At 45.7% G+C, this 242,198-nt stretch overlaps 2 protein-coding genes across 3 annotated transcripts; one reads left to right on the top strand and one right to left on the bottom strand.

Annotated features, from left to right (window-relative positions):
* The first annotated feature begins 10,950 nt into the window (after positions 1–10,950).
* On the top strand, positions 10,951–160,225 carry LOC120946788. Of its 2 annotated transcripts, none has more exons than XM_040361485.1 (23): positions 10,951–11,003; positions 13,215–13,295; positions 18,154–18,315; positions 22,064–22,163; positions 28,518–28,568; positions 51,899–52,033; positions 67,173–67,330; positions 67,433–67,518; positions 67,663–67,741; positions 71,588–71,661; positions 72,224–72,325; positions 108,607–108,667; positions 122,843–123,015; positions 134,044–134,159; positions 141,838–141,955; positions 145,142–145,219; positions 149,718–149,801; positions 149,930–150,037; positions 150,798–150,950; positions 151,671–151,796; positions 153,450–153,627; positions 154,883–154,972; positions 160,040–160,225. In XM_040361485.1, exons 2-23 carry the CDS (start codon positions 13,238–13,240, stop codon positions 160,090–160,092), a joined length of 2,343 nt encoding a protein of 780 aa, XP_040217419.1. In that variant the 5' UTR covers positions 10,951–11,003; positions 13,215–13,237; the 3' UTR covers positions 160,093–160,225. The 2 variants fall into 2 exon arrangements, with proteins under 2 accessions (XP_040217419.1, XP_040217420.1); XM_040361486.1 differs by lacking the exon at positions 10,951–11,003 and adding an exon at positions 11,025–11,062.
* A 3,411-nt stretch (positions 160,226–163,636) lies between these two features.
* Positions 163,637–218,307, bottom strand: FAM204A (family with sequence similarity 204 member A). The gene is made up of 7 exons (XM_040361484.1): positions 218,133–218,307; positions 211,733–211,817; positions 208,062–208,107; positions 207,881–207,980; positions 206,851–206,940; positions 167,591–167,703; positions 163,637–166,184 (listed from the first exon to the last, which is right to left on the bottom strand). Exons 1-7 carry the CDS (start codon positions 218,232–218,234, stop codon positions 166,133–166,135), a joined length of 588 nt encoding a protein of 195 aa, XP_040217418.1. The 5' UTR covers positions 218,235–218,307; the 3' UTR covers positions 163,637–166,132.
* Between the last annotated feature and the right edge of the window lie 23,891 nt (positions 218,308–242,198).

Raw genomic sequence — 242,198 nt, 5'->3', positions numbered from 1 at the left:
CTCTGAGTACAAACATTACATTTTAGACAATTGTGCACATTTCCGTCACAACATTTAAACCAAACAAACTCGGGTAGTTTAAAGCCTTATGCCGCATACACACGATCATTTTTCGGCATGAAAAATAAACGACGTTTTTAAAAACGTAATTTAAAATGATCGTGTGTGCGCTACTCATCATTTTTCGGCTTCTGAAAAACGACAAAAAAAAATTCGAACATGCTGCATTTTTTAACGTTGTTTTAAAAAAAATTCGTTTTTCGGGTTGTAAAAAATGATCGTGTGTGGGTTAAAACAACGTTTTAACCCCGCGCATGCTCAGAAGCAAGTTATGAGACGGGAGCGCTCGTTCTGGTAAAACTACCGTTCATAATGGAGTAAGCACATTCATCACGCTGTAACAGACAAAAAAGCGCGAACCGTCTTTTACTAACACGGAATCAGCTAAAGCAGCCAAAAGGCAAATGGAACTTCCCCTTTATAGTGCCGTCGTACGTGTTGTACGTCACCGCGCTTTGTTCATCATTTTTTAAAAACCATGGTGTGTGGGCAACGTCGTTTTTAATGATGAAGTTGGAAAAACAATGTTTTTTGGACATGCTGAAAAACAACGTTTTTTTTCATGCCGAAAAATGATTGTGTGTACGCGGCATTATGCACACTGGTTTCTTGTAAACGCTGTTTATCCTGACCTGGCACCTAGGCTGTATTATTTCAAACCAGTTTAGGCAAATTTAGCAGTGTTTGGGCGTTTTATTTATTTCATTGGCCAGAATTTTTATTTATTCTGGCCATTAAAATATACACTATGACAAATTACCTTTAAAGAGAATTATTATTTAATTTTTTTAGAATCACATTTACCTAGATGGATGCAGCTCCGGTCCCCCGTGGCCCCTTAAAGTGGTTGTAAACCCTTTACCACCGCTTTTCACTACAGGTAAGCCTATAATAAGGCTTGCCTGTAGCTACTGTGGATATCTCCTAAACCTGCATGGTTTAGGAGATATCCCCTGTATCAGCATGTGCCAACCTCATCTTGCACATGCGCACTGAAGCAACGGCACGTTTGTGCCGTTGCTTGAGCTGAGTGGCGTTACCGGCGGCTCCCCGGCACATGCGCAGGAGTAACGTCATCGCAGCACTGGCCAATCACAGCACCGGAGCCCACGATACCCAAAAATAACTCGCTGGGCAGAACAGTGTGCCGTGACTGCTGCTATGTATACTAGCTCATTATGTCTTCGTCTTGCAGGTTTTTGTTTAGTGTTTTGTTTTTAGTGGGTGTACAACTTTAACACTGAGAACCAAGTACTCACAGCTCGCTCTCTGCTCTGCCGCCCCCCCCCCCCCTCCACGCTCATTGGAGCACTGAGCTGTGGAGGGGGCAGGAGTGGGCAGCTCAGACTCTTAGCGGCTAGCTGCAGCACTGAGCTACGGTTCGCTGAGAGGCTGATTCAGCCCAGCAATTTAGCAGTACATTGCAATAACAAGACTACTGCGCCCAGCCAGTCCAAACTGAAATTCCTGCGTTCCCTTTGCCGCAGCAATTTGCACTACTCTCCACAATCTTCCTTTTGTTCCAATTACCCAGTGTAGTAGACACACTCACCTTCTCCTGCCCCAAGTCCATGGTAGAAAACGTTATCCGGATACACATCCCAGCAGCTCCTCTGGCCCTCCTCCACGTTCGGTGCACCCCCCACATGGGGGCACCCTGCAGCAACTGCCTAAAACTCCATTTTCACTTCTTCAGCCCGACAGAATCCTTCCCAGGAGCATGTGACCTCAACTTATATGGGAGGCCTGCCCCCTGACAATATCGAATGGGGATTGGTCAGAGCTCCTCAAATGAGCTGCCTGCCACTCCAACCTCAGGTCCAACCCCTATTCCAGAACAATCTTCCTGAAAGCAGGGGAGGCATCTCAGAGTCAGAGAACAGGTGGTTCACACCCACTGCTACACTAACCACTCCCAGACCCTGATCAAAACATACAGGCCTAACCTATAGCATAGGCCTGCTAAATTTCCCTGCACTGATAGCTTTAAACTAAAAAAATTGAAATCAATGGGCAGCGCTGCCAAAGCGCCTGCAAACCGATTCAGGAGCGGTGATTTTAACCCCTTCTTTGGCCTTTTAACCCCTTCTAGCAGTGCTTTTCTGCTGGCGCGGGATTGTGTTCAGTGTGAAATTAGCCTTAATGGCACCCCCATACATCAGCACTCGCATACGTTTTTTCATGGTGCTGCAGCACCTTGTGGTACTGTGCCACACGGTTTTAAAGAAAAAGGTTGGAGTCTCTTCAAATAATGGGCTGCGCATAAATATAAGCCTACCATTAAACTGGAACTAAAGTTGAAATAAATTGTTAACATGTAGGCTCTTTATTGCACTGCTTGCCTGCCAGAATGACGGCACTCCTGCGCATGTGCGGCTCAGTTTACAGAGAATGACTGCACCCTTGCGCATGTGCAGCTCAGTTTACCTATGATAACTGCACTCCTGCACATGAGAAACTCAGTTTAAACAGGATGATAGCACTCCTGCGCATGTGCTGCTCAATTTACACAGAATGACAGCACTCCTGCACATGTGCAGCTCAGTTTACACATGATGGGGCAGATCCACAAAAGGATTACACCGGCGTATCTATTGATACGCCGGCGTAATTTTAAAATTCCCGCGTCGTATCTTTGTTTTGTATCTACAAAACAAGATACGATGGCATCTCGGGTCAATCCGACAGGCGTACGTCTTAGTACGCCATCGGATCTTGGGTGCATTTTTTCCGCCGGACGCTAGATGGCGTCTCCGTCTAATTCCACGTCGAGTATGCAAATTAGCCATTTACGGCGATCCACAAACGTACGTCCGGCCGGCGCATTGTTTTTACGTCGTATAGTTAAACCTGCTATTCTGGGCGTACTCAATGTCAAGTATGGCCGTCGTTCCCGCGTACAATTTTAAATTTTTTACGTCGTTTGCGTAAGTCGTTCGCGAATAGGAATTTGCGTAGAATGACGTCGCCATCCTAAGCATTGGCTTGTTCCAGGTTAAATTTCGAGCATGCGCACTGGGATACCTCCAGGGACGGCGCATGCACAGTTAAAAAAAAACGTTGTTTACGTCGGGTCACGACGTATTTACATAAAACACTCCCCCATTACATCCATTTGAATTCCGCGCCCTTACGCCGCCAGAGATGCACTACGCCGCCGTAACTTACGGCGCGAAAATTCTTTGTGGATTTGATTAAAAAAAAAAAGTTACGGCGGCGTAGTGTATCTTAGATACGCTGCGCCCGGCGTACAGATGCGCCGCTGTACGAGGATCTGCCCCGATGACTGTACTCCTGTGCATCCAGGGGAAGAAGATGCTGGCGCCAGTGAGGAACCTTGCAGGTGTTGGACCATTCGAATTAAGGTAAGCATCGTTGCCTTTAGCTCCACTTTAAATGATTAGTTCAGACAAACGGGTATTTACTAAAACTGGAGCACACAGAACCCAGTGCAGCTGTGCATAGTAACCAATCAGCCTCTTCAGCTTGTTCTATAAGACCTGGATGTTGTGTTTCAGTAAATATCCCCTTAAAAATGTCTCTCTGTCTGTATTCAGTCCAATCCATGTGTGTCTGTGATCTCTCACTTGTAGTACAGTAGTTAAAACAAATCTATGGTCAAAATGTAAAATCATATATTAATTTACACATTGTATCCCAATTATTTCTAGCCTACTCCTAATAACTAGAAGCTTGTCAACTTACTTTGTGAAGATCTCTTGTGATTTATTCCTGGAATTCCATGACATGTAGTCTCTATACCCTGTGAGTAGGCCCTGCTGCATCACACATTTCACAGAGCCTGCCTTCTGATCTATAGAGGTGCTGAGAGTCGGAGTTTCAGGAGGCGGAGTCAGTACAAGGAATCACTGCTTGCAAGCAGCAAGGTACCATGGGAAAGTAAACGGCAGAGGGGAAGGTGCAAAGCATGCAGGCAGGGAAATACAGGAAGTTGTGGATACAGATGGCCAGCAGACAGGCAAAACTCACAACATGATGGGAGATTTTTCTAGTAAGCTTATATATTTTTTTTTTTTTATCTTAATTTCTCTTTATTATTTTCCAAAAAATAGACATAAGTACAGATTTATATGTTTACATATCGGTAGTATACATTGTCTAGTTCAATTACATTAATATATATTACATATTATTACATATAAGTAAGCTTATATTTGATTATCAGAAATATCTACTGTTTGTGTTGCTATTACATTGTTGATGAAAGTGTATGCCATGACCATAGATTTCCCTTAAAGGAGACGTACAGACAAAGCTCATTTGGCCGTACTTCTCCTGTGGATTACAGGAGTGCAGTTCATTCTGCGAGCTAAAGACTGCGCTAAAGCTGGTCCAGGCTTGGGAAAGATCGCGATGGTGGGGATCCAACCGCTTGCCTGGCCCTAAACCCGGGTCAGCCTCTAAGTGAGGCGCTGAGAGCCTGAGCGGGCCACACGCGCCCCCTCCACAGCCCAACAGTTCAGTGAGCACTGGAGGGGCAGAGCAGACAGCGGTGACTGACAGTCACCAGCTCTCTGCTCAGGGAGCTGCGGGAACTGACCGATCAGCGGCGTTTGATCGCTCGGTTCTCAGTCTTAGAGCTAGAGGGGGACAGATGCATCATCAGACCAATGCTGTATGATTCTAAAATAAAAAAACAATTCCCATACTCTTTTAAAACAGGTGGTGAGGAGGTGACCTAACACCTCCTTACCGCCCCTCAACACTCTTTGAAAAGGATCCCACTGCGGCTTGCTCTTCAGAGGGTCAGCACTTGTGTAGACAAACCCTCAAACAGTTTTAAAACAAAGACTTAGGACTTATTCACACCATATTTACATAGATCAACTTGGGCTCACCGTAAGGGCACATAGAAATAAATAGTTTTACACTATAACACTGCATTGAGCTGCAATGTGCTGCTTAACCACTTAAGGACCGCCTCCTGCACATATACATCGGCAGAATGGCACGGCTGGGCACAAGCACGTACCTGTACGTCCTCTTTAAGTGCCCAGCCGTGGGTCGCGGGCGCGTGCTCGTGACCCAGTCCGAAGCTCCGCGGCCACGGGACCCGCGATCGCCGCTGGAGTCCCGCGATCGGTCCCCGGAGCTGAAGAACGAGGAGAGCTGTGTGTAAACATGGCTTCCCTGTTCTTCACTGTGGCGCTGTCATTGATCGTCTGTTCCCTGATATAGGGAAACACGATCAATGATGTCACACATCCAGCCCCGCCCCCCTACAGTTAGAAACACATATGAGGTCACACTTAACCCCTTCAGCGCCCCCTAGTGGTTAACTCCCAAACTGCAATTGTCATTTTCACAGTAAACAATGCATTTTTATAGCATTTTTTTTGCTGTGAAAATGACGATTGTCCCAAAAATGTGTCAAAATTGTCCGATGTGTCCGCCATAATGTCGCGGTCACGAAAAAAATCACTGATCGCCGCCATTAGTAGTAAAAACATTTTTTTTAATAAAAATGCAATAAAACTATCCCCTATTTTGTAAACACTATAAATTTTGCACAAACCAATCGATAAACGCTTATTGCGATTTTTTTTTAACAAAAATAGGTAGAAGAATACGTATTACCTAAACGTATTACGTATTACCTAAACTGAGGGGAAAAAAACGTTTTTTTTTATATATTTTTGGGGGATGTTTATTATAGCAAAAAGGAAAAAATATTGCATTTTTTTCTAAACTGTCGCTCTATTTTTGTTTATATCGCAAAAAAATAAAAACCGCAGAGGTGATCAAATACCACCAAAAGAAAGCTCTATTTGTGGGGAAAAGAAGGACGCCACTTTTGTTTGGGAGCCACATCGCACGACCGCGCAGTTGTCAGTTAAAGTGCCGAATAGCAAAAACTGTCCGGGTCCTTTAGCTGCATTTTGGTCCGGGTCTTAAGTGGTTAAAGTTGCAGCATGCCTGCATTTTTACGTTGGGGAAGCACACTATGTGGTTGATTTACTAAAGGCAAATCGACGGTGCACTTTGCAAACTGCAGTTCCACCAGAGCTTAATAAATGAGCAGAAGCTCTGCCAACTTTCATCATCCAATCATGTGCAAGTAAAATTTTATTTATTTTTTTCCTTGCACGTGATTGTATATTCTTTGCAAAGTGAAGCTTTACCCCATTTACTAAGCTCTGGCGCATCTGCACTTGCAAAGTGCACTGTCTATTTGCCTTTAGTGAATCATCCCCTATGTCAGGGATATGCAATTAGCGGACCTCCAGCTGTTGCAGAACTACAATTCCCATGAGGCATAGCAAGACTCTGACAGCCACAAGCATGACATCCAGAGGCAGAGGCATGATGGGACTTGTAGTTTTGCAACAGCTGGAGGTCCGCTAATGGCATATCCCTGCCCTATGTCATTGCAGCTGATTGGGGTTGATTTACTAAAGGCAAATAGACTGTGCACTTTGCAAAAGTGCAGTTTTGCTCTGCAAGAGCAGTTGCTCCAGAGCTTAGTAAATGAGTTCCATCATCCAATCATGTTCAAGCAAAAATGCTTTTTTTTTTTTTAATTTTCCTTGCTCATGATTGGTTATTCTTAGTAAAGTGAAGCAGCTTTACCTCATTCACTAAGCTCTGGAGCTCTTGCGGAGTGTGACTGCACTTTGCAAAGTGCACAGTCTTTTTTCTTTTAGTAAATCAACCCATCAGATTTGAATGAACTTTTTCTCTTTTTCAACTCTTTTTAGTAAAGTAAAAAAAAAACATAAGATATAATTGGTTGGTTTATGGTGCACAGTGTACCACATGACATGTATCCCTTCATAAAATGCACTCAGGCTCCAGATAATGCTGTAACCTTTAGCAACCAATCAGATTCAGTTTGCTGTAGCCAGAATGGTAGAATGAACCCTGATTGGTTTTCCCCGCCTCCTTCTATCCAGGCACATTACTAAGCCCCCATTCACGCTTGTGCGCTTTCTCCTGCGTTTGCTGTCGCTCTGCCCTGCACAACAGTGGAAATCACCTTGGGGTTGATTCTCTAAAGGTAAATAGATGGCACACTCTGCAAATGCAGTTGCTCCAGAGCTTAGTAAATGAGGTAAATCCTTAAAGGGGTTTTCCACCTTTTTTTTAAGTTTATTAAAAGTCAGCAGCTACAAAAAGTGTAGCTGCTGGCTTTTAATAAACTGACACTTACCTGCTCCACAGCTCCAGCGACGCGCCGGCCGGGGCTCCGCTCCTCGCCCCCCCGTCTTCATTCTTTGTGTGGGCACGCGGCAGTGACAGCTTTCGGCTTCACGGCCGGGCACCCACTGCGCATGCGCGAGCGGCGCGGTGCCGTCCAACAGGCGCTCGCCTACAGGGAGGGGCTGTGAAAAGGCGATTAAGCTAATCGCCTTTTCAGCCCCTCGGCGGAAGGAGGAAGTGGGACAGGAAGTCCCCTTCTCCTGAAGCCCCCACTCCCCCCCAAAAAAAATTACATGCCAAATGTGGCATGTAAGGGGGCGAGGAGTGGGTTAAGAGGAAGTTCCATTTTTAGGTGGAACTCCTCTTTAACCACTTCCCGCCCAAGGAAGTCATATGACGTCCTTGACTTTCAGTGGGGATATCTGAAAGATGCCTGCAGCTACAGGCATCATTTAGATCAGTGTTTTTCAACTCCAGTCCTCAAGGCACACCAACAGGTCATGTTTTCAGGCTTTCCATTATTTTTAACAGGTGATTTGATCAGTTTTACTGCCTTAGTAATCACCACAGTCGTTTCATCTAAAGGAAATCCTGAAAACATGACCTGTTGGTGTGCCTTGAGGACTGGAGTTGAAAAACACTGATTTAGATATCCATCTCTTTAGCCGGCGATCCTGTGCACCATAAGAACGATCATAGTTGCAGTTCCGCCGCTTGATTGTTCTTATAGGCGACGGGATGGGACGTTCCCCCTCCCGCCACCATCTGGTGCTTCTCCGGGCTCTCCCGTGCCATCGGAAGACCCGGAGAAACGATCTGCCGGCGCTGTATTGGAGGCATAGAGATGGTCACCAGTCATCTCTATGATCGTCGGAGGCCCGGGCGCGATGTTATGACGTCACGCCCAGGTACCGAAATGTAAACAAAGCAGCAATCGCGGCTGTAAGCATTCGATGCGTGAATTTTTTTTCACGATCTCATGCTTTCCAGCCTGGAGGAGAGATGTGGGGTCTTATTGACCCCGCATCTCTCCATAAAGTGTACCTGTCACGAACCATTCCTATTACAAGGGATGTTTACATTCCTTGTTATAGGAATAAAAGTGATCAAAAATATTTTTTTTTTAAAAAGTGTAAAAATAAAATAAATTAAGTAAAATAAAATAATAAAAAAAAATGTTTTAAACGCCTCTGTCCCCGGTAGCTCACGCTCAGAAGCGAACACACACGTAAGTCCCGCCCACATATGTAAACGCCGTTCAAACCACACATGTGAGGTATCGCCGCATGCGTTAGAGCGCCAGCAACAATTCTAGCACTAGACCCACTCTGTAACTCTAAACTGGTAACCTGTAAAAAAAATAAAAATAAGCGACGCCTATGGAGAATTTTAAGTACTGAAGTCTGGCGCCATTCCATGAGTGTGCGCAATTTTAAAGCGTGACATGTTAGGTATCTGTTTACTCATCTTTCACATTATACAAAAAAATTGGGCTAACTTTACTGTTTTGTTATTTTTTTAATTCATGAAACCGTTTTTTTCCCCAAAAAAAGGTGTTTGAAAAATGATTGCACAAATACCATGCGAGATAAAAAGTTGCAATGACCGCCATTTTATTCCCTAGGGTGTCTGCCAAAAAACATATATAGGGCTAGATTCAGATAGCCCTGCGTAATGTATCGCCGATACGTTACGCCGCCGTAAATTAGGGCGCAAGTTCCGTATTCTGAAAGAACTTGCGGCGTAACGCATGTGCTCTGGCGTAAGCCCGCCTAATTCAAATTTGGATGATGTGGGTGTGTTTTATTTAAATTTAGTGTGACCCCACGTATTTGATGAAAGAATCCCAGTGCGCATGCTCGAAATTCCGCCGCAAATCGTCAATGCTTTAGACGTGAACGTAACTTACGTACAGCCCTATTCGCAAACGACTTACGCAAACGACGTAAAAATGTCAAAATTTGACGCGGGAACGACGTCCATACTTAACATTGCGTACGCCTCATATAGCAGGAGTAACCGTACGCCGGAAAAAGCCTAACGTAAACGACGTAAAAAAATGCGCCGGGCGTACGTACGTTTGAGAATCGGCGTATCTACCTAATTAGCATATTCCTTGCGTAAATCGACGGAAGCGCCACCTAGCGGCCAGCGTAAAATTGTAACTAAGATACGACGGCGTGAGAGACTTACGCCGGTCGGATCTTAGTCAAATCTATGCGTAACTGATTCTAAGAATCAGGCGCATAGATACGACGCCGCAACTCAGAGATACGACCGCGTATCTGGAGATACGCCGTCGTATCTCCTTACTGAATCTGGCCCATAGTGTTTGGGGGTTCTGAGTAATTTTCTAGCAAAAAAATTATGATTTTTGCATGTAGGAGAGAAGTGCCAAAATAGGCCCGGTATGGAAGTGGTTAATTTTGCAAAGAATACCCAATCATGTGCAAGGCAAATAAAAAAAAACGTCATTTTTGCTTACACGTGATTGGATGATGGAAGTCAGCAGAGTTTCTGCTCATTTACTAAGCTCTGGAGCAACTGCTCTTGCAGAGTGCACAGCCTATTTGCCTTTAGTAAATCAACCCCATTATTCTCTATGGGGCCCGTTCGCATCGGTGCAGCACTGCAGGGTGTTCCTGAAAAGGTGCAGGCACTTCTTTGGTGCAGTTGCAACATCATAGGGCCAGATTCACGAACAATTACGGCGGCGTAACGTATCCCCTTTACGTTACTCCGCCGCAAGTTTTCATCGTAAGTGCTTGATTCACAAAGCACTTGCGTGTAAACTTGCGGCGGCGTAGCGTAAAGCCATCTGGCGCAAGCCCGTCTAATTCAAATGGGGCGTGTACCATTTAAATTAGGCGCGTTCCCGCGCCAAACGTTCTGCGCATGCTACGCTAGGAAATTTGCCGCCGTGCTTTGCGCGAAATTACGGCGCCCCGACGTGTTTTTTGAATGGTGACGTGCGTTACGTCCTTTCGTATTCCCGGGCGTCTTACGCAAAAAAAAAAAAATGTGAAATTCGACGCGGGAACGACGGCCATACTTTAACATGGCTGGTCTAAATCTAAGCCATGAAATAGCATGCTTAAGTTTGCGACGGGAAAAAACGACTAGCGACGACGTAAGAGAATGCGACGAACGCGCGTACCTTCGTGGATCGCCGTGAACAGCTCATTTGCATACCCGACGAGCAAAACGACACAAACTCCACCCAGCGGTCGCCGAAGTATTGCATCCTAAGATCCGAAGGCGTACAAAGCCGTACGCCTGTCGGATCTTAGCCAAAAGCCGTCGTATCTTTGTGAATTACAAATAAAGATACGACGTGGCAAATTTGAAAGTACGCCGGAGTATCAGCAGATACTCCGGCGTATTTTTTCTGTGAATCTGGCCCATAGACTTTAATGGGATGGCATATAAACAGTACGTACAGTACATGCGTTTTTAGTGCATTACTAGCAGAGTTTTTTGTAAAAAAAAAATCCACTCGCCTTGAGAATGAAGCATTGAAAATGCATCAGTGCTTTAAACAGTAAAAAAAAATGTTCAATATTTATTGATCAGCTACAGGAAACAGAATCCCCCCCCATCAGCTCCACACAGAACAGCCACAGACAGAAGTGCATGTATGGTCAGGCATGCGACTTCCTCTCCCATAACCTGTGCTATGACGGGATGCTGTGGAATGTGGGCGGGGCTCTGCAGGGTCTCCTCCCTATTGCTATGGTGATGGTATTGTGTACTCGCCTCTTCTGATTTACCAGCTCACCTGTGTAAGATATCATGTCTGCCATGTGCATAACTATCTAATGCTGTGTGTCTCATGGATCATGTATGTATGTGTGTGTGTGTGTGTGTGTATTAGTTTGTGTATATTTTATAGCCATGTGACTTCCAGGGTCGCAACGCGTGCAAAATCTTGCGTTTTCCTGACACACACACACAGAAATGCGCTGCCCTTTAGCAGACTCATGGCAGTGCCGTTCATTTAAATGACACCCCCCATGCAAATGTGCGCCAAACCACATGGTTCTGTGGCACAGTGTGGTTTGCTGCAGTGTTTTTTTGTTTTGTTTTGTTTTTGCATTTCTCATGCTTAGGGCAGCCCATTGGAATGAATAGGCTTCAAATGTACGTTTGAATGTGATCTTAGGGCCAGATTCACAGTGGAGATACTCCGTCGTATCTCTCAGAGTATCTATGCGACTGATTCATAGAATCAGTTACGCATAGATATCCATAAGATCCGACAGGCGTAATTGTTTTACACTGTCGGATCTTAGGATGCAGTACCGCGGCCGCCGCTGGGGGGAGTTTGCGTCGTAAACCAGCGTCGGGTATGCAAATTAGGAGTTACGGCGATCCACGACGGATTTTCGCGTCCGCTACGTCGCCGCTAGTCTATTTTCCTGTCGCAAAGTTAGTCGTCGTTTTGGTGCCTTAACTTTACACAGCAAACGTATTGCTGTATAAAGTATGGCCGTCGTTCCCGCGTCGAAATTTAAAAATTAACGTCGTTTGCGTAAGCCGTCTGGGAATACGGAATTACGCTACACGCGTCGCCGTTCGAAAAAATGACGTCACTGCGCGCAAAGCACGGCGGGACTTTTGAAACGGAGCATGCGAAGTAGGTCCGGCGCGGGAGCGCGCCTAATTTAAATGGTACACGCCTATTTAAATTACGTGGGAGGCCGCCGGCGTAGGTTTTCATTGCAAGTGCTCTGTGAATCAGGCACTTGCGGTGAAAACTTGCGGCGGTGTAACGTATCTACGATACGTTACGCCGCCGCAATTATACCTGAATCTGGCCCTTAGTTTCCAATGTTGATGACATATGAAGGGGGGGGGGGGTAGTTTGGTCATACAAGTCGTTGTCTAAGTCTAAGTTGTGGTGGGAGAGTGGATTTCTCTGGGAATCCTCATAAACACTAGAAGAACATGAACACTGCATGCAGATAATCTCTAGTGGTGATTGAGTCCAGAGCCTCCGCACCGCAAACACTAGCGCTGTGCTAAGCTGGTTTCTGCTGGATTCCAATATTCTCCTGGCTATGATCCTCAAGTCTGTGGGCCAGATTCACAAAGAGATACGACGGCGTATCTCTGAGATACGACGGTCGGATCTATGCGACTGATTCATAAGAATCAGTTGCGCATAGATCTCCCTTAGATCCGACTGGTGTAAGTGACTTACACCGTCGGATCTTAGGCTGCAATATCCCGCCGGCCGCTTGGTGTCGCTTCGGGTTTTTACGCGAGGAATATGCAAATTCCGATTTCCGCCGATTCAGAAACGAACGCCCGCCCGTCGCTTTTTTTTTACGTCGTTTGCGTTCGGCTTTTTCCGGCGGATAGTTACCCCTGCTATATGAGGGGTAGCTAATGTTAAGTATGGTCGTCGTTCCCGCGCCGAGTTTAAAATTTTTACGTTGTTTGCGTAAGTCAGTCGGGAATACGGATGGCCGGAATTTACGTTGCCGCCGAAAACAATGACGTCCTAGCGACTTCATTTGGAGCATGCGCACTGGGAAATATCGCCGGCGGCGCATGCGCAGTTAAATCGGCGCGGGAACGCGCCTGATTTAAATTGTACACTCCCCCTAGCCGTGGAATTTGAATTCCGCCGGGGGAGTTACGATCCGCCGGCGCAAGTTTGGAGGTAAGTGCTTTGTGAATACTGCACTAGCCTCTAGCAAGTGCGCCGGCAGATCGTAAATCACATAGATTACGCTGATCTAAAGATCCGCTAATCTATGTGAATCTAGCCCTGTGTGTTGTTCTCACCTACCTGGGTGCAACCAATAAAGCAGCATTTGAGAGACCCTGATTGGCTGCTGATGGAGCACAGACAGCCTGAAATGTCAACTTCGTTGACATTGATGGATGAGTTCCAGTCTTGTGTGGTCTGGAAGGAGATTGGCACACAGTATTGATCGCATGGTGTAGTGCTGGTGATAATCCTCATGTCTCCACCTCTTCTACAGATGTCTTGTGTCTTGTTATCAGCATGTCAGCCAATGGAAGCTCAGCCATCCCACTAGATATCATCGATGCCAAATCACCAGGTAGGAGCCTGAAGCATTGTAGAGATACTCCTGTGTGTACTGAATTTTGTTTTTTAAATGGGTTCTCTACGCTGATTGTAATGTTTATCATTGTAACATTTTTCAGAATTTTCGAAATGTAACTAACATTGCAAAGTCGCCCAAAAGTAGCGCAGGAACCTTTTTCCAAGTCGCTGCAGCTTGAGTCTCACCAATTGCAACAGTTCCATTTCAGTTAATGGGGTGCGACTGTGAACTCTCAGGCCGCGTACACACGGTCGAACATGTCCGCTGAAACTGGTCCGCGGACCAGTTTCCGCGGACATGTCCGACCGTGTGTACGGCCTAGCGGACAGGTTTCCAGCGGACAAAAGTTTCTTAGCAAGCTAAGAAACTTGTCCGCTGGAAACATGTCCGTCGGACATGTCCGATGGTTAGTACACCTAATCGGAAATGTCCGCTGGTTATGACGTGTAACCAGCGTCCCCGAAATCCCGCGCATGCGTCGAATTGATTCGACGCATGCGTGGAAGCATTGCACTTCCGTGTTTGAGAACGTCGGTGTCTTCTACGTCACCGCGTTCTCTGTCCGCGGGGATTTTGGTCTGATGGTGTGTACACACATCAGACCAAAAGCTCCCAGGAGACATGTCCGATGAAAACGGTCCGCAAACCTATTTTATCGGACATGTCTCCTTGTGTGTACGGGGCCTTAGTGTAAGGCTTGGCTCACAGCAGGCGTCCAGTGCGTGCTGCATGGTTCGCCGTTTTAGGTCCAATTTCAGCCCAAATTTTGGGCTGAATTCAGACCTGAAACAGACCAAAAGGCGCACAGTGTTTTTGTGCAAAACGCACCGGACTTGCTGCTGAGATATGTGAACCGGATCCATAGAGAGCCGACCAAAACCAGGGGTCAAGTCCTGGGGGAAAAAGTGTGGGAACTCCCACCCAAGATCCACTCCCCCACCAAAAAAAAAAAAATGATACGCTCATATGCATAATTACTAAACCGCATGTTTTTTTTTTTCTCGATCCACTGTACCTTAGTAATGCTTTATGTTACTGGCCGCTTCCTGTATATGGATTCATCGGGTAGTGTGTGATGCCGCAATGTCTCCCGGGAGCTTTTGTCATTGTTCCCAGGAGACATTGCGGAGGTCTGCCGCGAGTTATCGCGGGATTTAGAAAGAAGCAAGTTCTAAGGTTTGCCTGCCCGACAGTGACTCGAGCTGGGCATCGCCACTTAGTGAAGGATTGGCTTGGGTGGCTCGGCTGCTCTAGTCCTGCAAAGGGAACTGAGTTCCTGCTGTGAAAAAAGTGCAGGAACTCCGTTCCCACGCGTTCCCACAGGACTTGAGCCCTGGTGTGAACCCAGCTTGAACTGATACTTAGGGTGTCTCCAAGTAACAGACAGTGCAGTCATCATCCCTGCTGAGATAAAGTATAAGCCACATAGAATGTGAGGAGATAGGTGGACTTCCACTGAGAAGAAAGAACAGTAAGGCTGGTTGCACATATATGGAAATTGGATGCGTTTTTAATTCGCATAACATGTGATTGTGACTGTCTTTCAATAGAGTTGGTTCATGCATGTGCGAGGCGTGGTTTTAAAAAGGGTCCTGTGCATTTTTGGGTCCAGTTCAGGTAAAAACTTGCACCTGAACCGGTGAACAAAACACCGGACTGCCACACTGAAACCGTGGCCACACATGTGTGAACCCAGCCCAAAGCACAGTCACGGCGCAGCATTATATGTAATTAGAAGACGTTCCTCCCCGTTGTACATATACAATCTTATACTTTGATACTTACTGATCAGATCATTTTTATCAGGCTGACCACATTCACTGCTATAAGATTGGGCAGGCCAGAGGGGTTGTTGTGTGTGCTGCTGAACACAATTAGTCTGGTCCCTGCTTAACCAGCCAGAATACAATGTTCTGGCAGGAGGGATTCCTATATCCACCTCATTCATGTCAATAAAGAAATCTGGCCTGCAGGCTGAACTAAAAATAAACTAACAGCTCTGCCTCACCTTCGTACGGTCCCTGATCTGCAGGTTTGGGCCAGGCACGGAGTGAGGACTCTCAGGGACATTATGCCAGGTGGTGTGCTCCTGTCTTTTGCACAGCTATGCCGGGAGTTTAGCTTGCCGGGCTGGAGGTTCTTCCGTTACCTCCAGCCTCGGCACGCGATCAGAGCTTGCTGTGGCCCCTACTACAACTCAACCCTGTTGAGGAGGTCATGTCGCAGGAGGAGTTGCGAAAACCACTTTCGGTTCTATATTAGGGTGACCAGACATCCCCAGTTTCAGGGGACAGTCCCCTGATTGAGGACACTGTCCCCGGACCAAGTCTGTCCCTGGTTTTGTCCCCAGATTGGATTTAGGGGGGGGGGCAATTTCAAAGAAAGTCAGTGCAGAATTAAAATAAAAAAAATAGAATTACACGCCCCGCTCCGCCTTGCCTACTAGCATAGGGGGGTTGTATTTTTCCCATGATCTGTGCCCCTTTCTGATGATCATGTGCTGGTCGGAGCGGAGGGAATATTTCTTCAGTTTCGGGCGCATGCCCATTCAGCTTCGCTCGCATGTTCTTCTGCCTTGGTTTAAATCCTGGCCAGCCACCTGCCTATCTCCTTGCCTTCCCTGGCGGAGTTTTCTTCCTCCGCTCCCCATCCAGTAGTAGCCGAGGCCCGGAGAGTAAGTCTCCATTCACATCTAGGCGACAAAACGCCGGACGCTTGTGCCGCTAGAGGGGGAAATTCCCATTGCTGTCTATGGAGATGGTTCACATCTCCTAGACGCCGTACGCCTGTCACCTGAAAAAAAGTCCCGGACCCTTTTTTTCAGGCGACATTGGCGTTCGCCCATTGACAGCAATGGGAAGAATTTGAAAAAAAAAAAAAAAGATACACTATCCGCGGCAAAATACGCGGCGTTGCTTGTCGCGGAGATGTGAATGGAGCCTAAGACTTGAGAGGCTGTGAGGCGCAGCGGCGATGGGCAGAGAGTCGCTGATTGTTGCCAATTGAAAAAATATGTCCCCGGATTTAATTTTAAAAATCTGGTCACCTTATTCTATATGGGACCCTGATTGGGAAGAACTCATCTAAGATAGAGCGACTCTGGGATCGATGGAAGGGGGATATCCCGACACTGGATAGGGAGGACTGGGATGATGCGTTAGAGGCCTGTCCAAAATTAGTTTTTTCCTCCAGGGACAAACTGCTGCAGGTTAAATTGCTACACGGGGTGTATCTTACGCCGGCCAGGCTGCATAGGATTTACCCTGACAGGGACCCTCCCTGCCTTCGCTGCCTGGTTCAGGTGGGTGATTACCTGCATGTGATCTGGACTGTCCCAGGGTTCAGAATTTCTGGAGGGAGGTGTTCAAACTGGTTAACCTTAAGCTGGATCTTTCACTCCCCCTGACGCCGGAGCTGGCCCTGCTTGGTATACCTGATGATGAGCATAGGTCCCACCATAGCAAATTGCTTATAGCTTATCTGCTTTTCTATGCAAAGAAGGCGATTTTTTGTAAATGGTTCTCTGCTGATCCTCCATCCTTGTCCTCCTTGTTGGCGATGATTGATGCTGCTCTCCCTATTTACAAATTAACGTACATCAACAGGGGATGCCCATGGAAATTTGATAAAGTTTGGCAGCCGTGGTTGTCTCCTGGTGAGGGGTGATCTCCCTTCTCCTCTCTCTTCGGGGGGTGGCGAGAGTGCTGCTGTTGTGCCTTGTTTCCTCCTTTTTAATTTTTAATTCTACTTCCTGTAATGGATTGATAATGCTTCTAGGGGGTTTCTCCTCCCAGCGGGTGTTATTTTTATTTCTGATTTTGTTTTGGTTCTAGCCTTTGGATCCTGATGTGTAGGCTCTTATGTTTACACCTAGTGTTATTCTGTTACTCTCTCGGTTTGATCCAGATGCTGTTCATGTGATTACTGTTCGTGTACGATGTCATGCCAATCGGCTAGGTTAGCCGAATGTATTTCTGATACTATACTTGTACTGTACCTTTTGCTCAATAAAGAACCCGTTTATAAAAAAAAAAAAAAAAAAACTAACAGTGTATGGACAGCTTAAAGGGGATATTTTTTTAAATAATAGACATGTTATACTTCTATAAAGGTATTGCACAGAGTGGCCCTGAACCTTCTCTTCTGGGGTCCCCTTGGTGCTCATGTCTCTTTCTCCCCTCTGTGCTCTACCATAGGAAGCGGCTTCCGATGAGGGTACACCTGCTGGCTTGCTACCGAGCAAGGCTGTGTGCATCCATTGACACATAAAGCACAGCTCAGTCCTTCGCCCCCACTTCCTCCTCACAGGATTTGATTGACAGCAGCAGAAGCCAATGGCTCCCGCTGTTGCTTCTGTCCTGTGAGTGCAAGGAGAGATAGGAATTAAGCCCCTGCAGACAGGCACAGTGCTGGATCAAGTGAGGACTCGGGTAAGTTTTGGGGGGGATACTTTACAACTGCTTTAAGAACACATATCTCACTGTAAAAATATTCTAACCTAATTTGACAGACATTGTATATTAACCCCCAGCAGCCAATGACCAATCAGCCTTCCTATGGGGCTTATAGACATTAGAGGATATTGGGGCTCATAGAAATTGGAGAACCCTTCTGATCCAATTCTAGGCATCTGCATTGTCCCACCCACTATTCTGTAGCCTAGAATATAATTGGTCAGCCAGTGCAGCTGCCTGTGTTTAGCAAGAACTGCTGCAATGCCTCTAATGTGTGCAATGGCTTTAAAAACTAATTTGAAAGAGGTCTGCATTGTGATAGGTTGCTACCTGTTTCTGCACGCTGTTCATTCTGCAGCATGTTCGCCAGTCACACTCTGTGTTTCCTGACTTTTCAGCCAATCAGTACCTGGTTCAGCTACTGGAAGACAAAGGGGCAGTGAGTTTCCAACCAATGACAGAAGAGAGGATCCGGCTGGTCTTCCAAGTTTTGGACAAGGTGAGCCCACAGCTGGGCACATTCTCCCGTCTGATGGGGCTCCTCGGAGCAGAGTTACATGGTAAGAATGACAATTTGTTCTGTCTACATTGCTGGTACTGGGCTTCCTGTATTAGCAGAGATGTAACGCTGGCTTTGCTCTGTACTAGAGTGTTTAGTGGTTATCCTTATCCTCCTACAAGTACCCACTGGGAAGCCCTTCCCCCTGACCATGGTCTGCTCTGTACTAGAGTATATGATGGATATCCTTTTCCTCCTCTGCTTACTCACTGGAGATTTCTTCCCCACCAGCCTGAGGTTTACTTTGTACAAGACTATGGTGGTTATCCTTTTCCTCCTAGGAGTACCCTCTGGGGAGCCCTTCCTCCAGAGTGAGGTCTGCTCTGTACTTCAGTTTATAGTGGTTATCTTAACGCTCCAAAGGTAATTACTGAGGAGCCATTCTACCTACTGAGGAGCCCCTCCTCCCGAGTTAGATCTGTTCTGTCCTTGTTTTTTTGTGTTCTTCACTGAGGATCCCTTCCCCCTGGGCTGAGGTCTGCTCTGCACTACAGTCTAAGGTAGATATCCTTATTCTCCTACAGGTACCCAGTGTGGAGCCCTTCTCCTTTAATGCAAGGTCTTGTACTAAAGACTGTGGTGGATGTACTCATGCTACGAGCAACCCCTGGGCAGCCCTTTCCCCCAGGCCAAAGTCTGCTCTGTACGAGAGACCATGGGAGATATCCTTCTCCTATGAGTATTTACTGGAAAATCCTTCCCACCATGCCAAGGTCTGCTCTGTACTGTAATCAATGATATACTATATATCCTTAACCTCCTAAGAGTATCCACTGGGGAGCCTTTCCCTCCCAGGCTGGGGTCTGCCTGGTACTAGAATACATGATGGATGGCCTTATACTCCATGGAGTACTCACTGGGGAGCTTTTTCCCCCGAGCTAATGTCTTCCCTGTACTATAGTCCATGACGGATATCCTTATCCTGTTATGGGTACCCAATACTGACCCCTCCACTTTGGGCTGAGGATTTCTCTGTACTAGAGACCGTGGTGGGTATCCTTGTTTTCCTACGAGCACCCACTGGGGACACTTTTGCCTAGACCGAGTTTGGCTCTATGCTAGAGTCCATGGTGATTATACTTATTTCCCCCAGGTCGAGGTCTAACCTGTGCTATAGTCTAAGGTGGATATCCTTATACTTCTATAGGTACCCACTAAGGAGTACTTTCCCTTTGGGCCAAGGTCTGCTCTGTACTATAGTCCAAGGTGGATATCCTTATTCTGCTATAAGTGCCCACTGGGGATCCCTGAATCCCATATTATGTAAGGTACTGATGGTCCGTAATTTATATCATAGATGTCTGTATGTTTCATATTGTTTATTCTATTTACAGTATAATGGTATTTCTTTCTTGTCCATCAGGAGACACAGGAAATCTGATACAGTCGGGTTATCCTGCCATCTACAGGATGATTGGACACTGGCAAAGATTAAAATTGTAAGCCAGTCCCAGTATTACATCCCTGCTTCTGCCTAGCATGCTTTCAACTATGCTGTTGTAAAAAATCTAGTCACATTTTACTAGCCTTTTATCTTTTTTCTTGGATTGCTCTTTCTTCAACTTCATCAAGATTGTTTTCTAAACCACTGCATGTGCTAATCTCTACAGGCAGATATCTGGCCCTCGACGGACTGGGCGTTTGGGGCTAGCTTGGAATGTGACCCTTAGGCACTGGACTCTGCATTGTGGCACTTTCCAGAGCAGAGTGTACTGGTAAAAGGTCCAGAGCTGTGGCATATCACCTACTTATTATTATTAGCACCACTGGGCTCCTTTTTATATTTCCAGCTATCTCTGGTTATCACTGCAGAAAGCATAAGAGACACTCTGTGTGCTCTCTTCCCGGCCATTTGGCCTAGAGAAACCACCATTGAGCTGTTGTATGTGCTTTACAAGCAGGTACTGATGTCACATCCAGAGAGCATCGGATTCACTTGGCCTTCCAGAGATTTCATATCTTCAACCTTTCGCTAAATACCATGATTTGGGATGCCACAGGGGGCCAGAGGGTGATCTTGCCTAAATGTAGGTTGGAGGAATCTGACGCTTCTACATATAGTTCTGCAGTAGGTGCACACAAGCTGCAGGTCAGCTAACCCATCTGAAGAAGTCTACTGCACAAAGGTGCACCCCCACTTCTCCAAGCAGGGGCTTATTATGCATCCTGGAAAGTCTTTGTATTTTTATTTATTTTTTATCCCTGGCATTCTGAGGGGTGCTTAGACAATCTCCTTTGAAAAGAGTCAACTTTATGGATCCTTGTAGTCAGCACCCTATGACAGAGACTAACATCGACAAGCTACCTCCAGATCAGGCTTTACCAAGTTCCCTTAGTGGCAGCTATCTGCCACTGGTGGGTTAGGCTCTTCGGCTTAATCACTTGCACACCGTGTGTGCATTTAGTCCCCCTGTCTTCAGACAGGGGTTCACCCCTTCATCTCCAATGTGGGACTGTACGACATTGGGAAAACTTCCCCTCTCCTAGATTGTGACTGAAGGGACCTGTGCTTCACTTGATTTTCAGCAGGCAGAACACCCTAGCTTCCCACTACAGGAACCCTCTGCTGGGGATGGAATATGTCCAGTAAATTTTTTGTTGGAGCTGTTCACCATGGAATAGGTTCTCCTTCTTTGGCTGATGCACAGGTTCCAGAGAAAGGTCCTATGGATGACTTCTCTTGGTCAGGTGAATGCTTCTAGTGATTCTTGCCACTCGCTCCTTGGCTGTTAAGGTTTCACTTGCGATGGGGAGATCAGGAGCTTTTTAGACCCATGGTTTGTGGTCAGGGCTAGGCAGGTTATGCAGAATTCTTCAGCTACAACTCTGGGTATGAAAGAAGATGTTTTAGCTTCATCTTCAGTTCTTTTGGTGGACAATATCTCTCCAGTCTGGGGCTGAGGTCTAATTTCCATACCAGTCTTTCTCATCTGGACCTGTTTTTTGTCCTAGGATCTTGAGACTTGTTCCTTCTGACAGTTGTTCCTAGTGTTTTCTGTTGGCTATATCAGGTTGTCAGTTTGTTTTTCCCTACATGGGAAATTTTTGTTGTTCCACCTGTTTTTGTGGGTTCTGTTTGATCGTCTTGCTGATTCAGGTTGGTCTGGAGGTGTCCTCTATCCTGATTCTCAGTACCCTTCCTTTGCTCATTTTTGCAGGGTCCCCTATCTGGCAGGGGGCTCCAGCTCATCTGGTTTTAAAGTCGGTATTGGTCCTCCAGGCAGCTCATGGGCTGCAGGCAGTCTCCAGTTGTCTTTGTGGAGGGCCTGTTAGCAGTTGTTTTCTTGAACTGCTTTTAGACATCCCAACTGTATCTGAATTCCTGTGTCCCTCAATAAACGAAGAAAAATCTGCATTTTGTACTTACAGTAAAGTCCTTTTCTTGGAGTATAATTAGAGACACAAACTTCACCCCTCTGTGTACATGATCATACCCATGGTACTACTTGCTACCGACTGAGTCATACAGTGAGCAGAAGGGGTTTTACTGGGACTGGCTTATAGTGTTCCTGTTTGCCAGTGTCCAATTTTCCTGTCTGTATCTGAATTCCTCTGTGGACTCCAAGAAACGGATTTTACCATAAATACTGAAATCGATTACAGTATTTAATATGTATTGACAGTATATACATATCACAGAGGTGTGTTGTTTCATACTATATTGCGTACTGTCAGCATATAATGTATATTACAGATGTGTATGTTTCATACTACATAATGTACTCACAGTATATAATGGTATATTACAGATGCTGTATACATACACCCAGGCAGTCAACTTTGGAAGGGCTGGAAGGGGACTCATGCAGCCCCATATTTCAGCCTGGCGCAGCATATGCAGGATGAGCGGTACGTCCTTTTCCCACTCTTGCTGTCATTTTTACACTTTGTACTATGTGTAGATTTTCTTGATCAATATGTTTTTTTTTTTTTTTACTTGTAGGCAGGTTACAATTTGTCTTATGCCGTATTAAGGGTACAGAAAGATAATTATAAATTTTGCATAAGGTTCAGAGTATATCTTCCCAATATACACAGAGTTTCTGACAAGCATAATATAAGGACACAAGTGTTTGTACCTGTAAAACAAAATACATATTGAACCTGAGAAGGAAGGTGGTAAGGCATGAGCATGGTGTGGCTAGGAATGGATGGGTAGAGAGAATCCCAGGGTTTAGAGTTTTGGACAGAAGACCATGAGGTTCTGTGATTAATTGGCATCTACCCACAGATACTAAAAGAATTAAAGCGGGGGTTCACCCTATATAAAAAAAAAAATGTTTTTTTTTTCCCTCTAGCATTAAATCCGGCATAGTAGCGCGAGCTACACTATGCCGGTCTTAATTTTTTTTCCCCCGTACTCACTGTTATAGCGTACATAGAAGATTCCGGGGAATGGGCGTTCCTATGGACAGGGAAGGTGATTGACGGCCGGCCGTGGCACGTCACGCTTCTCCGGAAATAGCCGAAATAGGCTTGGCTCTTCACGGCGCCTGCGCATAGCCTGTGCGCAGGCGCCGTGAAGAGCCGAGACCTACTCCGGCTGTCTTCGGGGAGCGTGACGTGCCAGAGCCGGCCGTCAATCACCCTCCCTCTTGCTAGGAACGCCCATTCCCCGCGGCAGACGGAATCGTCTATGTACGATATAACCGTGAGTACGGGGATAAAAAAATTAAGACCGGCATAGTGTAGCTCGCGCTACTATGCCGGATTTTATGCTGCATTGTTGTTAAGGAGGGTGAACCACCGCTTTAAGCTAACTTCAAAGCCATTGTTTCATTTGGGGGCTAAGAATATACATGCATCATACATACTAGGGAAGTACAACTGGGGAAATCCATAGTGGAGAAGGATCTGGGGGTTTTGGTAGATCATGAGCTTAATAATGGCATGCAATGCCAAGCTGTGATTTCCAAAGCGAGCAAAGTCCTTTCTTGTATTAAGAGATGTATGGACTCCAGAGAGAGAGAGAGATGTAATTTTGCCCCTGTACAAATCATTAGAGGATAAGGGGGCACTCTTTACATCTAGAGGAAAAGAGATTTCGGGCCAGATTCACATAGAGATACGACGGTGTATCTCCTGATACACCGTCGTATCTCTGAGTTGTGCCGGTCGTATCTATGCGACTGATTCATAGAATCAGTTACACATTGATATGCCTAAGATCCGACAGGTGTAACTGTGTTACACCGTCGGATCTTAGGCTGCAATTCCAGGCCGGCCGCTAGGTGGCGTTTCGCTTTATTTACGCAACGATTATGCAAATGAGGAGATACGCCGATTCCAAAATGAACGAACGACCGCCCGGAGCTTTTTTTTACGTCGTTTGCGTTCGGCTTTTTCCTGCGTATAGTTACCTCTGCTTCTATGAGGCGCAGCCAATGTTAAGTATGGCCGTCGTTCCCGCGCCGAAATCTGAATTTTTTACGTCGTTTGCGTAAGACGTTCGCGCATACGGATGGAAGTAATTTACGTAAACGACTAAACCAATGACGTCCTTGCGACGTCATTTGGAGCAATGCACGCTGGGAACATTTCCGGACGGCGCATGCGCTATTCGATCGGCGCGGGAACACGCCTGATTTGAATAGTACACTCCCCCTAGCCGCGGAATTTGAATTCCGCCGGGGGATTTACGATACGCAGCCGCAAGTTTTGAGGTAAGTGTTTTGTGAATTACCCACTTGCCTCAAAAACTTGCGGCGGCGGTTCTTAAATCACATAGGTTACGCGGATCTAAAGATCCGCTAACCTATGTGAATCTGGCCCACTATCTCCAAATACGGAAAGGTTTCTTCACAGTAAGAGCTGTGAAAATGTGGAATAGACTCCCTCCAGAGGTGGTTCTGGCCAGCTCAGTAGATTGCTTTAAAAAAAATGACTGGATTATTTCCTAGGTGTACATCATATAACTGGGTACTAATGATTGCTTCTCAGGGGAACAGGAAATCATTTTTTCCCCTGCTGTAGCAAATTGTATCATGCTCTGCTGGGATTTTTTATCTTCCTCTGGATTAACTGTGGGTAAATGATTGTGTACATGGGATTGTATGTTTTTGAACTAGATGGACTTGTGCCTTTTTTCAACCTGACTAACTATGTAACAATGTAAAGGGTAATGTGATGGGGTTCAAGAAGAGAAGAGTCAAAGCCAGGCAGGTGGCATTTGTTTATCAAGGGCTGCCATATTTTAGTGTACTTAGGAATCCTTTCTTGTAGTGTGACCTAGATTTTTTTTTAGTTTACTACAACTTGAGCAACACTGTTTTTGGTTTCGGGAAGGCAAAGTCTAGGACTCGTCCAGACCTTGACCATAGTCTGGTTGCAGCAGTGATTTATTTATTTTTTAATTATTACAGGTTCTCATATAGCACTGTCAATTTATGCAGGGCTTCACATGTACAGTATCTCACGAAAGTGAGTACACCCCTCACATTTTTATAAATATTTTATTATATCTTTTCTTGTGACAACACTGAAGAAATGATACTTTGCTAAAATGTAAAGTAGTGAGTGTACAGCTTGTATAACAGTGTAAATTCGCTGTCCCCTCAAAATAACTCAACACACAGCCATTAATGTCTAAACTGCTGGCAACAAAAGTGAGTACACCCCCTAAGTGAAAATGTCCAAATTGGGCCCAAAGTGTCAACATTTTGTGTGGCCACCATTATTTTCCAGCACTGCTTAACCCTCTTGGGCATGGAGTTCACCAGAGCTCCACAGGTTGCCACTGGAGTCCTCTTCCACTCCTCCATGACGACATCACAGAACTGGTGGATATTAGAGACCTTGCACTCCTCCAACTTCCGTTTTGAGGATGGCCCCACAAATGCTCAATAGGGTTTAGGTCTGGAGACATGCTTGGCCAGTCCAGCACCTTTTCCCTCAGCTTCTTTAGCAAGGTAGTGGTCATCTTGGAGGTGTGATTGGTGCCGTTATTATGTTTGAATACTGCCCTGCGGCCCAGTCTCTGAAGGGAGGGGATCATGCTCTGCTTCAGTATGTCACAGTACATGTTGGCATTCATGGTTCCTTCAATGAACTGTAGCTCCCTAGTGCTGCAGCCCCAGACCATGCCACTCCCACCACCATGCTTGACTGTAGGCAAGACACACTTGTCTGGTTGCCGCCACACATGCTTGACACCATCTGAACCAAATACGTTTTTTATGTTGGTCTCATCAGACCACAGGACACGGTTCCAGTAATCCATGTCCTTAGTCTGCTTGTCTTCAGCAAACTGTTTGCGGGCTTTTTTGTGCATTACCTTTAGAAGAGGCTTCCTTCTGGGACGGTAGCCATGGAGACAAATTTGATGCAGTGTGCGGCGTATGTTCTAAACACTGACAGGCTGACCCCCCCCCCCCCCCACACCCCTTCAACCTCTGCAGCAATGCTGGCAGCACTCATACGTCTATTTCACAAAGACAACCTCTGGATATGACGCTGAGCACGTGCACTCAACTTTGATCGACCATGGGAAGGCCTGTTCTGAGTGGAACCTGTCCTGTTTAACCGCTGTATGGTCTTGGCCACTGTGCTGCAGCTCAGTTCTCACTTCTTGTAGCCTAGGCCATCTTTATGTAGAGCACCAATTCTTTTTTTTTAGATCTTTATGAGGTACCATGTTGAACTTCCAGTGACCAGTATGAGAGAGTGAGAGCGATGACACCAAATTTAACACACCTGCTCCCCATGCCACTTATTTGGTTCAGATGGTGTCAAGCATGTGTGGCGGCAACCAGACAAGTGTGTCTTGCCTACAGTCAAGCATGGTGGTGGGAGTGGCATGGTCATGAGACCTTGAAAAAACTAATGAGTTACATGACACCGGGGAGGTAAAATGGCTAATTGGACCCAATTTGGACATTTTCACTTAGGGGTGTACTCACTTTTGTTGCCAGCAGTTTAGACATTAAAGTGGAGGTTCACCCTTTAAAAAAAATGTTGACATCACACAAAGTCGCGCCATTCTACTGACACAATGCCGGTGTTTTTTTTTTTTGTCAGCACATACCTCTTTATCCCGATTTTCACCTCACGGCGATCCCGCGGGAGTGGGCGTTCCCAAGCACTGCCTGTGATTGACAGGCTTCCGAACGGCACATACTGCGCGTCACAGGTTGCCGACAGAACCCGAACGTCGGTGCGCAGGCGCCGTATAGAGCCGCACCGACGTTCGGGTTTTTTCGGCAAACTGTGACACGCAGTATGCGCCGTTCGGAAGCCTGTCAATCATAGGCAGTGCTTGGGAACGACCACTCCCGCGGGATCGCCGTGAGGTGAAAATCCGGATTAAGAGGTATGTGCTGACAAAAAAAAAAAAAACACCGGCATTGTGTCGGTAGAATGGCGCGACTTTGTGTGATGTAAAAAAAAAATTTAAAGGGTGAACCTCTGCTTTAATGGCTGTGTGTTAAATATGAATACTAATGCACAAACCAAAAATTTGTAGATCCCTGAGTGGCTGCCGACATGAAATGGTGTTCCCACACAATAGCAAATAAAGATAATATATAAATGTGGCACTAACTCAATATAAACAATATAAAGTGCAACAGCTTCCAAATGCAATATTAACAATGCAATATTAATGAATAATAAATGTGCAGAGTATATAAATGCTGTTAGATCCAAAAACGTGATCAATCCCAAAATAAAGTGCTAATACAAAAATCGTGATCAGTCCAAAGATAACAAGGATGGATACCAAAGTGCTTGTGCAAAAATATGTATATTCAAATGTGACATCAGTGCAAAAAAATCAGTTCATAGTTCGTCTAGTAGCGCTTCTGTTGTTCAATATCTCAAATATCCAAAGCCGCCGGCTCTTTTCCTTGGAGCATCCAGCCAGATCGGATATATTTTGGAAAGGAAACTCCACTGCAAATGTTATCCTCCTTAATTTCCTCCACTCTCCTCCATTAAAAGCTCACATGGAATATAAAGAGATCTCCATAGTGCAGTAGTCCAAAATAAATCTTTATTAAAGCAGCAGCAAACTTAAGTCTAAAAACGAGACAATCATCTTCACATGAATTAAAAACTTCCAGTCTCGGGCGCAAATGGAAGTGACGTCACCCTGCCTTCTCCTGATGCATTGCGTCACATATCACATGGCGGGAGGAGTCAAGTGACATCACTTCCGGTCGCGGCCAAGACTGAAAGTTTTTGATTCAAGTTGTATGAACGAGACAGTTATTGGGGTTGAGAGGCAGAGTACGGAACAAAACATACTTAGGCGGCTCCTCGGAGGGTAGCGCTACAGGTTTAATACAGTTTGGGCTGGTAAGTTGGTGTAAACAAGTCAGATGCACTTAGGTCCACGTATTGAAGGAATCAGGGGAAACATAGCCTGGTTAGAAAGATTGGTTGCACAAGAATGAGAGTAAGGGAATGTATAAGTTAAGGAATCAACTGATATGCTCGATTTGAACTGGGCCAGATTCATAAAGAGATACACCGTCGTATGTCTGAGATCCGACGGTCGGATCTATGCGACTGATTCATAAGAATTAGTTACGCATAGATCTCCCTTAGATCCGACTGGTGTAAGTGACTTACACCGTCGGATCTTAGGCTGCAATCTTTCGCTGTCCGCTAGGTGGCGCTTCGTGTTTTTCTCGCGACGAATATGCAAATGAGGAGAAACGCCGATTCAGAAACGAACGCTCGCCAGTCGCTTTTTTTTTACGTTGTTTGCGTTCGGCTTTTTCCGGCGGATAGTTACCCCTGCTATATGAGGGGTAGCTAATGTTAAGTATGGCCGTCGTTCCCGTGCCGAGTTTCAAATTTTTACGTAGTTTGCGTAAGTCGGTCGCGAATACGGATGGCCGGAATTTACGTATCTGCCGAATACAATGATATCCTAGCGACGTCATTTGGAGCATGCGCACTGGGAAATTTCGGCGGCAGCGCATGCGCAGTTAAATCGGCGCGGGAACGCGCCTGATTTAAACTGTACACTCCCCCTAGCCGTGGAATTTGAATTCCGACAGGGGAGTTACGATCCGCCGGCGAAAGTTTGGAGGTAAGTGCTTTGTGAATACTGCACTAGCCTTGCAAAATTGCGCCGGCGGATCGTAAATCAGATAGATTACGCGGATCTAAAGATCCGCTAATCTATCTGAATCTGGCCCTGTATTTTTAATGATTCGTGTGGAGATTTTGTTACTTTTTGTTACCCTGTATTTCCAGAAACGAGGAAGTGGACCGACTCCAGTCTGAGATTCAGCGGAAAAACACCATGTGAGTAACTTTATTAATCTATGAAAACAAGCAAAACTGGATCAGGTTCCTTTTTTTCTAGAAGATTGTCCCTTAAATCCCCTAATACTGCAGAGAAGCACAAACAGTCTTTATTTCAGATCATTGGCGGAGTGCGGCGTCACACGCTCCGCCTTGTCCAGTCGGAGAACGCAGTCACTAAATTCTCATAGAAGTTTTAAAAGTCCTTTTCAATCTCTTAGAGCAGGGGTCTCCAAACTTTTTTAAACAAAGGGCCAGTCTATTGTCCTTCAGACTTTAGGAGGGCCGGATTGTGGCCAACAGGGGTAGAAAATGTGCCGAGCCCAGCATCAGTGAGAATAAATATGGCCTCGGGTTGGGGGTGACTAGGAGTAATGCCCCATTATTGGTATTAGTAGGAGGAATAGTATCCCATCATTGGTATCAGTGGAAAACATAGTGCCCCATTGTTGGCGTCAGTGGGAGGGATAGTGCCCCAAGGGCCGGATAAAGGCTTGCAAAGGGCCACTTCTGGCCCCTGGACCGCAGTTTGGAGACCCCTGTCTTAGAGCCTAGGTGCACACTGATGTGGTGCGGGATTCATAGCAAATCCAATCCGTTTCCCGCACTGCATCACAATCGCACTCGGTTCCTGCAAAACCACTGCGGGTGTCAATGTTGAATGAATGAGTGAGTAGCTACACATGCGAACTGAATCGCCTCTAGGCGCTTTTTGCAGCCAGTGTCTTCCAGGGTGGTGCGATCATTTCCCCCGTAGGATCTCGACACGCTTGGGACACAGTCGTACACACATATATACATATATACTGGGCCAATTTGGACAGGATCCAATTTACCTACCAGCATGTCTTTGGAGTCTGGGAGGAAACCTGAGTACCCGGAGGAAACCCACGCAGATACAGGGAGAACATGCAAACACCAGGCAGATGGTGTCATGGTTGGGATTTGAACCAGCGACCTTTTTTTTTGCTGCTAGGTGAAAGTGCTAACCACTACACCACTGTGCTGCCTCAATGTTAACTTAATGTTAAAGACAGTTCCCAAAACGCAGTGTGATTGGCATAAACAGATTACATAGGTGTGAACACCCATGCGATCCTATACCAGTGTGGCAAAAAAAAGGTGCATGCTTTTTTTTTGTGTGTGTGCAAAGACCTGCATGTGCAAAGACCTGCATGTTATTTAAATAGGAGTGCGGTGCACCGCACCAATGTGAACCCAGACTAAAGCTGCAGATTTTATTAAAATAATCCCTGGTGATCCTGCCATTATCTGTTATAGGGAGACAACACTCTGTCCGTGTCTCTTAATTTTTCTCCTGCATTGTCACGCAGTGAACGGGTTTCTGATGGAGACTACAAGTGGGCATTTGATCACACATAACACAACAATAGTCCATTAGTGTGACCATCAGGGAGCCCACCCTGAAAATTACTATGCAACCATCACATGGTGCATGTAGACAGGAATTGGTTGCAAAGAGGCTGCAAAAGATCAGAAGCATTCATATAAGAAAACATTTATTAAAAAAAAGGTGAAAACAATGGCCTAGATTCACGTACCCTGGCGTAAGTGTGGGCGGGCGTAGCGTATCGTATTTACGAAAAGCCGCCACAACTTAGAGAGGCAAGTGCTGTATTCACAAAGCACTTGCGTCCTAAGTTACGGCCGCGTAGCGTAAATGTGCCGGCGTAAGTGCGCCTAATTCAAATTGGGAAGAGGTGGGCGTGTTTTATGCAAATACAGCATGACCCCGCGTAAATGACGTTTTGAACGTACGGCGCATGCGCCGTCCGTGGACGTATCCCAGTGCGCATGCGTCGGATAGAATGCCTAAGATACTTCGAACACTGCCTACGACGTGAACGTAACTTATGCACAGCCCTATTCGCGTACGACTTACGCAAACGACATAAAAAGATACGCTTGTTCCGACGTCCATACTTTGCATGGGCTACGCCACCTAGAGACCTGCTTTATCTTTACGCCGGCGTATGTCTTACGTAAACGGCGTAACTAATTGCGACGGGCGCACGTACGTTCGTGAATCGGCGTATCTTGCTCATTTGCATATTTGACGTGGAAATCAACGGAAGCGCCATCTAGCCGCCAGCGTAAATATGCACCCTAAGATACGACGGCGTAGGAGATTTACGCCGCTCGTATCTTAGCCAAATTTAAGCGTATCTGGTTTCCAGAATACGCTTAAATATACGACGGCGCAGATTCGGACTTACGACGGCGTATCTACTGATACGCCGACATAAGTCTCTGAGAATCTGGCCCAATGATTTTATTTAAAAAGTCATCTGTCATCTGGTCAGGGTTACTTTAATGAAGACATCGGAAAGAGCCAGGTCTAACGCTGCTGTCCTTCACCTATTCTGAACATGTTATGCTATCCCCATCTGTTGGTTTCTGCCCAATCACCAACTCTTCTCTTGTTCTCTGATCCTGGGAAGGTTTTGCTGTATTCCTGTACAAGATTTAGAGCTCATTCTGCATTTCCTGAGCAGATTATCCAAGTTTCATACAGCAAAGTTTCTTTGTGACATAGTTTTCTTTTAATATTTCCTGCCAGTCCTATAAATTTGCCGTCCAGAACAATATCCGTTTAGTAGCAGGAAGTTTCTGACTTTATATGAACTATGAACACAGATTTTCCCTTTTAATATATTTGTGATTTGAATCTGCTGTTAGAGAGCACTGGACTGTGAACTTACGTACCAGGAGTTGTCAGCAGCAGACATGTCAGGAATCTTAAAGCTGAACTCCAGCCACACAGATGTTTGAAATATGTATTATTATTATTATTATACAGAATTTATATAGTGCTAATTCAGTTTATCTAAATATATGTAAGTGGCTCTACCTTCCAAGACTTTTAAATTTGTGTTCATCCAGTCTTGTGATGCAGGCACCCCTGCTAGACAACATAACCCAGCCAGTGACCTTACTTCTTAATACTGCACTTAAAGTGACATTATATGATCTATTTTATTCTCCAAAAACAATCAATATACTAAATGGCTCTGTAACCTGTTTTTTCATAAAATTGTTTCTTTCTGTGTTTTTTTGCCTCTTTGTAACATCCTCCAAAAGTCCATAGTCTCTAGTCCAGGGGTATCAAACTCAATGTCATCGTGGGCCACATGTAACATTTTCCAGGGCTTTTTATTTTCTCAGAGAATCTGTGCAGGAATTCAGCCACGCCCCCCCCCCCCCTTGTCCCTGTTGGACCACATTCAAAGATGAGTTTGGCCAAATTGCAGAGTTAAGGGTGTGCTACATGCCAAATGCAGGGTTCAGGAGCGTGCTATGTACCGAGTGCAGGGTTCAGGAGTGTGCTATGTACCGAGTGCAGGGTTCAGGGGCTTGCTATGTACCGAGTGCAGGGTTCAGGGGCTTGCTATGTACAGAATGGAGGGTTCAGGAGCACACTATGTACAGAGTGCAGGGTTTAAAGGTGTGCTAAACACAGTGTGCAGGCTTCAGCTCTCTTTCACAGGCTGTCCAAATCTTACTTTCACCCCTCTTTGGCTACGACTTCTGCACCACTAAGGTCGACCATCTATTTGCCATTGTGCATATACAGCCAGCCCTGACAAGGTACTGTGTGTTTTTTTTTTTTTTCTCTTCCATCTGAGGAACTGCCTCTGAGCTCTAGTGACCTTAACCCTTGGTGCTCCTTTGCAGTAGTTTGCTGAGTGTACTATTTACACTGGCCCAGATTCTTAGAGGAGATACGACGGCGTATCTCCAGATACGCCGTCGTATCTCTGCGTCCAGCCGGTCGTATCTATGCACCTGATTCTTAGAATCAGTTACGCATAGATATCTGTTAGATTCGACAGGCGTAAGTCTCTTACGCCGTCGGATCGTAACTGCATTTTTAAGCTGACCGCTAGGGGCGTGTATGCTGATTTACGCGTCTAAATATGTAAATCGGCAAGATACGCGAATTCCTGAACGTACGCCCGGCCGACGCAGTAAATTTACGCCGTTTACGTTAGGCTTTTCCAGGCATATAGTTGCCCCTGCTATATGGTGGCATAAGTGCGGCGTATAAATGTTAAGTATGGCCGTCGTTCCCGCGACGAAATTTGAAAATTTTGCATCGTTTGCGTGACTCGTCCGTGAATGGGGCTGGACGTAATTTACGTCCACGTCAAAACCAATACGTCCTTGCGGCATATTAGCAGCAATGCACACTGGGAGATTTCCACGAACGACGCATGTGAAAAACGTCAATCACGTCGGGTCACAGAAGATTAACATAAAACACGCCCCCCTGTCCCACTTTTGAAATGGGCGGGCTTACGCCGGCCGATTTACGCTACACCGCCGCAACTTACGGAGCAAGTGCTTTGAGAATACAGCACTTGCGGCGGCTTAACGTAAATCGGATACGTTACGCCGCCGCAGAGATATGCCGCTGGACGAGAATCTGGCCCACTGTGTTCATCACCTACGTGCTTTATGATCATATATGGACTACTTATATTTACATTTACTATTGTGTTGTCAGGACAGTTTTTTACTATTAAATGGACTTTGTTAACCAACTAATTTTTGAGAACTATAATTATTTTTGGAGAACTATGAGCGCTGATTTTTAGTGTATTTTTATGTGTTTGTAGCAAACCCCCGGGGAGCTGCTTTTTTATTTGTTCAGTCCGTTACTCTGCCTTTCAACCCCAATGAACTGTCCCAGCCCCTCTGGCACACCTAGTAATGTGATTAATAGAATAACTCAGCAGGAATACACAATAAAGATCTTCTTGTAGTTTACTTGAAGAGAAGTAAAATTCAGGTTAACATTAGTCAGCCAGGACTTGGTTGAAACACTATGCAAACAACAAAAGCAATAGGTAAAATGATGTACAGATTAGATTAAATAGACTCCCCAATAACTTTTGGTGTCTGTGGGATGCTGTGGCTAAAGGGGAACCCCAGGCCAGCCAAGATGTCCAGTTATAGGGTTTAGACAAACCATTCACCACTGACAAAGGTGCTTACAATAGTCAAAGTTTATTCCTTTAGGTAAAACCTTTATCCTAAAATTAAAAAAAACAGGTGCTATAACTGCATAAATAGGCTGGAGTTCAGTTTAATTTGTTAAGTGGGGTATACACAGTGTTTTCTCATTCAGACAAGGGAAAGGACAGATTCCCCTGCATCCACATAAACAATGTGGATGCAGTGATCTCCCCTGCTGCGCTATTGTATTCTGACAGAGGGAGATTTCCCCGCCCCCATCAGAATACACAGATCGGTGTTGCAGCTGCACTAAAATGCTGGTTTCCTTGCATGACCATTTTACAGAAGCCAGTTGTTGCACCAGCCACCTCCTGTTGAACAGTACAACTGGACTGAATGTTGGCTGGTTCCTGCTAAACTGGCTTAATTCATCTAAATCTGCTAGTCTTCTGCACTGCCGCCTTTACCGAGCTCTCCTGTGTGATTGGAGAACCCAGTTAGGATGTGACCAGCGGCATCCAACTCTGGGTACAGAGTGAGAGGAACGGATGTTGTTCCTCCCACTGTGTCATGCCAGAAACAGGAAGTGACAAGGTTTTTGTCACTTTTTGTTTTTCTTGTTCGTTTAACTGGCCTTTGGCCAGAGAAGCAGCTGATCAGATCAATCTGTGTCTGATCGGCTGCATTGGAGGCCAGAGGAGAGACTTGAGGTCTAGTAGACCTCCCGATCTTGCAACAAAGAGGACCTGTGCTATTACAATAGATGTTCTTTATCATCCCTTGTAATAGTAGCAATAAAAGCCATCAAAAAGTTAGTGTTAAAAACAAAAAAATGTAAATATGAAATATGCACAAATGTGAACCAATGTACATGGTTGTGGGTCCCGCACACATATGTAAACAGTGATTGCACTACGCGTGAGGTATCGCTGCGAGCGTCAAAGCCAGAGCAATAACTCTGTGTAACTCTAAACTGGTAGCTTGTAAAGGCTTTTAAATTGTTGCCTGTGGAGATTTTTAGGTACCTTAATTTGTCGCCGTTCCACAGGCGGACACAATTATAAAGCATGGCATGTTTGCTATCCAGTTATTCGGTGTAACATTATCTATTACCGTGTTTTCTGGCGTATAAGACGACCTTTTGGGCTTAAAAACTTGCCTCAAAAGCCGGGGGTCGTCTTATTTGCTGGTACCTGTCTCTGGGATTCATTATTCAAAAGCCGCGCCTCCTCTTTGTGCTGTTCCATGATAGGCGGAACACTTGGTTTCCCAGCAGAGCCTCTGTTCGGTGTTCCGCCTATCATAGAAGTCTTCTCATCCTCTGCTTCGGACGAGAGGACCTCTGTGATAGGCGGAACACAGGCGCCTATCACGGAACAGCACGAGGAGGAGACGCGGCTTTTGACTAATGGATGCCCGCAGTACAGGAAAAAGGTAAGTCACAGTGAGGCATGTTGATGGCACAGTGAGGCATGTTGATGGCACAGTGAGGCATGTTGATGGCCCAGTGAGGCATGTTGATGGCCCAGTGAGGCATGTTGATGGCACAGTAAGGCATTTTGATGGCACAGTGAGGCATGTAATGGCACAGTGAGGTATGTTGATGGCACAGTGAGGCATGTAATGGGCACAGTGAGATTTGAAAAAAAGCTGAATAAAGGCTGTTCCTGTCAGCGGTTGTTCTGGCTACCCCTCAGCTTCCAGACAGACTAGTAGGAAGGAGGTCGTCTTATACGGCGAGTATATCCCAAAACCAACATTTTAGCTGGAAAATTAGGGGGTCGTCTTATACGCCGGCAAATACGGTATATTTTACCAAACTACTTGGTTTTATGATGTGGTTTTGTGCCATAAAATTATTTAAAGTGTATTTTTTACAAAAATATATATATATATATATATATAATGTTTCTAGCAAATAAAATTATTATGTTTTTTATGTGTAGGAGAGGAATGCCCAGAATTTGCCCGAGCTGGGAGTGTATATTAAATTTTTTTTTTTGGGTTTCTTACCACTTTATTATCTTTAACCACTTACCCCCCGGACCATATTGCTGCCCAAAGACCAGAGTACTTTTTGCGATTCGGGACTGCGTCGCTTTAACTGACAATTGCGCGGTCGTGCGATGTGGCTCCCAAACAAAATTGGTGTCCTTTTTTTCCCACAAATAGAGCTTACTTTTGGTGGTATTTGATCACCTCTGCGGTTTTTAGTTTTTGCGCTATAAACAAAAATAGAGAGCCAATTTTGAAAAAAATGAATATTTTTTACATTTTGCTATAATAAATATCCCCAAAAATATATAAAAAAAACTTTTTTTTCCTCAGTTTAGGCCGATACGTTTTCTTCTACATATTTTTCGTAAAAAAAAATCGCAATAAGCGTTTATTGATTGGTTTGCGCAAAAGTTATAGCGTTTACAAAATAGGGGGTATTTTTATGTCATTTTTATTATATTTTTTTTACTAGTAATGGCGGCGATCAGCGATTTTTTTTTTTCGGTATTGCGACATTATGGCGGACACTTTTGACACATTTTTGGGACCATTGGCATTTTTATAGCGATCAGTGCTATAAAAATGCATTGGATTACTATAAAAATGCCACTGGCAGTGAAGGGGTTAACACTAGGGGGTGGGGAAGGGGTTAAGTATGCCTGGGTGTGTTCTTACTGTGGGGGGGGGGGGGTGGCCTCACTAGGGGAAACACTGATCCTCGGTTCATACATTGTATGAACAGAAAATCAGCATTTCCCCTGCTGACAGGACCGGGAGCTGTGTGTTTACACACACAGCTCCCGGTCCCCGCTCTGTAACGAGCGATCGCGTGTGCCCGGCGGCGATCGCGCCCGGGAGTCGGGGGCAAGCGGGGGGCGCGCGCCCCTAGTGGCGGCTGGGAGAGAGGACGTCATATTACGTGCTCTCGCCCAGCAGAGCCACCTTGTGGACGTATATCGACGGTGCGCGGTCGGCAAGTGGTTAATACATGGAATTGTGATCTACTTTTGAAAACAGATGATTGCATAAATCTTCTGACATTGTCCTCCGCAGAGTGTGTATATCTCCCCAGAAGACCATCCAACAAACTGTACCTGCGAATGTCTGCTGGAGGCCATACAAATTATTGGTATTCCCCAATCTGACAGAATAAGATCAGGACAAGTGACAATAATCCCACATCTGGGGGATCTTTTAGGATCTCTGAGAGCAGTCACCTGTTGATGATGGTGTAGATGGTGGTGAAGGGAGCTTGTCTTTCTTGTTGGCACAAGATTTACAGTATATATTTTTATGTTTATTTTTGTGCCCTGCTGGAGAGATTCAATTTGTACTCATTGCTGTACGGGTCGGTTTACAGAGGTCTCCAGTTAGCTATGGTGTGGCCACAGAGACACAGCATGGCCTTGTTTCTACAGCTACGACATGGAAAACACGGGCCTCCTTACCATGATCTCAGCAGTGGGGGAGAAAAGGAAAAGTGAGTGGAGAAGGCGGCATAAAAGTGAACCTGTTACTTTTCTCTCACAGTTATCTGAATCAATGATCTCAAGATTTATGGAGAGTCGCTCTGTGTACAATACACCCAGTCTGCTGTATTGAGCTCTAAATCTACAATGTCGGTGTTACTCTTACTGTAAGTTTTACATACCTGAGAGAAAAATATGTACAGGCTAATGTGAAGTATCTGCAGCCGTAAAACCCAGGAACTGCAACACTTGCCCTGTTCCAGGTTCTGTAGACATTCAGGAACAATTATTCCTACCCTCCGCCAGGTTCTTTAGATCTTCACTGCAATCAGGAACCTACAATTATTCTGATATTTAGGAACAGCAACACCTAAAGTTGTCCATAGAAAAAACTTTTTTTGTTTGGCCAGTAGGCTGAAAAAATAAATGGATTCCTCTACCCACACAAGCGAGTTGGATGGCGGAATCCACCCCCAGCCCCCCCCCCACCCCTCCCATCTAAACATTACTGTATGCATTTCTGTCAGAATACAATGATCAGCAGCTGCAGCAGATTGCCTACAAAAGATCAGGTAACAGGTGCCCAGGACTGAATAATATTCAATTACTGTGGGTGCCCAGGACTACCAAGATACGTCTCATGCCCAACTGACATACCAATGCTACAAGTACCTAACAGAATACAGCATTCCCCCTATGGACATACCAATACCGTGGATGTCCAGGATTACCAGAATACATCCAGGGCCGTCTTTACCGCAGGGCAAATGGGGCAGGTGCCCTGGGCCCTGTCACTGTTGGGGGCCCAAAGCAACCCCCTTTTTTTTTTTTTTTTTTTAGGGGTCCGGAGGCCCCCAGGGGCCCGGAGGACCCCAGGGCCCCAGATGGCAACCCCCCTTTTTTTTATTTTTTTTTAAATAAAAAACAAAAATTATATATTTTTATTAAAGGGACAATTTTTTTATATATTTTTTTTTTATTTTTTATTAAAGGGCAAATTTTTTTTTTAGAGGTCTGGGGGTCCCCAGGGGCCCATAGTTCCCCAGGGCCCCGGATGACAACCCCCCCTTTTTTTATAAAAAAAAATCTTTATATATATATATATATATATATATATATATATAAAAATATAAATGTTTATTATTATTATTATAGGACCCAGAGGTCCCCAGGGCCCCGGATGGCAACCCCCCTTTTTTTTTATAAAAAACATTTTTTTTATATATTTTATTTCTTTTTTTTCTTTTTATATATATATATATATATATATATATAATATATATATATTTTTTTATTATTATTAAAGGGCTCAGAGGTCCCCATGTGGCAAACACCCTTTATCTTTTTTATAAATGTTTATTTTTTTATTTTTGTTTATATATATATATTTTTTTTTAATTTAAGGGCCCAGAGGTCCCCAGGGCCCTGGATGGCAACCCCCCCCTTTTTTTTATAAATGTTTCTTTATATATATTTTTTATTAAAGGGCCCAGAGGTCCCGGATGGCAACCCCCTTTTTTTTGTAATTTATTTTTATTAAAACAAAAATATTAAAGGGCCCAGAGGTCCCCAGGGCCCCAGATGGCAACCCCCTTTTTAAAATATATTTTTTATATATATTTTTTATTTCTTTTTATTAAAGGGCCCAGAGGTCCCCAGGGCCCCGGATGGCTACACCCCTTTTTTATATATATTTTTCTTTATTTCTTTCTTTATTTCTTTTTTTGTAAAGGGCCCCCACGCTTCTAAATTTGCGGCAGGCCCCCCCTGCTTCTCAATTTAGGCGGCAGCACCCCCCATCCCGGATCTCTGCTCCAGGGGGCCCATGCCTGAAGCTGTGTAAATGGCCCCATAATTCCTGATGGCAGCCCTGCCTCCCGTTAAGCCCCTGTGCTGCCCACAAATCAGGCTGAAAATCATCAGCGGCACACAGCCAGTGACAGTACTGCTTCCCTTCCCAGTGTTTTAAAATGTACAGCACCCCTGGCTTCCCTTTAGACGCGCACTTCTCCCTTCCTGCCACTGGGTGCTGCTTGCATATAAAAGTGAATTAGAATGTGATTTTATAACATCCCCAGTTTGCTCTTCCTGAGGCAGACTTCTTCATGTCCTGCTCCTCAAGGTATGTCACTGTTTGCTAATCTATATTGTAAATTGAAGTTTTCTGTAGAGTGTGCCCAAAGTCTTTATAATATTTGATGATTCACTGCAGGTCTGGTCAGTGTTTTAGAAAGTTCCTCTATTTTACACATGGCATGGCATGGGGTCACAGCACCGTCTGTCCATTCTGCTTTAGCACCATGGGACCCCATGCCATGCCATGTGTAAAATAGAGGAACTTTTTAAATCACAGACCAGACCTGCAGTCCAGGCTGAGTAAAGCCTCAGAGTACATGACATTACTGTCTGTATTTAACTGCTTGATGGGCTTATTTTGGGCCTGGCTGGTTCACATGTACGTGTTTTGGCGGCCCACATTTGCGCAGGCACAGCAGCCCATTCATTTGAATGGGCCGCCATGCCTGCGTTTCCTGCAAAGAAAAGCGCATGCCTCATGTAATAGGCTGCGCACACGGCAAGCTTATGCCCATCAAGCACTGAAATACAGCACTGTCTGTCCATTCTGCTGTCTGCTGTGACTTATCTGCAGTTCCCGCACTGTCAAACTTGCTGCATTTTTAGACGTTTAGGTCACGCTTTTAAAAACACAGTGCGTTTGTGTGTGCAAGAACTGCAGGTAAGTAGCATGGTGCAAAAGCAGAATGGATTTCAAGGCAACTGTATTTTTAAAATGCTGAATGCACCTTTTTTCTGCAGGAAACAAAGGCATGGCGGCCCATTCAAATCAATGGGCTGCTATGCCTGCACCAATGAGGACCGCCAAAACATACATGTGAACCAGCCAGGCCCAAAATAAGCTGGAGGGGGGCCCAAAAAAAATGTTTGCCCTGGGCCCAAACCATATTAAAGACGGCCCTGAATACATCTCTTCCCCATATTACATTACATTACAATACCAAAGGTGCCCAAGACTACCAGGATATGCCTTACCTTTGAATAACATACCAATACTATGGGTGTTCTCCAGTGACATACCAATTTCAAAGGTGCCCAGAACTACCAAGATACATCTCACCTCTCAATGATATACTAATACCACAGGTGCCCAGGACTAACCGAAGACATCTCACCCCCAAATAACATACCAATACCACAGGTGCCCAGGACAACCAGGATACGTCTCGCCTCCAAATGACATACCAATACCACAAGTGCCCATTGCTAACAGAAGACATCTCACCCCAAATGACATACCTATACTACAGGTGCCCATGACAACCAGGATACATTTCACCTCCAAATGATATACCAGTACCACATGTGCCCAGGACAACCAGGATATGTCTCACCTCCGAAGGATATACCAGTACCACGAGTGCCCAGGACTAACGGAAGACATCTCACCCCCAAATGATATACCAATACTACAGGTGCCCAGGACAACCAGGATACATCTCACCTCCAAATGATATACCAGTACCATTGGTGCCAATGACTAACCAAAGACATCTCGCCCCCAAATGACATACCTATACTACAGGTGCCCATGACAACCAGGATACATTTCACCTCCAAATGATATACCAATACCACATGTGCCCAGGACAACCAGGATATGTCTCACCTCCAAATGATATACCAGTACCACGAGTGCCCAGGACAAACGAAAGACATCTCACCCCTAAATGATATGGCAATATCACAGGTGCCCAAGACAAACAGGATATGTTTCACCTCCAAATGATATACCAGTACCATTGGTGCCAATGACTAACCAAAGACATCTCGCCCCCGAATGACATACCAATACCTCAGGTGCTTAGGACTATCTGATGTTGTTCCCCCCAATGACATATTAAAACCACAGGTGTCCAGAACTACCAGGAGATGTCTCACCCCCTCTCGTCATATAAATGCCAGTGGAATCTAGGTCTCCCAGGATATGGCTCCCCGTCGAATGGCATACCAGTATTGGAGGAAACCGGCCTCAGTGCTACCATTTATTTTTTATAAATTAGCTTTATTCAGCATCCTGTCAGACACAGGCTCTTCCCCTGCTGTGTTTTGGCGTAACGTAGGGATAAATCTCTTGTTTTCTCCCTTTTTGGGCTTCTAAATATACCATTAAAAGTGTTTTGTTATATCTGTTTAATAAGTAGAAAAAAAAAAACGTTGATCCTGCCAGAAATCTTGTGAGCTTTATAACTTCCTGTACTACATGCCTGGGCTGCCCTTATCCGTTACATTGCTCCCAGCTATGGGTTATGGGCCCAGGGGTTGCATTAAGCACCCGTACAGACGTATGCTCCGTGCACAGTGTGCATGTACTATTCGGACATACACCTCTTGGGAATATTTCCCATTTACTTCTCCCAGCTCTGAGCGGTTGCCGAAGGCGGGGACACCCCTGCAGATGCTCCTCATTTATCCTCTTGACACATTAGGGTAAAAAGCAATCTGGAGAAATCTGAAATAAAATCTTTTGATCTTTTGTTGGATGGCGGGGCCCCTGGAAGTGTATAGTGCAGACATAGAAGCCAGGCTGAGACGCGGTGCATGAAAGGAGTGCCGAGATGGCTTTACTGAATACCCCGCTGTCCTATTCAGGCCCAGCCAGAGGGGGCCCACTATGGACTTTGATCTGTATGAGCTGCAAAGAAAAGTAGGAACTAATCCTGGAAGTACATTGGAGGAGAGGCTTGTCTAACGTTAACCTGTTCCCTGCTGATATAACACACACCGCTATTCACAGTTTAACCTCTGACCCTGCCGCAGGCCGATGACTAATTGTGAGACACACCCCCTGCTGGGGGACATCTTAACACCTCCACTGATGGTTGTAAAAACATTATCCGGAGTGCTAACAAGTCCATCCCCATCCACAGCCTCAGGTGTATTGTTGTGTATATCCCGTATAGTATATCTAACGGAGATGAGGGATTCTGTACAGGCTTATATGTGGATATTTATCCTTTACAAGAGTCACTTCTTTCCAGATATGTTATAATATACAAGAGTGATATTACCGCTCTCCAAATATTTAAAATATACAAAAGATACATCACTGCTCTCCAAAAGTTATTTTTTTATACAGGAGTGACATCACCGCTCTCCGGATTTAAATTATACTATAAAGGAGTGACATTACGCTTTCCAGATATAAGTTATATTATACAGGAGTGACATCACTGCTCTCCAGATAAGTTATATTGTACAGGAGTGACATCACTGCTCTCTAGATATAAGTTCTATTATAATGGAGTGACATTACGCTTTCCAGATAGAAGTTATATTATACAGGAGTGACATCACTGCTCTCCAAATTTACATTATATTATGCAGGAGAGACCTCACTGCTCACCAAATATAAGTTCTATTATAACAAAGTGACATCACCGCTCTCCAGATATGTTATATTGTACAGGAGTGACATCACCGCTCTCTAGATATATAGCCGGATTCATAGAGAGTTATGGCGGCGTATCGGTAGATACGCCGTCGTAACTCTGAATCTACGCCGGCGTTAATTTAAGCGTATTCTGGAAATCAGATACGCTTAAATTAGGCTAAGATACAAGCGGCGTAAGTCTCCTACGCCGTCTTATCTTAAAGTGTAATTTTTAGGCTGGCCGCTAGGTGGCGCTTCCGTTGAGTTCGGCGTAGAATATGTAAATGACTAGATACGCTGATTCACGAACGTACGTGCGCCCGTCGCAGTAAAGATACGCCCTTTCCGTAAGAGATATGCCGCATAAAGATAAAGCTGCCCCCTAGGAGGCGTAGTGAATGTTAAGTTTGGCCGTCGTTCCCGCGTCGAAATTTGAAAATTTTACGTCGTTTGCGTAAGTCGTCCGTGAATAGGGCTGGACGTAATTTACGTTCACGTTGAAACTAATACGTCCTTGCAGCGTACTTTGGAGCAATGCACACTGGGATATGTCAATCACGTCGGGTCACGAGTAATTTACATAAAACAGGCCCCCCCATCCTCATTTGAATTAGGCGCGCTTACGCCGGCCACATTTACGATACGCCGCCGTAAGTTAGCAGGCAAGTACTTTGTGAATACAGTACTTGCCTCTCTGACTTAAGGCGGCGTAGCGTAAATACGATACGCTACGCCGCCTTAAAGATGCGGCGCTCTACTTGAATCTGGCCAATAAGTTCTATTATAATGGAGTGACATTATGCTTTCCAGATATAAGTTATATTATACAGGAGTGACATCACTGCTCTCGAAATATAAATTAATTTATACAGGACTGAAATCTCCGCTCTCCAGATATGTTATATTATATGGGAGTGACATCACTGCTCTCCAGATATAAGCTAAATTATATAGGACTGACATCTTCGCTCTCCAAATGTAAGTTATTGTATACAGGATGACATCACCGCTCTCCAGATATGTTATATTATACAGGAGTGACATCACCGCACTCCAGATATGTTATATGCAGGAATTATATTGCCTCTCTCTATTTTTAAGATATTATACAGAAATTACATCACTGCTGTCCAGATATAGGATATATTCTATGTGAGTGACATCACCACTCTCCAGATATAAAGTCAATAACTATTCGATTCTTGGCTGTGTTCACAAATGCCTGACTCAAATCAGCCCCTCCTGCAGCTTCTGACTTTGTGCCTTGCTATGTTGCAGTCTGATCACTGGGGGGAGAGGAGACTGAAGACGACTGCCAGCAGCAGACGGATGACATCCTCTCAATTTAGGAAAAGTCACTGACTGGAGCTCAAGGACGGCTTTTTAACCACTTCCCGTCTGCGCTACTGCCGAATAACGGCTACAGCGCAGACCTACTATGCCGGGACGCCATCATAACTTGCTTCTGAGCATGCACGTTTTTTCCCCGTCGTTAAAGCCTACAAACGACCGTTTTTCACGACGTGAAAAATTAGAGCATGTTCTAAATTTTTAATGCCCATTTTTTTTCACATTGAGAAAAATGCTCTGGAGCCCACACACGATAATTTTTAACCACTTGAATACCGGCCGCATGTAAAATGACAGCTTCACAGTGGCTCTGGAAACTCAACAGGACGTCAATTGACGTCCTGGATTCCTCTGGCCACTGGGGGGCGCGCTAACGCGCCGGCGGTGCGCGCGCGTCCCCGGGATGCCGATGCGCGCGAGCGCGGCGCGTCCCCGGGATGCCGATGCGCGTGCCTGGCGGTCGCGATGTCCGCCAAGCACCCACGATCAGCAGTGACAGAGCAGGGACGTGGAGCTCTGTGTGTAAACACAGAGCTCCACGTCCTGTCGGGACAGAGGAGACCGATCTGTGTCTCTTGTACATAGGGACACAGATCGGTTACCTCCCCCAGTCACCCCCCTCCCCCCACAGTTAGAACACACCCAGGCTACATATTTAACCCCTTCCTCACCCCCTAGTGTTAACCCCTTCAATGCCAGTCACATTTATACAGTAATTAGTGCATATTTATAGCACTGATCGCAGTATAAATGTGAATGGCGCCAAAAATGTGTCCGCCATAATGTCGCAGTCCCAATAAAAAAATCGCAGATCGCCGCCATTACTAGTAAAAAAAATAATAATAATAATAATTCTGTCCCATATTTTGTAAGCGCTTATTGCGATTTTTTTTTTTTATTATTTTTTTTTTTTTTACCAAAAATATGTAGAAGAATACGTATCGACCTAAACTGAGAAAAAAAGTTTTGGAAAAAAAAAATTTGGCTATTTATTATAGCAACAAGTAAAAAATATTGAATTTTTTTTCAAAATTGTTGCTTTTTTTGTTTTATAGCGCAAAAAATAAAAACAGCAGAGGTGATCAAATACCACCAAAAGAAAGCTCTATTTGTGGGGGAAAAAAGACGCCAATTTTGTTTGGGAGCCACGTCGCACGACCGCGCAATTGTCAGTTAAAGCGACGCAGTGCCGGAAGCTGAAATTTCACCTGGTCAGGAGGGGGGTATATGTGCCCAGTATGGAAGTGGTTAATGACCAATTACATTTTTTTTTTCTAGTCATGAAAAACGGTCGTGTCCCTTTACATTGGTCTTGATCGCAGGATCATCTGTATCAATTATCTGTGCCACCTACCAGTGCCCACAGTGACACCAATCAGTGCCTCATCACCAGTGCTGCCTATCAGTGTTACCTACCAGTGCCCTTCAGTGCCTCCCATCAATGCCACCTATCAGGGCCCATCAGTGCAGCCTCATCAATGCATATCAACGAAGGAGGAAAACTACCTGTTTGCAATTGTATAACAAACTATGAAATTTTTTTTTTTTTCAAAATTTTCCGACTTTTTTTTTTGTTTAGCAAAAAATAAAAACCCCAGTAGTGATAAAATACCACTAAAAGAAATCTCTATTTGTGTGAAAAAAAAATCATTTGGGTACAGTGTTGCATGACCGCGCAATTGTCATTCAAAATGCGACAGCGCTGAAAGCTGAAAATTGGTCTGGGCAGGAGGGGGGTTTAGGTGCCCAGTAAGCAAGTGGTTAATGATAAAAGCTTTTCTGAAAAATAAGAGTGTTTCTGTATATTGTGACATGTCAGGGATTTATTCATGCGGTAACTGAATGGTCCACTTATTAGTAGTTCAGATTGTAAGAAAATAGTGTGAAGTGTGATGCTTCAGTGCAATCCATGCCCATGCAATTATTAAGAACCTGAGAGCCGCTTTAATAGCCAGAGAAAAGCTGTGCGCTCCTCTGAAACTAGCTTCACTTTTTTTTTTCTTTCTTTTTACTGACAAACAGGTTTTCATGTTCTATAACCGTTCTGCTTTATGAAGACGTTACTCGTAGCTTGCATGATATTTTATTTTATTTAAATTCATGTTACATCATTAATTAGATTGTAAGCTCTTTAGGGAAAACATGGCTATATTTTCAGTCCCTAACCTGTTGTTATTATGACATCACATCCGCTGCGGCTTTAATCATATGAGAGACGGTTTCCTCGGCCGTAGCTCTGCCCTGGGGGGGGGGGGGGGGGTTTAGCACCGTCGGTCAGGGGAGCCTTTGCGCGGCCTCAAACACTTGCAACATTTTGACAATTTGTAGTTGATATTCTTGCATTACCCTTTTAAGACCCTAATAATAGGTTTTTCTTCAGCGCTGTATTCAAACATTAAAGGCGGTGAATTCCTCAGTCACCTGTGTTCATTTATGACTAATTTATTATGGAACATATCATAAACTGCTTCTGACATCCAGGCCTCTTCTTGCTCATAAATCTGTTTCCACGTGTTTACATAACTTGCGCTGAAGTTCAGGAAGGGACCTCCAGCGCTGGGGGGGATTTAACCCCTCGCTGTGACCTAGCGCAGGTATGAGAGCCCGATCGGGAAACATTGCTCTCCAGAAAACACAGACAGATGTGTCGGTGATTCAGGTACCATCTAGGCGTGTTCTGTGTCCAATTATTTCTGGGACGGAAATTCTGCAAGAAGCTGTGACGTAGAATATGATGCAACACAGCAACTGGTGCTAATCTGACTATTCCTAGGCAGATAATTCAAAAAAAAAAAAGACACATACCTCTCTGCATATTACCTGATGTCGCAGAAACCTTCCTGCTGGTCAGCCAGATGATGGTTCTTCTCAGTGCTGCGTCAAGGTCTATTAACAGTTAAAGTGATACTAAACACACAGGGCCGGGTTCAGATACATTGGAGTATCTTTCAGCGGGGCGTAACGTAAATTAGGGCGCAAGTTCCGTATGCAGAAAGAACTTGCGCCCTTAGTTACGGCGGCGTATCGTCTGTGGTCCGACGTAAGCCCGCCTAATTCAAATGGGGATGATGTGGGCGTGTTTTATCCAAATGAATGGTGACCCCGCGTATTTTATGTTTTTTACGAACGGCGCATGCACCGTTCGTGAAAGAATCCCTGTGCGCATGCTCGAAATTACACCGCAAATCGTCATTGCTTTAGACGTGAATATAACTTACGTACAGCCCTATTCGCGAACGACTTACGCAAACGACGTAACATTTTCAAAACTCTATTAGAACCGTTCTAATAGGAGCGACGCAAGTCGCTCCGACTTAGAAAAAGGTTCTTGTACGACTTTGGGAGCGACTCGGGGCGACTTGCATTGACTTCTATACAGAAGTCATTTTGCAAGTCGCCTCTGATGTCGTCTTCAGGACGCCTTGCCGAGTCGCCCTCGAAGTCGTGCCGCCCCAGTGTGAACCGGTGACTTGTCGGTATGGTTCCTCTATCGAGATGGTTCCTGTAAGGACTGCGCAGGCGCAATCCTTGCCGACGGAAATCTCCGAACCTTGGCCGGCATCCAGGCTCATTCCTTAACATCCTCATGGATTGGAGGATGTTAAAAAAAAGAGCCAGGAGGCCAAGCGACCGGCCACTTACCTCAAATTCCACGTCGCCCTGGAGGTTCAGTGATTTCCGTCGGCAAGGATTGCGCCTGCGCAGTCCTTACAGGAACCATCTCGATAGCCGTCAGATCACCCGACTCTTATGTACCTTTTTTTCCTAATCGATATACAGCTGTCACATGACCCAGCTCTTTCCCAGCCTGTCTGCAGGGAAATGGTGGCAGAAGGAGCTTCTAGTCCTCTCCTTCTGGTCACATGTTCAAAATAAAAATAAAAACAGCCTTTGGGTTCAGAGTAAAAATAAATAATATCAATAAACTGTTTTAAATTGTCATGCAAATTAAATATTTGAAATCAAATCTTCATTATTTTGGTGAAAATAGCATGGTGTGGGTGGATTACTGCCAGTCACACGCTGTGTGATGCCCTTCCAGCCCGTGCCTTAGAATAACAGGGAGGTGAAGCCTCCATCAATCAATATTATATCCCACCCCCATTGTGTTTGGCTGGCTAGTGTACATGGAGGAGGAGAGAGCGAGTGGGCTGTCATTTACCACTGTGTATACGCCCACATGCGTGACTCTATACTGTAGTCACATTGGCTGCTCACATAGGGGCCATATGATAGTGATACAATGAGAAGGGGGGCGCCAATTGGCGTTTTGGGACTTTAAGTGAGATTACATATAAAATGCATCTCCATCCCGGATTCAATATGAAATAAAAAAAATTGGGACTTTAAATGAAACAGTGTGCTGATGGGGGTAAAAAATGAAATGAACCAATTGAGAGTAGTATACATGTATTAAGTAGATAAAATATCTACACAGTAAAAACAGGTAGCGTGTACAGTGACACATAGCATAACCAAGATTTACATCATAATACAAATGTTAACTATGTGTTAACATTTGTATTATGATGTAAATCTTGGTTATGCTATGTGTCACTGTACACGCTACCTGTTTTTACTGTGTAGATATTTTATCTACTTAATACATGTATACTACTCTCAATTGGTTCATTTCATTTTTGTTATGTACAATGGATTTGTTCAATTCAATCAATAAATGTAGACACAAAAGAACTGGGCAGTACACAACAAAAAATTGTAACATAACTTGTAAACTATAAGAGTCATCAAATTGGTTGATCAGAATAAAATCCCATTAGCGCATATAGCTACATCTTTGTAAACCTGACGCGGCGTGTATAAAAAACACTCCTCAGGGGCAGATGAGATGGGATATCTGGAATAACAGAGTAAAAGGTAATCAAAATATTGAACTAACTTCCACCAGAAAGGGTAAAAAGTCAGTTAGGGTTACTTACAAGGTATGCCACGTAGTGATGTATGTGAAAAATATAGAACCAAAAAGGCTGTCCGTTCCGGGAGCTGAGGTGGCAAAGGGTCAAACAACTAGCAGCACGCAAAGGCATCACCCCTAGGTAGCAGGTCGCCGGGAATGTCATAGAGTAGGGTATTCCCTCATAGTCCCATGTAGAAATCTGTAGTGCTGCTAGTTGTTTGACCCTTTGCCACCTCAGCTCCCGGAACGGACAGCCTTTTTGGTTCTATATTTTTCAGCTGAGATTGGAGGGGTGGTTTGAGTCAGACTGGGCAATTTTTTCCTTAAAGCGAAGTTCCACCCAAAAATTGAACTTCTGCTTTTCAGATTCCTCCCCCCCTCCGGTGTCACATTTGGCACCTTTCAGGGGGGATCAGATACCTGTCTAATCCAGGTATTTGCTCCCACTTCCAGGCATAGATCGCCACAGTATATGCACCGCTTTGTGAAGCTATGTTATTAGTCGTTGTCACTGGAAGGTGACAATGTCGCAGCTGGCAGATGTGTACACTAACCGATCCTAGCGAAGGATATTGACTTCCTGCTTATAAGCAGCATCTATAGCTCCACCTAAATGGCAGAATTGAATTAAAATTTAGTCTGGAGGAGGCTTCCATCTGCTCTGAATGGGTTGGTTTTTCTGTCTGTAAGCAGAAAAGCATATTAGGCTCGCCACACACATTTCAATCTTATAGTTCATTCTCCTTTAGCTCTACCAACAACAATGTAGTACCTGGACTGACTTGATTGGATTGAAAAAATATATACTCTTGTTACATGGTTTGGGTAAATCTGAAGTTGATTGTGCATAGATTGTATAGTTAGCAGTAATGTGTATAGTGATTCTCATGCCTCGTACACCCGACGGGAAAACTGCCATGTTTGCCTTTGGTCGGGAAAACCGGCTGTGTGTATGCTCCATAGCAGTTTTCACGGCAGGAAAACCTGCGAGCAAAAAAATTGTTCTCTTTTTTCCCGCCGCGATTCTCTGTGTTTTTTTGCTCTGCAGTTTTCCTATGGGAAACACTGCAGTGGAGCATACACACGGCCGGTTTTCCCGACCAAAGCTGTCATGGCAGTTTTCCTGTTGGGAAAACCGGCCGTGTGTACCCGTGGAAAAGCAACCGAGCAGGTTCTCGGTTTTCCATGGGGACTTTTGACCGCCGGGAAAACCGATCGTGTGTACAGGGCATTAGAGGTGTGTTATCCAAACAGTGCTTTACTATTCGGCAGTATCTATACCTTTTATAGGTTTAAGAGTAATATAGGAATGTCCAGTCCATGGTATTTATCATTGGGCATATGTGGGGCTCCTCCTGGGAAATCAGAGAGGGTTCTGGGGAATTGCTCACTTCTAAGGCCTTTAAAATCAGATCATCTGTGCTGGTCACACCAGCCTAAAAACTGTTGGTAGTGACAATTGCAGCGTCCCACTCAGGACATGTGGGAACTGCAAAAGTATTACTTCTTTGTCATTGCTATATTGCATGTCATTTTGCATTGCTACACCTGTGGTATCCCTGTTCATAGGCTGGTCAAGTGTGCTTTATACTTCCCACCACAAGATGGGGATAGCACCACTCTGGGATATCTATCCCAGCTCAGGTTTTTCTGTGGTCAGTTGGTCAGTTCAGGAAGTGAGTGTGCAGAGAGAAAGCAGAATGTGAAGGTGAGAGAAGGTCAGTCCAGAGAAGGGACAAATTGGAACTGCTAAAATCAAAGGATAAAAAAAGCCAGTAATCGGCAGCAAAGACCTTTGAGTATAAGGCTGCATTCACACCTCGGCGTACTAAATCGCTGCGTTTTGTCTCGCGAATTGCGGCGACAAATAGCAGCGTTTTGTACCGCGATTCGTGGCGACAAAACGCCACGATTGTGAATGCAGCCTTCACCCCCTCTATGGAGATGGTTCACATCTCCTATGCCGAACGCCGAAAGACGCCTGAAAAAAAGGTCCGGGACTTTTTTTCAGGCGACAGGCGGCAGGCGTGGAGATGTGAACCATCTCCATAGAGGGCAATGTTACATCATCCCTCTGGCGTGTCCTGGCGTGTCAAAACGCCTAGGTGTGAATGGGCTCTAAAGGTGAAGGATTTCTTAGCCACCAGCAACCTCACCAAGGTCACTGGATTCAAAAGAGACCAGGAACAAGTAAGCATTATACTGAACCACGGCCTGAGTCCAGGCCTACTAAAGCCTATTAGCAGTGGATCAGCAGAACTCCTCTATTTACCCAGAGACTGTATTCTAACTGGATGTTTGTACTGCAACCAAAACCAGACACAGTAAAAGTTTGTGAGTTGTATCCTACCACTGTCTACCTCGTTCTTCAACATTGCTACTACAACTGGTTGTACCACCATTAGCGGTACTGGCGTCACAACAAAATACCTTCAAGTGACCCAGCCGCCACAAGCACTCTAAACACCCTTGTCATCACGGGCATCTCAACCACCATCTTGGCTGGCGTTTCTCTATCACAGAGCGTGCCCCGGAGGATTTCGTGCTGTCTTCCCTTTCACTGTGCGACCGGCCCAGGGAGGCTTTCTGCTAACCGTGAATAAACCGATGAACTGTATTATTGCTGTCTCTCATCGGCCCACCGTGCACCTCACGTGTTCCCCTGCGGTTCTGGTTAGTCGCACAATGTCCTACAGACTTCCAATAGTGACACCAACCTAAAGACTGCCGGAAGGGACACCAACCTTTCAGAACATATAAACTTTTGGTGGTGACATAGGCCTTCAAACTGCCTTCTGTAACTTTGGCCTGCAAACTGCTGGTGATGACCCTGGCCTACAAACTTTTGGGTATGTCACAAATACTTATGACACTGTTGATGGTGAACCTGGTTTGGGTAGATCTGACACTGCAGATGTTGAGGGACATTTGACACTGTAGTGACACTGGTCCGGGTACACTTGACACTGTTGATGGTTACACTGTTCCCGGTACATCTGACACAGTAGATGGTGACACTGGTCGGGGTACATCTGATACTGTTGGTGGTGTGTTGTCAGTAATTGCTGGAGTTTCAATAAGAATGTACCTGGGGCCGAACATAGAGACTTACCTTACCTGTGGCATTTGGTTTTCTGTCCTGCTAACTTTCTTGTAATGTTTTCAGCTTGTCACAGAAAGAAGAGGAGATTGTGACACTCAGAGATAAGATGTCTGCTGTGCAGGAGAAGAACCAGACATTGCAATCTGCCATGGCTGCTCTGAAACTGGAGGCCGAGGAGAGCCGGAGGAAAGCAGAGAAGTATAACTGCTTTATATTATGTATATAACTGATATAAAAGGAAGTATCATTTTTATACCTTGTGTAGATGATTAATAAATATTCAATATTGCCTATGCATCACCCAGCCAATCAAATGTTTGATATTATTTTGTGACTTGAATGAGGCAGATGAGAGGTTGATAGGTTAAATAACATTAGCGGCCTTTAAAATCAACTTTTATGGGGATTTTTCCCCCCCATTATCTTAGCCTACCCTGTTTTAGAAGTATTTTTTCCTCTTTGGCGGTTCTATCGCAGCCCCTATAAATGTGTCTGAGGCACCTCTGACCACATCAGCACCTCTGTCTTCGGGGAAAGTTTTCAAAGTTCAGGTGAAAGTGCGTCCAGAGTTCATACAGAGGCCGCAGGGAATGTCGCTAATCCCGCCTTAGCGCGTCACGTCTCTGGAGACCTATTTGTGAGAGATTTCAAGGTGTTTAACAATTACCGCAAGATTACGGAGCCCTTAGATCTGGTCTTGTGTAAAGTGTAACTAGAGAGGAATGTGAGCAGCAGATCATGGTGCGAATCTCAAATCATTTCCACATTATTATCCAATGTCACCGATGTGCAGAGAAAGAACAGAGCTCACTGCTGGAGGAGTCTGAGCTGCTTCTCTAACTACACAGTGTCAAAGAGAACTGCATAACAGTTTATGGAGGCTTAACCGAGAGTTGGCTAAAAGCCACATGTGTGTCCAAGGATGTGCAGCATGAGGATGGCAGCTATAGAGGGCACTATACTATAGGAATCCATCACCCCACTTTCCTATTGTGGCCCATATTACCACACCCGTAATCTCAAATATTAAATGGATCTGAGATTAAAGCGCCACAGCATAGGTTATTAGTCTAGATACTTTTATTCCAGTGTAAGAATAAATGGAAGCCAAAGCATTTCGGGGGCCAGAGTTCACCCCCTTCATCAGGGCTTAGGGACTGATTCAACCAGCTGTTGATGAATACAGTGCTTTATTTGGCGAAACTACCACATGTATTGTATTTTTGAATCCAGCCCAGCTGTTTACATTGTTCCCCATCCATAATCGCTGATAATGGGAGTGAGTTCTGGCCTCCTCAAAAAGTTTCTTCCATTTGATCTTAAATTGGACTAAAATTATTATCTGGGCTATTAACCTGTAATGTGGATGCATTCAGTTGCATAGCAAACCAAGAGAACTATGTAAAAGATCCTTTGGTATATAGAAGCTGCCAGTCCAGAATCCAGACACTGTTAAAGCATCAGTAGCACACTATTGGATAAAAAACTAAAAGGATAATTCTAGGGTTCCTGCGCTAGTCATTCATTCTTCCAAGTAATTATTATTATTATAATGGGTTTTTATAGCACCAACTGTTTGCACAGCGCTTTACAACATGGCGCTAGACAGGACAGTTACAATACAATTCAATATGGGAGGAAACAGAGGGCCCTGCTCTTTAGAGCTTAGGACAGTGACCATAGATAGTTTCTCATTGTGACTCATATTACTGCAGCTGCAATCATAAATGTAAACTTAAAGCGGTGGTTCACCCACAATAACAACATTTGAGCATTACATTAGGCATAGTAGCGCGAGCTACAGTATGTCTGTATTTATTTTTTTTGCCTCGTACTCACTGTGCAATCCTATAGTGAAGATTCCGACTCCCCGCGGGGAATGGGCGTTCCTATCCAGAGGGAAGATGATTGACGGCCGGCTATGGCACGTCACGCTCCCCGAAGATAGCCGGAGTAGGTCTCGGCTCTTCACGGCGCTATACGGCGCCTGCGCACAGACTATGCGCAGGCGCCGTGAAGAGCCAAGTCCTATTTCGGCTATTTCCGGAGAAGCGTGACGCGCCAGAGCCGGCCGTCAATCATCTTCCCTCTGGATAGGAACGCCCATTCCCCGCGGGGAGTCGGAATCTTCACTATAGGATTGCACAGTGAGTACGGGGCAAAAAAAATAAATAAAGGCATACTGTAGCTCGCGCTACTATGCTTAATTTAATGCTAGAAAAAAAAAATGTATAGGGTGAACCCCCTCTTTAAAGAGGAGCTCCAATCTCCCACCAAAAAAAGTAAAAATCAGCAGCTACAAATACTGTAGCCTCTAACTTTTAATCCATGCAGGTCCAGCACTGTCCTCAACTGAGCCAATTCTTCAATGCACAAGCTGTGCTTTGTGAATGGTCCCGCAGTCTTTTGGGACCTGTAATCTGGGCTGAAGTGGGAACCTGTCAAAACCAGGTATCTGCTGCCCCCCCCCCCCCCAAAAAAAATGTGGCAATTATTTAAGAGGAGGGGGGAGGATGCAAACAAGCAGAACTTCTCCTTTTGGGTGAAGTTCTGCTTTAATTCCAGAATCAGCTGGTAATGTTTCTATAAGTATGGAGGAAACATTATGCAGATGACTCCACATCCAGGGTTCTCATTGATGGGCACTGCAAATACTTTCCTTGAAAGTCGTTATATAATATGATATAAGAAATAATAAAATATTTAAAATATTTAAAAAAATATTAAAATTGAAATGAGCTTCAGTAGCTCTCAGGAGAAATTTAAAGTCCACTTAAAAAACATCTTTCCTTCCTTATTGACTTGCAATACATGGTGAAATTTCAGGAAAGTTGCACGATTTTTGCCTTAATTCCAGTAAAGTGAAAACAGTCCATTTCTTTCATGACCAGAGTAGTTCAGAGCTCACTTCTTTAAAGGGTAAGAGCCAGTTCACACTGCGGCGGCACGACTTCGGGGGGGCGACTCTGCAAGTCGTCCTGAAGACGACTTCAGAGGCGATTAGCAAAATGACTTCTGTATAGAAGTCATTTCAAATCGCCCCAAGCCGCCCCCGAAGTCGTGCAAGAACCTTTTTATAAGTCAGAGCGACTTGCGTCACTCCTATTAGAACGGTTCTATTGAATAGAATGGGAGGCGACTTGTCAGGCGGCTGAGCCGCCTGACAAGTCGCCCCAGTGTGAACCGGCTTTTACTCCACTTCTGTGGAAATTATGATTTCTTGGCCATTTTTCAGAGAATAAGGCCCGTTTCAGACGGACGGCTGTTTTGCCGCAGTTAAAAGCACTACAAATGTTTTGTGAAATTCAAGGCTCCAGGCACTGCGATTAGCTGCATTTGCACATTGCGATTACATGCGTTTACGTGCGTTTAACTGCGGCTGCGTTTAGCTGCGGTATTCATTTCCATAGCAACCATTTTTATTTTTTTTGTTTTTGTTTGGGTCCCTTGAATTCTAAAACGCTGATATCCGCAGTTGACAAAAAAGACTGCGATTACCTGCGGTTTTGTGCATATAGCTGCGCTACATCGCACCTGGACGCATTCAATTCTATTTTTTCTATTCGCACCAAACCGCATATAACGTAATCGTGCGTAAACGCTGTGTGTGAATGGGGCCATAGGAAAACATTATGTGCTTTTAGCTGCGGTAGAAAAATAGAAAATCCGCAGCTAAAAGCACCATTCTATCCGTCCGTCTGAAAGGGGCCTAATAATAACACAAAAACTTTTCTTTCACTCATGGTTAGGGCTCTTTCACACAGAGCGGACCGTTTCCGGGTCCGCTCCGTGTGTCTCCGTCGGCTCAGCGGGGATCCCCGCTCAGCTGTCGGCGGATAGGGCGGTCCCCGCACACAGTGCAGGGACCGCCCTGTCTCTGCTCCGCTGTCCCCTATGGGGAACCTGATGCAGATGGACCGTCTGTCTGTCTGCATCAGTTCCGCTCCGCCGAACGGAAGAAAAATAGGGTTTCTTCCGTTCGGAAAAGCGGATCCCGACTGACGCGGACGCTAGCGGATGCTCCATCCGCTAACGGACGCGTTCCCATAGGGATTCATTACAAGTCCGTTAAAGGACTTGTAATGAACGGACAGACGGAGCCGACGTCTGAAAGGGGCCTTAGTGTTTGACTAAAGCCGTTTATTATCAATCAACTGTGTTTACTCTTTTTAAATCATAATTACAACAGAAGCTACCCAAATGACCCTGATCAAAAGTGTACATACCCTGGTGATTTTGGCCTAATAACATGCACACAAGTTGACACAAAGGGGTTTGAATGGCTATTAACGGTAACCATCCTCACCTGTGATCTGTTTGCTTGTAATTAGTGTGTGTGTGTGTGTGTGTGTGTGTGTGTGTGTGTGTGTGTGTGTGTGTGTGTGTGTGTGTGTGTGTATAAAAGGTCAATGAGTTTCTGGACTCCTGACAGACCCTTGCATTTTTCATCCAGTTCTGCACTGGACATTTCTGGATTCTGAGTCATGGGGAAAGCAAAAGAATTCTCAAAGGATCTGTGGAAAAGGGTAGTTGAACTGTATAAAACAGGAAAGGGATATAAAATCATATCCAAAGAATTGAGAATGCCAACCAGCAGTGTTCAAACTCTACTCAAGAAGTGAAAAAGAAAAGTGTTTGTCATATCATTCATATTCTCTGAAAAATGGCCAAGAAATTATAAATTCTGCCAGGGTATGTAAACTTATGAGCACAACTGTATCCCCTATGCTTAATTTGTTTTTTATTGGCACTGACATATCTTTTCTAGTGCTGAGAGGCAACAAATAAAGACCTGTATAAGTGGGGAAAATGAAAAAAAAAATTATTTGTATGTGTGTGTGTGTGTACATACTGTACTGTAAATTATACCCGGGCATGTCAGAAGTATAAGCCAACCCTCCCCACTAAAATCTGTCACTAGAAAATACATGAGGTATAAATCTTTCATTGACCCTTTCTCCAGTCATATGGATCTGCTACAATGACATTTGCAGCCCCGCCATAAACTTTTTCCCAAATACCGCAGAACAAGAGGTATGTTCAAAGTTCACCTGTGCCCAAACTGGGCACATATTTACATATGCTGAACAAGAGATTTAGGAAAAAGAAAAAGCCATCAATCACCTCTGTAACTGCAGTCATTTTGCTCAATTCACAAAGCTAGGATATAAATTCCATTTGTTTAGTCACATGACTAAAATTAGGATCCTTGCATTTAAGATTTGTGAATTTTATTGAATTAATTCTCAAAGATCACAACAGAAATCACAGTTCAACTCCCTCAATTCTCTATAGAGCATAATCTTGGCAGTCGATTAGCCCTCTGATGTAAACACACAGCAGGTGCAGAAAGGCATAGAAAGTGTTTGAAACCAATTCAGAGTCTGTTTTGTTTTAGAAGATTGATTACTTCACAGTGTCTGCAGCTACAGAGGTCATTGATGACTAGATGGATGGATTTTAGGAGCTTATTTGCTGATTGCTAAAGTGTGACGAAAGCCAAAACTTTTTTCTCTATTGTCCTTTGAAGGACACGGCTTGACAACCAAAGGTTATGATGCTACCTACAAGAGAAATGGACACTAGATATATAGAAAATGGAAGGTCATTTAGCTATAACCCGTAGAAGCTATAACCCCTCCCACGCCAATCCAGCTCAGTTTTGCTTACAGTCTTAAGAATTGATCTTCCTCACCTTCTGCTATATTTTTGTTTGCATTAAAAGATTTTTACTACTATCGACCTTCCCTTATAAATTCAGGCCAGATATTTGATTTTCTGGAAGTCCTTTCAGTGGACCAACAGGCACATGTTTCTCAGTTTATTAAGTATGCTGGTGTTCTCTCTGCGATGATTCTGCAGTCAGCAGTGACAACCCATCTGTATTTTAGTTCACACTGTACTCTGCAATTCAGATCTGGTGAGTTTATCAGGCGATTCCTTGCAGAGGTATCGGAACCAGAGCTGTGACAATTTTGTGTCGCTGTCTCTGAAGACTTTTTGCGAGTGGCTAAAGTAAAGCTCTCGCTGGGTGGGTAATTTTTCCCTTCAAATGTAGGTTTTTATGTGTTTAATGCCGCATACACACCATCACTTTATGTGATGAAAAAAAACAACTTTTTCTGTGAAGTAAAAAACGACGTTTTTGAAACTTCAATTTTCAAAGACGAAGTTGCCTACACACCATCGTTTTTTCACAATGCTCTAGCAAAGCGAGGTTACGTTCACCACGTTTTTCCATTGAAGCTCGCTTCATAACTAGCTTCTGGGCATGCGCGGGTGTAAAAACGTTGTTTTAAACGTCGTTTTTTGCTACACACGGTCAATTTCTGTGAAGTAAAAAACGACGTTTTGAAAAACGACACATAAAATTGAAGCATGCTTCAATTTTTTTTGTCGTTTTTCACAAGACATAAAATGACGTTTCTCTTATCGTCCATGGACGGACACAGCTCCTTAAATCTTGACAAGTGGGTTATGTTCCCTGTTTACAGGAGAGGACTAGGCAGAAACATGTTAAATAGTTAAATACATGTTACATTAACAGAGTTGAACAGCCCCGCCCAGGGGGCGGTCCCTCCAGACATAACCCTCCTCACTGCAGCTTGCAGCCTCAGTTTCGTTCTGCCTAGCAAAGGAGAAGGACGTATGGCTCCCTTTGGGCCCAGCGCCCTGAGGAGAAATTTTATTTTATTTTACTTTACTTTTTCTTGAAGAATCTTCTTTCAACTGTTGGCTGAGAGACAGGCTGGATAATATAGATCCTTGTAGTCTACTCAGTCCGACCAGCAAGCGTGGGCACACCTTTGCAAAGAGGCTTGGTCTGCCACGCCATACCTCATGACTCCTGAGGTGGCCGGTGAGCTTTGCTCCGAGGTCCACATATGACTGGGCTGTGGTGTTGTCTCACTCACAGTGGACCGGGCCGACAGCTACCTCCATTTCGGTTGTAGTTCTGTCAGGAATGCGTCAGCGAGTCCTCGCTTGGACGGGTAAGTACAGTCCCTCCTGCTTCGGTGGGTTGGTACAGCTGGGCATTCCTGGGGTTCGGGGGTCCCTTCCCCTTACTTCCCTGCTCCTTTCCCTTGCTGCATTGCTAACATTGCCGCTGTCAGGGGGGAGGGGGCCTTCCTGAGGGGACTGTGTTATCTGGCCTGTGTTTTTTCTTTTTTGTATTGGGCTTTCCTGTGAGGTAAAAAGCCCTGTGATGAGCACAGATGTTTATGATTATACTTCAGCAGACGCTGACTGATTGGTGACACCTGTAACGGTTTTGCTTTTTATGCTGTATCTGTGTCTTATCCTTAAATAAAACAGCCCTATGAGGCTTTTCCTGTTAAAACACAGGTCCCTGCAAAAGTTACCTCACGGTTCTTTTCCTCACAGGCAGCGCTGGGCAGTCTCCTCCTGAGGGAGTCCCCTGGTTACCCCTGGTCAGCGCAGCAAGTGGGTGAGAGGCCCTGAATAGGGCTCTAGGAGCTTTTGTCTATTTGTATGGACAGGTGTGCATATTATAATACACACTATATGTAAATATTGGAGTCAGTATCTGGGTCCTTCCCCACATGCTGGTGGTGGCAGCAGGTGTTAGCACCTGTGATTCCCACAGAGTTTTTATTGTAGTCCTGGACACAGTTTGTGCCAGGGTGGGGGTGGACTGCGGGCGGGCGGTAAAAGAGTGCCCCCTTCCCCCGTTATCCCCTGGGGAATGCTCTGTTATGGAGCCATGGACTAGGTACCTAGTTAAAAAAAAAAAAAAAAAAGGCAGAATAAGGCATTTATGGGTGCGCTTTTTACTGCTGCAAGGGACTCTCCTAAGCTGCATAGTGCAGCTGGGTTTCCGCCGAGGGCTCGGTCTTTTTTGGATCACACAAATCAGACCGCTGTGTAGGTTTTTTCCTTCTGTGCCCTTCTTTGATAATTTCTGAGATGCGGAATGAGAAAAGCCACTGAGGGCTTTTGTAGTCCCTCACCGCCGGGCGGGAACCCCCGCTTGTATGGATCTGACTGATAGAAGATCCGAAGTACTGACCCGTTCCATGTTTACCATGCTGGGGTCTGGCTTGCGGCCTATTGTGGCCACTACACTGGGGTCTCAGTGGTCGCTGGCGCTATTTTTTGGGAGATTTTTCAATTACATTGAAAACTCCCATTGGCGCCCATTTTGTCGTAGCCACGCTATGGCGCAGCTTACATTGTGCTGGCCATTTTCCTGTGGCCGCGTTCTGAACGCTCGGCGGCCATCTTGGAGTAGTCCTGACCCCTAGTGCTGTATACAACTCACAGAGTGAGCATTTTGCACTAGACAGTGGAGGAGCACCGACTCTCTCCTGAGGGTATTAGCCTAGCGGACCAGCTGGTCCAGGGCCTCATATAGGTCTGTGATGCTTCATTGAATGCTGCGCCCTTGTTATCCAGGGCGTCTGTTTCAGAATGGTTTTATGCACACGGTGGTGTAGTGCTTAACTCCATTACTTGGCAGCAAAAGAGTCATTGGTTCGAATCTGCACACTGACGCCAATCTTCACACTGACGCCAATCTGCCTGGAGCTTGCATTGTCGCTCCCTGTGTCTGCGTGGGTTTCCTCCGGGTACTCCGGTTTCCTCCAAAGACATGTGTGCATACACCTACATAATATACATACACACTATGTGTGTGTATTATTTAGGGGCAACCCTCCCAGGCCGTCAAAGGCCCAGCTGGGGGACTAATCTGTCCCTGGGTGCATAAGCCGATCACGCCGGCACCCAAATCCTGCCAATGTATATAGCCTTCCCTCCCTGTCTCTAGGTGGGAGGGGCGGCTTGCAGGTTCACAATTCAGTGAAACCTCCCTGCTCTCCGACTAGTGGGTCTGCGAGGTGGTCTCTTCGGAGTACTAGATAGGGTTTCCTCCTATCCACAGAACAAAGTTCTGTCCTTGTGTCTTCCCCTCCCGGCACGTCGGTCTGCCTTGGGCAGTGTGGGATTTGCTAAGCTGCAAGGTAATTTTACCTTTCCTGCAGGACGAGAGTTTTGGGGTTTTCTATGGGCCTCAGGCCCTAAATACCTTTGTGAACGTCGGGTAGTTCCGCATGGAATCCATTTGTTCGGTGGTAGCTGTGCTTCATCCGGGGGATGTCCTGACGTCCTCGGACATCAGGGACGCATACATGCATGTCCCGTTTTGCACATGTCACAGTGTTTTTTTCTGTGCTTCGTGATGAGAGAAGGGTCTCTGTCAGCCTGTGGCCCTCCCTTTTGATCTGGCATCAGCACCATGGGTTTTCAGCTAGGAGCTCGCACTTATTTGAATTTTGTTGGGACAGCGAGGCTTTGCCTCATTGGCTACTTTGACGACTTTCTTCTGAGAGCAGCTTCTGTCTCCGACCTAGTGGATGGGTTATTCCCATTCAGACCCTCCGAAGATTCGGGTGGATGTTAAACGTTTAGGCCAGAAAGTGTAGCTCAGTGGCAGCAAGCCTGCCCTATATGTGTGCGACCCAGGGTTCAAATTATGGGCATGCTAGGTTCCGACTCAGCGTTGGAGTATCTAGTGTTGATCCAGACTCCTCAGTGGCAAAGGTCCTTCTTCCCCTGGAGAAATTGCAGACTCTTCAGTCTGCGGAGAAGGTATTGGCATCACGCAATCGGTCTTCTCTCCGGGCGCCTGCTGGTTTGGGGTCTGTGGGTAGCCTCCTTCAAGGTGGTACTGTATGCCCAGTTCCACACCCTGGTTTTCCAGTGGAACTACTGTCCAGGTGGTAAAAATCTCTTGTCTCTGAAATCATTGGATTCCTGTGCGCCACCTAGTCAGAGTCTCTCTGAGTTGGTGACAGAGATTCCCGACTCTTCGGTCCGGGAAGTTGTTCCTTCCTTCCAGTGGTCGGTGTTTACGACGAATGCCAGCTCACGGGTTGTGAACCTGGAGGTTCACAAAACTGGGGGGTCCAGTCGGCCCTGAGTCGCTGGACTTGCGTGGACCTATGACCACACCTCCTTGAATGTGTCTGGTCTCGGTAGCTACCCAGGGTCGGGCCTGGCTAGTGCCTGGTGGAAGACCGCCTGGGAATACCAGGTGCTGTCTACTGTTCATTGTCCTACTATTTTAGGCGATCAGGCTATGCTTCTCCTTGTGGTCGACCGATCTGGTTTCAGCCGGACAACGCCACGGCCGTGGCTTCAGTCTACCATCAGGTATGCCGGCAGGCAGACTACTGGAGTCGCCAGATGCTGGACCAGGGCGACTGGTCTTTGTGCTTGTGGTGTTTCGGCTCCCTTGCAGGAGGTGAGCCTCACATGGCATGGATCTCCTGGCAGCTTGTCTCCGCCGCAAGGGTGTCAGTTAGTGGCCAGGTCTAGTGATCTTGTACAGACGCGTCAGTCGCGCTGGTGGCCCTGTGTTGTCTGTATCGGTGATTTTTTGCCATTCCTCCATGGTAGTTGCTTCCTCGGCCGCTCCACAGAGTGGATGCTGAGGAGATCCCGATGATTCTAATCGCTCCAGATTAATCTCAGCGTCCTTGGTACGCTGATATCGGGCGCCTGGTAGCGGAGGCACCCTGGCGATTGCCAGGGCAGGAGGTTCCTGTCTCAAGGTCCCATACTTCCTCCTGTTGTACAGTCACTGACTTGCTTAACATGGTTATTGGAAGCCAGACTTTAGGTGACCAGGGTCTGTCTGACTCGGTCATCTCAACAGGGCACCGTAGTCTTCTTCCGGAGGATCTACCGTCGCACCTCTCTTGGTGCGAAGGGATGGAGTGACGTCCACGGGCGTACTTTCGGTGTCCAGGGTCCTGCTGTTTTTAAAGCTTGGATTGGATCTAAAAATTGCTTAAAGCACCGTTTGGGGGCAGATTTCAGCCTTGGCTGTGTTCTTTTAGTGGCCTTTTTGCGGCCCGTTCCCTGGTGGGTCCCCTTTTTTTGTGTGCAAGGGGTTTGTCATATACTTTCCCCTCTTGGCCCATCTCTTCCCCCATGAGTTTTGACTCTGGTGCTCTCGGTTCTTCAGGAACCTTCCTTTTGGAAACATCAGAGATTTTCTCTTGACACTATCTCAGAAGGTGGCCCCTTTAGTGGCCTTTACCTCTGTTAGAGGGGTTTCTGAGTTGGCGGTCTTGTCTTGCAAGCCGCCATGCTTGATCCACCATAAGGATTAGGTGATGGTGCGCCCGCGACCTTCCCTTCTTCCGAAGGAGGTTTCGGCCTTTCATACTTTAGGCGTGGTACGCGCTTTGCGGGTATACCAGCCTACTACGGCTCCATTTCGGAGCTTCTGACTCTCTTTTGTGTCGGTGTCTGGTCCACAAAAGGGCCTGGCGGTCTCGTCGACCACCATTTCTCGGTGGATCGGGCAGGCCGTCATACAGGCCTATGCTCCTAAGGGCGGGCCCCCCTTTCCGGTCACGGCACTTTCGACCAGGGCAATTGGTGCTTCCTGGGTTTTTTTTTTTTTTTTCCCGACATCATGCGTCGGTCTCACAGGTGTGCGAGGCGGCGATTTGCTCGTCCGTTCACGCTTTTTCCAGAATTTACATGGTTGCTGTGAGTGCATCTTATGATGTTTTTTTCAGCCGCTAGTTTTTGCCGGCGGCTGTTTAAAGTTGCACCTCCTCCGTTGAGGAGCTCTGCTTGTTTTGGGGTGAAGTTAAAATTGTTTTTACTGATATATTTCCCACCCCTCGTTTTTTGACACTGCTTGGGGACGTCCCACTTGTCAAGATTTAAGGAGCTGTGTCCGTCCATGGACGATAAGAGAAAATAGGATTTTTTGTACTCACCGTAAAATCCTTTTCTCTGAAGTCCATGGACGGACACAGCTCCCACCCCTCCTTTTTAGGTTTGTACTGCTTGTTACGAACTGAGGCTGCAAGCTGCAGTGAGGAGGGTTATGTCTGGAGGGACCGCCCCCTGGGCGGGGCTGTTCAACTCTGTTAATGTAACATGTATTTAACTATTTAACATGTTTCTGCCTAGTCCTCTCCTGTAAACAGGGAACATAACCCACTTGTCAAGATTTAAGGAGCTGTGTCCGTCCATGGACTTCAGAGAAAAGGATTTTACGGTGAGTACAAAAAATCCTATTTTTCCCCCACACACGATCATTTAAAGTGACGTTTTTAAAAACGCCGTTTTTTTTCATCACATAAAGTGATGGTGTGTACGCGGCATAACTGTCACTTATGTGATCGTAGCTGGCTGGGCAGTGATAAGGGACAGATTTTTTGTTTGTTCTGGGCTTCCCTTTGTGCCTCTTCAGCTACGAGTAAGCATCCCATGATGTGAAACATGTCAGCCACCCTTTTTCTGTTGTTCACTTCAATTTGACTGCATCGCTTTTGGTTGTTTTTTGGATTTTATTTGTACAATAAAGACATCGTTTTAACCACTTGCCGCCCGCCCTATTACAAAAAGACGACGGCAAAGTGGTTTCAATATCCTGACTGGACGTCATATGACGTCCTCAGGATATTGAGCCGCTGCGCGCCCCCGGTCTGACACCCCGAAACATCGATCTAGGTAAAGGGTCTCTGACGGAGACTCTTTACCACGTGATCAGCCGTGTCCAATCACAGCTGATCACGATGTAAACAAGAGCCGGTTATCGGCTTTTCCTCACTCGCGTCTGTCAGACGCGAGTAGAGCCGATCGGCTGCTCCTCTGACGGGGGGTTTGTGCTGATCGATTATTATTTGCTAATTCCATGTTACTGCGTGTTAAGTAAAAGTTTGGTGAGAGACGATTCACGCTTTTCAGTCTGTTACAGCGTGACGAATGTGCTATCTCCATTACAAACGCTACTTTTACCGAAGGCGCGCTCCCATCTCATACTTTATTCTGAGCATGCGCGGGTTTTTAAGCATACACACAAACGTGTTTCTCGTCGTAAACCAGCCTGACGAGAAACACGACAAGGAAATTGAGACTCCCGACGAGAAAAAAGAGAACTCTATTTTTCTCGTCGAGATCAACGACAGTTTTCTCGACGAAAAACATACACACGACTGTTTTCCTCTGCAAAAAAGCTCTGCCACCAAGTTTCTTGATGGATTTTGTCGAGGAAAACGTTCGTGTGTACGAGGCCTCAGAGTTTACCTTTCTGTGACTTCCTCATTTACACAGTTGGATTCCCTTTTTGTCATTCTTGAAGGTCCTAAAATAGGATATCTGGCTACCAGATCCACTATTGCTAGTGGATTCTAATGGTTGTTTTGTAGATGTATGAATTGCAACATAAAGGGGGTTATTTACGAAAGGCAAATCCACTTTGCACTACAAGTGCAAACTGCAAGTGCAAAGTGTTCTTGAAATTTCACTGAAAGTGCACTTGGAAGTGCAGTCGCTGTAAATCTGAGGGGTAGATCTGAAATGAGGGGAAGCTCTGCTGATTTTATCATCCAATCATGTGCCAGCTAAAATGCTGTTTTTTTTATTTTCCTTGCATGTCCCCCTTGGATGTACAGTGACTGCACTTCCAAGTGCAATTTCAAGTGCACTTTGCACTTGTAGTGTAAAGTGGATTTGCCTTTAGTAAATAACCTCCAATGTTTCTCCTTTGTCCTTTAGAGACCTTTCACACTGGTGCGTTTTTGCGGTAAAAATAGCGCTATTAAAACGCTCATAAAACACTCCAAAAACGCCCCTCTCCATTGAAATGAATTGAAAACGCTGTAAAATCGCAGCAAAAACGCGGTAAAATAGCTGTGTTTTACCGCTATTTTAATGCTCCGCTATAGGAGTTTCCAGTGTGAAAGGGCTCTTAAAGTCCAATCCACTAAGTAAGTGAGTACTTCTTGGCCTGTTCCTCATCAAGCCTCTATGTTTCAAATCTGTAAAGTTTCAACCTGCTCTTTTGTTCATATATTCTTTAGGTTTTCCACGGATGGTGTGTCTGCTGATGCTATTTTGGAAACAAGGTTGTGCAAGCAACAGTTTAATGCACTGGCGTCTCTATTGTTTTGTATTTTTCTTGTTGTGCTGGTTCACCTGTGTTTATGTTGGTGTAACCCGACCCTCCATTTGCAATCCTTTTAGATGTTCCTAGGTTGCTTGGTGCCAAACTATGTTTCTCAGTGGAGGCTAGAGAAAATACGATGTTTGTGCTCACTGTAAAAAAAAACTTTTCTTGTAGTGCATTGCGAGACATTGTTTCCTCCCCTATTATACTATTCTCTCTTTGAACTGATTGCTATAACTAAGCAGCATTGATGTGGGAGGGTTTATAGTCTCTGGAGGGCTGGCCTTCAGTTTTCTATGTGCCTAGTGTCCAATATTGGTAATGTGGGGTTGTGTTCAGTATTGGTTATGGATGTGGGGGTCATGTTCAGTATTGGTAATGTTCAGTTTATGTAATAAGGGTTCAGGTTCAGTATATGTAATAGGGGGTCATGTTCAGTGTAGGTAATGGGGGATCATGTTCAGTATTGGTAGTGGGCATGTGTATGATTGGTAATGGAGGGGGTCTGGTTTAATATTGGTAATAGAGGGTCGTGTTCAGTATTGATAATGGGGGTCATGTTCATTATTGGTAATGGGGAGCCATGTTCAGTATTGCTAATGGGGGAGTCATGTTCAGTATTGCTAATGGGGGAGTCATGTTCAGTATTGCTAATGGGGGAGTCATGTTCAGTATTGCTAATGGGGGGGAGTCATGTTCAGTATTGCTAATGGGGGAGTCATGTTTAATATTGGTAATGGGATTCAGTTTAGTATGGGTAAGGCCAGTCATGTTCAGTATAGCTAATGGGGATGAGGGTCATGTTCGGCATTGGAAATGGGAAGTCATTTTTAATATAGGTAATGAGGGTTCATGTTCAGTTTTGCCAATGGTGGGGTCATGTTCAGTATAGGCTATGGGGGAAGGAAGGTGTGTCATGTTAAATATTTGTAATGGTGGGCCATGTTGCATATTGGTAATGGGTCATGTTAAGTATAGGTTATGGGGGAACGTCATGTTGCATATTGGTAATGGGTCATGTTAAGTATAGGTTATGGGGGAACGTCATGTTGCATATTGGTAATGGGTCATGTTAAGTATAGGTTATGGGGGAACGTCATGTTGCATATTGGTAATGGGTCATGTTAAGTATAGGTTATGGGGGAACGTCATGTTGGTATAGTTATTGGGGGATCATGTTGAGTATTGTAATGGGAGTCATGTTGAGTTTGGTAATGTGGGTCATGTTTAAGTAATGATGGGTCACTTCAGTATTGGTAATGGGGTTCATGTTTAGTATAGCTAATTGAGGGGGGGCATATTTGGTGCAGTTAATCGGGGGTCATGTTCAGTATTGGTATTATGAGGGCAAGTTCAGCATAGGTAATGGAGGGATCATGTTTTGCTCTATGTGTGCAGATTGGATTTGGTGATCCAGGCTCTGGACAGACAGCTTGAGATGGAGAGACAGACACACAGACAGTCCTTGTCTGATCTTCAGAGTCAGCTAAATTTTTGCCAGGATCACATACAGGAGATGAAGGAATACACTGCATCCTACCAGGCCTTGCAACAAGGTAAGGGTGTCGAGGTCTGGTTGGTAATATAGCCTCATGTATTTTCTTCACTCTCATACTGATCCTACAGACTGGAAATAGAGACATTGTTCTGTATTTCAGCTTTCCGGTCTCCAATGACCCGGTTGAAACCAAACATCTTGTCAGCACCAGGGAAGGTTCCTGCAGACCGGACGGCGGTCTCATCGGTTAGTGCGATCTTTGTCTTTGTGGTCTTAGTGATGGCTCTGACACATTATTACTATGTCTGTTAAATATTTTAGATCCTCCCTCCCTTAACCCGTAGATTTATGTTTGGATATTTGTCTAATAAGCCTCTTACAATTTTGCAGACATTTGTGTCATCATATCTGCAGACCAGCAGACACATGTACCAGCAGCTTCTCCATGTCCGGAATACCGTCATGGATGGTGAGACCAACTTACTAAATATACAGTGTGAGATTACATTTATACATTCCCACCAACACTCGTTTACTGTTGGATCCCTTGGCTTTCCCGTGGCAGATGATCAGATACAGGCCTTGGTCTGTCCCAGGGACCCAGGAACTGGTATGGGGACTAGGATGTGGCTATTTCTGTGAAATATGTACAGTATGTCTGATTCACATAAGCTATGGGGGTGCCAAGACACAGAACTCATGTTACTCATGTAGCAAATGTATCATATTTGAATTCCTTTCTGTCTCGTATATATACATCTGGACCTACAAAGGCTGGGGAGGAGTCCAGGACACTGTGTCAGTGCAGTGAACCAGGTTCAACAAAGAATTTTATTGAACATTCTGGAGCTCAAGGGAATTTTGTTGTCTCTCTGTTGCTGGTCACCGTTACTGGAGGATCAATTGATCAGGATCCAGTTGGACAATGCCTCAGCAATGACATAAATCAGCCATCAGGGAGGGATCAGAAGTCTTTCTGCGGCAAGAAAGGTAGAAACAGTTCTAGCCTACATCCCAGATGTAGACTGAATGCAGGCAGTCTCCCTCAGCAGACTGGATCAGAAAGAGCGGTCCCTGTATCTGGAAGTCTTTTGGGACCTTTGTCACAAGTGGTGGATGCAGGTCGGGGACTTTCTGGCATTCAGGTTCAACAACAAACTGAACAGGTTTATCTCCAGATGCAGAGACCTTTTAGCAGAATCAATGGATACTCTGGTGACTCCATGGGGTCAGGACATCCTGATCTACACCTTTTTTACCTGAAGCACCGTCTTCATCTTCTCCACAAGATGGAGTGAATTCCAGTGATCCTCAAAGATCAGCATTGGCCGAATTGTATGTGGATTCTCCAACCTGATCACATTTTTGGCAGACACCCAAGGACCAATTTACTGCCCTGCATGACGATTACTGGCTTTAGAGCAGGGCTCAAAATTTCAAGTCCTGAGCTACTAGCCAGGCCTCAAGAGTTACTCGCCACCAGTTGCCCCACCTAATCCATACACTGCTCCACGCCTAATTGCGCCCCTAAACACGCCCTCGTAGATTATCTAATGGAATGACACTGTTAATTTTTTTATGCAGAATCAAGTTACACAATTAAATATTACCAAAAACAACTTTAACAAAATGGGACAGGGCACTGGGTACAGACCAGAGGGACAGGGCACTGGGGGCAGACCAGAGGGACAGGGCACTGGGGGCAGACCAGAGGGACAGGGCACTGGGGGCAGACCAGAGGGACAGGGCACTAGAACTGGATCTCTTCCCCATTCTCTTGCTGTCTCCTCTGCAACTCCCATCCATCCATCCTCTCTCTCCCTCTCCTATTCATCTCATCATCAGGAGCCTGTGTGTGCGGCTCCACGCTTGCATGTCCCCACTTCCCCCTTTTATTCAGGCTGGCAGTGAGGAGAGGAGCTTCAGCACATCGGGTGGGAGTACAATCCAGCGCCGAGATCCACACAACTGCACAGCCGTTGACACTATAGCACAGCGCACATTGACACCGCACAGCACACATTGAGACCAGTCTGCTCACAGTGCTCAGGCTGAACTGCTGGACACCTACATAGAGCACAAGGAGAAGAAATCTGCACAAACTAGAAGGCTGCCGCTCTCATGTCAGACTACTTTTCCCGAGCATGCACCTTTCCTCTTCGGCCGCCAATCGCATCAGGGCTCTAAGTGTAGGCACAGATTGAAGGGACATTGGTCATGCAGCCCTGTCATCACTCGCCCCCAGCTTAAATCCACTCGCCAAATGCTAGCAGGCGAGTGGAAATTTTGAGGGCTGCTTTAGAGCATGGCTGTTAAAACCCAGGTCTTGAGAAACAGGGGTCTCTCTGATTTTGAACTTTCTATGCTGTTAAAACGTACAAAGTTGACCTCCTACAAGTTATACAATTGCATGTGGAAAACGTATTTTGCTTGATGCAAGGAAAGAAAATTTTACCCCAGGAAATAATCCTTACGAAAAATCCTAAACATTATGAAATCAGCCTTTCATTCTTTTTTTAAAACCTTTGCACTGAGCATCCCCGATCCTCATATTCTAGGGTCCCCCAACAGTGCTCCTGGCTCTTCCTCTTCTCAGTGTGCCATCATAGGAAGCCGCTTCCTATTGTGGGACACCTGTGGGCTTGCTGCCTGTGTTCATAGACATAGACAGAGCAGCTCGGCCCCACCCCCTGTTTCCTCATCACAGGATTTGATTGACAGCAGGAGCCAATGGCTGCTATCAATTTGCCGTGTGAGGAGGGAGACAGCCACACAGCAGCACTGGCTCGAGATTGGGCCCAGGTAAGTATGAGGGAGGGCTGTGAAGAGGGAGCTGCACAGAGAAGGTTTTTTTTTACCCTAATGCATTGAATGCATTAAAGCGGGGGTTCACCCGTACATAACACTTTTTCTCCTTAGATGGATGCTCGTTTTGTTTAGGGGAATCGGCTAGTTGTTTTAAAATATGAGCTGTACTTACCGTTTACGAGATGCATCTTCTCCGCCGCTTCCGGGTATGGGCTGCGGGACTGGGCGTTCCTATTTTGATTGACAGTCTTCCGAGAGGCTTCCGACGGTCGCATCCATCGCGTCACGATTTTCCGAAAGAAGCCGAACGTCGGTGCGCAGGCGCAGTATAGAGCCGCACCGACGTTCGGATTCTTTTGGCTACTAGTGACGCGATGGATGCGACCGTCGGAAGCCTCTCGGAAGACTGTCAATCAAGAAGGAACGCCCGCTCCCGAAGACCCATACCTGGAAGCGACGGAGAAGATGCATCTCGAAAACGGTAAGTACGGCTCATATTTTAAAACAACTAGCCGATTCCCCTAGACAAAACGAGCATCCATCTAAGGGGAAAAATAGTTTTATGGGTGAACTCCCGCTTTAAGGTCAGAAAACTTCTGCCTTTGAAATCACTTTACACAGAATAGTGTCTATTTTTAATGCAGCGCCATCGGAGGGCCTGAAGCTCACAGGCATCCAATATTGCATTTCAGCCCTGTCCCTTGTGCACAGAGATTTTTTTGTCAGAGTCTCAGGCCCCGTACACACGACCAAGTTTCTCGGCAGAGCTGAATTCTGCCGAGAAACCCGGCCGTGTGTACACTTTCGGCCGAGGAAGCCGACGAGGATCTCGGCGAGGAAATAAAGAACATGTTCTCTATTTCCTCGTTGTTCAATGGGAAATTTCGGCTCGCCGAGATCCTCGGCGGCTTCACAAGGAACTCGACGGGCAAAACGATGTTTTTTGCCCGTCGAGTTCCTCGGTCGTGTGTACGGGGCCTCAGAATTTTTTAACAATGTTGTGAACTAGATGATGATATATTTTTAGTCTTTGCAATTTTAAGTTGAGTTTTATTCTGCAATTGTTCAACAAATTGGTGAACCTCTGCCCATCTTTACTTTTGAGACACTCCGACTCTCAAAAAGCTTTTTTACACCCAAACATATCACTGACCTATTATTGCCAATCAACTTAATTAGTTTCAAAATGTTCTTCCAGGTCTTGTTTATTAGTACCAGTTACTTTGCCATCTTTTTTGTTGCCCTGTCCCAACTTTTTTTGAGAAGTTTTGCTGCCATCAATTTTACAACTACCTTATTTTCCCTAAAAATGGTGCATTTTCTCAGTTTAAACGTTTGATATGTTTTCTGTTTTCTATTGTGAATAGAATATGGGTTTATGAGATTTGCAAATCATTGCATTTTGTGTTTATGTGGATTTTACACAGCAGCCCAACTTTTTTGTTATTGGGGTTGTACTTTCCAGTGCAGATCTTGTATCCAGTTTTGATTTATTTTTTTCCTGCAGACTTTGATGCCTTTTTAGAAAGACAAAGTAGCAAATCAGAAAACGGAGGATCTCAACCACAGTTGGATGGAGAGGTACTATACACATGCAATATCCATAGCCTGCTCTTTAGCAGCCATTTATGCTGACCGCTGGCAGAACAATAAATCTGATTTGTTCATATGGGTTACAATGCTCTGCAGGGGCGGACTGACAACTCATGGGGCCCCCGGGCAATAGAAGATTTTGGGGCCCCCGGGCTTACAGATGGCCACCATGCCAGGAGGTACTGCAGAGGCGGGGCAGCTAAAATATCGGGATTTTCACATAAAAACATGTCGGTTTCGTACATATCAGGGACAGATGTAAAAAAAACACAGATTTGTACATACTGTCCCTGGTTTTACTGAGACTGGCAACCCTGATGGGGCCCCCTAGTGGCATGGGGCCCTCAGGCAGTGCCCGAGTGCCTCAATGGTCAGTCCGCCCCTGGTGCTCTGCAAATGGTTTTTGCTTGAACGAGCAGCACCCAATCTATGTAATTTATGTTTTGAGCCGATCTGTCTGTCTACTCCATGCTGCCACACAACAATGTATATTCTCTTCCTTGTATAGTGAATTTTCAGGTGAGTGATGTGAGCTGTTTTTTTTTCTCAGACACAAAGCTTCCTGACCACCCTGGAGGAACTGACACAAGAGCTGTCACTGCTGAGTCAGCAGAGAGAGAGTCTGGAGGAGCGACACGCAGGGTACAACCAGGTAATAATCTGCTGGATTGTTATTTTGAGATGCAGTCTTGGGGATTAGTTCTTGATGTTGGTACAACTGTCATAAATGTATGAAAGCCTCATGTTTGACAGGTCAGGCTACTAAATCCGCCTCCGGAGCTGAGAAACCATATTCCCACCCAACGATCAGTGTAAATACTCTGAATTTGAAGAGCTGTTCCATAACTCGGCAACTCAGACTGTTCCATAAAGTTTACTATATTCCAGCTAGCTTTCATAAGCTCAACCTTAAGCCTACTGCCCTATGCTCCAAAGCTGTGAAACTATAGCAGATTACTTCCGTACAATGTGGTCCTGTGGCTGCATTTGTAATTTTTGGTTTGTGTATACTAGGGGTCTTCAAACTATGGCCCTCCAGTTGTTTAGGAACTACAATTCCCATCATGTCTGTGAATGTCAGAGTTTTACAATGCCTCATGGGATGTGTAGTTCCGAAACAGCTGGAGGGCCGTAGTTTGAGGATCCCTGGTGTATACTGTCTTTATGGAATGCCAATCAGCAGTCCCCAATATATATATATAATCTCAACATGTCTACTTGGCTTATTGAAGGATAAGTCACTCTGTACACACACTAAGAAACTTCTCAGACTCTCATTCTAAGAAACGTATCCACCTTAGGTGGAAACAGACTATAGCTTCTTCCTTTGCCGAACGGCTTTCCTTAACTAACACTAATTTGCCCCATTATAACCTAATATATGAGCTTCAAGAAAAGTGAAACAGTTTGACAAGACTAAGGCCTCGTACACACGACCGTTTTCCTCTGCAAAATCCATCAAGAAAAATGCTGGCAGAGCATTTTTGCAGAGAAAAACGGCCGTGTGTATGTTTTTCGTCGAGAAAACTGTCGTGGATCTCGACGAACATGCTCTCTTTTTTCTCGTCGGGAGTCTCAATTTCCTCGTCGCGTTTCTCGTCGCGCTGGTTTACGACGAGAAACACGTTTGTGTGTTAGCTTACAAACCCGCGCATGCTCAGAATAAAGTATGAGAAGGGAGCGCACCTTTGGTAAAAGTAGCGTTCGTAATGGAGATGGGACATTTGTCACGCTGTAACAGACTGAAAAGCGCAAATCGTCTCTCACCAAACTTTTACTTAACACGCAGTAACATGAGATTAGCAAAAGCAGCCCCAAGGGTGGCGCCAGTGGAATCAAACTTCCTCTTTAAAGTGCCGTTGTACGTCACCGCGTTTGAGAACGACGAGATTTTGTCTTGACAGTGTGTATGCAAGGAAAGCTTGACAAGATTCTCGTCAAGCCTGACAAGAACCTCGTCGAGGAAAACAACGTTTATTTTACAACGAGATTCTCGGTCGTGTGTACGAGGTCTTAGAGACCTTGGATCTCTTCAACCCACATGCTACCCCTAATACACTCTCTAGTGATGATGAAGCCCTGTCAGCAGCTTCAGGAGACGTATGAGGTCCCTGAGTGTGAGAGATACCAATATATCCAAATTCTCAATTTCCTAGACTCCCTGGTTAGAAATTATGATAGTTCCTGACCTTCGACTGCATTCAAAATCAGATGCTGTACTCATACGACTGCTCAAGTCTTAGTTTTGTTACTTTATTCTTCTAACTATCTAACACTTCAGCCCCCTCCTACTGCGCACAGCGGGAGGCAGATTTCGGGGCCCTTCAATCTTCTGAGGACTGGCCCAAGATCTGGAGGCCCTTTTTTGTTCTTCCTGTAACATCATAGCCCTAGAGAATTTTATCAAAGTTATGTCTAAATGGTATTACATCCCACTGAGAATTGCAAAATACCTTCCTACCTACCCAGCATTGTGTTTAAGGGGCTGTTCTCATCTGGGCGATATAAAGCACATATGGTGGGCATGCCCCAAAGCTAAAAGGCTGTGGATTTGGATGTACGCTTTGGTCAATACGCTCTTTCATTATAATATATGTAAGGACCCGTGGGAAGCTCTAATTCATAAGACTATCTTGGAGTTAACAAAATGAGAACGTGTCTTGCCAACACACATTTTTATGGCTACTAAACAAATCACTGCAAAGGCCTCTCCTTTCTTTTGAGGAGGTGAAGCGATGGGTGCATGGTATGTTGACGAACGAGCGTACAGTGATACTCGCAGACACTAGGGACACATTTAAAATTTGGCAACCCTGGTTGGACCAGTTTCCAGCGATGAGCTTGCTTTCCGCTTTTTAGACCTATAGGAAATTCTGACAAGCCCACCGGTGCTGGCCTTGGATTCCCTGGGGCTGGGCTTACTTTCTTCTTCATGATTCGTTTTTTCTTGGTTTCCTACTCTTACTATCTCTCTTGTTCCTTTCTTTCTTCTGTTAGTTTTCTTTATTTCCTAGGAGAGGGAATGTGGAGCCGTGGTCGTGGAACTACAAGGGCCAGCAGCTCTACAAACATAAAGGCATGCATACAAAGCAACAAATGGGCAATGTAATATAAAATGGCAGAAAGTATGCATATATCACATAATCCAATGAGGAACCAGATCAATCAACAATGAGACATAAAATAAAACATGAAATAAAACATCAGAAGCTTGAAAGCATTAAAACAATGTAAATCAAAATGCCTAACGGTTAAAAAAATGTATGTGTAAATAAAAAACTATTGTCCAGATGATAAATCTGTCAAAATCGATGGCACAACTATCGGCCCATCCCCACATGCCAAGGTCCTAGGAGTAGTCCTGGACTCTGAACTCTCCTTTAAGCCCCACGCCCAATCACTGTCCAATTCTTGCTCTCTCAACCCCTGCAACATCTCCATGTTTCTGTTACTCCTCGCTGTCAATCCCTGCACTGGCTCCCACTTACCTGACAAATTAAATTCAAAATACTAACTACCTACAAAACCATCCACAACTCTGCCTCCAGCTACATCACTGACCTAGTTTCAAAATACCAACTTAATCGTTCTATTCGTTCTTCTCAAGACCTCCTGCTCTCTAGCTCTCTCATCACCTCTTCCCATGCTCATCTCCAGGACTTTTCCAGAGCCTCTCCAAGCCTATGGCACTCCTTACACCAATCTGTCCATCTATCTCCCACTCTATTAGCTTTTAGATGATCCCTGAAAACCCTCCTCTTCATAGAAGACTATTCTACCCACACTTAAAAACTGTATTTTCATTTTGTCCATCTGATCATCCCCCACAGCTACTACCCTTTGTTCCACTTGACCCTCCCTTCTAGATTGTAATATCTTACGAGCAGGGCCCTCTGATCCTGAACAGCGCCACCTGCCCTCAGAAATCAGAGAGGTTCTGTATTTTTCCTGTTTGTCACCTGCTAGTCAGGGGCCCTTGATTTTGATTAGCTGGTATCTGCACTTTGTGGCACGTGCGTTATTTAAATTAAATGTCCCAGGTTATCTTCTAATGGAGAGAGACGTATTTACAGAGCATTGATGACAAAGAATTCAGAGAAAATGCTAATAGTTGTTTGGAGTAGTTGTTGGATTTTGTACATAATAGAAGTATTCTGAGCCTTAGACACACACCTTACCTGTGGTCACATGATCTACACCCCATCTCTGCAGCAGTAATCAACATTGGGGGTGAATACATCAAACATAAAGTTTTATTTCTGTTACGCCACACATGGGCACAGGCCGATTCCTCACAGCTGTGCTGCTTTACACGCAGATTACACCTTGCAGGGCCGTACTGCGAGTGATGCCACAGGGGAGTGCGCAGCAAGGATTAAACTGCTGCTCTGCAGGCGAGTTAGGACTTGTTTAATGCAGAAGGTCCTCGTGGAGCAGATTGAAGGGAAAGCAGTTAGAAAACACATCCCGCGTGTGAATGAGGCCAGCGCGGCCCCACGGGGCACCTTTGTAACACAATTTACTTGTGTTCAGCTGTTAAAGAGCTTTTACAGGCTATTGAGCTGGTAAATGTGTCACTGATTGTCATGTATATTATATACAGATGCAGCTTCATTAACCATTCCTCTCCTGTACACACATACAAGTATCTTGAGTAGTTAGTGGAAATACTCCATTATAATTGGAGTGACACAGACAAATATGACTGCAACAGTTCAGCATGTCACCTACGTTCTACATACTGTATTATTATTAAGTATACACAATTGTAAATTATGTTGCAATGTGTGATAACCTTTCTATGTGTACTTTGTAACCATCTATGAAAAGAAAGAAGTGTTACCTGCCCAAAAGAGGTAAATATGGCCGGAGCAGTACAGCAAGCAAAACCAAATATTCCCCTGCACGTCATCTAGCCAGTCAGCATAAAGAACCTAAGGCTGGCCATACATTATACAATTTTCTTGTACATTTTCTATACAATTTCCTTTAGATTTACCTTCAACCATGTAGTGCAAGGACTTGCCTGATTGGATACAAATTGAAAGTGTTGTTTAGGTTTGACCTCATATTATAAGGTTTTTGGTAAATCTAAAGGACAGTTTACAAGAAAATTGTATATTGTATGGCTATACATGGATCGAAATTCAGCCAGTTTAGCAGGGACCGGCCAAGATTCAATCCATGTATGGGCAGGCTGATTGTACCCAAGAACATCCATGGATTGACTTGGGTACATCCAGGTGTCTGATTTTTTTTATTCGATTACTGCCGGTGGCTAATGCTGCTAGCAGTAGTCATTGTGCTCTACCGGCCGAGAAGGCTCCCCGCACCCCCTTGCCCAGCAGAATCTAATAGATGCATTTTCTTTCCTTCCACCTGTGGTGGAAGGAAAGAAAATCAAGTCATCTGTGGGCTGCTTATAGGTGTTCTAGTCACACATTGGAGATAGAGAAAGGAGCTGTGTGTTAGTGGGCATCCTGACTCTCCTGTAGTCCAAGGGAGGGGACGAGCACGACACTCCACACCAGGGTGAAAGCCTTGCATTACTGTGTGGAGTTACAGACAGAAGAACAGGAAGTGAGGATTTCTCAGAAGAAATAAGGACATTTAAAAGCAAAATGGAAGGATGAGGTAAGTGAAGGAGGACTGCACTAAGGTAAAGGAAGTTATTTAGGGGGAAATTTTTTTACCTTTTACAACCCCATTAAGCTTTGAGGATTATATCAGGGAAGATCAATCAGAGGGTATACTTCACCTGATTGATTGTACCACAACACATTTGGACCTTTGTTATGAGGGTCAATATAATAAAGTGAGAGTATACCTTGAGGAGGGTCAATGCAGTGGAGGTGTTTTTTCACATACACATACAGTATCTTCTATGATTGTTTTTTGGACTTTTCACTGCCAGTATTATTGCACACCAGGACCTAGCTTCTTCACCGGGAGTCCTTAAAACACATGTGCTTGGCTCATGTATACATGTTATGGTTTAGAGGCGAGGAGCAGACACAAGACTCCTGTTTCTTCTACTCTCAGTTGGCAGTGTAGTCTTTGATTTGGCCATTAGATTATCACTCAATCAGGGATCACCATGTCTGTAGCCACATTGATGACAGGAGGGGCTTGTGCACTGTTTCTGTAGGTACAACCTTGGTCCTTGTGTCAGTGGTGTCCTGAAGAACCTCTCCTGCAGGCTCTTTACAAGTGTCCGTATGTGGATGAGAAGAGAGTTAATGAGCAGAAAACGAGGTGGATTAATTTGAGTGGAATGAGGTCATATACAGAGAGGGGCTGAGAAGGAATTAAGATTTTCTCCATCACAGTCTTCGGGAAAGAAAGGCCAGAAGCCTGGACACCTGCTGCATGATTGGAATCCAATCTGCTCGCAATTAGAAGGCTTTTAACACGCCGAGCCATGCCCAGTGGTGAGCCTGAGCCAGAGGTTACCAATTATATGAAATGATAAAACTATTCAAAGCTTCACAGTGAAATGCTGACAAAATTGTCAACGGCCTCCTCCTCTGCCCCAAGGCCAGACGCACTTCCGTACCAGCTCACTGTTTTATCTCCATGTCATGTGATAACACAGGACCTCACTAAATGATGATGCCATTCTCCTTTCAACAATGTGGCATCTCACCTCAGAAGAGAAGAACAGGGTGATTGACAATGTGTACAGTTTATTTTTACAGGCAGTTATGGACCAGTGCTTTGGCTGGTAAAAGTTTTACTGACAAGCTGCTAATGTCTGAAGATTTGCAAACACAGAAACAATTATACTTACTAATCAGAAGCATTTCCTAAACCATTTTTTTTCCCGTGATGTCTGATAGGCCATGTTTTCCAGATCTCCCTCCATGATTGCTTTAGTAACATGGTTTGCACTAGTTGGGTCTCATTTTTCACTGTTTCAATAAATTGTTGTGTAATGCTACAGCTGAGGGGATCTGGTGAGGAATCTTGTGTTACATTTCAGGTTAGGGTTCTTTTGTAATTTGACAGTCAAGAGGATCTTCTGATGGATTTTGTTTCATGTAATAGGTGAAGAAACCTGGTGAGAAATTGTTTTATTTTGTTACAAATAGGCAAATCTGGTGAGAGATATTTTTCACATTACAAAGTAATAGGAAAGGTAAGGAGACCTGGAAAAAATGTTAATGTGTAAAATTAAAGGTGAGAGATCTTGCATTGCATGGGAGAAGGGATAACATGTTAGGTTAGGGCATCTAGTGAGGTATCTTGCATCAGGTTACAGATGAGGAAACGTAAGCAGATCTAGTGATGGATCCTTTGTCGCGTTGTATGTGAGACGATCTAGTGACCAATCTTGTGCCATGTTATAGGTGAGAAGATCTGGTGATGGGTCTTGTGTCACATAACAGATGAGGGGGATCTGTTGAGGGATCTTGTCTCATGTTACAGATGAGATCAGGTGAGGGATCTTGTCTCATGTTACAGATGAGGGATCTTGTGTCTTGTTACATGTGAAATGATCTAGCAAGGGTTCTGTGTCACATTACAGGTGAGGGTATATGTTCAGGGATCATGTGTCACGTTTTAGGTGAGGGATGTTGTCTTAAGCTACCGATGAGAGGATCTGGTGAGGTTTCTTTTGTCATGTTACAGGTTGGGAATCTTTGGGTAGATTCACGTACCCTGGCCTAAAATTAGGACGGCCTAGCCTAGTCTTTAGGCTACACCGCCGTAAATTATTTAGGCTATTAGTGTTTCTCAAACCACTTACCTGTTAATTTTCGGCAGCGTAGCCTAAAACGAGCGGGCGTAAGCGCGCCTAATTCAAATGACTAGGAGGGGGCGTGTTGTATGGAAATGAGGCTTGACCTCACGTTTTTTTTTATGTTTTTGTGTACTGCGCATGCGCCGGGCGACTACATTTCCCAGTGCGCATTGCGGCTAAGTACGCCGTACGGGCCTATTGATTTTGACGCGGACGTAAACGACGTAAATCCCGATTCGCGGACGACTTACGCCAACCACTGCAAAAAATTCGAACCTCGCGGCGAGAAGGGCGACCATACTTAACATTGTTATTCCACCTCATAGGTGGAATAACTTTAGGCGGCGTAACCCTTACGGAAACGACGTAATGCGACGGTGTAGGCCCGGCGTACGCTCGTGAATAGTCGTGAATCGGCGTATCCCCTCATTTACATAATCTACGCCGGCCGCAATGGAAGCGCCACCTAGCGGTAAGCCAAAACATTGCAATCTAAGATAGGACGGCGCAAGCCGTCCTATCTTAGATATGTTTACGTGTATCTCTGTTAGAGAATACACTTAAACATAGGTCGGCTTAGATTCAGAGTTAGGTTGGCTTATCTGTAGATAGGCCGGCCTAACTCTTTGTGAATCTACCTACTTGTGTCTTATTACAGTTATGCCACGTAGACACGATCTGGCTTTGTCCGACCAAAAGCACATCGGAATTCTGACGGAATTCCATCGAAGTAAAATAGAACATGTTCTATATTTAAACTCAGATGGAATTCATTGGAATTCCGATGGAATTTCTCCAATGGGACATACACACGGTCGGAATTTCCAATGGAAAAAGTCTGTCTGACTTTTTCCATCGGAAATTCCGATCGTGTGTATGCGGCATTGGTTGGATCTTTTTGAGGGCTCTTGTGTCACATTACAGGTGAGGAGATTTTTTGATGTCATGTTGCATGTGAGAGGATCTTGTGAGGGATCTTCTGTCATGTTACGAGTGAGGGATCTTGTATCATGTTACAGATGAGAGGATCTGGTGAGGGTTTTTGTGTGGGGGATCTTGTCCTACATTACAGGTGAGGAGATCTGGTAAGAGTTCTTGTCTTGCATTACAGGAGGGGATGTGTTGAGGGATCTTGTGTTTTGTTACAGGCTAGAAGATCTAGTAAAAGTTATTGTCTCATGTTTTAGTTTAGGTGAGGCATCTTACAAGTGAGGTTATTGTTTATTTTTTACAAGTAGGGGGATCTTTTCAGGGCTATTGTGTCACGTTACAGGTGAGGATTCTTGTTCCATGTTACAGGTAATGGCCCATACACACAATCCGAATATCGGACGAAAACGATCGTCCGAGGAAGAATCGTACGTACTGACAGCCCCCTCAGCTCTCCATCTTCCACTCCACTGCCCCTGCTGGGTTGTCTCATGCATATTTATGAGGTGGCCTGCCCCTTGCTGATTGGCTGAGGTCCTCAAAATATTCCAAACCGCTCCTCCTAGCCTCCATCCATTCTCCAATGTCCAAGAAAACAGGCGGCGGCACCAGAGTTACTGCTAGGATGAGTAATCCAGCCCAGATTCACAGCTCAGGCTTAGGTGGGGGTTCTTGTGACATTTTACAGGTGAGGATATCTTGTGTCACGTCACAGGCAGGGATGGACTGGCCATTGGGCCTACAGGGAGTTTCCCGGTGGGCCGATGGCTCAGTGGGCTGGCTTCAGTGACACCGGCCTGGGAGTTTCTCACTTCTGCCTAATCTTGTCCCATGAGGGGGGGGCACCAAACTGATTCTTTGCCCCGGGAGAAATAATGTCTAGCTTCCCCACTGGTACTGCCTATACCATTACCAGTACCAGCCGTTCTACTCTAATAAAGTAAAACGGCTATAGCTAGTGAAGGGGAAGAGGTGGCTTAGGTGGCCGGGATGGTGCGGAAGTTGTCTGGCCGCTGTGGGAGAGACCTGTCAAAGTGGGCCAGTCTGGATGAAGTCCAGGGCCAAATTTTTGTCCCAGTCCAGCCCTGGTCACAGGTGAAGGGATCTGGTGAGAGATGTGTGACATTATAGGTGAAGATATTTGATAAGGATCTTGTGTCAGTTTACAGGTGAGCAGATCTGGTGGGGGGTTCTTGTGTCACGTTACAGGTGTGAGGAACTTGTAAAAGATCCCGTGTCGCATTACAGGGGAGGAGATTTGGTGAGGGTTCCTATGTCAAGTTACAGGTGAACCTGTGAGGGTATTTGTGTGAAGTCTGTGGCTTCTCATACATTATTTATGGAGATGGGGCTCTAAGTATATTTTCACAGAAATTGTGGTTTTGATTAGTCATTCAAAGCTGAAAGAGGCTGTAAGTGAAAAGCACGTATGGGATCAAGGTAAAAGACTTGAAGAAAACGCTAAGGAGGGGAGGGGCAGCAGGGGGTCATTTAACCCCTAATGGCCTAGCGAGGCAGGCTCCCCATTCCTACAATGCCTAGTGCTCACCCTCTCTAGCCAGTAAAGGGTTACTGGAAGAAACTGAAAGCAGATGTCTGAAATTAAAAAGCATAAATTACTCACATAAATTCCAGCGATGAAAATCCATCATTTCGGAGCCGGAGCAGCCTGGAAGGGGTTACATATTTGGGTACTTAACGTTATTAAACAAAGTGTCAACTGAAGCCCCCGCTCCAAGTTCTGGGGGTTCAAATGAAAGAGCGTTTGATGTGCTGGAGATGTGATTGAACTACTTGTATTTTTAGGCGGAGCCCTCTCTGCCTTTTTGTGTAGGGGATGATCAGGACCAGTACTGTGACCCTGTTTAATGGCAATTCATCCAGCAGAGGGCTCCACCACTATTTCTGCTCCTTCCAAGTGTGAGCATAATGTCTGAGCCTAGCCTGCTTGGCATCCATCAGGGAAGTTTGCTGGGCGAGATGTTTACGAGATAAAAGAGGGATCCCGTCAACAGAAAGTATCTACAAAGCACAAACTCTTACAGAGCTGTCTGTCCCTACCCCAGATCTTATCACCGGGCACAGATGTCTAATGATTCTTATGCCCCGTACACACGATCCGAATATCGTACAACTTTTTTCACTTAATAGTCGCAAGTAGAAATCAAGTTATTAAAGTCACGAAAATTCTCGTACGACAGAAAAAAATCGGAAGTGATGTCATGTGTTGTAATGTATTTGTGTTGTATTTTCGGACGACAACTTTACTGACTAAACGAAAATCGTACGATTAGGTACCGTACAAATTTTTTTTTTGTGTATGTCCGATAAAATAATATCGAATGAACTGTCATGATCGGCTCTCGAAAGCTCTGTACTAACTAGGGATGTACCGATACTAGTATCGGTACCGATACAGAGCATTTCCCCGAGTACTTGTACTCGGAGGAAATGCTCCGATGCTTCATCCGATACCTGGGCAGTCAGGGTGATCGGTGCGGCAGGGGAGTTGCAAGCACTGATCTGCCCCCTTTTCAACTGTTTTGGTTAAAGTTATACAGCGGTGATCGGTGCTTGTAACTCCCCCCAAAGCCGCACCGATCACCGCTGACTGTCCCCCTCCGTGCTGTCTCCCATCCACCCGTGCTCCGTGCTGTCTTTGCCCCCCCCCCCTCCGTGCTCCGTGCTGTCTTTGCCCTCCCCTCCGTGCTCCGTGCTGTCTTCTCCCCCCCTCCCTCCGTGCTGTCTTCTCCCCCCTCCGTGCTCCCTGCTGTTTTCTCCCCACTCCGTGCTGTCTTCTCCCTCCTCCATGTTCCGTGCTGTCTTCTCCCCCCTCTGGTGCTCTGTGCTGTCTTCTCCTCCCCCCCACCGTGCTGGCTTTCCCCCCTCCGTACTGCTCCCCCCCCCCTCAATTTGTCAGGATGGAGAGGTAAAAACAGCTCCTACCTTTTCCGAATGAACAGAGTCAGTGAGCTTCTCTCCATTTATTTTATCTGACGCTGCTGAGAAAGGGACTGGGGAATCTGTGTCCTTAGTCCCTTTCTCTGTCTTAAAGGGGAGATGTCAGAGGTCTGTTAAGACCCCTGATATCTCACCAAAGACCCACAACAGGGCTGATTAAAAAAAAAAAAAATGCAATATATATATATATATATTTTTTTAATAATAAAATGTAAATAAAAAAAAGACACTGACAATCCACTCCCCCCCCCCCCCCTAAAAAAAAAAAAAAAACCTGTAAAAAAAAATTGTAAAAAATAAATAAAATACTGCCACTGTCACATGACATTAAAAAAAAGTATCGGTAATCGGTATTGGCGAGTATTTGAAAAAAGTATCGTACTTGTATTCGGTCTCAAAAAAGTGGTATCAGGACAACCCTCGTAATAACGATCCGATTATCGTACGATTCTTTCTCGGATGACATTTTTCGTACGATATCTCCCTGTATACACCTCTCAGCTCCCAAAGCAAAACATTTAGTGGTGAGTATGGGATCCTATATCGCGTCTCCCACGCTCTGTGACCATTTTTTATTAACACCATAATGCATATCCATTTATTATCTATCCTGGGTACATTTGTACACCAGATCTTTCTTTCTTTCTTTCTTTCTTTCTTTCTTTCTTTCTTTCTTTCTTTCTTTCAGCCTTGGGGCTTCCTTCTCATGAGTTTCTCTGTGGGACAAATCCACTCCACTCCATTCCTCTCTGCAGCTGGGTCTAGACCAGTGTTTGACACTCCGCACAATCAAGGTCCAGATAACTGCCCTTTGTATCTTGTATCGAAGACTATTGGCCTCTCACCCCTTGATTAACACCTTTGTACAGGGAGTTTCCTATGTAGCTTCCCAAGTCTGTTCACTTGTGACTCTGTGAGATCGGTATTTGGTTCTCTCAGCTTCTCAGAAATCATGGTTTTAACCCATTAGAGACATTCCTTTCACTACTCACACCCATAAGGTGGCATTACTTGTAGCCATCACCTCTGTGAGTCTAATGTCTGAACTGGTGGCTTTATCCTGCAAAGAACCCTATCTGGTTTTGCGTAGGAACAAGATGGCGTTGAGGTACAGGACTTCCTTCTTGCCTAAGGTAGTTTCTGCTTTTTACCTCTGCTCTGCATTTTTTACTTTCTTTGCACCTTAGGATATTGTTCTCCCATTTCTCTGTCTGGTTATGTCCTCCGTCTGGTTCTGGTTCACCCAAAGGAAATTTTGCTTTATTGTCTGAATGTCATTTGGGCAGTAGAAATTACTGCTTCCTTTAGGAAATCCTAACCCTTTTTTAATCCTGGATGGGCCCCTTAAAGTAGCTCTGGCTTCTTATTCCACTAGTTCTAGGTGGCTCAGAAAGACTGTTATCCAAACTTATGGTCTTAAGGATCTGGTTCTCCATCGTTTCCTTTCAAGGTGCACTCTACTATCTATGTTAATTCAGATTTACAAGGCTGCCGTTTTGGTCTTCACTTAAATTCACCTTTTAGGGGGGTGCGGGTATAGGCAGTCCCCGAGTTACGAACACCCGAGTTACGAACAACTCCTACTTATGAACGGACCTCAAGGCCGGCCACTTGTGCTCCATGCTGGTCCTGGATAACTCCAAGAAGCTATCTTGCCACATCCCACACTGCAGTACTACATGTAATGCATGGCCAAAAGCCCCAGATAACATAACTGCATGCCCAGAAGTGCCCAGAACATCCCACAATCCATGCACAGTAAAATGCACTGTTCCGACTTATGCCCTGTACACACGACCGTTTTTTCCCGTCGGACTAAACTCCAAAGGTTTTTTCGACGGAGTCCTGACGGAATTCCGCTCAAGCTGTCTTGCATACACACTGTCACACTAAATTCCGACCGTCAAGAACGTGGTTATGTTAAACACTACGACGAGCCGAGAAAATTAAGTTATATGTTTCCGAGCATACGTGGTGTTTATTTCTTGATAACCCCCATTTCCTGTCCTGGCTTCTCAGGTACAGGAATTGAGGTGAGTCTTCTAAGTTTAACACTTGCCCACTGTCTAAGTCTAGCTGCTGCAGATTGGCAGTTAATCATGGGAGATGAGTATGGGTGTTAATGTGCTGCAGCTTTTTGAGATTAGCGTGTCCATTCCAGTCTGTAAAAGGTTTTCCCTCTGGAACCTCTGTGCAGGACGCCCTCAGTGAGCACAGTCTGCAGTCCAGACATAATCCTAGCATGGTATTGGACTCCTTAAAGGGAAACTTCAGCATGTTTTCATTGTAACCTCATAAACCTAAGGTCTCTGCTCAAGCTCCTGTAAATCCATCCAGTGTTTCTTGCAATGGGTGCCAGCTGGGCAGGAGTCTGTCTAACTTCTCATACTGTAAATATGCATAGAGAAAAATCCCTAGCGCCGCACACCTAGCCAAGCCTTTAGTAAACAGGTGAAAGCAGCCTCAGCCAGCTTCATTCAAAGCTATGTGCCCAACACGTTTCTCCCTGCCCACGGGCTTAATCATGGAGGTCCATGACCTCCATGTTTTAATTGTGTCACATATTGAGCTGCTATTGTAACATTAATGCTAAAGACTATCACAGTTTTCATTTTTGCTGTTCCTTCATAATGTTAAATATTTGAATAAATATATTGATACTTGGTATACAAATTTGTAGATTCTCTCTGTGGCATCTTTCTGTATGCCGGGCAGAGTGGTCAGCATCCCTAATAAACAACTTCTGAGATGAGGTTAATTAGCCATAGATAGTGGCTTCAGCTGGCTGTAGACAGGAAAAAAAACAGATTCCCCTATCCACACAAATGAGGACGATGGAGGAATCCTGTCCACCAGAACATGTTTTTTCTGACAGCAGGGACCAATGCTGACAGAATACACTAATCAACAAAAGTTTTCCAGCATGTCCCTTCGACAAAACACGTTCAAATGATTGACTTCTGTTGAGCAGGGACAGTCGGTCCCTGCTAAATTGGAGCAGCAAAACACAATCATTGATTAGCACTAAGCACATTCTGCATATGTAATGAGGCAATGTGGCTGCCCTTTTTACATAAAGAATCAGGAGCCCTATGTAGAGATAAGGACTATCAGTGATCACATTCACTACACCTGAGTAGAAAAACAGTGATGGTATTTTACAAGGTCAGAGTTATTTTCATCACCCTCAAAAACTATGACCCAAGTGGGTAATGAGACTTGCAGTCCACTCGGACACTCTCGCCATTTTTTGGCCAGCGTGGATTCATTCTGACATTTCCCAACGATGAAGATCTGCTTCCCATTATCTCTCCATCATTACTCCATATCACAGGATGAAAGGAAAGAGATGATAAATCAGTTATCGGCACACATGGGTAGAGAAAACACAGACACCTGAGGAGCCTCTGCGCATAAATTACTCAGAGAGGACATGGCTTGACAGCCATCATGTGTGAGCTCTATTAGGGGTGATGGGGGCGAGATTGGGGTTGTAGACAGGTTAGGTGTTTTCTTGCTGCTCTGACAATGCATTGGGAAGAAATCAAGTAAATCATACAGCACACAAAATCATGAACTGTCATAGACATCACATGGGATCATACCATACAATCAGATCACACACAGAGATTCAGATTGTACAGTCAGGGCTTCCATATACATCACAGGCTATTGTACAGTTGCATTACACACAAATATTAATGTACAGTCACTGAATGCTATAGCCATCACAGGGGATAGTACATTCACAATACACATAAAGGTTTGGATTGTGCATTCAGCCGTACTGATATCAACTTAAAATGGTCTAAACTTTTTTTCTTCCCCAAGAACTTGTTCCCCAGTGGACTTTGCCACTTACTTAGAGTGGAACTGAGCTCAAAATTTTTAATTTAACATCTTGTAGGGAACACGTAGGCATGTTAATTGTGCCTAATCAGTGCCCTGAAAAATCAACCTTTTTTGTCTTTAATTCTTCTGAAACCTTCAATGCTTTTTCTGTGTGTAGGTACTCCTGTAGTTTAGCCTCATAACTGTATATCTGCTGTATGAGATCATCTAAGGCACTGCTGCCTCCGACTGCTAGTCTTAGGAGATTCAGAGTGAGATTGGTGGTCACTGCTGTGCTGCTCACTGTACTCCTTGCTAGGGAGAAAACTGTATCTGAGGAGCTGCAGTACAAGGATCTCCATGCTTCGTCTATTCTGTGGATTTGTGCTTCCTCCAGCTCTATCATTACCCCTATATATATCAAGCACGTCAGGATCCTATTGGGTAGATGACCGCACTATATCAAGATGCCACTCGCTCTACTCAACCCCACCAGTCATCAGATCACCAATCAGTGGGGCAGTTCTGACACAAAAGGTAGGTGCAGTTGCTCTAGATCTGAGCAAACAACATTTTTGTTTGCCAATGACGAGATGATAGAAATCAGCAGAGCTTTCCTTCATTTCAGAGCATCCCCTCAGATCTAGCACAACTGCTCTTGCAGTGCACTTGAAGTACAATGCACAGTATATTTCCCTTTAGTAAATCAACCTCAATGTCATGTACCTGGTCTGAGGCCGATTTGACGAGGGGGCTTGTGCCAAGCACCCCTGAAGGTGAAAACTGACTACCATGTAGGTAGATCTGCTAGAACTGGATCGCTGTCAGCAGTTGGCAGCTGGTGTTTTTTTTTCTTTGGGGGGGAGCGGCAAACAACCCCTCCCCCCCCAGACGGCAAGAAGCCCGACCACCCGCACATACCCTATCTAGGAAGTAGGCGGCAGCTAGTCCGGCAGCTTTCTTCCTTCCTCCTGTGGGTCACGGTGGTTTCTGCCATGCATCTCCCTCCTCCTAGGCTTCCAATAGGATCGCCTGTCCTTTCAGCCAATTGGGAAACGGGTATCAGACCCACGCTTCCTGATTGGCAGAGAGGTGATTTATTGTTAAAATGGGGAATATTCATTCGCTATTCTAACACACCTGGGTGGGCTCCGAGCACAATGCTCTGTGTCTGGAACCCACCCTATTTAGAGCCTCTGGCTCAAATCAGATGCTTAGGAAAAAAACAGCCAGACACAGGGGTGGTGGCGGCGATGGAAAGGGGAGGTGGCGCCCGTGCGCCCTTAATGGACAGGCCGCCCCTGGCTGTCAGTTGGTCTGTCAGGGCAGATGGCAGGACCTCCGTTGCCCGTGGAGATGTAGCAGGACCAGGGCAGCGACCACAGGCAAGGTGGCACACGAGGAAGAAGCAGTATCAGGCTGACTGGACTGAAGAAGCGTAGTCAGGATGATTGCCAAAGTCATACACAGGAAGGCAAGCCTGGGAGTAGGCAGGTGCATGGTCAAGAACAGGGCTAAGGTCATTCACAGGGATCCAGAGTAGTCAAGAGCAAACCAGGATCATGCACTGTCCTTGGAGGAAGCCGGGGTCAAAACCATGGATCAGGCAGCGGGGGAAGTCAGGAGGCAAGCTGGGTCAGTAACAGGTAATCCAAGCAATACAGGAAACATATGAGCAAGGAGTACTAGTAGCTGACGATCATCCAGCAAAGTCTGAGTGCAGTCACTGTCTATATATGGGGCGTTTAGCACCAGTTCTGGCAGAAAATATGCGTGAACGTGCGCCAGTGCGAACGTTTGTACTAATGCATGCATTTATGTGCAAATAAGAAAGTATTGACAATTATGCCAGGTCTTTTCCTCGGCACATGCACATTTTTATGTATGGTTGCAGGAAATTAAATCACAGCATCTATGGGCGGCTTAAAGGAGTTGTAAAGGAAAAAAATGTTTTGCCTAAAATTAATGTCTGCAAGGTAGACAGACAGAATAGTGTAATGATTATGTTAAAAAACGAGTAAATACCTATTAAATTCCTTCATCTATATCACCTCCAGCATTCTAGTTTCTGTTCTCTCATTCACTTTCTGGTTTGCGGCGCTTTTTCATGTAAGAACTACATTTCCCAGTATGAATTGCGGCACGCCCAGTAATTCACACCTCCTTGAAGTCTCTAACACGTAGAGAGCGTCCTGCCGCACAGATGTAGTTCCCAGGAGGGGGCGAGCACGTCACTGACCACCGCAGTAAAGCCTCCCATCACGGTGGTCATTAACAATCAGACAAGCAGGAAGTGAACAGAACAGAGAAGAAATAGAGCAACTTCTGAGCAAAAACGAACAATGAGGAAGTGAAAAGAGGAATGTCTGCAGGTAAAGGATGCTTATTATGTTTTTCCTTTACAACCCCTTTAAGACTGGTACACACAAGATTTGGTGTAGCTGTGAATAGTAATCAGTCAACTTCCAGGTTTTATTGTCAAAGCTTAACTGAACAAATTGAAGTTAGAAGCTGATTGGTTACAATGCACAGCTGCATTCGATTCTGCGGGCTCCAGTTTTAGTAAACCTCCCCCATCGGCTCGTATTCTGAAAAGGAACAGGAGGTAATGGCTAAATATGTCATGAGAAAAGATGGCGGCCCCATGTACATATACTGTATCATAAACTTAGATACTGCTCAGATTATACAGTCTTAAAGTGCAAGCACACCTTTTTTACATTTTCTGTCTCTGTTTTACTTACTCAGTTTTTACTTCTTTTTGCCACAATTCATAAGTTTTCTCTTCCTAGCGCCGCCCCTGTCTTCACATCTTATTGGCCGCTGTCGGTGACCTGCACATTCCTGGACTTCCAACAAAATAGTCACTGTAATTAACCTGTCAGTCATCCACAAATGCAGCTCATGGGAGTCTCAGGAGCGAAGTCTGTATCCCACCGCCAAAATAATTGATCCTTGCGTGTATGACCAATATAAGCTTTGTATACTGTCCTGTTCTCTGTGTTTTCATCTGGAGTGCAGCATATAAATTGTCGTCTTTATCGGCAGAGTGGACTTGGCAGAGGCCGGGGGGGGGGGGGTTGGGTAGTTGGGGGGAAGCTCACGTTGTTGTGTTTAATTAGCACATCTGACACAGAAGACTGCACTCCCCATGCACTTGTAGTTGCTTCAAGATGTGTCAAGTGCCGGCCACCTGCAGCCGCCGCGCCCTGCTACTCTGCTGTTTGACCTGCTGGGTGAAGTGCCAGAGGCCTCATCTGGCTGCAGGTTTGGCCCCATGACCTGCTGACCTGCAAATGTGGTCTTTCCTCAGAGTTCTGAGAGATCTCCCAGCTCCTGCCCTCTGGATATTGAGGGAAGGGGTGGATTATCAGGGAGAGAACACCAGTTAAGACTCACGTTTCACTCACATCTTGCAAGGTTTGTGTAATTTATTAATATGTTGTGGTCAGTATATTACTGTTCCTATATATCCTTTGGGGTTGACAGGACAATGAAAGTGGACTATCATGAACAAGAATATACAGTTGTGTTCAAAATTATTCAACCCCCCAATGCTGTAAAGAGTTTTAGGGAATTTAGTGTACATTTGTAATTGTATTCAGAATGAAATCCTACAAGGACTTCTTAAAGAACCATATGCAACTAAAATGACATCAATCGGTTTTGTAATACAGTAGTAAATATTTATTTTGTGAATTCTTCATTTACACAATTATTCAACCCCTTAAAGACTACCACTCTGAAGAACAGAGGTTCATTGAAGTGTATTCAATCAGGTATTGAAAACACCTGTGGATGTCAAGGAGCAGCAATAAAGCCTAATAAGCATTAATTAGGCAGCTTTAAAATGACTGTGATACTCAGCTCCTTCTAGACATTTTCTGGTGTGGTTACAAACATGGTGAGGTCAAGAGAATGGTCCAGGAAGACAAGAGAAGAGGTGATTACTCTTCACAGGAAGGGCAATGGCTATAAGAAGATTGCAAAGATGTTAAACATACCAAAAGACACCATAGGAAGCATCATTCGCAAATTCAAGGCAAAGGGCACTGTTGAAACGCTACCTGGTCGTGGCAGAAAGAAGATGCTGACTTCGACTGCTGAGTGCTACCAGAAGCGTAGAGTGGAGAAAAGTCCCCTTGTGACTGCTGAGGAACTGACAAAAGATTTGTCAGATGTGGGTACTGAAGTTTCTGCTCAGACAATACGGCGCACACTGCGTAATGAAGGCCTCCATGCCAGAACTCCCAGGCGCACCCCCTTGCTGTCTCTAAAGAATAAGAAGAGTCGACTGCAGTATGCCAAAAGTCATGTGGACAAACCACAGAAGTTTTGGGATTGTGTTCTGTGGACTGATGAAACTGTTTGGGCCCATGGATCAACGCTATGTTTGGAGGAGGAAGAACAAGGCCTATGATGAAAAGAACACCTTGCCCACTGTGAAGCATGGCGGGGGGTCAATCATGCTTTGGGGCTGTTTTGCTTCTGCAGGTACAGGGAAGCTTCAGCGTGTGCAAGGTACCATGAATTCTCTTCAGTACCAGGAGATATTGGATGACAATGTGATGCAGTCCGTCACAAACCTGAGGCTTGGGAGAGGTTGGACCTTTCAACAGGACAATGATCCGAAGCATACCTCCAAGTCCACTAGAGCATGGTTGAAGATTAAAGGCTGGAACATTTTGGAGTGGCCATCGCAGTCACCAGACTTAAATCCGATTGAGAACCTCTGGTGGGACTTAAAGAAAGCAGTTGCAGTGCGCAAGCCTAAGAATGTGACTGAACTGGAGGCTTTTGCCCATGACGAATGGGCGAAGATACCCGTAGATCGCTGCAAGACACTTGTGTCAAGCTATGCTTCACGTTTAAAAGCTGTTATAACTGTAAAAGGATGTTGTACTAAGATTGAATGTCAATTGGGGGTTGAATAAAACTGATAATGATGTGAGCACAGAAAATACATTTGTGGTTATTTCATTATAAATGTTATGTTATATTTGTCTGACCTACACGTGCCTCTTTGATTTAATTGTAAGCAGGATGACTGAATGATCAAAATCAATGTCAAACTGGCCAAAACAATCAATTTCAGTGGGGGGTTGAATAATTTTGAATACAACTGTATGTCCTGTCACTAATCCTTATTTTGTGTATTAAAAAAAAATGTCTATAGAAGTCCATGCATTGTGTTTTAGCCATTTAACTACATTTTAGATAATCCTGAAGAGATCATAAAGATTAATTTCCCATAAAATATCCAGAATTACTTCCATAAAATCACTGTGATCTCTCTGTATACTGTCCATAAAATCCCTGGGCTCTCCACCATAGGCTTGCTGGTATCTATATGGGCATTTGCTCTGAAATATTTGGTAACTTCTCCCTAGAATCTCAAGGCTCACCTTCGTAGATTCTCTGGGCTCTCCTCCATATACATTTTGGGCTGTCCTCCTTAGACTCACTGGGATTTATTTAATAAAAATGGAGAATGCAGTATTTGGTGCAGCTCTGCGTAGAAACCAATCGGCTTCCAGTTTATTTAGTCAAAGCGTAATTAAAGCAGCGGTCCACCCTAATTTGAAAAAAAAAGTTGTTGCTAGGCAGATTGTCCTAATCTACCACTTCCTATTCCACAGTGATCTCTCTCCTCCTCCTCCTCCTCGTGTTGCCTCCTGGGAAATGGGGCGCGTTGTCTTCTGGGACTTGTGTGTGTCCCAGGGGATAGCCGCCCATTCACAAAGCGCCACGCGACTCGCGCATGCGCAGTAGGAAACGGGCAGTGAAGCCGCCATCCTGTTTTCCTTAATCAGGATGGCGGTGCCGGCACAAGTTCCGGAGGACGGATCCGCCTCGGGTGGCCGACATCGCAGGCACCCTGGACAGGCAAGTGTGCTTATTAAAGCGGAGGTTCGCCCACACAGGACACTTTTTCCCCTTAGCTTCATGCTCGTTTTGTCTAGGGGAATCGGCTAGTTGTTTTAAAATATGATCCGTACTTACCGTTTACGAGATGCATCTTCTCCGCCGCTTCCGGGTATGGGCTGCGGGACTGGGCGTTCCTATCTTGATTGACAGTCTTCCGAGAGGCTTCCGACGGTCGCATCCATCGCGTCACGATTTTCCGAAAGAAGCTGAACGTCGGTGCGCAGGCGCAGTATAGAGCCGCACCGACGTTCGTCTTCTTTCGGCTACTAGTGACGCGATGGATGCGACCGTCGGAAGCCTCTCGGAAGACTGTCAATCAAGATAGGAACGCCCGCTCCCGAAGACCCATACCCGGAAGCGACGGAGAAGATGCATCATGAAAACGGTAAGTACGGATCATATTTTAAAACAACTAGCCGATTCCCCTAGACAAAACGAGCATCAATCTAAGGGGAAAAGAGAAAAAAAAATTAATTGGGTGAACTCCCGCTTTAAGTCAGCAGATACAGTGTTTGTAGCTGCTGACTTTTAAAAAAAAAGTTAGAAGCTGATTGGTTTCTACGCAACAGATTTTGCCCGCTCCAGTTTTTGTAAATTACCCCTCTGAGTTTTTCTCTATTTGAAGAATTAAGATATCTCCATAAAGACATTTTCCATATAATCTTTGGGCTCTTTTGAGTAGAATATCTGGTATTTCCTAAATCAAACACTTTTTAGGATTGTCTCCATTAAGCCATGTTCCATAGTCATTGAGAGTTTCTCCAAAGAATATCTAGGTTCTCTCACATACTACTCTTGGTGGGTTACACCAGCCTATGATGTCCTCTGTGTAGATGCTGTCAGTGGAGTCACATTTATTAGCCTGCACATATAAAAGGTCTCATCATTCTGTTGTCGAATTGCTTCAATGTGGATTTGCTCAGTGGGGCTCTGCTGGGTGTAACACAGTGATAGTCATGTAATCATGGGGGTGCTGTTACTTCATCCCCCTGCTCAAACAGATACTAAGGTTTTCTATATGGATTCACATAGTTATTGTTGGGCTAGAGGAAGTCTTATCCTTGTGAGGTTCCCGCTGTGTCCTTTGTGTAATTACATCATCTTCATTATGATTGTCCCTGCAGGTGGTAGCAACCAATATGGCTGCCGTACACCGCGTGAAGCACAGTCAGTGGATTTACAGCGCATGTTCAGGCAGGGAGAATATTGTCACATAACACGTACAGGAGAATATCAGTAATTATCAGCTGGCATCCTTTAACTGGAAGCTCAATAGGTGATAATGTGAGTACGCGAAGGGAGAGAAAAAGACCCTATAATAGCGAGATACACAAAGATACGAGCTACGGTAGGGGAGCTTTTAAATGGTGGTTTGCAATCTAGTAATAAGGGGGTCATCTGTCCATTATCATTATTGCAGCTATATTTATTGTACTAGTTAAAAAATATATTGAGTGACATTTTTTGTATTACAATTTTTATATTCCCAAAGAATGACTGTCAAGGCCTACACTGTTACACCTCCTAGACCCTCCATATAATCAAAGTCACAAGCTGTCACTCATAGACTATATGGGTAAAAGTTTGTAAACACCTGACCATTACACCTATATGAACTTGTAGGATATCCCATTCCAAAACCATGGCCATTAAAATGGAGTTGTCCCCTCTCTTTGGCCATAAGCCTATGCTCTTCTGGGAAGAATCTCAAAAAGTTTGGAGTGTGGGAATTTGTGCCCACTTGTGAGGTCAGGTTCTGATAGTGGATGAGAAAACCTGGCTAGCAGTGAGTTTTCTAGTTCATCTCAAAGGTGTTCAGTAGTGTTGAGTGCAGGGGCGGACTGACAACTCATGGGGCCCCCGGGCAATAGAAGATTATGGGGCCCCTCTGGCTTACAGATGGCCACCACGCCAGGAGGCAGTGCAGAGGCAGGGCAGCTAAAATCTTGGGATATTCACATTAAAAGCATGTCAGTTTCGAACATATCAGGGACAGATCTAAAAAAAACACAGATTTTTACATACTGTCCCTGGTTTTACTGAGCCTGGCAACCCTGATGGGGCCCCCTAGTGGCATGGGGCCCTCGGGCAGTACCCGAGTGACTCAATGGTCAGTCCGCCCCTGGTTGAGTGTTGAGGTCAGGGCTCTGTGAAGGCTATTGAAGCTTCTCCACACCAAACTGATCAACTATGTCTTTATGCGGCTGGCTTTGTCAATGGGTGCAGTCATGCTGAAACATAAAGGGACCTTGCCCAAACTGTTACCACAACAATACCCATCATTGGAGACACCAGGACTCAATAATTTGCAGGGTGTACACATACATTTGGCCATATAGCCCAAGAACCGTGCCCCACCTTCTCATTGTGGCAATGCTGTTGGGTTATTCATCTGCTGGGAAGTTTTTCCTCCTTCCCAATAAACAGCCGGTGATGCTGCAGTTTTTACTGTTGGAAATGTATTTGGCTGTGATAAAAAATTGGTACGACTTTAGTCCAGTAATTGTGATAACTGGCTGCACTTTGCTGTCTTTCCAAGGAAGTTTCATCTCTGATGACTTTAGGTAGTTGTAAAACTACTCCAGGTAATTCCTCCACTCATCGTACCATATCTGCATAGACATGAAATTACCACTGTATAAATACTTAAAGTGATACTAAACACATGCTGTTTAATTTACATTGCCCCTTCTATTTCTGTATATGGATGATGGCACTGTAATTATTTTAATAAACAAATAAACCATCTAAGTACCTTTTTCCTAATCTATATACAGCGGTCACATGACCCAGCTCCTTCCCAGCCTGTCTGCAGGGAAACATAAGCAGGAGGAGCTTCTAGTCCTCTGCTGCTGGTCACATGTTAACCTCCCTGGCGGTATGATTATGTCTGGAATTTTGTACCAAAAGCTGTACAATTTTTTGCATGGAAATTTGGCAGGCCTGCAAATCTTAGGAATAAGGCCTTGTACACACGACCGTTTTCCTCTGCAAAATCCATCAAGAAAAATGCTGGCAAAGCATTGTATTTGTGTGGTATGTTTTTCGTCGAGAAAACTGTTGTGGATCTCGACGAGAAAAAAAAGAACGTGTTTCTCGTCGGGCTGGTTTACGACGAGAAACACGTTTGTGTGTATGTCAAGGGTGGCTCCAGTGTAATCAAACTTCCCCTTTATAGTGCCGTCGTATGTGTTGTACGTCACCGCGTTTGAGAACGACGAGATTTTGTCTCGACAGTGTGTATGCAAGGAAAGCTTGACGAGATTCTCGTCAAACCTGACAAGAACCTCGTCGAGGAAAACGATGTTTCTTTTACGACGAGATTCTCGGTCATGTGTACGAGGCCTAACTCACTTAAATCTGTCCAAACAAGAGTCTAGTAGACATCCCAGGTATGATAAAATTTGAAACACAAAATCATCAATTATAATAAAATAAATAATTATAACAAATAATAATGTAATTATAATAAAAATTATTCTATAATGTAATCAAATCAAAAACACTGAAATTTGCTCAGTTGCATAATTGTCGCTGTCATTATTTTTGTTTGATGACGAATTTTCCCACAAATCGCTATCGCTCAATTCTGCAAGTGATTCTAATTTATTATCGCTGTTTTTCTAGCTGCTCTAAAAGCACTTTTGACATAAAGGGACATTTTTTGGTTGCTATGGACAGTCTCCAGTTTCCAGGCAGAAAGAACAGTTTTTATAATATAAAACTGCATGCAGAACACTAGGGACAAAGGGGGTGTGTATTTATTTCATACAGTACTGTAATCTGTAAGATTACAGTATACTGTATGTGTATTGTGTTTTTCACTTTTTGAATTTGGCGCAGAACTCCGTCCCTGTGCGTCGTAACGCCGCAGGGAACGGAACTCGGCACTGTGAATCGAGCGAGGAGACACAGCGAAGGAGCCCGCACACACAGCAGGGACACATCGCAGGATCCAGGGACAAGGTAAGTAACTTCCCCCTGTATCCTGCAATGCAATCCCGAGTCTGGCTCGGGGATACCGCTTTTGGTATAAAAAATTCACCAAGGAGGTTGGTTTAAAAAAAAAAAAAAAAATCTGCCTTTGGAATACAGAATAAAAACAAATAATATCAATAAACCATTTTAAATAGTCATACAAATATATATTTGAAATCAAATCTTTATTTATTTATTTTTTTACAATAACATGGTGTGGGCGGATTTCTGCACAGTCTGTGTCACACCTTTCCAGCCTGTGTCTTAGAATAAGAGGAAGGTAAAGCCTCCAATAATCTTTATATAATATCTTGTCCCCATTGTACTTAGCTGGTTAGTGGGTATGGAGGAGGAGGAAGGGAGTGGGCTGTCATTTACCACTATATACGCCCACATGTGTCACTCTATAGTAACATGGGCTGCTCAGATGTGATAGGGAGGAAATGCTCAGCATAGAAACTCACTGAAAACCGAGCATGTGCAGAGTTGCCACCACAGTTGCAGCCATCAGCCTGTGTGGGTCTTGTAGAGCCGGCTACCGTCTTCAATGTGAAAGTGATGTAGCAGCTTCATACCGGCCACTTTCACAGATCCGGCTGCGTGGTAACCGCGCAGTAACCCCCCTCTCGCTGGCAGCCCGCCCTCCTCCCGTGGTTTCCCAGGCTGTCCAGTGCTTACCGACAACTGGGAACACACTTGCCGGTGTTCTATCAAATTACCTCTACCCATGAGATTATGCATTTGAAGTGACATCCCAAGCAAAAAAATAAAAAATTATTGCGCATTCGCCATGCGCTCAGCGGCATAAAGTGTTCCACACTTTCCACACACTTTATGATCTGACGGGTAGCAGTATTCTGATAGAACACCCATACAAACCTCTTACTACACCCAGCTACATCTTGAATTTCAGAGTAATTTTAGAAATTAAGTGAGCCAGCAGTAGGAAGGTGGCGGAAGCCATGTTGGTACACCCTGCACTGCTCAGCGCTAAAAAACCTTTTAGGCTTTCAAAATGAAACATCCAAACAGAATTAATATACTATATTTATTTTTATACGCTCACTTTATTGCCAAAAAATGACTCTGAAATTCAAGACGTAGCTGGGTGTACTAAGATGTCCGCATGGGTGTTCTATCAGATTACTACTATCCGTCAGATTATGTTTGTAACGAATAGCACATGGGGGAACGCTTCGCGCGTGCGCAGTAAGGTTTTTTGTCAGAAAGTCTAATTCGTTGCACAATCTGATGGGTAGCGACAATCTGATAGAATACCAGCTGGGGGAGAGAGACTGCAGTGAGACCGAGGAAGATCCATGCCTCAATCTCACCTGCAAATAATGAAACCGGAAATGGTCACTTCTTGTTTCATATGCACACTTCCAGGCCAGTACAGCCAGGAGACACATCTTGATTAGATAGTGTGAAGGGCAGGGAAGACATTGGGGTCTATTAGACCTAATGTCTCCAAAAAGAGTACTTGTCACCTGCTCAATGCTATTACGTAGGGATTTATTAACCCCTTGAATCGCGTAAATAAAAAAAACATAATAAAATATATTTAAATTTAAAAAACAAAATTCCCAAAACCCTTGTTGCCCTACACACCAGCGCAAATACAAGCCCAGGGTGCGTACGTGTATGTAAACCGCAGTCGCACCACAAATGTGACATTTCGCCGTGAATGTCAGAGTGGGATAAACAATTCTAACAGCTCCTAGTTAACTCTACATTGATGAGCTATATCGACTTTTAAAGCGTCGCCCATAGTTTTTGGCGACATCGCAGGCACACGCAAATTTAAAATATGGAATGTTGGATATCTATTTACTCAATGCAATCTAATCTTTTATATTTTAACCAAAAATGTATATTATATGGTGTGATTTTGCACTAAAATGTATTTTATTATAATCCTTCAGAAAATTTGCATTTAAAAAATAATTGCACAAATATCACATGAAACAAAAGTTTGCAACTATCATCTTTTTCTTCTATAGGGCCTCTGCTGCTTTCAGAAAATATACAATGTTCCTGGGGTTTGTGCAATTTATTGCCCAAAAATTGGATTTTTACATCTACAGTATGCAACAGAGGAAAAATTGCTCTGGGGCTCAATTGGTTAAAGTATAACTAAAGGCAAATGTTGAGAGGCATTAGAACATGTCAGGTTTTCATTGCTGTCCCTGCCCCTCACCCTCTCTATTTGCCATGTTTACCATTGTCACTGAAAGTTATAGTGAAAAAAATCCCAAATTTTGGGTTGTCCCCAGAACAGTAATAGAGAAGAAATCTTCCAATGGGGACTCTTGGGGAATCTTCCAATGGGGACCGTTGGAGAGGAGATCGCTGTACTAACATTGGATTGTTAGTACAGAGGCTCTGACCTGAGCTGTCAGGTTTTATTGTTTATTGTTCATTAAAGCATCCACATGTAAAATTATAAAATGTCAACAAGCAAGTCAGTTTCAGCACTGCCCAACACATTGGGGGTTATCCTCAAAAGAGATACTCCGACTTAACTGCTGTTCAGTCTGTGTGTAACTTTGGAAACGATCCTCAAAAGGCTTTTTCCAAAGTTACACAGAAGATCCGGCATGTGTAATTGAATTACACTGCCTAATTTTAGGATGCAGTACCGCATCCGCCGCTGGGGGCATTTCGAGTCGAAATGCCGTTGCTAGTATGCAAATTAGCACTTAAGGCGATCCACAAAGCTTTCTAGCTTCGTTTTTGCGCCGTAAGTGTTATTTTGCAAGTGTAAAATTAGGGCTCGTTCTACAAAGTGTAAAGTTAGTCACACCTTGTAAAGGCCCATTCCAGCGACGGCATTTGGTATGCTTTCCCGAGGGAGAACTCCACGGCAATTTGTAAAAAACAAAACCGGCATGGGTTCCCCCCCAGGAGCATACCAGGCCCTTAGGTCTGGCATGGGTTGTAAGGAGACCCCCCCACGCCGAAAAATTGACGTAGGGGGTCCCCCTACAATCCATACCAGACCCGTATCCAAAGCACGCTACCCGGCCGGCCAGGAAGGGAGTGGGGACGAGCGAGCGCCCCCCCCCCCTCCTGAGCCGTGCCAGGCCGCGTGCCCTCAACATGGGGGGGTTGGGTGCTCTGGGGCAGGGGGGCGCACTGCGGGCCCCCCCACCCCAGAGCACCCTGTCCCCATGTTGATGAGGACAGGACCTCTTCCCGACAACCCTTGCCATTGGTTGTCGGGGTATGCGGGCGGAGGCTTATCGGAATCTGGGAGTCCCCTTTAATAAGGGGGCCCCCAGATACCGGCCCCCCACCCTAAGTGAATGGATATGGGGTACATCGTACCCCTATCCATTCACCTGGAGGCAAAAAGTAAAAGTTAATAAACACACAACACAAGGCTTTTTAAAATATTTTATTATTCTGCTCCGGATGCCCCCCCTGTCTTCGTTATTAGCTCAATTACCAGGGGGGGCTTCTTCTTCCACTCTCCGGGGGTCTTCTCCGCTCTCCGGGGGGGGGTTTCTTCTTCCGCTCTCCGGGGGGGCTTCTCCGGACTCCGGGGGGCTTCTTCCATCTTCTCCCCTCTTCCGCTCTTGACTCGGCGAACCCCGGTTCTTCTGCAGCTCTCCGGTGCCTTCTTCTTCAGCGCTGGCTGCCTGCTATGTTTGTGTGTTAGCTCGATTTCAAACAGGCAGCCGGTGCGGTCTTCTGTGGCGTCATCTTCTCTTCTGGTCTTCTGTTCTTCCGATGTTGCCTCGTCGCCTGTTGTCGCTGTAATGATGGAAGCGCGCCTTGCATCACATTTATATAGGCATCACCGTCCCATCATGCTCCGGCAGGTACCCACGTGGTGGGTGCCTACCCACGTGCACCCACCACGTGGGTACCTACCGGAGCATGATGGGACGGTGATGCCTATATAAATGTGATGCAAGGCGCGCTTCCATCATTACAGCGACAACAGGCGACGAGGCAACATCGGAAGAACAGAAGACCAGAAGAGAAGATGACGCCACAGAAGACCGCGCCGGCTGCCTGTTTGAAATCGAGCTAACACACAAACATAGCAGGCAGCCAGCGCTGAAGAAGAAGGCACCGGAGAGCTGCAGAAGAACCGGGGTTCGCCGAGTCAAGAGCGGAAGAGGGGAGAAGATGGAAGAAGCCCCCCGGAGTCCGGAGAAGACCCCCGGAGAGCGGAGAAGACCCCCGGAGAGCGGAGAAGACCCCCGGAGAGCGGAAGAAGAAGCCCCCCCTGGTAATTGAGCTAATAACGAAGACAGGGGGGGCCTCCGGAGCAGAATAATAAACTATTTTAAAAAGCCTTGTGTTGTGTGTTTACTACATTTTACTTTTTGCCTCCAGGTGAATGGATAGGGGTACGATGTACCCCATATCCATTCACTTAGGGTGGGGGGCCGGTATCTGGGGGCCCCCTTATTAAAGGGGACTCCCAGATTCCGATAAGCCTCCGCCCGCAGACCCCAAAAACCAATGGCAAGGGTTGTCGGGAAGAGGTCCTGTCCTCATCAACATGGGGACAGGGTGCTCTGGGGTGGGGGGGCCCGCAGTGCGCCCCCCTGCCCCAGAGCACCCAACCCCCCCATGTTGAGGGCACGCGGCCTGGCACGGCTCAGGAGGGGGGGGGGGCGCTCGCTCGTCCCCACTCCCTTCCTGGCCGGCCGGGTAGCGTGCTTTGGATACGGGTCTGGTATGGATTGTAGGGGGACCCCCTACGTCAATTTTTCGGCGTGGGGGGGTCTCCTTACAACCCATGCCAGACCTAAGGGCCTGGTATGCTCCTGGGGGGGGAACCCATGCCGTTTTTTTCTTTGAAAATGGGCATGGAGTTCTCCCTCAGGAATGCATGCCGCTGTCATTTTTTTTATCCCCGACGCAACTTTAAGCCGTCGCGATCCTCAAAACTCGGCGTAACGTAACTTCGCGCATGCGCAGTACGGCCGGCGCGCATGCGCAGTACGGCCGGCGCGGGAGCGCGCCTCATTTAAATGGGACTCGCCCCATTTGAATAGGAACGCCTTGCGCCGGCGGAATTTTAGTTACACAGCCTGAAATTTCTAGATAAGTGCTTTGTGGATCAGGCACTTAGGTAGAAACTTTAAGGCAGTGTAACTTAAATTGGATTTTTTAAGTTACGTCAGGTTTTTGTGGATCTGGCCCATTATGCCTAATTGACTTTTTCATCGGGTGGTGCGGAAAGGCTTGATGTGCTTCCGAATGCACCAAAAATTGAGGGGAGGTGCGGCGGCAGTAAACTCTCAGAATCCAGTTTAATGCCGCGTACACACAGTCGGAATTTCCGACAACAAATGTTCAAAGTGAGCTTGTTGTCAGAAAATCCGACGTGTGTATGCTCCATCGGACATTTGCTGTCGTAATTTCCGACAAAAAATGTTTGAGAGCTGGTTCTCAATTTTTCCGACAACAACATTTCCGATCGTCTGTAGCCAATTCCGACACACAAAAATCCTACGCATGCTCGGAATCAATTCGACGCATGCTCGGAATCATTGAACTTAATTTTTCTCAGCTCGTCGTAGTGTTGTACGTGACCGCGTTCTTGGCGTTCGGAATTTCCAACAACATTTGTGTGACCGTGTGTATGCAAGACAAGTTTGAGCAAACAATCCGTCGGGAAAAAATCCACGGTTTTGATGTCGGAATGACTGATCGTGTGTAAGCGGCATTAGAGAACAATATTTGTATTTGTGTTAAAGTTCAGAAATTCACAAAAAGACGCCTGACTGGCAACAGCAATGAGTAGGTTGCAGATGTGCCAACAGTGTCTTTCTGGAGTGGCGAAATGTGACCTGACTGGTCCATTCCCAAATGGGGAGGTCTCCAGAAAGGATGGTGTGTACTTTTCCTTTCCCTACTCGTCAGAACCCTCTCCCGCTGCTAATCATTGTCCCTGTCAGATGGGAGACATGTCCCTACACTACCCACATGTAAAATGCACATCAAGCCTGGGAACCTAGGCCTTAAATGGGCTCTACCTGACCCAAGATGGTGCCAAAGTCACATCGGGCAGCAGCATCCAATCGGATAGCTTCCCCAGTGACACAGGAAACCATAGAGGAACCATGTTCTTCTCAATTTCCCCTCCAACTGCAATGCCGTGAGCGCCACCTACAGGAGAAAATAGACTGTACTTGCCTTTAAACTAGCTATCAATGGGACAGATCCATAGACGAAGTACGCCGGCGTATCTACTGATACGCCGGCGTACTTTCAAATTTCCTGCGTCGTATCTTTAGTTTGAATCCTCAAACCAAGATACGACGGCATTTGGGTTAGATCCGACAGGCGTACGCCTTCGTACGCCTTCGGATCTTAGATGCAATACTTCGGCGCCCGCTGAGTGGAGTTTGCGTCATTTTCCGCGTCGGGTATGCAAATTAGCGATTTACGACGATCCACGAACGTACGCGCGGCCGTCGCATTTTCTAACGTCCTCTGTAGTCGGCTTTTTCCAGCGTATAGTTAAAGCTGGTATTTTGCGGCGTATAGATAGACTTGCCATGTTAAATTATGGCCGTCGTTCCCGCATCGAAATTTTAAATTTTTTTATTTTTTGCGTAAGTCGTCCGTGAATAGGGATGGACGTAACTCACGTCGAAGTTAAAAAAATGACGTCCTAGCGACGTCATTTAGCGCAATGCACGGCGGGAAATTTCGGGACGACGCATGCGCAGTTCATTTGGCGCGGGGAAACGCTTCATTTAAATGAAACCCGCCCCCAACCCGCCCAATTTCAAATCCGCCACCAGAAATACACTACGCCGCCGTAACTTACGGCACGAACTCGCTGAGGATTCGAATATACGCCAGGTAAGGTACGGCGGCGTAGTGTATTTCTGATATGCTGCGCCCATCTATTTCTCTCTGAATCTGGCCCAATATTTATAAGAACTAACACCATTATGTTATTGGACTCAACTGAGTATTAGTTTTCCTTTAGGGATCAGGCAGTTGAAGTAGATTGGATCCCACTTTACAAGTGTTTTCTGCTCTTTTTTTTTTCTGGATGAACTGCGGACTTGTGGTTCTGAGGATGAAGGTTTTTTAATAGTTTTGTCTTTCAGTTGAACTCGATGTGTCTCTTTTCAGCCTTTATAACTGTGAAGCACATGGAGTTAGATTTAGGAAATGAAGGAAATATCATTATCACAGCTTGACAGAATAAAGAAAAATATCTGGCCAAGAATTATCCGTGGAACAAACTTGCTGTGTGCCTCTTACGCCGCGTACACACGATCGTGTTTCAGCATGAAAAAAAAACGTTGTTTTTCAGCATGTCGAAAAAACTACGTTTTACCAACTTCATCATTAAAACGACGTTGCCCACACACCATCGTTTTAAAAAAATGATCTAGCAAAGCCGCGGTGACGTACAACACGTACGACGGCACTCTAAAGGGGAAGTTCCATTCGCCTTTGGGCTGCTTTAGCTGATTCCTTGTTAGTAAAAGACGATTTGCGCTTTTCTGTCTGTTACAGCGTGATGAATGTGCTTACTCCATTATGAACAGTAGTTTTACCAGAACGTGCGCTCCCGTCTCATAACTTGCTTCTGAGCATGCGCAGGTTTTTTACGTCGTTTTAGCCCACACACGATCATTTTTTACCACCCGAAAAACGACATCGTTTAAAACAACGTTAAAAAATGCAGCATGTTCGAATTTTTTTTTGGCGCTTTTCAGAACCTAAAAAATGATGTGAAGCCCACACACGATCATTTTAAATTAAATTTTTGAAAAACTGCGTTTTTTTTCAATTCCCGAAAAATGATCGTGTGTACGCGGCATTACACGCTACTTTATGGTGGAGGAAATATATGGATTTCCTGATATGTTTTTCTCCAGGACAGAAGATCTTAGAAAGTATTATTTTACTGAAAAAGTAGTTGATGTTTGGAATAAACTTCCAGCTGAGATAGAGAGTCAGTCAACAGTATTTGGCTTCAAACTTGCTTGGGACAAACATAGATCTATACTCCAACAAAAAGGTAAAAAAAAAATTTGTATAAAAAAGAAAAAACATGTAGATTTGATGGACTACTCAACCTTTTTTTCTGCCATCACTTCTCTGTTTCTAAGACCTAAATCACTCCTGGTGTTGCTGTGCTACGCTGTGTCTCTCCTGGCTGAGTTTCTGTGTTGTTTCGGCCGGTAAACGTCCGTCTTCCCCTCGGGACCTTTTCCTGCCTCATTAGAGTGACCCGCGGGACCAAGGAGATGAGTGAGCCCAAGTCATGTGGTTGCAGGTGCTGTCCCCCTTAAGGCTCTCTTCTCTGTCCGGACACTTTTATCTTCCTCCACCCCTGGACTCTGACCCCTCCTGACTTGTTTGGGTTGAAATGAATGTTCAAAGACCAATTTAAATGTTTAGCTGTTTCCCATAGACACATGAGACGCGGCTGATGACAACTTGATCTGTCACCGTCCAACTTTTCCCAGATCGTAAGTTGCAAATGGCAACAAGTTTTCTGCCTGGGGACAATCACATTTCATAGCAAATGTCTTGTTTACAGATGAAATAACAATTATTGGATGACTTATCCCGCAGCCATAAAGCAGACTCTACAGCTCTTTTTTTGTAATCAATATACATGATTGTGTTCATTACATAATTACTCTACACAATCTATATAATTAACTGCATATTCATTTTCTATGTAAATACTTAACCAGTCATATATATATATATATAATTTGTATAAAACTTTAATTCAATCCCCAACTCTGGGCAGAATAGAAAAGATCCCACGCAGTAGGGCTGTGCCCCCCTGGTAGGGGTCAGTTGCTCATTTTGACATGGGGAGAGGCAAAACTGTTTTTCGTATCTGAGCCTCTGCTCCCCTGGTAGTCGGCGCTCCTGCACAATCTGGCGGTGGACCGTCCCTTGGCATCCTTACATCAAGTGCAAGGCTATGGATCCTGTTCTGGTCTTGATGACCTCAGGACCTTAGAACATGGGGGTGCAAAAGCTGCAAAGACTGGTTTAGCTGCAGGGGGAAGCAGAGGATGGGGTAAGAACATAGGTGTGTGCCGGGTGTGCATGAGTACACCCTAATCACCCTGTGCAATTCAGATTTCCCCTGCTTCCAATGCTCCCCTTTCTCCCCCCTGCGGGGATCCACCAGCTACCCACCTCTCCTCTCCCACCTGCTGCTACGGTGGGATGTTTCAGGATGGATGGATGAATGAACACAGTGAGTGATCTCTACCGATAGCTCTTGTGTTCATTCTTAATTGAAGCATTGGGGTTGATTTACTAAAGGCAAATAGACTGTGCATTTTGCCCTCTGCAAGTGCAGTTGCTCCAGAGCTTAGTAAATGAGGTAAGGCTTCACTTTGCAAAGAGTGCCCAATCACATGCAAAAACAGCATTTTTACTTGCACATGATTGATGGAAGTCAGCAGAGATTCTGCTCATTTACTAAGCTCTGGAGCAACTGCACTTTGAAAAGTGCACAGTCTTTTTGCCTTTAGTAAATCAACCCCATTATGTTTACTATGCTTCATTTGTGAATGAACAGGAAACCGCTCACCGAGAGCACTTCCCATTCATTCACTGTCCAGTGCAGCTGAGGCTGCAGAGAAAGGAACCAGGGAAGCTCTGTCCTCCAGTCCCTTTCTCTCTGTTTAGACCCCTGATATTTCACCAAAGGGGTTTTCTAAAAAGAAATTGTAAATAAAAAATAATATTGTAAAAAAATATTTAGAAAAATACATTTTTTTTTAAATAATTAAAAAAATAATAGTAATAAAAACTACTGACACTGCCCACTGCCACCAATCTCTGCTTAACTGACACCGTCCACTGCTCTGCTGATATACACGCATGTGTTTGTGCTCTGGGGTGCACACCCTAAAGCAATAGGCAGCGCACACCTATGGGTAAGTATATTTATTTTTATTGTTCCCCAGACATAAACAAACACTGCAAGGGATAACTTTTTATTTGCCCAGAGTGTTTGGGTTTTAAAAATACTTCCTAACAAATAGGTAGACCCAAATTATGTTTCTTATAATGCCTCATACCACAATGTATACAGGTTTGTTAAGTCATGTTTTGTGAATATTTTGTAGTTTCTCACTGCCAGTAACGGCACTTCTGGTTCCTGAGGTGTGCTGTCCTTTAAGCCGACCATAGACCGCTCGAATCTCGGCTGGTTCAGCAGGGACCAGCCAAGATTTGAACCATGTATGTTCAAACGGATTGTGTTGATCAATGGATCAACTTGGGTACAACCAGCCTGTTGGATTTTTCATGCAATTATTGCCGGTGGCTAATCACTGTGTTCTCTTGGCATAGATGGCTACCTACGTCCCCCTTGCCAGGAGAACACAATAGTTCCACGGGAGGCATTCTCCCATCAACACTGACTTGTATGTTAATGGGGGAATCAAGCAGGTGTTCTTTTCTGCAACCCGTGGTTGTAGGAAAAGAAATCGCTCGATCTATGGTCGGCTTTTGTTGGCTGTTGGACTGCTTATCTCATAGATCTGAAAGGCAGCCCAGCAGCATCTGCAGGAGTTCAAATGGTAAAGCAGTGTTTCACAGGAAAAGGCTGCCTTTAAACTGCTTTGTCTGCAGTTCACATGCACCCTAATAGGACATTTTTCATCCACAGAAACGTAACCGCAATCACATTGGGACCAATGTATGTCCTTTTTTCATCCGCAAACGGATGGATGAAAAATCGGACATACGGTCCGCACGTGTGAAAGGGGCCTAAGGCCTCGTACACACGACCGAGGATCTCGACGGGCGAAAAACACATCGTTTTGCTCGTCGAGTTCCTTGTTAGGCTGTCGAGGAACTCAACGTGACAATTTTCTCCATTCCCGTCGAGGAAAAAAAAGACATGCTCTCTTTTTGGCTCATCGAGTTCCTCGAACAGTTTCCTCGTCCAAAAATGTACACACGACCGGTTTCCTCTGCAAAAAAAAAAAAAACAGCAAGTTTCTTTTTGCCGAGAAACTGACAGTTGATGCACATTCAAAACACACGTCAAGCACAGAAAGACATCGGCCATGGACATGAGCCTTTAGAAATTCTTGTTGTTCTTTTGTTCTCACATTGGGGTTGATTTACTAAAGGCAAGTAGACTGTGCACTTTGCAAACTTCAAAGTTTAGTAAATGAGGTAAAGCTTCACTTTTTCAAAGAATACCCAATCATCGAAAATTAAAAAAAAAAAATGTTTTGCATGCACATGATTAGATGATGGCAGTCAGCAGAGCTTCCCCTCATTTCCTAAGCTCCGGAGCGACTGTTCTTTCAAAGTGCACAGTCTGTTTGCCGTTAGTAAATCACCCCCAATGTGTCAGGAAGGGTCACCATGGCTGGTTGCGGTAAACCGTATAACACCAAACTCCTGAGCAGATTCCGAAAGAAGGAGAGTTTGTTTTTGTGTGGAGATCTGGTGGGATTAATTAGCTCCAGCAGCCCCTCAGGATAATCCGTCCCGGCTTGTGTCTGTTTATATTTGTGTTTTATCTCTTATGGCTCTTTCATTTATTTTATGTTTTTTTTTTATCTTGGCAGGTCTTGTCCACCACTCAGAGCCTGAATTCTGGACGTCTTATACTCAGTGACACATCTACACGTATGTAGGAATTATCTATGTATTATATATATATTGGCCGGACAGAGGCACCTGATTGCCCCCCTCCCTTTTCCCCGCAGCAGGTGTCAATCTTCAGCCGGGGAAATTCCCCCCTCACCTCGGGCCAGAATAATATTCAGCTCTGGAAAAGCTCTGGGGAGCCCATCAACTTTCCAAATTGCTCTGCTTGTGAGATATCAAAGCCGCGGCTTCAGCTGTGAAATTAAAACCAAAATAAACGGGCAGAGCCGAGCATGACAAGTGATGAATTAAACGCAGGTCCTCCGCACATTCTGTAACCGCCTGATAATGTAAACATAGCCACACTGATCGCTCTTTAGGCTCTTTATTAGGCCCGGGGAATTGGGGGGGAGACACTGCTCTCCAGACGTAGATTTTATAAATCAGATACAAGTTGTTTCCTTGACTCTCGGGCACACAGGCTGCAGTAACCCATTCCATCCGATCTGATGGTATTTAGGGAACACTGGCTGAGGTAACCCATAGCGATCTCTCTGATCGGACAAAATTTGGTTGCTACGGGTTATATCGCTTTATGCCCTGACATACCTGTGGCTGGTGTAAAAGCAATTGGCAGAAAGTTTGTGACTATTTGCACTTACGGTAGTTAGGCTGCATTCACACCTAGGCGTTTTCACGCCCGCCGCTATTGCAGCCTGCAATACGCTGGAGGGGTTATTTTACATTGTCGGCTATGGAGATGGTTCACATCTCCACGCCGAAACGCCTGAAGCTCAAAACAAGTCCCGGACCCTTTTTTCGGGCGGCTTCGGCGTTCGGGCATAGCCGACAATGTTAAAATCACCCCTCCAGCAAAAAACAAGGCTAAAAAACGACGCGTTTTGTCGCTGCAAATCGCGGGACAAAACGCCTATTTTATGTCGCCGCATATCGCCTACGCAAAGGTGTGAATGCAGCCTAAGCCTCACGTCGCTGACAAAGGTGGTCACCCTGAATGGAGTAAAATAACACAAAGGGGTGCATTTACTAAAGTCAAATAGACTGGGCACGTTGCAAGTGCAGTTGTTTCAGAGCTTAGTAAATGGGATGAAGCGTCACTTTGCAAAGTATACCCAATCACATGCAAAAAAAATAATGAAAAAAGAGCATTATTGCTTGGACATGATTGGATGATGCAAGTCAGCAGAGCTTCTCTTCATTTACTAATCATCCTGGTTCTGTATACAGTCTGTGCAGAAATGTGGGAGGGACCCAGCAGGCCCCACCCCACTACAAGCTGCATGTAGAATAATACAGGAGGGGGTGGAGACAAGACCAGTGATCCTGCCACAAGGAGAGAGAGCAGCAGTGACCAGTCTTGATTACAGGAGACTCCTGCAAAAAAAAGGCAAATTTTTTTTTTTTTTTTAACCAGAAAAAAAATTAAGTTTATTGAGATGCAAAAGAGAAGTACATACATGTCAAACATTGGATCAACATATACCGGCATTGAGTATGAGATTTGCAGTCATATACTATACATTTCAGGCTTTTACGCCGTTCCGCACAAAAAAGGCAAAGTTTAATGCTAGGAATATTGCACAGATCTGTAAAAAAAAAAATACACAAAGCACACCAAGATTCAATTCACCTCCCTGGCGGTATGAATATTTCAGATTTTAGGTGCTGAAAGCGGTACCCTTATTGTGCATGGAAATTTGGCGTTTTATATTGTAGGCCTGTAATTCTTAAGCCTCGTACACACGACCGAGGAACTCGACGGGCGAAACACATCGTTTTCCTCGTCGAGTTCCTTGTTAGGCTGTCGAGGAACTCGACAAGGCAAAGTTCTCCATTTCCGTCGAGGAAAAAGAAGACATGCTCTCTTTTTGGCTCGACGGGATCCACGTTTCTTTCTTGCAAATACCAGCAAGTTTCTTGCTGGTTTTTGCAGAGAAACTCGGTCGTGTGTACGAGGCCTCAGGAATAACTCACTTAAATCTGTCCAAACAGGAGTCTAGTAGACATCCCGGGTATGATAAAGTTTGAAAAACAAAATCATAAATTATAATATAATAAATAACTATAAATAATTATAACAAATAATGTAATTCTAATAAAAATTATTCAATAATGTAATCAAATCAAAAACACTGATATTTGCTCAGTTGCAGAATTGTCGCTGTCATTACTTTTATTGTTTGATGACGAATTTTCCCACAAATCGCTATCGCTCAATTCTGCAAGTGATTATAATTTATTATCGCTGTTTTCTAGCTGCTCTAAAACCACTTTTGACATAAAGGGACAGTTTTTGGTTGCTATGAACAGTCTCCAGTTTCCAGGCAGAAAGAACAGTTTTTATTATATAAAAGTGCATGTAGGGCACTGGGCAGACCACTAGGGACAAAGGGGGTGTGTATTTTTTTCGTACAGTATTGTAATCTATAAGATTACAGTATACTGTATGTATTGTGTTTATTTACTTTTTTGAATTTGGCGCCGATCTCCGCCTCCGTGCGTCATAACGTCGCAGGGAACGGAGCTCGGCGGCACACAGGCACTGTGTGAATTGAGCGAGGAGGACGCAGCTCGATCACACAGCGGGGAGGCATCGCAGGATCCAGGGACAAGGTAAGTTATTCCCTGCCTGTGGACACTGCGAGGCGATCCTGAGTCTGGCTCGGGGATACCGCTTTTGGTTCTGAAATTCCTCCCCGAGCCAGACTCGGGAATACCGCCAGGGGGGTTAAGAAAACACATGTTTATTGGATTTAGACAATGGGTAGATTTACTAAAGGCAAACAGACTTGCTCCAGAGCTTAGTAAATGGGATGAAGCTTCACTTTATAAAAAATACCCAATCACATGCAAAAACAAAAATAAAAAAAACAGCGTTATGCTGGGACATGATTGGATGATGGAAGTGCTCAGGAGCAACTGCACTTGCAAAGTCCACTGGCTATTTGCTTTTAGTAAACCCCCCTTCATGGTTTAACTATATTATAGCATTTTTATCTGCCGCAGTCAATAAATGATGAGATGTAGAGAGGTTGCAAAATCTGAAATGAATTTTAAATGGCAGTTTATAAAAATAAATAAATAATCGCAATTAAAACTAAATGGTCGTGTATTCAATTTCTCTGGGATGGGCCAGTATGAGTTCTCCACCAGAAAATGAACACTGAATTATGGGGAGACTGAAAGTCCGTTGTGCCTGGGAAAGGGGGGGGGTTACAGATGTTAACTATTTCTGTGCTGTAGATCTCTCTTGTAACTGGCACCAGCGGCCCCCTCTCAGTTCACATCTGGTGGGCTGGGGGTGGTAATGCCGATTCACCTGCCTTCTCCTCCTCAGCTCCTGGTGAAAATTCCAGGAAATGAGTAATCAGGTCGTACTTAACCCTTGACTTCTCAGCCTAGCTCTGAAGATCAGTGGAAAATGCCATTAATCCAGCACTTCAGTCCTTCCCAGGGGAGCGCTCTGCACTGACAGTGATTGTAGAGTGCTAGCTCTGTGGAGCAGAGACAGCCAAGAACAGAACTGTACAGTGTGTGATTGGAGAGTGCCAGCTCTGTGGACTAGAACAGGTTTATAGTGGCAAGCAAAAAACTGTGTTGTAACTCTATCAACTCTAGAGTGTCAACTCTGTGAACAATCAGAGTCAGCTTGTTTCCCTCTAATGGCTATTACCAGGGCTGTCTTAATGCATGGGCACCCCCAGGCAATAACCAGGGGCCCCAGGTGCATGGGGTCCCCATGATTTTCTTACATTACATCATACTTACCAACTGTCCTGGCTTTGACAGTACAATCACGCTTTTTTACTAAGTTGTCCCAGGATGGCCATGTCCCAGGCAGCGTCCTGGAACCTGTACTGTGCCCTCCTGATCCCAGTATTGTGCCCTCCTGATCCCAGTACTGTGCCCTCCTGATCCCAGTACTGTGCCCTCCTGATCCCAGTATTGTGCCCTCCTGATCCCAGTACTGTGACCTCCTGCCTCCCCCCGTTCTGTGGTTTTTGTGTTGATCAGTCTTTGATTTATGGCACGTTTTCTTAATTTTTTTAATTGATTTTGTTGAAAGTACCAACAAATATATGTTTAATTCTAGCAACAATATATACTTTAATTGTTGAAAGTAGGTGTGTAAATTGGAACAGGCTAGTAAGGGGCCCCACTGCATTACTTTGTCCAGGGGCCCATGATGCTAATAAGATGGCCCTAACTATCACTGATAAGCAACATGACAGTGTACTAAGTGGCCGTGATGGTCCAGGAAGGGGCAGGTCACCCACAATAGCCAATCAAATTACACCGTATAAGTCTGTAGGAGCCAAACCAATGAAAGTTGATTGGTTGCTGTGAGATACTGCTGTCTGTTCCACCACGAATACACGCTATTAGCGCTCCTCACAGTAACTGCAGCATGTCTATAGTGAACTAACATGTGACTTCTGGAGAAAGATAATTTGTAAATAGATGAGAAGATGATTCTCCCTTTCAAGCTGGAAAAGATTGTCAACATGATGGACAATTTACTAAATCACGAGAATCCGTTCCTCCAACTTTGAGGGCCCATTGTGCAATGCGTTAACTTGCACTGCAATAGTAAAACAGGAAGTCCCACAAATTTGTGCTACAACGCATGCGCATTGCATTAGAACGTTGACGTGTCCTTCAAAATGACTAGAACCACAACACATGAATGTGCGTTGCAGTAATGTGCAAGCCTAAATAAGAACTAAATTATTCCAGCAGGTATGAAAGTGGTAATCACTTTAGACTGACTTTCAAGTGCACAGGCACACTATGCTGTTCTGAACACTTTTCTCGTGACAGGAGAAAAGCAGTGTTAAAAATGCGCCAAAAGCTGCATTTTTCAAAGGTATTTAGATGCATTCAAGCACGTTTAAGCGTTTGGGTGTTAAAGCGGGGGTTCACCCTAAAAAACATTTCTAACATTACATTCAGCTCACTACCGACATTGACAGTATGCAGATCTTTTTTTTTTTTTTTTTGCTGTACATACCTCGTATAGCTATTTTCTTAGCCGGCTTCCGGGTAGTGAATCCCGCGGGAGTGGGCGTTCCTATGCAGCAGTTAGTGATTGACGTGATAACAAAAACGACCCCCCCGTCGCATAAGGAGCCACGAGTTGCCAAAAGAAGCCGAACTTCGAGTCGGCGCTATACGGCGCCTGCGCACCAACGTTTGGCTTCTTTCGGCAACTCGTGACGCTGAATGTAATGTTAGAATTTTTTTTTAGGGGGAACCCCCGCTTTAAATCATTTCATTGGCCAGATTAGCAATTCATTCTGGCTATTGAAGTGAGCGCTCAAATGCTAAACGCGTTGGGCCTAATTTTTCTGCCCAAAAGATTCACTCCTGAATGCAATTTTGCTACGTTCAGATTTCTGCCCCTAAATGCCTGTGTGCATGGACACATAGGCTAACATAGAGGGGTGTATAGGGGCAGGAAAAGAAAAATGTCAAATGTATGTCAGGGATTTGACACCTGCAGCGTGCATGAGGCCTTATAAGTTTAAATATGGCCGTGAAAATACATGTCACATACATGTAATATATACACACAGTGCATAAATATACAGAAAGAACACACAAAATAAAACACAATACATACACACACTTATGATGTAATTACAGCTCTCTGCTTTGTCTAGATAATAGGTATACAGTTAGTATATAAAAAGATAAAACATTAAAGAGACAATCCATTGGAGCGAAGGCCACCATATTGATCTTTCTGCTCTCGTACGGTCGGCGTGTTTGCGTTCTCAGTTGATTTTATGGAAGTGCTGCTGGACATTTCATGAATAATCTCATCATAGAGTTTGTATTAGGAGATGCAGGTCAGCCCTGGCGGGGAGCAGACCCGCGGCGCGTTATTGGTGGAGTTATTTGCTGTAGTCAGATGTTGGATTGAGCTACATTCCCTGCAGACGGCGAACACTGATGGAGTGTGTGTGAGAAGACCTGACACACGAGCGGGTCCTCGCCTTACATCGGCGCAAGGAGAGGATTCCCGGCGTTGGGTCTCCCCAGAGACAGACGGAACAATGCAGCCTCATCTTCCAGCTCACTCCATAACGCAGTCAGCGCACAGATTAAATAATGGCTATAATAAGGTGCATACTGCGCATCGCTTCGCCAAATACAGATGCAGCACTCCAGGGAGGCGACTATAGCGGCTGCCAGTCACTGTTTGTGTACGAGAAGTGGAAGATAATTTGAAGATGGATAGAGCGGATTAGGAGTGTTTGATCAGTACCGTCATATTGCTGTGTGCAGCGCTCGCGGTCAGAGAGATCAAAGATCATACGCAGACACCTTGTCACCGTATCTCATTATATACATTACGGAATATCGCACTGACCTCTATGTACAGGGAACTGGATTTTGTCGCTTAGTGATGCAATGTTGACTCCCAACTGAAGAGTTTATGGTAAAAAAAAAAGATTGATTTAGGGTGGAGTGAAGGCTGTTCCTATAACAGTGACTATGTCTTGCTCTCTCGCTTACTGCATCATCACTATCAATGTACCTCGTTAGCTAGAAGCAAATACGAGAATAGTTTTACCCGTAACGGCTACACTGAGGCCCCCGTACACACGGCCGAGAAACTTGACGAGCAAAACACATCGTTTTGCTCGTCGAGTTTCTTGTGAAGCCGCCGAGGATCTCGGCGAGCCAAGTTTGCCCGTTGACTAACGAGGAAATAGAGAACATGTTCTCTATTTGATCCGACGAGATCCTCGTCGGTTTCCTCTGCCGAAAGTGTACACATGACCGGGTTTCTCGGCAGAATGCGGCTCCGATCGAGTTTCTGGCTGAATTCTGCCGAGAAACTCGGTCGTGTGTACGGGGCCTTAGTGAACCCTCTCCAAGAGTCAAACCCTTCGATTGGTACATTTTTAATGGTTGTGAATGGAGCTAGCACAGATTACATTGCATATAATAGCCTTCCTCAACCTTTTTAGGACAGGGGAACCCTTAAAATAACTTTCAGGTTTCAAGAACTGCTAAAAAAAAATACTAAATCTACAGCTCATATTATATTAGGATGAACAGTTAATTGAGATATAAGAATAAATCAAAGAATAAGATATGTGGCATACTAGATTTTACACACATGACTGCTTTATATATATAGTGGCCGATTTAGAGCACCCTTTGTAGTATTGATCAGTGGAGAAAGGTCTCTTCTCACTGGTAGTTGCTTAGATTTGTGGTCAGTAGAGAAAGGACCCTTAAGATTAGTGAGTATTACAGATGGCTTAAAAGATCATTGGTGTGAATGATATTTATCTAAGAGACTGCTCATTGTGCAAGGGACATCTATCAACCCCTGGATGAATCCTAGGCTTGCAGGGAACCCTGTTTAAGAAAGGTTGTCGTATAATATTAAATGGTAGCCATACCATGTGTCAGAATCCATACATTAAGAGCTCCACCCAAAAGGGAAAGCTCCTCTTGTTTGCTCCACCCCCCTCCACTGCCACATTTGGCACCTTTTGGGGGGGTACCTGTTTTTGACAGATACCCGTCCCTACTTCTGGGAGACCTTGCAGCGGTGATGCCCCTAGAAGTTCGGCCAACCTTCCACCTTCCACCGCCGCTGAGACATTTAGATGGCGCAGTGCGTTTCGTAGGGAACTCGATGAGAAAAAAAGAGAACAAGTTCTCTTTTTCCTCGTCAGGAGTCTCAATTTCCTCGTCGTGTTCCTCGTCGTGTTCCTCGTCGGGCTGGTTTTCGACAAAACATGTTTGTGTGTATGCTTAGAAACCCGCACATGCTCAGAAGTGTGGCGCCAGTGGAATCAAACTTCCCCTTTATGGTGCCGTCGTACGTGTTTTACGTCACCGCATTTGAGAACGACAAGATTTTGTCTTGACAGTGTGTACCCAAAGAAAGCTTGTCAAGATTCTCGACAAGCCTAACAAGGAACTCGTCGAAGAAAACGATGACGAGTTCCTCGGTCGTGTGTACGAGGCCTCAGGCTGGATTCACACCTATTCATTTTTAGTGCTTTTTGTATTTTGCAGATTTGCACTACAGAACGTGTTCCATAGGAAACCATGTTAAATGGACTGTACTGCAAATATGCAAGAAGTGCTAAAAATGCATAAGTGTGAATCCAGCCTTACAGGGAGGCTAAGAAAAAAACTGCTGTGTGAGGGTCCTTTCAGTTGGGAGCACTTTGATCCATCCAGCAGGGGATTGGTGAACAGACCTCTGCTGAATCGGAGCAGAAAGGGATGGATGTGAGTTTTGTGACATTTGTGCCTGTTCTGTTTTTGTCTGCATTTTGACAATGGAGTGTGGCAGACCCATGATGGCTCTATGGGTGGCTGGATGTAAACAGATTTGTGTCTGTTTATATCAGGATACCTCCGATCCATCACGTTTAGGACCGGAAACCTGGAAAAGGATGCATTTATTTTTTTTAGACCTGGAAGGAATCATAGGCAGATGTATACAGACACACGTCCATTCACATCTACCTGCCCATAGGCCTGCATAGGGGTTTCAATCAGCTTTGCCTGAAAAACTGACAGGTGGACCTGATTGAAAAAGCCCATGTGATGATGCAACTGGCTGCATCCTTTTTTCCATTTTTTATTTTGCTCAGAGTTCCACTTTAAGTAACAGGTTCGTGTTCAAGGTTTGGGGATTAAGTTTAAGGGTTACATAAGGATTGGAGGGAGTAATTTGGTTCGGTGTTGGGGATAGTTGATCTGTGGGTTGGTGTCCTGAATGCACTGTCCTCATTTCCTCATTGTGAGATGAGATGACAGAACGGCTGTCACTTCCACACATTGATCTTTCTATTTTCCCCAATTGTTCACCTTTGTGTAAACTGGTGAAAAAGAGCCCCGAAGTACCCCTCTCATGTTGAGGGCATGTGGCCTGGTATGGTTTGGGGGGGTGGAGAGTGTTTGATCACCAACCTCCCCCCCCCCCCCATTTTCCGGCCTGCATGCTGGGATAAGGGTCTTGTGTGGATTTTGGGGGACCCCAATATCTTTTTTTCTTTTTTTTTCTTTGCTGACAATATTATTTTTTACGTTCAGCTGATGACTCTTCGGTTGTTAAGGACACGGTGGCCGCCCGCTCCTTAACAACCACAGTTTGGTAGATTGTTTCTCCACCTCCACCACAATGGTAAGATTTCCCTGCAGTAGATTGTGTCTCTGCCCCTCCCACAATGGTGACATTTCCCTGCAGTAGATTGTGTCTCTGCCCCTCCCACAATGGTGAGATTTCCCTGCAGTAGATTGTGTCTCTGCCCCTCCCACAATGATGACATTTCCCTGGTGATTTGTGATCTTAGCCCATCCCAAAATGGTGAGCTTTCCCTGCAGTGATTTGTGTCCCAGCCCCTCCCACAATGGTGACATTTCCCTGCAGTAGATTGTGTCTCTGCCCCTCCCACAATGGTGAATCTTCTTCACAGTAGTTTGTGTCCAGGCTCCTCCCAGAATATGGAGACTTTCCTGCAGTAGTTTGTATCTCTGTCCCCCCAAAGTGTATGGAAAATTTGTGTCATGTCCATCCACAGTGGATGATAGCGGGATTTTCTGCATTCTTAGATTGGACAGCGTAAGATCTTGGATCGTTGGTGGAGTCCGTGTCTGATATTCCAATCTTTTATTTCTCTTTTGACTGTCCAGGAATCGCTAAGCTGCATTTTTTACCAACCTGACCCTTGCAGGCTATGTCTGTTCTATCTGCTGACTGTCCTGGTGTAGCACCGAGGTCTGGAAACAAACTCCGGCCACCTGCTGACACAAGAACTTACATGTCAGTTTTATGTTTGGAAAGCCGAAGAGCGTGAAATTAGGATTTCACCCGTCTGGCAGAGCTTTGTGTGTTTCTGCTGTGGAACAAGAGATAGCACAGAGCATAACACTACGTGTACTGCTGACTATGATCACCGGATCCCATCTACTTGTCACATCTATGATGGGATCACCGGATCCCATCTTCTTGTCACATCTATACTGTGATCACCGGATCCCATCTACTTGTCACATCTATGCTGTGATCACCAGATCCCATCTACTTGTCACATCTATGCTGTGATCACCGGATCCCATCTACTTGTCACATCTATGCTGTGATCACCGGATCCCATCTACTTGTCACATCTATGCTGTGATCACCAGATCCCATCTACTTGTCACATCTATGCTGTGATCACCAGATCCCATCTACTTGTCACATCTATGCTGTGATCACCAGATCCCATCTACTTGTCACATCTATGCTGTGATCACCGGATCCTATCTAATTGTCACATCTATGCTGTGATCACCGGATCCTATCTAATTGTCACATCTATGCTGTGATCACCAGATCCCATCTTCTTGTCACATCTATGCTGTGATCACCGGATCCCATCTACTTGTCACACCTATGATGTGATCACTGGATCCCATCAACTTGTCACATCTATGCTGTGATCACTGGATCCCATTTTCTTGTCACATCTATGCTGTGATCACCAGATCCCATCTTCTTGTCACATCTATGCTGTGATCACCGGATCCTATCTACTTGTCACATCTATGATGTGATCACTGGATCCCATCTACTTGTCACATCTATGATGTGATCACTAGATCCCATCTACTTGTCACATCTATGCTGTGATCACTAGATTCCCATCTACTTGTCACATCTATGATGTGATCACCGGATCCCATCTGCTTGTCACATCTATAATGTGATTACCGGATCCCATCTACTTGTCACATCTATGCTGTGATCACCGGATCCCATCTACTTGTCACATCTATGCTGTGATCACCGGATCCCATCTACTTGTCACATCTATGCTGTGATCACCGGATCCCATCTACTTGTCACATCTATGCTGTGATCACCGGATCCCATCTACTTGTCACATCTATGCTGTGATCACCGGATCCCATCTACTTGTCACATCTATGCTGTGATCACTGGATCCATTCTACCTCTCATATTTACACCATGATAAACTAATCTCTTCTGTAGGTCATATCTAGGGTTTTATCAATGGAATCCATCAACTTGTCACATTTATGCTGCGATCACTGGATCCCTTTTACCTCCGATGTACATACTGTGATCACTGTAGTCTTCTACCTCTCAGGCCTCGTACACACGACCGAGGAACTCCTCGTAAATGAAACGTTGTTTTCCTCGACGAGTTCCTTGTTAGGCTTGTCGAGAATCGTGTCAGGCTTTCTTTGCGTACACACTGTCAAGACAAAATCTTGTCGTTCTCAAACGCGGTGACGTACAACACGTACGACGGCACTATAAAGGGGAAGTTTGATTCCACTGGCGCCACCCTTGGGGCTGCTTTTACCAATCTCATGTTACTGCGTGTTAAGTAAAAGTTTGGTGAGAGACGATTCACGCTTTTCAGTCTGTTACAGCGTGACAAATGTGCCATCTCCATTACAAACGCTACTTTTACCGAAGGTGCGCTCCCATCTCATACTTTATTCTGAGCATGCGCGGGTTTCTAAGCATACACACGATCGTGTTTCTCGTCGTAAACCAGCCCGACGAGAAACACGACGAGGAGATTGAGACTCCCGACGAGGAAAAAGAGAGCATGTTCTCTTTTTTTCTCGTCGAGATCCATGACAGTTTTCTCGATGAAAAACATACACACGGCCGTTTTCCTCGGCAAAAAAGCTCTGCCACCAAGTTTCTTGATGGATTTTGTCGAGGAAAACGTTTGTATGTACGAGGCCTCATATACATAATGTGACCACTAAATTCCTTCTACATGTCATATCTATGATGGGATCATTGGATCCCATCTACTTGCAACATCTATTCTATAGTCACTAGATCTCTTCTTCTTGTCACAAATATCTTGTGATCTTCAGATGGCCATGGAATGTTTGTGGTCGTCTACATGCCGGCTCACATTAAAGGGGTTGTAAAGACAAAAATATTTTCCTCTTAAATTAAAGTCTGACAGTAGCTGATAAAGTAAAAAGTAATGTTTTGCATTATAACTAGTTTGATACCTGTTGAAATCGAGCTGTTTTATTCACCTCCGTCACTCCTGAATCGTTATTCTCACTGACTTCCTGGTTTGCGGTGCGCATTCATTCTTCCTACATCACAGCCTAATGGGAACTACAGTTCCCATTAGGCTTAGCCTCCATGCCTGTGAGGGATAAGAGAGCATCTTCACGCAGGGCTGTAGAGCACATTCTGCTTTCCACCATGCAAAACGGCTCAGATGCTGGTGGAAAGCAAGAAGAGGAGAGACAGGAAATGGCATTTTCAAACCTGGATTACTGTATTTTGGAGGTCAAAAGGAAAAACGAGATAAGTGATATTTAAATGCTCTAGCTTACAGCAATCAATTGATCTAATACAAAACGAACCTTTAGTGTTCCTTTAAGGATATTTTGGGCTCATACAGGCCCTTCTGAGGTTCTGATAACATGGGCTCATACAGGTTCTTATGGGGTTCTAATAACATGAGCCTTTATTTGTCTTTTTAGGGTCCCAATAACAGTGGCTAATACAGGTCATTTTGGGATCACAATAACTGGCTGATACTGGCCATTCCGGGGTCCCAAAAACGTGGTTTTATCTGTATATATACAGACGCTTTCTTAGTCTGGATAATAGTGGCTGATACGGGCCCTTATGAGGTTCCCATAACAGTGGTTTAACACAGGCCCTTCTGGGGTTCTGATAACATGGGTCCATAGAGGCCCTTCTGCGAGTGCTGACCCAAAGTCCCACTAACAGTGACTAGATAACTGACTCATACAGGCCCTTCTGAGGTAGGGTGACCACGTATCCCGGATTGCCCGGGACAGTCCCGCATTTTGCAGGTCTGTCCCGGGCACCTTCATTCCAGGACAATACAGTGTCCCACAATGAAACTGACACAGCCATCTCCCGGGCCAATCTGATGACCCCAAAAAAGGCCACCACATTACTGCTTTACTCACTGACGGTACTTTCCCTGGCCGGGAATGCCTGGAGGAGCACAATCCCAGCCCCCTTGTTGTGATTGGAGAAATCATAAATCCCACCTGATTTTTGGGAAGGGGGGGTGTCCCTGAATAGTAGTTTGGAAATGTGGTCACCCTATTCTGAGGTCCCTATAACAGTGGCTGATACTGGCCCTCCTGGGGTCCCAATAACAGTGGCTTATGCAAGCCCTTCTGGAAGCCCGATAACAATGACTGATACTGGCCCTTCTGAGGTCCCTATAACAGTGGTTGATACTGGCCCTCCTGGGGTCCCAATAACAGTGGCTTATGCAAGCCCTTCTGGAAGCCCAATAACAATGACTGATACAGGCTCTCCTGGGGTCACAATAAATTGAGCTCATATAGGCCCTACTGTGGTCCTGATAGCACGCACCTTGATAGCAGTGATCCAGCCTGCCCCAAACCCTGCTATAGGAAAAAGTGAAGCTTTCATTGTTAAGCGTTTCTGTCCTCTGTGGCACCTGATAAGTGGGCCTGTTTGCCATGGCTTGGCACTATACCACAGCTGGTGGCTTAGAGTACCTGGTAACATGGATAGAGTTGACTTCCTTGGCTCCTGATGACTGAACATGGTTCATGGCCCTTCTGCAGGCCTTGGTAGAGGATGGTCCATCCAATAGGGGGTTCCCGGTGACTGTCAGGCCATGGTGGGATATTAATATCCGCAGAGAAGTGGAGGCTTCTCGTCTTGCACAGGATAATAATCTTGCATCGCTCAGCGCTCTGGACATCTGCTTGTAATTTTTTGCTTTATGGAGAAAATAGATTTAGAGAAGCCTCGAGCTGCTGTTCTCAGTGATTTTTCAGGCGGCTGATTGAATGCACATGATGCGTGGCCCACGGGCTCGCCGTGTTTGTGTGCGCGAGGATTTCACCCATAATACTTATTATCTCATCAGCGCCTCTATGTATTCTGGAATTATTTGACCCAATACAATTAATTCTATTAATTAATGGTGTTTCTTCTTGCACTGAGGAACCGCTGCTAATGTTTACCCGGGGTCCCCAGGGGCTTCTCTCCACACACCCAGACAGTCAGATAAATACAAGCACCAGGACGCAGAGCAGCTGCCGTGGTTGTCAGCTGCCATCTAGTGGCGAAGTGCAAGAGTGCAAGCAGAGAGCTACAGCAGCTTACTAATTCATTGTTGTGTTTTCTGTTGTCACCAGAGTCCCTAAAGGAGGCGGATGAGGAGAACGTTGGACGATTTCTCGCCGCAGTTCTGTACCCTGATGAAACGCTGCTGAATCGCTACGCTGCCATGATCTACACCAGCTCAGACAACGGCAGGATCTTCGAGGAGCTGCCAGGAGCTGACGTGTGTCACAGCTGTGCAGAGAAGGTGACAAACTGCTAAATGCCCAGCCAGCCGTCACAGAGACTGAGCACTGAGTACTGTACTGTCGCTGCCTGTCCACACAAATCTCACTTCTGACTCCCCTATAGGAATGAACAGGAGTGTAAAAAAAGAAATGTATTCTAAAAAGAACAATTATAGACTCAATTCACTAAGATGGATGAGTTCCTTATGTTCATGTTAAAATGTTAAATTCAAAATCAGAACAATCGCTTAGGTTTATTTGTTATTGTCTGGCAGTTGAAGTGTTACTAAACCCAGTAATATGAAAATAGTTCACCTGCCCCCATAGTACCCACAGCTTATATATGATCTTTGTACATTATAATACTGCCACTATATACCTTTTTGGATGATCTGTATGCCACGGTTACATGATAAACTGTACAGTGTCTCCAATGCTGAGAGTTCAGGAAGGAGGAGATTTCCACTACAGCCTGTATACACGCCCACATGTGTGATGTCAATATCATATGATATTCATTTCGCACTCGAAATTGGGTTAACATGCACGCACTTTGACCACACGGTCTCTAAAAAAGAGAGGCGAAGGACTAACGGGGCTGGTTGAGCGGACAAATCCTCTCACTCCCTTATAGGGAGTCCCTCTGCCCCGTTGGGCTTCAAAGCGGAGCAGGTAGGGTGGGCTGTGTGGGAGGACCCCCTCACACACCCGCCATTGCCACCCGGGGCATGGAGAAAGGTGGCAGATTGCCTCTGGGGGAGGCCTGCCTACTCCCAACTCCTGCAGTCCGGCTCCTCTCTCGAGTACACGCACAAAGAAAATACACTTAAAAAAAAAATATATATATATATCATATGACCTGGCTAGCTCTGATCAACAAGTAAATGTTCTCTCCAGCATAAAAGACGCAACTGAGCAGGTTGGCTACTCTGCCTGTGTTAGCTGTCCTTCCCCAGATAGACAGTGCAGGAGGGAGAGGATCTGTACATACAGGATAAAACATCCTTTTTACACAATGCAGAGGATTAACCCCTTAAGTTCCACAGTGAGTATAACAAGCATGCTATGCTGCATATACAGACTGGTTTTACTGTTGTGGGTTTAGTAACACTGTAACTGCCTGCCTACCAGCGCACGACTATATACGTCAGCAGCATGGCACGGACAGGAAGAAGGACGTATATATACGTCCCCTTTAAGATCGCTGCATTGTGGACGCACGCTCCTGCCATGAGCTCAACCACGGGTCCGGCGGGCTCGATCGCCGTGAGGATACCCGCGATCGTCTCACGATGAGGAAGAATAGGGAGATGCTGATGTAAACAAGGATCTCCCCGCTCTGCCTAGTGAGAATTACAGTGATCACCGTTTCCTGTAATCGGAAGCGGTGATCACTGTCTGTCACATGTAGCCCATCCCCCTACAGTAAGAATCACTCACTAGGGCACACGTAACCCCTACAGCGCCACCTAGTGGTTAACCCCTTCACTGCCAGTGTCATTTTCACAGTAATCTGTGCATTTTTATAGCACTAATCGCTGTAAAAACGACAATGGTCCCAAAAATGTGTCCGGTGTGTCCGCCGTAATGTCGCAGTCATGATAAAAATCTCTGATCGCCGCCATTACTAGTAAATAAAAATATTAATAAAAAAGGCCATAAAACTATCCCCTTTTTTGTAGACACACTGGGGCAGATACACATACATCTGCACCGGGCGCAGCGTATCTAAGATACGCTACGCCGCTGTAACTTTCTTTTGTTTGGTTTGAATCCTCAACGAATTTGCGCCGTAAGTTACGGCGGCGTAGTGTATCTGTTGCGGAGTAAGGACGCGGAATTCAAATGGAAGTGATGGGGGCGTGTTTTATGTTAATACGTCGTGACCCGACGTAAACAACGTTTTTTTTTAACTGCGCATGCGCCGTCCCTGGGGGTATCCCAGTGCGCGTGCTCGAAATTAAACCGGAACCAGCCAATGCTTACGACGGTGACGTCATTCTACGCAAATTCTTATTCGCGAACGACTTACGCAAACGACGCAAAAAATTCAAAATTGTACGTGGGAAGGACGGCCATACTTAACATTGAGTACGCCTCAGAACAGCAAAATAGTGTAAATAGCTAATTTTGCATACTCGACGCGGATTTCGACGGAAACGCCACCTATCGGCCTGCCGAAAAATTGCATCTAAGATCCAAAGGCGTACGAAGACGTACGCCTGTCGGATCAAGCCGAGATGCCGTCGTATATTGTTTTGAGGATTCAAAACAAAGATACGACGCAGGAATTTTGAAATTACGCCGGCGTATCAATAGATACGCCGGCGTAATTTCTTTGTGGATCTGCCCCTATAACTTTTGTGCAAACCAATCAATAAACGCTTAATGCTAAAATATGTAGAAGAATACGTATCGGCCTAAACCTGAGGAAAAACATTTTTTTTATATATTTTTTGGGGATATTTATAAGAGCAAAATGTAAAAAATATTGCATTTTTTTCAAAATTGTCGCTCTATTTTTGTTTGTAGCGCAAAAAATAAAAACCGCAGAGGTGATCAAATACCACCAAAAGAAAGCTCTATTTGTGGGAAAAAAAGGACGTAAATTTTCATTGGGAGCCACGTCGCACGACCGCGCAATTGTTAGTTAAAGCGACGCAGTGCCGAATCGCAAAAAGTGGATCGGTCATTTAGCAACAAAATGGTCCGGGGCTTAAGTGGTTAAATGGTGAATGTTGTGTTTCCTCATAAATCTTTATTTAATTATTCTGATATACAGTAATGTTCTGATTTAATGATTCCGATCTTTATTTTGATATGGACATTTGGGGTTGATTTACTGAAACTGGAGAGTGCAAAATATGGTGCAGTTTTGCAGAGAAACCAGTCAGCTTCTAGGTTTTATTGTCAAAGCTGACGTTAGAAGCTGATTGGGTACCATGCAGAGCTGCACCAAATTTTGCACTCACTGGTTTAGGCTGCATTCACACCTCCGCGACAAGATACGCCGCGTACGCGGCGTATTTTGCCGCGAGTGTGTAATTTTTTTTTTTTTTTTTTAACAAAGCCTTCCCATTGTTTTGTATGGCCGAACGCCAATGCCGCCTGAAAAAAAGGGTCCGGGACTTTTTTTCAGGCGGCAGGCGTACGGCGTCTATGAGATGTGAACCATCTCATAGACAGCAATGGGAATTCTCCCCTCCAGCGGCACGAGCGTCCGGCGTCGGGCGTTTTGTCGCGGAGGTGTGAATGGGCTCTTAATCAACCCCATTGTGTCATTTCATGCATACCTGGCTCCTTTTCCCTTCACAGATGCCCAAAAGAGCTTGGTGATCACCAGCCTGTTACCAGTGTTATTTTCTGAAATATTCCTTGCAAGAGTCTATAAAATAACATATGTGGTGGTAGCATGCTGGAGCTCAGTGCTGGAAACAGACCGGTGCTTCATTCTCTGGGAACACCAAAGACGGCTCCATCTGGGCAACTCTATGGTCAGGGCCTGGTTTGAGTGTCAGCTGTATGTATTAATGCCGCCTGGTTAGCAGATAACACAGACCGGACATCATTCTGTCACAAGGTCCCAGAAGCGGGCACTCAGTCTTAGCGATCAACACCCCCCCCCCCCACATCTCTCAATCATCTCCTCCACAATACTCTTTTCAGGATAAATGACATAAGTTTAATCATATAAAACTTTCACCTAGAAAAGCCATCCTATGACAGCTTGGTGGGGTCCCTGGGCTTGTTCCCCACTGAGCAGCTAAACACTGCCAGCCGGCCTTGGAAATCGCTGTTTACTAAGGACAGGCTAAAATCCGATGCAAATCCATGTGGGATCACCACATTTAGCAGTTCCCCTACATGGGCCTACAATCTCTTGTCACATGTTTCTGTGTTATGAACAGTTCCCAGACTGCACATTCACCTGGCTCAGAAACTAGTGTGTCCAGAACATCAAACTTCTAGCAATGAAGCAGGTGGGAAGAACTTGGGTACTGCCTTTACACCTGGATGTTGAGCAGGAGCCCTGTGTCCCTTGTATGTGATTCAGAGATTCGTGCTCAATGTTGATTGCTAGGGATGGTAACAGACCATAGAACCAGCCCAAGCATCACAAATGTACTTTCTTTGCCTTGTTCCTGGACATCTAGGTCTGCCCAGTGGCCTTGATGGTGAGATCATTGTGCAATAGGGAATTGAAGGTTCCAACTTTTGTGTCCGGACTGTTGTTGGGATCCGGGGGGAGGGTCTGTGAAGATTAAGTGATTAAATATGCAGAGAAATCCCCCTTCATGTGTTTATCATATTAATGATGGCCTCACTCTCAGCCCCCAGCAATGGACCATCTATAGGAAGCCACCGATAGGATGAACGCTTGTTGTTAATTAAAAGAGCATTAACCCTAATGGTCTGGGAGGCTGAGACGTCATTTACAGAGCGATGCTGTACACAGGCCGCTCTGCCATAACAAATGAAGCAATCACGAGAGAGGAAAGGACAATTTACCATTCAATCATTATTTTATGGCCCGCAGCGCAGGCTCTGATACACAACCTGAGCCAGGATGGAAAATCAACAATTACCTTATTTATGTAACCTACAAATGAGCCTGAGACTTAATTGCTTGTAGCTTCCTTTTACAGGCGGCTTGGGATGATGATCAGTTGTAATAACACCGATGATTAACATCGACTTTTCACTGCACGCGGTGACATCACATGGGGGGGCACTACGGCTGACTTATGACATGGCTAGAGTATCATGGCCATTAATAACCTGACAATATACTGCACAGAGGGAGAAAATATGCCCCCCTTCCACCCTTGCCTGATCTATCTCTTGGGCCCCGTACACACGACCGGATCTGTCCGCTGATATTTGTCCGACGGACAGTTCCAGCGGACCGATCCGGTCGTGTGTAGGCCTGAGCGGACAATTGTACGGCGGATCGGACAGTTTCCAGCAGACAAAAATTTCTTAGCATGCTAAGAAATCTGTCCGCTGGAAACCTGTCCGTCGGACGTGTTCGGTCGTCTGTACAGACTCACCGGACACGTCCGACCGACCGACATCCCTCGCATGCGTCGTACTGATTCGACGCATGCGTGGAAGCTTTGAACTTCAAGCCCGCCCAAGTCGCCACGTCATTGTCGCAGCGATGGCGTGGCCACACCCCGCGTATTGTTTACGCGCGGATTTCTGTCTGATGGTGTGTACAACCATCAGACAGAAATCCGGCAGCGGACGCAGCGGATCTGTCCGCTGAAAACGGTCCAGCCAACCGTTTTCAGTGGACAGATTCGCTGGTGTGTACGCGGCCTTGTAGAACTACAATTTCCAGTAGACATTGGCAGCCACACACACCGATGGGGATAGTCATGTGTTGAAGGCTTGTAGGGCTGAAAAGGCTAATCCACCTGGCTGCCCAGGGTCTGGAATGGAAACCAGTTATATATTACTGGGCTGACCTTGTCCTGCCTGCAAGTTTATAAGTGGCCCTAAGGAGCTTATTGACAACCAATGGTGAAAGATAGGGGAAAGGGAGTAGCCACTCCAGGTGGGAACCCAGACGAATATCCTCTGTTGCAGACAACTCAGGTGCAGGCAATGCACTTAGCAAAGCAGGAACAAAGATTGTCTCTGGACAGCCACACTCTGAACAAATTGTAGCCTTGTATTAAAAGAAGGACAGCACTACAAGTCACAGCAAAATAAAATAAAACATGACTGCTGACGCGTTTCGCACTGAAACTAGTGCTTAGTCATATGACTAAAAAAAGCTGTTAGTTTTGAGGCCAGGAGAAGCTGATAACCAAACTTTCTCTTTTTTGTGCAGAGAAAAATAAAATCTTCTCCACACGGACAATGCTGTAACGTCATCCTCGGACAAGATGGCGGCCAGCTCCAGCGCTTTTGAGATAGAGTTGGCAGATTTTTACACTGTGTGGGCCACCCTTAGAGAAAGCCCAAAATAATCTGCTAGCTACTAGCTAATTCATTACGGATTACAGCTTGGTGCTCACAGGTGACTGTGATACTAAATTTGCCACACATAAGGGTTCATTTACTAAAAGTGGAGAGCGTGAAATCTGGTGCAGTTGTGCATGGTAACCAGTTAGCTTCTAACTTCAGCTTGTCCAGTGAAACCTGGAAGCTGATTGGTTACTATGCAGAGATGCACCAGATTTTTCACTCTCCAGTTTGAGTAAATCAACCACACATAGTTGTACATAGCAGTGATTGATGGCACAAATGTGAAACATTGGGGTAGATTTACTCAAACTGAAGAGTGTAAAATCTGGTGCAGCTGTACATGCTGGCCAATGAGCTTCTGACTTCAGCTAGTTCCAATAGGGTTTGAAAAAAATAAAAATAAACCTGGAAGCTGATTGGTTACTATGCAGAGATGCACCAGATTTTGCACTCTCCAGTTTTAGCAAATCGACCCCACATAGTTGTACATAGCAGTGATTGATAGCACAAATTTGAAACAGTGGGGTTGATTTATTAAAACTGAAGAGTGCAAAATCTGGTGCAGCTCTGCATGGTAGCCAATCAGCTTCTAACTTCAGCTTCTTCAATTAAAGTGGATGTAAACCCACTCTCATACTTTCTAAACTACTGCCATAGTGCTGATCTATAAGGATATACATGCCTCCTGTATGTATCCTTACCTGTCAAATGTCTCCCCTCTGTCTTTTATAAGAACTGAAAAACTGCAGATTATGTGGGTGGAGTCGTGATGTCAGTAGACTCCCCGCCCATCTCTACACTCCCCTTGTCAACATGCATTTTCTCCTGTGTATTCCTTACACTAAATTCTGCTATGATCACTAACATCCAGTCAAAATCCAGAAAAGTAACCACATGACTTCAGAAAAAGAGTGGTGGTGGGAATTAAAAAATATTACCTGTCTCAGGCTAGTGCATGAGATATGTAAATAACCTGTCATTCACAGCAAGGGGGAAGAACGGTCAAAAGTTTTCTCCTGTTTGTCCGTTTTTTTCCACTGAACAATAAAAAGAGGATTGCTCAGAGCTGGATTAACTCTGTGTGGCAAGACTGGGCACAGATGATAGGAAATCTTATACTGTACATTGTGAGAGCAAAAATAAAATAAAAAATTTGGGTTTACATCCACTTTAAGCTTTGACAATAAGGCTGGATTCACACCTATGCAGTTTTAGTGCTTTTTGCATTTTGCAGATTTGCACTACAGTCCATTTAACATGGTTTCCTATGGAACACGTTCTGTAGGGCAAATCTGAAAAATGCCAAAAGCACAAAAAATGCCATAGGTGTGAATCCAGCATAAAACCTGGAAGCTGAAGCTGTGCTGCCCCAGATTTTGCACTCTCCAGCTTTAGCAAATAAACCCCATTGTGTCATGATTAGTGATTATTCACTCTTACACTAATGCTGGCCATACACTATACGAAAAATCGTCCGAACCCATTTTCGAAAAACGAACATTCAGCCGTGAGAGGAAACGATAGTGCCATCATGTAATGACCGATAAATCATTCAGTGGACATAAATGAATCATTTTTTTTTTTTTTTTACATTTACCTATTGAAAACAGTTTGGACGGGAAACACATTAACCTTTCAATTTATCGTTCGTTTGGCAGAAAATTTCCAAACTTGTCCTTTATTTTTTCGGCTCAAAAATGTCCCGGCGATTTTTAATTTTATGCCCATTTTATGACCGAAAAAAAAACAAATTAACTGTCTAAAAGAACGAAATTTCGGCCGATTTTTCGTATAGTGTATGGCCAGCATAAGTGTGCCCACTCTCCATTGTTCCCTATTCGTAGTGATCAATCATTAATCGCAGGCGATTTTAGTGACGCATTCACATTAACGAAAACGGCCTGTTTGTGTAAAAAAAAAAAGCATTATACCTCTTCATTTCCCCTTCCCAAACACAAGTTGTTTCTTTGAAGCAGTTTATTGTCCGGAGGGCAGGCCACTGAATACCCATTGTTCCCTGCTATAGCCCACAAATGTAACATGCCATGGACAATTAGCATTAGATAAATGTGTCCCCTCCATCCATATTCCTGCAAATCATAATCAGCCTTTTTCCTCTGATAAGCTCCATTTTAACCACTTCCATACCAGGCACTTGCGCACATTCCTGCCCAAGCCAATTTTCAGCTTTCAGCGCTGTCACATTTTGAATGAAAATTGCGCGGTCATGCTACACTGTATCCAAACATTTTTTTATAATTTTGTTCCCACAAATAGAGCTTTCTTTTGGTGGTATTTGATCACCTCTGCGATTTTTATTTTTAGCGCAACAACTAAAAAAAGACCGAAAGTTTAGAAAAAAATAAAAGTATTTATTTTTTTCTTTTAATTTTTTGTAATTAAGTATGTTTTCTTTTTCAATTACGGGCACTGATGAGGTGGCTCTGATGGGCACTGATAGGCGGCACTGATGGGCACTGATGGGTACATATGGGTGGCACTGATAGGTGGGCACTGATGGACACTGAGGGGTGGCACTGATGGACACTGAGGGGTGGCACTGATGGACACTGAGGGGTAGCACTTGTTTATTTACTATATTGCCAATCAGTGCCCGTTGCCAGTCAGTGCCCATTTGTGGGCACTGATTGGCATCTATTGTGCCTATTTTTTTTACATGTGGATGGCCATGGGGGATGTATCTGGCCATCCACATGTTGCCCCCTTCCCTGGTGGTCCTGGCGGCTTCCCTGTGGTTTAGTGTTGGCATCCGAGGGGGGGCTGTGCTGATAAAAAATCAGCGCAAACCCCCCGTCAGGAGAGCCGCTGATCTGCTCTTCTCTACTTGCGACTATCAGATTGGACACGGCTGATCACGTGGTAAAAAGCCTCCGCCGGAGGCTCTTTACTGAGATCGGAGATGCAGGGTGTCAGACTGACACTCAGCATCACCGATCGCAGCGCTGCGTGCCCCCACGGGCGCGCGCCGGCATGTTATCCTGCTGGACGTCAATAGACGTCCAGTCAGGATTTCACAACCACTTCCCAGACGTCAATTGTCTATTGACCGGGAAGTGGTTAATGCTACAAATTCAGTGTGCAGCACTGTCCTGACATTAGGAATATTTTTGGGATATGTGATGGAAAGAGATGTGAATACCTTCTGTTTTTTTTACTTTACTCCATTGTGTTGCTTTATTCCCTTCTCATCATAACCTGTTATAATGCTCAAGATTGAAAGGTTACTTCTGGAGGAGCGCTTAGACCAGGCATATTCCAAAGTCCAGCCCGTGGGCCACTTGCGGCCCATGTTCCGGTTTATTGCGCCCCCCCCTGGCAATTTGTATATATATATATTTTGTGGCCCCCAAAAGATGTATACCGTTTTTTATCTGTGCTTCCCCGGTGAGGACAGGGAGGGGGCAGGAAGATTACATACAAGAGAATCTGTAATAGGAAGTCCCTTCTCCTGGGCTGCCATTGGACGACTGTCTATCATAGGAGGCAGGACATTGTATTAAAGAGGCCACTGAGTAAACAGGAGATTCATCTGTATGTAATCTGTTGGTGCTCGTCCTGCCCCCCTCCCTGTCCCCTCTGAGGCTGCAGATGAGCATCAATCAGGCTGCATTCATGGCAATGGAGAGGCTGCATTCATGGCAATGGTGAGGCTGCATTCATGGCAATGGAGAGGCTGCATTCATGGCAATGGTGAGGCTGCATTCATGGCAATGGTGAGGCTGCATGCTTTGCAATGGTGAGGCTGCAGATGGGCATTGATGGGTGCCAATAAATATGGTGTATCCAAATAACACGCCCAAGCTTATCCTTGGTCCTGAGGGTCGCTCAGGGATTTGTTGGGGCCACAAAAGATATATTTATATATCCAAATAACATGCCCAAGCTCATCTTCGCCACACAACCACAAAGACAAGAGAATTCCTGTTGGGCAGTGTATTAGTGCTCGGACGATCACATTTTAACGGTTCAAAGACGGTTCAGGCAAAATGGTCGGCTCTCGTGCATGTTCACTTCAGCAAATCTGGCCCTCTTTGATAAAAAGTTTGAACACCCCTTGCTTAGACTATACAGTTCACATCAAGAAACACAAAACAAAAAGTTTTCTGCACTTCTTTTCTTCCCAGGGAGACACTGTCTAAGGCCGGTGATGGAATTCTAGGATTTTCACATAGCCGTTATCACTCACTGCTTTCTTGAGCAGGGGCACATTTTGGGCGCTGCAAGATAGCCAGAAATCTTGCTGATTGATAGGGGATCAATTGTTAGTTAAAGCGATGCAGTGCCGTATAGCAAATAGTGCTCTGGTCAGAAAGGGGGTAAATTCTTCCGGGGATGAAGCAGTTAAAGCAAAGGAACATGCTCATGTGCAGGTGGCGGTGCTCATATTAGGCGTGTTACCCCTTAGGCCCGGTACACACGAGCAAACATGTACGATGAAACCGGTCCGTCGGACCGTTTTCACCGTACATGCCTGCCAGAGGGCTTCTGTACGATGGTTGTACTAACCATCGTACAGAAGTCCGCGCGTAAACAATACGCGGGGCGTGTCCGCGTCGTCGCGGCGACGATGACGCGGCGATGACGCGGAGACGTGGGCGGGCCTGCCATTTAAAGGCTTCCAGTCATTCGACGCATGCGAGGGACGGCGGGCGCTCGGACATGTACGGTAGGATTGTACTGACGACCGTACATGTCCGAGCGGGCAGGATTCCAGCGGACGGTTTTAAAACACGTCCAGGAATATTTGCCCGCTGGGAAAAGGCCCGGCGGGCAAATGTTTGCTGGAATTCGGCCCGCTCGCACCTACACACGACCGAACATGTATGCTGAAACTGGTCCGCGGACCAGTTTCAGCATACATGTTTGGTCGTGTGTACGGGGCCTCAAATTCACCATGCTGTAGCACATTCCTGTTGTCTGCTAGGAGTCACTGAACTGTTCGCGGCACATGCTGCTGTGTGTTGCGTAGTTAGAATTGCAGCATTGTCTAAGTTGGTGTTTCTTCGAAGGGGTCCCCAGAGTGAACGTCTTCCACTCTTTTTATCTTTCAGACCCTTCTGTGTCCTCACAAGTTCAGAGAGAGTAAGCTGATTCGCCTGCCCCAGAACTGCACCCACATTAAAATCTGCCGCCCTCAGGTGCACCTGTCTGCAGTGCATGCCAAGATGTGAGTATTTCAGTGGGGTATATGATGACATTTTCTTTGCACCTGCCAAACACTGAGACATTATTGATGATTTACATCCAGGGATTTTCTGCGTTTACAAGCAGCAGTTTGGGGTGGATTTTGCCTTTTGTTTTAGAGAATATTTTTACCCTATTCGTCTGGGGCCAAATGTCCCAAAGCAGCCGCTGCCAGGTGCACAGCCTTCTGGGAAAGAAAAGCATGAATTAAATTAAGATGTATCCAACACAGATGTCTGTCATGGCTGTGATGTGACATGCCCAGACATGATTGCCATGTCAGCGCTGACATTAATTGAGTCGATTAGACAGTGTCAGGGCCTCTTGGGAATAGACAGGTGAGAGGAGAACAAGGCAGATATTGATTAGTGTCATTAGGAGCGGAGCTCTGGATTCCTCCATGTTTTCCTCTCCGCCTCTTCCACCGGAGTGTTACAAATAGTGATGATGACAATCACCGTGACTTTCCGATCTCTTCCATGTTGATCTCCAGGGAATTGCATAGTTCAGGAATCTCTGTAGTTCCCATTCATGATGAATTGTACAATTCGCTGTTTATCATCCACTTTTACACATTTTAGTATTTTATAAATATAGGATTCTCACTTGATCTGGTGACCTGTGTATTGACTTCCAGGCAGTAGTGTATTTAGGTTTTGTGCTGCCCTAGGCCTGACCAAACTCATGCACCCCCTAATCAAAATATGACCCACCCCTTCCCACTTTTTTCTGTCAAGGCCACACCCCCATTTAAGTGGGGACACTAGTTCTGAGGGCCTTGGGGGGGAAGTAGAGTCCCTTAATTTGCAGGGATTTACTCTCACTTCCTGTTTTGCTATGGAGCCCGCCGACTGACTTCCTGACAGTTTTTAGCCTCACGACATGGCATCTGTCTCTCTCTCTAGCTGAGAACTCGGGTGAGAGGTCCACTGTTATGATAGAACAGTCAAAACTAGAAGCGATGCAAAGCACCCCCCACAGTTGTGGAACGCCACCCACCCACACAACAACTCATTGGTTTGGGTCTGCCGCCCTAGCCTCCTCCAATGTATATGGGCTGTCCCCTCCTGATGGTGGCCCTGCCAGAATTATTATACCGGCAGTAGTGCGGACACTTTATGGGGGCACTAGACCGATTTGCCTCCCGACCCAGTCCGCCCCAAGACTGGTGCTACACTAAAAGTGTAGCGCAAGCCGCGGGGACTCTTTTCGTGCTGCCCCCCTGCAAAGTGCTGCCCTAGACTTGGGCCTTGTCAGCCTATTCCGAGATACAGCGTTGCTTCCAGGCCTGCTGATCTTGGGTGGACAGTTGATCAAACGGAATGGGTGTTCTCATACAGTTACTGCCACCCCCCTAAGATAAAGTGTGGACACAGATACCGGGGTGAGTGGAGACTTATATTCCACAATCTTTCTACAGTGAGACCGTTCTAAATGTAAGTTCCATATTCCAAAAGGAACTGCAGTCTGCTCACATAATTTGTAATAAAAACATCTTTGCCTTGCTGAAGCTTCAACCACTTTGCATATTATTTTATGTATACAGTGGAACCTTGGATTACGAGCATAATCCGTTCCAGGAGAATGCTCGTAATCCAAAGCACTCGCATATCAAAGCGAGTTTTCCCATAGAAGTCAATGGAAACGAAAATAATTTGTTCTGCATTGACTTCTATGGCATGCAATACCGCATGTGGCCAGAGGTGGGGGGCACTGGAGAACCTCGTAAATACTCAGGACATCGCGGATGAAACGGAAAGGCTCGGGAAATGAGTATTCCAAGTGTTTCCAAGTATTTCCGAACAGCTCCGGCCCCCCCTGCAGCTCTGGCCAAACGCAGTACTGCACACCACAGAGGCTTGAATCCTGCTCGTTTTGTAAGACAACACTCGCAAACCGAGTCAGGAATTTAATTAGTGGAGTTTTCAGGCAAAAAAGATTAGAGCTTAAAAGCCTGTAGGAGCCGCTTCTTTGAGATGCAGTGTGCTGAGCCTTAAAGTGGAGGTTCACCCGAAAAGTTAATTTTTAACATTAGATTGAGGCTCATTTTGTCAAGGGGAATCGGGTGGTTTTTTTTTAAATCGAAGCAGTACTTACCGTTTTAGAGAGCGATCTTCTCCGCCGCTTCCGGGTATGGGCTGCGGGACTGGGCGTTCCTATTTGATTGACAGGCTTCCGACGGTCGCATACATCGCGTCACGATTTTCCGAAAGTAACCGAACGTCGGTGCGTAGGCGCCGTATAGAGCCGCACCGACGTTCTGCTTCTTTCGGCTACTCGTGACGCGATGTATGCGACCTTCGGAAGCCTGTCAATCAAATAGAAACGCCCAGTCCCGAAGACCATACCCGGAAGCGGCGGAGAAGATCGCTCTCTAAAACGGTAAGTACTGCTTCGATTTTAAAAAAACTACCCGATTCCCCTTGACAAAATGAGCCTCAATCTAATGTTAAAAAAAAAAATTCGGGTGAACTCCCGCTTTAAATGCTAAAAAAAAAAAAAAAAAAGTAAAAACTAAAACCATGCAATGCAGAAGTGGTAAAACAAACAACACAAAGTCCACAAGTGAAAATAAAGAGTGAGCAGAATTAGAAGTCTCTGTACACTCTCTAGTGAGAGACATCCAAGTGAAAATAAAGTCCACAATTGAAATAAAGAGTGAACAGGATAAGAAGCATCCAGATGAAAAGTCCGCAATAACTATTTAAAAAGGTGATGTGCAGTGCTTTCCGGCCAAAAGTGTATTGCGGCTCCTTACCGGAAGATGTTGACCTCTGCACTACAGGTGGCCATACAGCACAGAGAGGGTTAAGGTCTCCCCCTGACCATTCCGCCTCCTCAGCATGAACCAGTCAAAAATAACCAGTCATAAACCCTTACGTTAAACACTTTCATAAAGACATAAAAAAACATGCATCTACGTGTTAAAAGGACAAAAGACAGCTTTGACAGCATGTATAGTATCAAGTGGCGTTCCTACGGACTCCAACCAAACTCAGTCCCGACCATCCAATAGGACCAGTGTGCGTGGTAATGTCACCGTTGTAGGCCCCGACCTATGCATTTCATCAGAGATCACATTGTCTGGGGGACGGGCTGACTGCTTTGATTGTATGGTTTTAGTTTTTACTCTTATTTTAAAGTGTTACCTAACCCAGAAGCCTGCATTCACTATATCTGATCTCCCACCGTAGACAGAATATGGAAATTCAATTATTTTAGTAAATAGAAACTGCTGAATACCGTTTCTCATCGGCAATATATATAGAAGTCTTGTGACTTCTATCAGTGTCTTGTTAAAGCTTATAGGAGTTTTCATTCTCCTCTGACTGTCCTATGAGGCTGCAGGACCCCTGACCCTCTGTCTGGACAGTGCTGATTGGCCCTGTGCTGATCACTTGCACCCTCCCAAGAAAAAAAAAACCTCTAGCAATACACACCAAACTGAGCATGTGCAGAGTGCCCCTAAGGCTCTGTACTATCAGCAGATAGATTAGGGACTGTGGAAGAAGGGGAGGATCAGAGAAGACAGGATCAAACAGCCTTTTTACACAATGGGGAGGATTAACCCCTTGGGTTCCACAGTGAGTAGAACAAGCATGCTTTACTGCATTTACAGACTGATTTTATTGTTGTGAGTTTAGGAACACTTTAAAGTGGTTGTAAACCCACTTTTTGACTTTTACCTACAGGTAAGCCTATAATAAGGCTTACCTGTAGGTATAAAGAATATCTCCTAAACCTGTACGGTTTAGGAGATATTCCCCTCGCAATGCGCAGCGGCGCATGCGCAGGAGGGAATCCACGGCGAAAGGACCGGCAGCCGCCGACCCTTGCCGATTTTAAATCTCCCGCGCGCACGCGCGGGAGTGACGTCATCGCCGCTCCAGCCAATCACAGCGCTGGAGCAGCGATACCCGGAAGACACGCCGGAGCAAGATGACATCCCGCTCGGCATGGACCAGGTAAGTCTTCTTCACCTCGTTCCAAGGTAAGTATTTCATAATCAGCTAGTATGCGGTGCATACTAGCTGATTATGCCTTTTGCCTTGCAGGTTTGGGGGAAAAAAATTGTTTATGCGGTTTACAACCGCTTTAAGTTATATGTTATGCTTTATTTATTTATGTATTTTTTTTGTTTTGCATTTAGAGGTTCACATTTATTGTAATTGAATCTGAAATCTTTTATGTATACATTTGTACAAAAGTTTTCGTATCTAGAGTCATAGTGCTGGTGGCTTTTTTTATTGTCAATCCTGTGTGCAGTGATATTTTTCTCTAGTTTAAGTTCCATATTGTGTGTGCCCAGTATACTGGTCTCCATATTATGTGTGCCCAGTATACTGGTCTCCATATTATGTGTGCCCAGTATACTGGTCTCCATATTATGCATATACATGGCCCTGGTCAGCAATTAGTGATGAGCTCAGGCGTCTTCAGATTCAAATCCGAACCCACCTGAGCAAGCCCGCTAGAAAGCTGTAATCTGTACTGGGCCAATCACCTGCTGTCAAAGCATGCTGTACATATATGATGGGTGTGTATAGGTGCGGTCGTAGAGCAAGAAATGGCACTTATGTTTGGCTCAGATGACAACTTCATGGTGGGCTCGCTCAGGTGGGTTCTGATTAGGATCTGCACATGCCTGAGCTCATCCCTAGTCCCCACCATAGTGTGTGTGGTGTGCTGGTACTTCCTGTGTTCAGTGTCCTGTTCTAAAAAAAAAAAAAAAAAGTTGTGTTTGTTGTGTTCGGGTCGCCATGCTGTGTGTACAGTGGCCTGTTCTAGTGTGTGTACCAGTCCCTGTGATGTGTGTGATGTCCTGGTCTCCATATTGTGTGTGACATGCTGGTCTTCATACTGTGTGTGTGCAATGAACTGGTCTCCATACTGTGTGCAATGAACTGGTCTCCATATTGTGTGTGTGCAATGACCTGGTCTCCATACTGTGTGTGTGATGTCCTGGTCTCCATACTGTGTGTGATGTCCTGGTCTCCATACTGTGTGTGTGATGTGCTGGTCTCCATATTGTGTGTGTGATGTCCTGGTCTCCATACTGTGTGTGTGATGTGCTGGTCTCCATATTGTGTGTGTGCAATGTCCTGGTCTCCATATTGTGTGTGTGCAATGTCCTGGTCTCCATATTGTGTGTGTGCAATGTCCTGGTCTCCATATTGTGTGTGTGCAATGTCCTGGTCTCCATATTGTGTGTGTGCAATGTCCTGGTCTCCATACTGTGTGTGTGCAATGAACTGGTCTCCATATTGTGTGCAATGACCTGGTCTCCATATTGTGTGTGTGATGTCCTGGTCTCCATACTGTATGTGCAATACCCTGGTCTCCATACTGTGTGTGTGCAATGATCTGGTCTCCATATTGTGTGCAATGACCTGGTCTCCATATTGTGTGTGTGTGTGATGTCCTGGTCTCTATACTGTGTGTGTGATGTCCTGGTCTCCATATTGTGTGTGTGTGTGGTGTCCTGGTCTCCATATTGTGTGTGTGTGTGGTGTCCTGGTCTCCATACTGTGTGTGATGTGCTGGTCTCCATATTGTGTGTGATGTCCTGGTCTCCATATTGTGTGTGTGTGTGTGTGGTGTCCTGGTCTCCATACTGTGTGTGATGTGCTGGTCTCCATATTGTGTGTGATGTCCTGGTCTCCATATTGTGTGTGTGTGTGTGTGTGTGTGTGTGTGATGTCCTGGTCTCCATACTGTGTGTGATGTGCTGGTCTCCATACTGTGTGTGATGTGCTGGTCTCCATACTGTGTGTGTGTGATGTCCTGGTCTCCATACTGTGTGTGTGTGGTGTCCTGGTCTCCATATTGTGTGTGATGTCCTGGTCTCCATATTGTGTGTGATGTCCTGGTCTCCATACTGTGTGTGATGTCCTGGTCTCCATACTGTGTGTGATGTGCTGGTCTCCATACTGTGTGTGATGTCCTGGTCTCAATACTGTGTGTGATGTCCTGGTCTCCATATTGTGTGTGTGTGATGTCCTGGTCTCCATACTGTGTGTGTGTGTGGTGTCCTGGTCTCCATATTGTGTGTGATGTCCTGGTCTCCATACTGTGTGTGTGTGGTGTCCTGGTCTCCATATTGTGTGTGATGTCCTGGTCTCCATATTGTGTGTGATGTCCTGGTCTCCATACTGTGTGTGATGTCCTGGTCTCCATACTGTGTGTGATGTGCTGGTCTCCATACTGTGTGTGATGTGCTGGTCTCCATACTGTGTGTGATGTCCTGGTCTCAATACTGTGTGTGATGTCCTGGTCTCCATATTGTGTGTGTGTGTGATGTCCTGGTCTCCATACTGTGTGTGTGTGGTGTCCTGGTCTCCATATTGTGTGTGATGTCCTGGTCTCCATATTGTGTGTGATGTCCTGGTCTCCATACTGTGTGTGATGTCCTGGTCTACATATTGTGTGTGTGATGTGCTGGTCTCCATACTGTGTGTGTGATGTCCTGGTCTCCATACTGTGTGTGATGTCCTGGTCTCCATACTGTGTGTGTGGTGTCCTGGTCTCTCCATACTGTGTGTGATGTCCTGGTCTCCATATTGTGTGTGATGTCCTGGTCTCCATACTGTGTGTGATGTCCTGGTCTCCATATTGTGTGTGATGTCCTGGTCTCCATATTGTGTGTGATGTCCTGGTCTCCATATTGTGTGTGATGTCCTGGTCTCCATACTGTGTGTGTGATGTCCTGGTCTCCATACTGTGTGTGATGTCCTGGTCTCCATATTGTGTGTGATGTCCTGGTCTCCATATTGTGTGTGATGTCCTGGTCTCCATACTGTGTGTGTGATGTCTTGGTCTCCATACTGTGTGTGTGATGTCCTGGTCTCCATATTGTGTGTGTGTGATGTGCTGGTCTCCATACTGTGTGTGTGATGTCTTGGTCTCCATACTGTGTGTGTGATGTCCTGGTCTCCATATTGTGTGTGTGTGATGTGCTGGTCTCCATACTGTGTGTGTGATGTGCTGGTCTCCATACTGTGTGTGTGATGTCTTGGTCTCCATACTGTGTGTGTGATGTCCTGGTCTCCATACTGTGTGTGTGATGTGTTGGTCTCCATACTGTGTGTGTGATGTCCTGGTCTCCATACTGTGTGTGTGATGTCCTGGTCTCCATACTGTGTGTGTGATGTCCTGGTCTCCATACTGTGTGTAATGTCCTGGTCTCCATACTGTGTGTGTGATGTCCTGGTCTCCATACTGTGTGTGTGATGTCTTGGTCTCCATACTGTGTGTGTGATGTCCTGGTCTCCATATTGTGTGTGTGTGATGTGCTGGTCTCCATACTGTGTGTGTAATGTCCTGGTCTCCATACTGTGTGTGTGATGTGCTGGTCTCCATATTGTGTGTGATGTCCTGGTCTCCATACTGTGTGTGTGATGTCCTGGTCTCCATATTGTGTGTGTGATGTCCTGGTCTCCATACTGTGTGTGTGATGTCCTGGTCTCCATATTGTGTGTGTGTGATGTGCTGGTCTCCATACTGTGTGTGTGATGTGTTGGTAGATATTGTAGTTGCATTTACAGTCATGGGGTAGGTACTTCTAAATACAATGCAGAGGTTATACATTTGTAGAGGTAGGTTGTTGAAGATATATTGCAGTAACAGATTATTCACTTTACAATATTGTATCTCTTCTACAGAGAAGCCAGCAAGTCGATGTCTCTGGTGGGCACCATTCATGGGAACCATACAGCGAAAATTGCTCAGAGGTCCCTAGACAGCACCAGGAGCCAATCAGAAGCAGCCAGCTGGGCTATGGTGAGCAAATGATTTAGCAGAATCCCCCAGCAGCAGAGGGGAATAATGATGGAGGAACATCTGGTTTTCCTGCACTAAAGTATACATTGAGTCCTTACCCAGCAGTCCCTGTGTGGAGGAGGCAGTGCCCAGGGACACCACAGAACACCTGACACTGTAAACACAGTTCTAAGTAATTGTGGTTGTGCTGTACATAGATCTGATACAACTGAGCAAATGTTCTGCATTTATTGAGCCAACAGCCTTTTTATTGTACTTAAATCTTCTTTTATTTCAACATTGTACCCCAACCTACCCTCCATGATCCTCTATTGTGCCCCAATCTCTGACTTTCTAAGTGCACCAGTGTCCCTCTACTGTACACCAGTACTCTGTTTGTACCCTCAGTTCCCCATCTGTACCTTTTTTTTTTTTTGTACCACAAGTCCACTCTTGCTATACCCCAAGTCCCCCTCTGTCCCTGTAATGTACCCTGCTCCCCTTCCCCGTGCCTCTCTACTTTTCCTCAGTTTTCCATCTGTCCCTAAGCTGTATTGTACTTCAATCTCCCCTCTGTCCCTTCTGACTGTACCCCCAGTCACCCCTATCCCTGTCCACTGTACTTCAATCTCCCCTCTGTCCCTTCTGACTGTACCCCCAGTCACCCCTATCGCTGTCCACTGTCCTTTAATTCTCCCCTGTTCCTCCCTACTGTATGTATCCCCAACCCCCCTGTCCCTCTCTGCTGTACCCCAATTTCCCTCTGTTCCACTACTGTACCCTCATTCTCTCTCCTTTGACCCTTTCTACTATACCCAATCTCCTTTCTGCCCCCATTGTTCCTTTCTACCTTACATCTAGTCCCTTCTTTGTACCCCAAGTCTCCCCCCACCTCTGTTGCTCTTTAATGTACCCATCGTCCTCTGTCCCACTCTATTATAGCCCCATCCCCTGTGAGTTATGGTGCATCATGCCCAGTCTGTGGTCATCACCACTTACCATGTGGCTACAAACATGCTCTGTGTCTGGTGTTGGTGTGCCAGCCATGTCTGATGTGATTGTGCCTTAAAGTGGAGGTCCTCACAAAAAGTGAACCTCCGCTTTTCGGAAATCCAGCCCCCCCCCCCTCCGGTGTCACATCTGGCACCTTTCAGGGGGGAGGGGGGTGCAGATACCTGTATAATACAGGTATTTGCACTCGCTTCCGGGAATAGACTCTCACGGGAGTCACGCCCCTTCGCCTCACACCCGCTGTCTTCTGGGAAACACACCGGTCCCGGGAGACAGCGGGGACTAGTGAGGGCGCGGCTCGCACATTGCGGGCTGCATCAGCATTATGGTTGCCATCAAAGGGCTGGTTGTATCTGTAAGACTAGATGTCCAGAGCACCCCACCCCCTTATATCAGATGTCAAGAGCCCCCCATCAGGAGTCAAGAGTCCCTCACCTTCCCTTACATCACAGTGCACTCCCTTACTTTGTGCTGCTGCCGGGAAAAAAGCTTGGGCCCGAGCTGAAAATCATAAAGTGCAGAGTCTGGAGGAAGGGGCCAGTGTCTGCTGATTGCTGAGACCAGAGAAGGTGGAAAGGAGGGGGTGCAGCAGCTGCACAGAAAGGCACACGATCTCTAGGAGGAGTTCTGTCCTCCTCTCTGTGGCTGACTGCTGAGAAGCGGGGCAGATACAAGCCTTTCCATGGCTGCATGGAAAAGTGCAGGATCTGGTGGAGGAGTTATGTCTTCCTCTCTGCTTTTGACTGAAACAAGGTGAGGGCCACAATAAGGGGGTTACTACGGGAGGGGCATGAGGGCCACTTGAAATGGCCTGGACGGCCGGTGAGTTTGTGTTTGACTCATGTGATGTACAGTAGCATTTACTTCCTGGAATCCCATCTGCCCTTAGACCTCTTTCACATTGAGGCGTGGAGCAGCGGTGACGGTATAGCCGCGCTATTTGTAGCGTGGCTATACCGTCGTATTTACCGCGATATTCGGGTGCTAGCGGTGAGGTTTTTTCCCCCGCTAGCGGCCGAAAAAGGATTGATTTCAATGGGAAGGCGCGGTATAGGAGCGGTGAACACACCGCTCCTATACCGCAGTAAAGATGCGGCTAGCAGGACTTTTAGAGCGCTCCTGCTAGCGCACCGCTTCAGTGTGAAAGCCTTCGGGCTTTCACATTGAAGCCTGCAGGGCATGATTTTTCATGCGGTATAGCAGCGCTATTTTTAGCGCTGTACCGCATTAAAAACGCCTCAATGTGAAAGGGGCCTAAGTACAAGCATGCATGCAGGAGAGTGTGCTTAGCTGAGAAAACCCCTCCTCATCTCCTCCCCTCCTGAAGACTCCTGGGATGCATGACATCATTTGCTTAGGCAAGAAACCAGGAAGTAACTGAAAACGTGCAAAAAAATGATATAAAACATAAATATTATACTATTATAAATATTATATACTTTCCTATGAATGTATTAATGTTGGCAGCATGAGGATTACAAGTAATCAATGTGATTGGGAGAGTGAAGTTCCGCTTTAATTTCTAGTTCCGCTTGAATTTCCTTACAATTTAATGTTATGAGGTCCTCCCGTCTACCTCCTTTACTAGTAATCTTTCTACATTTTTATATACGTGTTTTTAAGCAGGGGGTCAGTACAATTCAATTTATGTTGTATAGTGGGTGGAGCCACATTCTTTTAGATCCCATTACATGGTAGGTGAGGTTGAAAAAAGACACAAGTCCAACCTATGTGTGTGATTATATGTCAGTATTACATTGTATATGCTTTGTATGTTGTGGTCGTTCAGGTGCTTATCTAATAGTTTTTTTTAAAATATCGATGCTCCCCGCTGAGACCACCACCTGTGGAAGGGAATTCCACATCCTTGCCGCTCTTATAGTAAAGAACTTTCTACGCAGTTTAAGGTTAAACCTATTTTCTTCTAATTTTAATGAGTGGCCACGTGTCTTGTTAAACTCTCTTCCGCGAAAAAGTTTTATCCCTATTGTGGGGTCACCGGTACGGCATTTGTAATTACTGTAGTACCATCTCTGCCCCCTGGTGGAAGTTGCACACCATTGCAAGAATGTGTTATAACAAGTGACGGTGTGGTGGAGGTAAATAAAATGAATATTTTTGTGTGATCAACCGGTCCTGTCTGAATAATGTGTAATAATCCATTGAACCTTATTTGTGTTTTTGTATTTTCTGCAGGATACAAGTTTCCCTGGGCTGGAGAAGGAGTTTGAGAGGATCGATCTGAAGACAGAATCTTGTAGAATGATATCCTTGGTGTGTACAATATGTCTGTGTTGTAGCTGTATACAGTAAGAGCAGCATAGGGACACTCACTGTGCACAAGGTGCGCTCACTACCAACAGCCTATAGATATGTGTGAGGGGTCACATGACCGGGCCTGCCACTACAGACAGCATGTCCCGTACACAGATATGTACAAACCATCACACCACACACAGATATGAATAAATTAACATTATTATTATTTTTATCAATTAAGAAAATTAGAAAAAAAATGAATATACCGTATTTTCCCGCGTGTAAGACGATTTTTTGGATGCAAAAAACCAGACGGTCACAGTCATCTCTATGACCGTCGGAGGCCTGGGCGCGACGTTATGACGACACGCCCGGTACCCGTAAGTAAACAAAGCCGCAATCGCAGCTGACGGTGTGAGATCGTTGAATGTTTTTTCACCGATTTCATGCTTGTAAGCCTGGAGGAGAGATGTGGGGTTTTATTGGGTTTTATTGACCCCACATCTCTCCATAAAGAGGACCTGTCACAGTGATTCCTATTACAAGGGATGTTTACATTCCTTGTAATAGGAATAAAAGTGATAAAAAAAATAAAAGTGTAAAAATAAAAAACAAGTAAAGTAAAAATAAAATGATTTTTTTTTTTTTTTAAATGCCCCTATCACCGGTAGCTCGCACGCAGAAGCGAACATGCATACAAGTCCCGCCCACATATGTAAACGCCGTTCAAACCCCAGATATGAGGTATCGTCGCGTGCGTTAGAATGTGTGCAACAATTCTAGCACTAAACCTCCTCTGTAACTCGAAAATAGTAACCTGTAAAAAAAAAATAACGTGTCACCTATGGAGATTTTGAAGTACCAAAGTTTGGCGCCATTCCATGAGTTTGCGCAATTTTAAAGCGTGACATGTTTGGTATCTATTTACTCTGCGTAACATTATCTTTCACATTATACAACAAAATTGGGCTAACTTTCCTGTTTTGTTATTTTTTAATTCATGAAACCGTTTTTTTTCCCCAAAAATAGGTGTTTGAAAAATTATTGCGCAAATACCGTGCGAGAAAAAAAGTTGCAATGACTGCCATTTTATTCCCTACGGTGTCTGCTATATAATGTTTGGGGGTTCTGAGTAATTTTCTAGCAAAAAAAATGTGATTTTTACATGAAGGAGAGAAGTGCCAGAATAGGCCCGGTGGGTAAGTGGTTAAAGTCTGACAGTAGCTGATAAGTAAACAGTAATGTTTTGCATTATAACTAGTTTGATACCTGTTGAAATCGAGCTGTTTTATTCACCTCCGTCACTCCTGAATCGTTATTCTCACTGACTTCCTGGTTTGCGGTGCGCATTCATTCTTGCTACATCACCGCATAATGGGAACTACAGTTCCCATTAGGCTTAGCCTCCATGCCTGTGAGGGATAAGAGAGCATCTTCACGCAGGGCTGTAGTCATAGGGAGGTGGTGAGCACATTCTGCTTTCCACCATGCAAAACGGCTCAGATGCTGGTGGAAAGCAAGAAGAGGAGTGACAGGAAATGGCATTTTCAAACCTGGATTACTGTATTTTGGAGGTCAAAAGGAAAAACGAGGTAAGTGATATTTAAATGCTCTAGCTTACAGCAATCAATTGATCTAATACAAAACGAACCTTTAGTGTTCCTTTAAGGAAATATGCAAAAATGATGTGGCACAACTTCACCCAGAATTGTATAAATCATTCAGTTTAAACACCAAGGGGTTGATTTACTAAAACTGGAGAGAGCAAAATCTGGAGCAACTGCATGGAAACCAATCCGCTTCTAACTTCAGCTTGTTCAATTAAGCTTTGACAAAAAAAAAAAAACTGGAATATCAGAATAAAGTTCATATATAATCCGTGCTTCCAATCACCAATGTGTATAAGGTGCACAATATCTTCCCAGAGTCATGATTTTGTGCACTTTATACACACTGATTGGAAGCGTGGATTGTTTATGAACTTTATTCTGATGTGGACATTTGGCGCCAGATTCAGATAGGTTAGCGGATCTTTAGATCCGCTAACCTATCTGATTTACGATCCGCCGCTGCAACTTTTTGAGGCAAGTGCTTGATTCACAAAGCACTTACCTCAAAACTTGCGGTGGCGTATCATAAATCCCCCAGCGGAATTCAAATTCCGTCGCAAGGACGTCATTGGTTTCGACGTTTACGTAAATTACGTCCATCCGTATTCGCAAACGAGTTACGCAAACGATGTAAAAAATTCAAATTTTGTCGCGGGAACGACGGCCATACTTAACATTGGCTGCGCCTCATAGACCCAGGGGTAACTATACACCGGAAAAAGCCAAACGCAAACGACCTAAAAAAAAAGCGCCGGGCGGTTGTTCGTTTCTGAATCGGCGTATCTCCTCATTTGCATAATCGTCGCGTAAAAAAAACGAAACGCCACCTAGCGGCCGGCCTAGAATTGCAGCCTAAGATCCGACGGTGTAAAACAATTACACCTGTCGGATCTTAGGAATATCTATGCGGAACCTGATTCTATGAATCAGTCGCATAGATACGACCGGCAGAACTCAGAGATACGACGGCGTATCTCTTTGTGAATCTGGGCCTTGGTGTTTAAACTGAATGATTTATGTAGTTGTGTGTGAAGTTGAGCTACATAATCATTTTTTCATATTGATTTTGGGGGTGTTGTGAAATCACTCCAATGGTGTATTAGCTTGCAACTTCTTCTTTTTTTTTTTTTTTTGTGACTGTGCCGATTGCTTTCTCACATTATTTTCATATACAGTGGATATAAAACATCTACGCACCCCTGTTAAAATGTCAGGTTTCTGTGATGTAAAAAAATGAGACAAAGATAAATAATTTCAGAACCTTTTGCAGCTTTAATGTGACCTATAAACTGTACAACTTGGTTGAACAAACAAAATATTTTAGGTGGATGGAAGTAAAAATAAAAATAAAATAATATGGTTGCATAAGTGTGCACACCCTTCTAATACTTTGTTGAAGCACCTTCTAATTGTATTACAGCACTCAGTCTTTTTGGGTATGAGTCTATATCAGCATGCCACATCTTGACTTGGCAATATTTGCCCACTCTTCTTTGCAAAAACACTCCAAATCTGTCAGATTGTGAGGATATCTCCTATGCACAGCCCTATTCAGATCACTCCACAGATTTTCAATGGGATTACGGTCTGGGCTCTGGCTGAGCCATTCACAAACTGTAATCTTCTTCTGCAAAGCCATTGCTTTGTTGATTTGGGTGTATGCTTTGGGTCGTTGTCATGCTGAAAGATGAAGTTCCTCTTCATGTTCAGCTTTCTAGCAGAAGCCTGAAGGTTTTGTGCCAATATTGACTGGTATTTGGAACTGTTCATAATTCCCTCTACCTTGACTAACGCTCTGTTCCAGCTGAATAAAAACGGCCCCAATGCATGATGCTGCCACCACTATGCTTCACAGTGGGTACAGTGTTCTTTTGGTGATGTGCAGTGTTGTTTTTGCGCCAAACAAATCATTTGGAATTATGACCAAAAAGTTAAACCATAGTTTCATTAGACCAGAACACATTTTCCCACTTCTGGGAGACTTCAGATGTGTTTTTGTAAAATTTAGCCAGGCTTTGACATTTTTCTTGGTAAGAAAGGGCTTCCGTCTTGCCACTCTGCCCCATAGTCCAGACATATGAAGAATACAGGAGATTGTTGTCACATGTACCACACAGTCAGTACTTGCCAGATATTCCTGCAGCTCCTTTAATGTTGCTGTAGGCCTCTTGGCAGCCTCCCTGACCAGTTTTCTTCTCGTCTTTTCATACATTTTGGAGGGACGTCCTGTTCTTAGTAATGTCACTGTTGTGCCATATTTTCTCCACTTAATGGTAACTGTCTTTACTGTGTTCCATGGTATATCTAATGTCTTGGAAAATCGTGTGTACCCTTCTCCTGACTGATACCTTTTAACAATGAGATCTCTCTGGTGCTTTGGAAGCTCTCTGCAGACCATGTCTTTTGCTATAGGATGCGACTAAGAAAAAGTCAGGAAAGACCTACTAGAACAGTTGAACTTTATTTTGGGTTATTCAGAGGCATTCTAAATGATGGCAGGTGTGTACTGACTCTTATTTAACATGCGTTTAAATGTTATTGCTTAATTCTGAACACAGCTACATCCCCACTTATGAAACCACATAATTTTATTTTTTTATTTTTACTCCGCCCCAACCTAAAATATTTCAGTTTGTTGTTCAACTGAGTTGTACACTTTATAGGTCACATTAAAGGCGGAAATGTTTCTGAAATTATTTACCTTTGTTTCATTTTTTTTTTTTACATCACAGAAACCTGATATTTTAACAGGGGTGTGTAGACCTTGTATATACACTGTACCTAGCTTGTCTTGATTGGCTTTGTCCTATGTATCTTATGTGCAAGTCACATGGGGTTGTTTATCGTTTGATGATTTGTATTGGTTACTGTAGATCATGTGATTGGCATCTCATTGTTCACAGGAGCTTTGTGTGTCTGTGACTCAGCAGCTGGTGGCCACCATTGTTCTACAGCTGGAAGGCAAATCCCAGATCAGCCAAATCCAGGTAGGTTAAAACATTCAAAACTGGGGCCCACCTGTATTCCATCTGTGTGTAGGAATAAACATTTACCAAACCTTTGTACTGGCCCCTATACCTGTACACTATCATTAATGTGTTTGTGTCATGTACAGGACTCGGTGTGGGAATTCTTTAGGAAGCGCTACATCCAAGAAGAGATCAGCCGTCGAGGATTGGAGGACTACCTGTGCGCCTTGAGGCGGTACGCCCCAGATAGTCAGGTCAGTGTTTAGACCCACAATAGTCCAGCAGGAATTGGAAGCGTTGGGTTGGGATCTGAACACTGAAGTGTCTTTGCGAATCAATGAAAATCAAGGCGCTAACACATATGTGATAATTGCATATGAACAAAGGATAAAAAATACAACCAAATATACTTGAGAGTCCAAAGGTGCAAAAAAAATGTATTTATAAAAATTATTAACAAATATTGCACAGTCCAAAGAATTCTCCTAAATCTCGCTGAAGAATGCTCCAATCACCGTGCTTCTGGTCTTAAAGTGCCGCAGATACTCCTCATATAAGTGCTCCACCACAAAGTGTATGCTTACCAACAGCATCTATAACATGCGCTTTTGGTGTCATAGGGCACCACCATTTTTGCACGTTGTTTTCACAATGTCCCACCTTAAGAATGGTATATTGGGAATCCACCACCAGCTGATCTCCTCAAAGATCAATAACCGAGACCCAGGGAGATAATAATCCAGGATATTGTGAAACAGTTTTATTAAAAGTCAAAGCAAGGATTAAAAATATAAATTTGCCACTCACATTTGAAGGTGCTATAATCAGCACCAACACAACCAGCCTGTTTGATTGGCCTGCACACCGCTCGGTCCAAGCCGACATGCGTTCCAACGAATGTTCAAACCAGAACAAAACCCAGAAATTACGTCACGTATGGCGGACGTGCAGCCTCAATGCATTTCGCTTGTCAGCATGGTCAGGAAGCTCACACTGTAGTATCTTTGCCTGCAGGTTCTGCGTCTGCTGGGATCAATACTGACACATGATCTGGATCCTTCCATACTGTGCTATGTCCTCCTTCATATAGAATCCCTCCAGGTATCTCCACTGTCGGATATGGGCCACTTCCAGTTCTTTCTGCAACAGCACTACCAGTTCCTAGAGGTGAGTCCATGGAGCCGGTATTTGGCCAATGTTTGCACTTCTCTCCATTGTGTCCTTCACGTTATGCTAAATAGTTCTGTCTCTAGAAAGATGGGGCTCATGTCTGTTTTACCCATACCAACCAATCACCTCCCCTTTTATGTAATCAGAACAAGCTAGAAAATTAAGTATGAATGTGGCATTTTTTAAAGGCGAAGTACACCTTTTACAGCAAAAATAATAAACTCACCCATATTTGCAGAAAAAAGTGAATCGCAGGTGTCCAGTTCTTACAGACTCTTCTGTGTCCGTACCAAAGTACAGACTTTCAGCTGGAGGAAGTGTAAATGGGACTTTGACTGTGGTGATTACTGTACTCTTGTTCCATTGAGAACTATAAAAATGTCTGCTGTGGTGGAAGATGGGAATTGTAGTTCATTCATTCACAGATCTCTGTGATTGAATGACGCAGTCTGTGGGCGGATCCCCACACAGTTGGGCTGACAGCTTCTGCAGGGGAGAGCCCCCACATGCTGTTTTATGGGTTGCCTGTTTTGAGGGTGGGGAGAGACTCATTTGCACCATGTTGCACGCTAAATACAGATGTAACATGCTGCAAAGGGTGGAGTTAGCCTTTAAATATTGGGTCTATTTTGAAAGAAAGGCACTTTGGGTATAGCAGAAAGGACAGGAAATCGCATTGGACTGCTCTTCAGACTTCATCATGGTTTATTCACACAGGAAACAGAGCAGGACAGTCTGCTGCTTGAGTTCACAGTCTACAGCGAAAAATGTGTATCTCCCTCCCGTGTTATGAGTTTTATACTACATCTGATTCTGCAGCATCGGGAACCACTCATCACAGAGGTAAGTGTGCATAGGGCTCTTCTCGGTGTACATGTTCCTGTGCACAAGACTATACTTGGTGTACAAGGAAGTATGCATAGGTCTCTTTTGTGTACAGGTAAGCATGCACAGAACTTTATAGCATACAGGTAATAGCGCACAGGTCTCTTTCATGTACAGGTGAGTGTGTGCAGGTCTCTTATCAGTGCACAGGTAAGCATGTACAGGTCTCTTTTTGGGGTAGAGGTAGGTATAGGTCATCGAGTAGCAGTATGTGTGCATAGGTCTTAGTGTAGAGGTAGGTATGCACAGGTGAGTGTGTGCATAGGTCTTAGTGTAGAGGTAGGTATGCACAGGTGAGTGTGTGCAGGTCTTTCTTTAGTGTACACGTAAGCACATACAGGTCTATTCCTGGTGTAGAGGTGGGTGTGCACAGGTCTTTCCTTGGTGTATCGGCAGGAGTGGATGGGTCACTTCAGTGTACAGGTAGGTGTATACGGGTCTCTCCCCAGTGCAGAGGTAAGTGTACACAGCTTTCAGTATAGAGATAGGTGGGCACAGCTTTCAATGATAAGGTGTCTGGGTCAGTGGAGTGATGGGGAAAGTATATGGGGAGGTTTCCAAGTCAGTGGAGCGGTGACAGTTATATGGCAGGTTTCTGTGTGTGGTGATGCCAGAGGTCTCTGGAACAGTGACGCAGTAATGCGGGGTGTTCTCCGGGTCATTGTAGAGGTAAACAAGGAAGTATCTAGATCAGCAGAGCAGTGACGTCATTAAATGGGACGGTCTTCAATGGCTGCACTGTTACATCGAAATGAGAGGTATCGGCAAGACTGGTTGAGGGTGGGCCTGGACTGCAGCAGGGGATCACCAGTCTTCACTCCTGGAAGAGTCGCCAACAGAGAATTCAGACAAGTTAAAATTGCCTTAGGAAAGGCTTTTTTTTTTATGTGAATGTGTGGGAGTCATGGGGGGACTGCCAATCAGGCAGAACCTTCCACCCAAATTTGATTCCCATCCCATTAATACACCCGATTCTTGTGTCCCCTTCAAACTAACTGAGAATCCTAAAAGTTCATATTTCTGCTGAATCCAAATAAGTAACTTTGGATAATTTTCCTCGATAAAAAAAATTGATCAAGTGGCGGTATGGGCTACTTTGTTCTCATCCAATTTTATGCTGTGGAAACAATATGAGTGGAGGTTGTCAAGTCAATGGTGTGTTTTCTTTTTTCAATGGTGTTTTGTTTTAGGTGGGGGGGGTCCCTGGGTTGGTGGTGGTATTAGATGTGAAGGTTGCTGATGGTGTTATGTGGGGAGTTCTCTTGTGTTGGGGTTCTATTAGGGGGTCTGTGAGGCAGTGGTGAGGTTATATGGGGAGGTTTCTAATACAGTAGTAGAATTACATGGGGGGAGGGGGGGCCTAGGTAAGTGGTATTGTTAAATGGTGAGGGTACTGGGACCTGTGATGATATAATTTGAGGAGGTATCTGTGGTGGGTGTTAGATGGCAAGGTCTCTGGTTTAGCTGTGGTGTTATATGAGGTCTCTGTTGGTGACTGAGTTGTATAGGGACGTCTCTGGATCAGAGGCGGTGTTGTTGGGAGGTTTCTGGATGGGTGCATATATGGTGTTCTCCACCACTCATGTTCTGCTGTGTTCCTGTCTCCACCAGTGTCAGGAGGAGTTGTCCACCCACATGAAGACCCACGCTGGCCATTTGACAGTGGAAGAGCTGGCCGGAGCTCTGGATGAGATGTGTCTCCGCACAGACAAAACACAGATGGAGGCTTTTATCCATCGCTCTGTAACTCTGACTGGAAGAAACCTCATCACCCTCCACAGTTCTGCCCGTATCCTGAAATCAAGTTATGGGCAGCATAATTTTCATGAAATACAAATTTTAGTCCGACCTGCCTCTTCCACTAAGATAGTGGTGCTTAACTCCTGTTCTCAGGACCCACTAACAGGCCAGATTTTAAGTATTACCTTGGGGAGATGCAGACTAGAATATTGCAATCACTGAGCACCAAATGCCATATCACCTGTGATGTGCTTCAGTTATCTTGCAACCCGGGCCTGTTAGTGGGTCCTGAGGACAGGAGTTAAAAAAAACAATGCACTAAGACCCCTTTCACACTGGGGCATTTTTCAGGCGCTTTAGTGTGAAGGCACTCGGGCTTTCACATTGGGATTGCAGATGCAGCTTCTTTCAGGCGCTTTTTTTTAATGCTAAAGCCCCTGAAAAACGCCCCAGTGTGAAAGGGGTCTAAGAGAACAATGCCGAGTCCCCCACCGCTGACTGAGGAGAATTGTAGATCATTGCCAATGTAATGTGGCATGAGAGGCATTTTCAGGACAGTTTCTAAATGTGTGAGGGGGTGGGGGGTGATCAAGGCATCAGTGCTTGCAGTCTCGCAAGCCAATGTACGAGGGTCACTGTAGGTTTTTGAAGCCAATTTTCAGGGTGGGATGCAGCATTTGTGGATTTGGAGCCACTGCTGGGTAGACAGTCAGTGTCTGTGGATTTTGGAGCCAATACTTAAGCCTCGTACACACGATCGGATTTTCCGCGGACAAAGTGTAGGACTTTTGTCCGAAAGGCGTTGGCCAGGAATTTGTCTTGCATACAAACAGCACACAATTGTCGGCCAGCAAACACAAACGTAGTGAGGTACTACGTGGTTTTTCAGCTCTTTAGCACCACCCTTTGGGCACCTTCTGCTAATGTTGTGTTTGGTGAGCATTGCTTCCAAGCATGCGTGTTTGTGCTTTGGACTTTTGTCCACGCTCGGAAAATCCGAGAACAGACAATTGTCAGCGGAATAGTTTAAAGCCTGCTATCTAACATTTGTCCACGGAAAATCCGACAATAATTGTCCAATGGAGCATACAAACTGTCTGATTTTTCGCCAACAGCCTGTCATCACACAATTCCCGTCGGAAAATCCGATCGTGTGTACGAGGCTCTGGGTGTCTGCAGAGTTTGGAGTCAATGCATGGTGTATACGGAAGGTGGAAAGGGCAACGATTTATGCACTTTTGTAAAATATGAAATATATGGTGCGCCGCTCACTGCTGTAAAGTTTCTTTATCGTGGATTCTCAGAGATTGCAGCGTACCAGATTGAGCACATTAGGCGATGGAATAAGAAGAAATCAGAAGTCAGCCATCCAGACTCAGATCCAGGAAACACAGGTAGGCATAATTGTTATACAGCAGCCACATGGGGACAGGGTTCTTAACCACTTGCTTACTGGGCATTGGCTGACAGCTGATCACGTGGCTGACAGCTGATCACGTGGTAAGGAGCCGGTATCGGTCAGCGATCTGTGTTCAGCTGAGTCTCATAGACTCTGTGATCACAGAGTGCGCCCCATAGGGGGTGTGCATGCAGCTCATGCACGGGAGGACGTCATATGACGGGCTCCCGGTAATTAAGGCCCGTGTTGTAGCCACTATTCGGCTATAGCGGAGGTGGTTAAAGGCGAAGTCTCCTATTAAAAAAAAAAAACGATAAATGCACCCATATTTGAAAAAAATAAAATGTGTATAATTTCCAACTGCGTTCAGTAGGTCATAGGTGCAATGCACATGCTCCTGTAGACTCTTTATTCCGCTCCCTGCCCAGACCAAGGTACAGACTTTCAGTTAAGCTGGCCATACACCATACAATGTTCTTATTCAATTTTCTGTAGATTTACCTTCACTTATGTAGTGCAAGGGCCTGCCTGATAGCATACAAATTGCAAGTGTTTAGGTTTGACCTCATATTACAAGGGTTTGTGTAAATCTAAAGGAAAGTTGTACAAGAAAAGTGCTACAAGTCTATTTGCCACAGTAGAAAGCAGGACTTGTAGTTCATTCATTCTAACATCTTTGTGTATTTTCCTCATGCTTGGCGGGTGTACACTCAAACCTGGGGGAAAAATAAATAAATATATATATATATACACACACACACAGTGGATATAAAAAGTCTACACCCCCCTGTTAAAATGTCAGGTTTCGTTGATGTAAAAAAAAAAATGACAAAGATAAATCATTTCAAAACTTTTTCCTCCTTTAATGTGGCCTATAAACTGTAGAACTCAGTTGAAAAACAAACAAATATTTTAGGGTGGAGAGGAGAGTAAAACTAAAATAATGTGGTTGCATAAGTGTGCACACCCTCTTATAACTTGGGATGTAGCTGTGTTCAGAATTAAGCAATTACATTCAAACTAATGTTAAATAGGAGTCATTACATACCTGCCATCATTTAAAGTACCTCTGATTAACCCCAAATAAAGTTCAGCTGTTCTAGTAGGTCTTTCCTGACTTTTTCTTAGTCGCATCCTACAGCAAAAGCCATGGTCCTCAGAGACCTTCCAAAGCATCAGAGATTAGAGCTGGGCGATTTTTTTATAAAAAAATCGATTTACGATTCAAATTTTTTATTGTTTTTGATACACACAACGCCGGTCCTGAGGAGCTGCGGGCAGGCTTCGGCCTTGCCCAAAAACTCTTGCCTGCAGCTCCTCAGGACCGGCACGGCCCTTTAATAAAAAGAAAAAATAAACCTCTGGGCCCTTTAATAAAAAAAATATATATATATAAAAAAATAAACATTTTTTAAAAATACATAAAAAAAATGGGGGTTGCCATCCGGGGCCCTGGGGACCTCTGGGCCTTTTAATATAAAAAAAAATATATATATATATAAAAATTTATAAGAAAAAAAAAAGGGGGGGGGTTGCCACATGAGGCCCTGGGGACCTCCGGACCCCTTAGAGGTTTACCGCCTGTATTCTTCATGTCTGGGCTGTGGGGTAGAATGGGAAGACGGAAGCCTTTTCTTACCAAGAAAAACATCCAAGCCCGGCTAAATTTTGGGGGCCTTAGTCATGGTAGAGGGAATTATGAACAGTTCCAAATACCAGTCAGTATTGGCACAAAACCTTCAGGCTTCTGCTAGAAAGGTGAACATGAAGAGGAACTTCATCTTTCAGCATGACGACCCAAAGCTTACATCCAAATCAACAAAGGAATGGATTCATCAGAAGAGGATTAAAGTTTTGGAATGGCCCAGACCTGAATCCCATTGAAAATCTGTGGGGTGATGTGAAGAGGGCTGTGCACAGGAGATGTCCTCGCAATCTCACAGATTTTGCATAGAAGAGTGGACGAATATTGCCAAGTCAAGATGTGCCATGCTGATAGACTCATACCCAAGAAGACTGAGTGCTGTAAAAAAATCAAAAGGTGCTTCAACAAAAGTATTAGTGTAGGGGTGTGCACACTTATGCAACCATATTATTTTATTTTTACTTCCCTCCACCTAAAAGATTTCAGTTTGTTGTTCAACCGAGTTGTACACTTTATAGGTCACACTAACCACTTCAGCCCCGGACCATATTAATGGTCAAAGACCAGGCCACTTTTTGCGATTCGGGACTGCGTCGCTTTAACTGATAATTGCGCGGTCGTGCGATGTGGCTCTCAAACAAAATTGGCATCCTTTTTTTCCCACAAATAGAGCTTTCTTTTGGTGGTATTTGATCACCTCTGCGGTTTTTAGTTTTTGCGCTATAAACAAAAATAGAGCGACAATTTTGAAAAAAAATTATATTTTTTACTTTTTGCTGTAATATCCCCCAACAATATATAAAAAAAAACAATTTTTTTCCTCAGTTTAGGCCGATACTTATTCTTCTACATATTTTTCGTAAAAAAAAAAATCGCAATAAGCGTTTGATTGGTTTGCACAAAAGTTATAGCATTTACAAAATAGGGGGTATTTTTATGGCATTTTTATTAATATTTTTTTTTTTACTAGTAATGGCGGCGATCATCGATTTCTATTGGTACTGCGACATTATGGCGGACACTTTTGACACATTTTTGGGACCATTTGCATTTTTATAGCGATCAGTGCTATAAAAATGCATTGATTACTATAAAAATGCCACTGGCAGGGAAGGGGTTAACACTAGGGGGCGAGGAAGGGGTTAAGTATGTTCCCTGGGTGTATTCTAACTGAAGGGGGGGGTGGGACTGACTGGGGGAAATGACTGATCGCTGTTCATACATTGTATGAACAGACGGTCAGGCATTTCTCCCCTGATAGGACCGGGAGCTGTGTGTTTACACACACAGCTCCCGGTTCTTGCTCTGTAATGAGCAATCACGGGTGCCCGGCGGTGATCCCGCCCGTGACGAGCGGGGGGCGTGTGTGCGCGCCCCTATTGGCTGCTCAGCGAGATGACGTAGATATACGTGATCTCGCCCAGCAGAGCCGACCTGCCGTTGTAAAACTGCGGCGGCTGGTCGGCAAGCGGTTAAAGGTGGAAAAAGTTCTGAAATTATTTATCTTTGTCTCATTTTTTTCCATCACAGAAAACTGACATTTGAACAGGGGTGTGTAGACTTTTTAAAATCCACTGTAATGTATTAGTTATAAAGCCTGACCCTTCCCAATGTTCATGTAGGGGGTGCTCCACTTCCCCCTCCCTAGCAGAATTTACTCACCTCTCCTTGCTCCCAGTCCACGCCTATGGGCTTCCAGAACCTAATATAATACCCAACAATTCCAGGAATCGGGGAGCACACGACTCACTATCTTGGCCATGGGACCCTGTGATTGGCCCAGAGCTACCATGTGCAGCTGAGTAAAGCTGGCCAAAGATGGACTGAAATTTGGTCGGTTCAGCAGGGTCCGGCCAGATTTCAATCTATTGCCAGTCCCGCTCCTGAGAAGTCGATTTAATGATCAACTGCTCATGAAAAGTCTTGCTGAATTATTTTGCTTTGATCAGCACCTGCAGCCAATCTGAGCCATGCATGGGATAGCTTATGAATCTATAGCTTCTCTCTGCTTTATTTCCCGGATTATGGCAGGTGGGAGACAAGGAAAGGCGAGTACATCCTGCTGGGACAGGGTCTAGTTGACTCTTACTTCATCCTGCATGGCCAACAAAGCAGAATATCACAATGTAGAGGTAACACTATATAAGTGGTTCTCAAGGACCCACTAACAGGCCAGATTTTAAGTATTACCTTGTGGAGATGCAGACTAAAATACTGCAATCACTGAGCAGCAAATGATATCACCCGTGATTGAAAACCTGGGGCCAGATTCAGATAGCTCAGCGGATCTTTAGATCCGCGTAACCCGTTTTATGTTACGCCGCAAGTTTTTGAGGCAAGTGCTTTATTCAGAAAGCACTTGCCTCTAAAGTTGCGGCGGCGTATCGTAAATCCCCCGGCGGAATTCAAATTCCGCGGCTAGGGGGCGTGTAAAATTTAAATCAGGCACGTCCCCGCGATGAACGAACTGCGCATGCGCCGTCCGGTAAATTTCCCAGCGTGCATTGCTCCAAATGACTTTGCTAGGACTTCATTGGTTTCGACGTGAGCGTAAATTATGTCCATCCGTATTTGCGAACGACTTACGCAAACAACATAAAAAATTCAAAATTCGACCCGGGAACGACGGCCATACTTAACATAGGATACGCCGCATATAGCAGGGGTAACTATACGCCGGAAAAAGCCGAACGCAAACGACGTAAAAAAAATGCGCCGGGCGGTCGTTCGTTTCTGAATCGGCGTAACTCCTCATTTGCATATTCCTCGCGTATACAAACGGAAGCGCCACCTAGCGGCCAGCGTGAGATTGCAGCCTAAGATCCGATGGTGTAAGTCACTTACACCTGTCGGATCTTAGGGAGATCCATGCGGAACCTGATTCTATGAATCAGGCGCATAGATCCGACCGACGGAACTCAGAGATACGACGGCGTATCTCTATCTGAATCTGCCCCCTGGCCTGTTAGTGGGTCCTGAGGACAGGAGGAACCAATGCACACAGCCCGCACCCTGCTGAGGAGTGTGGTTCCTAAATACCTCCCAGTGCCTGAAAGACGTGGCAGCACCGGACATGGGAAAACAGACACGTTAGCATATCGATTCCCCCCTTCACCCCAATATTTCCTGATTTGAGGATTGTGAGAAGATCAGATGATTTCAGGGTATTTTCTTGGAGTTATGCTTTATGATCAGCAGGTTCCTTCTTGTGCAAGAACAAGTCTGGACTTTCCCTCAGTATTGTTATTACATTACCGTTCTGTGGGGGCTGTTCTGCGGGAAACAAGTTCATGATTCCATCAATACACTGTATACATCATTCTGCAGAGGTCATCCTTCACGTGTATATTTCCTGTATTATTGGCTTGCATGAGCTGCTGCTGTACATGTATCACAGGTGACACTTTACCTTCACAGGAATGACCGATCTCCATATCCTGCGCAATATACTCCATCTCACCAAGAGTTAGAGAGCGGAAGTCTCCGGACAAAACTGCTGCGCCAACTGTGACGTCCTCCCAACGAGGCAGGAAGATTGCAATGCGTTTGTCAATATGATGGATGAGATTTTAGTTTTCAAATAAATCCGTGTTTACTCCTCAATCTGGGGTCCTACATTTGGGAAGAGCAAAGTGTATTTCTCACCTGAATATCTCAGGGTGTGGATTTGGTTGCTACACCACCCATGTGTGATTTCAGAAGTCTAGTAAATGTAAAATAGACTGGAGAGAGGCGGCACAGAAAGAAAAAACTGGCAGCACCGAGGAGCCCGAGAGAGGAAGGTTATCAGGGGCAACAAAGATCCCGGGAGAAGGACCAATGTAGAATAAAAGCACCATCACCCTGGATAAAGCTAAAGCTGGGAGAACATTACAAATACAGAGTGTCATCTCCTTCATAGTCACATTAGTATTTGCACCAGAGGGACTCTCAGCCCAGTGTCCCACCACAGTCACTTATTATAAAACTGTGGCTCGCTCCGTATCCTCTGTATATGTCAGAGATATATAAAATGTATACATTTATATAGCGCTGACATATACTGAGCGAACCACAGTTTTTGCACCCGAGTATCTTCACTTTAAATATCCCCAATGTAGTCACACTATGATTATCATCAGCCATGTATATTAGCTTGGGGATAATCCACAGTGTGGTACAGAGAACATGGAACCAAAGAGTATTATATAACCACCTAAGCCTCGGACCATTTGGCTGGCCAATGACCGGGCCACTTATTGCGATTTGGCACTGCGTCGCTTTAACTGATAATTGTGCGGTCGTGCGACGTCCTTTTTTCCCCCCACAAATAGAGCATTCTTTTGGTGGTATTTGATGACCTCTGCGGTTTTTATTTTTTGCTTTATAAACAAAAATAGAGCGACAGTTTTGAAAAAAAAAAAATTATATTTTTTACTTTTTGCTATAATAAATATCCCCCAAAAATCTATAAAAAAAAAAAAATAGAAAATTTCCTCAGGTTTAGGCCGATACGTATTCTTCTACATATTTTTGGTTTAAAAAAAAAAAACGCAATAAGCGTTTATTTATTGGTTTGTGCAAATGTTATAGCGTCTACAAAATAGGATAGTTTTACTGCATCTTTATTAATTTTTTTTTATTGCGACTGCGACATTATGGCGGACACTTGACACATTTTGGGACCATTGTCATTTTTACAGCAATCGGTGCTATAAAAATGCACCGATTACTGTAAAAATGACGTTCACAGTGGGGTTAACCTGTAGGGGCGCTGAAGGGGTCAAGTGTGTCCTAGGGAGTGATTCTAACTGTTAGGGGGGCGTGGCTACGAGTGACATCACTGATCGCTGCTCCCAATGAGAGGGAGCATTTGATGAGTGACATGTCACTAGGAAGAACGGGGAGATGTTGTGTTTACACTGACATCTCCCCATTCTTCAGCTCCATGACACCGGCGGACATAGAGTCTGCATGTCCCGCAGCTCGCGACAGGGTGGCAAATTAAAGGGGATGTGCCTGTATGTCCATTTGCCTGTCTGTGCCATTCTGTCTACGTAAATCTGCGTGCAGCGGTCCTGAAGCGGTTAAAGTGAAACTTCACTCTCCATATTAAAGCGGAGCTCCACCCTCCACTCTTCGGAACCCTCCCCCCCCTCCGGTGTCACATTTGACACCTTTCAGGGGGAGGGGGGTGCAGATACCTGTCTAAAGACAGGTATTTGCACCCACTTCCGGCTACACAGTCTGCGGGTAGACTCCGCGCAGGACGTCAGATCTCCCCCCCCGTTGTGTTTTGGGAAACACAGCGGGAACCAGTCAGCACGGCGCAGCGCGACTCGTGCATGTGCCGTAAAGAACCGGGCAGTGAAGCCGGAGCGCTTCACTTCCTGGTTCCCTCACCGAGGATGGTGGGGGGGGGGGGGGGCAGCAGAGTGATGGGTAATCGATCATCCTCTGCTGTGGATGGCGCTGGACTCCAGGACAGGTAAGTGTCCTAATATTAAAAGTCAGGGGACATCCTCTTTAACATTGATTTTTATTTGCCATGCCGATAGCATTAGTAAATAGATAGGACTGTGAGCCCAGTCGTCGTGTGATTATTTACAAACACATGCAATTGGATCATTCCATCGCTGCCAGCACTTTTACACGGATTATTTGTTGTTGCTATTTGGGACATTTCATTTAGTTATCACATTTGGGACACTCTATTGGATTGACTATCCTTGCTTAGCACATTTCTCAAGCCATCAATATTGATTGTGGATTTGAGTTATTTCCTCTATTAGAGGATCCTAAGAATTATGTTTTCTATTGTTCACTTAATTATTTTGTTTATGTGTTTGTCATTTACCTTTGCGCTCATCATACACTTTATATATTCAATGGGATGGGGAACACTTTTTATTATCAGGGAACTGGAATGTATTTGTCCCGCAGTGCTCCTGAGGCTGCTGTGTAGAGTTTGCTGTATCATCTTGTTTTGATGCAGGTTTGCAGAAATAAAAAAAAGAAATAGACTGCGGTGAGGTTTGTATACACTTTTGTTTATTACATGAAAAGGTTACACTGTCACAAACCTGGGCACTGCAAATCGAGAATACTTTGGAAAAATCCCTATTGAAAGTTAACTCAAAATTGTGCGGTGCTTATGTGACACACAGGATACGTGATGCAATGTTTTCCCACATGCAGGTCTGACACGTGTATACAATATAACCAGTGATCTGCCTCACTCTTCAGCCTTGCTGCCTCTACTCTGGATAGGACAAATCAATACAAAAATCAAAACAAAGAAGACAGAGGGACACTTTGTAAAAAATCTATTAAAAACAAATGTCATCTGCAATGCACATCTAAAAATTCACACCACTATCTGCAAAGATGGGTCCAATGCACTGGCAAAGGTGCACACTGGAGAAAGAAACGCGTCGGCAGATGACGCACACCGATGCTGTAAATGTTGGCAGAGGACACACCCCGGAGCTCTGAGGAAGTGGCAATGGCCCCTTGAAACACTTCAGCAGAGGATGCACACCAGAGCCCTGAGAGGTGCTGGAAGGAGAGAAACATTGGAGTTATGAAGTGGATCCCCTGTTGGTTGTATGACATTTTTGTGCATTTCATATGACATTTTCATTAATTATTTTTTATTAAAGTGGTCTACACAATTCTGGACGCCTGTGTTTTCTGAGTGATCAGTAGGTACAGAAATACAGGTGGCTTAAGGTACATTCTGGCATGAACTGTAAATGTAAAAAAGTCAAGCCTCGCCCTGCCCCTACCCAGTGATGGCGAACCTTGGCACCCCAGATGTTTTGGAACTACAATTCCCATGATGCTCATGTCCTCTGCAGTGTAGCTGAGCATCATGGGAAATGTAGTTCCAAATCATCTGGGGTGCCAAGGTTCCCCATCACCTATTCTAGAACATCCAAATCTCTCTACTGGTCCTTTTATTAATAAAGGATTATAAAAAGTGTATCAAACAAGTTCTCTCTCACCTGTTGCAATTGGGTTCATTCTTTCATATTTTTTTTTCCTAACACGGCTTAGAAAAAAGGAGTTGTGGCTTATCTGTAAATTCCTTATCTTGGAGTACAGGACTTTTATTCACAGACCATGTGTTTATATGCAGGCAATTGGACACTGGCAACAACAAAAAAGAAAAGTTGTTAGGAACGCCCCCTACTGCACACTCATAGAACCCCACTCACTCCATGAGACTCCTTTATACACACCATAAGGAATGACCACAGAAGAGACGGGCATGTGCTGTACCCCAAGATAAGGGAATTTAAAAGCAAGTCAAAATTTCCTTATACCTCAAGATCCCTTTCACACTGGAAACGCCTATAACGGAGCGCTAAAATAGCAGTAAAACACCGCTATTTTACCGCGTTTTAATAGCGCTATTTTTGCGGCAAAAACGCATCAGTGTGAAAGGGCTCTTAAAGGACTTGTATTCATAAGCCATGAACATTGCCAAGCAATAAAAAAAAAGGATGGGACAACACCACAGCAGAAATGTCAAGAGGCCCACGACAACACAAGAGTTAAAGAACCTGAAAACACACTCAAGATGACAACTTGAAGCACTTTGAGGATGAAGCGTGCCTCGGCCGAGGCCTGAGCATCCACCTGGTGGAATGTGTGACTATAGAGGGCCAGACGGCAGCCTTGCAAGTCTAGGATACAGATGTTCAATTTCAAAAAGCCCAAGAGACACCAACAGAACTGCTGGAAGGTGCTCTAATGAAGAAAAGGAGGAACTCTTTTCATTAAGGGTATGTAGGCCCTGCAAATAGGTTGATTGATCCACGTGGGATGGGAACCAGTATGTCCTCTAAGAGGGTCTGCAAAGAACACAAAAAGGGACTCAGTTCTGTGAACAGAAGCAATGGCTGTTTGGAGCAGGACATTGAGGTAGATGGAAGAGAGACCAAATCTGATCAATTGTTGAACCTGGAGATCCACCAAGCCAGGGAGATTTTTTGTCTGTCTGGAAAGACATACAGGAAGATCTAGAGTGTGGATCTGCTTGTTCCATGAGGTGAGGATGTGGAGTCAAAGGGACCTGGAGCATTATGTGTACCTGAGAGGGATTGGTGTCATAATAGGACATTGCTCCAGGACAAGGGAACTGCTGTCACCCTGAGAGGTGTGTAAAGAATTGGGTTTTGCATGTGTGAAATGCAGAAGCCACTATAACCCAGACCAGGGGCAATACAAAGTGTCTGCATTTGGCGACAGATATGGCAGGCACAAAAGCGTCTTCATCCTCAGAAGTCTGGATGGTATTAAAAAACAAAAAAAAAAAAAAGCCAAAATTTTAAAACTCATGGCGCGAAAGCTGTAAAGTAACACAATAAAAAGGAATAATTCCCGATTCCTCTCCATATGAATCAACACTGCGAGCTCAGCACTGCGGATTGTGTATGGATGGCTCCAAACCACTCCCAAATACAGGGAAACCCTGTCTTACCTTATCCTTACCTCTTAGGGGTCCAGGCTTTGCCATCCATGTGGTCATACCCCAAGAGGATTCTACAGAGTTTGGAAACCATAGAAATGGCCCAAGGCCCTGGACCTGTATAGCACTCTGTGGATAACTATACACATTGAACTTTGTGCCAAGGTGAGCGCCCAAGTCAGAATCCAGTGGGCAAAGCAAACATTACAGATCGGCCCCACATAGTGGGGCCCAAGAATGGTTCCTCAAGGTACAGCACTAAGGGTTAATCCAGAACCTGCTAGATAGCCTAGGGCAACAAACACTCAGATCTTAATAGAAGGGTCAGAAGAAAAGAAAAAAAAAATGGTTAAAAGGAAATGGCCTCCAAAAAAGGAGAGGAAGTCCATCATCTAAGGACACTAGAAAAATATGGAGTCTGCCGGTGTGGGTGAGGTCATAGTATCATGCAGTAAGGGCCACTATGACAAAGTGTCCTGCATATAAATCAGTCAATGAATAAAGGGGTGCTGAGTTCTGTACTGTATAGCGGAGATGTGAACATTTAAACATTGATTTACTGTGCTCCAGTTGAGACAAAGTTTGTCTCAGACACATTTTATTAATCCCTTAGCCCCGTAGTGTACACCTGCATACAAAAGGTTCATTCAGTATTTTCAGCGAATCATGATTCTAACACACCCCTATCACTAAAGATAACCTGTTTATGGATTTTCTCATTATGGACTCAAGTTTGTGACAGGAACACATTAGATTCATGAAATAAGAGACTGCCAAGGCCTGTCCTCCATACAGATAGTGTTTGCTCCAGAAGGATCATTGAAGAGTGTTTATGGATTCCCATTCTTGTGTTACAGGTGGGAAGGGAGAAATGGACAAATGACACTGAATGCTGCTCTGTGTAACAATAATCAGCTAAAGCAATGACAGAGTATAAACTACAGGAAAAAAATAACTACGTGGGAACCCAGCAGAGTCCCTTTCTAGTTATCAGTTATATATACACATTTCTATGTAAATATTGCACCCTCTTACACAGTGCAGCCATGTGCACACTACATATATCCCATGTTGCTTTTGGTTTCCCATCTTTTCTTGGCCTCAAACCTAAAAATAAGAATACAAGATGTGAAGACCATATAGGTAAAACATACAGCCAATCCACATATAGAAAGATGCAGGATGGTCACACATTCTATGCACATGCCACATACAGAAAGACATGGAGGAGGGTCACATTCTATCCACGTGCAGAGACACGGGGGGGGGGGAAATCACATGCCACATACAGAAAGACACGGTGGGGTTACACATATCCACAGAAAGACATGGGGGGGGGGGAGAATCACATGCCACATACAGAAAGACACGGTGGGGTTACACATATCAACAGAAAGACATAGGGGGGGGGTGTGTCACATCATATCCACAGAAAGACATATGGGGGGGGGGGGGGTCACATTCTAGCCACATACAGAAAGACACACGGAAGGGTCACATTCTATCCACATACAGAAAGACACACGGGGGGGGGGGGGGGTCACATTCTATCCACATACAGAAAGACACACGGGGGGGGTCACATTCTATCCACATACAGAAAGACACACGGGAGGGTCACATTCTATCCACATACAGAAAGACACACGGGGGGGTCACATTCTATCCACATACAGAAAGACACACGGGGGGGTCACATTCTATCCACATACAGAAAGACACACGGGGGGGTCACATTCTATCCACATACAGAAAGACACACGGGAGGGTCACATTCTATCCACATACAGAAAGACACACGGGAGGGTCACATTCTATCCACATACAGAAAGACACACGGGAGGGTCACATTCTATCCACATACAGAAAGACACACGGGAGGGTCACATTCTAGCCACATACAGAAAGACACACAGAAGGGTCACATTCTAGCCACATACAGAAAGACACACGGGGGGGTCACATTCTAGCCACATACAGAAAGACACACGGGAGGGTCACATTCTATCCACATACAGAAAGACACACGGGGGGGGGCGGGGGTCACATTCTATCCACATACAGAAAGACACACGGGGGGGTCACATTCTAGCCACATACAGAAAGACACACGGGAGGGTCACATTCTATCCACATACAGAAAGACACACGGGGGGGGCGGGGGTCACATTCTATCCACATACAGAAAGACACACGGGGGGGGGCGGGGGTCACATTCTATCCACATACAGAAAGACACACGGGGGGGGCGGGGGTCACATTCTATCCACATACAGAAAGACACACGGGGGGGTCACATTCTATCCACATACAGAAAGACACACGGGAGGGTCACATTCTATCCACATACAGAAAGACACACGGGAGGGTCACATTCTATACACATACAGAAAGACACACGGGAGGGTCACATGCCACATACAGAAAGACACAGGGGAGAGACATTCTATCCACATGTCATATACAGAGACATGGGAGGATCACATTCTATCCACATGCAGTGTGTTCCTTACCCCCAAGGCAGGTTCTTCTGCTTCTTCCTCGCTCCTTCCTGAGGCGACTCCTGCTCTTCTCTGGCTTTTTTGTACTTGTGACAAGACGCGGCTTTGGTGATCTTCACAGCCAGCTGGAAAGGGAAGTCACACAATGAGTGAACACAGATCCGGGGACAGACAGTGTCTGATTGCAGAATAATCAAGAAAATTCTGGTTAATATTTGGACATGTGTAGAAAAGAAAACAGAAACAAAATACAGGTATTTGGAGTCAAAATTCTCAATCTGAACTAGGCAGTAGCTGTGCTTCTTGAACTCTACGCTGAACAAACTATAAGCTTAAAGTGTCACGAAGTGAAAAAGTGCTACAGAAAGCGTGCATAAATCCAAGCAAATTCTTTGTGTCACTCTCGTACCCCCCCCCCTTATGTGCAGCACTCACCAGATGACACTACCCATTGAAGGGCAACCAACTCTCTCAGTACCAAATGACTGTAAATGGAGAGTCCTCACGGCTGCCTCCTTGTTTTCCTTCGCCCCAGTGAGCTCACAAAAAAACAATATTGATACCCATAGCGCAACTCTGTTAAACAAAATGCTTTATTGTGCAGAAAAGAGGAAATCTTAAAGCGGATGTCCGCTCAAAAAAAAAAAAAAATATATTAAAAGCCAGCAGTTCCCAGCACACAACGGGGGACGGACGGGATGTCAGAAAAAACCCGTCTTTTGCCCGTGACGTGTGGCCAAAAGTGGGTGCAAATACCTGTCTTTAGACAGGTATCTGCACCCCCCTCCCCCCTGAAAGGTGTCAAATGTGACACCGGAGGGGGGAGGGTGCCGATCAGCGCGACTTCACTTTAGGGTGGAGATCCGCTTTAAGGGAATCCAGACAGATACAGGTGTGTGTACAAAAAAAAAAAAAAAAAAATCAGGATGTACGGGGCACGGGTCCAACCTGATGCAAAGTAATGACGCAAATAGCTCTGCCTTACATGTTTTGTCACAAAGACGTCATAGGAAGCGGCCTAAGGCAGAGCCATTTGCTTCATTACATTACATATGGTGTGGTCATTCACCATTTGGTGCTTGGCATATGTGGAGGCAGCAGCTATTAGAGTTTTACCTTAGTCCATAGTGTGGAACTGTGACAGACCTATGAGCCCTGGCATTTGGGGAGAACAGTGCTCTTTGTGAGTTGTATGCCTGGGGACCCTTGAGGTGGTTACTTTGGATTCAGGTCCATATCCCCACAAGACACACACACAATATGGGAAACCTGTATGTGCCATATTAGAAATAGTGACCGATTCATAATGTTGAGACACATACGGTTAGGAGATGCTGATGTCAACTCCAGCCACCTGTCTGTTGTCTGCTATAATCTAAATGAGTCTTTCATCCATTGTTTGTGCTAATTAACCCTGCAATTGTATGAAGGAGTTCTGTGTTGATATGATGATAACGTGTATTGTAGTTAGGGAGTCACATCGGCTGCTTTAAGGGGATTAGTTAATTAGCTCATGTTAATTTATGTTTCTGGTTACAGGTGCCTTGTTAAAATAATATATGAGCAGGAGGTAGGAACCTCCTCTTCACCTGTATACAAGACTGTATTCTTGTTCTAATAAACTCGGATGTTTTACCCTACACACTGAGCTACGACTAGCGAATGTGAAAGCTAAGGGGTCTTGGATTGTGTGGTACCGGACAGAGTAAGCATTTACAGCGGACAGACTCTGGAAAAAGCGTGAACGGACGAGCAAATCGCCACCTCGCACACCTGTGAGACCGACGCATGTCGAAAAAAAAAACCCAGGAAGCACCAATTGCCCTGGTCAAAAGTGCCGTGACCAGAAAGGGGGGACCGCCCCTTAGGAGCATAGGCCTGTATGACGGCCTGCCTGATCCACCGAGAAATGGTGGTCGACGAGACCGCCAGGCCCTTTTGTGGACCAGACACCGACACAAAAGAGTCAGAAGCTCCAAAAACGGAGCCGTAGTAGGCTGGTATACCCGCAAAGCGCGTACCACGCCTAAAGTATGAAAGGCCGAAACCTCCTTCGAAGAAGGGAAGGTTGCGGGCGCACCATCACCTAATCCTTATGGAGGATCAAGCATGGCGGCTTGCAAGACAAGACCGCCAACTTAGAAACCCCTCTAACAGAGGTAAAGGCCACTAAAGGGGCCACCTTCTGAGAGTGTCAAGAGAAAATCTCTCTGATGTTTCCAAAAGGAAGGTTCCTGATGAACCGAGAGCACCAGAGTCAAAACTCATGGGTGAAGAGAAGGGCAAAGTATATGACAAACCCCCTGCACACAAAAAAAGGGGACCCACCAGCGTAAAAAAAAAAACACAATATTTTTTACTATAATAAATATCCAATTTTTTTTAAAAATATAATATATTATAATTTATAATATCATTTTTTTTCTCAGTTTAGGCATATTCTACATATTTTTGGTAAAAAAAAAAAAAAACGCAATAACCTGGTTTGCGCAAAAGTTATGTTGCCTACAAAATAGGGGACATAATGATTTTTTTTTTTTTTACTAGGAATGGCAGCGATCTGCGTTTTTTTTTTGGGGACTGCGACATTATAGCGGACACATCGGACACTTTTGACACATTTTTGGGACCACTTATACAGTGAACAGTGCTATAAATATGCATTGATTACTGTATAAATGTGACTGGCAGGGAAGAGGTTAACCACTAGGGGGCGAGGAAGGGGTTAAATGTGTATCCTGGGTGTGTTCTAACTGTAGGGGGAGGGGGGTGACTGGGGGAGGTGACCAATGCTGTGTCCCTATGTACAAGGGACACAGATCGGTCTCCTCTCTCCCTGACAGGACGTGGAGCTCTGTGTTTACACACAGAGCTCCACGTCCCTACTCAGTTACTGGGCAATCGCGGGTGCCAGGCGGCCGCCGGGCACGCGCACTGTGTTCCCAGTGACGCGGCGGTGCACGCGCTAGAGGCTTTAAATGACAGGACGTCATATGACGTCCTGTCAGAACAATAGAGCATTCCGCCCGCCGTCATTTGACGGTGGGCGGGTGTCAAGTGGTTAAATGTCCTTATTTCTTCTGAGAAATCCTCACTTCCTGTTCTTCTGTCTAACTACACACAGTAATGCAAGGCTTTCTCCCTGGTGCGGAGTGTCGTGCTCGCCCCCTCCCGTGGAATACAGGAGAGTCAGGAAGCCCACTAACACACAGCTCCTTTATCTGCAACGTAGAGAGCGTACTGACTCTCCTGCTCGCCCCCTCCCTCCTCAAGGGAGGGGGTGAGCACGACACTCCACACCAGGGAGAAAGCCTTGCATTACTGTGTGGAGTTACAGACAGAAGAACAGGAAGTGCAGATTTCTCAGAAGAAAAGGACATTTAAAAGCAAAATGGAAGGATGAGGTAAGTGAAGGAGGACTGCACTAAGGTAAAAGGAAGCCATTAAGGAAACATTTTTTCCCCTTTAAGATAAAAAAAGTCTTCTGTGTGCAGCAACCCACCCCCCAGACTTTTCCAAGCCCCCTCTCAATCCAGCAATGTTGCACGAGAGACTCGGCTGTCCGGGACTCTCCCTTATTGGCTGAGACAGCAGCAAAGCGACATTGGCTCCCGCTGCCATCAATCAAAGTCAGTGAGCCAATGAGGGGGCGGGCCGCGGTTCCCTGTACGACTGGACACAGAGAGCTTTGGCTTGGGTGCCCCTATAGCAAGCTGCTTGCTGTGGGGGCACTCAACAGGAGGGAGGGGCCAGGTGCGCCAAAGAGGGACCCAAGAAGAGGAGGTTCTGGGCTGCTCTGTGCAAATCCACTACACATAGCAGGCAAGTATAAACAGGTTTGTTTGTTTACAAGACTTTAAAATTTAAACCAATAAAATTCTTGTGAAAAATGTGCAGATAGGTTCACTAACAGACAGATTTTTTATATAATGATGCATCTTCTGTGATCTACAAATTCTATAAAAGATACATTTTAGGGAAGACTGCCAGTAACTTTTCAAAAGAGAATTGGCACAAATTGCGGGATTCAAACTAGAATTGTACATTTTCCTCCTGAAGCCGGAGGAGACGCAGAAGCCGCACAAGCAGCTGAACCTGGCCCAGCCATGCAACGTTTATTTGTTAATAGAGGAGATAGAAATAAAAGGGAAAATAGAGGAAAATATAAATTAAATGGCCACGTTGTTTGTCCCAATTGCAGCGGGACAAACAGTGAATGGCGAGTGAAAGGAACAGACCACTTCTCCTCCAGGGCTCGCACACTGCGCTCACATTACCTCTTCACCGGGAGAAAGGAAGCCGCGGCGCCTGGATATATCTACGCTCTCACAGAGCACAGAGATACAAAGCATTATACAACCAAATTCTTTTGTAGAAAATCCTCAGCACTTTTCACACAGAACATCCAGTATTTTGCTGCATTTTAATTAAGGTGTCTAAACATTATCGCAGAGAGCTGGAAATTGGTCCGAGGCTGCGGAGAAGAAAACTAAGCTCTAAAGGCTTTTTATCACTATATTTCAGGAACCAAGGGTGTAAAATGTTCTAATTTGGGCTATATTAAAAGCCATAAAAGGTCTTTCAAAAAGATTAATGGTACTTTGCTTGGATATAAGATAAGGGCTTTAGCTGGTTTCAGAAGCTGGGCCTGGCTGTTCCCTCGAGGCGATCATCTTTACAGCCACTTAGAAGATTTGTGAAAGCAGCCGCGTAACCTCCAGCCAATACACAGCCGCCATGGAGAGTTTTCCTCTCTCTCTCCTTCTTTAAATTCCTTTCAATTTTACAGGTTTAAAGTGTGTAAATCATCTCGGACAGACACAATGGGTGCCGCTTGTAACATATCACGCCGCCACCTCCCCTTTCACATCCTGGGAAAATACACACGCGGGATGTCACAGAAGATGCGTGGCACTTCAATGGGTCCGGGCTTGTCAATTATGCTTCAAAAAAAAAATAACAAAAAAGCAAACAAGAAGCATTTCAGGGGAATGTGAAGCTTGCGCGTACCCCGTTCAGACGCACAGCGACAGAGGCGATTAAACATTAGAAACACACAGCATGTAAGGGGACCTAGAGATCACATGGCCATTCAGCCCGGACCTCGTCGGGCTCCCGGAACAGACATCCAAAAAACTCTGTCCGCAGATACAGCGGGTATGGGCCTTCAAAAATGAAGACATTACTATTTTATTTTTATCAATATGTTTATTATGTCGACAGTTTCCGATTGTCTTAACTTGAGCTCAACATTAGTGTCAGCCGCCGTTACCTTGGAGACGGCAAAGATCAAAGCGACAAAAAAAAAAAAAAAAAAAAAAGCTCTCAATTGTCTGATTAATCAAGTCAGCAAACAGCTTATTCCTTTTAGGCTGCACGCACGTATGAAAATGAGATTCCGGGAGCGCGGCTTTGTGCAGATTTGTTCATTCTTATCAGAACAAAGCCAGAGGCAGCCTATTTCACGGATCATTGGCACTGTCAGGCCCGGTGCACAGAATGGGTGACAGCCCCTTATTCTGAGGCTTGAGTAAAATTAGCAAAAAAGTCGCCACAAATTACCCCCTCATCTTTTTAGTAATATGACATTATTCATTTATTTATTTATCCAATTTTTCAATTTTTGTCACACTTTTTTTTAAACCCCCCCCCCCCCCCCAACCGCCATCATCCCCCCACTATTCTAAAACACCCACCAGCCCTCCACAATACAGCCTAAACCCGGGGTATGTGGGAGGAACTGAGCGGCCTTCATAGAGAACAGGGCAGTCAGCACCCATCCTCGAGAGTCACAAGGTGGTAGTCAGCCCACATCCCAAGTGTCAGTTGGCACCCACCCTCCGGAGTCACAAGATGGTAGTCAGCAGCCACCCCTCAGAGAGGCAGTAGAGGGCAGTCAACACCCATCCTAAGGGAGGCAGAAGAGAGCAGGTCAATCAATGCCCATTCTTCACATGGGCAGTCAGCACCCATCCTCCAGACATGCAGAAGAGGTCAGATGACACTCATCCTCTAGGGCAGTGGTCTCCAAACTGTGGCCCTTTGCTTGCTTTTATCTGGCCCTTGAGGTGCTTGCTTTTATCTGGCCCTTGAGGTACTATTTCAACCACTGATACAAATAATGGGGAATAATTTCTCTCAATGACATCAATGATGGGGCACAATTTCTACCAATGACACCAACAATAGGGCCCCATTACACCATTGATTGGACATAATGTCTTCCAATGACACCAGTGATGGAACACAATTCCTTCCAATGGTATTTAAGAAGGGGTGCAATTCCTCCCACTAACACCAATGATTGGGCACAATTCCAACTACTGACACCAAAGATGGGGCATTGTTTTTTTCACCACAGACACCGGGACCTTTTCTACATCCAATGGCCACAGTCCGGCCCTCTATCTAGGACTCCCCAAATACCAAATCACTCGTCTGCAAGTCGTTCAAAATACGGCCGCTCGACTAGTGACTGGGAAAAAAACCATGGAAATCAATCTCACCTTCACTGAGATCCCTTCATTGGTTGCCAGTAAAAGACAGAATCACTTTCAAGGCACTTTGCCTAACGCATAAGTGTATTCAAGGAAACGCCCCCCAATATCTATGCGAAAAAATAAAAGCCCATAACCCCAATCGCATTCTGCGATCCACCAATCAAAACCTCCTCCAGATACCCAAGGCCAGATACAAGTCCAAAGGAGATCGAAGATTTGCAGTCCAAGGACCTCGTCTATGGAATGCGCTACCAACCACCATCCGACTGGAGTCAGACCACTTGGCCTTCAGGAGAAAGATTAAAACCCATCTCTTCTGAGGTCAAGGGGTTCCTTACCCATGAAATGGATACAGCGCCCAGAGGCGATTCAGTTCGCATGTGTTGCGCTTTACAAGTCTCTCTCTCTCCTAAAGTCTGAGGGACAGTAGACGGGCCCTTTGTTTAGAAAGTTTGGAGACCCCTGCTCTAGGGCAGTCTTTTTCAACCTGAGGTGCTTTCAGGTTTCTTTAGGGTTGCCTTAGCAAAACGCCTACAAATTGGGCAAAAATTATTACACAAGCCAGCATGTAGATCAAGCTCGTCTTTATTACGCAAAGCCACAGGTTTTCATTGTGTATCATTACAACCTTTTAACAACCAATGAATAATCTGCTGATAAGGACAATGTCTGGGGCCCGCAAAGCATCCTTGTTTGCCCCCCTCTGTCAGCACTGGAGTCACATTAGCTGAGTGAGGGAGAAGAGAAACATCAGAATACTAGTACGTACTAGTGTGCAAAGATAGGTTTGCTTTGGAATAATAAATTACCCCTAATGTTGGGTGACCTATGTGTGGATGTTGCTGTATAATGCAAACTATTAGTTACATTTTAGAATGAGGTGCTGTGCCTTGACTGACAAAAAAATTGAGAAACAGTGCTCTAGGGAAGCAGAAGAGAACACTCAACACCTATCCTCCAGAAAAAACAGCAGAAGGCAGTCATTGCAAATCCTCCAAAAAGGACAAGAGAGGGTAGTCATAGAGAAACAGAAGAGGGCATCCAGTGTCCATTCCTCACATAAACAGGGCAATTGGTCACCAATCCTTCAGCACCCATTCTTCAGGAAGTCTGAAGAGTTTAGTCAGCACCAATTCTTCCCGAGAGGCAGGAAAGGGCAGTCACCGCCCATCTTCCAGAAACACAGAAGAGGGGAGCCAGCACCCATCCTCCAGACATACAGAAGAGGGCACACTGTACATAGGGGGTTGTAAAGCTTCACTTTTTTCACCTTAATGCATCCTATGTATTAAAGGTGAAAAAACATTTGATGCTTACAACCCCCCAGCCTCCCCCCATTTACTTACCTAAGCCCTCGAAAGTCCCGCGTCGTGAACGCGCTGGCTTCTCGGCTCTTCATTGGATGATCAATAGCAGTGCAGCCATTGGCTTCCGCTGCCGTCAATCAAATCAATTAGGCGGCGTGCCGGGGCAAGTGATATACAGGCAGGGGCGGCCATAGCCGCCAAGTGTCACATGGGAGCGTGCCTGCAAGCTATCCCCCCCCCCCAGAAGGGGGTTAGCTCTTGTGGGTAGGAGCTGAGACAGCCGCCGAGGTATCCCAGAAGACAAGGATCGGGGCAACTCTGTGCAAAACGAACTGCACAGGGGAGGTAAGTATGACATGTTTGTTATTTTAAAAAAAAAAACACAAACACAAACAAACACACCTTTACTAGCCCTTTAAACAGGAAAAAAAAGAGGACAATCAGAACTCATCCTACAAAAGCAACAGGAGAGAGTAATCAGCACTCTCCACAGAACCAAGTTGGAAACTATAGTCCAGAAAAATTGAAATGTTTGTATGTTGTCTGCCCACCTTCCCATAAATAAAAATAAAAATATTCAGAAGGACAGTTAACACTCATCCTCCAGGGAGGCAAAATAGGGCAATTAACACCATTCCTCACAAGATACTGAAGCAGGCAGTCAGCATCAATCCTCTAGACCGGTAGAAGAGGAAGAAGAGGTAAGTCAGAAGAGTCAACACCCATCTTCCAGGAAAGAGGCAGTCTGCCCCCACCCTCCAGAGAGGCAAAAGAAGGCAGTCAATGCCCATCCTCCAGGATCTTCCAGGGAATTAGAAGAGGGCATTCAATACCCAACTTCATGAAAATCAGGAGAGAACAGTTGGTATGAGACCAGGCAAAAGGCAGTCAGCACCCCATCTTACCAAGTGTCAAAAGAAGGCACTTGGCACCCAATCTCCAGAGATTAAAAGAAGGCAGTCAGCATTCTCCGGAGAGATGGAAGAGGGCAGTTGGTTCACACTTTCCAGAAAGACAGCAGAGGGCAAGATGTTTCCACCCTCCAGAGAGGCTGAAGAGGGCAATCAAATGTCCATCCTGCAGAGAGGCAGAAGGCGGCAGTCAATGCCCATCTTCCAGAGATGCAGGAGAGGGCATTAAGAGCACACCCATCACAGAGGGCAATTATTTCTTCCAGGAAGTCAGGAGGGTAATCAGTCACCAATCGTTCACAGAGTCAAAAGAGAGCAGTCCGCCCCCCTCTTTAAGGAAAGCAGAAGAGAGTATTATTTAACTTTGTGGTACACCACTAATGGCCTTAAAAAACATTCAGAGTGTGAATTAATTAATTATCAGAGTAATTGGCTACCAACCTCCAGTGAGACAGATGGTGGCAAGCCAGCACTCATCCTCTAAAATAGGAGAGAAAGAGGGCAGTTGGCCCCCACTTCTCCAGAGAAGCAAAAGAGGGCAATTGGCATCCATCCTCTTAGAAATCAGAAGAGGACAGCCAGCACTCCGGAGAAATAGATGGAGAGGAAGAGAGAAACACCAGTGAAATTTGAAGAGGGCAGTCAGTCACTGCCCACCCTCAGGAAGTGCAGACGAGGACAATCAGTGCTCACCCTCCACAGAGGCAAAAGAGGGTAAAAAAGGAGGGGGGAGTTGTCACCCCCCTCAAAAAGAGGTAGAAGGACAGTCCATGCCTGCCCTCCAAACAGGCAGCCAACAGTTGATGCACACCCATCAGAGAGGGCAGTAGTGAACAGAGAGGTAGAAGTGCACAGTCAGTGCTCACTCTCCAGGAGGGCAGTCAGCATCCATCTTCCAGCGTCAGAAGAGGGCTGACAAGACTACCCCCCAAAAAGTCAGAAGAGAACAGCCAGCACCCATCCCTCCATAGTGGAGGCAGGCAGGCAGCACCCATCCTCCATAGTAGAGGCAGGCAGGCAGCACCCATCCTCCATAGTAGAGGCAGGCAGGCAGCACCCATCCTCCATAGTAGAGGCAGGCAGGCAGGCAGGCAGCACCCATCCTCCATAGTAGAGGCAGGCAGGCAGCACCCATCCTCCATAGTAGAGGCAGGCAGGCAGCACCCATCCTCCATAGTAGAGGCAGGCAGGCAGCACCCATCCTCCATAGTAGAGGCAGGCAGGCAGGCAGCACCCATCCTCCATAGTAGAGGCAGGCAGGCAGCACCCATCCTCCATAGTAGAGGCAGGCAGGCAGCACCCATCCTCCATAGTAGAGGCAGGCAGGCAGCACCCATCCTCCATAGTAGAGGCAGGCAGGCAGCACCCATCCTCCATAGTAGAGGCAGGCAGGCAGCACCCATCCTCCATAGTAGAGGCAGGCAGGCAGCACCCATCCTCCATAGTGGAGAGGGGGCAGGCAGGCAGCACCCATCCTCCATAGTGGAGAGGGGGCAGGCAGGCAGCACCCATCCTCCATAGTGGAGAGGGGGCAGGCAGGCAGCACCCATCCTCCATAGTGGAGAGGGGGCAGGCAGGCAGCACCCATCCTCCATAGTGGAGAGGGGGCAGGCAGGCAGCACCCATCCTCCATAGTGGAGAGGGGGCAGGCAGGCAGCACCCATCCTCCATAGTGGAGAGGGGGCAGGCAGGCAGCACCCATCCTCCATAGTGGAGAGGGGGCAGGCAGGCAGCACCCATCCTCCATAGTGGAGAGGGGGCAGGCAGGCAGCACCCATCCTCCATAGTGGAGAGGGGGCAGGCAGGCAGCACCCATCCTCCATAGTGGAGAGGGGGCAGGCAGGCAGCACCCATCCTCCATAGTGGAGAGGGGGCAGGCAGGCAGCACCCATCCTCCATAGTGGAGAGGGGGCAGGCAGGCAGCACCCATCCTCCATAGTGGAGGGAGGCAGGCAGGCAGCACCCATCCTCCATAGTGGAGAGGGGGCAGGCAGGCAGCACCCATCCTCCATAGTAGAGGCAGGCAGCACCCATCCTCCATAGTAGAGGCAGGCAGCACCCATCCTCCATAGTAGAGGCAGGCAGCACCCATCGTCCATAGTAGAGGCAGGCAGCACCCATCCTCCATAGTAGAGGCAGGCAGCACCCATCCTCCATAGTAGAGGCAGGCAGCACCCATCCTCCATAGTAGAGGCAGGCAGCACCCATCCTCCATAGTAGAGGCAGGCAGCACCCATCCTCCATAGTAGAGGCAGGCAGCACCCATCCTCCATAGTAGAGGCAGGCAGCACCCATCCTCCATAGTAGAGGCAGTCAGCACCCATCCTCCATAGTAGAGGCAGGCAGGCAGGCAGCACCCATCCTCCATAGTAGAGGCAGGCAGGCAGGCAGCACCCATCCTCCATAGTAGAGGCAGGCAGGCAGGCAGCACCCATCCTCCATAGTAGAGGCAGGCAGGCAGGCAGCACCCATCCTCCATAGTAGAGGCAGGCAGGCAGGCAGCACCCATCCTCCATAGTAGAGGCAGGCAGGCAGGCAGCACCCATCCTCCATAGTAGAGGCAGGCAGGCAGGCAGCACCCATCCTCCATAGTAGAGGCAGGCAGGCAGGCAGCACCCATCCTCCATAGTAGAGGCAGGCAGGCAGGCAGCACCCATCCTCCATAGTAGAGGCAGGCAGGCAGGCAGCACCCATCCTCCATAGTAGAGGCAGGCAGGCAGCACCCATCCTCCATAGTAGAGGCAGGCAGGCAGCACCCATCCTCCATAGTAGAGGCAGGCAGGCAGCACCCATCCTCCATAGTAGAGGCAGGCAGGCAGCACCCATCCTACATAGTAGAGGCAGGCAGGCAGCACCCATCCTCCATAGTAGAGGCAGGCAGGCAGCACCCATCCTCCATAGTAGAGGCAGGCAGCACCCATCCTCCATAGTAGAGGCAGGCAGCACCCATCCTCCATAGTGGAGAGGGGGCAGGCAGGCAGCACCCATCCTCCATAGTGGAGAGGGGGCAGGCAGGCAGCACCCATCCTCCATAGTGGAGAGGGGGCAGGCAGGCAGCACCCATCCTCCATAGTGGAGAGGGGGCAGGCAGGCAGCACCCATCCTCCATAGTAGAGGCAGGCAGCACCCATCCTCCATAGTAGAGGCAGGCAGCACCCATCCTCCATAGTAGAGGCAGGCAGCACCCATCCTCCATAGTAGAGGCAGGCAGCACCCATCCTCCATAGTAGAGGCAGGCAGCACCCATCCTCCATAGTAGAGGCAGGCAGCACCCATCCTCCATAGTAGAGGCAGTCAGCACCCATCCTCCATAGTAGAGGCAGGCAGCACCCATCCTCCATAGTAGAGGCAGGCAGCACCCATCCTCCATAGTAGAGGCAGGCAGCACCCATCCTCCATAGTAGAGGCAGGCAGGCAGGCAGCACCCATCCTCCATAGTAGAGGCAGGCAGGCAGCACCCATCCTCCATAGTAGAGGCAGGCAGGCAGCACCCATCCTCCATAGTAGAGGCAGGCAGGCAGCACCCATCCTCCATAGTAGAGGCAGGCAGGCAGCACCCATCCTCCATAGTAGAGGCAGGCAGCACCCATCCTCCATAGTAGAGGCAGGCAGCACCCATCCTCCATAGTAGAGGCAGGCAGCACCCATCCTCCATAGTAGAGGCAGGCAGCACCCATCCTCCATAGTAGAGGCAGTCAGCACCCATCCTCCATAGTAGAGGCAGTCAGCACCCATCCTCCATAGTAGAGGCAGTCAGCACCCATCCTCCATAGTAGAGGCAGGCAGGCAGGCAGCACCCATCCTCCATAGTAGAGGCAGGCAGGCAGCACCCATCCTCCATAGTAGAGGCAGGCAGGCAGCACCCATCCTCCATAGTAGAGGCAGGCAGGCAGCACCCATCCTCCATAGTAGAGGCAGGCAGGCAGCACCCATCCTCCATAGTAGAGGCAGGCAGGCAGCACCCATCCTCCATAGTAGAGGCAGGCAGGCAGCACCCATCCTCCATAGTAGAGGCAGGCAGCACCCATCCTCCATAGTAGAGGCAGGCAGCACCCATCCTCCATAGTAGAGGCAGGCAGCACCCATCCTCCATAGTAGAGGCAGGCAGCACCCATCCTCCATAGTAGAGGCAGGCAGCACCCATCCTCCATAGTAGAGGCAGTCAGCACCCATCCTCCATAGTAGAGGCAGTCAGCACCCATCCTCCATAGTAGAGGCAGGCAGCACCCATCCTCCATAGTAGAGGCAGGCAGGCAGGCAGCACCCATCCTCCATAGTAGAGGCAGGCAGGCAGCACCCATCCTCCATAGTAGAGGCAGGCAGGCAGCACCCATCCTCCATAGTAGAGGCAGGCAGGCAGCACCCATCCTCCATAGTAGAGGCAGGCAGGCAGCACCCATCCTCCATAGTAGAGGCAGGCAGGCAGCACCCATCCTCCATAGTAGAGGCAGGCAGGCAGCACCCATCCTCCATAGTAGAGGCAGGCAGGCAGCACCCATCCTCCATAGTAGAGGCAGGCAGGCAGCACCCATCCTCTAGAAAGGCAGGAAAAAAAAGAAGTCTGGCTGCCGGAGAGTATGAATATTTTATGGTGTGATTGCACACTCATGGCTCATGACAACTGCAGCTCATTGCCAGTGACCTTTGTTTGCGCCAAACTCTTCATCATTTCCAAGAAGAGAATAATAATTAGGAGTGCACACATACTGCTCACCTTCTTTGCTTGAAAAGGATAAGCAGAAAACAACGTCTTCACTGTATAGATCAGTAAAGGATTCCTCTGGTGAGCCAACGCTGATCGCACCAATCCAGGAAGCACCCACTACTAGGGACGTATCTGCGCACAACCTCCAGATCCAGGCGTGTGCTTCACTCGTCTCTCAATCATTCCACAAGAGTTTGGAGCACAATAACTGTGATGTTTTCAGCAATTTCTTTATCTCTCTTCTTCTAAGTAAGAAAGCTTATTAACACGCTTTGAACTTAAAATCACATTTACAATAATGTGCCATCAACAGTTTTATAAGCTAATTAGAAAAAAAAAAAGATTAATTAATGACTAGCCTGCTAATAAAATGGCAATCAGGAAGAAAGAAACCAAGGGTGCTAAGCTTCAACTACCACCAATTAAGAGCTAATTACAAACAAATTATATATGTGTTTTGCTGTGGGCTTTAATTTACTAAAATGGTTTTAATTAAAAGAGAAAACATGCTGATTAATTTGACTGCAGTACAGTATAAACCGAGCATTGTCTTGTGTTAATGAGTCTTGTAGAAGCCAAATCTGCCTGTGAAGCAGAAGCAACATGGAAACGGGAACAAGTTCTTGTCTACATTATCAGATGATGTTCTTGCGCAATCAGGAGGTCACATGACCCTGGCTATTCATCCACCCATACACCCCAGCAATTTACCAACACATATACCCCTGGAGAGGACAGGGTAGGACCGGCACAGTATTACCGTTTAGGCTTTGCTTGCGAGTGGAGAAAGAAATGTAAATCAGAAGGCGATGAAGCAAGTCCAGGACTCTATACTCAAAAAATAAGTGACCTGCACATGTTCTGTTGGGTGATAGGAGGGATAACTAGGAGCTAGTTGTTGGACTTTTTAGGCACAGTTGGTTGGTCAGAATATAGTCACACAGAGAATAGTTTTCTCTAAAAATTATTTCAATTTATTAAGACATAAATTAGGAAAGATTATACATAGTAAAAGGAGATTGCCATTGCAGTAAAGACTATCTAAAGAGCTAGTTCGGCAAGCCTCTCCAGGTACAGTGACAGGAATAATAAATAATAATATTGTATCAGTATAATATTATTATTTATTATTCCTGTCACTGTACCTGGAGAGGCTTGCCGAACTAGCTCTTTAGATAGTCTTTACTGCAATGGCAATTTCCTTTTACTATGTATAATCTTTCCTATTTATGTCTTAATAAATTGAAATAATTTTTAGAGAAAACTATTCTCTGTGTGACTATATTCTGACCAACCAACTGTGCCTAAAAAGTCCAACAACTAGCCCCTAGTTTTCCCTCCTACCATATATATTAGGACGTGGCACACCTCTACATTCCAATATCCACATGTACACTACATGTGAGGATATTTTCATTTCTTTCCTTAAACTATGTTCTGTTGGGTGTCAGTGCAAACTCCACCGAAATCTAAAATGCAGATTTCCTGTCCTGGAAACACGCTTATTTACATATGTAAAGAGCGCACAGTACACCTGTAATGACCAGCAATGGGCGAATCTCCCCCCCACAGGTGTGGACTCTAGAAATGCGCTGGCCGTGTGCAAAAAAGACTCGCCTCTTAGTCTGCACACCGTTCCGCTGGAAACCCCTGAACCGGCAGCTTGTAATCAGCGTGTGTAATTAACCAAGCTTTACAGTGATAAATAAACAAACATTCGGCGTGGGATGTTTCAGACTCAATCGCTGATCCAGGGTGTTTGGTCAGGGGGGATAAAGCTTTGTGCACAGATTTACCGTTCAGATGCTTAATCTGGACCCCGGGCAAACAATGCACTGCTGTGAGCTGCGATAACACGCTACTCCTTAAACACTGACCCATGTGTAATCTGTCAGAGAGGAGTCGCACTGCCAAGTGAGGATCGGAGAGTTTGCAAGGTCACAGCGAGCGTCAAGAGGGTCGGGGCATCTCCTGGGCCCGAGTCAGACCTGGTTAGCTGTCAAGCTGGCCATATGCTTCCAAGTCCCAAGGCACAGAAGCCTGAGGATGGATCCATGACGAGCTAGGGTATTTGTTCCTCTGGCTCTTTTCCACCTCCATCAAAGCTGCAGCTTCCAAGATGCTATTTAAGGGCTTAGAAATGTTAGACATCAGAAATTAGTTTCACCTATTAGGACAGGAACGGGATTAGAGCAGCGTGGGAGCCTTGCCCCAGAGCAAAGGTTTTATCAGCCTGTTCCAGCATCTTCAGGAGGAAAATTACTCAGTACAGCTCTCCTCTGTCAGAGGACACTGGCAGGTTGACTCGATGGACATATGACCATTATAAGAGAGTTCATTTCCCATCACCAGGAGTAACAAAGTGAAACCCATAGCCAGGATACCACCCTTCCTGCTCGTGTTTCACTTTCAATACTTGGCGCAGTAGCTTTTGGTGCAGTTATAACGCCAGGAATTTCAACACATGAATCTTGTACACAGAAGTGGTGAAGGGCGGCATGGGATGGATAGGAAAGGGAGGTGGTGGAGGGAAGTATGGGATGTAGAGGAGGGGAGGAGGGTTTGCGGTGGAGGGCGGTATGGGATGTAGGAGGAGGAAGCTGGTGGAGGGCGATAATAGAAGTAGGAGGGAGGGAGGTGGTGGAGGGCAGTATGGAATGGAGGAGGAGGAAGCTGGAGGAGGGCGATAATTGATGTAGGAGGGAGGTGGTGGAGGGCAGTACGGAATGGAGGAGGGAGGGAGGTGGTGGAGGGCGGTACAGGATGTAGGAGGAAGGTGGTGAAGGGCGGTACGGGATGGAGGGAGGGAGGGAGGTGGTGGAGGGGGGTACGGAATGTAGGAGGGAGGGAGGTGGTGGAGGGGGGTACGGAATGTAGGAGGGAGGGAGGTGGTGGAGGGGGGTACGGAATGTAGGAGGGAGGGAGGTGGTGGAGGGGGGTACGGAATGTAGGAGGGAGGGAGGTGGTGGAGGGGGGTACGGAATGTAGGAGGGAGGGAGGTGGTGGAGGGGGGTACGGAATGTAGGCGGACAGCGGTGGTAAGGGATGTAAAAGAGGGAGGTATGGGATGTAAAGGGGGAGGTGGTGGAGGGCGGTACGTACAGGATGTAGAGGGAGGGAGGGAGGGAGGAAGGTACGGGATGTGGAGGGAGGGAGGTGGTGGAGGGCGGTACGGGATGTAGGTGGACAGCGGTGGTACGGGATGTAAAGGAGGGAGGTATGGGATGTAAAGGGGGAGGTGGTGGAGGGCGGTACATACAGGATGTAGAGGGGAGGGAGGAAGGAAGGTACGGGATGTAGAGAGGAGGGAGGAAGGTAGGTAGGTACGGGATGTAGAGAGGAGGGAGGAAGGTAGGTAGGTAGGTACGGGATGTAGAGAGGAGGGAGGAAGGTAGGTAGGTAGGTACGGGATGTAGAGAGGAGGGAGGAAGGTAGGTAGGTACGGGATGTAGAGAGGAGGGAGGAAGGTAGGTAGGTACGGGATGTAGAGAGGAGGGAGGAAGGTACGGGATGTAGAGAGGAGGGAGGAAGGTAGGTAGGTACGGGATGTAGAGAGGAGGGAGGAAGGTAGGTAGGTACGGGATGTAGAGAGGAGGGAGGAAGGTAGGTAGGTACGGGATGTAGAGAGGAGGGAGGAAGGTAGGTAGGTACGGGATGTAGAGGAGGGAGGAAGGTAGGTAGGTACGGGATGTAGAGAGGAGGGAGGAAGGAAGGTAGGTACGGGATGTAGAGAGGAGGGAGGAAGGAAGGTAGGTACGGGATGTAGAGAGGAGGGAGGAAGGAAGGTAGGTACGGGATGTAGAGAGGAGGGAGGGAGGTACGGGATGTAGAGAGGAGGGAGGAAGGTACGGGATGTAGAGGGGAGGAAGGAAGATACGGGATGTAGAGGGAGGGAGGGAGGGAGGAAGATAGGGGATGTAGAGGGAGAAAGGTGGTGGAGGTGGGTGGTGAGGCATTGTGAAGGGAAGTACTGTATGGGATGGAGAAGGAGGGCAGTATGGTGGAGAAGGAAGAGGGTGCAGCAAGCAGACATTGCCAAGGATGCTTATCAAAGACAGACAGGGGGTCTAACCTTCCCATTTGAATTCTTAGACAGTGGAGGGATCATTTTGATCCCACCACTGTACTTCTAGCTGATTTCTGCTGCCTCAGAACACTTGTATGGTCATCTTTAGACCCCATTCATACTGGGGCATTTTTTCAGGTGCTTTAGCATTAAAAAAAACTGCCTGTAAAGCGCCTGAAAGAAGCCTCTTCTGCAATCCCAATGTGAAAGCCCAAGTGCTTTCACACCGAGGTGCTGCGCCGGCAGGGCATCAAAAAAAGTCTTTGTAGCACTTTAGGAGTGGTGAATATGCCTCTCTTAATGCCGCTCTTAAAGCACCCCTTCCCATTGACATCAATGGGAAGCGCCTGCAAAGTGCCTTGGCAGCGGCGCTTTGTGGGTGCTTTTTCGGCCACTAGCGGGGGTTAAGCGACGCTTTACCAGCATTTTTCGGGCGCTGACAGTGTGAAAGGGCCCTTAAAAGCACTTTGGCTTTCACATTGGGATTGCAGACGAGGCTTCTTTCAGGCGCCTTTTTTTTTTTTTACGCTAAAGCGCCTGAAAGACGCCCCAGTGTGAAAGGGGTCTTGTACAGAGTAATCTTCACTACACAATCTGATTGTACAATTTCTTCCGGATTTACCATCAACTATGTAATGCAAGAACCAGCCTGGGACAGAAGACATCAGATCATATGGAAGAGAAGTCATGAACATATCAGATCAGAGCTGATGGAAGAGACTTCATGAAGCTCATCAGTTGGGTAGATAGAGATCACCATGGGCAGTACAGGACTCATGTGGTTGTAGTGGATAGACAACCGCCTATGGGCATGTGTGAGGAAAGCATTATCTCAGATCTCCTGGGCCACATCTCGGTCCCCCCACCAGGCCAATAATCGATTTAACCTGCTAATGTCACATTTGTCCCCCAGACTTATTTTATTTAAATAAAAAACTGCTGCCTATGTCTTGTGAAAATCAATGTGATCCAGCCCCTCACCGATATCTTTTACACAAACGCTTACATGCCCACAAGTCTTATGTGAAAGAGACACTAATAACATTCACAGATTTACAGAATTTGGTTTGACATTTATGTACAACAGTTGCTGAATCTCAGAGCTCGGTGTTGGCAGAGGGAGACAATAAAACAACTGCTGCTAGATTATCCCGATGAGACGGGAGACACATTCCATATGGATGAAAATTGATAACATTTCATTCTACCGATGTCACATTACAGGGGCTCAAACACCCAACATCTATGGCAAGCAGAATACCTGGCCGTGTAAAGTCTTCCCTCCCCTCGTTCTCTTTATTTTGGTGACATAACGGCTCTTCCGGCCTGCAGGAAGCAACAGGTCTCCAATCAAAGAGCAAAATGAAATGTGTCTTCAGTCAGAATTCCGAATGGTCAGAGACAGCTTAGAAAAGTCAGTGTCCACTACACTCAGGATAAGTGAGAATAACCATCACACCAAATATACATAGTGCCAGGAGAGCCACCGAAGAATCCCTCCCATATGCTGAACTCACAGACTGGGAGGTACTGGGCCAAAGGGACAAGAATGTCTCTTCCCATCCAGAGCCATTGAAAAGGTGCAACAACAATATAAACTGGACGCAAATGTCCACAGCACTCCTTGGCATGGCCTCCCAGTTACTGAAAAAACGGAATGATGGGTATAATTTGGGTAGACTATGTAGAGAGATACACACACACACACACACACACACACACAAAATCCTTGGCAAGGCATAGGTGACCCTACACCTACAGCGAATCCAGAAAGCGCTTCACTTTTTCCACATTTTGTTATGTTACAGCCTTATTCCAAAATGGATTAAATTCATTACTTTCCTCAGCCCTGGTTCACACTGGGTACGATTTGGAACGATTTGAGATGCGATTTGACGTGTCAAATCGCATCTCAAATCGGCGGCAATTGTCGGCAATGGCACTGTCCTAATCAGTGCGACGCCGCATCTGCGATTTCAAAAAGTAGTTCCTGTACTACTTTTTGCGATTTCGGGCCGCGATTTACATTAAATTGCGGCAGAAATCGTGGCAAAATCGCAGCCGCGAAATCGCGCATTTTACCGCGATTTTGAATTCGCAGCAGTGTGAACCTAGGCTCAAAATTACAACTTGATTGGAGTCCACCTGTAGTAAATTCACTTGATTGGACATGATTTGGAAAGGCACACACCTGTCTATATAAAGGTCCCACAGTTAGTGCATGTCAGAACACAAACCAAGCCATGAAGTCCAAGGAATTGTCTGTAGATCTCTGGGACAGTATTGTATGGAGGCACAGATCTGGGGAAGGGTACAGCAACATTGAAGGTCCCAATGAGCACAGTGGCCTCCATCATCCGTACATGGAGGAAGTTTAGAACCACCAGGACTCTTCCTAGACCGGGCTGTCGGCCAAATTGAACGATCGGGGAGAAGGGCCTTAGTCAGGGAGGTGACCAAGAACCCGATTGTCTCTGACAGAGCTCCAGCATTTCTCTGTGCAGATAGGAGAACCTTCCTAGATGAACAATCATCTCTGCAGCACTCCACCAATCAGCCCTGTATGGTAGAGGGGCCAGATGGAAGCCACTCCTCAATAAAATGGCACATGACAGCCCATATGGAGTTTGCCAACAGGCACCTAAAGGACTCTCAGACATTGAGAAACACAAGATTGAATTATTTGGCCTGAATGGTAAGTTTCATGTCTGGAGGAAACCAGGCATCACTCATCACCTGACCAATACCATCCATACAGTGAAGCATGGTGGTGGCAGCATAATGTTGTGGGGATTTTTTTTAGCGGCAAGAACTGACTGGGAGACTAGTGAGGATCGAGGGAAAGATGAATACAGCAATGTACAGAAACATCCTTAATAAAACCTTCTCCAGAGTGCTCCGAACCTCAGACTGGGGTGAAGGTTTATCTTCCAAAAGGTCAACAACCCCAAGCACTAGGGTTGTAGCGATACCGAGCATTTGCATGAGTACATGTACTGGTTTAAATGCTCCGAATCTTGACCAGATACTTGGACAGTCAGGGATGATCGGTGTGGGAGGAGTTACAATCACCAATCTCCCTGCATGGCTTTCAATAAATCTGACAGTCACTTCCTCCTCCTTTCCCTCCAGCTGCTTTAGTGAAAGCTACGCAGGGAGATCTGCGATTGTAACTTCCCCACGCCACACCGATCGATGCCGATTGTCCCGTTTCCTCCTCTCCCCCCCCCCCCCCCATGTCCTCTAGTTCCCCTCTGTGCTCCCCCCATGGAAGAAGGAGCCAGTATGTCATTCACCGGCTTCTTCCTTTTCTCCGTCACTGACTCTGTCCATTCATAACTGAGCATTGTGTGCAACTGCGTTTACGATGCTTCAGTTTATGAATGGAAAGGAGCCGCCGTCTCCTGTCCTTTCATCTACAGTGCAGCTGAGGCTGCAGAGAAAGGGACTGGAGAATCTGTGTCCTTAGTCCCTTTCCCTGTCTCAAAGGGGAGATGCCAGGGATCGGTTTAGACCCCTGACATCTCACCAAAGCAGGTGGTCTGGTCTGATGAATCAGGTTTTCTTTTACATCATGTGGATTGCCATGTGTGTCGCTCAGCTGGGGAAGAAGCAATGGCACCAAGATGCACTATGGGAACAAGGCGAGTTGGCAGAGGCAGTGTGATACTTTGGGCAATCTTGGGTTCTGCTATTCACCTCGGATCAGGGCTGTTTTGGCAGCAAAAGGGGAAGCGACTCAATATTATGTGAGCGTTCATAATGTTATGGCTGAAACTGGTATTTTACCCACAAGCTAAACTGGTCCCATGGATGACTGAATGGGTTTTTCCCATCTATAGTCCCCAACTGAAGGGCCCCCTACTTTTTTTTTTTTTTTTACATGAAACTCATCGCAATTTCAGGCATGGCTTTATTTGATGGTCTATTAAATTTAATGCCGCTGGGCCTGGTTGTTCCTTTTCCTATTTCTGCATCATTGATTAATGTATAATACTTGGAGAGAAACTCCTTTTGAATTTGCTTCTGCCATTGTATAAGCTCATTGCTCTATGTAAATACCCATGTTATGGCTGATCGAGGAATACCGTATTTGCCAGCGTATAAGACGACCCCCTAATTTTCCAGCCAAAATGTTGGTTTTGGGATATACTCGCCGTATAAGACTACCCCCTTCCTACTAGTCATGCCTCGCCTCACGGTGCAACCATTACATGCCAGACTGTGCCCCATTACATGCCAGACTGTCTGAGCCCTTAACCTTATCCTAAGACATGCAGAATCGCGGCCGTACGTTTTTTCGAAAGTCACTGTGTTCAGTGTCCGCCTATCACGGAGGCCCTCTCGTCCTGTGTTTAGTGTTCGCCTATCACGGAGGCCCTCTCGTCCTGTGTTTAGTGTGAGCCTATCACGGAGGCCCTCTCGTCCTCGGACGAGAGGGCCTCCGTGATAGGCGAACACTAAACACAGGACGAGAGGGCCTCCGTGATAGGCGGACACTAAACACAGTGCCTCCTGGGAAGCTGACTGTTCCGCCTATCACGGAACAGAAGACGTAGGAGGTGCGGCTTTTGAAAAACGTACGGCCGCGATTCTGCATGTCTTAGGATAAGGTAACGATGTTAGGTTACCGGCGTATAAGACGACCCCCGACTTTTAAGAAGATTTTAAGGGGTTAGAAAGTCGTCTTATACGCCGGAAAATACAGTATTTCCTAAACAGAGGAGTGACCTCACCAGAAACAAAGCAGCTTTGCAATAGTAAAAACTTAGATCCAGCCCCCCTTCTCCCTACATGACTAGCAGGATTGCAGCTCTGCAACTTGACAAGAGAAAACTCCATGGCTTAATGTGGCTGCCAGCTTATTAACATGATTGTCAATACTGACACGGCACACGCAGCATCGACACACGTGTCACCTATGAGACAGAGTAGAACAAGACGACACACATGCTATAAAAGCCTGGACAAAGAATGTACGCTGCCACCCAACAAGGACTGCGGGACTTTATGTAGTAGCCGTATACGCAGACAGTGGTGGAAGAAAGTCACACATTGTCAGTTTCGGTACAAAACTCCTGCTGGAGATAAATATGTACACCACCAAAACTGGGCATATACTGGTGTATATAGTAGAACACTCTACGAGAAAGACTTCCTGTAGATGGTTGAATGCAATAAATTCCCACAGACACTTTTCTTGCAATGGGCTTTAATCTTAAACTGCGTAGAGGGTTCTTTACTGTCAGAGCGGTAAGGATGTGGAATTCTCTTCCACAAGCAGCAGTATCAGCAGGGAGCGTCAAAAAACTATTAGATGGGCACCTAAAACGATCACAACATACAGGGATATACAATGTACTATTGACACCATTGTAGTATTGACACACACATTGAACTGGATTGACTGGTGTCTTTTCAACCTCACCAACTAATGTAATTAATGTAGTTCTTAATAGTGGCACTTTTACAAAGTTGCCTTACAGAGACAGGCAGAGTGCCTGTCCCCGTACACAGTGCGTTTGCCAGCGCCAACTCCTTTCCTTCACACCTGTCACTGGATGTTAAAGCGGAGTTCCACCCAAAAGTGGAACTTCCGCTTTAAGCACTCCTCGCCCGCCGACATGCCACATTTGTATGTCATTTTTTTGGGTACCCTTTTTATTCCATGGTACTTCCTGTCCCACTTCCTGCTTCCCATCTTAGGCTGCCTAGGCGACTCCTTCTCTTGCCCTAGGCGGCCCCTCCCTGCCAGCAATCTTCTGGGACACAACTCAGGTCCCAGAAGATCGGCTGGCCAATAGGAGAGCGTGCGTGACTCGGGCATGCGCAGTTCGTGCCCGGCTGTCAAGCCGTAAGCTGTCATGGCGGTGCCCACAGTTACCATGACGGTGCAGAGGAGCGAGCCTCCTGGCGGTCACATCGCTGGAACATGGGGCAGGCAAGTGTCTGCTTATTAAAAGTCCGCAGCTATGCTTTTTGTAGCTGCTGACTTTTAACAAACAAAAAAAAAACGGGTGGAACTCCACTTTAATGCTGTTGCTGGCTTCACAGCTGACATCCTCTAAGCAAAATGGACATTGCAGAGGCTGGGGCCTGATGAGGTAACAAGAAACATCAATTCCCGCTCTCTTCTTGCGATTAACACCAGGCTATCTATTGGCTAATGATCTGCCCACTGCCTCTCGTCAATCACAAGGAGAACAAACCTGGATGGGCAACTAGTGACTGTTCTTCCCCATCACACTCCACCCAGACAGCTTCAAAACTCCCCGCCACTAGGCTGTCTATGTGACAGCGGCAGGAGAAAGCGCAGTTTCACCGATTTTTGGTTTCGGTTGAACTGGATGGATTTGTGTATTTTTTCAACCAAACTAAGGAACCGAGACTGGAGCATCCATATATATTTTCCAGCCTCGGTACACATCTACCCGAGGTACACGCCCCAGGATTAATTTACCTATTTAGACAGGTACATAAATCTGTCTCCCACAGAAACATTTGCTGTGGGGAGGCGTGTCAGAATTCTAAACGGTATCTTAGACACTATTTATCAATTCCCCCTAGCTATGATTAAGCACTGAGTTACAGTGCGAAACGCGTCAGCTTGCATCTGTTTTTTTGCTGTGGCATGTATTTTTTCTGATTTGATTTTACAATAAAAAGGAACAGTGGCCTAGATTCAGGTCGGGCTGTGCACTCTTACGGAGGCGCAGCGTACAGTTTTAACGCTACGCCTCCGTAAATTACCTGCGCTACGCTTTACGAAGCAGTAGCTCCGTAATTTGCGCGGGCGCTCCGTAAAAAACTGTCCGGTGTAAGCGCGCGCAATTTAAATGATCTCGTAGGGGGCATGGATCATTTAAATTAGGCGCGTTCCCGCGCCGAACGTAGTGCGCATGCTCCGTCGGGAAACTTTCGCAAGGACGTCATTTTCTTCAACGTGAACGTAAATGGCGTCCAGTGCCATTCACGATTCACTTACGCAAACAACGTAATTTTCAAAAATCGCGACGCGGGAACGACGGGTATACTTAGCATTGGCTGCTCCTGCTAATAGCATGAGCAGCTTTACGCAGAAACCGACGAACGCAAACGACGTAAAATGCGAACGCCGGGTTTTAGCGGAAAATCCGACCGTGTGTATGCTCCATTGGACAATTGTTGTTGGAATTTCCGACAACAAACGTTTTATAGCATGCTTTCGAATTTTCAACACCACAACAAATGTGTACACAAGTCCATCAAAAAAAAAAAATCCAAAGTACAAACATGCATGCTCCGAACCAATGCTAACCATTAGCAGAAGTTGCCCAAAGGGTGGCGCTAAAGAGCTGAAAAACCACGTAGCTTCATGTTTGTTGGCTGAGAAAGTTCTGCCGTCTGTATGCATACCAAGTTCACAGCCAACGCCCTTCGCACAAAATTCCACGGATCTGTCCGATGGAAATCCGATTGTGTGTACGAGGCTTAAGGTGGATGTAAACCCTCCATACACCCAGTGACGTGAACAGCCTCAGATGATACACAGGATGAAACAAATCTCCCTACATAAGTTTTACATGTATATCTGCAGTCTTCACATTTATATGCCGTTTAGAAAGTTCAGATCGGGTTAGGAAATTTTCTCCTGACAGTGTGATGTCTGGGCATACAGCCAAGATAGCCAACATTGCCGATTGAGGAAAGGCACACACCTCCTCTCATCATAGGCAGAGACTCTCAGAGGCGTTTTGTAATAGGGTCTGCTCTCTGCTAATTTATTTTAGCAACCTCCCCGGACAGAAGATTCAGGCTGCTTTTGTCTAGTCTCAGAGAATTTGGAGGAACGGGTCAGGCGAGAGCTACGGGACTTGGCTCATTGAAGAGAGATAACAAAACACTGCAGATATATGTACCCAGCTCAAATTTCATGAATTGGGTTTACATCCACTTTAACCACTTAAGCCCCGGACCATTTTGTTGCTAAATGCCCAGGCCAGGTTTTGCGATTCGGCTCCCAAACAAAATTGGTGTCCTTTTTTCCCCACAAATAGAGCTTTCTTTTGGTGGTATTTGATCACCTCTGCGGTTTTTATTTTTTGAGCTATATACAAAAATAGAGCGACAATTTTGAAAAAAAATGCAATATTTTTTCCTTTTTGCTATAATAAATATCCCCCAAAAACATATATAAATTTTTTTTTTCCTCAGTTTAGGCCGATACGTATTCTTCTACCTATTTTTGGTAAAAAAAAAAAAAAAAATCGCAATAAGCGTTTATCGATTGGCTTGCGCAAAATTTATAGTGTTTACAAAATAGGGGATAGTTTTAGTGCATTTTTATTAATTTTTTTTTTTTTTTTTTACTACTAATGGCAGCGATCAGCGATTTTTTTCGTGACTGCGAAAAGGCAGGGACGTACATGTACGCCCATATGCCTGTGCGTGTCATTCTTTGGACGTACATATACATACGGCGGGCGGCAAGTGGTTAAAAGGGGTTGTAGAGGTTCGTTTTTTATTTTCTAAACTAGCTGAATACCCGGCGTTGCCCGGTCTTCCTATCTTAACCTTTTGGGGAGGAAAATCATAGTAATATAAATATACCCATCTTTTATACAAGGGTGTAGGTAAGGGTTAATTTAACTGTCATATATTTTTATTTGGCATATAAGTAATATGTGTACCATGTATTATTGAAATATCTCCAGGCGTACAGAAGTTATGTGGGAACATACATTTCCCATTGATTTGCATGGGACTTTAACCACTTCCAGACCTGCGCACGACGATGTACGTCCTATTTTTAAAGATTGATATCTCGGTAACGGCAGCAGCTGCTGCCACAACCGAGGTATCCATCTTTAGGGTGCGCGGTCTGGAATCCGATAATGGCGGTCTCCGCGGCGGATTCGCCGCGAGATCGCCGTTATCGGTGGCGGGAGAGGGCCCCCCCTCCCGCGCCCTCCGCCGCTTACCGTAGCCGTCGGTAGCGGCGGAGGCGATCGGGTGCTGTCGGCTGGTGAGCGGGGACGAGACTGAAGGAAAAATCTCCTTCGCCCGTCCCCATAGCTCGGCTGGGCGGAAGTGACGTCAAAACGTCAGTCCCGCCCAGCCTCTTAAAGAGACAAATTTTTTTTTTGGTCATTTGAAAAAATGACATTTTTTATTTTTTGCATTTAAACCCAAATATGAGATCTGAGGTCTTTTTGACCCCAGATCTCATATTTAAGAGGACCTGTCATGCTTTTTTCTATTACAAGGGATGTTTACATTCCTTGTAATAGGAATAAAAGTGATCAAATTTTTTTTTTTTTTCAGTGTAAAAAGTAATAAAATAAATAAAAATAAATAAGAAAGAGGTGCGCATGCGCGCGGCGCCGAGGACGGTCATGAGCTGATCGAGCTCCGCACAGCCGCGGCCCTTCAAGCTACAATTAGCACCTGAGCGGGCGGATCGGACCCTGGCCAGCACACCCCACTACTGGGACCCGGACCATGCAGCGGAGGACCGCCGGCAACAAATTTAATCAGCGCCGACCCTCACAGCATTCCCGCAAGACGCGCTCTCAGGCCCAGCAGCAATCTCCCCAGCCTAAGATGGCGCCGGGCAGGGGAGACACTACACGTGGCGGCTCCCGGGACAGGCCGGAGGATCGAGCGGAGGAGGTGAGGAGGGGAGGGGGAGACGCGGAGAGGGACACTCTGCAGACAAGGGCACAATCGCCCTGGGGACAGATACAGCCTGGCCATACAGCTGGAGGAGGAGATGGCTCTCCCTTGCATCAGGCCCCCCTAAGTGTGATGGCGCTGGGTGGCAAAGTAGCGCTGACAGGCGGAGGCCTAGACCCAGAGAATGACACTCACGGCCCTGGCAATATAATGTCCATCCAGGCTGAAGTACATAGGGACCCCTTCTCTTCACAGTCACAAATTGGGACCCCCTCCCCATGCTCTGACCTGGGCCTAGGGCCTCACCATCTCACCTTGCCTGGTTCCCCTGATGAAGCACCACTGCTGTTTACCACATCCCCAGCTTCGTCCACAGACAGACAGATGGCTGAATTAGCTGAGATCACATTTAGCCAGGGAAGCTCCGCGCTCCTGATGTCCCCTGCCCATGCCCCTGCCCCTGCTTCCTCATATTCTGGAGACACGGTGCTTCTGGCCAGATTCTCAGCCCTTTTACAACAAGAACTGACTAAAGCATGCACAATGATTACTTCTGGGATAAAGTCAGATTTCCAAAATATTGGAGCACGGCTGGATAGCATTGAAACCAAAATGGACGGCACGGTTAGACGCGTTAATCAAAACTCCAAAATGATCATGTCCTTACAGGACCAATTGGATGACGCTAACGCAAAGATTGAAGATTTGGAGAATAGATCTCGCAGGTACAATTTCCGGGTGAGGGGCCTCCCAGAAACGGTCCTGAACCTGGAGGAGACAGTCCATGCCTTGATGACACAGCTAATCCCGGACATTTCTCCCCACCAGCTAGAACTCGATAGAGTGCATCGCGCTTTAACGGCCCCCAGGCCGGACGGCCTGCCACGGGATGTTATAGTCAAGCCACACTACTACAGAATCAAGGAGAAAGTGATGCTGGAGGCCAGGCAGCTGGGCAACATAACCGTTATGGAACACCCGGTCCAAATCTTTGCGGACATTTCGCAATCCACGATCCAGAAGAGAAGAGCGCTTAAACCCCTCTTGAACCATCTTATTAATCGTCACATCAAATATCGCTGGTCTTTTCCATTCAGACTCTCGTTCTCATATAAAGGCAGATCCTGCTCTTTCAATTCGTTTCAATCGGGAGAAGCGCTACTCCAAGAATTGGGACTGATCTCCATGGATCCCCAGGCTTCCACCAGTGCCCCAGGGGGTGGAGACAGGCCTGTGTCCCCCCTATGGTCCCAGCAGGGCCGCTCCAGGGCCAGAAGGCCCCCTCCGAATACTTGATGATTGGACACAATCCGTGTCTACCTCTTTACCTAAATACCCCCCTGCAGGGCCCCCTCACAGATTTCTGGGGCTGACCCCTCCAGAAGTGAGGGTTGCAATAACGGGGACGAATAGTTCTGACGTGCCTGTTTTGTTATGCTCATTTCGTTGTGTTATCCGCATACGAGTTGCCGCGAGAAGGGCCTTATTCTAAATTTTTTTTCTTCTTCTTTTTCGCGTTCGTGTTTTTTTGTTTTTTTTTAATATCCTCATGGTCACTTTTGTTTCGCGTTTTAAATTTTTTCGTTGCTACGCGATAAGATCATGTAATCAGCTTATGTGCTGAGTTGGTTCGGTCCGGACTCGAAATTAGAAATTGCTTTATACACTACGGGTGTGTGGTTGGCGGGGGGGGCTCCGCCTGCTCGTATCGGGTTGCGAGGGTGAAGGGCCGGGGTGGTTACGCATGCCACGAATAGCGAACTTGCCTCTCCTGGTCGGGTGAGGGCAACTTCGCGCAGGTTAACGGGCAATTTTGTTCCCTTTATGCCCATGACTACGCGCCGTTTTTCGGCGGACCCGGGGGGGGGGGGGAGGGGGGAGCGTTTATCTCTCGCTCTCCCCTCCTCCTCCCCCTTCTTTCTATTTCGTCATTTTTTGCGCTATGGTTTATTTTGAATTTTTCCTTATTGTTGTTTTGGCCGCGATCGTCTTTTGGGCGGTCTTTGTTGAACTGTAATGTACTGAACTCAGATTTACTTCTTCCATGCCTTTTCTTCTTTAACCAGACTTTCTTCTCTCTCTCCTGTCTTCCTTTTGGTGCATCTCCATCCCGAGATCAGATTCTACTACAAGGTCCGAGACCCTCGGGGACTGAACCCCTGTTTCTCCAGAACCGTGAGTACAGACTACCGAACCAACATGGCGAATAGGTCCCTTACTAAATACACCATCCTAACACACAATGTGCAGGGTATTAATTCCCCCACAAAACGAGCGAAGGCCTTCCAACAGTACCACAAAATGGGAATTGATGTTCTGCTCCTACAGGAAACGCATTTTTCAAAGACCTCGGCCCCCAGGTATTTAAACGCTAGATACACAACGGTCTTTCTATCAAATGGGCCTGACAAAAAGAGAGGGGTAGCGATATGTTTTGCAAAAAAGGTCCCATTCACGCCAGTCACCGTCATTAGAGATAAGGAGGGTAGATACATCATGGTAGTGGGGAAAATCAACGAGAGCGAGGTCACTTTCCTATCGTATTATGCCCCCAATGTGGGTCAATTGGCTTTCTTTCGCTCTATGCTGGAGGTCATAATGCCCCACGTGGCGGGCCATGTGATCCTCGGCGGGGATAGTAATACCTCTCTTGATCGGGTTCTAGATAGATCCAATCCCGGGAAAGCAATACTGAAACACGCTACTAGACGAAGCGGAGTACTGGCGCGTCTTCTACATAGCTATGATCTGGTAGACGTGTGGAGAGACGCCCACTCTACTGATAGGGACTTCACGTTCTATTCCCATGTGCATAAGACATATTCACGCATAGATCATGTGTTCACGTTCTCTCCCCTGCTTTCATTCGTTTCGTCTGCTACGATAATCCCCATGTCTTGGTCGGATCACTCTTCGGTACAAATTGTGTTGACTGACCTCTGGGCAAAGTCAGGCCCACCATCGTGGCGTTTGAACGAGTCTTTACTGAATGACCCTGCCTTCGAAAGGGAAATCGAGCGAGCCATAAAACAGTTTTTTGAGGAAAACTCCTCGTCGGTCTCCTCTCCGGTGACACTGTGGGCGGCCCATAAGGCCACCGTGCGGGGAACGCTTATACAGCTTTCCTCTAAGGTTAAGAGAGAGCGTGAATACACGATTCGGCAGCAGGAAGATGAATTGCGTCGGGTAATGCGTGAACAGAAGTCTAACCCACACCTCGATTTTAGAACCCAAATAGACGAGGCGCGCACGGCTCTGAACCTGAGCCTTACTACAAAGGCGGAGAAATATCTTAGGTGGTCACACCATAGATTTTATTCTTTGGGCGATAAGCCGAATAAACTACTGGCGAGAAGGTTGACCCCTAGGCCATTTAACCCCGCTCTTCCCAAACTGAGACTGAAGAATGGCCAGGTTACCCAGAATCCCCACAAGATCCTCCAAGAGTTTGCCGATTTCTATTCTAAACTGTACGAATCTCCAGGGGACTTTAGCAGGACTCAGGCAGAGGCTTTTTTGGGTAATCTTTCTATCCCCAAGTTATCTAGCGACCACGTGGAGTTGATGGAGGCAGAATTCACGACGGAGGAAATTATGGCGGCCATTAAGTCTCTGAACCCTTCTAAATCACCGGGCCCGGACGGGTTCTCGGGCCACTACTACCGTAAATATGCGGAAATCCTAGCTCCGCATTTATGTGCCCTCTTCAATGGTTTACGCGGAGGCTCCCCCCTCGCGCCACATGAGAATAGGGCGTTTATACATGTCATCCCAAAGCCCAACAAGGACCATAGCGACTGCTCAAACTACCGCCCGATCTCGCTGATCAATGTCGACCTTAAGCTCCTGACGAAAATATTGACCACCCGAGTGAACTCATTTTTAGCACGATACATACACCCTGACCAAGTGGGATTTGTCCCCCATAGACAGGCCCCAGACCAGACTAGAAGAATTATAGACATCATATCTGCGCTAAACTCGGGCTGGGATGGGGGAGGACAGAGAGGGGCTTTACTACTAGGGTTAGATCTGCAGAAGGCGTTCGACTCACTATCCTGGGATTACCTTTTTTTTATTTTAGAGAGATATGGGTTTGGGTCACATTTTCTGACGACACTTAGAACAATATACAACGCTCCCGTTGCCAACTTGGTGGTCAAGGGCTATAAGTCTCAAGACATCCCTATACATAGAGGTACCCGACAGGGCTGCCCACTGTCCCCAGTGTTGTTTATCTTGGCTTTGGAGCCCTTGGCGGCCAAGATTAGAGCACATCCGGACATATTGGGGGTTTGCTGTGGGGGACGGGAGCATAAGTGTGCGCTGTTCGCGGATGACGTGCTGATGCTCCTCTCCTCTCCGGTTACCTCCTTGCCAATCCTGAAGGGGGTACTGGGACATTTTGCGACGTTTACGGGTTTGCGGGTAAATCATTCCAAATCCCAGGCACTCGGCGTCTCCCTGAGGCCCCACATAGTCCGAGCCTTGCAAGGTCAGTACACTTTTAGATGGCAAGAGGAAGCCCTCCCTTACCTGGGTATTTATTTAACACCTACTCTTACTACATTATATAGGAAGAACTATCCCCCCCTGTTCCGCAAGTTGTTAGAGGACCTTCAGAGGTGGTCAACTAAACCCCCGTCATGGTTCGGTAGGCTGTATTCGGTCAAGATGATCATCTTGCCTAAGGTGTTGTACCTATTTAGAACTCTCCCATTAGCCGTTGTGAGTGCGGATCTTAGGAAGTTTCAGGCCAAACTACTCGATTACATATGGGACCATAAGAGGCCTAGGGTGAACAGGAAAACATTATACACACCTAAATCGGGAGGAGGTTTAGGTATGCCGGACCTCCTTAAGTATTACCACTCAGCCCAGTTGGCTCAGCTGATCCGTTTTCATACGGGTCGATCCAAACCGCTTTGGATGGGATTGGAGTCTTCCTTGATTCCAGACAGAGAGATCAGCCACCTGATGTGGCTGAGGGGACGGGATAGGCCGTCTGTGATGTGTCCGTCTCTGTCATTCTCCCTGAGCCTCTGGGATCGCCTAGCAAAAACATATCAATTTAAATCACCACACACCCCGATGGCTTCACTATTCCACAACCCCGAGTTCACCCCGGGTCTCCGGCCCCAGGACTTTAATTGGTGGATCAATAAGGGTCTACTGAGGATAGCGGATCTATGCGACCACAAGGGGGCTTTGTCAAAGTCGGTTTTACAGGAGAGGTATGATCTTCCAAAAGCTGAATACTTTCGATACGCTCAGATTGCTCACTTTTTGGGGACTTTGAACCGCTCTTCGGACCTCTCCACATCAACGGCTATGGAACAACTTTGTAGAACCTTTGACAAACACTCCGGTCACATATCAATAATCTACAGCTTGTTGTCCTCTAATACTCAAAAGTTGGTTTATATGCAAAAGTGGGAACAGGATCTTGGTACGGCTCTTGAAATGGCGGAATGGAGCAAGCTGATACAGGGGGCGTCTAGATCCTATATTAACACCTCTTTAATTGAGGCCAATTACAAAGTGTTGTTACGGTGGTACATGGTCCCTGCGCGAATAGCCACCTTTGTCCCAGGGGCGTCTCCGCGGTGCTTTAGAGGGTGCAATGAGGACGGTTCCATGTACCACATTTGGTGGATATGTCAAAAGGTGAGGCGATTCTGGATACGCACCTACAATTTTATCTATTCTATAACTCAGGTGAACCTCGTTAAGTCGCCTCTGCATGCACTGCTGGGACGCCCGGTGGAGGGTACGTCAAAGTACTTGAAAAAACTGATAGCTTTTATTTTTGTGGCAGCTAGAATTTCCATCGCCAAGTCATGGAGATCCCCCACTGTCCCTTTTTGCCTCTTGAAGTCTAAGTTGTCATGGATCATGGTGAACGAGAGGTTGTCAGCCATTCTGAATGACAAAGTCAAGGTTTTCGATAAGGTGTGGGATCCCTGGATCACTTACCTCACGAATGTACACTGATCCAATTCAAGGCTGGTGGATGGGGATGCGCCATCCCTCCCCCCCCTTTTTTTTTTTTTTTCTTCTTTCTCTCTCGCTCTTCTTTCCCTTCTCCTCTTCTATCCTTTTTCCTCCTCTTCTTCCTTCCACTCTGCTCTACTACTGATATGTTACCAATTCAGAGGTAGTGGGCTGGGGTATGTTGGCCCTTTGGGCCTGGATAGCGCCACAACTGGGGGATCCCGGGCTAAGTTGACGATTATCCCTGTTGGGAGATGGTTCTGGGAGGAACGTTATGGATACTGGATACTAGATATGTAACTGTTATGTGTAAATATGCAATAATCTGTATTGGATTGATGGACCCCCTGATGTGGACTGCGGGTACATATTTTTCCTCCCCCCCCCCGCTCCTAACTTTCTTTGTATACCCCTCTCCCTGATTTATATTTCTCTTTGAAAACTTAATAAAAAATATTGGAAACGAAAATAAATAAGAAAACAAAACAACATTTTTTTTAAAGCGCCCCGTCCCGACGAGCTCGCGCGCATAAGCGAACGCATACGCGAGTAGCGCCCACATATGAAAACGGTGTTCAAATCACACAAGTGAGGTATCGCCGCGATCATTAGAGCGAGAGCAATAATTATAGCCCTAGAGCTACTCTGCAACTCAAAAAATGCAATCTCTAGAATTTTTTAAACATCGCCTATCGAGATTTTTAAGGGTAAAAGTTTGACGCCATGCCACGAGCGGGCGCAATTTTTAAGCGTGACATGTTGGGCATCATTTTACTCGGCGTAACATTATCTTTCACAATATATAAAAAAATTGGGCCAAATTTATTGTTGTCTTATTTTTTAATTCAAAAAGGAGAATTTTTTCCAAAAAAAGTGTGCTTGTAAGACCGCTGCGCAAATACGGTGTGACAAAAAGTATTGGAATGACCACTATTTTATTCTCTAGGGTGTTAGAAAAAAAATATATATATAATGTTTGGGGGTTTTAAGTAATTTTCTAGCAGAAAAAACTGTTTTAGTCTTGCAAACACCAAATCTGAAAAACACCTAAGGTCTGGAAGTGGTTAAACAAAAACCCAGACCCTCACAATTGGGGGTAGTTAAGGGATAAATTAACTATCCTATAGTTTAAGTGGACATATAAGTAACATGTGACCAAGTGTTATCGAAATATCTACAGCCATTTGGAAGTTATGAAGTAACATGTATTTCCCATAGAGTTGAATGGGACTTTAAAGGAAAACCCCGACCATGGCAAATGGGGGTGGGTAAGGGTTAAACCACCTATCCTATGTTTGTTGCTGACATACAAGTAACATGTGTGCCAAGTTTCATGTTAATATCTTTAGCCGTTTGGACGTGATGCTGGAACATACATACATACACACACGTTGAGTGAGTGAGTGAGTGAGTGAGTGAGTGAGTGAGTGAGTGAGTGAGTGAGTGAGTGAGTGAGTGAGTGAGTGAGTGAGTGAGTGAGTGAGTATGTATGTATGTATGTATGTATGTATATATATATATATATATATATATATATATATATAGGTTCCTTTAAGCTAGTGCATTGTTGCTTCACTTACCTTTCTCTTTGATTTCCCTTCTAAATGTTTTTTTTCCTTTGTCCGAAATTCTCACTTCCTGTTCCTCCTCCGTAATTTTGCCCCCATATTCTGGTTGGGGGTTAGTTAGTGTGCTCACCCCCTCCCCTCCCCTGTCTAACCCACATCCAGAACAGCTCAGATGATGGGGGCAAGCTTACTGAGGAGGAACAGGAAGTGAGGAAAAAAAATAAAAATTTAGAAGGGAAATCGAAGGAAAAAAAGGTAAGTGAACCAACAATGAACTAGCTTAACCACTTGGGATCCGCGCTATGGACGAAAGATGTCCACAGCGCGGCTCCCAAGTGCCGAGTGGATGTCCTGCTTGTTTACATTCCCCATGTGCGCCGCTAGGGGTGTGCAGTGGGGAAACAACGTGCCCGGCGCATCGCTCGGGAGCCGATGCGTGTGCCTGGCGGCCTCGATGGCCTCTGTAAACACAGAGCTCCACGTCCTGTCTCTGGAGAGGAGACCGATCTGTGTCCCTTGTACATAGGGACACAGCATCAGTCACCTCCCCCAGTCACCCCCCTCCCCCCAAACGGTTAGAACACACCTAGGATACACATTTAACCCCTTCCTCACCCCCTAGTGTTAACCGCTTCACTGCCAGTCACATTTATACAGTAATTAGTGCATTTTTATAGCACATTTTATAAATGTGAATGGTCCCAAAAGTGTCCGATACGTCCGCCGCAATATCGCAAGCCTGACAAAAAAAAAAAAAAAAACGCAGATTGCCGCCATTACTGACGGGGACACACATCAATTCTGTTAGGGAGCTACGACGCACGACCGCGCAATTGTCAGCCGAATCACAAAAAGTGGCCTGGTCATTTGACAGCCAAATGGTCCGAGGCTGAAGTGGTTAAATAAGTGTAGATGGATTCCTCAGTACACATAAGTGAGGTGAATAGAGGAATCCTCTCTGTGGATACATTGTATTCTGACAGCAGGGACTCTCCGCGGTCAGAATATATTGATCAAAGACTGCAGACGCTGATCCAACATTTCTGTTAGAGCTGCACGATTAATCGTTAAGAATCAAAATCTATTTTTTTTTTCCCCATCCCGATCTTCAAAACACAATCGTTCTAACAAGTGCAGAGATTTCTCACAGTTGGGAAACACCGTCGCAAGTCTTTCTGAATCCGGCTAGTGATCTTTATATTCTGAGCAAAAAAAAATTAAAAATTGTGATTCTCATTTTAGCCAGAATCGTGCAGCTTTAAATTTCCGTTGGACAGAAGTCGATCTTTAGATCGACTTCTGTCGAGAGGGAGCAGCCACATATGGATCGAAATTCGGCCAGACCCTGCTGAACGTCAATCCATCTATGGTCAACTTAAGATGTGTCCCAAAATAGGAATCTCACCACCTCTCTCCAGTTACAACAAACACCCTACAGCACACCGCCAGAGCAGAAATAGCAAAGACAAGGTATACAAAAGTAGGGAAATCCAAGCAGGAGGGAGGAGTGAAAGGAAACTCCGCTGCCACCAACTATCACAGAGAGATGCTCCACCAGCAAGACCTATCCCAGAACAATCAGAGGAATGTTCCACTGGCACCACCCATTACAGACACAGGAGAGAGACAGATGCTACCACCATGTATCACAGAGCCAGCAGAGGAGTGCCCCAACTTTGTATGTCAGCGGAGGATGTGCTACCAGTGACCAGTCTAGAGAGAGTATGTACACTACCTCCATAGAATGAGGGATACTCTCCTGCACAAACTGCCTATGGTCATATCCTCTGCACTACTTTCCAGAACATACATGCCATTGTCCTACCCATCACACTCCTCTCTTCTACATACTGCCCACCTTAATACCCTCTGCACTCCTTCCCTGCTCATACTACCCGCATTTATTCCCTCCGCACACCTCTCCTGTACATGCCGCTCACCTTAATATGCACTGCAATCCTCTCCTGTACATACTGTCCATCATCATACCCTCCACATTTCTCTCTGCACGTAACTCTCTGTCATACTCTACACCAGGGGTGCCCAAACTTTTGAAGAGCGAAGGCCACTTAAGCAACTTGGTAAACGGTTGCGGGCCACAATGAACATAGCGGGTGGATGGAATGTCCGTGTGTGCTCTGCATATGCAAAGCGGACACAGCCCACTAAACTTTTATTTTTTTAGCGTATCGGATTGGAAGTAGGACACAAGTCGGTTTATATCTGCCACTACCTTAGAGGTGAATGGAGGGTCCAATTGGTCGGACTGACCGTGTGAAAGGGGCCCAAGGCTGCTTTCACTCTAATGCGCTGCGGTTTACCCACACCAAGGGTGCAACGCAGTGTACCTTTGACTTTCCTGCACTTTGCAATAGACTTCTATTATATTCTGCAGGTAAGCACTTTCAGAAAGCTCACCAAACTCGCAGGTAATAACAGAAGTCTATGGCTCAGTCCAGGTAAACTGCTCTGCACCATGAGTTTGAAAGCAGCCCAGTAACCACTGTAGATCAGATATGCCCAAATATAAAATGTGATTTTAGTAATAAACTGACCTTGAACGGTATTCTATTCCATTCCAGAGCAGGAGGTCGCAGGCCACATCAGAGGGCTCCACGGGCCACTGGTTGGGCACCCCTGCTCTATCTACACAGTCCTCTCTTGTTCATTGCCCCGCCAAACCCTCTGAACCCCTCTCCTGCACAAACACTCTGCACTCTTCTCCTGCACATACTGCCCCTGGTCATAACCTCCATACTCCTCTTATGAACATACTGCCCACCATGGTATTATTCACACCGCTCTTCTACACTCACTGGCTGCTCTCATACGTTCCACTCTCCTCTTCTGTACACACTGCCCTCATTCATACCTTTGCACATACTGGCCGTTATTCCTGCCGGACTTCTACCCTGTACAAATAACCCGCTGTCATACGATCTGCACTCCTTTTCTGTACATATTGCCATCTGTCATACTCCTTTCCTGCTCATACATTTCTTGTCATGGCCTTGACACACCTTTTCTGCAAATACTGCTTACCAGAATACACTCTGCACTCCTTCCCGGCTCATACTACCAACCTTCATACCCTCAGCATGTCTCACATATACATACTGCCCTCTGTCATACATGTCACAATCCTCTTCTACTTATACATCCCCCATCATACACTTTGCACAGCTCTTTTACAAATACTTCTGTCATAACCTACGCGCTACTTTTCTGCACGTACTGCCAATTGCAACACCCTTGTAATCCTCTCCTGCACATACTGCCTACCATCATAACTTCTGCACGCCTTTCCTACATATACCCTATGCACTCCTCTCCTGTACATACTGCCCCCCCCCCCCCTCCATGATACCCTCTGCACTCCATCCCAGCTCATACTACTAGCCTTCATACCCTCCGCACTCCTCTCCTGTACATACTGCCCCCCATGATACCCTCTGCACTCTATCCCAGCTCATACTACTAGCTTTCATACCCTCCGCACTCCTCTCCTGTACATAATGCCCCCAATGATACCCTCTGCACTCCATCCCAGCTCATACTACTAGCCTTCATACCTGCACTCCTATTCTGTACATACTGTCCTCTGTCAAAATCTCCACATCTCTCTCCAACACACACATACTGCCTGCTGTCACTCCCTCTGCACCCCCCTCCTGCACATACTGCCTGCTGTCACTCCCTTTGCACCCCCCTCCTGCACATACTGCCTGCTGTCATACTCCCTGCAGTCCTCTCCCATTCTGCCCTCTAATACTCTCCACGCAACTGCACATACTGACCTCTCTCATACACCCATCACCCCCTCTCATGCATATACTACCCATTGTCATATGTTTTGCACTCCACTCCTGCTTATACCCTTCCAGGTTTTCTCCTGTGCTGCCTATATGTACTTCATACACTACCGCAGCATTCAGACCCTCGGACACTGCAAGGGTTTTTTTCACCTTAGTGTATAGGATGCATTAAGGTGAAAAAAACACAAAGGTTTCCAACCCCTTTAATCTATGGGCAGTTTTAGGCTAAGAAACAGTTATCTTAGTTTTGTGGTACAGCTGAATCAATCACTATATAAAATCAGATTAATTGGATAGATAGAGATATATTTTTAATAATAGCATAGATTTTTCTATACAGGTTTTATTAATAGGTCTATTTTTAAATTAATGTGCAACTGTTAATTATGTAATGCATAATTCTGAAAAATTAAAAATTAAGTGTCATTTATTTATACACTTCACTTCTTTACATACGGTCCATCATCATACCTTCTCCACGCCTCCCCTGCACATACTGCTCATTGTTATACCCTCCACATCCACACTCCTCTTTTGTACACATGCTGTTGCCCATCATACTCTTCTCCTCTCGCCGGTCAACACTACTACTATCCAGACATACAAGGTGACCCCAGTTGTAATTGGTACAGTTATGTGGCAATTGTGGTCCCAGACCCCCTGTACATAGTTCACGGTACCCACTTGTTCTGCAGTGGTTTTATGACAATTGTACATTAAATGATATCCATGAAGAAATACATTTTACTTACCTCTCGGGTGGCCAACTGGTCACTTATCTGTTCTGCTTCTTCAATTTCACCCTTTTGTACTGACAAATCCAAGTTCTGTTCCAGACGGGACTGTAAAAAGACAAGTAGGACATTAATAAAAAGACTGAATATCTACCCTTCAAAAGAGAATTATATGGAACCTGTCAGTAAGAAAAACGCCTGTGTGAGCAGCCCCATCTACCATTCTCTAACTTACAACCTGCAAATCATTCTGAAGAAGTTTGCCGCAATCGATTCAATTTCCCTCAGACATGAAGGCCTGGAATAGGAGTTCAGCCCCTGGGTCAGAGAACAGCAGTTTACTCGTGCTTCTTACACACATAATGGGTCTTGGCTAACTGAAGGTCTGAATAAAATGGTTAAAAATCACACCGGATGGAAACCTGGAGAAGGTGGGGGGTCCAAAAACTTCACTCAACCAAGAACCCACCTTCCCAAGACCTCTACCATGCACAGACCTCACCCCAGTTTCACTAGAACTCCAACAAGCATCCACCTTGCCCATAACTCCATCAAGTCTGGACCTTTACTATGCCAAGTTCTAACTGTAAAAACATCTTATCCAAATTACCATCCAGCATAGACCCACTCACTTTATCCAGACCTGCACTAAGCCTCTTCCAATTTTTTTTCAGACTGCCACCATACCCAAATCTCACCCAAATTCTACAAATCTCCACAAAACCCAGAGATCACGCACATTCTCCAAATTTCCACCAAGCCTAGACTTCACCAACCCTGAGGAACCATGTCACCTTTGCCAAACCTTCATCAAGACTGGACCTTCACTATGTCCAGACTTCTGTGACCTTGTCCAAACTACTACCCCAACATAGGCCCAATAGACTTCCTTTAGACATCCACTGAACGCAAACCCCCCCCCAGGCCCAGACCTTCCCCTCCTTCTGTAGGCATCCACCAAGTCATGACTTCTCACATTTTTTCTAGAGCTTTATCAAGACCAGAGACCTCTCCCACCTTCCCCCTTATACTTCCAAAGAAATCCTACCTTTTTTAGCACCTTCTGACACACAGGTGGATTCAGGTGGTCATTGATCCCAAAGTATTTCTGAAGGGTATCCAGAGCTGGGATCTTCTCTGGTGTTGAGCTGGAAACACAAAAAACACAGAATATTAGGGTTACTGCAAGAGGTGGGCACAATCCAGACTGACAGAAATGCACCATTTACCTTTCAACCTTTTCGGGAGCTTCTTTACTACTGGCCTTTCTTTTCCCTAATTGCAAAGATATAATGAAAAGTTATACAATCCTCAGGAGAATATAAAGTGCACTGACAAAAGTGAACACACAGCATAGAAGAAGCGCACATGACTGGCGGCAGGAATAGACATCAACTGCTAGAGTGGAGATAGATAAATAGAGATTGATTGCTGGGGAGAGGAATGAATGAATGAATGAATGAATGAAGAGCGGCTGCCTGGGAGGGAAACGATGGAGGAATGGAGAGCGGCTGCTGGGGAGGAAAATTATGAAGGGCGGTATGGAGAGCGGCTGCTGGGAGGGTTTAAAGTGGATGTAAACCCCAAAAAATGTATTTTATTTTTTGATGTCACAATGTAGAGAATAAGATTTCCTATCATCTGTGCCCAGTCTTGCCACACAGAGTTAATCCAGCTCTGAGCAATCCTCTTATTGTTCAGTGAAAATAAAAAGACTTGCAGACAAAAATCGAAGTCCTTTCTGCCCCCTTACTTCAAGTGACAGGTTATTTACATATCTTGTGCACTAGCCTGGAGTTCACAAAAAAATAAAAGTTCACAATTCACATCCCCCTCTCCTCTCCCCGTATTGGCTGCCTTTCCTGTGTTTTGACTAAATGTTTCTAATATGGGGTGTGATCCACAGTTCAGTGTGATTGCTGCAGTGAACAGCCATCAGAATATACATAGACAAGCGATTAGGGGAGATGTAGTCAGAGCTGGGCAGAGTAAAAGCTTGAGTGATCTTGTTATATTGCAATTTGGTGTGTCTGAGGTCACCTGATCACAGATGCAACATTTCTTTATATTACCAGGATGTGCGGGAGGGGTGGATGTCTCACTTTTAATACTTGCACCCAGTAAGGCTGAATGAGCTTAGGGCTGGTTCACATTAGTGCGCTGTGCAAGTTCGCAAGTGATTCGCACAGCAGCGCAAATCACACGCGATGTCTGTGGAATGCGATTTCAGCCATACAGATAGTTTGGCTGATATCACACCGCATTTGGACCAAACACGCACAGGACCCTTTTTTTGGTCCACACCAGAATCGCAAAGGTGTTCACACCTATGCAATCCGATTAATGTCCTAACTGTCAGTTCGCAGTGCGATATGCGAGCTGAAATGGGGGTGTCATTACCATTGTATGACACTGCCCAACAGTTTTCACTGCCGTGCGAGTCGTGTGAGATGTGGGAACCCGCAGTGGATTCGCAGGGTTCCCGAATCGCACCAGTGTGAACCCAGCCTTTAAAGCATAAAGCCTACAAATGTCACCTGACTGCTCCCACCAAGGCTCGGTTCACACTGGTGCGATTCGGGAACCCTGCAATTCCACTGCGGGTTCCCACATTGCACCCGACTCGCACGGCAGTTCACACTGCCATATACAAACTGCTGGGCAGTGTCATACAATGGTAATGACACCCCCATTAAGCTTGCATATCGCACTGCAAACTGACAGTTAGGACATGAATCAAATCGCATAGGTGTGAACACCCATGTGATTCTGGTGCGGACCAAAAAAAGGGTCCTGTGCGTGTTTGGTCCGAATGTGATGTGATTTCAGCCATACAGTTTGTATGACTGAAATTGCAACGCACAAACATCGCATGTGATCTGAACAGCAATGTGGTGCAAATCACAGGAATGCGGAGTGTACAGTGGTGGGTAGTACGTGCAGGATCGTGTCAGGATAGTGAACAGTGTCAGATATTTTTTTTAATTTACAATTTAATATTTTTTTCTTCAAAAGGTTTTTTGTGACCAGTGGATTTCTTTTTATTTTTATAAGTTTTTACAACTAAATTTTTTTAATTATTATTTTTACAATTTATTTTTGTACTATTGATGGGAGGGTGGGGTTTTATTTTTTAATTATATTTTTTCACAGTGCTTTTGGGAAAGGGGGTGGGGGATGGGGCAGTGGTTGGTGTCAGTAGGGCATGGCGCGGGGGGCGTGGACAAACGGAGGGGGGCGACATCGGGGTAGGAGGAGAACAGGGTGCTAGAGGAGGAGGAAGACACTCGGGGATGATCGGTGCAACGGGGACAGCTGTGAGCACCGATTTCCCCCTGCATGCTTTTCAGGTGAAAGCCACGGGAGGGAGAGAAGCAGATGATGAAAAGCCATGCGGGGGGGGGGGGGGGGGGGTCGGTGCTCACAGCTGTTCCCATCGCAGCGATCATCCCCAGCTGTCACGGAACATTAATGTGTGTTTACTCAAATGACAGGGGGCCGTGAGCGTGCTCTGCTATTACCCAGAGCGCGCTCTGCCTGTCCTGTGCACGCTCTGGCCAAGGGGAGTGTAGAGGTGGGCGGGGAGTCTGCTGACATAACTCCGCCCACTGAGCGCTGAATAACAGACCTGCCCACCGAATCTGGACTTTTATGGGGTTTCAAACAGCTATAGGGGGGACATTTGACAGGTAAGGATACATGCAGAAGGCATGTACATCCTTATAGATCACCACTATGGCAGTACTTTAGAATTGATGAGAGTGAGTTTACATCCACTTTAAGGCAAAATGAAGAACAGCTGCCGGGGAAAACCAACAAAACAATGGAGATTGGCTTCTGGGCGGTAAATCAATAATAGAATGGCCAGCTACTGCTGGGGAGAGGAAAAGAGATGAAAGGACACAATGTAGAGTGGCTGCTAGGTAGGTTGATAAGAGGAATGGAGAGTGGCCGTTGGGTAGCAATGGAAGAACAGAGAGTGGCTGCTATAGAGAACAATGTATGAATGGAAAGTGGCTGCTGGGAGGGAAACAATTGAAGAATGGAGAAAGGCTGCTTGGGAGGGTGATGGAGGAATGGAAAGCGATTGCTGGAGAGGGAAACGATGGATGAATAGAGTAGCTGTTGGGGAAGGTAAGAGTTGTAGATACGGGGCGGCTGCTGCTGCGGAGGGACGCGATACGGGGCGGCTGCTGCTGCGGAGGGACGCGATACGGGGCGGCTGCTGCTGCGGAGGGACGCGATACGGGGCGGCTGCTGCTGCGGAGGGACGCGATACGGGGCGGCTGCTGCTGCGGAGGGACGCGATACGGGGCGGCTGCTGCGGAGGGACGCGAAAGAGGAATGCAAATTGGTTGGAATGGGGGTTGGCTGTTGGGAGCAGACGAGAGAGAAGGAGGAATGGAGAGCCTTGGGTGTGAGATCTCCACTAACACTATGTACACATATCCTGTTACAGAGCTTCCATTACTTCCAGGACATTGGCAACAATGAAGAATATGTATCAACAATATAGTTATACAGTAAAAAGAGAACTTTTTTTTATGTGTCCTTGCACAGACACAGTTTTTTTTTTTTTTATATATATACTATATATATATATATATTTTTCCCCCGTTTTCATTTTTTTGTATCAATACAACGGGGGATAAGTGTGTCGTTCTCGTATTACTTCTGGGAGAAGAACCTGACGTCTGGATCATCTACACCAGTGGTTCTCAACCTAAGTGCTCAAGTACCACCAACAGCTATTTTATCTAAGAGAAATTCCCAAAACATGGCCTGTTGGGGGTATTTGAGGACTGAGGTTGGGAACCACTGACTGATCTACGCCATTAGTGGTCTCATTTGGGGCTCCACCCCATGAACATGGTACGGCCCATTCACATCCATACCTCACCTCTCTTACGCCGCCGCTGCCTCTTCTGCTGCCGGCTGATCTCCGCCTCTAACTCGGAACGCTTCTTCTGAAGTTCCAGAAATTTCTGTAATTACAAAATACAGAAGGAGATGATTACACAATATTACTGGGGGCTGCCACTGAGGCAAGAACTGAGGTACAGGGGCCTGAGAAGGGGTGAGTAATCTGGGATATAACTGGGGTACAGGGATCAGGGCAAAGTATTAGAGTAATAACTGGGGTACAAGTAATGGGGACATAGATAAGAAGGCGGAAGGTAGGGATGAGGGTGAAGGTGGGCAGGGAAGAAGATAATATATGAGATGGGGATGGGAATGACCGATAAGGATGAAGGTGGGCAGGGAACAAGATAATATAGGAGGAGGGGATGGGAATGACTGATGAGGATGAAGGTGGGAAAGAGATGATATAGGAGGAGGGGATGGGAATGACTGATGAGGATGAAGGTGGGAAAGAGATGATATAGGAGGAGGGGATGGGAATGACTGATGAGGATGAAGGTGGGTAGGGGATGATATAGGAGATGGGATGGGAATGACTGATGAGGATGAAGGTGGGTAGGGAAGGAGATGATATAGGAGGAGGTGATGGGAATGACTGATGAGGATGAAGGTGGGTAGGGGATGATATAGGAGGAGGTGATGGGAATGACTGATGAGGATGAAGGTGGGTAGGGGATGATATAGGAGGAGGTGATGGGAATGACTGATGAGGATGAAGGTGGGTAGGGGATGATATAGGAGGAGGTGATGGGAATGACTGATGAGGATGAAGGTGGGTAGGGGATGATATAGGAGGAGGGGATGGGAATGACTGATGAGGATGAAGGTGGGTAGGGAAGGAGATGATGGGTGGGAATGACTGATGAGGATGAAGGTGGGTAGGGAACGAGATGATATAGGAGGAGGGGATGGGAATGACTGATGAGGATGAAGGTGGGGATGGGAATGACTGATGAGGATGAAGGTGGGAAGGAGATGATATAGGAGGAGGGGATGGCAATGACTGATGAGGATGAAGGTGGGAAGGAGATGATATAGGAGGAGGGGATGGGAATGACTGATGAGGATGAAGGTGGGAAGGAGATAATATAGGAGGAGGGGATGGGAATGACTGATGAGGATGAAGGTGGGAAGGAGATGATATAGGAGGAGGGGATGGGAATGACTGATGAGGATGAAGGTGGGAAGGAGATGATATAGGAGGAGGGGATGGGAATGACTGATGAGGATGAAGGTGGGAAGGAGATGATATAGGAGGAGGTGATGGGAATGACTGATGAGGATGAAGGTGGGTAGGGAAGGAGATGATATAGGAGGAGGGGATGGGAATGACTGATGAGGATGAAGGTGGGTAGGGGATGATATAGGAGGAGGGGATGGGAATTACTGATGAGGATGAAGGTGGGGATGGGAATGACTGATGAGGATGAAGGTGGGAATGAGATGATATAGGAGGAGGGGATGGCAATGACTGATGAGGATGAAGGTGGGAAGGAGATGATATAGGAGGAGGAGGGGATGGGAATGACTGATGAGGATGAAGGTGGGTAGGGGATGATATAGGAGGAGGTGATGGGAATGACTGATGAGGATGAAGGTGGGGATGGGAATGACTGATGAGGATGAAGGTGGGAAGGAGATGATATAGGAGGAGGGGATGGGAATGACTGATGAGGATGAAGGTGGGAAGGAGATGATATAGGAGGAGGGGATGGGAATGACTGATGAGGATGAAGGTGGGGATGGGAATGACTGATGAGGATGAAGGTGGGTAGGGGATGATATAGGAGGAGGGGATGGGAATGACTGATGAGGATGAAGGTGGGAAGGAGATGATATAGGAGATGGGATGGGAATGACTGATGAGGATGAAGGTGGGTAGGGAAGGAGATGATATAGGAGGAGGGGATGGGAATGACTGATAAGGATGAAGGTGGGTAGGGAACGAGATGATATAGGAGGAGGGGATGGGAATGACTGATAAGGATGAAGGTGGGTAGGGAACGAGATGATATAGGAGGAGGGGATGGGAATGACTGATGAGGATGAAGGTGGGAAGGAGATGATATAGGAGGAGGGGATGGGAATGACTGATGAGGATGAAGGTGGGAAGGAGATGATATAGGAGGAGGGGATGGGAATGACTGATGAGGATGAAGGTGGGTAGGGGATGATATAGGAGGAGGTGATGGGAATGACTGATAAGGATGAAGGTGGGTAGGGGATGATATAGGAGGAGGGGATGGGAATGACTGATGAGGATGAAGGTGGGTAGGGAAGGAGATGAGAATGACTGATGAGGATGAAGGTGGGAAGGAGATGATATAGGAGGAGGGGATGGGAATGACTGATGAGGATGAAGGCGGGTAGGGAAGAAGATGAGAAGGGTAGAGGTGGGCTCAGGCGTGTTCGGGATCCTAGTCCCAACCCACCTGCCCAATCCCGCCAGGAAGCCGACACTGCACACCGCTGATCACAGGCAGCGAGACATTTCCTGGTCGGCAGCTGCCCAGATTGTGAAATGTCTCACTGCCTGTGATTAGCGGTGCGCAGTGTCAGCTTCCTGGCGGGATCGGGCAGGTGGGTTGGGACTAGGATCCCGAACACACCCAAGCACATCTTTGGAGGAGAGGATGGGAATGTGAGGATGAAGGTGGGCAGGGAAGGAGATGATGGGTGGGAATGACTGATGAGGATGAAGGTGGGTAGGGAACGAGATGATATAGGAGGAGGGGATGGGAATGACTGATGAGGATGAAGGTGGGTAGGGGATGATATAGGAGGAGGGGATGGGAATGACTGATGAGGATGAAGGTGGGTAGGGAACGAGATGATATAGGAGATGGGATGGGAATGACTGATGAGGATGAAGGTGGGTAGGGGATGATATAGGAGGAGGGGATGGGAATGACTGATGAGGATGAAGGTGGGTAGGGGATGATATAGGAGGAGGTGATGGGAATGACTGATGAGGATGAAGGTGGGAAGGAGATGATATAGGAGGAGGGGATGGGAATGACTGATGAGGATGAAGGTGGGAAGGAGATGATATAGGAGGAGGGGATGGCAATGACTGATGAGGATGAAGGTGGGAAGGAGATGATATAGGAGGAGGGGATGGGAATGACTGATGAGGATGAAGGTGGGAAGGAGATGATATAGGAGGAGGGGATGGGAATGACTGATGAGGATGAAGGTGGGTAGGGGATGATATAGGAGGAGGTGATGGGAATGACTGATGAGGATGAAGGTGGGTAGGGGATGATATAGGAGGAGGTGATGGGAATGACTGATGAGGATGAAGGTGGGTAGGGGATGATATAGGAGGAGGGGATGGGAATGACTGATGAGGATGAAGGTGGGGATGGGAATGACTGATGAGGATGAAGGTGGGTAGGGGATGATATAGGAGGAGGGGATGGGAATGACTGATGAGGATGAAGGTGGGAAGGAGATGATATAGGAGATGGGATGGGAATGACTGATGAGGATGAAGGTGGGTAGGGAAGGAGATGATGGGTGGGAATGACTGATGAGGATGAAGGTGGGTAGGGAACGAGATGATATAGGAGGAGGGGATGGGAATGACTGATGAGGATGAAGGTGGGTAGGGGATGATATAGGAGGAGGGGATGGGAATGACTGATGAGGATGAAGGTGGGGATGGGAATGACTGATGAGGATGAAGGTGGGTAGGGGATGATATAGGAGGAGGGGATGGGAATGACTGATGAGGATGAAGGTGGGAAGGAGATGATATAGGAGATGGGATGGGAATGACTGATGAGGATGAAGGTGGGTAGGGAAGGAGATGATATAGGAGGAGGGGATGGGAATGACCGATAAGGATGAAGGTGGGTAGGGAACGAGATGATATAGGAGGAGGGGATGGGAATGACTGATGAGGATGAAGGTGGGTAGGGAACGAGATGATATAGGAGGAGGGGATGGGAATGACTGATGAGGATGAAGGTGGGTAGGGGATGATATAGGAGGAGGGGATGGGAATGACTGATGAGGATGAAGGTGGGAAGGAGATGATATAGGAGGAGGTGATGGGAATGACTCATGAGGATGAAGGTGGGTAGGGAATGATATAGGAGGAGGGGATGGGAATGACTGATGAGGATGAAGGTGGGTAGGGGATGATATAGGAGGAGGGGATGGGAATGACTGATGAGGATGAAGGTGGGTAGGGAAGGAGATGGGAATGACTGATGAGGATGAAGGTGGGAAGGAGATGATATAGGAGGAGGGGATGGGAATGACTGATGAGGATGAAGGTGGGGATGGGAATGACTGATGAGGATGAAGGTGGGTAGGGGATGATATAGGAGGAGGGGATGGGAATGACTGATGAGGATGAAGGTGGGTAGGGAAGGAGATGGGAATGACTGATGAGGATGAAGGTGGGAAGGAGATGATATAGGAGGAGGGGATGGGAATGACTGATGAGGATGAAGGTGGGTAGGGAAGGAGATGGGAATGACTGATGAGGATGAAGGTGGGAAGGAGATGATATAGGAGGAGGGGATGGGAATGACTGATGAGGATGAAGGTGGGAAGGAGATGATATAGGAGGAGGGGATGGGAATGACTGATGAGGATGAAGGTGGGTAGGGAAGGAGATGGGAATGACTGATGAGGATGAAGGTGGGAAGGAGATGATATAGGAGGAGGGGATGGGAATGACTGATGAGGATGAAGGTGGGAAGGAGATGATATAGGAGGAGGGGATGGGAATGACTGATGAGGATGAAGGCGGGTAGGGAAGAAGATGAGAAGGGTAGAGGTGGGCTCAGGCGTGTTCGGGATCCTAGTCCCAACCCACCTGCCCAATCCCGCCAGGAAGCCGACACTGCACACCGCTGATCACAGGCAGTGAGACATTTCCTGGTCGGCAGCTGCCCAGATTGTGAAATGTCTCACTGCCTGTGATTAGCGGTGCGCAGTGTCGGCTTCCTGGCGGGATCGGGCAGGTGGGTTGGGACTAGGATCCCGAACACACCCAAGCACATCTTTGGAGGAGAGGATGGGAATGACTGATGAGGATGAAGGTGGGCAGGGAAGGAGATGATATAGGAGGGGGGGGCGAGAAAGACTGAGAAGGGTGAAGGGGAGGAGGACAAGGGGGAGGAGATCAAGGAGGAGGACGACGACAAGGAGGAGGACGACGACAAGGAGGAGGACGACGACAAGGAGGAGGAGGATGAAGATGATATAGGAGGGGGATGGGAATGACTGAGGGGGGATGATGACGATATAGGAGGGGGAATGGGAATGACTGAGGAGGATGAGGAGGGGATGGAAATGACTGAGGAGGATGGAAATGACTGAGGGGGGGGTGACTGAGGGGGGAGGATGAAGGTGCACAAGGATGAGTAGGAGGATGATATAGATGGGGGGGGGGGAGGATGAGAATGACTGAGAAGCAGGGGGGTGGGAATGTCTGAGGAGGATGAAGGTGGACAGGGATGATGAGGAGCGTGATGATATAAGAGGGGGATGGGAATGACTGAGGAGGAGGAAGGGGGATGGGAATGACTGAGGATGAAGTGGGACAGGGATGAGGGGGGATGGGAATGACTGAGGAGGATAAAGGGGGACAGGGATGATGAGGAGGATGATATAGGAGGGGGGTGAAGGTGGACAGAGATGAGAATGACTGAGGAGGATGATATAGGAGGGGGTGAAGGTGGACAGGGATGAGGGGGGATGGGAATGACCGAGGAAGGTGATATAGGAGGGGGTGAGGGGGGACAGGGATGAGGGGGGATGGGAATGACCGAGGAAGGTGATATAGGAGGGGGGTGAAGGGGGACAGGGATGAGGGGGGATGGGAATGTTTGAGGGGGGTGAAGGGAATGAGGACAGGGATGAGGGGGGTGATATAGGAGGGGGTGAAGGGGACAGAGATGAAGGGGCTGGGAATGACTGAGGGGGATGATATAGGAGGGGGGTGAAGGGGACAGGGATGAAGGGGGATGGGAATGACTGAGGAGGATGATATAGGAGGGGGGTGAAGGGGACAGGGATGAGAATGACTGAGGGGGGTGATATAGGAGGGGGTGAAGGTGGACAGGGATGAGGGGGGTGGGAATGACTGAGGAGGGTGATATAGGAGGGGGGTGAAGGTGGACAGGGATGAGGGGGGTGGGAATGACTGAGGAGGGTGATATAGGAGGGGGGTGAAGGTGGACAGGGATGAGGGGGATGGGAATGACTGAGGAGGGTGATATAGGAGGGGGGTGAAGGTGGACAGGGATGAGGGGGATGGGAATGACTGAGGAGAATGATATAGGAGGGGGTGAGGGGGGGATGGGAATGCTTGAGGGGGGTGAAGGGAATGGGGACAGGGATGACGGGGTGGTCCGTACAGCTCTGCTGGCGGCGGGCACATTGCCGGTCTCCTGTTTCTCCTCCTCATCCTCGGTAGTGTCGCTGTCACTCGGTCCCGGTGAGGGCAGTCCGCTCCACATCTTCTGTCCCCGCCCACGTTACCACGGAGAACCGGAAGTGTCTGTACGGTGCTCTAGTCCCCCTCCGGTGACGTCATTCTAAAGCGCCCAGCGAGCTGTGTGGAGTTGAGCATGCTGGGAGTCTGTTGGGGTTGGGGGAGGGAACTGTCTGTCAGTGTTGTCATCCTCGTCCTCGGGTTCCCTTATCCTGAGACTTGGAGATGAAGGGGCGACTCTGACCTATGAGGGGCCCATCTCACAATATTCTCATTGAACATTAATGTCTGTCTCCAGCTGAAAACATTTTCTAGTTTGTGGGGGAGGGGGTTATTTCTGTCCATGTATAAGCATAGCTTCCATCTGTCCCTGATTTGGATCAAAATCCCTCTGTCCCTCTTTCCTCCTCATTTGTCCCTCATTTTGGTCTGATCTCTATAGTTGTATATAAAATACTCTATTTATCTATCAAAAAATGTTTTCCAGTGCTAAACCTTTCATCAGATTTCTAAATTGCTACGTTTTTAAATGCTAAAAAAGGAGTAATAGTGGTAAAAAAAAAAGCACTTGTGGGTTTTACTAATCATTTTTTTTATTCTCCTTTAAGGGGGTGTGACAGAGGGTGTGTCCTATGCCTACATGCTTTTGCTAATAGGTGTCCCTCGTTCCCATCTCAAAAAGTTGGGAGATATGAGTATTAGAGTTCCACTGACCACAGTCAGAAGGACAGGAAGTGAGAGGAAATCTCTCCTGACTGGAACCCAGTCTTCCCCACTCCATCCAAGGCTGAGACATGGCTGGGCGTAGATCATAAAGAGCGGGAGCAGAGGACACACGGTGTATGATCGCAGTATTCAGCACAGAGCTGCTTCCATACTATAAAACAGATTTAATGGCTTCACAATAAAGATTATACTAGTTTATCCTTTTCAGTTTTTCAAGAAAGAGTTGGTAATTCTAATGGAACCTAGATCCTATCAAGTAGTTGGTTCACCTAGAACCCAAGTCTTCCTGAATTGGTAGTTTGTCTAGATTCTTCTGAGTTGGTAGTTCTAGATCCTCCCAACGTAGAAGTTCTGGATCATCCTGAATTGGTAGTTCTTCTTGGATCCAGAACCTCTTGAGGTAGTATTTCTTTTAGAACCTAGATCTTCCTGAGTCAGTATTTCATCTAGAACCTAGCTTCTCCATGGATGGTATTTCTTTTAGACCCTAGATCAGTGATGACGAAACTTGGCACCCCAGATGTTTTGGAACTACATTTCCCATGATGCTCACACACTCTGCAGTTCAGGTGAGAATCATGGGAAATGTAGTTCCAAAACATCTGGGGTGCCAAGGTTCCCCATCACTGCCTTAGATCCTCCTGAGTTGCTAGTCTGATCGTGTGTATGGGCCTTTACAGGTTTTCTTCTTAAATTGCCCTGTATTTGGCTCCATCCATTTTCCCATCAACTCTGACCAGCTTCCCTGTCCCTGCTGAAGAAAAGCATCCCCACAACATGATGCTACCACCACCATGTTTCACGGTGGGGATGGTGTGTTCAGGGTGATGTGCAGTGTTAGTTTTCCACCACACATAGCGTTTTGCTTTTAGGCCAAAAAGTTCAATTTTGTTTTATCTGACCAGAGCACCTTCTTCCACATGTTTGCTGTGTCCCCCACATGGCTTCTCGCAAACTGAAAATGGGACTTCTAATGGCTTTCTTTCAACAATGGCTTTCTTCTTGCCACTCTGCCATAAAGGTCAGATTTGTGGAGTGCGTGACTAATCGTTGTCCTGTGAACAGATTCTCCCACCTGATCTCTGCAGCTACTCCAGAGTTACCATGGGCCTCTTGGCTGCTTCTCCGATTAATTCTCTATTTTCCCGGCCTATCAGTTAAGGTGGATGGCCATGTCTTGGTAGGTTTGCAGTTGTGCCATACTCTTTCCATTTTCGGATGATGGATTGAACAGTGATCTGTGAGATGTTCAAAGCTTGGGATATTTTTGTATAACCTAACCCTGCTTTACACTTCTCCACAACTTTATCCCTGACCTGTCTGGTGTGTTCCTTGGCCTTCATGATGCTGTTTGTCCACTACGGTTCTTTAACAGACCTCTGAGGGCTTCACAGAACAGCTGTGTATATACTGAGGTTGAATTACACACTGGTGACTTCTACAGGCAATTGGGTTCACTAGATTTTAGTTAGGGGTATCAGAGTAAAGGGGGCTGAATTTTTCAGATTTTTATTTGTAAAAAACATTGATAACCATTTATCATTTTCCTCCCACTTCACAATTATGTGCCACTTTGTGTTGGTCTATCACATAACATCCCAATAAAATACATTTATGTTTTTGGTTGTAGCATGGCAAAATGTGGAACATTTTAAAGGGGGTATGAATGCTTTTCAAGGCACTGAAAATGTTCATTGACACACTTCAGACCAGCCTGTACATGTGCCTTCTTGAGGAGAGGGACTTTGCATGCTCTGCAGGATTTCAATCCTTGGTGGCGTATTGTGTTATCATTGGTTTGTTTGGTGACTGTGGTGCCAACTGCCTTGAGATCATTCACAAGCTCCTCCTGTGTAGTTCTGGGTTGATCTCTCACTTTTCCCATGATCATCCTTACCCCATGAGGCGGAATTGTGCATGGAGTTCCAGAGAGAGGGGGATTGATGGTTATTTATTTTTTTCTTCCATTTGCAAATAATCGCTCCAACAGTTGTCTAGTTCTCAATAAGCTTATTGCTGATGGTCTTGTAGCCCCTTCCAGCCTTGTGTAGGTCTACAATTTTGTCCCTGATGTCCTTTGACAGCTCTTTGGTCTTGCTCAAGATGGTGAGGTTTGAATGGAAAAAATAGTTTTTTTTTTAGAGATGTCTTATATACACATAACGAGTTGTCGTTAGGAGCACCATCTTAAATTGACAGCACTAATCTGTGCACCATATGAGCACATACTGTAGACCAGGGGTGTCCAAACTTTTTTCAAAGAGGGCTAGATTTGATTTAGTGAACATGCTTGAGGGCCGACTATTTTGCCTGACATTCTTTGAACCATTAAAATTCTGCCTAAGTGTGTTCGTCTGAGCGACTAATACACTGCCCAACAAGAATTCTCTTGCCTTTGTGGCTGTGTGTGGTGAAGAGATGAGCTTGGGCGTGTTATTTGGATATACTGTATATATTTTATTTGTGGCCCCAACGAATCCCAGAGCGCTGCTTAGGACTAAGGATGAGCTTGGGCGTGTTATTTGGATATACCGTATTTATCGGCGTATAACACACACAGGCTTACCATTGCCATGAATGCAGCCTCACCATTGCCATGAATGCAGCCTTACAATTGCCATGAATGCAGCCTTACCATTGCAACCAATGCAGCCTTACCATTGCAACCTCACCATTGCAACCAATGCAGCCTCACATGTGCCATAAATGCAGCCTGAACGATGCCCATCTGCAGCCTCGGAGGGCAGAGGGAGGGGGCGGGACGAGCGCCAACAGATTACAAACAGGAGAATGTCTTGTTTACCCTGTGGCCTCTTTAACACAAAGTCCTGCCTCCTATGATAGACAGAACAGTCGTCCAATGGCATCCCAGGAGATGGGACTTCCAATAGAGACGCTGCTGAGTTAACAGGAGATTCTCTTCATGTAATCTGACGGCGCTCGTCCTGCCCCCTCCCTGTCCCCTCAAAGGCAGCGCCAATAAATACAGAATATATATTTTGTGTCCCTGGGGGCCACAGACAATATATATATCCAAATCCCCAGGGGGGCCATATTAAATCAACATTTGGCCCCCGGGCCAGCCTTTGGACATGCCTGCTGTAGACAGTCTATGGGAGCCAGAACTATTGTTGGTTGGTAGGGGATCAAATGCTTATTTTACTCACTGAACTGCAACTCAATTTATAACATTTGTATCGTGTGTTTCATTGGATTTTTGGTTTATAATCTGTCTCTATCATTTAAAATGTGTTTCTGTTTCTCTGCTAAGAACACTAAAGATGGGGCATGGATGGGTCTTCCAACATGACAATAATCCAGGAGGGGGGACTTTGAATTAAAGATGCCGCCAAATAAACTGGAGATTTTTGCTGTATGTAATCTGACTGCGCTCATATCACCCCTCTCCCTGAGATGGGCATTGATCAGGCTGCATTCATGGCAATGGTGAGGCTGCACATGGGCATTGATCAACCTGCATTGATGGGAAATTGTGAAGCTGCAGGTGGGCATTGATCAAGCGGCTTTGATGGGCAATTTTGAGGCTGCAGAAGGGCATTGATCAGGCTGCATTGATGGGCACTGACTCTTATTTTGCTTCAAAGTTCTTTATTTAAAATGTAAGTTTTTTTCATGAAACTTCCCTCTTAAAATGAAGGTGTGTGTTATATGCCGATAAATACTGTAATTATTTTCCCCATTGTATATGAATAGACTATATAATCAGACAGCACAGGACTAATGGCACATGTTACTAGTCTGGAGTTGTATGATACCCATCCTTTTTGCTGAGCTGTTCTGGTTGTTGTGGGACTTTACCACATCTCTTTCATAGACAGGCTTGTCTATATTGCTAGTGTCAGCCAATCAGACATGTGCTGTAGAAAGACAACTGGAATCTGATTGGCTACTAAGACGTGGCTTTGCTCTACATGAAAACTGATTGGATATGTGGAGAGAAATCTGTGCTGGGGCTCACACACCACTATCATCGGTATTATTATATATTTGTATACCTTTGCCGGTACACCATAAAATAATATATCATCCCACATTGCGTATTTCAGCTCTGGATGGTGTCCAAGTATCAGCCTTGTCTCTGCGTTTCCCCCAGCTGCTCTTCTCCATCACAACAGCAGTAATTAGACCGGACATTAGACTATTGTGTACGGTATTAATCCGCCGTGTACGCAGAGGCTGCAGAATGGAGTATTTGTTACCTGTAAACTCCGCCGCCTTGTTCGAGCACATGAAACAGAGGATTAGAGCTTCTCCCGCTGCAGACAGAGCGATAAATGCTTCATAAATGTCATCTCTTTGTTTCTGGCGCCCCCGTGTAAGTGGCATGGAATGATGATACAGTCCCGCTCTACAATGACACCGTCCTCACAGTTCCCTTAAATTAGCCTGAATTGAATTGAAGAGAATGAATGTTCAGAGATGTTGAGGGCGATTTCTTCTATCTCAGAAAATAGCTCATTTATTTATTGTCCATAGGCTGTATAGAACTCCCTATTTACATTATAGAGCAGGCATTTGGTGTAATCCTAATTGTACTAAATGTGGACAGTCCCCGAGAGATTTCATACATCTTATCTGGAGATGTCCTATAGTAAGATATTGGTATAGATGTTATTCAGCATAATAATGCTATATCTGAAACAAATGTAGTCCATATACCCGTATAAGCCAACCTGAATATAAGCCGAGGCACCTAATTTTACCACAAAAAAAGTAAAACAAAAAAAAAGAAAAATGTATTGACTCGAGTATAAGCCTAGGGTGTACATCCGCATGCCTCACTGTGTCCATGTTCATGCCTCACTGTGTCCATGCCTCACTGTGCCCATGTCTCACTGTGCCCATGCCTCACTGTGCCCATGCCTCACTGTGTCCATGCCTCACTGTGCCCATGCCTCACTGTGCCCATGCCTCACTGTGCCTGCCCATAATAATAATAAGAATAATGTTTACACTTATATAGCGCCAATTACAGCGTTGCCGCTGTGTCTAAGCGCTGATAATGGTTGTCATTATTACCCAACTCAATGGTACTCATTTTACCGACCTCGGAAGGATGAAAGGCTGAGTGGACCCCGCCAGGATCTAACCTGCAACCCTTGGGACACAGGCAATCACAGACTGCTGCAAAGGAGCATTAGCCCCCTGCGCTATCTTACCAGCTTAACTGATGTTTAACATGGGAGTCTATGGAAGGGGTGCCCGGCTTTGAAAAATTGGACCCCCAGACAACAAACTTTGCACACTTATAGAGGAGAATTGGGCAATATGTGTGCCAAGTTTGGGGTCTGGCCGGTACCGGGTCCCCAAAGTCCGGGAGATCAGGCGCAAAAAGGTGACTCGAGTATAAGCCGAGGGGGGCATTTTCAGCACAAATAAATGTGCTGGAAAAACTCGTCTTATACTCGAGTATATACGATACATGTATTCTGAGCCAGCTAGAATTTCCAAATCAAGCTAATTTGAGAACTGGGCTTAGTATAACATTGGTTCTTCCGAGAAAATGTAATAAAAGTGGATTTCTCCACATCCACCTATAGCAGTGATGGGGAAACTTGGCACCCCAGATGTTTTCGAACTACATTTCCCATGATGCTCAACTACACTGCAGAGTGCACGAGCATCATGGGAAATGTAGTTCCAAAACATCTGGGGTGCCGAGGTTCCCCATCACTGACCTATAGTGGGGGAATAGATAGCAGCAGCCAATATGAATCTGTGCCCCCACTCTGGATGAATGAGCGCAGGAGGCACCTTTGGGCAGCAGCATCGTCAGTCCCAGGGGGAGCGAATCGTTAGATGTACTAGAAGATTTGGATACAGTTAAAGTGGTTATTTACCTCTCATTGTCACTATTACCTATAGGTAAGCTTATATTAAGGCTTACCTATCGGTACTGTAAATATCTCTTAAATGTGTACCGTTCAGGAGATATTTACCTTGTAGTGCGCTATTAATGTCAATCTTTGCATGCGCTGTGAAGAAACGGCCCTCCGAGCCGTTTCTTCATTAACAAGTGCCGTGACTGACAGCTCCCGCGCACATGCACAGGAGTGACGTCACGCGTCTCCAGCAAGTCACAGAGCCGGAATCTGCGACCCTGGAAGGAAGAGGGGCGAGGATGGATGCGGCCACCAGCAGGGACAGCGCTGGCTTCATTTGCAGGTAAGTGCTACATAATGGACTAGTATGCAATGCATACTAGCCCATTATGCTTTTACTTTGCAGGGGAAAAAAAATAGAAGGTAAAACCCATCAGGGTTTGTCTGCAGAAAATCCGATCATGTGTATGAGGCTTAACTGATACATTCTGCTGGCCATATACTATACAATTTTCTTGTTCAATATGTGACTGCCTACACATTGAAAGTGCTTAGGTTTGACCTCATATTATATGGTTTTGGTAAATCTAAAGGAAAATTTAATAAGAAAATTGTATAATGTATGGCCAGTCTTATTGGCCAGATCACCAGATAAAAATAGAAGTAGGAAAGCTAAAAAGAAAGAAAATAAAATGAATGCAGCCATCATATCTAATGCCTCGTACACACGAGCAGTTTTCCCATTGGGAAAACTGCCATGACAGCGTTTGGCCGAGAAAACTGGCCGTGTGTATGCTCTATGGATGTTTTCCCAACAGGAAAACCGCCGGGAACCGCGGCAGGAAAAATTAGAACATGTCTTTTTACCTGCCGCGATTCCCGGTGGTCTTTTTCCCGGCAGTTTCCCTATGGTGGAGCATACACACGGACGGAATTCCCGTCCAAATCCCTCACCGCAGTTTTCCCGACGGGAAAAGCTCTGGTGAGTACACGGGGGAAAGTGACCGAGCAGGTTCTCGGTTTTCTCCCCGGGATTCCCAGCGGATTTTTTACCGTGGGGAATCCGTGTACGGGGCATTAGAATTAGTAAGCTGCAATATATTACACGTTTGCTTTCGGGTTTGAAACTAACTGCTTTCGGGTACCTGATTTTGTATCAAATTAATGGGAATACAAAAGACATGCAAGCTTGGGAATGTTAGGCCCCGTACACACGGACGGACAGTCTGCTGAAAACGGTCCGCCGATGGTTGTACACACCATCAGACAGAAATCCGCACGTAAACAATATGCAGGGACGTGGCCACGCTGTCGCCGCGACGATAACGCGGCGACGTGGGCGGCCTTGAAGTTCAAAGCTTCCACGCATGCGTCGAATCAGTACGACGCATGCGAGGGATGGCGGTCGGTCGGACATGTCCGGTGAGTCTGTACAGGCGACCGAACATGTCCGACGGACAGATTTCCAGCGGACAGATTTCTTAGCATGCTAGGAAATTTTAGTCCGCTGGAAAAAGTCCGCTCGGCCGGGAATCCGGTCCGGTCGGCTGTACACACGACCGGATCTGTCCGCTGAAACTGTCCGTCGGACAAATATCAGCGGACAGATCCGGTCGTGTGTACGGGGCCTTATGCCGCGTACAGACGGTCGTTTTTTGTGATGAAAAAAAACGACGTTTTAAATCATGAAATAAAACGACGTTTTTGAAACATCATTTTCAAAGACGAAGTTGCCTACACACCATCGTTTTTTCACAATGCTCTAGCAAAGCGAGGTTACGTTTCACCACTTTTTTTCCATTGAAGCTTGCTTCATAACTAGCTTCTGGGCATGCGCGGGTGTAAAAACTTTGTTTTAAACGTCGTTTTTTGCTACACACGGTCAATTTCTGTGAAGTAAAAAACGACGTTTTGAAAAACGACACAAAAAATTCAAGCATGTTCGAATTTTTTTCTGTCGTTTTTTTGAAGACATAAAACGACGTTTTGCCCACACACTATCATTTTAAATGACGTTTTTTAAAACGTCGGTTTTTTTCATCACAAAAAACGACCGTCTGTATGCGGCATTAGAGTTATAATTTTTTTATTGGTTAATCTTTTTCATTTTGGATCACAAGGATAGGATAGACTAGAATGTGTAGTGTTTTAAATATGTAATGGGGTAAGGTTTGGTTTGATTTTTTATTTTGTTTATTTCATGGATGTGGTTTGCCTTGTATTGATGGTATATGTGCATTGACGGCACAGTATGTAATGTCTTTAGATAGTATATGTTGGTCAAAAGGAAATTTTAATAAAAAAAATAACCAAATTTATTTTATCAGTAACTTTGAATAAATATGGATTGGAACTACAGAATTTTTATGTTTAGTATAATAACATAACTGGTAGTGTACAGGCCCCCTTAGACCAATATTGCTTTTGCATTTAAACGAAACACAGCTTAACTTACACACTCAAACGTAATGTAAAATGCTGTATTTGGCCAGCTTTTCCAGCAATACAAATGTATCTCTAAATGACCCGAGTCCAAAGAAATGCAAAACAGCTTAAATGCAGCGACAGAAGTGTTATCCACACTGCACCATTGACATAAATTGGAATCTGCTGACCTGCATTTCATGTAAGTAGGAAAACAATGGCCGTCTATATCAACCACTTGCCGACCGCTGCACGCCGATATACGTCAGAACAATGGCAGCAGTGGGCAAATGGGCGTACCTGTACATCCCCTTAAAAAAATTTTGTTTATAGTGCAAAAAATAAAAACCGCAGAGGTGATTAAATACCACCGAAAGAAAGCTCTATTTGTGGGGAAAAAAGGATGTCAATTTTGTTTGGGTGCAACGTCGCACGACCGCGCAATTGTCAGTTAAAGCGACCCAAAAAGTGCTCTGGTCAGGAAGGGTGTAAATTCTTCCGGGGCTGAAGTGGTTAAAAAACCAAGGGCCAGATTCAGGTACAAATCCGGCGGCGTAACGCATCGTCTTTACGTTACACCGCTGCAAGTTTTCAGCGCAAGTGCCTGATTCACCAAGCACTTGCGTGTAAACTTACGCCGGTGTAACGTAAAGCCGTCCGGTGCAGGCCCGCCTAATTCAAATGGGGCGTGTACCATTTAAATTAGGCGCGCTCCCGTGCCGGACGTGCGCATGCTCCGTTTTGAAATTCCCGCCGTGCTTTGCGCGAAGTGACGTCATTTTTTTGAATGGCGACGTGCGTAACGTACTTTCGTATTCCCAGACGTCTTACGCAAAAAAAAAAATAATAATTTAATTCGACGCGGGAACGACGGCCATACTTTAACATGGCTGCTCTAAAGTTAAGCCATGAAAAAGCAGGCTTAACTTTGCGACGGGAAAAAACGACTTGCGACGACGTAACGTACGCGAGTACCTTTGTGGATTGCCGTAAAAGCAAATTTGCATTCCCGACGCTGGAAAACGACGCGAACTCCACCCAGCGGCGGCCGAAGTATTGCAGCCTAAGATCCGAAGGCGTACGAAGCCGTAAGCCTGTCGGATCTTAGCCAAATGCCGTCGTATCTTGTTTGTGAATCACAAATTAAGATACGACGCGGCAAATTTGAAAATACGCCGGAGTATCAGTAGATACTCCAGCGTATTTCTTCTGTGAATCTGGCCCTAAGTGCCCAAAGCCATCAGTCAGATGCCTAATGACTTGACCACCGATTGTTTGATGTGTTATTGTACTGGGATTGCAGAATTTGCTTAACAAATTGAAAATTTCACAAAAGTATAACAACTACAGTAACCAATTCTTGCAATTAAAGTGTAGATTTAGAATTTCTTCATAAGCCAACAAGTCCTTACCAAACATGTGATGTGATCTGTACAAAGAAGTACAAAACACAATAGCCCATGAGATTCTTGAGGAGGTCAATCTACAATTCTTACACACTATGGGCTGGATTCAGAAAGAGATACGATGGCGTATGTCCTGATACGCCGTCGTATCTCTGAGTCCAGCCGGTCGTATTTATGCGCCTGATTCAGAGAATCAGTTAGGCATAGATATCCCTAAGATCCGACTGGTGTAAGTGTCTTACACCGTCGTATCTTAGGCTGCATATTCACGCTGGCCGCTAGGTGGCGCTTCCGTATAGTTACGCAAGGATTATGCTAAATAGGTATTTACGCCGATTCAGAAACGTACGTCCGGCCGGCGCTTTTTTTTACGTCGTTTGCGTTAGGCTTTTTCCGGCGTAAAGTTACCCCTGCTATATGAGGCGTAGCTAATGTTAAGTATGGACGTCGTTCCTGCGCCAAGTTTTGAAAATTTTGCGTCATTTGCGTAAGTCGTTCGCGAATAGGGCTGGACGTCATTTACGTTCCCGTTGAATCCAATACGTCCTTGCTGCGTACTTTGGAGCAATGCACACTGGGATATTTTATGGACGGCGCATGCGCCGTTAAAAAAAAAACCTCAAAAATGCGGGGTCAAGTGAAATTTAAATAAAACACGCCCCCAACATCCCCATTTGAATTAGGCGGGCTTACGCCGCAACACATTCGTTACGCCGCCGTAACTAAGGGCGCAAGTTCTTTCTGCATAAGGAACTTGCGCCCAAAGTTACGGCAGCGTAACGTATCTGATATACGTTACGCCGGAAGAAAGATAGAGCATTCTATCTGAATCCAGCCCTATATATATATATATATATATAATCAATACTTTATTACAAGCAGCAATTAAGAAAGATTCAAAATGAGAGAATACACCAACATAAAACATGCACTTTAAAGATATTCCCTCTTGATAGATAAATATAACTTATTTCATACAGATATACAGTATGATCTGTGATTTGTGGATCAACAACAAGGAAAATCATGGTCTCAACACGTTTCGTGAAACCCAGTTCACTTCATCAGGAGTTTGATGTTACCAGTAGGGTGCCTGACAATCTGTAAATAAATCTATAGATGTAAAAAACAATACTCATAATAGTTCACTTATACCCAAAAAGACGAGGGGGCTGTGAACCCACCCCATCCAGAAACCCAGCAGAGATGTCTGTGATGTGATATGATCTGATCATGTGAAGAAAGTGACTTGGGGGTGCAACAATTTTTTTATAATAGCTGCACAGTTCCCACTTTGCACTTGATCTGCTCCTTACTTTATGCTGCACTGGGGACTTCAGAGACTCTGCCATTTTTGTGTTCAGGCTGTGCCCAGAGATGGAGAGATCCCATTGACCCTTCCATTGGTGTCACTTTTCACATCAGGGATATGTCAGTGCACATCTCATCTCCCCACCTATCAGCAACCTGTTATTTATTAGATTTGCAGAATTTAGGGGTGTCTACAATGTTGTTCTTGTACAGATCTATGTGTACTCACAGAAAGATCTCCTGTGGACGACCCTGTTTCTATCAACTTAATGCCGATAAAAGCTCAGTCCACCAAATATTATTTTTCGAGTTATAGTTGGCCAACACTTGCATTGTAATGGGGGGAAAATTAAGCAATGGTACCAGGAGCACATACATACCTCAATAAACTCTGTTTTATATTCTGAAAGGCGACGTACACACCCGGTCACCCTGTGTCTGGTCACACCTTCCATCCTGACCATGTATCCATATGGCAACCCACTGTTGGCTTGAAGTGTCTGGGATACCTATGTGAAGCCTTGGAAAGTTGTTTTGTGTGCTCCACACTTTTCTTCCTCTGTTTGTCTTCTATCACAAAAAGTGAGCACAGAAAAATGGTGGCTGGCATCTCCTTGTGTCTTCCGCTATGTCCTGTGACTATGGTTGGTTGTATAATTCCAAGACGGAAACAGAAAGTCTTGTCCTAGTCCTATACGTGCAAAGAGCCAGCTGTGGTAGGCCTGAACCAGAAAAGGAAAAATGGCACCTTCTGGCTGGCTATAAGCTTCAGAATCCCTGCCAGATAATGGCTGTTCACGTGTGCTGGGACTTGTGGTATTCCAATAGCTGGAGGGCTTGTGGTGGCTTTTCCCCAAGGCTGTGCAGGCAGATAAGACAGGAGGCCATAGAGGTAGGCCAGGAGGGCGGCATGTGACCCCTAAGGTGGACTTTTCTGACACCTTATTCTTCATCATCCTCCAATATTCACACAGATTAACCTGTTTTTAGACCCGCCAGGAGAACTAGCGCCATGGCGGCACCACTGCCAGCCTGCCTCCACACCGAGCCCATTCGAAAAATCTTGCCGCTTTAAACAGCGGAGCGGGTCGGTTAAACCTGCAGACTGGGGAGAAGAGGAGGCAGATAAACTAATCATAATTACTGAGGTATCTTTGTGTGTCAGGCTGTTTATAGCACCAATTTGAATTGAACTTTAAATGAAAAAAGCCTATCTCTAGAAGTGGTAATAATTTTAGTCATCTGGCGCGGCCCGTAGCTTGTGGAATTCATTAGCACAGATTAACATATAAAGTGGCTGGGATATCTAGTAGCAAACGTTGAGGTTCTGGGGCCCTAATTCAGCGAGGAATGAGCAGCACGTTCAATATTAGGAACTATGACATTTTTAATTTACACAAAGCCTCCAAAATAGGAGGAAGGCATTTAAAATCCCAAACAGATAATGGCACCGTCGCCCTACCTTCCTCCCGCGTCCCACCATCTCTCCTTCTCTCTCTACTGCTCTTTTTTTTTTTTTTCTTCTTTTCTTTTTTTTTTTTTTTTCTTTTTCAGCTTAGCAAAGAAAGCTAATTATCCACAGCACAAGGAGACAGCTAAAAATAATAAGATTATAGAGAATAATTTGCCAATATAATTACAACCAAATTGGGTACACACAATCGTAAGATACATGTATTGCTTGACCTGGGTGAGCAAGTGAAATAAATCCGGCCTCTATAGCCGGGCTAAATGTGTTTTTATCATCTGTAAGTGCTGTTTGCGCAGCCAGCTCAATTTGCATGTGTAATGTGCCTATACAAATTGACAACAAGTAAATGATGGCAGGGAAGGAGGCTGCGGAGCCGGGGCTGGGCCAGCTCGCAAAGCTCTCTTCATTTTGAAAAGCCAGTGAAACGTGACGCTCATAGACCGGCTCTGCGCTGACAATCCTCAGACTTATTGTCTCCTAAAATGTCATTATGGCTATTATTTGTCGAGCTAATTCATTTATTAATATATAATTTAACTCTGACTTGTCATAGCGCTACAAAGCCTCCCGGAGAACCGCCTCCGCTCCTCTCCCTCTCCCATATCTCCCACAACCACCTCTCTCTTTCTTTCTTCCCTGCTCTCTCACCCTGTCTGTATCTCTTCCCTCTCTTCTTCTCTTATATTCTCCCACCTCTATTCTTTTACATCTATTTCCATCTTTCCCTTATTCATCTACTCACCCCCCCCCCCCCCCCCCCCCCACTACACACACACTCCTTTCTCTTCTGCATGTCATGCCCTTTCTCTTCTTTTTTTCTTTTGCTTTCTACTCCCCTCTTTTCTTTTGAAATTCAAATAATGATTCAGATAATATAAAGAGAATTGGAAATTAATCCAGGGACGTTATAAGGGATAAGGGCTAATAAAAAGAGGATAGGAGGTGAGTCCAGGGACATTTTCAGGGGTAAGGGATTGGATAAAGGGAATAGGAGGTAAGTCCAGGGACATTTTCAGGAGTAAGGGATTGGATAAAGGGAATAGGAGGTAAGTCCAGGGACGTTTTCAGGGGTAAGAAATTAGATAAAGAGAATAGGAGGTGAGTCCAGGGACATGTTCAGGGGTAAGGGATTAGATAAAGGGAATAGGAGGTAAGTCCAGGGACATTTTCAGGGTTAAGGGATTGGATAAAGGGAATAGGAGGGGAGTCCATGGACATTTTCAGGAGTAAGGGTTTGGATCAAGGGAATAGGAGGTAAGTCCAGGGATATTTCAGGGGTAAGAAATTAGATAAAGAGGATAGGAGGTGAGTCCGGGGACATTTACAGGGGTAAGGGATTAGATAAAGGTAATAGAAGGTAAATCAATTTTCAAGGGTAAGGGATTAGATAAAGGAAATAGGAGGTGAGTCCAGGGACATTTTCAAGGGTACGGGATTAGATAAGGGAAATAGGAGGTTAGTCCAGAGACATTTTCAGGGGTAAGGGATTGGATAAACAAAATAGAAGGTAAGTCCAGGGACATGTTCAGGGGTAAGGGATCGGATAAAGGGAATAGGAGGTAAATCCAGGGACATTTACTGGGGTAAGGGATTAGATAAAGAGGATATGAGGTAAATCCATGGACATTTTCAGGGGTAAGAAATTAAATAAAGAGGATAAAGGGAATATAAGGTAAGTCCATTTTCAAGGGTAAGGGATTAGATAAAGGGAATAGGAGGTAAGTCCAGGGGGCATTTTCAGGGGCAAGGGATTAGATAAAGGACATAGGAGGTATATCCAGAGACATTTTCAGGGGTATGGGATAATTTAAAGTGGGTAAGAGGTAAGTCCAGAAACAGTATCGGGGGTGAAGGATGAGGTAAAAAAATTGGAGGACATTATCTGGGGGTAAGGGATAATATAAAATTGGTAGGGCAGTATTGGTTGGGGGGGGGGGGGGGATAATATAAAGGGAGTAGGAGGTAAATCAAGGGACATTTTCAGAGGTAAGGGATTAGATAAAAGGGATAGGAGGTGAGTCCAGTGACATTTTCAGGGGTAAGGGATTGGATAAAGGGAATAGGAGGTACGATAAGTCCAGGGATATTTTCAGGGGTAAGGGATTAGATAAAGGGGATAGGAGTTAAGTCTAGGGACATTTTCAGGGGTAAGGGATAATATGAAGTAAGTAAGCGGTAAGTCCAGGAACCGTTTCGGGAGTTTTTTTAATTTATTCTGCACTGACTGTTTTTGAAATTGCCTCAGCCAATGTTCAAATCAAATCCAGGGACAAAACCAGGGACAGACTTGGTCCGGGGACAGTGTCCTCAATCCGGAGACTGTCCCCCGAAACCGAGGATGTCAGGTCACCCTAGCCTATAATAGTATAGCAAATTATACAGTAATGTCCTGCTTAATGCAAGAACATTAATGAGCTGCAGAGAGTCTTTAGACCAGAGTGGAAGCTGGTTAGTTGCTATAGGTTACTGCTCTTTGCTCATCACTCCATACTGAATGTTCCTTCTCTCTGGAGAAGTGACAGATGTGGCTGAATAGGGCAGGTTTTCCTTTAGGTTAATGGGCTCTCCACTTTTGTTTATTATGAACTGGTAATATCAGGAGAAATGTAAGACTGGTGGAAATACCAGCATGCCGGCGGCCAATCGCCCCTGCATAGATCTTTAATGTGCCCTTTAGAATCTCGTTACAGAGCTAAATGCATCATTAATATTTCACCAGCCCATCTAGACAGCTGCTGGTGAATGTCATCTGTGTGATTCCAGCATCCGCTGGGGTCACCCCACCACCTCCCCAACACCACCACACTTAGCATTGAGTCTTCTCTGACAATTCCACAACTTGCTGTGAAAGAAGAGACTGATGGCTGTATGCTTCACTAAGAAATAAGGAAGGAAGAAGGTTTAGGCTGGTCACACCCAGGGACTGAATAGATTAGTGAAAGGTGGCTGACATGGTGACACGCACAGGGAAGCACCATCTTATACACCTTCTATAATATACATAATGCCCTGACCATGGCTTCTCCCAGTGACCTCTTGCAATTAATCTGTTAAAATCTAGTACTAAGTAGAAGCCCCAAGGTCAAGTTTTATGCACCTTTTGTAGAGGCTTCTGCTGGAGAGCCTGCAAACGTTAATAACATCTGCTGCTCTCTTGGTTCAGTCATTATTGCAGCATACGCTTGTTGAAGACTGTGGAAGACCTTCAGTGAAGAACCTGGAAGGGCCATTTGAGAAGTGAAGGAGGAACTATCACATGCATTTTGTTGACTGGATAATGAGCCTGAGGCCGAGTACAGACGAGCAAACATGTACGATGAAACCGGTCCGTCGGACCGTTTTCACCGTACATGTCTGCCTGGGGATTTGTGTATGGTGGCTGTACTCACCATCATACAGAAATCCGCGCGTAAACAATACGCGGGGCGTGTCCGTGCCGTCGCAGCGACGATGACGCGGCGACGTGGGCGGCCCTGCCAGTTCAATGCTTCCACGCATGCGTCGAAGTCATTCGACGCATGCGAGGGATGGCGGGCGCTCGGACATGTACGGTAGGTCTGTACAGACGACCGAACATGTCCGAGCGGGCAGGATTTCAGCGGGCTGTTTTAAAACAAGTCCAGAAATATTTGCCCGCTGGAAAAAGGCCCGGCGGGCAAATGTATGCTGGAATCCTGCACGCTCGGGCCTACACACGACCGAACATGTCTGCTGAAACTGGTCCGCGGACCAGTTTCAGCAGACATGTTCGGTCGTGTGTACGGGGCCTAAGATGAGGAGGGCAGCTTCTTTTGCTGCTATAGTGCAAACCTACCTAGATATGACGACAGGGAATGTATGGACGAAGGAAGTGGCATGAGAAAAGGAACAAGCAACAGTTGGCAATGGGTAAGACAGTAAAAAATTACGAACCAGAGAAGAACTCAGGAACAAGCCAAGTCAATACTGTGTAAGCTTTTGGTCAGAAATTCCGACCGTCTCTATGCTCCATCAGACTTTTGCTGTCGGAACAAAAGATTGAGAGCATGTTCTCTATTTTTCAGACGAAAAAGTTCCTATCGGAAAATCCGCTCATCTGTATGCAATTCCAACGCGTAAAAAAAAAAAAAAACATGCATGCTCAGAATCAAGCAGAAAAGTCAAACTGCCTATTGACCTTCATTGATCTCGGCTAGCCGTACGTCTTGTACGTCACTGCGTTCTTGACGGTCGGAATTTCCGACAAGATTTGTGTGACCGTGTGTATGCAACACACGTTTGAGTCAACATTCCATCAGAAAAAATCCATGGTTTTCTTGTCGGAATTTCAGATCATGTGTACGCGGAATTACAGTGAATATGGTTTCTGTTCAGTGAAGTTCATTCATCGAACAATTGAATATTAAAAGCAAACAACGGGCCAGATTCAAGTAGACTGGCTTAACTTTGTGCAGGCGTAGCGTATCGCATTTACGATACGCCGCTGCAAGTCAGAGACGCAAGTGCTGTATTCACAAAGCACTTGCGTCCTAAGTTACGGCGGCGTAGCGTAAATGGGCCGGCGTAAGCCCGCCTAATTCAAATTGTGTTGAGGTGGGCGTGTTTTATGTAAATAAACCATGACCCCACGTAATTGACGTTTTGATCGTACGGCGCATGCGCCGTCCGTGGACGTATCCCAGTGCGCATGCGTCGGATAGAATGCCTAAGATACGTCAAACACTGCCTACGACGTGAACGGAACTATTCGCGTACGACTTAGGCAAACAACGTAAAAAGATACGCTTGTTCCGACGTCCATACTTTGCATGGGCTGCGCCACCTAGAGAGCAGATTTATCTTTATGCCGGCGTATGTCTTACGTAAACAGCGTATCGTTACTGCGACGGGCAAGCGTACGTTCGTGAATAGGCGTATCTCGCTGATTTACGCATTCTAGGCGTAAATCAGCATACACGCCCCTAGCGGCCGGCGTAAATAGACAGCTAAGATCCAACGGCGTTGGAGGTCGTATCCTAGCTAGATTTAAGTGTATCTCTATTTGAGAATACACTTAAATTTACGACGGCGCAGATTCAGAGTTACGACGGCGTATCTACTGATACGCCGGCATAAACTTATCTGAATCTGGCTAAACATTTTTCGTTGAATGTATTGAGAATTTTAGTACAAATTTTTGTATGAAAATTTGTTCATGCATGGCCAGCTTTAGTGGAGGTGTCTATGACATAACACCATTCTCTGCATACCTAGACTGGCCTTGACCCTGGGGTCTCACAGCTACATCCAGGAGGCTAAACCCTTCACCTCCTCTCTGAGGCCCCGTACACACGACCGAGGAACTCGACGTGCCAAACACATCGAGTTCCTCGGCGAGTTCAGTGTGGAAGCCGCCGAGGAGCTCGGCGGGCCGACTTTCCTCATTGAACAACGAGGAAATAGAGAACATGTTCTCTTTTCGGCCCGACGAGTTCCTCGACGGGTTCCTCGCTGAAAAGTGTACACACGACCGAGTTTCTCGGCAGAATCCAGCTCTGACCGAGTTTCTGGCTGAATTCTGCAGATTAACTCGGTCGTGTGTACGGGGCCTGAGTCCTTCCCAGAGCCTAAAAGCCCAGGAGACATCTTTGCCTTCTCCAAAGTGGCCTCTTCCCCTGCACCCAGTGCCCCATCTTGCAGCAGCAGTTGACTTCCTAATATGAAGATTCCTTCAGTAACACTGGGTTGGAGACCTTGGACACTCATTAAATTGTATGCTAAGGATGTTTTACTGAATTTGTGAAGAGTGAAGCAAAGCAATATCTTGGGCCAGATTCCCGTACACCGCCATTACTAGTAAAAAATTAATAAATAATAAAAATGCTATAAATCTATCCCCTATTTTGTAGACGTTATAACTTTTGTGCAAAGCAATCAATATACGCTCATTGCGATTTTTTTTACCAAAATTATGTAAAAGAATACATATCGGGCCTGATGAAGACATTTAAAAAAAATAAATAAATGTGGTATATTTATTATAGCAAAAAGTAAAAAATATATTTTTTTTTCAAAATTGTTTGTGTTTATAGCACAAAAAATAAAAACCACAGATCTGATCAAATACCACCAAAATAAAGCTTTATTTGTGGGGGAAAAAGGACGTCAATTATGTTTGGGTACAACGTCACACGACCGCTTAATTGTCAGTTAAAGCAACGCAGTGTCGAAACGCAAAAAAAAAAAGCAACAGACCGCTTAATTGTCAGTTAAAGCAACGCAGTGTCAAAACGCAAAAAAATGCTCTGGTCATTAAGGGGGTAAAACCTTCCGGGGGTGAAGTGTTTAGCCAGTGTGCATGGAGCCTATAAGAAATAAATCAGCCTCAAGTACAGTCAGGCAGTACAAACCTTATCTTCTCTGAACACAGCTGAAGGCCTCATGTTCTCATCAAACGATTCTACACCTAATGGAGAGTGCAGGATCCATGTGCATAGGAATACATACATTATCTCTAAAGCAACCTGAAAACATTAATGTACTTGAGGGGAGGTGCAGAGTGGTGTAGCGACAATAAACACACAGAGTCCGATTACAGAGAACAGAACATGTATTAAAAGACAAGTATGGGATTTATTTTTATTTTTTTATAATCGTACTTACCTAGGTGGATGCAACATTGATCTGATGCTGCATCTATTGGCTCTAAGACTGAGAACCGAGCGATCTAACACAGCCAATCGCTCAGTTCTCAGGGCTGAGAGCTGGTGCCTGTCAATCACGGCTCTCTGCTCCTGACCCACTGGAGCACTGGGCTGTGGAGGGGCGGGAGCAGCCGGCACAGGCTCTCAGCAGCTCGTTGAGCCAAGTGCCGGTCCAGGCATGTGGATGGGTCCCAACCATATGGTCGTGATCTTGCCCCAGCCTGGGCTGGCTCTGTGACATCAGCCGACAGCGGGTTTCAGCCTGCTGTCTGCTGAAAACGGGTCACAGGAGTGCACTCCTGTGATCCACAGGAGAAGTACAGTCAAACAAGTAATTCTCCTTTAACGCAGAGTACAGTAATTCACCACAAACCTGGTGGGAAGGCATCTGACCAGGAACATTTACCGCAATATCAGCAAAATGTAGCAGAGCAGGTCTAGATGTGCTGACAGAATCTGTCTTGAGGGGTGGAATGCAGCCTGGTCAGTCCAAGCCCAAATAGGAAGGTCTCCAGAAGTATAGCATGTCCCTATCCTTATCCTACTGCTAATCACTGTCCCTGTCAGGCGGTTGACCTATCTCTACACTGCCCACACATGAAATGCATGCCACTGCCAAGCCTGGGAGCCAGGGCCTCAAATAGGACCTCACTTGCCTGACGAAGAGGTCCTGTGCGACTTCAAAATGTTTTTTTTGGAAGTTTTTTTAAATGATCCTCGGTGTGCTGGCGAATATATCTATATGATCACTTTTCCAGTTCCCAGCTGGTGATCGCTTCAGCACCCTCTTTTCTTATTGGCCATTCTCCAGGAAGGTATGCAATTGGAATATTTTTGAGCCTTAAATAGGATCTGCCTGACCCAAGATGGTTGCTAGTATCACATAGGGTGGCAGCATCCAATAGGATAGCTTCCCCAATGACCCTGGAAACCATAGAGGAACTGTGTTCCTCTTAAAGCGGGAGTTCACCCGAATTTTTTTTTTTTAACATTAGATTGGGCCTAATTACGGAAAGCAGAATCGGGTGTTTTGATTAAAATCAATGCTTCCGGGTATGGTCTTCGGGACTGGGCGTTCCTATTTGATTGACAGCCTTCCGACGGTTGCATACAGCGCGTCACGAGTTGCCGAACGTCGATGCGGCGCTATACGGCGCCTGCGCACCGACGTTCGGCTACTTTCGGAAACTGGTGACGCACTGTATGCGACGGTCGGAAGGCTGTCAATCAAATTGGAACACCCAGTCCCGCAGCCCATACCCGGAAGCGGCGGGAGAACATCTATCTCAAAAAAGTTAAGTACAGCATTGATTTTAATCAAAACACCCGATTCTGCTTCCTGTAATTAGGCCCAATCTAATGTTAAAAATTGATTTTTTGGGTGAACCTCCACTTTAACTTCCTCTCTCACTGCAATGTCGCTGCAGATGAGCGCCACCTGCAGTGGAGAACTTGACTGCATCTGCCTACATATTGCCATTTCGGAATTTCGTTTTCTTCCAAAAAATAAACGTATTTAGTTACTCCCGAAATGTGTTTATATTTATTTTGTTTTGTTAAAAATGCATTCGTCCAAAAATCCGAATTAATTAAGGTTGAATATGTCATTGAAGGCTTATGGTGTCTGTCGAGTGTTCTAAGACGTTTCGACGGAGCAGCTAAACTGTACGACGCCGCGATCGTGCATTTCCGGTCGAATGTTCCGACTACAAGCTATAGAAGAATTCTAATGTTGTATGACACTAGTATTAATTATATTTATTAACCACTTCCCAACCGCCGCATGTAAATGTACGTCCACAGAATGGCACGTACAGGCAAATGGGCGTACATGTACGTCCTTGCCTTTTAGCGGGTGGGGGTTCCGATCGGGACCCCCCCCGCTACATGCGGCGGTCGGATTCCCGCAGGGAGCGATCTGGGACGACGGCGCAGGTATTCGTTTATAGCCGCTCCGTCGCGATCACTCCCTGGAGCTGAAGAACGGGGAGAGAGGAATGTAAACACGGCTTCCCCTTAATTCACTGTGGCGGCGCATCGATCGAGTGATCCCTTTTATAGGGAGACTCAATCGATGACGTCAGTCCTACAGCCACACCCCCCTACAGTTGTAAACACACACTAAGTGAACACTAAATCCTACAGCGCCCCCTGTGGTTAACTCCCAAACTGCAACTGTCATTTTCACAATAAACAATGCAATTTAAATGCATTTTTTGCTGTGAAAATGACAATGGTCCCAAAAATGTGTCAAAATTGTCCGAAGTGTCCGCCATAATGTCGCAGTCACGAAAAAAATCGCTGATCGCCGCCATTAGTAGTAAAAAAAAAAAAATTAATAAAAATGCAATAAAACTATCCCCTATTTTGTAAACGCTATACATTTTGCATAAACCAATCGATAAACGCCTATTGCGATTTTTTTTTACCAAAAATAGTTAGAAGAATACGTATCGGCCTAAACTGAGGAAAAAAACCATTTTTATATATGTTTTTGGGGGATATTTATTATAGCAAAAAGTTAAAAATATTGAATTTTTTACAAAATTGTCGCTCTATTTTTGTTTATAGCGCAAAAAATAAAAACCGCAGAGGTGATCAAATACCACCAAAAGAAAGCTCTATTTGTGGGGAAAAATAGACGCCAATTTTGTTTGGGAGCCACGTTGCTTGACCGCGCAATTGTCTGTTAAAGCCACGCAGTGCCGAATTGCAAAACCTGGCCTGGGCATTTAGCTGCCTATACGTCCGGGGCTTAAGTGGTTAATTATTATTACTAGTCAACCAACATTCTAATTCTTCTGTAGCCTATGGGCAGAGCATTTGACAGGAAATGTACGATAAGTTTGGTTCATGTGGCCAACAGAAAACATCCACCCATTTCCCATAACGTTTTTCACTGCATTCTTAGCTGCATTGTCCTGTATGTGGTCACACCAGCGTCTGCTGTACCCTTTATCGTTTACTGTGCCCTAAGGAGCTCTCCCGATGCTGGGGAGGCACTCGGTATTCCTCTGCGCTGAGTCCTCCTACCCGGGGAGAAGTATCTCATGAAGATTTTATTCTGTATAGCGTACAGATGTCCTGCTGAGCGACTCTGCTCCAAGCTCTTCTGTTCATACTGCTGTGCCGATCACCGGATAAAGGCTCATGTATACAGTAGATATTACATGCCCAGATCTCGTGTCCGGGCGTCCAAGTACCAGCCGCTTTGTGTTCATAATTCTCTATTTGCAGTGTGTGTGCTGCAAACAGTCCTATTAGATGACGTCAGAAGGAGAAGCTGTTGTACATATTTCTTCCCTGGTCGGTCGTAGGGTTTGGAAGGAGCATGGGGCCCCCAGAACCAGTCTGAAAGGGCCACTATCCCAAGAAAAGCGATATTATGATCCCAGTATGAGGTCAATACATAGAATAATAATATTCTCAGTATAAATCTCTCCTTATTTCACATCTTCACTTCTGATGGACGGATGGATAGTTTGGCCTGCACAGGTCATGGTCTCATAATTCTCTATCTGTGAAGTGAAATGAAAGAGCCTGATTTACTAATGTGTGAGATGAAACGCTCTGCAGTATTCCCATGAAGTTCAGGAAATCGGACACAACAGCAGATGATTTCTGGGGTTTTGGCAGCTGAAACTGCACTGTTTCCAGCACCTGACAGGCTTCCAATTGGCCTCCGGAGCCCCTTAGGCTGCATTCACACCTGAGCGTTTTGTCGCCTGAAGTGCGACGCTCCAAAACGCTAGAGGGGAAAAAATACATTATTCTCAATGGAGATGGTTCACATCTCCACTCCAAAACGCCTGACGCCGAACGCCTGAAGCTCAAACAAGTTCCGGGCCCTTTTTTGTCGCGCGAATCGGGCGGTTTGGGCATTTTTGAGCGTTTGTATATCACATAGAAAGTAATGGAAATGCTTGATTCAAGCGACTAGCGCGACAACGAGCGTTTGCTACGGGTGTTTTGTCGATTTAATCAATAGAACATTTCACCCAGGCAGAAGATAAAAAAAATCTACAAACATAGCAACAAGTGATGAAAAGATGATAATTTTTCCTATTGGCTAAAATAAAAAACATCGAAGTACAAAAACGTCGGACGACGATGTATGCAAACGCGCAAATAAGCATGAATACGCGC

Source organism: Rana temporaria, chromosome 8 (genome assembly GCF_905171775.1).
Source record: "Rana temporaria chromosome 8, aRanTem1.1, whole genome shotgun sequence".
Classification (NCBI taxonomy): domain Eukaryota; kingdom Metazoa; phylum Chordata; class Amphibia; order Anura; family Ranidae; genus Rana; species Rana temporaria.
The sequence above is the reverse complement of the archived record's forward strand: the minus strand, read 5'-3'. Positions and strand labels throughout refer to the sequence as shown.

What these genes read in the sequence shown, in the direction of transcription:
- FAM204A (XM_040361484.1), bottom strand. Translation starts at nt 218,234, where the DNA reads ATGTGGAGCGGACTGCCCTCACCGGGACCGAGTGACAGCGACACTACC. An exon ending in GCAGCGGCGGCGTAAGAGAG is followed by an intron (nt 208,108 to 211,732) that starts GTGAGGTATGGA and finishes CTTTGCAATTAG; the next exon opens with GGAAAAGAAAGGCCAGTAGT. An exon ending in ACCAGTTGGCCACCCGAGAG is followed by an intron (nt 167,704 to 206,850) that starts GTAAGTAAAATG and finishes TTCCCTTTCCAG; the next exon opens with CTGGCTGTGAAGATCACCAA.
- LOC120946788 (XM_040361485.1), top strand. Translation starts at nt 13,238, where the DNA reads ATGTCAGCCAATGGAAGCTCAGCCATCCCACTAGATATCATCGATGCC. An exon ending in CTTGTAGAATGATATCCTTG is followed by an intron (nt 145,220 to 149,717) that starts GTGTGTACAATA and finishes CATTGTTCACAG; the next exon opens with GAGCTTTGTGTGTCTGTGAC. An exon ending in AGCACTACCAGTTCCTAGAG is followed by an intron (nt 150,951 to 151,670) that starts GTGAGTCCATGG and finishes TTATTCACACAG; the next exon opens with GAAACAGAGCAGGACAGTCT.